We start from the raw sequence: 282,855 nt of genomic DNA on the forward strand, positions 1-282,855 counted from the left end.
TTATTAATGCAATTTTCCAAATCCACCCACGAGGTATTGCATTTAGATTCGTTTCTTTTAAGTTTTTCAAAGCGGTAAAAAGATCCCCTGTAGGCCTAAAAACCCGCTATTCTTTTTTTCACAGCTAAACTACATAACACACACATAATATGCATAGTAAACATTTTATACACAATTTGCAATTTCATTATTAATTACTATATTCCAATAGTTTTCCAAGACAAACTCATTTAATCAATAAACCATAATACCTAATTTTATTATTATTAGCTATTATACTGCTTATAGAGTACATTGTAGACATATTCTTCTGAAAATAAAATTGAATATGAATGCCTTACATTTCCTCAAAATTAAATGAGTGGAATTATTGTAAACGCTTGAATGAACTCTTTTATATAAGGGACTCAAAGTTGGACAAATCAATTTTTAATTAGTCTAATCAACAAAAATGATACAAAAATAGTTTGACTTTAAATATAAGTTAATTAAAAAAATAATTACTGTAATAATATAAAATTGATATAAGATAATATAGATAATTTTACTAATTTTTTTTCAAATTTAAAGTTTTATCCAACTTTAGTCATTTTCTATTTAAAATAAAAATAGTTTTAACAATTAATAACACTGTTATTTCCTCAAAACTTATTGAGTGGAATTTAAAATCATGAGTAATCACTAAAACATAATTTTTTGAATAAATCTTGATGCTCATATTTCCTCGATACTAATTGAGTGGAATTTAAAAATTAAAGAGTCATCACTTTAAATGTGATAGTTAATTAAAATACACCAAATTAATGTAAAAAACATATGAATGTTATAACACAGACATTAATTATGTTTATAAGAATTTATTTTAGATAGTAGGACATTGATTTGAGCACAGTCCACAAACCCAATCTGGGTTTTCAAATTCTTTTTGCTCCATTTCTGCTAAACATGAGATATGCAGCCATCTAGTACAAGACCCACACTGAACCATTGTACTATCCATTTCACAATCATAATTTTGTTTAAAACTACCTTCGTCTTTTCCACAAATTAAGCAAATGTTCTTCATACACTTTGAACTTGATAGAACCAAATCCTGTAAGTTTGAGTGATAACTGTTTGGATTAAAAACACTAATTATTCTTTTATTACTCATTAATTGATTTGCAAAGTACAACATAAATACACCACCGTTAAACCCATCATCTTGATATGGTGTTTGGACAAACATATCTTTCCATTTTTTGATATCACCTACATTTTGCTTTGGTTTCCATGTTTTAGGCACACCACATATAACATTAAGAACTCTATCCTTCCAGTAATTTCTCTTCCCAGTATTTTTATGCACACTTTCCATAGAATTTAAATAACTTACCGTTTTTTTTATAAAAACTACATAGATCAAAGTCCAGTGGTCTTTTTCCAGTAAAGGTATTAATAACCTTGATGAATCAATCCATTCCGGTCTGCTAGCTGTAGAATCTTCAACACTTCTACCAAGATTGAACATATAATAAGATTGCTCTGGGCTCACACAGCCTAACTGCTGTCTTTTTTTAGTGATCCAAGACCTTGAATTTCTCTCCAAAAATATCTGTAACAAACACCATATTTCTTTATTCTGTAACCAAAGCATACTAGTATCGCCTTTAGTGTTTAAATTCAAAAAATCTAAAGAAGATATTTCTATCTCTTTGTTTTCAAAAGAAATTTGCGATATCACATATTTTTCAACTCCACAATAAGACTTCATGTAATACATTGGATCTTTCACCAATTTGTTCGTACGGTATAAGTTGTAATTTCCTGTTGGAGACTTATCAGTGGACGATTCCCATATAACTGCGTGCCCACAAGTGTCTGATAGAATTTGGGCAGTCGAAGCCACAGGTGAAGCATTAACAGCAGTTTTATTTATATTCTCAATGACTCGTGGACTTGTACTTTTTTCTCTTGTTAATAGACAATCGTGATCACTGACGTCACTGAGGTTATCAAATAATTGCTCACCTATATCCAAACTGCGCACAATTGGTTGATCTGTTTGACTGCAAACAGTGAGATGATCATTATTAAACTCATCTCCTTTTGAATGTAATACTACACCCTGTTGTAGTGTTGTATCTTGGCTCTGTATATTTAATGACAGACAACTTTGTTGGTTTTCACCATAACTTTTGCCTAAAATTTTATTATTGTTTCTCAAGAATGCTGGACGTTTTCCTTTCTTCCTCCAAGTTTCTGGAGTATTTAAATGCAGGTTGTCCTCGTCACAATCAGCTTTTTTTTTATGGCACATATACGTTTAGGTATTTGTAATTCAACCTGTCTAAAGCATTGAGCTTCATATTGGGTTATATTTTCAATAAACCTACCACATTTCATTCTTCTTTTGCCTGCTAAAATATGATTTTTCACTAAATTAAACCAACTTTCTACTGATGCATTACTCTGGCGTTCTTCCAGATGAATAAGAGTAGTCATAACTTTTGTCCACAGAGGTATGTATGGCACATTTTCAATAAGGAAATGTAACAAGTACTCTTCTGAATACATACTATTAACATCTAGGTGATTATGATCTTTAATTATAAATCATTGTTTTAAAACGATCTGTCAGCCTAAACATATTTTAATATACCTATTATTATACGTATATTGGTACTTATATGGCTATATGGAATTTATGTAAGTAATTTATTTTTCTTTCAGTAGTACGGCAGGTTGAACTAATTCTTGTCATAAACTAATTTTATATGTTATAAATTATAATATTATTTTATACAATATTAATAGATGTTATTATTACCTAGTGAATTTATAGTGAATACGGTTTGTGGTATGCAAATAGCATAGAATGAATCTAAATATTTTGAAAATTGCCTTGCGTGCTTATGTTGCAAGCGGTCTATAGTACTCGATGCCTCGATCGAGTGTCAATAAATTAATTATGAGTTTGAATTCCAAATATTAGAGTAAACTAATCACATTGTTTTAAATTCTCAAATTTTAATTTCAAATATTTGGATGAAAATTATTTTTTGTGATTAGAAGCAAATTGTGACGAGCAATAAAGGTATTCCAATTATTACATTACCTCTACAATAGAAGTATTCATGTTAACATGAATAATGTTTAAAATGTACATATTATTATGTAATATCTTTGGAAATAAATTAGCCGTATAATATATTTTCAATTTTGAACAATATTATATTATTTTGTTGTCATGGAGATATTCGTTTGGATGTTTATTCATACGTCCGATTACACATTTTGAATCAGTTTATACTTCGCCACCATTAACTGTCGATTTATTTTAATTCACTTTACATAAATATATTAATTATCAATTTATGGTACCATTGATATATCCTTATTGTAATATTATTTTTCTAACCTTTGCATAGGTATATAAACGCAAAAAAAATCAAAATCAAAAATGTATACATTTCACATAATTTCAAAAGAATGGCCCTCAGCACCAATATTCAAAACGCTGATGCATTAAATGCCATTGTGATGGACAATATTGAAGCTATATTGGAGAACATAGTTTACGGAAACTTTTTATACTTTGAGGATGTGATCGAAGAATACGATCGTGTGCTTATTATATTTGTGGGGCCAATGATTTTCATCTTGGCCAGAAGTGCATTGTCTTGCGAAGCGGTGTCCATCGCAGAATTATCAAATAATGAAGATAACTCTGCGATGGTCCCCGAGGACGCGACGATGGAAGATGCGATTGAAGGAAGCGATGACGTCAACTCCGAAGAGCCTTCCTGGTTGGACGACCCAACGCAAGAAGACGCCGTGTCGGACAAGTTTGAGCCGGCGAAACGCGTTCCTCATCGACGAAGCCGGTTTTCTATTGGATGGAAGCGCGTGAAACGGGTTTTCTGCGCACTGTGCTGTTGCGGGCGACGAACCAGTCAATAGCCCCGTGCTTGGGCAGGACAGGACGACGGACAGGATGACGGCGACGCAAAGGAGGTGAGGGGATACGAGAAAGAGCACGGACGGTGCCCGGCGGTATGTCACCCGTGCACGTTCTCCGACCACCCACGGCGCGACGGGTTCGCGGGCGTAGTGCGCTCGGTCGTCGTTGACGCGCTAGATCCTCTGGCGGCTCGGCGAGCGCCCGGCTGCAGTTTCGGTCGCGTGGAACGATGGACGACGATGACGACGACACGGCGGCTAGTAGAAGTACCGTCGTTGGCAACGACGGTACCGACGATTACGACGGCGAAGGCGACTCGTTACGGCGGCAGCGGTTCCGAAACCCGTCTGTCGCCAACGAGTCGTTGTCACCGTCAATCGTCACTAGCCGCCGCTCGTCGCCGCGTCGTTTATCGCTCCCGCGGCCGACTCGGTCTGGCCTCGCCGGCTGGGCAAGGTCGTCACACGCGTCCGAGCAAACGCGCCCGCGATACCCGTCAACCCGCGGGACCGGTCGCGAGAACGTTGTAGAGGTGACCAGTAGCCAAAACTTTGCAAATCAGCACCGAATAGCCATCTCGTATCCCCTCCCCTCCTCGTTTATTGTGTCTCCTGTCCGTCGTTTTTTTTTTTTTTATATTTTATTGTTACATTTTTCAATTATTGTTACTTCGGTATTTTGTATATTTAATTCTTTGACCCCTCCTTTTTTTCATGATATTATAAATATTACTTTTTTTCTAAATTTTTCCCCTTTTTATAATATTACTTTTTTTCTAAATTTTTCTTCTTTTTATAATATTACTTTATTTCTAAATTTTTCCTCTTTATAATATTACTTTTTTTCTAAATTGTTCCCTTTTTAATAATATTACTTTTTTTCTAAATTTTTCATCTTTTTATATTACTTATTTTTTATATAATAATATATTATTATAATAATGACACGTGAACACAAAAAATTATTGTTTCTTATTATTTTTATATTGTTCAGTGTATACATCAATTGGTACAACTTACAGATTTAACGACTACAAATCGTTAAAACATAATATACCAAATACTAATAACAAAAGACTCGTTGGTCGTTTATACAGAGTATATAATGATAATGAACATTGACTACAGACATGCAGTATAAACGTTACACGACTATTATAGGTATATTTATATTATGTTCCAAGAAATATTTAAACCACATAATATAGTCTGTGTTTAAACCTTCAAACACTAAACGCGACGGAAACTGTTACATAATTAATAAATCATAAAATAACACCGGCGGATACGGCAAGGATAGGTATAATAATATAAACTGTACATTGTGCAAGGATGGTAGATAGTAATATTATGTATTGTGTAAAACGTACGAACGTCGATATACCTAATTGAATAAATTGTCGAATAGTTTATACAAAACAATATTTAATACAAATCCAAAGTTATATTTTAGTATTTCACATGACTATTATAGCTGCAGCCTGTCGAAAAATATAACCAAACACTATAGATATCATAACGGGACAGTCAACGTTAAAATGCATAGGATCCCCCAGAATCGTAGTGGTCGCCTATATTATGAGAAATCCTTCGGAGTTTTCGAACCTATGATAAGGACCTATGATATGTTTGAAGGTAGGCGCAACCATATACTTTTTCGGGGGGACAAAATGCGCCGCGGTTTTTAATAGAACTGTCCCGTATTCAGGCCTTTACGCCTTTACGGTTGTCGCGACGATTGTAATAACGACGAGAAATATCAAAACATCAACGTATCAAGTTCGGTGCCAATTTAAGTGTTCTATTTGCATTTTTATTACGGTTATAATATATTATTATCCAAATGGCGTAATAATTTGTCGTCGTATTTTGTACGCATTGCTGTTTTTGTTTTTTATGTTTATAAAAGTATTTCGTTAAATTTTTTCAAATGAAATATAGGTAAACCGTAAAATATTGTTCAAAAATGGTTTATATGACTAATAACAATTTTTTGAAGTTCAGCGGCACTGTATATACCTACTGGTGATTTTTCAAGCATGCTCGCTCACCACTTTTTCCTTACAAAAAAAAAATATACATACATAATTGTATTACTCAATGTATTAATGTTTCCATGACATTGGTAATTTATGCTACTATAAATGTATTGCAGCATGACTGAAATCGTATTGTCGTCCAACACAAGTATCGAAGAAATCAATTCGATCACGTCTGCAGGGACTTTCGCCGCAGCACATTGCGTGTCGGAAGATTTCCAAATGAGTAGGGGTGTTGCGGTGCAGTTTAAGTAGTTTGATATACATATTTCATATCTATTACGGTCATTTTTCAAAAATATAAATGACGTACTAAACAGTTAAATATGTATATTTAGAAGTTAAAATTTAAAAATATGTTGTCTGAATACTTATTTTCATTGTTTAAGGTCATTTATACTTAAATCGATTTATGTTACAGGCTGAACTATGGTCATGTTAGCGTCCTCCTGGACCAAAGGGTCAGAGTAGGTGGGGTGGCAGAACTGAGGGTTGACCAGGAAAATTATTTTTATATTTTTTACCTGGTGACCAAAGTTTTATACCACCATAAACCAACTCACCAGTCCCTAGCCACCACATTGGTCCAGTTAAGGGATAGATTGAAGGAATTGTCAATTAGTTCTTTAATTATCCCGAAACTGGGCTGTAAATTAGATGAACTTAATTGGTACCAGGTTCATGATTTATTAAAGACGACATTTAACGGTAGTGATGGCCTGCAGTTAAAAGTCACAGTTTACGATCCTGAAAACGTAAGATTTCATTTTTATTAACCATTAAACCATTTATATACATAATACCTACTGCAATATATAAAATATTAAAATATGTAACTTATGTAGTTTCAGATACCATCTCACAATCTAGCCAAAATAGAGAAGAAACCAATTGATTTTTTTAATGGTTCGACGAATTCCACAGTCAAAATTCTACCCGTCGAAATAACGTGCGCGTCGACAAACACGTTTTTCAAAAATGTTTAGCAAATAAATTTTTAACACCAGAGTAATTTCATTGTTTTTATATTTAAATGTGTATCAATATGCAAAACGTTCAATGTGTAGTTAAATTGTATTACACTTCAATGTATATTTTTACAGGTTGTGGGCGACCGCGACGGTGCACTTAGGACAGGTTGTCCGAGTCAGTGACAACTTCGTAATATGGGCAATACAGGGCGATGATGTGAGGTTTTTTCAGACTTTGGAAGCCCAAATTAATGAAACAGTGGCGATGGGCCTTGCTTCATTCATTTGGGCATTTCCAAAGTCTGAAATGATTCACTATGCGGCATTTTCGTCCCTGGTAAGGTCACAGTTGGCTGACAATGTACCTTGGTGGTATAAAATAGTGGTATGCAACCCATCTATGTAAGTTGATCATCAAATTAAATTAATTTACCTATGTAAATGTTATAATTATTAAATATATTTTACAACAAAATGTTTTTAAGTATTAATTTTTGCTCATTTATAAAACGTTGTAGGCCCACGCAAACAATACATGCGGGAAAATGGCCGAGAGGCAGAAATCATCACCGGCCTTCACCTCAAAATTATAATCCTGGCCAAGGCGGGATTGAACGTGGTCGTGGCCAGCTAGTACGTGATCGCAGGGAGATTATGCGTGGCGGATATTTCCATGGACGTGGTGGACGTGGCGGATATGGTGAACACTCGTCCACGACAATTTATTCGAACGCGTTGGACGCATTAGGGCACACCGTAACATCGATCGTATCAGTCGGTTAGTTTCAACAGCATAATATTTTAAAAACTTAGGGCCGTTCTTACAATATCCGGTTAAAGTTAACGGACACTGAACCGGCGGAATTCTGCCGTTAAAAAATCTGTTATCAGCCGGTTATTGTTGACCAACACTTAACTGGACATTGTAAGAACGGTCCTTAATTGTATAAGTAGGGCCCTGTAAAGATGTAACCCTAACCTCTACAGTGCCTTAGTATAAGTAATAACATTTAGGTTCAAAATAAAAATGTTATATTATTATTACAATATAGTACAATATTGGCCACACAAAATACGAGCCCACAACCAGCGCCGGCAGGGTCATCGTGGTCTAACGTCAATTATACACGTGGATGGGCACGTGGACGGCCAACAATTATGTGCCATAATTGCAAGGCATTTGGCCATACTCGGCAGTACTGCCCTAACAATTGTAAGTACCTAGACAAATGATTTAAAATTATTATTTATTTTACATTATGTAAACTTCAATGAACTCTTTGTAATCTGCAATGATAATATAATAGTTTACGCTACCTACGCATGATGCACCCAGGGTTGTTATGTTGAAAACACATTTAAAATATAAAAAAAAACTTATTGATTTTGTTTTAAACGATTAAAATACATGTTTTAAGTATCAATAAAAAACGTGTGTTTAAAATAATATAATTAAAAAGCCGCTTACTTTATCATACTGTATTAAAGATCGAAACACCCCCCCCCCCCCCCACCCATAAAAAAATTGTAGACGTTTATAATATATCATAGGTTAATGTGTTATACGTTTCGAAAAATGAAGCTGTATCAATATTAGGGTGCTAAACGAATTATTATCTTTATTTTACACGTCCTAAATTGATGTTCCGCGTATTTTCCAATACACTTTTGTGGTTTTTGATATTAGGGTAAATTTAACTATTATCATCAATTTAACTATAAGAGGGAGTTATAGGTATTTTGAATTTTCACATTTTTGTATTGTATCAACTTATAACTACCTTTATAATTAAAATATTGAAAAAAAACAACGAGATAATTAGGTAAATTTACTTAAATATTAAAAAAACACCTACTAAAATATCATACTAAGTATAATATACCTAATAGTTAATACTACATATTCCATCATTAAAAATATCAAATAAATGTATTTCTGTATTTCATAATTAACTTTGATTTTATGTACCTAATTACAGTTTATTCTAATTTATATTGTGTAGTAACTTTATGATACCTATTACCTATTAGCTTTACATTATAATATTTTATTCTATGCATCACTGCAGTTTTCCAATATTATGACAGAAACACATTTTTTTTAAGTCAATAAACGAAAAACAAATAACTTTGCAATAAAATGAAATATGATATCAATAAACATAATTTATTAATAATAATTAATAAGCAATGAACGTATAATTTGTAACATAAAATAATAATTATGAATATTACAAATAGCATTAATGAAAATAATGTTTGTGCTTTTATTCTATTTTTATAATTTAACCTGTACAATAATAATGAGTACCATTGACGACGTTTAAAATCTGTCATAAGTAGGCACGTTATATAATTTATATTTATATTCCCATTTGTAATTTGTTTTAATGTGTGATTTAATTTATTATAATGTTACGTTTTGTAAAATGAAACCATATCAATAAGGACAGTAAACGAATTATTGTTTCTGTTTTAAACGTCCTAAATTGATGTTACACGTATTTTCCAACACAGTTTTATGGTTTTTGAAATATTAGGGTAAACTATTGAGCTTTCATTAATTCAACTATAAAAGCGAATTATATAGCATATAGGTATTTTCACGTTTTTATATTGCATACATTTATAACTACCCAGCTAAAAACCAATGAGATAATAGGTAAAATTACTTTAATATTAAAAACGACGACTAAAATATTATTTTATACTACATATTCAAAAATACAAAATAAATGTATTAGAAATACGGAATGTGTTTCTATAATTAACTTTGAATTTCTGTACTTACAGTTTATTCTAATTTATATAGTATAGTAATCCTTAAATACGTTTTTCTCTAAAATATGCCATGAAACCTATCCTATAAGCTCTTAATACGTCGTCAAAAATTTCAGATATTATGAAAATACAACTGAGAAATTCACAATACATAAAGCCCTTACCTATGTGTCTTCACAACGTATCGTAATCCGTAGACAGGCACTCTACATTTTTAGATTTGAAAATTGTATTAAAATCAAAAACCGAACATAACACATACATGGGATTACCGATTACATACAGATACGTTTACAAATTCGCAACTGAAGTAGGTACTAAACGTTCCCAAATCAATACCTAAAAGGCCAAAACATACCAAACATAGATAAAATATTACGACCGATAAGGCTAACTTACAAGTTCCGACAAAACTGTTCGTCTGTGCAAAACATGACATTTTATGGTTTAAAATAGGTGTGATGGCATAAAAAAATATTTAAATATAATTTTAATTAAGGATTTATAAAAAAAAGTTCTAAAACTCAGATTTTAATCTATTTGTATTTGTTTCTTTTTTCCAGGAATCGCAGAATTTTTTATATTATAGGTACACGATTTATACATTATACATTATTACTTTTACAAAATCATAATTTTTTACAATTACAATATTATACAATCATACTCTTTTTTTGGAAACGTGGGGGAAAGCCGAGCTACCTCGCTCACGTTCTCCCCAATACAATATTATATTATATACATACATTATAAATTATAGGTACTATTACAATAATTCAATAACGTATTACATTTTAAATAGTTTATGATAATTATTATTATACCTAAATGGTTTGCAGTTTTACACTTTTCAATGTCAAAACAAATCTGTAATATAATGCATAAGAAAAACAAATATATGTATATTTATTTATATTTATAATTTTATTTCGTAGTTGTATGTTATCAGCTACCTATAGCCTATATTATATTATTTTTATGTATCTACTGACTACTATGCCGATTGAGTTTAATTGTGTTATAATTTAATATACCAACATGAACTTATAACTAAAATCTAATTATTTATTTAGGGTTGATACATAAACATAAGTATTATATTATAATTGTTTTTTTTTTCTTTTTAATGTTACTAGTTGTTATTTGCTGTTAAAAATAAGGAATACACGTTTTATAATTAAATATTGTTTCTAATCTAGAAATTAAAAAGATACAAATCATACATGTTTATTGGACTGAGTAAAAGTTCTAATCCACCATTGTAAATATAAGATTAAGGATTAGTTAGTATTAAAATGTAAACTAATAATTTTTTTTTTTTTTTATTATTTTTTATTTGGCATAAACAATCTGTACTATTTGAGCACAATAAGCTTATATGATAAAAGTAAATATTAGAACATGGTTGTTTTGAATAAGCAGCCACCCATTAGTGGTTCTTGGCTAATGATACATTTTTTTTTTTTTTTATTTATTTGAATTGTTTAATTATTATTATTCAGAGAGTTAGACATTAAAGTTTTGCAAAAGGTCACGGCACCACTTTCTTTTTAACCTACGGTTAGGGTTTCCTGGGAGTGTAAGGATAGAGAGGTCTTTTATAAGAGGGTTTGTATGGGTTTGAAGTCGTTTATGGAAACGTGTGTAGAAAATGCGTGCTTCCGCTTCTATTGTTCTCATACAGAGATCGTTATGTAGGGCTAGGTTAGAGACATAGGGTGGAGCATTGGACAATCGTCGGAGTGAAATATTTTGAAAAGTTTGGATTCGATTAATATTAGATTTTTTTGCCGCACCCCGTAATTGAAGACCATACGTCCACATTGGCTTGAGTAGAGATTTGTAGATTAGTAGTTTGACGTTAAGGGGGGTACACTTGTTTCTGATTAACAGGGGTCTAAGAATGCGCATGCGATTATTTAAGGATAGCCTTTTGGATTGAAGGTGATTTTTCCATGTCAGTCTTTTGTCTAGGATTAACCCTAAGTACTTGACAATGTCGGATGTGGGAATTGCTATGTTGTTGAGGGTAATGTTTGGGCATATTCCTTGTTTGAGTGTGAACGTTGTGTGTACCGATTTATTTTGGTTAATTTGGACACGCCATTTTTCATACCATTCAGACAAGTGATTGAGATGCATTTGTAAGTTTGATGATGCAATTACAGGATCTTCATTGATAGATAAAATGACTTTGTCGTCGGCATAATCAGCTACGATAGTTTGTTGCATGGTGGGTTGGTCGGCTACGTAAATGTTAAAGAGAAAGGGGGAGAGTATTCCTCCTTGTGGTACACCAGCTTTAATTGGTGCGATTCCGGACGTTGACGAGTTATATTGGACTTGAAAGTGTCTATCAGTCAGATAGGATTTAATTAGTAGAAATAATGACGAGGGGAGAAATTTTTTGAGTTTGAACTGCAAGCCTTCGTGCCAAACCCGGTCGAAAGCTTGGGCAACGTCTAGAAAAACACAAGAGCAATAAAGTTGTTTTTTCCAGAGACGCAGAAATAACATCGACAACACGATGAACTTGATGTATCGTACTATGTGCGTTGCGGAACCCGAACTGCGTGTTTGGAAGTATGTTGTTACTAATAATATGCGGTAATAAGCGTTTTAAGATGAGCCTTTCTAAAATTTTTGATAGGAAGGGCAAGAGGCTTATTGGTCTGTAAGATGAAGGAGTATCAAGTGGCTTATCAGACTTAGGGAAAAGAATAATTTTTGAGAACTTCCATAAAATCGGAAAATATGACAGTCTGAGTATAGCATTAAATATATATGTTATAAGAACTATAGCTTTTTTTGGGAGGCACCTAGCTACTTCAGCCGTTATCAGATCGAAGCCGGGTGACTTTTTTAGTGTGTATTTTTGGATGGTTTGTTTAACTTCATTTGGGGTGAAGTGTTTTTCAGGCTGACTGATTGGAGATGGAAGGCTTAAATAGGTGTTTACCTCAACTATGTGATTGGGTGTAAGTATATCATGATGCGGTTGAAACGTGTCATGAAGATGATCTTTAAAGACTTCAGCCTTATCAATGTCAGAGAAGGCCAATGAAGTATCGGGTTTCTTTAGAGGGATTGAGGGAGATTTGTACAGAAGTAATTTTTTGGTTTCTCTCCATAAGCTACCATCTGAAGAGGAGAGTGTGGTCAGTTTTTGTTCGTACATGTCGGATTTATTTTTAGCCAAGCATTTTTTTAGTGCATTTGCTAATTTGTTATAGGCGCTTTTGTGCGTGGGTAGACGTGAGATTTGATAACGAGCCCTTGCTCTACGTTTTTCAACTATTAGTGAGCGTACCTGTTCAGAGAGAAAAGGGTAATTATGTAACGAGTTTTTGGTGGTGTTTGAGGTGTTTGATATAGAAGCTGCTGAATGGATGAGCGTTGTTAAGTTGTTGATTGCGTCGTCAATTTCATGATCTGATTTTAAACTTATTTTTAGGTTAATATTTTCGGCTATAAAATTATGAAATTTGAGGCGATTAGTTGATGCCGTAAAAAGTTTAGGTCTGTCAGTTCGTGTTTGTGGAGTGGCATCGATATTGAGAATAACGGATGAGTGGTCAGAGTTTAGATCCAGAGTATTGTTGATAGAGCAGTATAAGTTGCTAGGAATTTTTGTGACAAAGATGTCGAGAATGTCAGGTTTTTTCCTAATAGATGTTGGCCAGTACGTTGGCCCGGGTGGCACAAGTATTTTGTATTTTTTTAAATTGGTGAAATTGTAAAGTAGGTTACCTCGAGGATTGGTGACTCGGCATCCCCAGCTTTGGTGTTTTGCATTATAATCGCCACCAATAATGAAGTTATTGACTGTTGAGTCAAAAAAGTCAGCGAGGTTATTAATAGTTAAATTGTGCCTAGGAGGACTATAGATTGCGACGATGATAACTGGGATTTTATTTATTTTAATGGAGATAGCACACGATTGTATATGATTTTGAGAGTAGTTGATGAGTGGGTGAAATTTAAGATTTGATTTTATGAGTATGGCTGCTCCACCATGTGCGGTGCCGTCTGGATGGTTGGATTTGAGTAAACTGTAACCAGGAATAGATATGTAAGAATACTTGGTAAAGTGAGTTTCGGAAATTAAGGCGATGTCAATGCGTTTATCAAATAATACACTTTGCAATTGATTGACGTGATTTTTTAGACCGTTTGCGTTGAATAATATGATTGATAATGAGCTACTAGTGTATGAATTATTCATTTTTTTTATTAAGAAGGGAAGTAATTACTTGTGTTAGAAGAGCGATTAGCGGATTAATGAGTGACTTAAGTTCATCTACAAAAGAGGATATGGTTGTGGTTAGATCTGCAGTGGGAGCAGAAGGAGACGATTGTGATGGATGGCTAGAAGTGACCTTAGCATATGTTTTAGGGGGGTCCGTTATATTTTTTTCTGGTAAGGTTGGTAATGGGTGGCTCGCTTTTACATTAAAATTGTTTACGTTAAGCTTAATGTTATCATGTAAGAAGTTACTTTTGGCGGCGGGTGTTTTACGACGTTGTAGTTCCTTATAGACACTGCAACCTCGGTAATTGGCTGGATGATCGCCGGAGCATAGTACACATTTGGCTGGAGTGTCGCGTGATTTGGTGCATTCGGAAGATGGATGGTTAGAGCTGCAGCGAACACAGCGTGCTGAATATCCGCAATATGCTCTCGTGTGGCCGTAATCTTGGCAATTAAGGCATTGACCAATTACCTTGGGTTTGTAAGGTTCTTCGACTTTTATTTTTGTATGCAGAATGCTGGAGAGTTGGAATATATCGTTCGACTGTTCAGTGGGTTCCAGATCGACGAAGAAAAGGGGGAGCGGACGTTTGGTGGTTTTGTGAAGTACGTTGGTGATCTGTCTGACCTCAAAAAGGCGATGTTCTAGCTCAGATTTGATTAGTTCGGTGGATGTAGATGGGTGTATATTGCGAATGACGACTCGAGTAGGTTTATCCTCTTTTAGCTGGTAGGTATGAAATTGGGCATTCTTTTCTTTTAAGAAATGTACCAGAGATCTGTATGCTTCGGGATTGGCTGTTTGAATTTTCAAACGATCTGAGGAGGATTTGCAATAAAAATTGTCAACTCCGATGATCTCGGTTAACGTTACGCACAATTCTGAAAAGTTAATTATGCCTTTTACAAAAATCGGCGGCGGTGGTTTAATTTGGTTGCAGGTATTTGATTCTGGAGAAGAGTAAGATGCTTCGTTAGAGTCCGGTATGATCGGGTTAGCGGGTTCGGTTTGCGTGAGCACTTCATAGCGATTAGCCGTTATAAATAATTTTTTATAATTTTTATTATTTGAAGTAGGATCGGGGGATTTCGGCTCGGAAGAATCTGAGTGGTTCCTTTTATTGGTATTTTGTGTCCAACCGGCATCTAAGATATCATCTGTAGGGTTCAACATAGAATTATTTGAAGTATTTTTGATTAGGCGAGCTGCCTGTATATTGTTGTTATTTTTATTTTTTTCTGCATGTTTAATATCTTTCCTTGTCGGCGTAGTGGGTGCGTTGTTAGGCCGCGGCATGTTATCTGGTGGGCAAAGGTCGCGTATCGATGCTCGAAGCAGCGATAGCGCAACGGTTATAGAGTAGACGGTTGAAACTTGGTTAAAACGTAAACGTAATTTGCTTACATTTATAAGGAAAAAAACGCACTTAGGCGCACTTCCAGTTTTTATAATATGTATAAATAAATACGGAAGACAATTACGATTTTTTTCGTACTAAGTACGACACATTCGGATACGAAAAGTAGACGGAATCACGACAGTTAAGCGGAGCGTAATTAATACGTGTGCGACGAGCAAAGCGCAATCCGCGACTGCAAACTAATAATTAAACTATTAAAACTGAAATATGTTTGTGTACGCAAAATAGAGATATTTCATTTTGTAATGCTATTTATGTACTTCAATATTTTTCTATAATTCTATATACATAATATAAATAATATTTTAATTAACAATGAATAAATGTATACAACTATAATATTATAGAATATTATATCTGTTAGATTATTTTATCAGTAAATACATATTTTAGTATATTAACCACAAATGGGCAGAGTATCACCTAGTCATCATTGTCAGTATAATTAAACGGATATATAACTGCATAATACATAGAAACAAATATCATTGTTTGCATTTTAATTAAGTAATGCAGTGTTCTTGCATCTTATTGTATATAATTAATGTATAATCCAATATTAAGTTAAATTTTCTAATAAATGATTAAACGTACAACGACACAGAATACAAATATGGTAATATACTATAGAGTGGGCGCATGTAAACTCCGCCATGAGAACCTTTTTTTAGTATAAACACCGCCAGGAAATTAAAAAAAGGTAAAATTGGGTTCATGTAAACACCGCCAGTGAAAAAATAAAGTAACCTACACTATACAGATTATTATAAAACAAAAAATCATAATTGTATAATAATAATTAACCTTATTAAATAAGTATATTATGCCATAAAATATAAAAACTTAAAAATAAAAATAATAATCGTTCAAAGAAATCATACAAATTGCAATGACCAGTATTATGTTAAAAATACACATGACAATTGTAATAACTAATAATCAAAAAATATGTAGATATATTATATTATTATGACCTTATATGTAATATGTTCAACCTAATTTATCTTTATTAAATGCCCTTTCGATTAAAAATGGTTTCAAAAACATAATAATTAGTGTTCATGCCGAAAAATCGCTCCTAAGTACACCGCGTAGCCGAAATATGGCAGTATCGTAAACATCGTATAGTTAAAATCGTATTTTTTTTCTGGAGCTCGAGTCCACCACGTGCCGCATTTGGGTAGTACATATTTTAAATCTTTATTCACTGCCCTTTCGATTAAAAATGGTTTTGAAAATATAATTTTTAGTGTTCATGCCGAAAAATTGCTCCTAAGTACACCGCGTAGCTGAAATATGGCAGTATCGTAAACATCGTATAGTTAAAATCGTATTTTTTTTCTGGAGCTCAAGTCCACCGCGTGCCGCACTTGGGTAGTACATATTATGAATCATTATTGAATGCCCTTTCGGTTTCAAATGGTTTCGAAAACATATATATTTGGAATCCACGCCAAAAAAGCCTTAAAAAATATACTTATAATTTTGAATCTATGTTGGTTACCCTTTCAAGTACAAAAGGTTTTGAATATATACATTTATCTCGTTTTGAAAAAGCCGTCACGAGTACACCTCGCAGCAGCATAAATCGTAATTCGTAAACATCGGATGGTTGATATCGTATTAATTTTTTAGAGCTCAAGTCTACCGTGTGCTCTCTTAGAAAAGTGCAAATGTGGAATCTTTATCTGATGCCTTTGCAATTAAAAATAAACTATAAATTAATTTTGGTGTTTATGCTTCTATGTTTCATGCAACTTCTAATTATTAAGGAGGATTGTTATTTGTAATTTCCTTTTATTAGGATAGTGAACAAGTAATGATATAGCCGCTACTTTACGTGTATTGGTAGTATTGGGAAAAAAAATTGAAATAAAAAAGGTTTGTTATTAAGTGATTCCAAGAATACCTACTAAAGGAAATTTTTTAAAAGCTATTGCCTATTTGTAATAGTTTGATAATTTATGATCATAATGTGAGGTCTTTAACACATAAATAAATAGAATCAAGTTTATTGGTACTTATAGTATGATTTAATTATACTGGGTGACATTTAGATACCTAAGTTTAAGCTTATTCCCCATTGTTGACCCTGTTTACCTGTTTAATTAGTTTTGTAGAATATTATAGATCGTTGGTGGGTTGTTTCTGGATAATATAAACTTTGTCCGTATAGCTGATTTGAATTGACTATTTTTATTGCACCTGAAGACGATCTAATCACTTGTTTTTAATAATTGTATAGGGATTTTTATTTTTATTTTCATGCAATATTTTTCAATATTTTTATCATCCCGTTATTACTGCACTCTATTGATACCTAAATTAACATTATAAGGTGTATATTAGGTGATATTTGTAAAATAATAATTTTTTATGGTATTATTGGTACTACTTCGGAATAGTAAAATACTTTAAAATGTTTCACCATGTTATATTTTCTATTCTTAATCATTTTTTTTAAATTAGGTTGTTAAAAAACGTGCATAATAGATTCTATTTGTCTTAATTGCATTAATATAACTTATTAATATTTAATAATATTATAATTTCAATAATAATAATATTTATTATTCATCCATCTTGAATTATATCTGAAAAATAAATATTTTTATTAAAACTCCTTGTAAGACAAGAATAGGCAATAGAGTATGCGGGAACACGGTTACCTTCCTTATCAGAATTGATAAGCGCTAAACGTCCGGGAGCTAACTTCACAGACATTAAAATACCTAGACGTACAATAACAATTAATTTTAATTAGTTTTTTTTGTATTCACGTCAATTTTTTAGCATTTTAACTACCCGAAACGTATTGTTTACAAGTTTTTACTTATTTTTTAAACAAATTCCGCGTTAAACGGACTATAATTTCGTTAATTATTGATGAATACAGTTGTTGATATATTGGAGTAATCTTGATAGGTACAATGGTCCAGTGTTGGGTTCCTTTATGTTCTCATCTATCAAATAGAGTAAATTTTTCCGTTTTCCAGCAAACGATGTTGAGTGCAAAATATGGGCTAAATCTGTTAGGTAAATAAATAATTTCCAATTTTAAATTATTATTTAGTTGTCTAGTAGAATGTATTATTGTTTATTGAATAATAACATCTGTAAGATACTATTTTATGAAATAATTACAGGCGGGCTGATGCAGTACCTAACAAAAATAATAAAATTTGTAGTTGTCATTTTAAGGAAGGCCTAAGAGAAAATGGTCCAAGTATTTTTGAATGGAATAAAAATGTAAATTTTTCATTTGAATCTCCTGAAAAACACACCAAGTATACATTAAGAAAAATTAACTTATTCATGTGATTTTATGTTTATATGTAGCTTATTTAAATGTATTATAGTTTATATTAGTTGTATAGAGGATGATTTACCAAGCATGCACTACTTCATTTTAATAATACATTTATTTATTCAAATTCTGTATCATGAAATTTTGTAGTACCTATACATAAAGGGTATATTTTCAAACATGATAGATATGATGATACAAACTTGGTTTCCAGTCAATTTTTACAAATTATAAAACGTTAATTTATGAATATATTTTACTACAGTTTCATGTAATTTTGCCCTCCCATTATCTTCAAACCTATTATCATGGACTATTAGTACATAATATTTTAAAACAAGCTTGTATTTCCACAGGACTCTCCATAAATGATATGAAAAATCAAAGTAATTAAAAAGATGGTTTTTTAGTATAGGTACCTAGTTAAAAATTCAAAAAATCAGAATTGGAATAGATGTGTTATTAAAGTAAAATAGAGAGAGAGTAAATTTTTCAATAGTTTCATAGTTTAATATTAAACAAATGAATCATTATTCCCCTTGTCAGGCTTCGCCGCGTTAATATCATACAGGGTGATTTTTTTAAGCATCCTTACACTATTATTATTCTATTATCACTAGAGACCGGATTTTCATGCAGTAAAAATCAAAAAAATGTGCAGTTAATAACTTAAAAATTGCAAAAACATGCAATTAAGTGCCTAAATAGTGCAAAAATGTATTTTTGGCCTAAATTCGCTTAATTATTACCAACATTTTGTAAACATTCAAAGTACATTGATTTAAACCCTTAAATTATACTATATTTATCCAGTTTTTTTACTCTATTACAGTATTATCAATAAATAATTAAAAAATAAAAATTTAAAAAATAATTAAAATATTGATAAGAATATAAGTACTCATTGTGTAAAAAAAACATAACAACAGTGTTAAGCTATTTAATTTTAATTTTAACTATTATACATACATAAAAAAAATTTTATTGAGTTAAAATTTACAATGTTATACATTTCAAAAAAACCATACCAACAGAGTTAAGCTATTTAATTTTAATTCTAACTATTATACATACATATTTTCAAACATTTTTATTTTTAAACATACATCAAAAAATTTATATTTTTATTGAGTTAAAATTTACAATATTATACATTTCAAAATTGTTTACAGAAAAATTGTGCCTTCTATCACTCAATATGTCTTTTAATTTGGAAAATGTTCGTTCTACTTCAACATTTCATTTATTTTTACCACGAAACACTAATAAATTGATGTTATTCTAAGAATATATTATCAGCTTGAGTTCAATTTTTCCTTTTGTAGAGTTGAAAACTGAAATATTATCTAGTTTAATTGTAAAAATGCAGAATATGCAATTTCATGCAATGAAAATCAAAATCGTGCAATTTAGAATAAAAAGTGCAAAACGTGCAATTTCGTGCAAAATAAAACTACGTTTAAATTAATATACTTCTCATGATTCGGATTTATAATTTGTTTTTATATGTTTTAAAGCAAAGGAAAAAAAGTTGCAATTGCACGAGAATCCGGTCTTTAATTATCACTATTATTATTATACATATTATATTCAAATTCTGATTTTTGGAATCTAAGAAATACTCTTGAAGATTTTTGAATACTTGAGATTTTTTGTACCATTTAAGGATTATCTTTATTAGGATTTTTATTTAGATATATCAACATTTTCAAGACAATTTGCAGAAAAAAAAGAGTTATCATTTGAAAAATAGAAGTTTTATAGCCACATTCAAATGTGTTTTCTCCCTTGGAAAATATTTTAGTGTCATTAATAAAACTAATGATTGAAGATATTTTAATTATGTTATTTGATGTCATATTGATGGCAGTAATATGGCAAATATAGCACAATTTGTATTCTTCAATAACTAACAAAATTATAGTCCGTTTAACGCAGAATTTGATTAAAAACAAGTAAAAACTTGTAGTAAATACGTTTTGGATAGTAAGAATGCTAAAAAATTGACCTGAATACAAAAGAAACTAATTAAGAAGAATTGTTATTGTACGTTCAGGTATTTTAAACGGGGTGAACCGTGATAGCGGTTTGTTTTGAACCGTCGTTCTTATCAATCATTGACGTGACGTCACTACTATTTGTGCCTATTTAGCCATGGTACCACAGAACAATAAGAGTAGTACCAGCATTGTTCTATTGTACCAGTAGTACGTCATTAAAACATTACAGAATGAATGAAAGTTACAGCTGATGCTTGAACTCGTTAGCAAATTTACAGATTATTCTTTAAGCAACCCGCGTAAACATTTAACCCAGCTATAAATTGTCTGACTCTTGTGGGCCGGAGAATAGGTTAACTTGTTGTTTGTTTTTTTGTAGTTGATTGTTCAGTTTGTTGATTATTTTCTCTTTTTAGTTATTGTTATATTATTCTTATCTTTGGTTGCTGTTAATATTTTATAGTAAGTTGTAAAATAAAAGTAGTTAACAATTTCTTATATTATTCTTGAAAATTATTATTATACCATTGTTCACTACACGGTACAATTACGGAAAATATTAAAATGAAGTTTGCATATTGTAATTTGTAAATTGTAATAATTTCATTTGTCACTATAGATCACCTGCTACCAAAAACCTGAGAAACAAGACGGACCACTCACACGGTGTTAATATAAAAGTTATTTGTTTGTGCTATAGTCTAGATCAACAATGGAATCAATGTAAGTATTGGTTATAAATATAAAAAACACATTATATCCAAGACTCGGATTTAAAAATGGGACTGAATTTATCAAAATGTTATAAAATAGCATATAATATTTCTGTAATTTTTTTTACCTAGGTACTTATTATTTTAATGTTATGATAAAGCGACGCATTCCTCTACTGCATCCAATTTAGGGAAAAATCCATTTAGGTTTCTGATTATACTTACCTCTGCATCACTATCTATTCAGATACCATGGACTACTGTATACAGTCTAGTGACGTATAAGTAGTTTTTAATTTTCAGAAATAGTTTTTTTACAACTGGTTTATGACATTTATGTAGTAAGTTGTGTTCTACAAAATATCTACATTATGCATTAATTATAACACTGCAATAATGTATTACTCAATTTGAATCATAATGTAGTTTGGGATATATTATAATACATATTATTATGTAATTTAAAAAAGCGGGAAATGGATAACATTAGGTGTCTAGAGGAGTTACTGTAATTTATGTGTGAAATTCGAATTCAATTATATAGAATCATTTTAATTTATACAAAAATTATTTTGAGAAAAGATGGCTTGTCAGCCTATAATATTACTAAAAATATTAGTGATTGAAGTAATTTATTTTCCTTAGGTTGAATTAATTTTTGGTGATAACATTGCATTTTAAAATATCATTATGTGTATAAAATATGATAAAATATTTTAAAAGTTTCAAGTACCCAAAAATAATATTATTAAATAACAAAATAACTATAATAAAACTGCCCCAAAACTTAACGACAGACACTAATACAAAAAATAAAATACATCATTTTAAAATCAATCCATTTTTGCTCCGCTCAGAATCTATAATATGTAATTTGTTTTTTAGTATTATAAACATGCAATATACAAAAATTACATCTAGTAAAACCAAGGTTGTGTTAGCTGAATTTAAAAATGAATTGACTCAAAGGTTAGAACATCTGTTGCACATAAAATAATGCTTATAGTTATAACACACTTATAAAAAAAAAAAAAAATAATAAACAGAAAATGTTAACTTAAATAGTATTAAAAGTTGATAATCACTATTAATTAAGCTAATAATACAAACTTAGTTCTACTGAACATACATTTAGTACCTATGATGTACGTTTGGAGACAACACAATATAATGACATCCTGTTAATTCTTTTTTTTAAAATTAAAGTATAATATCAATTAAATAATTTCTAAATTGTATTGTGTTATTATAGCCATTTGGGTAGGAATGCAGCATCAAATGTGGTACATTGCCCGTTCAACATAGCCCACACAATGCCTCAAAAAACTTTAATATTGCATTTGACGAAATGCCCTGACAGGAAGCCGAACCAAAGCATATGTCCATTTAATTACTTACATGTGGTGGAGACTTTCCATTTGGCTGTTAGTAATTTAAAAAAAAAATCAAATTATTTTTTAAACTTTTAATGTTATTTAAATGTCAATTAATTCTTAGGTTCATGAAACACAATGTCCAGACCGCTTGGATTTCGATCAAATGGTTTACCAAACCACAGAAACTATGCATCATGTGACACTTAAAGGGCCTGAAATAATTGATGATCTGGATGAAACATGGGATGATGCAAGTACCAACCAAGTTAGTAAATATTTAAATATACATTCTTATATCATTCATGTCAACAAATTTATGGCAGAAAATGTAATAAGCATTCTGTAAGAATAGTCTGTAGAAATTCTAATTGGTGTATTTCTATCAAATGTGTAATTTTATTATAAGATTCAATTTAATGTGCTTAAATAATATATTTTTATTCATACTTTATAACCACAGTATATTGTGTACCAGACTTTTTGCATAGAAACCTATTCAATCAGTTAAATCGGAACACCGTGTTATTATTTAATTACTTCTGTAATGATTAATACGTAAAATAGTAAAATGGTTTAATCAACTGAAAGGGATTAACCATGTTTTTGTTTATTAATTTCTAGCAACGTTCAAACAAAACCATTCCCGTTCAAAATGTAATCAAAACTATTAATCAAAAGCCATGTTTCATGAAACCACCAGCAGGCTGCACGAAATCAGAACGAAAAAAATATCGTTCTGAAGCACAAAAGGCATATAGAGATGTTGACCTGTCATACAAACCCAATTCAAGTATAAATAATGTAAGTACATATATAGGCTCTTTCAGGCCTCAGTCTCAGTGAGTCTCTATAGTTGATGCATATTGGTATTGATTAAAGTCAGAAAGAGTGCTAAAATAATGGTACATATCTTAATAAATTGGAAGATTAAATTAAAATTTAATTAAATTCTTTTATTTAAATAATCAGACCTAAACCTAAAGATATTTTAAATTCATGATCATAATAATTATTATTTGATAACTGGGGATGCTTAGCCCTAATCCACCACTGCTTAACACTAAATTATAATACTGTAATTATACAATTTTTATTAAAATAAAACAAGAATGATAATGTTTTAGTTAAAACTAAAAACCAAAAATGTTTAAATTACCTATACCAGGTAAATATTTCAGTTCTAGTTTGTTATACCCATAGATAATATATAATGAATAGGCCATCCCTAAACTAAACACCCATGGTTAAACCAAATAATTTTTTAGATTATTAAATTATCAAAGTTTTGTAATCAAAATCTTTGTAAAATTTATAATCTTTTCGGTTATTACAATTTCATACATTTTTGAATTTTTATTTTTATTTTTCTATCAATATCGAAAACGATTTTGATTATATAACCATGTGTTTAGTACTTCTCTTACTTGCAGTGGTGTATTTGCCATTATGGGATAGAAATGGTTTACAAATAACGGAAGAATTGGGAAATTTACAAATAAATACTAAATTCCAGAAGTTTAATACATAGTTACAATATTTTTAGAACATAATATATTATGTCTATTCAATATTAATAATACTGTCGAATACAAAAATTTACTGTGAACAACCCCAGTGGATAAAAAGTTTCTCAACTTCTATTTTCTACTATAAGGGTCTGCCGGTTTCTTTGCTCAAAAACATGCCTTATAGGTAAAACTCTTACACTTCCTATAGTGATTTGTGGGGGGTTGTAAAACCATGTGTGTGTTTGGGCTCATTACTAAGTTTTAAAAAAATATCTTGACCCTCCGATGAAAACTTTCTAAGTATGCCACTGTTTATTATACTACTTATTGTATACTTTTGCATGCTTTATATTACTTTTTATATATTTTAAGCACTCAAAATAAATCAACTTTTTTATATTATGTACCTAAACAATTGTTTCTTTTAATTCAACATGTATAATTTTATTTTAGAGGATTGATGGTTCTATGGCACAAAGTGGTAGTAAGAATGTAAGTAATTAAATTTTTTTTTATCATTATAACATTTATATATATTTGTAACTACTTAATTTTAATAATTATAGTACTGTCATTGTACCATAATATTATAGTCATAAGTAATGAGCAATGGTGCCAAAGTCTTGATGAACTTTTATAAATTTATACTTTTAATTATTTGACATATTTTCTATATCTTTATTATAATCTGTAGGTACTTATATTGTTTATCATTATGTCTTAAAGATATAAGGTTATACAACATCTTCCCTACGAGAATAATAAATCTATTTCAATGGCTTTGCCATGTATTTTGTAGGGGGTAGGGGCTTATACTCAGTTCACCGTAAGTTAATCTGCGTGCTGCATGCATCTATGTTCAGACCGGTGGTTTGTGATTGTGTGGTGTTGCTTGTCGTAGTGGGCAGCTGCCGTGCGTACACTACACTAGCACTCCAAGAAGGCAGTAACCATTTTTCATCGAGCGAGTGGGTCAACTTATGGCGAACAGAGTAGTCCCCTTAGTCCTGGCTATGTCTCTGATCTATTGTGATATTTGTCATTTGCCATAAAAAAACATTAAACATGAAGTTCGGCAATTGTATCTCAGTATAGTATAATATTATGCTTTACATATTATATATATAATTTGTGTATTTTTCTTATTTGTTATTTTAATATTTTTTATAAATATTATGATAAAGTCACAATAGTGTGAATTCTCAAAGTTATTATAGCTCTGAGTTATAATGAAAACCATTATTTTGCATGTAAGAATAATGTTCATTTAATGACGTTTATATACTCTGTCCCAAAGATATAACAAGGGTAAACTAGCTTTTGTCCAGTTGAAAGTAATCATTGGCTCTACAATGCAACCATTATACTGAGTCTTAAAAAAATCATCAAAATTATAATTGAATAATTAGGAAGATCTTATATGATGCAGCTACTCACAAAGACCATATAATATATATTGATCATTTTATTTAACTGGCAAATTTAAAAATAGACTACCTAATTTTGGGAGTGGGAGAAAAATGTATTAGTGGTAATTAAGTGGTATCTCTTTTGGGATAGAGTATATACTTAATTTTACTTAATGATATTATACTTCTTTACATTTAAATATTATGTTGTCAATTTTAGTTTTGTATTACCAATATATATATATTGTTCCATATTTTAGGTTAATAAAGGTAATCAGCAAGGTAAAAACGATGGATTATTTTTTGGAAAGAGACCATAAAATAAGAACACATAAAACGTTTTTTTGATATATTTAACATTAACAATTTTAAAAGCATTTCTTATGCTATTAAAAATTTTAATGTATTAAGCTTTTTTAATTATTAACTTTTAAACAGTTTTAAAATTATTTACATAATTAAACTTTGATTATATTTTAAGCTTAGTATTAAATTTCATCTAATTAAATGTTTAATGAATTAGACAATCATCATTTTATTTTTTTGAATGTATTTTTGTATTGATTTATATTCACTATTATTACAATATTATAGAACCTTTTAAATGTTAAGTTGATTCTTATTCTGTAGATGATAATGCTATATTGATGTACCTCTATTTTTTTTTTATTTCAAACTATTATTGACCTTAAATTCAATCTTGTTGTAAGGTATGTTTCAAGAATAAAGTGTACAATTTGTATTATCTCACAAAAAAAACTATTGTGAATTTACTTTCAATTTATTTATTGAATTACACTAATAAATTTATGAAAAATCTATGAAAAACCCTGTATTAAATGTTCAAGTTCTTAATCCAGCAAATATTTTTTATCAACAACTGAAAAAAAAACTAACAAAAATGTAGAGAAATATTTTTTTGCCTATAAATGCTGTGAACATTTTAAATATTTACTATTATTTGTTTATGTGTTACGCCTATTATATAAAATCAATTTCATCAAAAATTGGGTTTAGTGTAAAAATTCCATTTCGCCTTAATTTACTTTTGTTTTTCCAACGCTTTTGAAAACAACTGTGGATTGTCAATATTGACCTCTTAAAAGTAAGACTACTAGATTTACTTTTCAAATTTCAATGATACTGAAGTTGAAATACAAAGCTTTGTTTCAAATGTTTTTCTCTTTCTATACTCTGTTCCATCTAAGAGTGAACCGCTTTCACGCATGCAGACTGAGCCGCCGAACTGTGTCTGACCCCCCCATGCAATGGCTATGCGTTCTGTGATTGGTGGACAGTCGTCGTTGGGCGACTGTGTTAAAACTCTTACCAATGTCCTGATTGTGGTAAAAATGTGTTTTGGTCACCCGAGTGGTTCACTCTTAGGTGGTACAGAGTATAGTATATACACAAAATTCACAAAAAAAAAAAAACTGTAAAATCTATATATTCTCGATTCACTCAGAACTAAAAAAAATTAGGGTAAAACTGAAAAATTGTGCAGTTTTAGAAAAAATGATTATTGTTTATTTTGTTGTTATTCATAAATACATTACTATAGGCTTTTATAAAATATCCATATTCATATTAAGTAATTAGACATGATATGATATTATTGAAAATAATTTGGCTCCGTTTGTGCTTTTTGTAAATATCTGAAATTTTCTACTTAAAGGGTTCCTTATAACTCATAAGACATTATAGCAATTGAATCAAAAATATATAGACATAATCATGTCATTTAAAGTTCAAATTTTTTCATAATTCTCATGCCATAAAATTTGTTTTTTAAAGTTAATAAAATGTTTAATTTGGATAGCTAGTTCATACTAGTGATTAGTATAGAAATGCAAAATCTTGAAAATATGTAAGGTCTATTTTTTGTTATTCCATTGTAGTTATGTACCTTACTCAAAAATATTATTCTTGGGATTGGGAACTTAACAATTTTATGCACGTCATTATATTTTGCTATATACTGAAATTTTTAAGCTATTTAGATTCATTTATAGCAGTGGTTCCCCTACTGGTGGTCCGTGGACTCATCTCAAGTGGTCCGCGAATGAAAAAATTTAAATTTAAAAAAATTAGCGAAATTATACTTCATATTTTTTGTTATTTACGGTTTAATGCCTAACAGCCAAATACACTTGCGACCGATTAAATTTATTTACGTATATATATAACATTCGGTCATGCGGGTATAGCTCAATTATGATAAATAATTATCTGCGTTTTTCCACTATACTACTATACTACAGTAACTATTATTATAGGTATTATGTCTCATAATCTAACGATATGTTATGTATATAGTTTATTATCACGTAGGTATTACCTACTCGTTTTGTATTTTATCTTCATAAATTTAATAATTCTTTCACTGTCAAAGTCAACAATGTTCAAGAAGAAATGCAAGAAGAATTAATAGAACTTCAGAACGACAGCAACTTGAAGAGTTTGTGTGTAAAAAAGGCCATGGGATATCTGAACATTTAGCAAACAGCAGTACGTTTCCTCATGGTTTTTTCAACCACATTTATGCGAGCAAGGATTTTCTTCACTATTATCTATAAATAATAAACAACGAAATCGATTGAATCCAAGTGATGATGTAAATGTTGCTTAAATATTATACCACAAACCCATTCACACCATCCTATGGCACAGACTTCTATATTAATTAGATAAGGTACTCGGTAAATAAATCTGTGCATGCGCAATATTTATGAAAATTGATATTTGATAATAATATGATTATAATTTACAGACTAATATTTATTATTATTTATTATATTATTAATCTCTTTTCATTGTTTATAACATTTATTTTGTTGCGTTTAACTTACGGTAAATACTAAGTATTATAAAATATACTAACAAGTACTTCATTAATACTCATTAAAATAATAACACATGTAATAAGTGTATTAAAAATTAAGTACTAAATTAACTACCATTACATAGTATGTATTTATATACATGTACTAGGTATTACATATTTAGATGTCGAACAATTAATTTAAAAAAATAAACTTAAAAACCTAATTAGAACAATATTACAAATGTTGATTTTCCATAATATTATTACTTCAAATTATATGTTGAGTCTAATACTTTATTTATTTCTATACAGCGTGTTAAAGAATGTGGAGTTTTACGTTTCTTTTGAGGTGATCTACTTGAACTTATTCTGATTGCGTAACCGTGTTCAGGTACTCGTCTCCAGTTTGGAGTTCTTCCAGCTGTCAAATTGTTTCTTCTTCCTATTTGTGTTTTTTGTCTAGTCCTTTCAGTGGGCTGGGTTCCAATTCTTTTTTTATCTATTAATTTTGAATTGTTCAATTTGGGGTTTAACTCAGAGTACTTACCAAAATTCTCCATAGCTGAACAAAGTCCTGCGTGTGTTTTTACATTATTTTCCATTGATTTTACAAAACTTTTTATGGTTGGTAGAAAGTATGCTTTGTCTGAATCAAAAGCACGTTTCATTTTACCAACACACTTATCAAACTGTTTTATCGTTGCTTCAAAATCATTACAATTACTTAAATCTTGGCAAATACCACCCACATTAAGATTAGTATTATCTGATTTGCAATTGTCATTTGTTTCTTCAAATGCAATTTGTACATCATCTAAATGTAGGCTTTGTGTATCTTGCTTTTTATTTGGCAATTTACTGTGTCCGATATTTTTTAAATTTTTTACTAAATCTTCTAAATTTTCAATTTTTTTATTTTTCCTTCGTAGTTTTTGTTGTAGTATTTTAATTTTATTTTTATGCATCTCTTCATTTGAATGAGATGTTTCAGTTTGTATTTCAACACTCTTAAAATTACTAATTGAATGCATGTCGTCACATTGATCTACTGTTACATCTGTATCATACAAATAAAAAAAATTTACAAAAAATTAAGGTTAGGTTGCAACTAACAACATGATTTATTATAATATACCTTTACTACAAGTGTTCCTAAGTGTAGGGGTTTTCCTAGGAATTTTATTTTGTTTTTGAAGGTAAGGTGGAAATGATGGAAATATTGATGGAACTGCATTGTCCTTTAATAGTAATCGATGTGCTCCAGGTCTAACTTGAAAATCTTGTTCAGTAAAATGAACACTGCATAATCGACTCCATTGACTTGCTACAAATTGTTTTCTCCTCATAGCACTTAACCATTTTGTCATCAATTCGTTTTTAGAAATGGGAAATCTATGATCATATAATTACAAAATTAAAATAATTATATAGAATGACCAATTTTATTATTGATAATATTGTCGAAATTGTATTATGTATATATGATATACAATATTTATATACATATAACATAAGAAGTATCTACTTTAAGATAATGTTTCATAGACACTTGTTGTCTCCATCTTACAAGTGCGTAACATAGCTAATTTACGCTCAGCAGATCATGTTAAGCTCAGTTAATTTAAACATTTAAGTGAATCGACCTATTATGAAACTTGATGGTAATAAAATTATCCGTTTTAGTATGTGGGTTATTTACGAAAGTTCAATTTTTTAGCAAGTTATACATATAATATAGTGTAAATAAAATGCTCATAACTCATTTAAAAACTGAATTATCGTAAAAACCCCTATGTGGGTTTTACACAGATAATGTTCTTACAATTAAGTTTCATTTCACTCAAATTTTTAAATGTAGGAAGTTAAACGTGATCTGCTGGGCTTAACTTTGCTGTGTTACGCACTTCTAAGATGGAGACAGCAAATACCTGTGTAGCATCCTCTAGCATAAATTATATACTAAAATCAGAATAAACCTAAGTCAAGATGTGATAAGTTACCAAGATACTTAAAAGTACCTGTCTGAATAGGTAACCTAATTAGTAACTACCAAAAACCATTGACTTGTTATTTGAGTTTCTTATATCTTTACTTATTGTCTATTATCACAATATAACTTACCGAAAGAAATGTATATTCTGTCCAACTTTATACCTGTTTGTGCATGCAGCGCACGAAACAGGCATTTTAGGTATTTTTTAAATACTTGTACCATGCACTACTGCACTAGTCACAGACTACTCTTATAAGTTGTAACTTGTAATCTAATAAAATATTACAATAGCGAGAGAATGACAATATTGTATAATATTATATAATAAATAATAAATTGTTATAGATTGTTCAATAGACTATGGGCACAGACTAAGATATATCTTATAGACCCGATGTCCGAGGCATACAACAGAGATTAAACATGATATGAAACATCCATTCTGACCACAAATAAAGATTTAAGACATACCCAGGAATTAAGAATTAATTCGTGGATAGGTACATAGGAAATATAACCGTTTAATCGTGATTCTTACTGATGCTGAGTAATGAGTTATTGAGTTATGATTTCAGTGGGCAAATGATTTTATGATATAACAATAACATATAAATTATTTTATTTTGGATAAGCATGATTTAAGATAGTATGGTTGCACAACGGACCCATGGTTGAAGCGCAGTTGGACTCCCTTTTGCAGGGTTACCATTTACAAAAAACAAAAAAATGTACAACTAAAACTTAAAGTCAACCTGTTTGACAAAACTATTAAGTGATAACTGAATAACTGATAATGTTTATTGTTATTTGTTTACGGCTTACTTGATTACCTGATTACCTCATGTTGTTTGTAGACTCAGGCAAATTAGAACACTTAAAATTGTACAAAAGTAGTCAGGATCATATTGAATGGTTTTTTGGCACAATAAGAGCATCAGGAGGTCATAATAATAATCCAACAGCACAACAGTTTCGAGCCGCTTATAGAAAATTAGTGATTCGAGTTAATGATGTTCAAAGCTTTAATACCGGCAATTGTATACCTCTTGAGGATATTGATATCTTACATTATTCTAGTACAGATCCTATTAAAGTACTGAATAATAATTCTATAGGTATTAGTTCAGACACAGTTATTGACGAGGTAAATGTTCAAAATATAAATTCATTTATCATGGACCACGACTATATTGGTAACAATTCTGAACATTCATCAAGCCAGTTCACGAAAGAAATTATAATCTATATAGCCGGTTTTGTAGTTTACAAACTTAGCAATTCACTTAAATGCTATTACTCTATGAGCTGCAGTGATCCGTGGTTCGTCATAGGGCAACCATACTGTGACCATACTATCTTAAATTGTGAAGTGATAAACTGATAACTAACATTAGATATTATCTGTAATCATGAAAAAGTATAAAGTATTATCTTTGTGTCTGCAATTAAGGATCATGATTCATGATTGACGATTCACAAAAAAGTAAATTTAAAATATTACAATTTCACAATTCATTTAAATCTCCTAATCCGTGATTTATAAGTTATAACTTTTTGGTTCTGATTCCCGGCCGTTCCATGTTTAAATTGCAAGTTGTAAATGCAACTGAAAGACGAACAGCAATAATTTGTATTTTGTTTTGTACAGCATCATTATTGTAAAATTAAACTTTTCTAATCGACGATAGAGATTTAAGATGAATAGTCTGTCGACTGGTGAAAAAGCATTTAGACTTTTGAATGGTATTGTGTGTTTGTATAAACCGGCAGGAGTACACCTAAGTGGTTGTCGCCATTCATTGCTGTTAAAGTTAACACAAGGTAAGTGAAGTTGATTAACAACAAATAAAGCATTGTAGACTTGATCATGTATTATATTATTATAGAGTTGAATTTATGCGGTGTTAGATCTCCAGAAAATCGTGTTGTTATTTCCGGAGACACAACAAAAGAACTGAATGTAAAGGTAGAGTCCAGTTATGCAGACAATGTACTTGTCGTTGGTCCCAGGTACCAAACCCAAGACATTAAGTGTATTTGGACCACTCATTTGGGAAAGCGTGTATCAGGCGTTTGTGGTATGACTAATTTTAAGGTTCATTACGTATCTGTATTGTTATTTATTTTATTTAAATATTGTTTTTTTAAGTGATTGGACTAAATAAGGGTACCAAAATGGCAAGAAACCTTCAAAATAACTATCCATTGCGAACATATCATTTACATGGGCAATTGGGAATTATGACAAAGAATATGTGCATTGATGGCCAAGTTGTTGAAAAGGGACGTTTTGATTTTGTGAAACGTGAAAATGTTGATAAACTTATGTCTACAATACAGGCATCAAATCAAAAAAAGATGTTTGAGTAACTACACGAGTATACATTTTTATAATATAATTTAAGTATCTTAATGTACCTACTTACTGACATTAAATTGTAGACTGGCCAATGTAGACACTCAAACTCAAATAGCATATGATTTGGCTACAAAAGGGTTGATTCGACCAGCATCTACCAAAAATCCTTTAATTTATGGAATTAAATGCATAAGTCTAGATTTACCAAATTTCATCATTGGTAAGTATTAAAATTGAATGAGAACTAGAGTCTAAAAGGTTTATAGAGGTCTATTGAGGTCTTTATGTTAAAATTAATATAAAAAAGGTGGGTAAGTGGATGTGGCTCTGCGGTACAGTAGATTACAAGTGGGTCACTGTAATGGATGGTGTTAAATTTGAATTCAATGATATAATATCATAGTATAAGAAAAACGATTCTGATCGAAAACGGTCAGTCAGTCATATTACCAAGTATATTTGATGATATCATTGTGGATAAAGTAATTTATATACAACCTATTTATGTGGAACCTTTTTTTAAATTTTCAATCCTTAGCTATAAAAGTTGAACATTTTATAAATTTTCAACTACAAAATAACTTACATTTTAAATTTGATAAATTTTGTCAAAATTTGAACTTTAAATGCTTAAAAAAAAAAATTGTGCCTATGTATTTTTAATATTTTTCAACTGTTATTGTAATATTATATCAGGAGATTTGCATTAAATTTTCACGCTTTTTTACCCAACCAATAAAATTTTATTGATATTTATAGAAAAAAAAACTAAAAAAATTGAAAACTGACTATGTCTGTAAACAGCTCAAAAAGATTCAAATTATTTTATAAATTCTTATTGTGTATAGAAAATCCTAATATAAACATTCAGTGAAATTTTAAAGTATCTATAGTCTTTCGTTTTTCAATTACAATAAAATAAGAAAATCGTTATAGGAGAAATCGAGTAAATATCAAATGTAAAAATATGAATTTCAAACGCTCATAAAAATTTAATTTGACTTTCTTGTAGATATTTTTTTCTTGATAAAGGCAGACAAACTTATGAGGAATCTTGGATTATATTTTCAAATCTTAGATTTAAAAAGAAAATTTTTTATGAATTTCTAACTCAAAGTAATTTCCAAATTTTTGTCTTTTTACGTATTTTGTCAATATTTAACTTTAAATGCTTATAAAAAAAAATTGTGACTAAGGATTTTTAATTTTTTTCATCTGCCTTCGAAACAATAACCTAGGATTTTTCTATTATATTTTCAAGATTTTTTAACCAACAAATAAATAGTCGATTTTCTCAAAATCAGATTTTGCGTTAAAATTCACGTTTTCCCTTAATTTTTCTTTTGTTTTTCATGTCGCGTTTGAAAACTACTGAGAAATGTTTACTTTTGACCTCCCAAAGTACCAACTAGATTCACTTTCCTATCAGAAAAGTTACAGTTTAAGAAAATCCAAGCACTTTTACTGTCTTAAAATGTGATGACAGACACAAAAAAAAAAAACACATATCATTGTAAAATCAATTAAAATCCAAATTTTGAAATATTTTTTTTGTACAAAACAAAATAATTTTTCTAAAAATTTTCTTACTATAGTATCATATATTATGTCATTAAAAATTCTTCAAAAAACATCATATACACTATATTACTTGATTACATTATAGAATCATAAAGCTTATACAACTATACCTAATAATTATTTTATTTTTCAAATTTCAGAAGTTAATGTTATTAATGAATACGAGAGTTATTTATTATCATTAGTCCATGAAATAGGACTTAAGTTAAGATGTTCAGCAACATGTACTGCTATACGCTGTATAAGATATTCGTCATTTACCATTCAACAAGCACTTCTAATGAAACATTGGAATCTCCAATATGTGTTAGAAAATATGAGAGAATGTAATTCTTCTTACAAACAAGTGAGTAGACTACCTTCATTTATTACTGAACAATCTTATTTTGAATCTAATCAAAAACTGACTGGTGTACAATAATTTTAGTAAGTTATATAATAATTGTTAATTATTCGTAGTATTCAAAAGTTCATTAATCACATTTTAAGATATTATTAAATAATAATAAAACATTTTTTGAATATAATTGTATAATTTATTAATTAATATCAGAAGACTATTTTTGTAAACTGAGTTTCTATTATGTCTGTACACTTTTAATAGTAGTGTCAATTTAAATATAGGAATTCTTATAATCCTAGGTATAACTTATTATATACTATATATAAGTCAATCATAAGACCAGTCTGGTCTTATGGAATAGCAATCTGGGGTCCAGCCAAGCCATCAAACATCAGGCCAATTCAGGCTTTTCAATCAATTGCGCTAAGGTTAGTAACCAAAGCTCCCTGGTACGTTTCGAACTCTACCTTACACAATGACTTAAAAATAACAATTACCACTGAACTAGCCAAAACAATGTACAAACGCTTTCACCAAAATCTAAGCACGCATAGCAATACTTTAATATCACACATGTCCTCCATCACCCTCCCAAAAAACCCGCCACGCAGACTTAAGCGTAAATGGTGTAGAGACCTATTAAATTAGTAAAAGAGGTGTTACCATTGGGTTTCTTCCTCAACACGATATTCATGTCATTTTATTCTGTTTTATATCTCATTTGCTTATTATAATAAAAAAAAAAAAAAACTTATTATATAGACTATTTGCCTGTTCATATTTAAAGTATTTAAACTTAAAAGTGCATTCACATAATATGAATAACTTAGGTTAGGGTACTTATCGAAAATAAATTATAATTATTATTAAATTAAATTAAACTTTGAATAATTAAAAACTCTTAAAAAACTGCCTATTCTCGACAGTTCAATGTTCTTTCCACTCAACTTTTGGCAATTCCAAGCTGTTTCAACGTGATTGATCTTTAAAACCAACATTATTATCAATAACCCTTTCCTGCCCAATGTTTTATTTTGTTTTAAAAATGATTTAATGGTAATTAGGCATTTTCCAAATCAAAATGAATCCATTGCAGTTCAAATTCTGTTCGCCGAGTAGGATTCTTTCCCAGCAGCAACGGCATTTACCATGATTGCGGACATCGGTAACAGTTAGTGCAGAGCTTATGTTTACCTTATCTCCACACAATAGTAATTATGGAGAATCGACTTTTATTCAGTAAAAGTGTTGTAAAATATATGTAGGAATTTATATAATATTGTAATTGATAAATTTTTCGATTAGAATTTTTAAAAACTGTTTTACTTCAATAATAAATTTACAATAATAATCTCAATAACTATTGTTGTGTAAAATATGTGTACAATATTGTACAAATTTCTTGATTTTAATTTATCAGCATACAACTTGTGTAATTTACTAACCTAAACAGTTTTTATAAATTAATATCGAGAAACTTTGTCGGGACACAACCTGTTAACTTGATAACTAAATTGAAAATCTAATTAGAGGAAATTCGAGTGTGCCCGCCTACTTTCCCCCTTTTATTTGAAAATTTTTTCAAATTATTTTAACACAAAATACATTTAAGTTACCTACCTACCAATTCTGAGACATAAGTATATAAATACATATTATAGATATGTATCTATATGGCTACAACATGTTAAATGTACTTCTACATAGTCATACGTAGTACACCATCACTCAAGTCCTAACACTCCTGCCCCACAACCAACCAATAGGTTCCCTAAAATTTCAGAAATTATTACCCTGCAGCAACCAATAAAACCTAAAGGAAATGTTTACAGAAAAATGAGTACAAACTCAAGCTCTAATGAAAATGCTTTTTTTTGAGCCAACTTACATAACTACCTGTTTACTGAGGTAGGTATCCTAAGAATTCTTTGAAAACGCTCATAGGTTCTTGCAAGAATGTACTGATAAGGAAAATCTATGTGAACGTTTTTTTTTGGAAACAAAAAAAACTTTCTACAAACTGAACTCTCTGAACACCTATACCTCTAAATAGCAGACAACATTTCAGTGACTGAGAGTGTTCGGTATTTAGAGGTATCACTATATACAACTCAATTTAGACACTTAATTGTATTAACACTTTTGTCATATTAATAGTTATTTATTTTTGAAAGCTAATAACCTTAAAAGTTGAAGCTGTAACATGAATAAAAAAAATAAAATAATAAAAAATACTGTATAGTGAATACCTAGTGATAATAATTGTATGGTTAAACAATACAATTTATTTAGCATCATTACACAAAAACATGTTTAAAATAAATCCACATTAAAATAGTGTAAAATATATTGAGTTTTTTTTCAAATAAGTCTTAAAACACATTTTTCAAAACATTACATTACACAAATCTATTATGTGTATGTATGTCAAAATGTCATCCAAACAAAAACACTTAACACATATACACTGCATCAATATAAATCTATCGAGTATTGATGTTTTGTTTTAAACACAATAAAACTAACTTCAAAATAATTTATAAATTATTATGAAAATAAATGAAATTGATGTTTAATTTTTCTTAAGATTTTGTAAGATATAGCAATGTGATTTTTAAAAAAATGTACAGTCTGACGTCATAGGTAAATCAACTGGAGGAGTTGCCAATTTGTTCGGCTTCCAAAACTGTGTCCGGCATTTTTTTATTGAGAGTTTCCGGAAATAGTAGTGCAAGCAATCCAGACAGTAGAGCAGATACGCTGAAGAGTAGTAACGGTGACAATTCGCCGAAATAAGTAACCTAAACATAATCATAGAATAATAAATGATGACATGTTGAAATTAATAAATTGATAAACAATGAGCATGATGATTCTCCTAACTGTTTTTACATGTACCTGCCTAATACTTATTAGCTATTATAGAATCAATTTATGTGTACAAAATAGATAATTATCCTACCTTATTCTAGGCAGATAAAATCTCTAACAAATTTAGATAAATTTCCTAGTGAACATTTCTTTACGAATTTTAGAGAAGCAATATTAAAATTTTTTCTATTAGAAATATTTATATTATGACTATTTTAAATAATACAAATAATAATGGTTTAATCAAAATTAAATATATTATTTATTTTTAGAAATGTATAGGTATAATCTTAATAAATTAATCTAACTCAGATACGTAGGTATCTTTATTTAAATACATTTTTTCAAGAAACTTGTAATTTATTTGTTTAGGTGAACTTATTGCTATTGTATCCAAGTACATCTATACTGGAGCTTATCCAACCCTCCATGTACAGGGGCATACACAATTTTTGTATGGCGGGATTAGGGGAAACCTGACTTGCGTAAAAAAATAGGTAATTACTAATTAGTGTATGAAAAAATAATTTTAGATAAAACTCAAACTTTGAAAATAAAAGGACACATTATACTTATGATTATGAAGTTATATAAATGACCTATGGATATTGTAATAAAATATATACATATTTAATACCGTATATTTCAAAATCCAGCGTGACGGTAGTTGCGCGAAGCTAAGTATAAAAAAATAGCGGAGTAGTCACTAACCGAGTTTTAACATTGAAAAATCGTCCTAATTTATGTCAATTCTTTGCCAAGCTCTACAGGGCAAACGGCTCAACATATAAAGTAGTATGAGGTATCAATCGATCAAAAATATTGTGCAGATGGGAATAGAGGAATTCGCTAGCAGATTGGTTAGATAGTTTGTAAGTTATAAGCAAAAATGTTCAAGTACTTTTAAGACCGATTTTGTGTACGGAACAGTGGGGATTGATAAGCAGTGGGTCGGGGAACGAAAATATCGTAAATATCCCCCGACCCACCGCTTATCCATCCCTACTACTCTCATCGCGGCGGCAGCGACGATGTACTACGACGACGCACGGACGATATTATTACTCTATGGTGACAACTGACAATTGCAATTGCAAAAACAAACCATTTCGTGACTTGCACTCGATTGTCCGCGGCGTGTTTATACTTTTATTATTATTTCCTTCTATATTACTATTAGAGAGGCCAGCGGTTATTAAAGATTATTATTATTATTATAGAATACCAGATAATTAACACACCAACATTAAAAATAGTTGATATCACACCAAAAACACTTCGTTGTAACTCCGTGTAAAAAAAAAGCTACAAAAAAAAATAAGTTAAAAAAAAAAAATTTACTAATGATTAAATCTTTAAAAGACGTGATATAATACGGAAATTAAGTAAAATGCCATTTTATAATATTACAAATACCTATGATGACAAATAAGATCAATTGTAATGTTAAATACTTAGTCAACATATTGTTGATACATTATTAATTACTGTAAATACTGTAGTGGTTACTTAATTGTATTTATTTAAGTATACTTCTACGTCCTGCCAAATAGTTAAACATAATAATAATATGTTGACTAAGTATTTAACATTACAATAAATTGATCTTATTTGTCATCATAGGTATTTGTAATATTATAAAATGGCATTTTACTTAATTTTCATATTATATCACGTGTCTTTTAAAGATTTAATCATTACTAAATTTTTTTTTTTTTTTTACTTAGCTTCTTTTTTACACGGAGTTATAACGAAGTGTTTTTGGTGTGATTGTATATACCTAATACCTATTTCTTCTTTAGTAGGCACTAGGTAGTGTTGCTATTGGAGGAATTGTTATTGGGACATCATCGATTACATTTATTGTCTATAGGTATCTTGTGTATATAATATTATACCGAGATCTACGAGTGTAGTGAATTGTAGATAACATGAAATTTGTAAAATTGCTATTATATCTATATTATAATTTATAACATGTGAAATTTATAATATTATAGGTAATTGAATAAATAGTAAATACCTACATTCTTTTATGAACCACAATACGGCGTCAATACCTATTGTATGCCCCTAGGTACATATCCGATTATACATATAGGTATACTTATTACTATAGGGATCGGATTTTGTAGCAAAATAAATCCTTAAAAAAGCATTTTAAGTAGCCAAAAAAAGCATTTATTAATTTAATTCTAATAAAGAAAATTTCAATTACACATAAAATTAAATATTAAAAAAGGAATTCACAACCATATATTTAGTCAAGTTACTTTCATTGAAACTCATTCTATTGGGTGCTAATACATTTTTATACATAGAAAAAGACCTTTCCACGTCAACCGATGTAATCGGTGCATATTTCATATAAACTAAATCATTTGAATCATACTGTTCCACATTTACGTTTAGTGCAGTGCCATTATGAATACTATTGACTTTTTGAAGTTCTGCCCATCCATTATTTTTTGAAAAAACACGATTGCACTTTTCTAAAATCAATTTCGCTACTTCGCCATTAGCTTCCTCTAACTTTTGTTTTGCTTCTAACACAATACCTATTTTTTTTAATTTTAAATTTAAATTTTTAACTTTTGGCATTTTGACGATTAAAGAAATTATTTAGAACACTATACGTTTATACCTCACTGATTGTCGATTGATATTTACCGGCCAACTAAAGTATTAACACGTGCTATAAAAATACGTAGGTATAATTCAGATAATTTTCTCTTTCCTTGAGTCGTAAATACAACTATAGATAATTGTAGATAAAACTATTTCGGCACAATAACGACAGTTATTTTATCAGTCATATATTTATTATTGGTTTTTTTACTGGTTTTATAATTTCTGGTAATACTAATATAGTCCAAGACGTATAATATACATAGAAAAAAGCTAAGTTTTCAAGAAAAATATATAAAAATCAAGAAAAAATAACCAAATAGGGGAAAAGCAATAAAAAGCAGATTTTATGGAAAAAAGCAAAAAAAAGCAAAAAAAAAGTTTATTTCATTAAAATCAGAACGATTCAAAACGTATTTATATAAAAGAATTATCTTTCTATCACACTTCCCTCAAAAAAAGCATTTGCTACAAAATCCGAGCCCTACTTATTACTTACTAATAATGGAGTTTGTGGTGCCACCATTGAACCAATCCTGCCGAACATGGAGCATATGCCGAACAGGGAATGTCGGATTTCCGTTGGGAACATTTCGGCGGTGTACATGTACAGTATTACGAACGAAATGGTTATGGAGAACTTTCCAATCAGGTACAGGAGTACATTTAAGATGACCGCGTCTAAAAATAAGACCATATTTCATTATACAGTTGGTCAATAATAATAATAAATAATAATATATCGTTGTATGTGCGTTTAGGTCGTAGGTATCTCAATCGTAGACAACGAGTTCATATTAAAAAAGGTGGGTAAGTGGATGTCACTCTGCTTTACAGTAGGTTACAAATGGGTTTCTGAAATGGATGGTGTTAAATTTGAATTCAATGATATAATATCATTGTATAAGAAAAACGATTCTGAGCGAAAACGGTCAGTCATCCTATGATATTACCAAATATATTTTGATGATAATATTATTGTGAATAAAGTAATTTATATATAACCTATTTACGTGGAGACTTGTTTTAAATTTTCAATCCTTAGCTTAAAAGTTTGAACTATTTATAAAATTAAAATTTTATTGATATTTATAGAAAAAAAAACAAAAAAATGGAAACTGAAAATGTCCGTAAACACTAAACAGCACAAAATAAGTCAAAATATTTTGAAAATGTTATGGTGTATAGAAAAAGCTAATACAAACATTCAGTCAAAATGTCATGTACCTACGGTTATTTGTTTTAGAGTTGCACCAAAAACCAAAATTAGTTTTCTCGAAAACAGATTTTGCGTAAAAGTTCCTGTTTTTCCTTAATTTGTATTTTGTTTTTCACGTCGCTTTTGAAAACTGAAATATTTACTTTTGACCCCCCAAAGTACCGACTAGATTCACTTTCCTATCAGAAAAGTTACTGTTGAAGAAAATCCAAGCATTTTTACTGTCCTAAAAGGTGATGACAGACACAAAAATAAAAAACACACATCATTGTAAAATCAATACATCCATCGTGTTCTACTCAGAATCTAAAACTAGCCCGTGTGCGTCCATTCACCCCCTCCCTACTTCTATGGGTGTTATAGATGGTATACCAAGAAGTAGGATAATATCTTCTTTGAAAAACCATAATATGTATTATAGGTACCTACTATTGTTCTATTACCTCGTTTGAATTTTGGGCCTCTGCTTGTTAATAAGTCAATAAAATAAAATTATTGAATTTTCTAATCAATAATTATATCAAGTCCCCGAGAATAAATAATACATACGACGGTATACCTAACCTAACCTAACCTAATACCTGGAGTGTACCTATATCATAACTATGGTGTACATAAATAATGGCTAGTGTTTTATTATTGTTATTGAATCTTGTGATTCCCTGGGCTATGTATACTCCCTCGCCCTTTCCCGACAGTCACGTATACAAAGGGAGACGTGGGGTCAGATCACGTCCTATTGATTTCGGAGTGGATAATCTTCCATATTGTGTTTGATGTGAATTTTGAATCAATTCAAATTATATTCATTGTTCCTTGTTGTTAAATATTTTACTACCTCAGTAAAAATGTTTGAGAGGGTGGCGGATTTTCTAATATTTCCCTCCCATTTAGCTATGTCGTTTTCTTTTTTTGACTCCCCCCATTTCAGAATTAATTTCTAAACCACGTCGCCATTGCTTCCCGACTCATCTATCTGGACCCGGTGAGTAAGAAATCTGCAGTGACTCAAGTATAAAGTATATAATGTTGTTACAACATATTATGTGACATAGTGTGATGTTATATGGTGGGCGGGGGGCTATGGCTCCCTCCTAATTTTAAGCGTATGGCAGTAGGAAAAAAATAAGAACCGCTCGCTGAATAATAATATATTAATAAATAATAATTACGTTTTGGGACGAACGCGATCGAAATGCATAGAGTACTGCACACCAAGAGCGTGGCACATTGCGATTCTCTCCGGCCGCAGTTGTTCATAATCTTGATCACCAAGAACAACGCCGGGATTTCGACCAGGCTACACAGAATGAAGTTCCCGTACCGGTTTCCCACTATTGAACCCGAACTCATAGACAGGCCGTAATAAATGAGCGTGTTGATCATCCTGCAGAGTGACATAAATAATAATAATAATAATATTAACCGCAGGTACACAGAAATATAGAATACAATATTAATAATATTGTGTGGCCGCGGTATAAATTGTTAACAGGGATATATTCAGGTCGTACATATAGCTACTTATAGGTTTGGCAATTTTTTTGAAAAGAAACATTTTTGTTTATAATTATTATTATAAATATTATGAATACTAATATAATATAATATAATAAATTGTTAACTATTATTTAACCCATATTATGATCCGAGATAATTTTTTACTGTAGTCCACTAGTCTACGAGTCTACCTACTGATGTTGTCGATGTTGACGAAAATAGGATTATATAACATGTGGCAGGCGGGCAGGGGGTAGGACCGGTGACCGGTAGGTAATAAATATTTCAGTAAAAAATTGATCCATTAGGTATGTACCAAAATTTAAATTCGAGAATATCAAATATAATGTTTAGTGTTTAGTTTTCTCAATACATTTATTTTAAAAATACTTTGAATAAATATTTATGCAGTAAAACTTTCATATTACAAAATCTCGTGGTCAACAAAAAAAATTCGTATTATAAAGAAATTTGTTGAATAGAATTAAATATATTTTGTTAAATAGAAATTTGTTACAAGAATGTTTCACTGTAGGTACAACCACTGTAGGTTCACTGTGGCGTACCTACAATGTAACCTATTTATTATGAAAAATTAAAATTGAGAGAAAACTTAAATGATAATATAATATTTTATAGGTAGGTTGTAAGTACTTTACCAACAGAACGAACAGTTGATCACTCGTAATATTAAGCGTTTTGAAGTCATAGCACGTTTAAATGCTTGCTGGCTAGAACAGCTCGTCGTGCGCTTCGTCATTTCTTCCTAAACATAATAATAGAATATGACAAACATAATATCGAATTGTCAGGCAGAGGCGGCCCTAGATTTCGCGGGGCACAGAAAAAATTAACTCGGTGCCCCGTTTGTCAATAAGTACATTGGTACAAACGTTTTAAATTCTAATATTGTTCTAATATATTTGTATATTCCACCCAAGTACCCAACCTAGTTTTAAGCTGTATAATCATACAATTTTATGTTATTTATACATTCGTCTTTAATAAACGTAATAATAATATTATATATAAAAATATAATTACTGTTTTAATAAAAAAAATAATCAAGTATTCGTCTAATATTTTTTTTTACAAAATATTTAGGAGGTACCTATATTATATTAAAATTTGGTTGTTTTTTATTTTATTTTTTTAGTTGATATTTCTACTGAAATTCTTGGCATAAAATATAACATCTTATTCTGTTATTCCTCATTATTTATTTATTATTACCTAATTATTATTATTAATAATTTTGATATTTTTAGTTTTATCACTTTTATCAATTCATGCATATGCAAATAATAGGTATATTTTTTTCAAGCACTGAGATATATAATATATATTTTTCACGATGGTGTACCGCTGCACAGTGTTTTAAAATCGAAAAAAGCTGGAATAAACTCAATTAAAAAAAAAAAAATGTTTTTTTAAATTAAATTGTTGCAAGTTATTAGTATACTAGGTACTTGTTGAATAGTGTATTACAAAAAATGTCGTATTGACAAAATCACTATTTTGAGCTGAAAAAGTACTGGGCCGTAAAATGTACATGATGGGGTCTAGGACAGGTGTCCTGATTGACCTACTCTAGGGCCGCTTCTGTAATCGGGAAATAATCATAATATGCATGTGTGCAGATTTAGCTACACACGTTTGGGCACTATTTTTATCTGATGTCGTAAACTCGTAACACGTTTGAGCACTTTAATAGTCTATAATAAATAAATATGTAGGTTTTTATTTACGTTAAGTATATACCTTTTTTAATTTTTATGTAAGTAATGTATAAGTAGTTTATAAGTTAGAAATCATAATATTATGTTATGAAAACGGCGAGGTGCGTACAATCGAAAAACACGTACCCCCTCCCTGCCATACGCGTGGCAGTGAAACAGAACTTAATACGATCAGTATAGTGGACTGCGATAATGTGCGATATCACGGACATTATCCAAAATTCATCAATGCAATTTCCAAACAATTTTATTTTTGTTTTAACGTTTCTCGTTTTGCTTACATCATAATCAGTCCCTTGTCGAGTGAGTATGATACAGTGAGACACTTTTACTAATTAATTACATTGTCGTAACGCATTTTTAAGTTTTTAACGAATTTGAATTATCATAAATATTGCTAGTACCTATCACATTATAATAATATTAGCAAAAGGTATAAACTTCTTTCATTTTAATGGCTGGTATCTTTTTAGGGGTATCGAGTGCCCAAACGTTGTGTGAATTTTTAATACCGAATAGGCAGTGTTTGGAAGGAACGAGTTCCAAAAGGAACGGATTCCTGGAACGAATTCTTTTTTAAGGAACGGCACGTTGAACGAATTCCTTTTTATAAAAAAAGAACGAGAAAATGAACGAGTTCTTTTTTTCAAGGAAAAAGAACGAAATTTTTCGTTCCTTTCAAGTTCCAATTTACACAGATATATAAATAATTGAAATTGAAATATTTTTTTTTTTTAGTGTGTATATTTCCAATATTATGATCGTTATCGAGTATCCGAGTATCAAACTTCACCGTTAAAGTGTTAGTCCTTAATCATTAGGTAGGTATTCTGGTACAGGGTACTCATTACTTATTGGTCATTAGTAACTTTATTAATATTTCTCATAAGTCATAACTCATAAGTTATAACTTAATATATAGAAATGGGTATAATATACTATTATATTACATTATTACGATATAAAATATAAATCCTTGTCGTTGCGTCGACGGAAAATAAAATAGCATGAACACCGAAGACTGAACAATAAAATCATTTATGAATTACGATGCGGGTCGGGACTATTGTAATACCTAGTACTTACCTACAGCTAAAATGTATAATAATATATTACCATATTAATATGACGTTACAATATTATTTTAATGATAATTATTTATAACAACAATAAATGATAAGATAGTTGACATACGAATAGATTACTAAAATACGTCATTTGATTATACCGAAAACCCCAAATGTCTGAAAAGTCAAATAATCGTATAGTCGAGAGTCGACAGCCGGTATCAGTGTTTCATTTTCATATTGTGAATAATGTGAAGACTTGAAGTGAATTGTGATTTGCATTTGTTAAACAGTACTACAGTAGTTATAACCGTATAAAAAAAAAACTGCAGTCAGTATTATTTTCTTAAACTTAATAGTAAATTATAAATTTACTTGTAGGTATGTATAAGTATAATTAAAAATTAAAGTACCTAAATATATCTGTTAAAAAAAAAATTGATGGTTAAATAAGAATTTTAATTTTATCTGGAACTAAAAAAGGAACTAGTTCTTTTTCCAAAGGAACGACAAAGGAACGAATTCTTTTTTTTTAAAAAGGAACAAGGAACGGAACGAATTCCTTTTTTTCTTAAAGGAACAAGGAACGGAACGAATTCCTTTTTATAAGGAACTTGACAAACACTGCGAATAGGTAAAAATGCCCAAACGTGATGCAGTGGTAGATTTACTATTTCGATCTCTTTTTCGTTGGAGCTTTTAAACGTTTCGAGTTTTTTCAGAGTCTCTTCTGATAGTTTTTTTCCGTTGTAATTCGCAATGTATTTCAATTCCTCTATGGCCTCGTTGATTTTTCCAGCGGTGATCATCCAGCGAACAGACTCTGGAATAATTCTGCACACAAATGCCAAATCATCACGATTTATAGTAATATATTAGAGTAGGTACGCAGAAGTTTGATCGTAGGTGTTTATTTATAGTATTGAAAGTAATTCAAATACAAGTGTATTTACGTGTAGGCCAACGCGAAACCCAATCCCGGTAAGTTTACGAATATCAAGAATTTCCTCCAGTCTTGAACGTACCAAAACAATACTCCGACTAATGCCTCGCCGATTGGATAGTAAGCACTCAAAATGGTACTCGCAAAAACTCTGTGTTTGCCTCCAACTAGCCCGATACCTAATGGATACATTTTTTTTTAGACATTATTTGTGGGATTAATCGCCAATATAATATTGAATACATGTATTGGGCGAAGGTAATAGATATATTATGCGATGTTCAAGCATAAATATAGCTAAACTGCATTTTAGTTAAGCCAACAAATGTAAATTTATATCGTTTCAAATATGTATACTAAATACAATATAATAATATATGAATTATGAAAATTACGACTATATTATTTCCTTACATGATCAGATGTACCTATATTATATTTTCTTAAATATTTATAAATTATAATAATTACAAGATAGATACCTACATAAATAGGTAGGTTACCATGCTTTTTAAGTGCTTTACAAGTCAAAGCACGAATAAAAATGAATAAGTATTTATGAACAATTATAATCGTTGCAAGCTGAATTGAACTAAACCTCTTACCCATTATGAAAGTAGCACTGTAAACTCCACCGGAAAAAAAAGCGTCGAAAAATTCCAATACCATGAACATGGTGTAATTTATTGACAGCCCGCGTAAAATACCACATGTCGCTGCCAATACGCTTCCAACGATGATAATGTTTTTCCTGCCGTACCTTAACGCAAATAACCAATTAATTATTTTTAGTTTTTATTAATTAAATATTTCGTTAAACATACTTGTCTGACAAAAAGCCGGATATGGGTAAAGAGAAAAACTGACCAATGTTGTTGAGGGTCCCTACGATTGTCAGTTTCCACTTGTTGTTTTTGCAAAATATGTTGAACTATTTTACATAAATTGTAATAATCGCGTTAATCAATCGATCGATACTAAGTATATTATGATTTATGATTTATGATACTACTATTATTTTAATAATAACTATGGGTAGCGTCGTAATTATATAGGTGGAATTCAGAAATTGTGGAAATCATGGTTAGGTTAAAATAGGTTAGCTAATTCATGGCATGGATATTATTTACATTATAGGTACCTAGTATGTTATATTGTTATCGTTGTACAGGGTACATGTAAACAGCCAACAGGGTGCATGCGCAGAAGCCCATTGGCGTGGTGAACTGGATATTTTTCAGAGGTTATTGTTTAATATTTCGCCCCCTCCACCCACCATGCAGCACCAATATACTGCTATAGTTAGGGTTTTACTATAAATTGACCACCTACTACCTTTTATAAAAATCAGACGCGGCTGCCTCTAGATTGCCCCCTTCGCCAGTCGCCACACTGTGTAGAGCTGATGACTACCAGCCTATAGCTTATAATATAGCATATAGCATGCTATCACCACAACGGCACATCAGTAATATAAAGGTATTATTATAATTTATAATATTATCGATTGATGCATGATAAATTGTTATGTACCGCGGAAACTATCGTTGTCTCCCCACCGGATTCGAAGACGAATTCGTCGCACTGCACTATCGAAGACCTGTTGTATTCACTTTCGTCACATCGGAAGACGCGTCTGTCGGTGGTGTTGGTGTTGTTCGGACTGTTGTTCAACACGTACCGCGAACACTTGGACAGCCGATGGTCGTCAGCGTCAAACGGTACGGTCTGGTTCAGCCACGGCGGCCAGTATTCGAATGACGTCTCAGAAACATCGCATTCGTTTATCCGACATCTGCACGGTAGACAAAAAAAATTGAAATAATGGTAATTCTCATTTAAGCGGGAATATCCGATCACTCTTAAAAGTAATTTTTTCCTTTTAATCAATGTAATTAATAATAATTATTATTAACAAAACTATTAGTAGGTAGTATACACTATAGGTAATATACATTTTATTTTACATTTTTCCACAAGTAAAATTACTTCAAGCATAATAATTAACTTATTTTAGTCCCGTGTCATCGATCTATGTTTTATAATATATAAAAACTTTTAATTTCAAAACATACGATGTGTGATTTGTGTAATTTGAATAATTCATAAATGTTTCATTTAAAATCGATCAGAGTTCATAGTTCAGCATTCACTTCACACATTTTAAAAGTTTACTTAAATGTCAGTAATTTGTGTATCAATTTTCATCTGATTGAAGCACTGATACAAAATAAAGCTAGTGTAACGGAAATAAAAAGTCAAATTTTGATGATGTTAAAACTTAAAAGTGATTTCACTCGGTGGAAATAAAAATAAAATGTAATATAATATTTAATAATTACGTTGTGTATTAATTACATAGAATTAAATGGACAATTAAAAACAATTATCGGATGTTTCCACTTAAAGCTGAGAAGGGTGGTACTTTTTCGGACAGAAACAAAACAAAAAACCTGTAGTTCATGTCTCCCGTGGTGAACACGAACGACATGGTGGACGACGCCGTGAACAGTAACGTTAATCCGAGATAAAATATATTTTTTTTTTGATATTTTCCAAATTCGCCTACCTCTTCTAATAACCCGTCGATGTCGATCAATCTATAATAAAAACAACAATAATAAATGAAGGTATATAATATTATATAGATATAAAATATAAACTTTTAAATAAAATATTGATGGTACGTACATACATATAATGAGCATACCATGGTATCATAGAATCATTATTTTATCAAAAATAAAAATATAATATAATTTCTTTTCACGATATTAAATAATGGCTAATATTTATCTTAATATATTTAAATGTAATTTTTTCTTTCCAAAGTAACGCGCGTGGATGAAAATTACTTTTTTAAGACTAGCTGATTTTAATATATTATATATAATTTGCAAACAGCATGGATGCCCACTTTAAAAAGGAAACACGTGTCAATACTCTCACTGAGTTTTATATATAAAAAAAAAAATACAGCGTAATAATAAAAAAGGGGTATATGAGAGGCGGATAAGATTGAGACCAATAACATTTTGTAATATTTTCTGCGGGCGTTTAATCTATGCAAAGGTACCTACCGTTTCAAATTTTAAACGAAGGTGAGGACATTTTAGGCGGGCAAATTAATTTTTTTTTACAACTGACCACTTAAAGGATTAAATGTAGAGTTACGATTTGATGTACATATTTTTATAATCTACCATTTAAGTAGTATTATATATAATATACATATTATAAGTAAAATATAAATAAATAAAAAGTCTGTACTTACAATTTTTTATTAATACTATCAAAGCTAATAAGAAGATTAGTAAGCAATATATAATAAGAAAAACTCAATTAAAATAAAACAAACACCAATAGCAAGTCGAATTTAACTTAGTAGAAATCTCCAATTTTTCTTTCTGGCAAATTTATCAACAGGCAACATTTTTGTCTAAATACATTTTGTTTAAATCAAAAAACTGCCCACTTTTGATTCAAACTCCAAAAAAGTCTATAGACCAATCATACCAGAATATTATAGACTTGGTCAAGTATGTGTCAAGTGAAATAATACTATAGGATATTTTGATTTTTTTATACAAGGCTCCTACTATATTGTTACAATGATATTTGGAAAATATTAAAAATCCTTAGTCACAGTTTTTATTAATAAGCATTTAAAGTTCAAATATTGACAAAATACGTAAAAAGACGAAAATTTAGAAATTACTTTGAGTTAGAAAATCATAAAAATTTTTCTTTTTAAATCTAAGATTTGAAAATATAATCCAAGATTCCTCATAAGTTTTTCTACCTTTATCAAGAAAAAAATATCTACAAGAAAGTCAAATTAAATTTGTATGAGCGTTTGAAATTCATATTTTTACATTTGATATTTACTCGATTTCTCCTATAACGATTTTCTTATTTTATTGTAATTGAAAAACGAAAGACTATAGATACTTTAAAATTTCACTGAATGTTTATATTAGCATTTTCTATACACAATAACAATTTATAAAATAATTTGACTCTTTTTGAGCTGTTTACAGACATAGTCAGTTTTCAATTTTTTAGTTTTTTTTTCTATAAATATCAATAAAATTTTATTGGTTGGGTAAAAAACCGTGAAAATTTAATGCAAAGCTCATGATATAATGTTACAATAGCAGTTGAAAAATATTAAAAATTCATAGGCACAATTTTTTTTTTTAAGCATTTAAAGTTCAAATTTTGACAAAATGTATCAAATTTAAAATTTAATAATTATTTTGTAGTTGAAAATTTATAAAATGTTCAAATTTTATAGCTAAGGATTGAAAATTTAAAAAAAGGTTCCACGTAAATAGGTTTTATATAAATTACTTTATTCACAATAATATCATCAAATATACTTGGTAATATCATAGGCTGACTGATTGTTTTCGATCAGAATCGTTTTTCTTATACAATGATATTATTATATTATAATTTTACACCATCCATTTCATTGACCCACTTGTAACCCACTGTACAGCAGATTAACATTCACTTACCCACCTTTTTTAAATATTATTCTCTCAAACACGTTATCCTAAATTACCCAAACTCGTCATTATAAAATGTATAAACTCGCGATGCTAACGTCAACTAATTTCTAGTAAACCCAAACAATATTATTGTATTGAAAAAATATGGCCTCCAATGACAATTTCCCCCTCCTCCATACCCTAAACCAGCGCTAAGTAGTATATGTGAATATTTTAAAATAAGTATTTCGCGGTATACCTATATTATTAATTTTTTTAGATGATTGGTACCTATGGGTTTAGTTCTTTATAATTACTTTTTTACAGTTTGTATTTAAATATGATTTTAATGCATAGAAATCCAAAATAAAGGAAATTTGGAGTTGGCTAATTGGCAATTTTCTTAGATCGGTATTAAAGATCCAATAGTATTTCAATAGCATAGTACAAGTTTAAAACTGTTTTTGCTGATTCTTTCGATCTAGTGGTTTAATAAACAATATCAGTTCTAAAAACCCATGTCAATTCTATGAACGTCAATTATCCAACATAAAACTAACATCGATTAAATATGAATAATATATATTATTATGCAATAAATTAAAGTGAAATAGGTACCTACACATCCAATATAAATTATAGATTAACAACGAACAAAAACTCGATACAAAAAAGTTTAAGAATCTAAGGATTGATAATAGTAATTGAAAATGATAGGCTAAAAGCTTTTTTGATTAGAAAGGCAATAAATTATATAATAAAATCATAAGGCATAAAGTTAACATAAAAATGATGTTTTCTATACTTTAATGCGAAAGGTCTGTGTTATTTTATAACTTTTACCATTAATAGGCATTTATTCATAGATTGATAATCAAGATTTAATAATACCACAAACTGAGCTTTAATATTAATAATTAATGATTAACATATCTTAAAGGGGATGACACCACAGTTTTGTTTATAAATAGGTAATCTTTGTTATTTAAATATCATAAAATACAACTAATATTAAAAAAAATTTGAATTATCTAATTGATTTGATATATTCCCAAGTATGTCGTATACAAGGTGTATAAGGTGTAAAGATTCACCCTTTATGTTCATTGCTCACCCCCATTTTTTATTTGATTAATTAATTTATTAGAATCCTATTTTGTTACATTTTTATGCATAGGTTCTGAAAGATTAAGGTATATTTCAAAATATTTACAAATATATAAACTTATTTTTTTGAAATGTCAACTACACTTTTTATTCTAAATTGGGAGATACTTTTTTAAATGTTTATGTATATAAAATATAAATCAAAATTCAAATATCATAATCCATGACCTTTAGAATATGATCATAATATATTTATTTGAAAATGATAATAATTTATTACTAATTAATATAAATTAATTAACATTTTATTATTTGTAAAAACTGTCAGAATATAATAAGTGCTAGATTAATTATTACATCTATTTTATATTTTATACAAAACTATTATTAAGGACTATTATAAAGCTTAATAATTTAGAAACTTTTCATACAAATATAGGTTTAGATGCATGAACATTTTCAAAATAAATCATCTGCTTAACAATTTACAATTAACAACAACTCCAAAAATTGGATTTTGAATATATGCATAATTCAAAAATTATTCTGCTTCGGAACATAAAATTAAAATGTATGTTGTTGTTGAGAAAAGTAAGGTACTTACTTAAAAATGTTAACGATTAGAAAGCTAACATGGAATCCACATATCACCTCCAAATTAGTAATTACTAATTACAATAAGGCTACCTGAGGCTAAAAATACTATACATAGGTATTAGGTACCCAACCGACAAACCTCGTTAAATTGGAAATGCTCTCTCATGCTTTATAAGCAAAGCCTACGACCATTACTCTTATATGCAGCCCTTGTATGAGGAAATTGTGCTAAGACTCACATACACTAAATATAGATATTTCAATCCAAAGTTCTGAGGACAATATCTAATGTTCCATGGTTTGTTTGTAATCTTGAACTTCACAATTATTTCCAGCTACTCACAATAATTGGATACATAAAAAAAATTAGTATTAACATCTTCGACTACATAAATTCTGCTCGCAGTGCAAAATTCAATAAACTAAGTGACTCACCTTCTGCGTACTCCGACTCTAGCCCCCCTCACGTCCTTTTATTATAATTATTATTTATTTATTTCTTTTTTCTTTTTATTTGTAAATACATTAAAATGTAGTAAATAGTATCTTTTATAACTAATTGTTATCAATTTTCCAAATGTTAAAAAATGTAATTCAGTTAAGTGTTAGCAATAAATTCAGATGACATATGTCAGGGAAACTTTAATTAATAAATACTAAAAAATTAACATTACATTTTATAAAAAAAATTTAATTTAAAAAAGTTTGAACTAAGAATGAGAATTTAGACACCTAAATAGATCAACTGTAGACTATAACCTCGTCGAATAGTTGAGTACATATTTAATATGTTGTTATTAATTTTAAATCGGTTATTATTAATTATATTTTTATAGGTACTCTTATATACTCTTATAGTATCATGGAATTAATATTTGAAACTAATTCAATTGAGTATTGACAATAATTTGTTCTACCCGTTGTAATAATAAATAAATAGATAATAATAGTTATATAGTTAGGTCCGTATTGTATATTAAGTTGGGTATTTCATAATATTTCACCTGATCGTCGAAGTCTATTTAAATAACGATTCGCCATGGTTAGGTTAAGAATACAAATTATTTAATTACGACTTATTTTTTTGTCGTTTATGACTGAACATATATAAATATAATGATACTATCAGGTACTAATTGTTTATATTTAACATATAAATTTCAATAAAAATACAACATTTTTGATCGATGTCTAAATAAATGTATAGGAAAAATTAAAGGTTAAAGTTTAGCGACGTTATAGCTAATGTTATATGCGATTCGTTTATTCAATTTTTTTCCTCCGATGATAAATTAACAATTTTAGTCAATATACATTAATATACAGTTCTAATACCTACATCATACATGGTATTCATAAAAATATTTATTGGACTTTTCAAATTTGCATCATCGGCGTTCATAAAATCTACGTATTGATAACAATGAGTGTAGATACACTAATTATAATATTAGTAATTACATACCTACCTAGTTACAATAACAATAATTATTATTATTATAGCTATTAGGTATGTGATGCATAATGATTAATTAATATAATTTTATATAAGTAGGTACCTACCTAAGCGTCGGTGAAATGATTGCTTTCGTTTTTATTTAATATAAATTAAAACACATTACTAACGGTGGTACTATGCACATATAGTGTATATTTAAATGTATACTCGTGAAATGTTGTACCTAATCATTAATTTGTCATGTTGATAGGTGGACAAGCATAGTTTACAATTGAATAGTATATGGACAATAGACATATACCTATAGGTAATAAAGATAAATATGCCGCTGCTGTAGAGTGCTATAATATTAATCTCTAAATGTAGTTATTAGGTATATATTATACGGTTCAACTGTTTAGGTGTATAATATTATGATATTATTTGAAACAGGAAATAACCGAGTTCAACTTCATTATTTGTTTTTTTGCATATTTCGTTATTTTTATGCATATTTGAGCAAATATTTGAAAAAAATCTGATACATCCGATAAACAGCAGTTTTTCTTTTATAGGTAGGTACTATCTATTCTATACCTCCATATTATATTAAGTATACCCGACAATATAATGACACTAATGACAGTGGTTGGTAACACATGATTTGACAATCCACTATTTTATGACTGGACACTAAAATATCCATTTAATGAACTAAATTGTTTTTTCAATATTAATCAAGATTCCACAGTAAATAATTAATGACTTTGTGCTTTGAGAGCTTTGAGTGCATACAAAATAACATAATGATTCCGGGGGATATACTTTCTTGATTGAATTATTTAAAATGTTAATAATTTTATTAAAATATTAATTATATTTTGAATTTTCAAATAACAAGATTAATACCTATGCTTTACAAGGTCTCTCTACAGGTCTAAGTAATGTTAATTATTCTATTGAACACGTACAGTAAAAATCACGTAAAACTGAATAGGTATAATATATTAATATGTAACACCTATATTTTTGTAAGATTATCATAATTTAATTATCAGAGATAATTAGTTCAACAAAGCTTAGATAATACAATATAATGTTGTCTATATTCATAAAATTGGTAGATCTAGATAAAAATACGTTTGTAATTCCGATAAAAATAAAACTCTAACCATAGGTATAGGTAATAAAATATTTGAATATTATGTTTTTAACTCTATATTTTAATTTATAATTTATAAATTATGATAGGTAGGAAGGTGAAGTTTCAAAGAACAACTTACAAATACTAATCTATCGAAACGAAAGTTATACATAGTAGGTACCTACTTATCACCAGGGCTGGATTGGTATGTATCAGCCCATCGAGATTTTCACTTCCAAGCGGTCCATTTACATATTCACTGGCCCAAAATTACGTCTAAAATTGTTACGAGCTTATAGGTGGCTAATCGTATTTTAAACATGCATTTATTTTTACCCATACTCACACGACAGGCCCAAACTTTAAGCGGCCCACTGAGATTTTTTCGGTAGCTCACCTAACCAATCCTGGCTCTGCTTATTACGTAAACTAATAAAATATTTATTTATTCTTGTCGCGCTTGCACCGTAGTTTAATTTTTAATGCTGGTTGAAGCGTTGGACAATTTGGACTGTAATTTTGTCCTTTTTCCGACTAGCGGGTGGTAAAGTGGAAATCCCCCGCTACTGCCCAAATCTGATTTAATTAAGGTATCTACCTGAATGTATTCTTACGTTTTGTCTAATATACCAAATCCAATATCCATATCATATTTCTGAGAACCTTGATTAAGTACCTAATTTACTACTTATCTGAAATCTGTTTTTTATGTATTTATACAAGGAAATATTCAGAAAATTAATTAAAAATGCAGGTAAGTACCCTAATTACGAAAAATGCACAGAACTTAAAATTGTTTATAAAAAAATATTATACAAATTATAGTTTTATAATGACTTTAAATTATGTAAAAATATATTATCAAATCCGTTAATATTTTATGAGATAATCAGTTGTTACTGTAAAAATAATCACACTGTATAGGGCACATATATATTATTTTAATATTTTATGTCTTTGTTAATTTTTCCATCCAACTATTGATACAAATAAGTCATATATTTAATTACTGACAATTTAAAATGTTAACGCAACAAAAATCACACACTGATTCTGTGCTATCAAATTGTTTACATGACATTTTAATATTTGTATTTAGCAATATGTATATAGTTCACGACTTTGTGTATAAATAATAATTTGAACTTGTATTCAATGTCCAGAGTGTTTTTCATTAATCGCAGGATTGATGTGAAATTAAATATTAATGAATACATGACCCCGCTATAGAATAATTTACGTTTCGGCGTATTGAGACATTATTAGAGTTTAGTTATTTTTCCGCGATCGCAATTATCTTGTTTTACTGTCTCTTATTGCAAATTGCCGTTTTATAGAAATGTATTATCACTATTTTCCTGTATACTATAGTAATTATTAATTTGTTTCCAGAAATTCATAATTCGTAGTAAAGGACAGTAAACATTAAACAAGTAAAAAGGTTATCATGATCGTGGAAATGCAATTAAAAACTCAACGAAATCCATAACAATTAAATGATAAAATGATTTTTATATTTACCATTATGGCATTATAATTATAATAAAAAAACGTACATTTGTGCTACATATTTTTTTTACAAATTGTATTGAAATTGTTTTTAATAAAAGCAAGTAATATATGCTTTGGTTTAAAATAATACTAAATACATCAAATATTCAAGAGTTATATATTTTAGTACTTATTATATTAGATCTAATATGTTGTTGAAACATTACCTAGAAACTGTTGCAACAGTACATGTATATTAATATTTTTAAATTGGTTGCTTTAAATCTTTAAATTTAAAGATAGGACAATGGTTTCAAATTAAAAATTGGACCTTATAGTGATCCAACGTGAAGTGATGTAAACCACGCAAAACAAAACTTTTAACTTATCAACACTTTTTGTATACAAATTTTAATTTTTTTTTTAACTCAATGAAAATATTATGAAATGCATTAGTTAAATTTATCATTTATCATGTATCATGATGACATTAATAGCATTTTAAATGTTACATGCTAAATATTGTTATCCTGGGTTTTAAATTTTAAATACAAAAATTGTACATCGAATTAAAATGTTTATAAGACTATTATTAGGTACATTTTTCATAAACTCTCTTATATGAAAAATTAACTAAACAATATTTACTTATTACATACGTTAATCTCCTAGCACATAGTATTGCTTAGCGGATACTAACATGAGTAAACGACTTTTGATTGAACATTTTTTCAGACATTTAAACATAAATTAGTAAAAGTAATACTTATAATACTTAACTGGAATCAAATTCAAAATCAGTTAATGCAGTCAAGTTAAATTAATGGAATCAAAAGTAACTAGTTCAAAAATTAAAATTCCCTTAAACTTATTAACTTGTTAATGCCCAGTCTTTCTTTTTTATACAATGTAAAGACTTAATAGGGTCTCCGTCTCTGTCTAACGAACACATTTCATAGCTAAAAACAATCCTTTTTATTTAGTAATTTTTGACATTAGAGTGAATTTACTTATTATAAAATATTATGAAGGTACAATTTTTATCTGGGCCCTACATACGATTTTAATTATAAAGCAAGTTATGATCATTTTAAATGTTCGAAAAATGTACGGTTATAAAATGTTGTATTGCTGCTACTTTAAAATTAAAATATTGAAAAAACCTACGTGGGGCTCTAGAATATATGTAGATTATAGTCTTACTTTTAAATTTGATAATAGATCATTAATTTACTCTAATTTTAATAATAACAGGACTAAATTGATTATTTAGAACATAAAATATGGTATATTAATTATATGTTATACGTTCGTAAGACGAAAACAACTGTACATATGGGTAGTACGTCGTCTTCTTGATTCTAATATTAAAATAAATTAGTATTAAATAAAATCTAATCAAATTTCTAGAAAATTTAAAAACAGTATAGTAAATACAATTATACACAGGATATTTATTTCGACTGGGGCGAGTCAGTAGTAGTTTATTTTTATATTCGCTTCCTTAATGGTTGGTGATTTAAGAATTATCATTATGCATTTTAAATGTATAATAACATATCACGTATTCTTAGGCACACATTATTTATATTTGGCACTCCTTATTATATTCTGAGTGGAGCGTTTGATTTAGTTATGATATATCGGTTAAAAATGTTGTAGAAAAAATGCTTTTGCATGAATCTATCCCTGTAATATACGATATACCTATAATTTGTTAATTTATTGGAAACAGATCGTAGAATATATTATATTGAATTGTATAATTATTATTTTGTATAATAACTACAATAGTAAAAATAATTAAATTTTAAACTAGCAAAACAACAGTGGCAGTGTTGAATCATGTTAGTAAATTAATTTATTATATATATTTTTTTTATTGAGCTTAAGCAGATGAGATTTATGGATTTTTATTGTTTTTCGTACTTACTTAAATAATAATAATAATAATAATAATGTTTTAGGTATTGGTTTGTACCTATATGGGTGAAAGAAAATCTATTGCTCATTGTATTTTTATACTATTATTATACTATCATACTTAATATAATCAAAATGCAAATTAATTTTCAATTTTCCTATTATTAAAACTATTGAAGAATAAATTAATTTTCTAATATACGTTATATTATATTATGAATAGGTATTACATACTTTTTGGTCATTGCTCTAGCTTGTATCTGTATACTTGTTATTCCGATAAAATTAACTTAATTATTTAAACAACGAGAGTAACGAATTAAGATATTTGATCATTTTTGTTGTTTTTCAATTTTATATTATAAATTGATTTAAAATTGACGAAAGTAAGTTAGTGAGCACTATAAACAAGTTTCACGACGTACACTTACAGAATTTACAATATGTACTAGTTGTACAAAATATTATGCTTCCATTCATACCGAAGGATCTCCCCACTCCAATCGTAAAATAATGAACTGCTCCTACAATAATTTCTATGATTATTATTACTATTCTGATAACACGTGATAACTTTAATTCATTACACTGGATAACGGATCGTACGGGCAACGACTCTATTGCGAATTGTGATATCAATGGTATGTACAATTCAAATAGTGGATCGCAAGATAAATTGCTTACCTGACTATACTACCTATATTTAACGTTATTTAACGTTATTATAGTTATTTTTTACCGTTTGTTTTAAAGGTCATAAAAATGTATTACATTGTAATTATTATTAGTACAAAAATATTAAGTTACTTTTAAATAACAATTTTAGAAACCTACCTATGTCCTATTATATAGGCATAAAAGCATTAAAAAATATTTGAGAATTAGCGCCATGTCTACAACACATAAAACACAAGAAATATTAAGGTTAGCAATATTATTAGACACATTGTAGTATTTTAATTTGCTTTACATTATTCAGATTAAAAATTATAGTTATACTATGCATTTTAAATTAAGGTTTTTTTGAAATAAAAACTAGTTTAAAAACCGTAAACGTTTTTAATAGTTACCTACCTACTTTTGAGTGGTGATAGGTAACTGATAAGGTTTATTGATGAAATAGTTAATAAAACAAATGGCTAGTAATTATTATAAAAATCGAATTAATTAAGTTTACTTTGAACCTAATTAACAAATATAATAATAATTAAAAAGTTATTATCATGTTTTCATCAAAGTCATTATCATCTGGACAAAAATATATAATGTATAATACTTTTCATTGTTAATAAATAAATACATTAAATATTATTAGCATCAAATAACTTTACAATTTGTAAACAAACTTTTACTCAATGTTTAAATAGGTATTCAAAAGTATTATTCATGTAGATATAATTAATGTAATTGAATTAATTAAAAATAATTAATGCCTTATTGGAACTATTACCTATATTATTAATGGTCATCGGGTACCGTGGAAGGTAGGTATACTTTAATCATAGGTGCAGATATAGGTGAAATAAATTTCATCGTTCATTCATTTGAAAATGGTCAAGTACAACCGGAAAATGGAGGTTCGGTACAAAATTCTGTTTCAATTGACTGTCAAGGACAGCGCGTACCTCCTCTCACTGGGGCCTTATAATCGTATTCACAATTGGAGTTGCATGGTTTTTTTATTTTTTTTTTTTGTCAGGACGAAGGGTCACAATATAAACGGCTAATATCTCGGATATATTTAACATTCAACAATCCTAAAGCACAATTGCACGGTATAATGATGGGTATCGCCGATCAAAACAGAAAAATACACATGACGTTCCACGGGATATATAATACAAAATTGTTCTTAAAACTAATGAAATATTAAAAACCACGAGATAAATGAAAACAAAATGTTGAAACGTCGAAGTTTTCAGAAAAATAAATTCTACAAAATGCCTATTTACAATTTTTTTGAAAAAAATTTTAACTTTTTGACTAAAATATTAAATTAAATTAAAATATAAAATATTTTTAGTAATTGTCTTTATGCGTCTTTTAAACAAACAGAACTATGGTATATCCATTATTTCAAGAGATTTTCCATTTTTTATCGTAATGGGTAAATTCTCACGGGACACCCTGTACCTATGTATTATATATAATATATAATACTTTGTCCTTATGACTTACTCTTCAATGCTTCAAAAATTTATAAAATTTTTAACTTTTATAGCTATAAGATATAGATATAAGGTCACCATCTGAGACGCTATATAGCAATAGCTCCCAAGTCCCAATGATCAACTGGGTACTTTTCAGTTTTCGGTCGGGTCGTCCCCGTCCCCAACCACGAACTTATTGACCCGGAGCAACTATTAATAGAGAATTTGTCCTGCTTTAAAAAGGTGCCAATTATCTATAAAAGGGATGCGAGTTTAGGTTAGAAAAAACTAAATGCATTTTAGTATTAGGTAATATAATTCATAATAGTACACATTTCATAATAAGGATGTAAAATTCAAAATACTTCTACATTTGTATATTATAACATTTTAGATTCTGAGCGGAGCGTTGAATCTATTGATTTTACAATGATGTGTGTTTTTATTTGTATTGTTTTTTTTGTGTTTGTGTACACAATAAGTATTTGAAATAATGCTTCGATTTTCAACTTTAGTATCTTATTCGATGGGAAAGTGAATCTAGTTGGTGCATTGGGGAGGTCAAATATTTCCAGTAGTTTTCAAAAGTGCCGAGAAGAACAAAAAAAAAAATTAAAGAAAAACGAGAATTTTCCTTGTCTTTGCCTAGGTTTAAGCATACAAGGTGCTGTAAGTTGGGTTGCCCACGTGAAATAAGTCAGGTGCCACTATAATTTGATCAAGGACTTTCCTGAGTGGGGTCATTCTGTGTTTGTAATTATTATAATCAATATTTTTATTAAATATATAATCAATGCTATGAATTTATTATTCTCAAAAATAAATACGGTAGGAGGAACTAAGTTTTGCAAAAAACATCTAACATTTATAATTATAGACCTAGGTAATAATTAATAATGTTCGGGATCGGGATGTGTACAACAATCACTGTACAATTAATTACAAAATGTAAAATATTCTCTAAATGATTTTATAATATTGTAAATATTGTCGTTCAGAAATATAACATCAACACGTTAGGGCGAACTAGTATTCTTCAAGCTGCAATATTTCCATCAGTATTCAGTATTACTATGATTATAGTATAATCATTATACAATCGAAATGAGTGTAGGTAGTAGAAAATAATGTTAAGTGCAAATTCAATGTCCATAGCTTATGAAGAAAATTACAAAAAATAACAAATTACTTATGTACTTAAGCTGAACAATGAACATTGAAAAAATAGACTATTATTGGACTAAAACAGTCGTATGATTAGCTACGAAATTGTTAAAGAAGGTATAGTTAATAAGACATTTCTCCATTACATAGATCAGAAAATAATGTAGTTAAATACTATATATATAATAATGAAATGTATGATATTCTAAATATTATCCTGAGAAAACCATAACCTCGACCCACCGGTAAGAATATCCTGGAGGTGCAACAGCACACTAGCACACCTACCAACATAGGTTTCTTTTTATTAGGCTAAGCCCCCCTAATGTGAATTCAGCCCCCCCCCCCGATTTATTATCGTAAAAATGTAATTTTTGTAAAGAAAAAAAATTTAATTTGACCAACGTCGTAAGTGCATAATACATAAAAACAAATTTAAAAAAAATACTTAAACCTATAAACCTATTATTACTATCGGAAATAATAGTAGTTTTAGTTTTATGTTTGTGTTTAACACGATAATGTAGACAATAGATATCAAATTCGGTTTAGTAGTTTGGGCTTACTTAGTATATAGAAAAATACATAAATATTGATGTGGAATCGATCTTAAATGATTTTGCAAAAACTCAAAGAAGAATTAAAATAAAATCGTGTACATTTATTATTTTATATGATTTTGATTTTTTAAATTTAATTAAGCTTGTATCTTACCACATCACAGCTGTTAGTGATTATATAACTAAAAATAATAATTCAATGATTATTTTGGATCATTTGGATCATTTAAAGGTATGGGGACAAAGCCTCAACTTATAATTTTTAGTTAAAAAATGGTAGGGCTGAAGCCCCTCCATTGAAATTCCCTATTTGTGCCTATGCCTACCAAGTTTAGTGTTTAATAATAGTAAAACTGTAGGTTAAAATAATGATTAATTAAATTTGATATACCTACTTTATAAGTTTAGCACGAATTTAAATTACAAAAAATTAACTTAAATCGTTATTCTCCGTTTAAATGTTTATCTACGTCTAAATTTAAAATTTAAATATCTATTTAACACTACTGTTTTTATATCATTTTTAGAGTTTTACAGCACAAAATAGTAAATACTTATATGATGAACCTTGTCTTAAATTTTCAATTCATAGTTATAAAAATTAAAAATTTTGCAATATAATTTGCGAATTTTCGAGATTTTGATGAATTTTGTCAACATTTTAACTTTAAATATTTAGTATAACTGTTGCTTCGAATCCTATAATGATTCAGACAGATATAGCATTCAAACTCAATCTTAGCAGTTTCTGGTGCTACTCGCCTTTGTAATGACTATTAACATTTTGTTATCTTTTTGTAAATATTATATTGACAATAAACTATTATTATTATTATTATTATTATTATTATTATTTACTGATAGCTTCAATTCCAACTTTTAAACTCTTTCACAGTTTCACATAATTGGTTACGCTGATACCATATGGAATTGTTTACATATAACATCTGACGAATATTTATCCTACAATTATCACAATTCACAGCAGACGTATACTTAAAGTTGGTCGAAAGAAATTGAAACTATGTTTAAGACTTTTTACAGTTTTGTGGACTGTGTATTTCATAGCTTGGATGTTGACACTTGACACTGTTCATTATTCAGAAATCTTATTTAAGAGTAGATGCGAGAAATGTGATTTACCATTATCGCAGAAATATAATAAATTTAGTTTATCCGGCGACCGATAAATTCTACAATAATGAACATTTCATAACGTTTTACATTATACAATTTTTAGCAATGATGGTTTGGGCTCATTCTAGATTTGTGTTCGATATACTTCTAATTTCAATGAAATAACATGATTGCTTAAACAGTTGAACTACAACTAATATCGTTAAAATATCATAAAATAATTAGTAACAACATAAAGAACGACAAGTTTTTTCATAAATAATTAATATTTATTTTAACAGAAACATATAATTGTATCAAATTTTTATAATCATATAATTAAATAATATTGAAATACCATAGTACTGGTTTTAATACAACGGGAAGTGCATAAAAAAAGTTTAAGACATAAAGAATGAAAATAATTATTGTTTAGCATCTGCAGTCCTTTAAGCGGAGAATTTTTCGAGCTTTTTCTTGTATTCTCCCGATGGGTCGTATTTGGCGGTCAAACGATCAAAGTCAGTAGAACGGTTCTTGATCAAAAATTTTATTATTTTTACTATTTTTAATTTTTGTGCATCTGTACATTTTCCACAGTTAGTTTTTAATTCGTCTGGTAAAACTCCTGTAAATTTAATCAGACAAGAAATTAATATAATTATTACACCTATGCTAAATGGAAGTTTGTTGATATTTATTTGATACATAATATTATAATAATAATATAGTAATTGTTTTAGAGTTAAGACTACAGGTAGTATACGTATACCCCAAAAGTATAATATAGATATTAGATATAAGTTTTTTTTTTTTAATGTACCGATAGTTAAATCAAAGTCATTATAATTTTAATTGTATAATAATATACTTGAAAATTAAAATACTAATATATAATACTTTTTCATTATGACTTACTCTTCAATGCTTGGCCTTCCTCGGTACAATTTTCTTCGTCGAGCAAACAATTGATATAGCTGGTTAAAAGACTGTCGTTGTTTAACACCTTGTCCACGTCAAAGTTTTCGTATTTAGTTGAGTACTTTTCTTCAGCCAATGTGAAGCACACCAGCGACGCGACCAGAACAACAAATAAGTTAAGTTGAGCCATTTTTGTCCGTTTTAACGAATAAATATTCTGGAAAAATTAGCTTTGGTCAAATCAGAAATATCTGAGAATACTGAACAAACTACAGTATTTACATAGCCTTATATACCATTCCCACAACGGTCAGACTAAGGAAAGGAAGTACAGAGCTTTCGATTTAAGTGGAAGTGGAATACGGGTTTTGAATATCGGCATCTCCATCACGGTAAGTTTTAAATTTAATTGAAAAATATACACTTTTACGTATTGCAATAGATGTTGCAATTTAACAATTTAACAATTTAAAATTAATCGTGGACTTGATTAATTACGATTTATAAAATACATATATAAGATATTTACTATATATTACCTATAATATGTATCATATTATTTATTAGGTACCTATATGCCATATTATTAAATAATAATATTTCTATACACCATAATATTTTCACTTGTTTTTAGCTGCCTACGGACATTATCAGTTTCCAATTTTAGATTCTGAGCGAAGCGATGAATGTATTGATTTTATAATGATGTGTGTTTTTTTTTTAAATTTGTTTATTTTTGTGTCTGTCATCACCTTTAGGATAGTAAAAATGCTTGGATTTTCTTCAACAGTAACTTTTCTGATAGGAAAGTGAATCTTGTTGGTACTTTGGTGGGTCAAAAGTAAACATTTCACAGTAGTTTTCAAAAGCGACGTGTATAACAAAAGAAAAATTAAGGTAAAACGGGAATCTACGCAAAATCTGTTTTTGAGAAAATTGATTTTGGTTTTTGGTGCAACTCTAAAACCAATGACAGTAGGTACATGCAATTTTGACTGAATGTTTGTATTAGCTTTTTCTATACAAAAAACCGTTTTCCAAATATTTTGAGCTGTTTACAGACATTTTCAGTTTCCATTTTTTTTAGTTTTTTTTCTATAAATTTCAATAAAATTTTATTTGTTTGTTAAAAAGCTTGAAAATTTAATAGAAGGCTCCAAGGTTATTATTTCAAAGGCAGATGAAAAAAATTAAAAATCCTTAGTCACGATTTTTTTTTATAAGCATTTAAAGTTCAAATATTGATAAAATATGTAAAAAGACGAAAATTTGCAAATTACTTTTAGTTAGAAAATCATAAAAAATTTTCTTTTTAAATCTAAGATTTGAAAATATAATCCAAGATTCCTCATAAGTTTGTCTACCTTTATCAAAAAAAAAAAAAAAATGTCTAAAAAGTCAAATTAAATTTTTATGAGCGTTTGAAATTCATATTTTTACAACATTTGATATTCACTCGATTTCTCATGTAACGATTTTCTAATTTTGTTGTAATTAAAAAACACATGACTGTAGATTCTTTAAAATTTCACTGAATGTTTATATTAGCATTTTCTATACACAATAAAAATGTATAAAATAATTTGACTCTTTTTAAGCTGTTTACAGACATAGTCAGTTTTAAATTTTTTTCTATAAATATCAATAAAATTTTATTGGTTGGGTAAAAAAGCGTGAAAATTTAATGCAAAGCTCCTGATATAATGTTACAATAGCAGTTGAAAAATATTAAAAATTCATAGGCACAATTTTTTTTTTTTAAGCATTTAAAGTTCAAATGTTGACGAAATTTATCCAATTTAAAATGTAATAGTTATTTTGTAGTTGAAAATTTATAAAATGTTCAACTTTTATAGCTAAGGATTGAAAATTTAAAAAAAGGTTCCACGTTAATAGGTTATATATAAATTACTTTATTCACAATAATATCATCAAATATACCTACTTGGTAATATCATAGGCTGACTGACCGTTTTCGATCAGAATCGTTTTTCTTATACTATGATATTATATCATTGAATTCAAATTTAACACTATCCATTACAGTGACCCACTTGTAATCTACTGTACAGCAGAGCCACATCCACTTACCCACCTTATTTTACTTGTTTTTTTTCTATAAATGTCAATAAATAATTTATTCTTTGGGTCAAAAAGCTTTAATATTTAATACAAGGTTCTTAATATAATATTACAATGACAATGTTTTTGAATTACATACAACAAAACAAGATAATCGTTACATGAGAAATCGAGTGAGTACAATTTTTTGACAAAATCATTTTTATTTTTTAGATTCTGATTGGAGCGAATGAATGTATTGGATGACTTTTGCATCCATATTTCCTGGTCATCAGAATCTTTTAGAAACCTAAGAACTGTAGTCTAATTAATTGACAAAATAATACAAAATAAATAAAAATAATAATTGATATTGAAATATTATGGTATGCTCATCAATGATATTATTCTATCATAAAAAATCCTAAATAGTTATATGTACTGAGTTGGTATTGTTAATTATAAAAATAAGTAATTTTAATTAACTAAAAAATAAATACATTAATTACCATATTTCATAATTTAAGCATCCTTGATGAAATAAAAATTAATAAACACATGTGAAACGAAATATCAGTAATTTCAGTTTTTTTTGTTTAGCACAATATTAGAACCACCATTTCTGGTACTTATTATATTATTATTATATTACTACAGTCTATTATAGAAGTCGTACATACAATATGTAAATATATTATTATCTGATAAGAATATTCGTAAAAAACCTCGAGATGTTACAATAAATTATCGCAAGTACCTATCTAAGCATAACGCTATCGCATAAAACAGAGTTTTTGCGATGTCCGTGTTCCGGCAGTGACGTGTTATATATTATATTATAACTTCTAATGGCTAGTTTTGTTAGGTTTCAATCAATGCGACTTCTTTAGTAGAGTTTATCCTTGTTTTAAGAACAATAGACACGTTAAACTAAAATATTACTATTTGGAGTAAGACGGCAAAAATTAAATAGAACGATATGATCCATGTCCCATGTTATTATTTTTTTTTAAGTTTTAAATTTGACCCTATGTTTATCCTGTTGTGTGAATATACCTAGTATAGGTACTAAAGTAAATGTTTTTAAGAAAATATAACTATTATAGGTACCTATTATCATTTAGACATTAGATATGAAACTAAATACTGTAATCATAATTTTCCTGTTGAATGTTTATGTACATCAATTTTATTCTGTTTAATGTATTTATACAATAAAAAAACAAAGGTATTAAGCCTTAATGACATTTAATCACCTATATGATATGAAATGAAAATTATTTGTTATGAATAAAGACGTATGTCCCATCTTACTTCAGACATGGCTCATGATGAAATCAATTTTGTGTTTAGTAAAAATGTAAGTATAATTTATAATAATATAACAAAACTGATTGGAAATTTAGTAACTACACATAATAATAAAGTATCTTATAGTTTTATTAATAAAATAAAATATTAACCCTCTTAAATACAATCAAAGTCAGGTGTCCGCTACTTCCCCCACTCACATTTTTTCATAAATTCAGAAGTTAGGAAACCTGTAAATTTTAATAATCTTGATCTCTTTTGTAAATGTATAATGTATTATGTATATACACAGTCATACATACAATAGACATACAGCTTTTAAAATATAAATTTTGATATTTGTATATTATGTTATATTGTTATCATATAAAAAGTTAAAAGATAGGTACCTAGTGCACTCGAGCAAAGCGATTGACTTTAAATATAACTTAATTTTTCTTTACGATTTTTGGGCCAATAAAATGTTTGCACCTGTTGAAATTTAATGGAATTACGCCAGTTCTATTTTAATTTTAAAGCAAGTTATGAGTATTTTAAAATTGTTAATAGTTAGGTTGGCTTTGCAGAAGAAATTCGGTTAAGAATTACCAAATCGCTGGTTACCCACTATCAAATTGGTATTTGGTACCTAGGTACTATTACTATTACATTTTTACCTATTATTATTGATATGGAAGGGATAGTTTTTATGAAATCGTTATTTAATCATGATTCATGACGTACATACTCGATCATATTAATATTTCATATTAATTTATTCATTCGGTAAACAGCGTATTTTATTTATGTTTATTCAATAATCAAAATCTCGGTGTAATAGATAATCTAAGAACTCTAAACAGAAAAAAAAACAAGACACTCGGCTTGTTCGAAGAATTAATTAACCTAAATTCTAAATACCTAGGCATACCCAATATCCACAGTACGTAGGTATATAATATACAGTATACACATTAAACATATCATTAATTATTCAATTATTGTAATATGCAAACGGGCTGCACTGTAGTCTTAAACGTGTTTGCCAATAACCGTTCTTCAACAAGTCGATCCTACTTTTTATAATGATCCACACGAACGGCACGAAACAAACAACGAATGATTAATAACTAATAAGTAATAACTACTTGTTTAAATTGTCACAATATAGTAAGTAATTGTATAGTATGGCAAATCACTGTGTGTAGACAGTGACTGATGTTACAGAAAATATACTCTTATTACAGCTACAATGTACGTAGTTATTATTAGACTAGCTGATCCTGTGCATTTCGTTGCCCGTTAAATGTACCAACTCTATATGACTCAAACTTTGTTCAATTCGTTATTTAATATTCAGTGTATGGTGTTCAAAATTTATCTTAACTTTTCTGTTGCCTGGAATAAAAATTCTGATTTGCAGCAGTATATTATCAGGTAGGCAATCTACCTGCGGTAGATCGCGGACCCAGTGCTGTTTGTACGTAAGTGTACGATTTAACTCTAAAGTATCAAAGTTATACCAAGTTTATTTTGATATAATACGGCGGATTAATATAATCAATTAATACATAATCCTAACCTAACCTAACCGTACTAAAATCCGATGAATAAAAAAAAAACCAAATTTAACCCTTTTTAAATTAGCCTATCTTCTTCCCAGAGATTTGCACACAAACATTCATTTATATATAATATAGCTGATCCTGCGCACTTCGAGGCCCATAAAAAATGACAAAAAAATTGTGATTGTTCAACTCTTTTTTGGTGTAACTCAGTGTAGTAAGTGCAACCCAGCCACCCTGGTAGGCAATGTGCGAAAATTCAATTTTATGCATGCTTGTACCTGATCTGCCCGATTAACCAATAGCAACCAATAATAAATAAATACTATTTATATAAATTATTTCTCCTATAACCAATAGCAACCATTTATACACAAATATTTCCATCGTAAATCTCAAAATCCATGTTTGAGCACTTCTATTAATTGGTCGTAGCGTAATGTTATATAGCCTATAGCCTTCCTCGATTAATATGGACTATCCAACAAAAAAATAATTTTTCAATTCGAACCAGTAGTTCCTGAGATTAGCGCGTTCAGACACATTTTCTTACCAGATAACACCAATACGACATAAACCCGGCAACGACGGGTAATTCAGCTAGCATTAGTATAGATTATTACCCGAGAGAATATTACATTTCTCATCTCCTCGGCAAACTATTTTTTGCTATATATTTATGTATGGGGAGTATTTTTTATTATTCTATACTATCAATTTTGTAAATTGTATGCTAGAATTTATGCTTAAAACTGATATAAGACTTTTAAGATTTAATATTTTGTTATTTACAAATTATCTGTTTGATTTTATTAGCAACTTTTAAGCATAATAAAAGTAAAAATAAATGTATCAGTGTTATATTTTATTGTCATGTTTTATTTTAATTTAATAAATTCTAAAGGTGTAATGTACAATTTATTATATTCTTTACAATAAGGTATGTGAATATATGCCAATAGAATATCTACTTAAAAAAGTTGTAGTTTATTTTATAAAAGTGTCATATTAATTATTAGTTATAAATTATAATAATACCAAAACTATAAGTACACTTTTTATTTTGGAAACCATTTAGGTACAACAGCTTAAACAAATTTTGTAATAATCAGACCACATAAACAAAATTTGGGTAAAAAGAAATCATACCGAATATTCTACTATGTACTTAAAATTTCAAACTTACATAACTGTTTAAATATAATTTTTTATAATATTTATAATAGAAAGATAATTTACAGCATTTGAATTAAGATATCAACCATATCTAATGATATAAAATTTAAATTGTATATATTTAACTAGCTGACCCCGTGCACTTCGTTGCCCTTAAAAAATGACAACCCTTTAAAAAATTGTGCCCAATTCATGATTGTTCAAATCTTTTGGATGTAACTCGCAGCAATTCGGCCACCCTGGTAGGCAATCCGACTTCGTCCGATCGCGGACAATGTGCGACAGCATATCAAGTAGATATGTATATCTAATATATAAAAATGTCATGTAACAGACCACAGTGTTTGTTATTGAACTCCTCCGAAACAGCTTGACCGAAACTAAATAATATTACAATTATTATTTATGTTTATTATAAATTACAATAACATATTTATAATAACAATAATTGTAATAATAATTAAATAATAACAATTATTATATACATTCGTATATTATGTATGTATAATGTATAAATAAATATATTTTGTTACATAATAATAATGTATATTATATTACAAATAATCTTTTTTATTTATTATTATCAAGTATGATAGAAAAAATCGTAATAAACATTTATCAGACTTAATTGAATACGTCACGCAAATGGATGTACTCGTCTGCATTTGTTCTACGACAAAAATTGGCACTATAACCTAACCTAACCTATAGGCGTCTTGCTGGCATTTTTAATGACAGAAACAAATATAAAATATTCAGATTAAAAATAATAATTTGGGTTGCTATGGGTTATAGGATTTGAAAATAATATTTATTTATTATTATTATTTTTTTAATTTGAATATTTTCTATCTGTTTGTGTCCATAGCAACCATTAATAAACAAAAATGTCTATCATAAATCTCAAAATTCTTGTTTGAGCACCTCTCGGGGGTGACTTTTATAATATTTCAAAACACAAGTTCTTTTTTGCAGCTTTTTTATCATCTAGGTACTTATATATTATTATATTTATAGAATTTTTACTTAACTACAAAGCAGATCACGTGTTTAGAATATAAAATATAAAAAAAAACAGGGAATTGGGTGTCACTCTGCTGTACAGTAGGTTAAAAGTAAGCCACTGCAATGGATAGTGTTAAATTTTAATTCAATCATATAATATCATTTAATACGAAAAACGATTATGAGTGGAGACGGTTTGTGTCAGCCAAGGATATTTTATATTATATTTATATTGTTACTATGAATACTATGAATACGGTTAAATTATCAAATGTGGCTTGGCGTGGCGCGTGGCTGCTACCAGTCACGAAATACGACTGGGAGTAAGTAACGGCCACAGCTACTAGCTCCCGGATGGGTGACCACCCGGGTTCATAGTAGTTAAAAACCTTGCCACACATACACGTATTTGCTACCTATCGTAACAACCGTAACAGCCGTAAAAACAATCATAAAAAAAAAACAACCTACCGTACCAACCTTATCCCTACCACAGTTCATAACCTCTACAGCAGCTAATGGCCTTAGTCGCTGGGCTTAAGTTCAATAATAATAAAAAAAAATTATCAAATATAGTTATGTTTTATTAATATTAAAAATTTGAATGTATGTTTCATATAATACTTATACATTTTAACATTTATAATATTTTAAGTCACTGATGGAAAAATTTATTTATTTTGATAAAACGAAAAAAATATTATGAAGAATCTATAATCCAGGTATATGAATGCTGCCTATAAAATATTTCAAAATTTTTACAACTCGAGCAAGTGCCTATAAAAATTTAATTTTACTTTCCGGTGGACATTTTTTTTCAATTTGATACATTTTGTATAACAACGTTATAAATTCAATACAATATTTGCTCTGCTCAGAATCTAAAATTGAAATCCTTCAATTTTAAATGTAATGATATTTGCCTATATTTAACTCCTTTGAAATCGTCTTTTTGTCTTCATAATAAACTAATAATCTTCTTAAACCATCTTTCAAAAAAAGTAGATTTTTTAATTTCAAAATTTAAAACAAGGTTTCTCATAAGTCATAATACACACAAGATTATCAAAATTCTCAATATAATAATTTTATGTAAACACATTTTTTTTTTCATATAGACATGGTAAGTTCAAATTTAGGCAAAATTAGATGATAATGAAATAAAGAATAACGATTTTTGATATTTTATTGTAATTCAAAAATATTATATACTCGGGTACTTAAAACTTTAAAACACAATGACATTTTCAAATGCAATGTTTATGGAAAAATAAATTCAACCTATACTGTATTACTGTTTACAAATAGTAAAATAAATGACTTTAATGCAATAATACCAATAATATTGAAACAAAAAAAATAGGTATTTTTTTATTAATTTTATATTAATATATTTATATAGTTGTTTTATTAGTTTAAAAAAAAGTGTTAGTATAAAAGTTGTATAAGAACCATTAAAAGGAGTAAATATTAAAATAATTATAAAATTCACACACAACGCAATTTTGAAGAAAACGATACTTTTAATTTAATACTTAAAATAATGATACAATTACAATTAAATCACAATAACAAAATCTACGTAACAATACACTAACAAATAATAATAATAATAATAATAATCATAATAATATTATTATTCCGTATAAATTTTGAACCATATACCCGAAAACTATATAATAAGAATAAGAATTAATTGTAATACATAATAAAATAATAATTATTGATGATAGTTGTTGATATTGATATTAGCACCTAAAAAAAATTGAATTAAGTCACCATCGAACATATAATTATATGTAGTATGTACATATGAGCAATACAATTGAGAAAATACGTGTTTATCTATAATATTTGGCAAATCGATTACATTTATATTATGTCTTATAAAATAATATTATTAGGTATTATATATCATAATAATAATAATAATAAAAATAAAATAATGAATACAAGTTGTTAATACAATGTAAAACTAAAAACGAACTAACGTTTTATACAACAAGAGTAAAAATGTTTATAATAATAATAATAATAGTTAAAAAATAATAAAATGACTATCGTTAAGACGATATTATAATGTTATTATTTGAAATTGATTCGACCGATAAGAGTTGCCGCAACGACGATCAATTGTTGCTTGAATTTGGCAATCCGATTACGACGATCTTTCCATCCCTCAGCGGCGCCAACAAGTGCGTGTTACCTGGCGTTGCCACCACCGTTTGAATAGGAACGTGTAGTGGGACGTCGTAGACCGGATGCAGACTGTAAGAAAAGTTCGAATGTTTTCGTTAAAATAACAGAGAAAAACTATTATTATTTTATTAATAATATATTATTATGTATATTAGTATTATGTATATACATATATATTTATAGGCAAGACCACCAACACGTTGTCATCGAGTTATGGGATATTAACATGTCGAGCTTAGCTTAAAATTAGGAACACGATAGACTTAGGGTTTACCATTTCTAAAGATTGCCACTTCTTAAAATGTGTAGCTCATTAAAGTTGGCAGCAAGAGGCCACACGGGATCGTTGCCTTGTGCCTATACCATTAAAGTAGTATCATAAATAATTGTCTCTCTACCTACTTTATTACCTAATCATAATAATATGTTCTATTTATATTAAAATATTATAAATCTTCTGTTATTTGTTTACGATTTTTGATATCGTAGAATTGATGATCATGCTTTCACCAATATTTTGTTAATGTAAAAAATTTTTATTTAAGTCAACAAACTAGGTTATGTGTAATGTGATTACTTTAATAAAACAACAGCAATAAAAAATGATAATACGCTGTAGAAATAACAACTTGTTGAGTTCGAGACATTAGTTTCATTCATAACACTTTACACGGGGTTTTAAGTTGATTATTTTCAAATTTAATTTGCCTTTAGATCATAATGATAATATAGTGTACGTACAGGGCAGTTATGAACTTGTCATCACCACTGTATATATAACGTGATGAAAAACGTGACCGAAATTTTATTTCATATAATCTATGAAGACGCTTTGAAAAAAGAGACGGATTATAACATTTAAACTACAAATATAAACATTTTTTATGGATTTGTAAACACTAAACACTTTGAAAACATTAAAAATATGTTTAAATCTAAAGATATATTAATGAAAATGTTGCTTGAGGACAGGAAAATTATTATTATTTTTATTTTTTGGTTAAAAAAATTGAGCGTTTATATTATAATGTTTTATTGTTTTTACAGCAATCATGTGTTGAAAACTATATTGTATTGTTTGAAGTGGAGTTATATAACAATTAACTATATTTTATAAGTTGTCAATTTAATATTAAAGCAGCTACATACTACTATAGAGTATTGATTGATTATAAAATGTATTTCTTAAACCTAATATAGGTACTATTTATAATGTATTGTTCTGATACCACTCATGTTCAATTACAGTCAATTAACCAAAAATTAAAACTTAGCAATTGTGTAATATCTACTTACTGTAATAAAATTACAAAATAAACACTAATGATAAAATTCACAAAACAAATAAAGGAACCCACACTGTACTTTTAGAAAAGTACAATTAAAAAATAATTTATACGTATGGACTCAAAGCGCAATAACCGAAGAGATGTAATTTGATTCATCAATATTACTGAGTGACTAATAATTTATTAAGCTAACATTTTTCTTAAAATGTCATTGTAATTGCCTATATGTAACTCCTTAAAAATTAGTAGTTTACCAAATTACCAACATTCTACTTAAAACACTTTTTTATAGTTATTTTTATATAAAACATATTTTTCAAGGTAATATAATTAATAGTTAAAATGTATAATTTTAACAACATTATAACACCTCCTCAGACCTCTTGTCTTTATTTATTTTTGTTTAAAAATTGTATGTTTAACTATAACGAAAGTACTTAGCAATTCGCTACTGTTTTCAAATTGATTTTCTACCATAATATTAATTAAATAAAAACTTAAATATTTATTGAAACCTAGCGGTATTGGTTTGTATACTAACAGTTTTTACATTTTTATCAATATGCGTATTAAGTAATTTTAAGCATTCCTAATCCTCACCCTAATAGTCTGCTTAGCGTTAGATCTCCTGCATCGTCGACCACCACTAAACAGTCGCCTATAGTTGTAATACCAGTCACTTGAGCAGCAACGTATTTTGAACCTAAATTGTCACCGTTGCAGCTGAATACATGGACGGAATGGTTTTTCTAAAACAATAATTATTAAAGCAATAAAAATGTATTTTGAATGATCAACGTATGTGGGTATACTATGCGTAAGTAATACCCACACTCAAGTTCTGATAAATCGATACGTACTTTATCTTTGGACGAAAAAGCGATATGTCCTTGAAATGAAATTGCTATGAATGTTATGATGGACGGAGGGGAAACACATCCCAGAGGGGTGAGACAGTGAACCAAAAGCCCTTGGTGTATGCTGTACACATTAACGGTGCCATCTTGTGAACCAGACACGGCCATATCCAGTTCAGTAGCAATTGCCACACAGGTAACGGGCAAATCATGGCCCAGAAGAGTTTGGAACGGCTTTGGATTTGTGTTGTTTGCATTCGAAACATCCCACACGACTGAAGTACAATCCCTCGAGCCACTTATCATGTACCACCCGCAGGAGTCTAATGCCAAGCACGTCACAACGTCTGAAAAATTTAAATTAAAACATCGACATGATAACTATACGTGTCTATATCACTCTGGTTAAGTAGTCGTCCGTGGTATATTTACCAAAGTGTCTTATGACAGATGATACGTATTTGTTTTTCGAGAAACTGAACGTTTTCACGCTATAGTCCCAATGACCAGCGGTGAACAAATATTTGGCGTCGTGCGACACGGCAAACAGGTGACTGTTCATTTCTACGGACGGATGGTACGAGGATGATCTCATTGGATACGCGTTCGGGTCTTTTTTGCCCCTGTAAGGGAAAAACAAAAGCAATCAACAGTATTATCGTATTCTACCAGAAGCAAACATAAACCTAATAATTAATAAAAATTTAATTTACTTAAGCAAAATGTGCGATTGGTCCACTTCAAGCGTGAATCCCTTATTGGAATGTCTGTCGTATGGTAACCACGAGTGCCTGCCTATCAAAGAGTTATCACACACTGTTACCAATGTATCGTCAGTCATGAACGTCTGTAATAAACCTTTAGTCCCCGACCGAGGTGGACTCAAAAATACCATTGGGTGTTTATTGTCTGTTATCTATAAACAAAGCGTATTTTCACAGTTAGCGTAACTATATTGTAGTTTTTGGCAAGGCTGGACCATTAACTAGTTAAAAAGTTAAAGTTAAGTTAAAAAGTTAATTTAATTTTAACTTTTTAACGAAACTAGTTACTTTTGGCTTTTCATTAACTTAACTGTTAACTTACTAAATTTCTTTCTTAATTAACGTGAAATTAACGAATTAATTTTTCATTTAAGAAATAAGTTAAGTTAATTTATTTTGTTTTTAATTTTATAATATTTCACTATTTCAGTCTATTTCGTTTACATGTCAAAAAATATGTATCGTGAATTGCTTAAAGTTAAAAATGTATATCATTCGAATCTAACTTATATGTAATTACTGTATGAAGTATTAACACTATATCCTATAATTTAATTTTGAGTTGGAAAAAAATTAAGTACGCTAGCGTTGTATAAACAAATTAACTTTTTTTAACTTAATAAAAAGTTAACAAAGAGTGTGTATTAACTTTTAACTTAACTGAGGTAACCTAGAGTTAAACTCACTTTTAATTTTTAACTTTTTGTTATTGGTACATATTAACATAACTTAATTGAGTTAAAAAAAAATCATTAACTTGCCCAGCCTTGGACTTTTTGGTATTGCTTTAGCGTTATAATAATTATTGAAGGTACCTCAACGTAAAACGTGGACAACTCAGACAGCATCATTGTAAGATCTGGCTTTTTGTGGTCCGATTTCATCATTTTTTCTAACGCTTTGTCCAATGGTAGTCTTAGTGGGTGAGGTTCTTTTAGCAATTGACTCGGGGTTTGTCCAAAATTATTGATCATGCCTTCTACTGCTTCTCTTTCTATGGGATCGACAATCGCGTCTAGATCAACGGCTCCTTCGTAACTATATAACACACATTTTATACGTTAGATGATGGATTATGAAAATATATTTGACGTCGTTAAAGTCACCTGCAGTAATAGAAAACGTTCATAGCATCTACTGCAGCTTGACCTTTTTGCTTGTATCCGAATATTAAATCGATCCACTCGTGAAGATGATTCGACACATATTCAGATTCCAAAGCCTTTCGGTGTTTGTATATGAAGTCTTCGGGACTGTCCGCCCAAGGAGGAAGAATAACGTCACCGATTCTTACTTTAGATGATTGTAAGCGACCCAAATCAAATCTATTATATATTTGATTTGAAACAATATTAATTTAATTTCGCAATTTCAGAACCTACTTGCAAAAATACCCACTTTGATATAGTTGCTATTTTACCTCATCGATATTTCTTATAGTATTTATATTTTAAATATTTGTTTAATACTTAAAAATTAAAATACATTTTTAAAAAAACTTACTTGTTCATATTTTTTAAGAATTCGGGGAAAAAGAAAAATTCCGGGATCAGTTCTTTGACATCATTCGGCGTATCCATTAAAAGCTTCCAAGTTTGCGCGATGGAATGGAACTGGCGATCAGCCACATCGAATCTAGAATATTTTTCAAATATATTGTTATTTTTTTTCGGTAATAATGTCACAATAATAATAATAATAATAATACGTGAACTAATTTTATATTTATAAATAAATAAAGTGAACCTTCCGCTTTGAAGCTCGATATGCAGAGAAGTAAACGGTTCAACCCTAACCAAATAATGAAGAACACCGGCAGAATTTGAATAGTGTGTACCATAATGAAATTTCCCGATAACGCCATTCGGGTCCTCAAAGTTTCTGTACTTGGCTTGTACGTCAGCCTCATTGTTAGGATTCACAACGCCCACTGGTCGAGATAGGTCTCTGAATGTTTTTGGATCGTTCAAATCTAGTTCCTCAGATTTATAATCAGCTAGCACCCACGGGAATACTGGGTATTGTGACAGATCATTGTAAGTGCGTCCTGCTATGGTATTCAGCTGGGCGTACAAAATAATTATTAGTTGAATCATACATTTGATTATAATAAACGATAAACCTACTGACGCTATACAGTAGACAGTAGTAGACTTACTTGCATTAAATATTCAAAGTTTGAAATTTCTCTATTAACCCACTTCTGAGTACAGCCAGATTTTCGTAAAAGGTCTTGTGGGTGTCGACTGCTGTTAAATGAAAAATTAGGTGGATGCACGCTATAAATCGAAGTCAACACTTTCAAACGAATCTTAAAATCATAAAAAGAATAATATAGGTACGCGTTTAAAAATGCTAATACGTTGTTGGCAATATAAGTTTGTATAATGTTTTACCTTTGTTGTAAAGTTTAGAAAATAATTTGATTGATCCATTAGGAAAAATTCCAAAGCGCTTCTTCGTAGATTGTATCGTCGTAAATATACGTCTCTCAGTTTTGTCATAGACCACTAAAAATAAACAGGTCTTATTATCAATAAATATTAAATTATGACAGTTGTTTAAAATTGTAATTCAAAAACATAAATAATAATATTATATTATTATCATGATATTATGTTTAATTTTAATGTGATTTAAAATATTATTTATCAAATGTTTTTAGGGGCATCGCCGTTTTCTACCAAAAATGTACCCTTCCCTTTTCGACTAAATTTAAAAAAGGTCGATTCCTTTTTGACCAAAATCGTATTCTTCCCTTTTCGGCCGATTCACTTTCCCGCCAAAACAAAAAGTTCAATAATAATTTATATTATATACTTTAGATTTTTATGTTATACTTATAGAAACTTATTAAATATTTATTATGTTTAAGTTTTATAAAAAAATATATAAATAAATAATAATCATTATAATAGGTAATATGAAATTGTTATCAATAATTATTAAATATAATAGTAATAGCTAGTATTTAATATTATATTAAAAAATAAAATAAAATATAATTTTGAAAATTATCAAAAGTATAAGTTAGAATTTGTCAATAATTATATATACTATAATTATTATTATATTTTATTTATATATTTTATAAATTGTATGCATTTGATACTTTAAATAATTTTCAAAATTATATTTGCAATCATTTTACAAATATTATATATTATTTTATTGTTTAATATATTATACACATCATTAATTATTCGCAACAATTTTATATTATAAATTTTTTTATACAACTTAGGAATATATTAAATTATTAAATTATATTAAATTATTTCCTATAAGTATAACATAAAGACTTAAAGTATATAATATCAATTATTATTGAACTTTTTGTTTTGGCCGAAAAGTGAATCGGTCGAAAAGGGAAGGTTACGTTTTTGGTCGAAAATGGTCTCGACCATTTTTAGGTATAGCAAAACGCACCACCATATATTTCAAATATTGACAACTGAATGCAACTAAAAACGATTATTATTATTCAACAATAAGAGGTCTTATTTTAAAATTAGTTACAGGTGACATGTAATATATTATACAGAGTCTTTGATACACCCGAAACATATCTACTTGATAGTTATTTAGTGAAGTATGTATCAGCAGCTGAAAATATATGAATCTAATAATACGATCCAATTTGAACAATTTGGGTTGTATAATTTGATACAATGATACGCATTACTTTCACTAGACACAAGGACATGGCAAACAATATTGTGTTGCCAATAATTAGCACTCCGATGAATAAACGATGTCCGGTTGTACATTTCACTGTCGCAAAGAGTCATACGATGTGCGCACTTGTATTTAAAAAGAAAATCATACAATTATTGTCCCATTAAATTACTGCGTTATTCAACAACTTAAATCGATTGTGTTCTAAACATTTTAGCCAATTGATTAAATGTAGATAAATGGTTTTTGGTTTTATTTGTAACTATTGGTTAATTATTATTTTCTGTTAATAATACAAAATAGACATTAACGACAGTTTACGTTTACTTTACTATTTAAATATTTAATTAATCTGTTCAAGTTCCATAAAACGCAAGAAACAACAAAACAGATTTTTACAATTTTAAAGAAACTAATATATATATATCCAATATCTACAGTTATTTATTTGAAGAAATTTGTATAAAAATGACTATTTATATCATTATAATTTAAAACTTATTCACAAAATATAAGTACACTATAATATTGTACGAGCATATATAATAATATACATATAACTTATATGGATATTATATTATCTACTTAGTATTTAATTCAAATAATTACTTATCATATATTAATATGCAATGTGTTGTTACTTATTTTAATTTTAATTCTATAACAACTTAGTTCAATAAATATAAATAATATATTATTTTTGTAAAATAATAAAATGTTTTTCTTTCCAGTTAAATATGTTTTCTAAAAATATAATGCTTAATAATTAAACTATTTTATTGGTGTTTTTAAATTTGCGCAGTTTATTAAATCCAGTATTAACGATAGAAGATTGTGTATTTAATTAAAAAAATGTTTCTCCGATAGTACACTCATATAAAAGTCCGATTTTGTGGCCTAAAGTATTAAATATTTATAGGTGAAATTTATAGTATCATCATATTTAAATGTTGAATATTCTATCATTAAACCTTAATTAATATTTTTAAATACAATATGTACATAGTATAATTATTGAACATTTTAATATTATATTATTTGTATACCAGCTAATACTAATTATATACTTAATTTTCTAAACCATGTTTTATTTTTATAATTCATCATTAGAATTTAATGATATTATCTCAAAGACAATTAATATATTCATATTTATGTAAGTACTGTAAAATGCTGTAGCATAATTTAAATTGTACCTATAGTAAATTCACACATTATGCATAGTTGTATTTTAACATAAAAATTATATTATAAAAAATGTATGATTCAAATTAGGTTATACATGTTTTTTTGGTTAAGACATTAAGGAAATATGAATATAAAAAGTCCTAATTTTGTCCTAAGTATATAATAGGTTATATGGGGTATATATAATATATTATATTGTACGACCAAAATTCCAATTTTGGTTAAGATAAATATTTTATAGGTATAACCAATATTAATTTCCTACCTTAAAGTCATGCCTATCGCAATCCTCCGTGATCGGGGTTAAATCATGGAAGTACGCATGTGTTGTCGATATGACTAATCGTCCTTTTATTACACTCATCAAAGTAACTAATTGACAGTCAACTGATATAACCAACTTTTCTTTTCGTTCATTGTCCTCCCTAAAAAGTATAAAAAAAATCAATAGGTAATCATTATTAAAATTATAAGTTATTTAACGAAACATATTTTATAGAAATAATTACTATTTTCAAGAATAAATCAAAATTCGTGAAAATGTTTAATTTATATTTAAAAACAATAATTGAATAAGTAAGTAATTAAAGCAATTTAAAGTAAGTAGATAAACTCGTAAAGGCACATATTAAGGAAATCCTAAGTCTTGATTATTAAGTTTTTAATTTTTTAATTTTTAAAAATATATTTAACCTTAGAAAATGTAAATTTATAGAGAACAATAAAGTATTTTAAATAAAAAGACATATTGTTTAAAAATTAATAATAACTAGGTACTCTACATTTTTCTAGGACTTATTTTGCTAAAAAAAAACTAGTTATTAAATTAATCTACACATAATTTGTTGTTAAATTGTATATAGTAACTAGTAAGTGTAACTTTTAATGTAACATTATAATATTATGTCCAGTGTTAAATTATTAAAAAATGAAATTAAATATTTTAAGTAACATACACTTCGACACTCAATAAATGAATCAAAATATACAATTAGCAACAAAAAATAAAAATTTTCAAATATATTTACTCTGGATAATTCATTTTATATGAAGCTATATCTTCATCGGGTAACATTTCACCGTCTTCTTCTACCAAACTTCGAACGGCCACTTGTGGCATGCAAGGCGGTATTTCCGGACAATCCATCATACATTTAATACCACCCCCTACATATAACGATACAATTGAAATTATATTATGAAAATAATATACAGTTCAGAGTTAATTTCATAGAAATAACATGTCAAATATCATTAATCATGTCAAGCATGCATTAAAAAAATATAAATTTTTTTCAAATTTAGGCAATTTTTTTTTAAAAAACTGTCATAGTATATTATTTACCGGCGTTATCTCTCAAATTACTAGCATTCTGATGGTTGTCAAAATGATAGTTGGGACAAAGTTTGAGCCGCATTCTAGAATAATTTTCGTGTTGTGATAAAATCCAGTGACGTTCCGTGGTCGACCTAAAATAACAAATCAAGTTAAATTATAAAAGAAAAACTCTAACCACCAAGTAGAAATATCTTTTATATCCACGCGTATACATGACCAAAAGACCCATTATTTGTAACACTTAATTAATCATCAAATTAATAATCATAGAATGCATTTGAATAATATACATACAAGTAAAAAATACTAACACTACCTAATAATGTATATTATTTGATTTGTATATTATACTAATTAAAACGCTTCAAACTATAGCTAAATAATATTACCTATACTGTAGATGTTACAATTATCAGAGCATACATAGTGAATTGACAAAAATCGATTAGTCAAAACAAAAGTAAATTAATCAGAAATGATAAGTTAATTAATTAATAAAAGTTAGATAAATAGCTAATACAGATATCGGGTGGGTAAAGGCTGTCAGTGGGGAGGGGGGTATTATGTTATTAAATCATCTTAATCATCAGATTTAAAAAGTGATTATAACGAAGTTTAGATTAAAATAATAAACACGTTTGATCATAATAATGTCTTCATTTTTTCAACACTTCCATATCTTTTATTTGAGCTTAGGGAAACTTTTTAAAAGTACCAACTACACATGATTTTCAGAGCTATTTAATAATTTCAAAGTAATTTTTTACAGTTAAGAGAAAAAATATTGGAAAACAAATAAATTTCTATAAGTTGAGAATCTGAAATATTTGATGCTAACTACACTTACAATAATAATAGCCTTATTAAATAAGTAAAAAAAACCATTAGCATTCCTCCGTCCTCGACTGGAAGAATGTCTAGGTCGTTTAAAATCGATGCATAGTCTTTCGAGTTGAATAAATACCAGAAATGATTGAAATTCAGAGTTTAATAGCATTTTAAGCATATTTCCATCATTACACTTGTGAACAAATCAGTTAAGATGACATGATATTCACTGTCATACTGATACCCAGGTATAATTTCTCCGTATGTATAAAATGAGACATTTCGGAAATTTCCATTTGAAATCAAAATTACAGCGTTTAGATTAGGTAGTATAAGTTAAAAAATCTAAACCAACATTTTACGATGAGAATATTTTTGGGATAATATTTTCATCAATATGACAATGTAAAAATTGTATCAGAAAATGACAATATTTTGGTAATATTCTGATCTTGGAATTTAGTAATAGGTGCTTAAACTTTATTATATCAACATTAACATAGATAATACTTAATACAATTTTGATTTTGCATAGTGGAATTTTGATATTTGAACTTTAACTTTTTGATAGACGGTAATAACGTCATAATATACGGGAATCACACTATCATGTACACTCAAATAATTACGTTATTGGACATGCGCGGATCTAGAACATATTAACGGGAGGGGGTGGGGGCATCTTAAATACAATTTTAGCCTAAGTCTGATAAAAACATTGTACATACTATGTAAGCTAATAGGCTATTAGCTTTTGGACGGTGACCGATAAAAACGGACACGGCTGAAACGCTATCGGCAAAACAATGCATTGGGGGGGGGGGGGGGGGGGGGATGAATAAAAAGTGGATTAATGATCAAGTATATTATCTAATATTCTCTGTTTTAAATTAGTAAAAAATTATAGCTAAAATAATAACCGTATAATAGGTAAATACTAAGAAATATAAAAGTATTAGTATATTTATAATAACGATAAAAATATACAATTGATAGATTCTTAGTACCTATCTATTGTGGTTACAGTAGTTAAAAACACGAACTCAAGATAATTTGTATTTTTTAGTCAAATTAAAATGGAATAATTTGATTTTAGATCATATTAATGACAAAAATATTGAGTAATAAATTGTACGTGTGTTTTACTATATGAATAATATGTATAGTAGGTATATAGTCATTTTATTCATTTTACAATTAGAATACAATTTGACATTATTATGTAGGAACAAGAAATAACAAAAAAAAAGATTTTAACAACTACCTATACCTACCTAAAATTGTAATGTTTTAAACTAAAAAGTAATAATAAAAAGTAATAGGTTTTAAGCTTATTAGTACATAATATATACCTAATATAACATATAAACATATTAGTAAAATACTGTACATTATATATTTTAGGGACAGTAAAAATATACGAATTAAAATGCACAACGAACTGCAACTATTAAATAACTATAATATTATGTACGTAACTATATGTAATTTATATGCGTGAGAAAAATATTACTCCCAATACTTTCTCGATATACCGACTATCTACCATAATATTGGTTGTAATTTATTATCAAAATAATTACCTAGATATTAAAAAAATGTATACATGAGTTATTGATTTTTTTTCGCACGATGAGGACACGCGGGTTTAAAACAATTAAGTTCTATAAAATAACCACGTTTCGTTAATGGGAAAATACTTAACATTTGTATCGCGGCGAGAGTCTCCAATAACACGCATAAAATAATATATAAGTGTAAAATATATAATAACCGTCAAATTAATCACATTTACATTATTTCATTGCCAGCCGGACATCGCATATAGAGTGTGGACAGACAATATTATTAATTACTATTACTATTATACATTCGTAGCCTCGTAGGTATCTCTATAATATTATACACGCCTAACCATACATCGGCCGAAATAACATCACGAGGCATCATTGCACAATTTTTTTTCGCTCGTATCAAAGTGGAATTATACAGTACATAATCATATTATACTGTACGGACGGTTCCACATAATAATATAATGGCACGGATTTTGTTTATGAATAATATACTAAAATATAATGCAGTAGTGCATGCGCGTTTTCGGCGGGAAAAAAATGATGCAACGATTAAGGCGCCTTGTGAGTGGGTGAGATGGCGTGCGGGTGGTGGGGGAGGTTGTTACACAATTTATTGCGGTCGTCGACGAAGACGCGTAATCGCGCTGACATGTCACACACAATATTAATTCATATTGTGTATAATAACAATATACGCGATGACAATATTAAAACAGCATTGCGTATACAACTGGACACACCTCGGCTGAGTATATATTATCACACGCAGAGAGCCTCCTCTTGTAAGTGTAACATTATAATTTATAACAAAAACGTAGGATCGGTAGCGCATATTATAATGTCTATTACAGTGAGTTGTGACCCAAACCGTATGTTTAGCCACTTGTTGTTTGAGGACGACCAGTTATCACTCTACGCGTCATATTATTTAAAACGGAAATGTCCCGAAGGCAACGAGGATCATCTATATGAGTGGACAATATTAAACAATAATGATGATAATATTGTATTGTATTGTACAATCATGGGCCACAATAATATTTATGTCTCATTGATCGATCGTGACGCGCGTCATGATGGAAGCGATTAAGGATTTCGATATCGAATGTTATACCTAGGAGGTATACACTATACTACACGAAAAAAATGTACTGTCATAACGATATGTGACGGTGTAACACATACTGCATTATAAGTAATAAGTTATAACATTGAATTATACACTAGAAATTTCTCGTACGCCAAGTATTGTTCGGTGTTGTATAAGAAAAATGAGAATTTAATGTTAAATTTATATTTAATTACAATGAATTAATAGAATATGATATGATAATGTAGGTATAGGTATTAACGCGTACAAGAAACGACAAAGAAAATATCTAGCATAGACAAGGTAAAAAAATATATTAAATCGCATATTTTGTTTATTATTGATTAATAATATTATATAATACATTATTAGAATTTCCAAAACGTATATTATGTGTCTTATATACTATATATCATATATGGACGAACTAGATGGAACTGACTGATAATATAGAACCAGTTAATAAATTATTATTATTAATTCATTCATCCACACGTCATTATATTATAATTTAGGTACCTAATAATTTTCACTATACGACGTTATACGTTTGCATAGTACAAAAATAATACACTTTCGAGTACAATAATATTATTGTGTTGCTGCTGTTGAACTTAAATTTAAAAAAATTTAAATTAATTAATTTAAAACAAAATAATATTTGCTCGGTATTTTGGATGATGGTCGTGGTATACGAAATAAAACCCACGTAACCCCCTAAGACGGTAAAAAAACACTTGACAAATACTACTAAATAAGAAGTATAATAAATAAGATATCTACACAAAATAATTTCATGTTACCGTAAGGCCCGAGACAGATGACAATATAAGTTATTAAGTATTCTATATAATATAAAGGAAGTATAGAAACTAAAATAAATATTTCTTTATGACATATTTTCCAATTATCAAATTTGTATAATGTATAGATATTATTAAAAAAAGTACCTAAATTATATCAAAAATACAAATAAATGTTATTACTAATACAGGGCTATACATACCATAGTTACATATTTATAAACGTATATTATGTAAATTATTTAAAGTATATTATAGTTATTTTTAAGTTTAATTTTCAAAACAGGTTAGAAATATAAATAAATCACGTTGTTTATTTACATACAAACCAAAAAAATAAGCCCACTCTAAATTGAATTATTAAAATGAACGTATGGTATATGTTTGTATTTATATAATATACGCATCAACAGAATGAACGAGTTATTGTATTAATCCTCTGTTTTTTTTCAGTAAAATATATTATAATTCATTAAACACAACTCGATTATAAAATGTTAGTACAATAAATCAAAAATAAATATATTATGCTGGCGTTTCAAGTCTATAGATAGGTATCACAGTTTTATGTATAATATGTAGGTACGACTCTATTGTACTAATAAACTTTAAACGGATTTTAAAATGTAATCAAACAACCCTACAGCAGACGTGTCGTAAGTAGAACTACTCGATTAAAGTTCGTCATTACAAGGTCAAACACAATGCGAAGTACTACAACTGTGAAGCACAAACGAATCACAGTCAAAAATCATACCAACTTTCGTCGCACACTTTTATAATACTAGTTTGTACAATTAATCTTTATATATAAATGTGAAAATGAAAACCTTTGAGGCCTATTTTCTCGGATTTTTTTTTCTAAATTGAAGAGCTCATTGCGGAGAAGGTTTATGGCATTTGATCGATTCTCTAACTTAATAAACAAAGGAGTTATCAATTATTATAAATAATGGACTGTTACGTAATAATAAATAATAATAATAAATCAGTATTATTCTCAACTCATATAACCCATAGCAAACATTAATAAACAACAATTTCTATCGTAAATCTCAAAATTCCTGTTTGAGAACCTACCAGGGGTGATCAATTCCCTTTTTGAATTAGTCTATGGCACTCACAAAGAATGTGGCTTTCTATTGGTGAAAGAATTTTTGAAATCGGTTTAGCATTTCCAGAGATTACCGTCAACAATGGTAACTAACAACTCCTCTTTATATAATAGTATAGACTAGCTGATCCCGTGAACTTCGTTGCCCATTAAATGTATCAACTCTATATAACTTAAACTTTGTTAAATTCGTTATTTAATATTCGGTGTATAGTATTCAAAATGTATCTTAACTTTTCCGTTTTCCGGAATAAAAATTCTGATACGCAGCAGTACATTATCAGGTATGTATGTATGTATGCTGTTTGTACGTATGATTTAACTCTAAAGTATCAAAGTTATACCAAGTTTATCGTTTTTACTTAATATAATCAATATACTTATACAAATCCTATCCTAACCTAACCGTACTAAAATCCGATGAATGAAATAAAAAAACAAATTTAACCCTTTGTAAATATTAACCTATCTTCTTCCCAGAGGTCTAATCTACCAACTAACTATATAAATACATAGACTATAACTATACAGACTAAACTCTGGAACTACTTATCAGATCTTATATGTATATTGACAAATGACAATAATACAAATCAACAAATATGACCGATTCACCAATAGCAACCAATATATTATACACAGGTCACAGGTGGATTTTCCTAAAATTTTCTTTTATATAAACCTTCTCCGTGAAATACTCTTTCGTTTAAAAAAAAATCAAGACATTTATATTATATACAAGAAGATCTGATAAGTAGTTCCAGAGTTTAGTCTGTATAGTTATAGTCTGTGTATTGATATAGTTAGATATATATATATATATAAATTAATGTTTGTGGGTAGATTGGACCTCTGGAAAGAAGATAGGTTAATTTAAAAAGGGTTAAATTTGTTTTTTTTTATTCATCGGATTTTAGTACGGTTAGGTTAGAATAGGATTTTGTAGAAATTGATTATATTAATTCACTGTAGGTGGAATTAAGTAAAAACGACAAACTTGGTATAACTTTAATACTTTAGAGTTTTGCTGTTCGCAGGGCTATCATACACTTGATAGATATACTAAACACTTACATGATTATAAGTATAGAGGGTGTACCTAACCATGTTTTATAAAAAAATGTACGCAGACGTAATATATAATATGTTTAAGAGTTAGAAACTTTATTTATTGCCTTGAAATATAGAAGAAAATACAATATAGGTAACAGTGAGGAAAAAGTTATGTACAAAAAGAAAACACAAACATAAAATAAAAATACACGTAATATATATATATGGAGATTATGTCCGGCGGAGTCAGTGGCGGCGATGATCGTATACGGCGTCAGTCATTATACCACTACGGCAGGGGCGACGGCTGGAGCCACCACTGGCACGTCCTTTTGGACGACAGCGTTGAATCCGTTGACGTCATCGGCGTAATAGTTGACGGTCCTGCGGCTGCCGTCGGGTTCGATCAAGCTGTAGCGGCCTTTGACAACATCACCGTCGCGAACTTCCTCTTGGTCCTTGGCGTCACCGGTCAGCGAGTCTCGGACTGTGTATGCGAACTGGTATTGCGGGTAGGCGTCCGTGAAGTCGAGCTTGGCTACGGCAGGCGCGGCGGCCACGGGCAACGGTGCGGCGGCGCGGACCAGCGGTGCGCCGGCTGGGAACGGTGCTACAGCGGCTGCGGCCGGGAACGGGGCGGCGGCGAAGCGAGCGGCCGGGGCCGGGAACGCTTGCAGCGGGGACGCCACGGCACGGGAGGCGGCCGGCAAGAATGGCGCTCTGAATGGGTAAGCGGCATATGGGTAAGCACCAGGTGCGGCCGAGTATGGGTAAGCGGCGGGTGCGGCCGAGTACGGCAACAGTCCTGGGTAGGCGTACGGGGATGGGGCGACGGCGGGAAGAACGCCAGGTTCGCAGCGGCCGACGGCTGCCACTACGGCCAAGACCAATGAAGACTGCGTCGAGGAAAACAAATCGATTAAATATTTATATAAAATAGCACGCCGACAGATATGGACGCCGCGGCCTGTCGGTCGTAAAACATCATAATAATATGTGATTACTATAAGATACTACTTACCTTGATGAATGCCATTTCTTCGGTGATTTTTTGTGCTGTTACTGCGACTGCTGTGCTTGTTGTTTATCGGATATTACCGGATAGACTTGAGAGTCGAATTGGATGTGATTGACACTGGTCACCGGCAACGGTTATATAGTAGTCCGGGGATGCCCCCACAATGCGTTCTTTTCGGTGTGCCCCTACATCACGGATTTGATGATCGAAACGACACCCACCCACGGGTGACACGGGACAGGGGCCGTTTGCCAACTGGGCGAGGGGAGGGGGCCGTGTCGTAACGGAGACGTGGCCGCGCGACCAGAATGCCTTATCAGCCCCGGCGATGGCACAGTACAATACAGTCTTTATAATAATAATATATTAGCGTATAGACGCGACGACAATGTCCAGCAAGTATAATTTTATGCGGGTCATCGTGTCTTGGTCCGAGTCCAATCCGATCCATATACCTATACGACCAGACCGACCGATGTGTGTACGTGGCGAAAGTGAAACCTCCGCGTGGGAGTCAGTCGTCGTCGTCCTTGGAAGGACGCGACGAAAATCGTCCTGCAGACCTGCACGTCGTCGCAATCCTCGGGGAGACTTCAACGCGACGAATAATATATTATTGACGAACACGCGCCTACTATATTATGTTATGTGTGCGTATTTATTAGTCATCGTTATAGTATTATACGTTTAACCCGCTGTCACGGTTGACATAATGTCGTCATAGATCTTTCAATTGGTTCGAGAAATAACAAAACCAAAAAGCTCAATGTAAAATATATATTATTATACTATGTGATAGGGGGTGAATGCTATGAGGGATGAACTGCTATACGAGGACTGTATAGACAATATTTATCCTCGAGTCTAAGTCTAAGATTGTCCAAGACTCGTCTATCTCGTTCAATAGTGTATAAATAAAAATAAGTAATAGGTATACATACGCACTTATAGGCCTTCCAACAATTACTTTTTTACATATTTTATATATTCTTATGATTATTGAATGTGCATTTATTGTTTTTAGCCTAGGGATGGCACTCACCGTAATTTTTAGAAAGTCATATGAAGGGGATCGTTTACAGAAATAGATTAAATTAAAAAATATATTTTTGTAAGTAATTTGTTTTCTTATAAACTTACTTACTAACCTACTTTATAATTTTAAGTTCAAATGATATTTGAAAACATGATTTTATTATAATAGATCAATGGTATCCATGCCATAATATATATCAATCAGTAAAACATGTAAACGCGAACCGTTCCAATGTTAACATAATTGAACTATTATTAATCTTCAAGCGAATGTTAAAATTGATAAATAAGGAATTGTGCCCAAAGCTCCAAAGCTGCATTGATCTTGGATCTTTCTTTTTTATGATAGGAAGTAAAGAAAGAATAACTGGTATTCTGTATTTTTGTAGCATAACCACACTGTGATAATCGTCAAGTGGATAAATATTATAACTTACCAATTACTAAGTATAACTTCGATTTTTGTTACCGATACATTTTAATTTAATACTTAACATTCAAATCTAAAAGTTGTATACATAATGATACCTACATCTTTCATAATTAATTATTTCGTGATGTCGGTTACAATAAAATGGTTGCATATTTTGATATAATTTAAAGTTCTAAGAAAATATAATTGTAAATGTTTTGGTTAATAATTACTCACAAAAATACTACTAAAATGATCCAACATTATGACAATAATTAATTAAATACCTACTCATCATAGGTTTCCCGCTATTGGAAGTATGGAGCTTACATTTTTACATCCGACATATCATAGTTTATTTAACATTATTCAATTTTAATTTACTTCTTTTATCAAAAATAGTTTTAATTTATAACTGTCATTAGAATGATAACGTTTTGAGCACAAATTCACATTCCTCATAGTATTTTTATTGATCAAATATTTATTATATTATTATTGATTCTGCAATGATGTATGTTTGTTTTTAGATTCTGAGTGGAACGATGTATGTATTGATTTTACAATGTGTTTTTTTTTTATTTTTGTGTCTGTCATCACCTATTAGTACAGTAAAAGTGCTTGGATTTTCTTCAACAGTAACTTTTCGATAGGAAAGTGAATCTAGTTGGGAATTTTTAAGCAAAATCTGTTTTCGAGAAAATCGATTTTGGTTTTTGGTGTAACTCTAAAACAAATGACCGTAAGGACATGAAAATTTGACTGAATGTTTATAATTACATTTCCTATACACCATACCATTTTCCAAATATTTTGACTTATTTTGAGCTGTTTACGGACATTGTCAATTTCCATTTTTTTTAGTTTTTTTTTCTATAAATATCAATAAAATTTTATCTGGCGAGTAAAAAAGCTTGAAAATTTAATACTATGCTTCTACGTTATTGTTTCAAAGGCAAATGAAAAAAATTAAAAATCCTTAGTCACAGTTTTTATTTATAAGCATTTTAAGTTCAAATTTTGACAAAATATGGAAAAATCACGAAAATTAGCAAATTATTTTGAGTTGAGAATTCATTAAAATTTTTATTTTTAAATCTAAGATTTGAAAATATAATACAAGATTATCCATAAGTTAGTCTATCTTCATCAAAATAAAAATGTCTACAAGAAAGTCAAATTAAATTTTTACGAGCGTTTGAAATTCATATTTTTACAACATTTGATATTCACTCGATATCTTATGTAACAATTTTCTTATTTTGTTGTAATTAAAAAACGTATGACTGTAGATACTTGAAAATTTCACTGAATTTTTGTATTAACATTTTCTATAGGTACATGATAAAATTTTGAAAATAATTTTACTCTTTTTGAGCTGTTTACGGACATTGTCAGTTTTTAATTTTTTTAGTTTTTTTTTCTATAAATATCATAAAATTTTATTTGTTGGGTAAAAAAGCGTGAAAATTTAATATAAGGCTCCTGATATATCGTTCTTATAGCAGTTGAAAAATATGAAAAACACATAGGCACAATTTTTTTTTATAAGCATTTTAAATTCAAATTTTGACAAAATGTATCAAATTTAAAGTTTAATAATTTTTTTGTAGTTAAAAATTTATAAAATGTTTAACTTTTATAGTTAAGGATTGAAAATTGAAAACAAGGCTCCACGTAAATAGGTTATATATAAATTACTTTATTCACAGTAATATCATCAAATATACTTGGTAATATCATAGGCTGACTGACCGTTTTCGCTCAGAATCGTTTTTCTTATACAATGATATTATATCATTGAATTCAAATTTAACACCATCCATTACAGTGACCCACTTGTAACCTAATGTACAGCAGAGCGACATCCACTTACCCACCTTTTTATAAATGTATAATCGATTAAATGAAAATAACAACTTAGTTTGTTTTTACTTATAAGTTTATTAGGTACCTATGTACAACTGTATGCCTGTATTCGATCAAAATAATTAAATATTTAATTGAAATACGCAATTGATTAATATGGTTATGGTTAATAAACAGTATTTGATTGTTGTGAATTTTTCTATATTTTCGAGGATTCCCACCAAGTTACGTTCCCGGAAATTGCCAAACCCTGGTGACCTAGTCTATTAGCTCCCCCTTTTTTCTTTTTATTTGGCACATTGCAGCTGCTGGCGATGACCAATGGTGCTAATAATTGTGATAACGATTATGACAATATTATATTATAGTATGGCGTACAAACGCCTCATCCCTCGTAAATAATAATATTTATCCAGGGCAGTGTGATGGGGGGGGGGGGGGGGGGTGTTGCGAAGACATCCTCCGAAACAACTTAATATCCAGCAATAATATCCGGATAAACGGTGACCCCGATATAACAATATATTTATATATATATATATAGTACTACGATTTAAGTGGTTCAAGATCATGCACGAGCGTCTTGGACGCGGCCACGGTGGTCACAATATATCGTCGTGACGCGGAATAAGTTGCGAAACTCCGAAATAGAAAACGCCCCTCGGATTGTATGTCCATCACGTATTATGAATATTTTAACTTTGTACATGTGCTGCAGTTGTAGGTAGGTATGTTCGCGATCGTAATTATTGTTGCGCGTGTCCATTTCAGCGCGTACGGTAATGATAATAATAACTACTACGCTAAGGCGCTGCGACCACCGGAGATAGGTGCCGTAACAATGCGATTTCGATCGACGAGAAAATTTATAAATTCAATTATAACGTTTGCCAAAGTGGATTTCGTCCAGACGGTTTAGAAACAGCGTATACCATCACTGTGCTCGCGTTCGTTACCACAATATAATATATTATGGCCCGTCAGTCGCGGTCGCCCGTTTTTTTTTATTTTAGCGCGTCCCATACATTACGCACATTTTGTTTTCAATTAATATTATAATATCATATGGATGACAAGCGCCGCCGTCAGCGGATGTTGTCATCAAAGTGTTATATGGGCTTATACACGTCCCGGTCCGTCCAGACGTATTTGTAACGCTATTCGAGTGTAACATCTCGCCGATGTGACAATATTAATTTTATCAGCCGTCTTAGCAATTAAATAATTATATAATCATAACTCACATTTGTCAAAATGTATTAATGGGCTTACAACCGTATTGTGATTTCATTCGGATACAAATACGAATTATTTTCATTATTTAAGTTCTGCGATATACTTAGATTTGGGGTGTTCGGGCATCATACACGGTTAGGTTAGACAAACGGGATCAAACCAGAAATTTTACACCGATCTAAATACGATTAAAATACATGTTATTATGTGCACCTTTCAGTTTTTCCACGGATGAGCGTTGCATTAGAATTCGATATAGCTTTCTGCAAATGCTAATCGTTATGAGTAAAGAAACAATCAATTTCTGTTGACCGTTACATTTGAATAAGGTTAGATTATGGTTTGAAATTAAACCCGAAGGATTAATACAGTTTCATGAGTTCCGATTTTTTTTCACCATGAATAAAAACCGACGGTTGATATTATTATGAATCGTTAGGGAACAAACGTCGCACTTTTTTCAAATAATGACTTGCATAAAATATATTATGAAGTGCACTATCTGCACGACAAAGATGTAGTTATAATTTTATTGGTAAATACTTTCGCCCGAAAGAACAGACTTTCACGCTAAAGGCCTCGGGGTGAGTTTAATACAATACTATATTCTAATATTTTTTTAATCAAAATGTATTTACATGGCGCATTAGCAGATATATAGTTTTTAATACCATGCCAACCATAGAAAATAAAAACCTCGGCGGTCAAATATCCCCAAAGGCCTTTTCCATTAAAACTATAATACGCACACAAACAATAATAAATTACAATTTATCTAAATGTCAACTAAATGTTAATATTTCAATGTTTAATTTCCTATCTGGTATTGCTAAACCTTGTCTCATGCAAATACATTAAAACAGTGGCGCCGAAAAATTTTTGTGAAGCGAAATCTAAAATATTTAACCCAACACAACTTTCCAGCCATTTAAATTTAAAAAGTGAATCAATCGCTTCACATAATATATGCATTCGGTATCCACTGCATTGAAATAATATCGCACTAAACTCAATAATAGCCAAGGTTGTAAATTATAAAATAAGAAATGTCCACATTTTCAGATTGACCGCATGTGCAAACGTTTATATTATATTTTAAGTAGAAAATGCATTTCAATTTTCGATTACGTTTTACCACAAAAACTGGCCTAATATTATAACCAACATGAGCTATCAATAAAATATTGGGTTTCAAGTAGAATCTAAGGATGATTAAAAATTAGAACGAATACATTACATTGAGCGTATAAAAGTATTTATTATATTATACGATATGGATTCATGTATACTCACAAATTAATTTTATAGAATAAATCATAAATGTGATAAAATATAGTTAAAACTTACTATATTAAATTATATGTAAATTTAATTTCGATATACCTACAATATATTTTAAAAACCAATTTTTTAATTGTATTACTCGTTTATAGGTATTATAGACATATAAAATTTTTATATCGATCACCAACCTCATAGTATAGCTTTGGTTGGATGTAGTGTGTAAATATTACTTACATACAGTAAATATGTGTTATGCTTAAGTTTACAATTACAAGATATACCTACTTAAAAATGTGGATACAATTATAGGTAAAGTTAGTAGATACCATTTACGTTTTATCTAATTTAAATTCATAATCAAGATTAAAGACAATAGTTAGGAAAGTAATATAGTAACGCAAAAAAAAACTGCAGTGTTTACCGCACTTGATTTAAATTGAAGAAAGAATTATTCAACTCCTACATAATATTATACAATTAATATTTAGTAAACACGTTTTCTGGATAAAAAAATGTTCCATATTTTAATCTAAAAAGTCGAAGCCAACCCAAAAACATATTTATGTTAATAAAGTATATAAATTAATTTTATAAAATATATAACGTTGGTATATAGAACACACGTCATAATTATAAAATATTATGCAAACATTTGAGCGCATAATATCGTATATTTAAAAGTTGATTTCCTCGAAGTAACATCTTGGCATACATGATACATCTCATAAAATGCATACATCTTTAAGTAGTTTGTTATAGGTAGGTATAGTCCTTATTTTATATTTATAAAATTATAACGTACACAATTATACGTATAGTTATACGTGTCAAATCTACATAGTAAAGCTATTAAGTTTCACAAATTAATATTAATAAATGTCAATAGTATGGGCACCAAATAACAATATATAATACATCAGAATAATATGCTCTTCATACAGATTGTTCATTCCTATATATTATTTATAAATATAAATATAATATACACATTTAACTGAGCAAAGCTGAAGCCTGAATTACAAACCAAACCAAATAGAAATATGAACGTCAATGTACATAGAATGATTGCCGGATATTGATATAAGTATATAATGTACATAGTATATATTAGTATATAAGATTAACAATAAGAGGTCAGAGGAGTAATATACGTATTACAATAATATTATATTGTTTATAGGTAAATGAAAATTGGATAACATTTTCAATAACAATATAATAACTATACGTACAATGAATTGATACGATTCTATAATTATAGTACGAAATAAAAGAAAAGACGACAAAGGACGTATTATTTTATATAAATATTAGACATATTTTGATCAAATATTGTTTAAAAGATTCATACAACTACATACTATAATCATTCAATAAAAATAAAAATTCAACCAGCTTATTTAAACAGTAAATCAAATACACCTAACATAGTAATAGGTACATTACAAGCTGAACATAGAATTTTTCTGTATTAATATATTTTTGTCAGTGTATAGGTACTTTAAAATATATATAAGTATAAGTTATTCGAAACTCAAAAGAATGTTGAACATTCTAATAACGATTCATGTGCGGATAATATATGTATATTTATGATCGTATCTAATTTAAATGTAAAAGAATTGTAATGAAAAAATAAACATAGGTACAGCATTGTTATATGAATATAATAATAATTATTATATAATATGAATGTAGAATCTAAATTATTCACCATTTACCTATTAATTTGTAACGGTATAAACTTAAATAACCGCGATAAAGAGCTATGTATTCGATTATAGTAATTAATTAGTTTAATAAAATTACATAACTTTTTTTTTAAAACCTGACAATTTAAATTCTGTACGGTTACATTGCATATAGTAAAATCTTAAAAACATATAGTATATCTTGATAAATTGACTGTATTAATATTTATTATAACAGTACTATACCATAAAATGTAATCTTCATTGACTTATGCTTTTCACTCATACAGATTAAAATGCTATATATTTTTTAATAAACTAACTATAATAATAATAAAAATAATTTCAGTCAAACCGCAACTTGTTAAGGAAATTTTCAATTAGTAGTAGGTACCTACCTATGTAAATCGGCAAATAAGTAAATAAGGTTGTTTGGTTATAAAAAAAAATAATTTACCTTCTTGCAAATAAGACAACAGTATTATCAATTTAAGGATAATAAACATAGCCTGTTGTAGATGTACAATAACAACAATAATATAATGAAAATGTAAGTGTGTGTGTGCAAACGAAAGGTCTTGGAAAATAAAATATTTTTACTTAATATTTGCTTAAAATTATGAACTTTTATTAAAAAACATTTTAAAAAATCACCGCGATAAGAATAATATAAATTATATTCGAAAATTCGGTGTTATAAGTAGTTAATAACTAATATTGTGAACATACTTATTTTGATCTTTTAAAAAAAAATTACCAAGATTAAGAGTATTAAGCCTTTTTAAGGATCAAGTATCACGATTCATATTAATATATTATGTATTATTATCTTATACATTTTTTAATTTAGGTTAGGTTAGGACAACGGACTTGCACAGCAGCATCTCGGAAAACCGGGTGGTTAATTTGACCGCGGTTGATGCCACAGATCATGATTTTCTCATCAGTCATCAGAGCACATCAAATGAAAACGGACCGACGACGTCGAGGAAGCACAAACAATAAAAAGTGACGAGAATAGCATTTTCCATTACAATACAATATTATATTTTTCACAAACGCGTTTCTAGTCTATTTATCCGACGTGAATCCGTAACAACAACAATAACATGTCACTGTGCGTTAAATAAGTGCTCGTAACAAATTGTATAGGTAAAAAAAACATATTATATATATGCGTACTACCTAACGATATAGTAAATAGTAATGTACGGGGTGATCCATTAAACGTTAATTTAAGCCAATTATTGGGATTTTCAAAAAATTATTTTTATGTAATTTGAAGTGGGTTAGGTTAGGTAAGGTAACCTAACCACATACATTTATACAATTTATGATTATTAAAGTTTATACAATTTTACAAAAAGATTTAATATTTTGTGATAGTGTTTTTTAATAGCAACCTATATATTTTAATATTTATAATCAGAAACTGAAAAATTACTATTGGGTATCTAAACACGATAATGTATTTATATCGGATGCTGAATCAATGTTTACCAGATCGTATTCTGTATCCGATTATAAATTTGAAAAACCATACTAAAATACATTTTTTTTTAATAATTTAAAAGTAGTGCATTTTAAATACGTTTATAGCTATATTTATAAGAACATTTATTTTATTCGGTAAAAGCTAACTATACCAAAGAGTAGCCAGTTAAACAGATCACCATATGTACGTGAATACACATATACATATGTCTATACACTATAAATACCTACTTATGTACTGACTCTGCGCACAGTTTTGCGGGATAATTAAATCGTACATGTTCACGCTGCCTCTACACATTATACTTACATACGGTATAAAGCGTATTTTAAATTGTAGTCGCAAGGGTCGGTGTACCATGTCGTTATTAATACAATTCGTGATGTGCACGCGTTATGCCATATTACATTATTCACATAGGCGTGTTACCCAGTTGCGTATTTATTGTTGTAATATAAAGATAATAATAATATAATGAGCGGTTTTCACCGAAAAATCTTCCAGTGCCATCGTGCTTAAATATGGTCAAACCATCGGGAATAGGTCTCATTCAGGCAGAAGTACTGCTTGCTTGCATTTCGTCAACTAAACAAAAACATGAAGGGCTCTGCAGTTATTGCGGTAAGCGATTTTCGTTTTATAATAATATAATATATAATATAATATGATATGATATATTATGATTAAAATTGTATTTAGACAACGTCATATTATACAAATTGGGGGCCGTGGTTTTATCTCCGAACGGTAAAATCTTTTAAATCCAGTGTAGCCCAGTCTTCATTTTATCGTACAAAGCGCAAATAAAAATTTTTTTTTTATAAAAGTTAACATCAACATCTATAATATAATATATATAGTTATACACAGTACACATGTATATAACGATAGAGTATTCGAGTAAAAAGTGTTGGCGATTCACGGCGTATATAGGGGCTGTTTCACTTTTCTACGAAGCTGAAACAATTACACTGTCTACAGGTATACATTTTATAACTATAAGAATAACTAAATTAATATGCATTTTATAGTCTCCCATATTTGAGCTTACTTTAGGAGACTCTCGTAATGATATGACGTTACGATAATTTATTTGGATTGGTTATTCTAGTATACCCAAGTACACATATTAAATATCCTGCAGTTTATAAGTATCGTACAATTGGCGAAGTTACAAACTTGTTTTGGGAAACGCACACAGACATATTATTGGGGTGTGACGAATTACTCGGCTAAGTTGACCATTATATATGGTTATATATGACCATTGAGTATGACCTTTATATTGTAAACTACAATATCAATGCTCAATGCCTTATCAAGCGATGTCGCGTGTATTTTACAGTCGTACGTTTTGTTGGGTATGGTTGCGTGGTCGCAGTGTTTGCCGTACGGCGAATACCATCAGGCCCCCCAGTCGTTCGGCGTCCACGAACCGTCGTACAACGACGGAAACGGTTACCCACACCGGCCACAACCGGCGGCGGCGCAGCTGTACAACCATCATCCACAAGTGCAGGACCATCACGAGGACCATCACGAGGATCAGCACGAGGACTATCACGAGCCGGTGCACTATTCGTTCCACTACGACGTGCACGACCCGCACACGGGCGACGTGAAGAGCCAGCACGAAACGAGGACAGGCGACGTGGTGACCGGGTTCTACACGCTGGTGGAACCAGACGGCACCATCCGGACGGTGAAGTATACGGCGGACAAGCACAATGGATTCAACGCCGTGGTGGACCGCAAAAAACCCAACTTCGACGTCGGTACGTTCAACTATCACCACCACCAACAACAACCACAACAACATCACTATAAGTGACGACGTCCTGCGGCGCAGCACACGAACACGTGTGAGCAAAGTGACTATACCTAGTGATTGCCTGCATCTAAGGGGAGGGTTTATATTTCCGATTATAGAGTACCTGCCCAAAAACAACTTATTTAACTCTAAGACTTACAACTATTTGACTCTACCTCCCATCCAGTCATTTACACGCCAAATCATATATTTTAAATATTGTTTTATATAGATTACAATATGGATACTTTTTAACATGAAATACTAAATTCAAAATTACGAAAGACAAATGCGTAGGTTTAAAAATAAAACAATCAGAGGGAGATGACGTGACTCCTGCAGAACTAGGCCCCTTAAAGTAATCCGATAAATTATATACTTCTAACAGCATCCTATATATTCAATAATAAAGCGTTATCGTAACAAATATACCTAACTCCCCTCTCCCCCACATGATCTTAATCGCCTGTATAATACACTATACATAGGTTTGTATAATATTTACATCATATTATTATGTATATTCCTATATTATACAGTTTTGTTTTTTTCGTTGTAAATAATGAGATTTTTGTCTACAATATTGTTTTATCTGTTATTAGCGTTTGGTAAATTTTTAAATAAATATAATTATTACGTTTTTTTTTTACAAGCTAACATTTTTATTCTCTGGATTTTTTGTGAACTAAAACAAGCGGTATGTCCAAATCATATACGATTTATTCGTCTTATTGCCATAGTACGCGCGTGTAGGACTCGTAATGCATTCATATCGGATGCACATGCACCTAGGTGGGCTTGATTATGATATACCATACGTAAAATCGTAGTCCAAACAAGTGCGTAGTATTCGAGTTTGGCATAGATACGAGCGACCGTCATCAGGAAACGCAAACAACCCCGATTTTCCCCAAAATCGTGCCAACACGATCAGCATAAGAATCGCGTGTACATTTTTATATATTATATATATTAACACAAGTGGCGTCTATAGTACGATACGCAATATCTCTATATACATTTATAATTCTATAGAAGATACTAAGATAGATTATTCATATTATACAGTAAAATCTAAAACGGCTATTTTTAAGCCGATTGTTTGTTGCGTATTCGGTGGATATTGACTGAAGAGTAGGTACCTAGGTATTTGTTATTTGGTAGTCACAGAGTTCAGCTGCATTGTTCCAACTTAACGCTTTTTAAACGTGTTAATTTTTATAAATTTAAGTTACAGACGTAACTATATAATATATGCAAGTATACCTATGCAACAAATTGTTATACTGCATGCACACAAACTTTCCATTTTCAGAGGAAACTGTAGAAAATAAAAATGGACATTCAAAATATCTACAAAAAAGAACAATATAATATTATGTGGAATAACAATAAAAAAAAAGTACCTACCTACATAAAACTGAAAAAATCGAGATATGTCATACTATTTACGGTTAATTTATTATTGCTGCAGCAGAAGTACAAAGTTGTTACAAGTCGTGTGGAAATTTGTTTTTAGCGTTGGTTTGTTCCAAATATTTATTCGAATACGTTTATAAAGGTTATATTATGGAGCACATTTTATAAAATTATCAACAACGACTTTCGACTCGAGTAGGTACGACGAAATTGTTTCGTATGCCAACATGCGATACGTTAGTTCACATGACTATTTGAATGTGTTTGGCTCGTCGTTCTAACGAAATACATATACGGTATCGTGTCGTCATATTTTGTTTGGCAATTCACAAACTCAAAGCATAATAAGTGGTCGAACCGATTTTGTTGAGATTTTTAAAGAATTGACCAAGAAACTGAGCTGAAGATTGTCAATGCATATTCGTATCGGAAATCCATGAAAAAGGCCCAATATTGTTTTAAAAACTATTACCAAACAACATAACCGTACTATTATATACTTACCTACCTAATATAATAATATATAGGTACACCGTCATATCATCTTATTTAGGTTCATCCTATACAAGCCACTACCAGTGCGTGAATTACGGATTCTTGTCATGCGCAATATGTATAATTATGTTTATATATATATATATAAATGTACAGTAATTAATATACAATACGTTAATTACAATATCCTTATACAAGGAGGTTTATAGAGTTTGTTCCCGTCGATAACTTTTTTAAATTTAATATTATGTAACAGATCCACGCAATTGTTAAAATTAATTATACTATTATTATTGGTTTACCCAAAATAAAAAAAAAAACTATAAATGTTGTATTCGCCATTTGGACTATAGGTAGAAGTTTAAAATTCAACAATTTATAGATTAATTTATGAAAGACGTCATTATACATATTTAAGTATTCAAATTGTAATAATACGTTCAAAGTTTTTAGTAGGTTTGAGTGAGGACCAACACTGTAAAACACTCTGTATTCAAATTTAATATATAAACGCAAAACTATACCTTCGCTGTAGCTGCAACATTCCACATGTGAATGTGTTGTGGTATCGACTGATATAGGTTATTAAAAACGATTAGTTCCTAAAAAATAAAACTTTTGAAAAAAGTAAAACAATTGTGACGATTTCAGCATCAACGATTTTCAGACGGACGGATTTGTGTATTCCGATTATGATATAATGACATAGTAGTTGAATAGATAATTATATTAAGTATACTATACGAAGTATAATAAATAATAATTATAATAATAATAATAATATATTATGCAGTTACTGGTAAATTAGTTTCCGTTTTGTCAATCGAAAGTTATATTGCATCGGCATACAACCGGAAGCAGTAACGAAAATAAAAATTGACCAATAGCCAATCGGATAAATTTGATAATAGAATTCGAGTAGTCATACATTTTATTCTTTCAAAATAATATATTCAATTGTATAATAAAACGTTTATAAAAATAAAAACTTTCCAGTTCAGCTGTTTGCGGTAATCTAAAAAATATATAACACCGTCTACTTTTACATCGGCTGAATATTGTTTTGTATGTTTTTAATTTTTGATTGAATGTTTCATTGTGATAAAAAAAACTAAATTTCCTATAAGTAACCCACAAATTGTTTACAAATTTACTTCCCAAAAATGTATAGTCATATACCTGATTAGTTGTTGGGTTATTATGAAAACAAAAATATTATATTTACATACAAATATATATTATATCAAAGACAATGACAAATTGTTATTAAAATTATTATATGCACATTATAGTACGTACTTTACGGTCTACAACTTGTATAGTACCTATTCAATTGTTCTAAGTACTTAATAAAAAATCAAAAAACAAAAGATAAATTTAAAATAGTTTTCACACGAATAAAATATTAAATGTCCACTCAAATTAGCAAATCATTATTTCAATCATAAAACATAATGGTTGACAATAATATAAGAAAAAAAATAAACATTTGCACTTAACTATCAATTCAACCTTGAACGGAATGATAATCCCAAATATGCATAAACAGTTATTGAACCTAAGTTTAAAGAATGGTATGTTGACCTTTAATAATAGAATACGCTTAAATCAAAATAATAAAAAAAAAATCGATTAACAATATTACATTTAAGATAATATATAAAACGTAAATACATCATGTTATGCGTTTTACAACATTAGAGTAGAGTTAGTAGGTATTGAAATAAATAAATAAATTACAATTTATGGGTTTATACATTTTAATTTATAGGTTATTCGTTTTATAAAACGTATTTTTAGTTAACAAAAAGTATCTATATACAATCTATAAATAGGTAATTAAAAGAAAACTTAAATTTAAAAATGTTCTGGAATTTCTTTTTCATGGGGACATAATAAAATGTAAAACAAAGATCAATGTTTATAGGTATAACTGTAATTAATATTCAAGGTTGATAAAAACTAATGCAATGCGAACTATATTTTGTGTATATATTTAAAAACCTGTAAGTACAAATATTAGGCTTCTGTTCAAATACATATTATTTTTATGTTTCGTATAATGATGAGATGGTAATAATCGTACAATGGGTCATTAAATAATTCAAGTTCAACTATCGATTAGTTTGTGATATTGATTTATAAAAATTGTATAATCCATGCAAACCTATAGTTAAGGACTATTATCCTCGTATCACTTTGCATATAAATTGTAGATATTATTGCAGAGGGTTAGATTGAGTCTATTCATTGTAAGGGACTATAACGTCTATTTTTTTTAAGTCTATAGACTATGAGTTTTTATTTTTCAAATTTGAGCACTACAATACTATATTATCTATATATATACTCAATAGTTATATTTGTTATTTGTTTTTTATAAGGTGTAAGCAATATTTTTTTTCTTCTTATTAAGATTATTCATGTACTCTTTGATACTTTTTAATCTGTAAACCGGACTTAATAATTCATAAAAAGATATCATTTATTATATATTTTTGTACCTAATTGAAAATGTTACAATTGTACTGATTATTATTGTCTTTTTATAATCACCAATAAATATAACAACCTGACAATGATTTGAATACCTATATCATATATGAATTAAAGTATAATCGATAAAATGCATTTATTTAATAAAGCTATAATATTTCTTTGCATCATAACAATTAATTTGGTAAAATTAATTAACAGGTTAGCTGGTAACAACCAAACCATTATAAATGTTTATAATATTATAAATAAATCGATACAATCAAAGTTTATTGAAATGTCCAGGTTAAGCAACAACCAAACATAATTAGTGTTGTAATATATTTATAAGTTATAATTTTATTAGATATTATACAAAATGGTATTCGAACTAAATAACATTTTTCAAAAAATTTGTCATGACTTTGACTTTTTAAATTATACCTATACCTATACTTTTTGTGTATATATTTAGTATATTGTATACAGTAAAGTACAGAGTGTCCACCGCGTTCTACAATCCAAAGTTAATCTAACCCGACAAAGCGTCCGCATTTCGCACTTATAATGTTCGACAGTACAACGTGACCTAGAACCAATGTTCTCACACATCGTGACCTTCGTTTTGACTAAATGGAACGAAAATGTCCTAGGAGTTGGATTTAAACACAATTATGGTTAATGAAGAACATCTCGAGACACTGATCTGACCGCGAAGACGCTATTGTCAATGCGCACACATAACATAAGTGCCTACCATTATAAATAAAACATATAACTTACGGTTTTGTAAAATAATATAAATTATAATAAATATATCATATATTATAATATGAACGCTTCGGACTCAAAGGCGTAAATAGAGAATTTCAATGGTGGGGGGGGGGGGGGGGGTGGGGGGTAGATGCTTCAGCATTACCACTTATTAATTAAAAATTATAAATTGAGGCTTTGTCCCCATATCTTTATGATCCAAAATAATCAATGAATTATTATTTTTAGTTATAATCACTAACAGATGTAATGTTGCATGATAAAAGCTTAATTAAATTAAAATAATCACAATCATATAAAATAATAAATGTACACAATTTGATTTTAATTAATATTTACAAAATTAAATTGATTCTTCATTGAGTTTTTGCAAAATCATTTAAGACCGTTTTCACATGAATATTTATGTATTTGTCTATACTAAGTAAGCACAATCTACTAAAACGAAATTTATATCTATTTTATTGTCTACAATGTAGTAGTAGACTCTACATTATCTTGCTGAACACAAACATATAACTAAAACTATTAATATTATTTCCGATAGTAGTAAACGGTTTATCGTTAATATGTAACTATGTATACACTGTACAAAACGTTCAAAATCTCTGAACAATTTTTATAAAATACCAGACGTATACCTTGATTTTTTTAAAGTATTTTTTTTAAATTTATTTTTGTGCGTTATGCACTTACTACGACGTTTGTCATATTTTAATTTTTTTCTTTATAAAAATTAAATTAATACGATAATTAAGCCCCACCCTATTTGCGCCTATGTTCGGACTGTTCGGAGTAATAGTTATTTTAATAGTGCAGTAAGATTAATTGAATCTTGCGTATGGTTAAACATGCGAACAGGTGCTATATTATAATGTCCGTACAGTGACTATTATAATATTACTAAAGGTATAGTTATAGGTAGGTAATAACGAACAAATGCAAAACCTCGTATAGAAGAGACAAATACGTACTTGTAAGTACAATTTATTGATCGATGTAATTATTTTTGTTTACATATTACTACAATAATAACGATTGTCGTAGGTATACAATAATAAAATAATAATAAAGAGATATAAATTTTAAACAGAAGAAAATACAATATCGAAGAATATAATATTACGTTGGACTCGTCGGAAACGACGGACGAGCGACATTCCGCGGGACGAGTCGGGTGTTATGTATACACGCGTGCAGGCGGTATAGCCGTTTTTTGGACGGGTGTTTTACTTGCGGACGACCGGTGAGCCGTATTGGCCATTGTAAGCGTACTGGCCGTACGAGTACGGTGAGTAACCAGCGTTATACGGGTACTGTTGGTAACCGCCGTACGAGTACGGCTGGTAGTTGTACGGGTATCCGGGTGAACCGAAGTAGTAGGGCGCGGGCGAGGCGACGTACGGGACGGGTGCAACGTACGGGACGACGGGGGCGACAGCCGGGACGACGGGGGCGACCAACGGTTTGATCACGGCGGCGGCCTTTGCGACGATCGGCACAGCGGCGGCGGCACCGCTGACCGGCTCCCGGACGACTTCGGCGGTGAATCCGTTGACGGCGTCAGCCTTGTACCTGACGGTGCGCAGGTAACCGTCCGAGTCCAAGGTGCGGGTAGTAACCGGTCACGTCGTCGCCGTTCCTCGATTCCTGTTGGTCCTTTTGGTCACCGGTGGTCGGATCGTTGACCGCGTAGCTGAAGTCGTATTGGGCGGGAGCCGACGGCTCGTCAATCACCGCGGCGCGCGTCAAGCAGACGAAAACCGCGCAGAGCAAACCCACAGTCTGAAACGAACGAGCAAACGACGGTGAGACGCAGAAGTTAAAAGATGGACCGACTACAGCGTGTTTGTATAGTTTTGGAAAAGATAATGGGGGAGATCGATGGGAAACGGGTTGACACGATGATAAAGTAAAATGGTGAAATGATAACGTATAATGATATATAGAAGATGTTATATTGGCAGATTCCCGCCAAGAGCGACGAGATCGACGGGAGAATTGGTTCGACCAAAAACTATACGAACACATACAGAGTGGGTAATAATAATAATATTATTGTCACGTGAAAAAAAACACTTACCTTAAGCCCCTGCATTGTCAGTCGAGTGTGTTTTGTGTATATAGATGAGACGACCCGGTGGACGGCTAAAAACTTAATGCGGCTGTGAATGCGTGCGCTAAACTTTAAGTATTCGCGGTATATATAGTCGGGTTTACCCCCACGGATGGTAATAAAATACATAGGTACACGATGAATCCAGACGACCTTGAATCATCGTTATGGAAGACGCTGGGTGAATCTCATAATCCACAAGAATCCGGTATGGACCCGCAGAGATATGTCGCGTAGGTACATAACATGCGGTAATACGATTTTATACAAAAAAAAAAAAAACTAAATGGTTTCGTTCGGGTAATAATATACCTTGAAGTTTTTTAACTTGTGGGTGTTCGATATACATTAAAAATTCACAACACAGAAAAAAAAACTTTGTTAAATTATTTGAACAATGAATTGGTAATAATAATATATTATAATACCTATTTAGCTATGAATATAGTTAGGTATATCATATAATAAGAATGGTAGATATTTACGTTCACATGAGTATAGTAATCATCATATAATTAAGTACCTATATAAACCATTATTAGTTCAAGTATTAAATCAATAGGATTAAGGATACTTAGGATGTTTATGACAATTATTGACATTTATTTGTTTTCTCGTGCAAATTTCAGTCTAAATAGAATAAATATCCGTTTGGTATGGCGTACACGACGTTTTAAATATTATAGTTTGCACATTTTTCCATTTTTAGGCATATTAACAATAATTGCATTTTTTGTTGTCTTTGTAACGACATTTTACACATTGTAAGTCAGATACATAATATGTACCTATACATTAATATAAAGAAGGTGATCAAGTGGTTACCGCTCTGCTGTACATTAGGTGCGTGGGTCACTGTATAATTGATGTGTTAAATTTAAATTTAACGATATAAAATAATTGTATACGAAAAACTATTTTAAGCGAAGACATGCCAATATTATTGAGGGCTATTCTTAGAATGTCTGGTTAGCCAACACTTTACCGGACATTGTAAGAACGGCCCTGAGTATATCTTATGATATTATTGCAATTAAAGTAATTTATTTTACTATTAGACATTAGTAACACAGTAAGTTGAATTATTTTTCGGCAAAAAAATTGTATTTGGGAATGTCATTGTGTGTATGGAATATAATAGTATAATATTATATACATTATACTTACATGCTTAAGGGTTTAAAGTGCCCACGTATAATATTTTAAAATTACAACAAAATAAATAAAATCGTTTAAACATCTCTAATTTTGTCCACATTTTAACTTAGAATAGATAACTATAAAAAAAACAACTACGTTTATATATTTTTTAGATTTTTACTTAGAGAATACTTGATATACCAAATATAAAATTACTTTAATTAATCATAATATAGGTTTATATTTCGTTTAAGTATATTACATTATTATGTACTTAGTACTATAGGTATATCAATCGTTATATCACTGTATGTATAGAGTACGATATTAGACTTGTTTTCTTATCTTTCATATACAATATAGCAATAATAAGTAATAATTTTACGTTTTAGAAATTTTAGAAATTTGTAATGGGGCACATAATGTACATATACATAATCATACCACATATGGTACATGGGCTGCATGTTGGGTACCAAACTTTAGTATAGATGAAATAATACTACCACTAGTTCTCCACTCAATAAATGTTAAGCTTAGAGTGACAGACATTTAAAATTTGACAAAAAATATAAAAATTTATAAATTTAATAAGTTAAACAAGTCTGAATATTTGTAAGAGTACCTTGAAGGTGTAAATTGATTTTTTTTTTCAAAGAAAAATCCAGTTTTTACATAGATAGTCCATTTATATAATATAACCTTGGAGTGTTAATAAAATATCGTTCATTCTTTGTACATAGTTAATACATTCTGTTGTTCGGACTGTTGAGTAGGATCTTATTATGGACGTTTTAAGAATACCTCCTGCGCATCATATAATATAAAAAAAAATATTAATATCAATAACGTTGACTAATATAGATAAAGATCGTTTTCTAAAACTATTTTTACTTATCAATTAAAAAATAAAAATTAGTATTTTTAATCAGGAAAGATAAACTACTAGTTACCAGGTAATTTATACTAATTCCTGGAACGTCAAATTGAATTGGCAAATTAAATAATACATATCTCTACGACTCTACCATAAATAGGAACTATGCAAATTAATTCAAACAACTATTGAATAATTATTAATTGTAAATAGTTAATAATAGTAATAAGTTATAATTACCTACAACTCCCAAAAATATCACAATATCCTTTGAAATAAATAATAAAACAATTAATATAATATAAAAATCATAAAATAAATATTACACTTTTGATTAAAACAATCTATTCATTATTTTAACTTTATTTTCTGTGTGTCATTAGAAATAAATCCCTCATCAGTGAAACTTTTATCGTTTGTCATATATATATCGTCTATGATTAAAATGTAGTAAGTAGTAATTACTAAATAGTAATATTAATAAAAAAACAACATATTTTATGACAAAACTATTATATATTATTTATACTCAACCATATTCAGTTTATATTCTAAGCAGAGCAATTGGAGATGTATTGGGTTTTACAATGTTTTGGTATCTGTGTAGTTTTTATAGAAAAAAAAAACGTTCAACTTCGAAGTGGTTTCTGGTTGCAGATTTGCCTATTTGGAACTTTGGGAAGGTCATAAGCAAAATTTTTAGTAATTTTAAAAATAAACAAGAATTACAAAATAATTAAACTAACAAAAACAATGTATTTTTACACTTAACAAGTCTACGACAAAATCGATTTTGTTTTATTTTATTGTAATAATTCAAAAATTAAGAATTGTAAACTTGAATTTTTCACCAAATATTTATTTTTGCATTTCAAAAGATTTTTGGCACTCTATTAAATGCTTTTTATTCACCTGGAAATTTAAAGATATTAAATAAACATAAGCTCATTCAACTATACGTTTTTGAATTTCAAATGTTGACAAAGTTCATCAAAGTTACGAACATTCAGAAATTATTTTGCAGTTAAAAGTGTACAACATTTTTAATTTTAATGGTTAGGCTTGAATATTTAATACAAGGTTCCTTTTAAGTTGTTCTTACAGAAACCTTATAATTTCAACAACAAAATGTAGAATTTTATATTATGTAAATATTTCAAGTTCATATTACAACAAAATTTGTTATTATTTATAAATAAGCGTAAAATAACTACTTTAGTTATTTTGTTGTAATACAAAAAAAATTGTATTCGTAAAGAGTATAAATATTTCATTACTACGTATTTTAAGATTCATTTTATGCTCGTTTATACCACGAACCTATTTATACCGTTCTACGGTTCGTTGGTATTGATGTTGACTTATAAGGTCAACAGATAGTAATATTTTACGAAATAATATTATATAATTATTGATATTTAATACATTTTGAGACTTGTTTTCGGCAAAAATGAGTTCGATTCAATCACGAGGGTTTCCACAATAGTAGGATTCACTCTTCACGTGATTTTCATGTTGTTATTAATCTTTGTTATCAAATTTACTTATTCTATATAAAATATTACGGATTGTAAATATACATTTACAAGTTTACAAGTTAAAATAATAAAAAAAGTATTCTAATAACAACTAAAGGCATTCATCATCACTGAAGACTTATCGTTTGTTTTAATAATATTATTTTTAACGATTTGACATTGTAAATATAAAATAATAAGCCCATAAAATATTCTATAATTATACCAAAAACAAATTAGGTCTGTAGTTTGTATGTTAAACTAAATACTCATTTAATAACCTAAAATGTACAGATTTATTTTACGAACAAAATCAAACCTTAAAAACTTTTTAATATATTTTTAATATAATAAATTATAAATGTGTTGATAATTAATCCTCGAGCCTTCATATACTTAATAATATGGTGTATTAGATTAATAGATTATGACATTTAGTTATTATATCTATTTAAATATATATAAATCAAAAATTTATCTACCCTTAAATAATTTACGTGAAATTAATTTGGTGAGTATATTTATAAATTAAATTTATAAATTAAAATAAATATTTAATAGTATTTTATAAAATATACCAAACTAAACTAAAACAAAATAGGTAATCAGTCCCAACTCTACTGCACCAACCCTACCAACCTTACAGGCTAATGACCTCAGTCGTCGAAATCTTAAAATCTAATAAAAAAAAAAAAAAAAAAATAGGTAATACGGATGTAAGTTAAGCTATTATTTATAAGTTTACCATATAAATTCGTTCTTTAATATGCCCTATAAAAGTTGCAAAGTAAGTCAATAATAATATAATCATCGATCATTCCTATCTTCAATAAATTTTAAATAAAAACCATTTCGGTTCGTGATTCTAAAACAGATTCATTCAGTACAATGAAATTATACACACAAATATGTATGGTTTTTATTATATATACTTATATATAAAAATACCATAAGTTGAACAAACGAATAAATGTATTGTCCTGGTCATAATTGAAACACTTCTTTATTCATAAATTAACCATCATGCTTCATAATAAATACTAAAAGCTACAGTAATTGTTATAATAATAATGATAAATATAAGAATGGACGTAAGTATAAAATTTAATCAAGGGGATTTCGCTTTTTTTCCAGTGAGGGCTTGAGCTGTTCTCGGCATTTGTGGTACATAGTTATATTGTGGAGCAGCGTACTGACCATACATTTGTGGAGCGTTATAGTATGGGTTCGGCTGTCTAATAAACATATTTACTCTGTACGGAAGTTGGTGGAGCGGATACGTTTGGCCGTCAAGAGATTTAACGGATCTCAGTACGTTTTGCCCATACACGGGGTAGTTATATGGGACGTTGTTAGTAGTAAAACCCTGGTAGTTCGGCGGCGGCGGCGGATAATACATCCCCGTGTTTTGCAGTTGATAATACTGCCCGTTATGCTGCGGTGGATACAGCCCTTCGTTTGATGATGGTAGGTTCTGCTCTACATGGTGTTGTGCAGGGCGCTGGCCCTCGTGTTGCGGTGGATACAGGGGTTGTTGCAGTGGCGTATTCTGCACTACCTGTTGTGGCGCTGCAGGGGGCTGTCCCTCTTCCTGCGTCACAGGGTACTGGACTTCCGGTTGTGTTGGATACTGGACGTCCGGTTTCGGTGGATACTGCACTTCCGGTTGAGGTGGATACTGGACGCTCGGTTGCGGTGGATACTGGACGTCCGATTGCGGTGGGTACTGCACTTCCAGTTGAGGTGGATACTGGATATCCGGTTGCGGTGGATGCTGAACTTCCTGTGGTGGTGGGTTCTGCACTTCTCGGTGCGGTTCTACAGGTACTGCAGTGGGAACCGGGACCGGCTCTGTACCAAATGTAGTGCCTCCCTCGGGAACGGTATACTCGTCAGGAACAGCAGAATCGGCTGGAGAAGTCATGATTGACGGGAGAATACTATCGAATATAGAATGATGTTTTTTAAAAGGGATGAGTTTACACTTGAAAATTCGTTCTTTCAGTGGTATATATTCGGCGCTTATCAAACACACAATAGCGGATACCAACAAGATGGCCTGAAAAAAATAGTTAAAACAAATATATATACAGCATATTATACATATTATATTTTTTTTGGGAATAAAAAGTAGTTGTTATTGTATAAAAATATAAGCGTTTATCTAATTTTTTTATTTCACCCGATATAACATACAATAAATTATGAGGGGGACGGAGTGGCCGACCCGAGTTCAATACCCCGGCCGCGGGCGGCATTTTTCTTCGGGCAAGTCACGGTGTCCGGAGAACAAGTGCCGCCATCCCCCAACCGGGGCATGGCAGAAACCTACGGGTGTCCCATTAGAAATTCTGCCAAAACAACCCACACACGTGTACCAACCTACCCAACCTAAAAACCCTACAGTTACCACCCCCACACCCAATGGCATAAGTTGCCGCGGGTCATCTAATAAAAAAAAAAATAAATTATGAAAAAAAATTTGTTTTTCATTTAAGTGTCTTCATTTAACTATCTAATTTAGCCAATTATATATTTTTGATATTTTTAAATTGCTGTAAAAACAGCTTGAAAGAAGAATATTGTATGACAATTTTCGTGAATTTTCAATTGTAAAAAAACTAACACTTTTTCGTGGCAGACTGATTTTGTAAAAATTAAACTACAAAATGTAGCAATTAAATGTATTATATTCAGAGCTGAGTAATGTAGGTTTTGTATTGTTTTTTTATTATAACGATTGTCACGTATTGGAGCAGTAAAAATGCTTCAAAATTAAATTTTGAGCAAGGGTTTTGGTATAAAATTTAATCTGGTTGGGATTAGCTTAAAAAATAAAAATAATCTATTCAATAATTGAGAAAAAACTAATAAAAACATTCCTAAACGAGAATATTTACAAAACATCAGGTTTAATCAAAATCGATAATGTTTTTGTTTTGTAATTTTAATATCATGTTGTTGATAATCGACAATTTCAATAGTAATTATATTTGAATTTTTTAGATATGATATAGTTTCTATATTTTGGCTCCCTTTTAATCTATTATAATTATGATGTTTGAAATTATAAGCTTTTTTTAATTTTACCCTCAATTTATGTAGATTAGCCGTACACCATTTTAAAGTAAAAAAACTCAATATATTGATAAAAGGTTCCACGTAAGTGGGTCTTTCAGGAATTAAAAAGCATCAAAAATAAAGTCTCACTTTTTTGTTTAGGCTTTTGACTTAACATTTTGGAAAACTTGATCGATTTGTTTTATGGTTAAAATTCATAAAATATTCTATTTTTAATCTGAGCATGACACTGAATGTAAGGTTCCCCATATAAGTTGCTCATACAAGAATTTAAAAAAAAACTTAGGGTAAAGCTACATTCGTTTTTTATGATCTTTGATCAAAATAGGATACCTACCGAAACTTATAACTTAAGATTTCTCACCTCAAACGCTCTTAATTATTTTGTTGTAAATCAAAATGCCTATTAAGCATTAAAACTATAAATACTCCAATATTAATTATAATTATTATTTGCTGAATACAACGAACACTTTAAAGTATTCAGACTAATATTAGATTAGGTTAGGTTTTATAAGCTTTAAAATTAAAATTGTTTTTTTTTTAATAAACGACAGTGACATTTTTTTTCTAGTCAAATTATTTGAAAATGTTATACAAGTAACAATTTAAAAATATCAAATATACAAGAGGAACCTTTTTTTTTAATCGCGGTAAAAAAGTCCAAACTAAAAAAAAGTCCTAGGTAATAAAGTCCACAGTAGATAAGTCCTAAGCCTAAAAACTGTGGGGGTAAAAAAGCTCGAGGTAAAAAATCCGGTATATATAATATATATATACATATTATATACATAACTACTAGCTGTTCCTGCGAACATTGTTGCTGGTGAAAGATGACAACTATTTAAACAAATTGTGATTGTTCAACACTCCTTTTGGGTGTAACTCGGTGCAGTAAGTGCAACTCAGCCACCCTGGGAGGCAATCCAACTACGTCAGTTCGAGGAAAATGTGCGACAAGCGTATCAAGTAGGCACACCACCTGTTTTAAGTGCAACTCAGCCACCTTGGTAGCAATGTGCGAAAATTCGATTTGATGCATCATGCATGTTTGTACCTAATCTGTCCTAATAACCAATGGCAACCAATAATAAATTAATACTAAATTCTACTAATTAGTAATTATTCTCCTACTTATGCACGGTCAGAAGAAATATATATATTAAGATATGCATAATATATTATAATGATTTTTGAGTTTAATTATGTATTAGTATTTAATACTAGGTATAGTTCAGACAATTTTATTTATTCGTGAGGTTAATCATTTAGACACAATTTATATTGATACTATCTAATCGAAGCGTTTGATATTGTGCATCACATCGTATATTTTCCTTTTACCCTTATTATGTACCAGACTTTCTTTACGCCTCAGACTTTTTTATTCGGGCTTTTTTACCTTGGACTTTTTTGTAGTCTATCATTTTTTTATAACTATTAGAAATTTTTACAAGATTTTGTCAAATTAACGTCGATTAACAAATTATTTTAAATGTAAAATGTCTAATATTTAATTTTAATATCTTAGGATTGAAAATTGAATACTAGATTTCTATAAGTTACCCTTATAAGAATGTATTAAAAAGTTTAGTACAAACCAAATTGATTTTTTTGAGCGTTTGAAAATCAATAGTTAATTTTACGGAAATAACAATTTTATATTGAACACTTTTAGTTATTTTCATGTAATTAAATAAATATGAATCATATAGATACAAGAAATTGTTTGCCATTACATATATCATTATTTTCTGATCTCAATAATAAATGATGTAATGAACCAAACAGTATATATATATACATGAACTTTAGATACAGATTCATTGTTATATCTAAGCTAAACTTATAATTTATTAAATACTTCACAAATATCTCCACATGCTAATGCTGTGTACACTAATGTACATCAAACTTATTGATAAAAGTAAAAATGAAAACGTATATAGTTATTTTATGCACTATACTAATAATAATGATAATAGGTGTGTACTTACTTTGAAACACATCATGATGATTTTTGCTAAGTGAAACAACTGTAAATTTTGACTGAAATTGTTAACCAACAACTGGAACAAGAACTATGGAAAAACTAAATACCGAAAGTGATATACGGCCCTTTTAAGTAGACACTGCAGCTGATATATAAGCCATTAATTCCTTCTCACGTTAATGAGTCTAAAATCACCAACTGTCTAGACTGCAGTGACATATCATTCCGATTTCCAGACATTCTAGTCTTAATTTTTTTAATAATCGCTATTAGAGGGAACTTAATCGTCAATGAATTCGTCACGAATAATACTATTATAGTTTAGCATGCTGTACTTATATAAAAATAGTTTTTTTTGTACTTAAACAATTTCTCTAAATAAGTAATCAATTATATTATAGTATATTATATATAATGTAAAGTAAACCATTTTGAAAGTCTTGGGTAGTATTGGAAATACTTTTAAAATGCTTTTCCCAAAAGTTTTATTCTTATTCCTATAAAAAATACTTTTTATTTAAATAGTTGTTTTCAATGTTTTTTCTGGACATTTTTACAATATTTTACACACTTTAAATCAAGTAACAACAACGTAAATTATATTATATTTAGAATTATTGAATTATATATGTAGGCGCTTAGTTCAAATTTTTCCGAAAGAAAGTATCATTGATTTAATATTTAAAAAAAAACTAAAAAGTATTTTAAATATTTTAATTTGGAATACTATTTATATGAAATATTCGAATACATATTCCGAATACTATTTTGCATAAGTATTCGTGTATTTATTCCAATCACTTAAGTATTTACCCAAGTCTGCCATGTTTTTGTAATATATAATTATGGAAAATATAACTCACAACCAATAATTTATATACTTACGGTTTATTCGTATCTCATTAAATGTTTATGATAATATAATAGTTATTAACATACATCAAAAAGTGTAAGACTATAAAGAGAAATTAACTAAATTTAGGTACACGTATACCTACATTTTTTTCCTGAAGACCACAGTTCTGGATTTATTTTTGAATAAATGTATACATTTTAGAATTATTTTTCGAGTAGAATATGTTTAAAATTAACTCTGAATCAGAAATAAATTGAGAGGTTTTCAGTCTAAATCGATATTTTTTGTTTATTAGTTTGTTTATTTAATATTAAATTTAATGTTTAAACACATTTTAATGTTAGTAGGTATGTAATCTATTTAAAATTTTTAATAATCAGTAATAAAAATCCCACACTGTCTCCTATGTTCAATCATATTTTAATGATATTACACATAAACTAATATTATTCCAATATATCTGGTAAATTAAATTAAATTATTTTCATCTAATGTCAGATTAGGATATAGCTATTTTATTCATAATTTTATTTACGATAAGCTCAGTTTGATATTTTCATATTTTCATTACTAATGACTTCATTTGTCTTGATCAAACCATTTTACATTTATTATTAATACCTACATCGGGCTACATGTCCTTTGAAAAAATAATAATAAATATAAATAATATAAACTAATGTTATGTAACTATGAATAATAACATAACACTTACAGTATACCTAATAGGAATACTTATGTTTTCATATTTTTATCGTGCACTTGCATGGATATTATAATTCTTAAATATTATTATGATATTATAATTAAACTATTGTTAACAAGTGTATGAAAACTTTGCGCGTCTTTATGCAAGAAATATATATTATAAAATAAAATGTTACATATATATCTAATATAGTTTTATTTTACAGCGGTTACATTTTTGAAATCGAGTAATCACCTGTGATTAAATACTAACCGATGTACACTTTATATTAAAATATGATATATTATACAGAAACGTATTAAAAATAAAACCTGCTTTCTACGCGGAATTTATCATTTTAGTATTTTTCATGTACCTCAAAAAATACGTACTTATATTATGTTGCGTAACATCAAACTTACACAGTTACACATATTATAATCCATATTTTTACGAAATAGAACACGTATATATTGCGAGTATAAATTATGCGTACAAATATTGCAGAGCACATCTTAAAAAGTGGATCTCTCCGATATTGCATTTTTGCGTATAAGCCATTATAAAATAATGCATACATAAATTTGACATATTAAGCGTTTATATTATAATGTTGATATATTTCATATTAATATTCATTAGATGTATAAAAATTATACGTTTGAGTGGTCAACTAATACACATAAAAAAACTTAATATTAGCATTTTTTTTTTTTATGCATGTACATTGAACACAAAAATGGTCTTCTTATTTTACATTGCCAAACAATTATTATCAATTTTATTTGTTTATTTTATTTATAAGGATCCAATACTAAACTATATCGTATGTTATATAAGATACTGTCGTTTGAATATATATTATATTTAATAGTATTATAAATTATTATTTGGAATGCAATTCAAATTAACGATTTTAATATTAATAGGTAGGTAGGAAATGTATAAATCGTTAAACACACATTTAAAAAAAATCAAATTTCCAAGTAAGATAGTATATATGATATTTGTATAAAATAAAATTTATCATAAATAAGTTGTAAACAGGAATTTTTTTAATCAATTTAATTTATCATAAAAGCAAAACTATTATGACGGGTATAGTATAGTGAATGTATCTACAGAATAATTATAAAATATCTAATGCCAACATAACCATAACGCAAAAAGGGTGATAAATAATACGATTCGTTTAAGACAATGTATACCATGAACAAAGATTATAGTAAAAACCAATAATAGTGAAAACGGAAACGAAAATCGTGACACTATTTTACAAACATATGAGATAATTTTCATATACTTCTTATATTAAATACATACCTAAAACTTATACGGCATCGTATAACTAAAAAAAAACACCCAGTACATGAAAATTTAAATATTTCTAGTAAATATCAGACATTATTACAATACTGATAAATAATTTGTTCCTGATTTATAAATATTGAAATAAACAGGAAATCATGAAATTATTTTAGTTCTTTAGTTACTGTATAAGATTATAGGTAATTTTGTTTTGTTAAATTTTGGCAAATGTTTGTGAAATAATTTCCTATATAACATTGTTATACATTATACATTTTCAACATTTATCTAATGAAAATATATTTATGTAAAAGGATATTTACCTCAATAAACTAAAGTTATTATGAAAGAAATGATTCTTAAGTTCATTAATATTTTTTAGTAAATACTTCAGGTACTTCAAAAGATTTACTTTTAAACATATCGAAAAACATTTAACCTGGTTAATAGTTTCTATACTTTATAGTAATTAATAATTGTAATAAATGTGTTAAGGGAATTTGGGCATGATAAAAATAAAATAATAAAAAATAATGCATAGTACCTAATTTAAATTTCTTACTAACGATAATTGTCGTGGGATCCTATACTATTCCACCTTTATAGTTTGTTAAGCTAATGTATATACTCTTAATGTATGTCTGAACAATTTTTGTCCTACACGGGCGGCGGTGCTTAATGGATGGGCAAAAAGGAATGTGGTTTTTATATTTTTTAAACATAATTGTACATATAGTAAGAAAGTCACGACGCAGAGTTGTCAATTTCGTATTGAAATTAAACTTTAAATATACCAAACACCTGAGCCAAAAAACTCAACGCATGTTAGGTTAGTTATTGGATTATAATATAGGCAGGAAATAATTATGGCGTAGTTATATACTAATATATTATGAATTTAGAACCAACGATCAATATCATGTTGCTTCAGATAAACGATTCTATAGTGCTCACCTTGCTAAACAATGTTTGGATATCAAATTGTAACTTATTCAATATGCATCATTAATACAATATAATTCTATACTGATTAGGTGAATGAAATAATTAATAAATTCTACCACAGTAAATTTTAAACGGTGATTGTCTTAATACATTTAATAATTATATAATATCTGATTTTTTGATTTATTAAATTTATTAAGGTTTTGTATTGAAATAAAGTGCTTATTTCCCGCGATCAAATTTTTTATTTAGCGATAACATATCACACACTGGAAGTTAAATTTTGTATTAAAATTTGGATTCTATTGGAACTTTAATTTCCATACTATTCAACCGGAAATTTAAATTAGAAAACTAATTTCAAAAGTCGAATTACTTCTTATATTTAAATGGTATAATTTATATTATCAATATTATTACACGCTTTATGATCGGTGCTTAATAGTGATCTACCATGGAAAATGTCCATAAAAATAAACAAAATTAAAACTATACATATTTTTCCTTGGCATTTATTACTTAGCTCAGAACATAAAATGTCAAGTATTTAAATACAATTCAGATAGTTCAGATACTAAATAATTAAACATTAAGGCTGTTGGAAATGACTTAGGTATGGTAAATAATAATAATATATTCACATTGTATATAAAATTGAATTAAAAACAATGAAAAGTCATTAAAGAATAAATTTATGTTTTTTTTTAAGACGTATTAACTGTAATCCCTAATTTCTTAAACAGTTTAAGATAGTTACATAGAAAAAAACGACAAACAAATAACTCCTTCAATTTGTATGTATAGGCATCATAATAAACATAACTATTATTAACGCGTTTTTTTTTTTTGGCAACCTTCGTATAGAATGTATGACATTTATGATAAAAATGTTAACTTTAGTTTTTGACTAATAAAGAAAATGTATTCAATAATTTTACTTATAATTATAATATTCACTAAAATAATTCTGTTCTGTATTAGCAAATTTGTATGTAATAAATATATTTAAATTTTCGTAATTTTATTGAATTTAGACAAATTTAAAAGTTCAATAATTTTTATTTTAAATTTGAATTTGAATATTTAAATTTAATTTAAAAAAAAATTTAAAGTTGAATGTATCTAAATACACAAAAAATATTTGTGAGTGTTAGAAGTTAGAATTCTAAAGAAATTCGTTTAAATCAAAATTCATATTTTTTTTATTGTTCATATCTAAGGTAGGAAAATTGAATACAAGATTCATGATAAGTTGTTTTTACTGAAATCCAAAAATGTAAATTATGTATTGCCACATTTTTATTTTTGTAGAAATTTGAGGTTTAAAAATTGACGAAATTGGACATTTAAACAAAGCAATTTTGGTTATTTTATTTGGATTTAAATACATTCATCGGGACTTGACATTTTTACGTTTACTATTACATTTTAGTATTTTACTACATGCGATGAAATTTTCAGATTAAAATATCCATTACAAGTACAACGGTACAACGTAATGGTTACGTACTTGCCCACTATTTTACTTATAAACTTGTTTTTTGTCTTATTTAATAATATTACAGAATTAAATCATCATAATAACTTGTCAACAATTTTACGAAATAATAGGAAAATATCAACCACATAATATGGGTTGTACATTACGGTATACCTACTCGGATTTTAATTAATGAACATGCTAAACCTATAAATTGATTATAAAATATTATATCAAAATTAAATTGACTTCAATTTTATTATCATTAATAAAAAAAACTAGTTATTAATATTAAAATGTCTGCACAACCATCTCGTATAACAGGAAATACATTTAGAAAAGTAGACTATATAGATTTAATAAGAATCACATTCTTGCTTGTAATAAATGGTCTCTAACTTAATTGGAAATATATACTATTTTCAAGAAGGTACTTATACAATGCTGAACGTAATACACGTTATAAGGGTAACATGTAAGTATTACGCGAATTAAAAATAGAAAAAAATACTTATTATCAGTATTTTTTTTTCCATATAAAATATACGTCAAAGTATAATAAGTAGGTACTAAAATTGAATCACTGTAATTTACTATAATCGCTATAATCACTAACCTCAAAAGCGTATATACCTATACTTGTAGTACCTATTAGGTACTTATAACTTAAGTAGGTAGGTAACCTATAATTCTCAACAAATAAAAGTTAAACTATAGAATAAGTTATAGATTCCTTTTAACTATAGGAATTGAAAATATTTCCAAAATTACATTTTTAGAAATAACCATAGGTACACACAAATAATTTAGGATTTTAAAAGACCATTAAGACACCAAGTATTAAAATAGGAAAAAATATAGAAGCTATTGAAAATGAATAACTAATAATAATTTATACAATTAAATATTTTGAACAATGTGAGATGACTGATGATTAATATTATAATTTATAATTTATAACATTAGTTAGATAGCCAACAGACCTAACCCAGTTGGTAATTGATATACCTATAGTGGTTGGATAATATTTATAGATTTAAAAAGTAACCTACACTAGTACGCTATGTCAAAACCATGAATATTGTGACATTCTTTTTTGAAACAATACATTATTATTATGATTATAATATAACGTGACAATATTGAATAAAAACAAAAACCGACAATATTATTATGTTAATCAATATTGCATTGTGTTTTCCATAAAAGGATTCACTTTTCATCAATACTTCTATATAATATAATCATCGCGTTGTAATAAATTAACGTTTTTCATCTGTAGAAATGAGATAATCAGTACAACCGTATAGTTTGCGTTGTACCTGGCTGAAGAGGCAGCATACTACCTATAGAGTTCAATCTTGAATTATAATATAATATTATATTAAAGATCAGCAATTGATTAAAATATTTTGTCGCTTTTACTTAACCACAGTAACAATCGCAAAACGTAAAAAAAAACAATTATACGTACGTGGTGCATAATTCTCGGTGGTAAATACTTGCAAATAACTAGCAAAATAATGGAATGGATTTAAAAAAAAATGTCAGTACTTAGGTAGGCCAACTTCACGAACGGTTAAAGGCTAATTATTACCAGCGCTTTCGTAACTCCCACTTTGGTTGAAAATTCCATATTCTAACCAAGTTCAAAGATACTCATTACATACAAATTCGATTTTTGCCATAACATTTTTCTATTTTTCTTTTATTTGAAAGTCGTAATTAGACGATAAATACTGACGAATGTTATAACATGCAAACCATGTATTGTATTATACCTAAATGTTATGATAAGAACTAATAGTTAGTCTTATTATTGAAATAAAACAAAACGTTTTGATATACAATCGCATTTTGAAAATCTGTTTGTAAAACAACGAAACGTTTTATAATAAAGTTGAATAATAATTATATTTGTATGCCTAGTGCAGTAGGCATCTAACCTTAATACAACCACAATGATATTTAAAATGCCATCATAATTATTATTATGTGGCAAAGTGGTGTAACTCTCGACTAGGTCATAAATACAATTATTTGTATGATGTTAATAATAATTTTCAACTCAAATTCTTCAAATTATTGATTATTACATTGATTGAATTATGACAGAATGAAACAAAACTATTTACTAACTAGAATGATTATGTTGTTAAATAAAATGTTATAAGTGTCCCCTGTAATATTATTTTACGACAATTTATTGGCCTTTTAATCATCGATAAATTCAGTTGTATTCATTTGTGCCTACATATATTTTGGAAAAAGGATGTAAAAGTAATGTACCCAATGTCCACATAGGAATGAAAAATGATATGTATCATAATACTATTAATACCTATATTCTAATAATTTCGTATATGTTATACATATTGTATATAAGTTAAAAGTAACCACCTACCAACTACGTATAACTAAACACATAATAATAATAACTTAAAAATAGTATTAGGTACTAGGTTAAAAAAAAAATTATTAGTATTGATTAAATTAAAATATAGGTACTCCTATTACTACTACTACACTGCAGATGATATTTGGTCTGAAATATTCAAAATTGTCGTTAATAATATAATAATATAATATTATTATAACCACGTTATGTTTCAAAACCTTGGACTTATATAATATACATGATTGAAATAGAGTTTTAAAAATTGGACACGGACAGTTTTGTGCATTATTAGTCGTTTTTATACTACACATAGTAAACTACTATACACGTGAAAATCACCTTGATGATATTTTTTTCACGGGATTTCCAATTAGTGATAAAAGGAAAACTCCGGGAGGAACACGCCGGGCTATATATCATACGTTTACTGTAGTATTATAGTGCATCGTATATTACATTAAAAAATATTATGCGCAGAAGAACCATACTATCACGCACATAGTAAACTGGGTCATCGCGGGTTCTCCGAAGAACAAAATGTAATAATACGTACATATTATATATATATATATTACAGCGCACCACGCCTCAGACTTATACCTCCGCGTAGCACAAGGACGCATGGCTGTAAAATTCAATTATTTCTTAGGATTCTCGACAATTTTCCATTATTTGCAGAGGCGGGATCGCGGTCTTTATACGAACGTCAACGGGACACAGACGGAACGATTTTCGTTTCTAGACAAAATAATAATATATAGACGAAAATAACATAAAAACAAATTCTAGACATATAAATTGTTATTACCTATAATTCACGTTGTAAATGAATTCAATTTGGTTTTTTAAAATCTCTATTCTGTGAAACTAAAGATAATATATTATCGGCGACACAACGTTTTATTATTTTTATTTAATAACTTTTTTGTTTATCATTGGTAAAATTAAATTATTGAACAAACTTTTAAAGTCATTTTAGTCATTTATTAGTTTTTAAGTTGTGTATTAATTTTTATTTTTAATAAGTCCAGTCCATACAAGAACAGTGTACACTGTTAAGTTTTAGCTATACAATATGCTCGAAATTTTACACAATTATTTTTTTACCCGGCCATTCTGCAGTCCTGTTCAGTGGCAGATTCAAGGGGGGACCCGAGGGCCCCCCCCCAAAAAAAAAATTCTAGATCCACTACTGGTTTTGTTACCAAGACAGTTAGACCGATACGTGGATATTTTTCCAAAATACATATTGTATGCGTTATTTGAGGATACTGTTTTTAGATTCTGAGCGAAGCGATAAATGTATTGATATTACAATGATGTGTGTTTTTTTTTTGTTTTTTTTTGTGTCTGTCATCACCTTTTAGGACAGTAAAAGTGATTGGATTTTCTTCAAAGAAACTTTTCTGATAGGAAAGCGAATCTAGTTGGCACTTTGGGGGGTCAAAAGTAAAAATTTCTTATTAGTTTTCAAACGTGAAAAACAAAAGAAAAATTAAGAAAAAACGAGAATTTTTACGCAAAATTTGTTTTCGAGAAAATCGATTTTGGTTTTTGGTGCAACTATAAAACAAATGACCGTAGGTACATGAAATGTTGACTGAATGTTTATATTAGCATTTTCTATACACCATAACATTTTCCAAATATGTTGACTTATTTTGAGCTGTTTACGGACATTTTCAGTTTCCATTTTTTTTAGTTTTTTTTCTATAAATATCAATAAAATTTTATCTGTTGAGTAAAAAAGCTTGAAAATTTAATAGTAGGCTCCTAGGTTATTGTTTTAAAGGCAGGTGAAAAAAATTAAAAATCCTTAGTTACAGTTTTTATTTGTAAACATTTAAAGTTCAAATCTTGACAAAATACGGAAAAATCACGAAAATTAGCAAATTATTTTGAGTTGAGAATTCATAAAAATTTTTCTTTTTAAATCTAAGATTTTAAAATGTAATACAAGATTATCCATAAATTTGTCTACTTTTTACAAAAAAAATGTCTACAAGAAAGTCAAATTAAATTTTTATGAGCGTTTGAAATTCATATTTTTACAACATTTGATATTCACTCGATATCTTATGTAACGATTTTCTTATTTTGTTGTTGTTCAAAAACGAATAACTGTGGATACATAAAAATTTTATTGAATGTTTATATTTTCATTTGCTATACACCATAAAATTTTAAAAATATTTTGACTTTTTTTGAGCTGTTTACGGACATTGTCAGTTTTCAATTTTATTTTTCTATAAATATCAATAAAATTTTATTTGTTGGGTAAAAAGCGTGAAAATTTAATATAAGGCTCCTGATATATCTTTTCTAATAGCAGTTCAAAAATATTAAATATACATTGGCACAATTATTTTTTATAAGCATTTAAAGTTCAAATTTTGACATAATTTATCAAATTTACAATTTAATAATTATTTTGTAGTTAACAGTTTATACTATATTTAACTATTATAGCTAAGGATTGAAAATTGAAAACAAGGCTTTTAGGCTTCACATAAATAGGTTATATATAAATTACTTTATTCACAATAATATCTTCAAATATACTTGGTAATATCATAGGCTGACTGACCGTTTTCGCTCAGAATCGTTTTTCTTATACAATGATATTATATAATTGAATTCAAATTTAACACTATCCATTACTACAGTGACCCACTTGTAACCTACTGTACAGCAGAGCGACATCCACTTACTCACCTCTTTAATATATTATATTGTTATTATATTAAAACGCGCTATATAATCCAAAACTACTCTCCAATGTATAATCTACGCGTCATTATCTACCGAAAACATGGCAAGCATGAAGTGATTTGATATCCAAATTCTTCTATCCAAAACACAGACATAAAACGCATCTGTAATATTATAAACTCTGTCATCGAAACTAACACGTTCCTCACACCGACCAGAATATCTACAATTAAAGAAAGAAGAATAGTATGTAGTTGTATAATATACAATACCTATTGCTGTAACATTCTCGTATCTGAGTGTCGTACACGTTTGAGGTGCAGTGCAACGCGGTGCATATACGGTACTGCACATGCACGCGGTTCCCGATGAGTACGAAAGGTCGATCACCGTGACACACGAGGGACAGAGAGAGACACCTCAGACACTATACACATTTAAGGTGTAATAATATATTAGTAGTTATGAATTATCATTATTATTATTATTATTATTATTATTATTACTATTATGATTAAATTGTCTGATTGTCAAGTTATCGTAACCCATCGTGGTTCCATTGTGGCCAAACGTTTATACAAAATCGTTACGAAACTGCGCGTGGCACAACGCGGTCGCGGTCCTTGGATGATGTTTATTTTGTCAACTAGATCGACACGTACCTACGACGTACAATGGATTCCAACGATCCGATTTTGCAATAACATAATATTATTGTTATATCAACGACCAGACGGTTTCCGACGGCGGTGATGTATACAATATTATTATTGACCTTTGGGTCGTGCAACACAAGATACCTCTATACATAGACGCAGAGTCGGAAAGCAAACGGGTTTTTGTCATTTTCATCCTTTCGTTACGCCTCGATCGCGCTTAGCGAACACAATGTGTGACAAACGAACCCAATACATACGCGTATAATATTATGGCGTGTATAAAATTATATGGATGGATCGACTTGGATTTTTTATTTAATTCCAAGATTATAAAAGATTATAAAAGATTATAATAGATTATAATCTACCGTTGTTCCGAAATCTAACCCTAACCGAACAGGAATAGCCATTATTTTGTAGTATTATATGTTCGTGGTTTGTACATGTAAAATGTATTAATTGCAGCTATTGGTTTCTTTGAATTTTTGTTCGATCAAAAGTTTTCAGTGACAACAAAGTAGGTATATTTTAAATAATCACAAAATAAAGCTGTAAATTCCGAAACGCACACTATTATGTTATACACAATTGTACAATATACATGTCAGGTGTAAATATATGTCATAGTGTTATGCTTAAATCGATGATAAAAAATAAAATACACGTAAATATAGTCGATATAAATGTTTGTTAGGGAATAGGGACATATTATAGCAGGTATATTATTTGTCAACAATAAAAATACACTTTTGATTTCAACCTTGTATATATACCGCAAGTATTCGGAGACTGCGCGGCAGTCAGCTCAAAGTTTCATCTGAAATCGAATAAAAACCAGTGATGTAGTCGTAATTTTTTTACTGAGTATACGTTTTAATGTACTTGATATGTAAACGTGGGGGGCTTCTCCCCCCCCCCCAACCACTATATATACTACGCTATTACTAATGATATATTTATAATTACATACACTTTACTACTACCTTACCGCAATTGAGTCTCTATAGTTTACAATCATACTCCTAAAATATATGATTATACATTTAAATTGTTTATGATTACCTATGTTAATTTCTTAACCCCCCTATCCCCACTTCTTTTAAAGTCAAAAAACCTAAATATTTATTAATATTTATAGTCTTAAATGTATACTCGGTAGTATATAAATTAGGTATCACAACTTTGAATGATTAAAAATAAATGAAAACATCATTTTTTGTAGATCAATTGTTTTATTTATGTAATTATTGTGTGACACAGTGTAGGTACATAAAATAATATTTTTTGACAAAATTATTTTCAGTAATGCATGTGACCGTGAATCTCGGCGTCGGCTATCGTTATAGATAAGCTTATAATTTTAGACGTATGATATATATATATATATATATAATAAATATAGATCCATGCAATGAAGTTAAAAATAGATGTGTAAAATGTAAAAATAATAATAGTTCCTAATGAACATGATCACAAGGAAATATGCTTGGTATTATTGGTTATTCGTTAATACTATTAATATTATTGATTTATAGCTATACAGTATATCCGTATACCTGCGTATCACAAATTATATTATAAGTATACGCATCAACCAAAAACTGGAGAAGTCGTTATACGCCGTATACCCGCGTATACGCTCCACTACACCACTGATAAAAACAACATCGATTGTTAAACAAAAAAAAAAAACAAAAAACGAATTAGTATAGCAGACAATAATATCTGAAGAACCGATCCGTCAACTCAAGGCGGAGTGGGTGGACAATAATCGAATTTACCGAGGTACGAATATTCGTTCTATCGTTGAACACGAAAGTATACGATGAATCGACGTTTAAAATTAAATTCATTATACCTCTGCGAACTCGATTACATTAGGTGTATACCAAAATAAAAGTACCTACACAAACACAAAATTATATCCCCATTGCAGCGCATCCTAAAACGGCAAACAATAGCCAGCGCTATGGTAAAGGTATATATGGTACGCATACTATGAACAGTCATAATAATACGCGATTACGACTTATTATGAATAACGGGGGTCTTTTTATAACGGCCAATTTATCACGGTCGAAATATTATGACAATTTATAATATAATAGATGAAAAGTTTTGATAGACAATAGGCATATTTATACATATTATTAAACTATATTCAGGCATCTCATGATGTATGCATCTATTATAGGTAGGTGTTTAATGGCAGAGGCCAAAACCATACAATCGATTTGGATTTTTGTATAAATACAAGTTAACGAATATAATATAATATGTAACAATGAATCGTTAACAATCGAGTGGATGATAATTTTACGATAAATAATATTTAAAAAAAACACTTTATCAAGATAAATATACTTTAATTCTAAATATGAAATCAAGTATATAATACCTATCATTGACTACTGTTCATAATAGTTAAAAAATGATTTCGCAAACATTTAGTTTTAAAATCACATCACATTTTTTTTTATTGGTCTTGAAATTGTACAATTTCTGCTTCGACTACTATGGTCATTAGCATAACATTATAAACATAAATACATTACATTTATAATGGAGAACGAAAAAAAGAGAAAAAAAATGTTTATCTTATTGTATTTAGACATTAAAATATTTTTTGAAAAGATTAGTAAATCACGTTTAACGGATCACGTTGTAAAGAGTTGTTCAGGTTTGATGAAAGTTGTTCACATGAAAAATTGTACTACCGAAATTAATATATTAAATATTTAAAAAAATGTAGTAAATAATAATAAGTCATATTACGTATTTGCGTCTGGTCAAACGACCGGAAACGTGATTTGAGTACGGCTAATATTACTAGTAGTCATGTGTATATTATAGGTAATACATACAATACTTCAATCAAACGACATTATTGACCTAATTCACAATTATAATATAAAATATTATATACTACAACAACGTTGTTATGGTACAATTTTTAGTCTGTTTTTATAAAAACTATTTGGTTAATTAAGTAGGTATAACATATTTAGAAATTAGTATCTATATATTATAGTATAATATGTAATAATATGATTCACAGTTTAAAATCTGTAAACCCTATTCTCATAACGATTCGTTGTGGTTAAAATAATTGTATTCATTTTTAAATCATATAGGTTAGGTATATCTTAAAATTGTCGTCGAAACTTATTGCAATTACTCATACCCACAATTAATAGTAAACACGTGCAAGTATTAATTTACTATACATTTATATTGTGTTGCATAACGCGATAAATAATTATTTATTATTGATAATGGCTTAATGTGTAGTATGTTATTTAAAAGTTACAACACAGATTGATATGTGATAAACTGGTAAAATAATAGATGGATTCAATTATGGCCCACGTTATTTAGTAACGGGAAAGGTCAAAATACATAACATGACATCAATGAATACAAATATGGTATAGGTATAATACTAACTGCAAAACATACTTCGATCTGTTTTCGACGAAACGTACCTAGATTTATATTTTTCAGTTTGACCGAAGACATCGGAAACTTACAAAACATAGGTATGGAGTTAATGCGGATTTGGCGAAAATCACACGGCATTGGGAGCTCGGGAGAAAAGATTATATAGACAGGTACAAAATAATATGTCACTAATATACGATAAAACAATACATATTTATAATATATTATTTATTATTGTTGCATTTTTCAACGTGGTCATAACAATAATACATTATACAATAATATTACAAGTAGGAAACTAAATATTACACAAAAATAAAAAGATAAAACGAATACAGATAAGACAATATAATATACGAAGAAGGAGGTCTTCCCTGCAGCAGCATTACACACATGATATTAATAATAATAATAATAATGATGATGACGATGATGATGATGATGCATTTTTAAAGCAGCGTAGTGGTCGCGTTTATTTACGCTTGACGTTTGTACGGGAACGGGTACGAAACGGCGGGAGCGTACACCGGGGCGTGGGCGGCGGGCGCGTACACCGGGGCGGGTGCTGCCGCGTAAACTGGTGCCGGGGCGGAGTAAACCGGGGAGGAGTACACCGGAGCCGGGGCCGCGTACACTGGGGCAGCGGGGGCGATGACTTTGGCGCCCTTGGTGACCTGGGCTACGAAACCGTTGACGTCGTCGGCAGTGTACGACACGGTCCTGACTGTGCCGTCAGGTTCAGCCAGACTGTACTGTCCCTGTACCACACCGTTGGACAGGCTCTCCTCGGCAGTCTTGTAGTCACCGGTGGCCGGGTCGGACACGCCGTACTTGTACGCGTACGCCGGGTTCGGGTTTACCGGTTGGTAGGAGGCCGCCGGATAAGCGGGGTAAGCAACAGGGGCGGCGTGCACCACGGCAGCGGAAGGGTAAGAGGCAGCGGGGTAGTATTGGGCCTGGGCGGCGAATACGGCCACGCAAGCGAAGCAAACTGCTACCTGTTGTGCAAAGATATAAACAACACGTATGTATTATAATATTAATATCGGGGGACGGAGTGGCCGAGCGGACTAAGGTGTCGGTTGCGACGCGCACCGTCGCCGGTTCAAAACCCGGTCACGTGTGGCACTTCTCTTCAAACAGTCACAGTGTCTGGAGAGAGACGCCACCATCCCCCCCTCCAATCATGGCAGATACCTACAAGTACCCACTAGAAAATTCTGCCAAACTAACAAACACACGTGTTTAAACCTACAGTACCCTCCCCACAGTTAAAAATCACCCAATGGCCTAAGTTGCCACGGGTTAATTAATAATAATATTAATATCGTCATTATTGTTACACGGATAACTTAAAAAAACTGCAGTGCGAATTAATTCTGTATACAGAGTGCGTCCCGAGTTGTTAAGTATGATATACTTATGATATTTGTGCATTTACACTGCACATTTTGCGGTTTTTTTCAATTATTGTAACCACTCAACGTTATTATAGGAAAGATGTTATATTATATCCAAAACTCGGGTAATTACTCAATCGTTTCATGAATAATTTTGTGATGACTAAATAATATTTTACGCACTCACGCTAAAGTGACGAAAAAAGCTGTCTTGGCTTCTAGGTTAGGTCGGATACCTATACAGAGGTGTACCCATATAGGTCTTGTGGCTACTGCAACTGCATAGTAAAAGCAATTACACGAAATTTAAGAAAAAAAACCAAATAACGTGGTAACACATACTTGTCCTAGTCGAAACGCTTAGTAGTATTGGACCTGCAGAACGTTTTAACGAATCCGATCAATTGTTTGCCTATATTATTCTTAGGTGATACCTATAATATTATTATGTTCGGGTTGTTCTATATTTTGTCCTGCGATACAACTTAATAATCGGCGTATATAACTATATAATAACACTAACAATATTAACAATGTACAAAATGCACTTACTTTGGCGAACATTGTTGATTTCTTTAGTTGCTCTGGACTCTGCGTAAAAGCGACTGGCTGCGATATAAACTGCACGAACAGATAACTGAACACTTATTATTTGCGACGACGGTTGACGAGTGAATATGACAAACCGCTGTCACGCGACGCTTTTATACAGAAATATTACACGTGCGCACATTATGCCCCCGATAATGGGTGATGATGTTTGCGACAGTTTTGCGCGATTCCATTAAACAGGTATATAATATGTATTTCCAGTTTGCGACAGATATGAACGCCTCTGTCCATAATATGAGCGTAAACCGACCGAAATGGCCATAACCACTAATAGTAATGGTGTTTTTTTTTTCTATGATCTTATTTTTTAATTTTTTCTTTACCTCATCTCGGACGTATTTACGCTGTTATTAGGTTTATAGGCACCTAACCTGCTGCAGGTTGATTACGATAATTGCTGCAGTCGGGATATATGACGTTTATTATTGTACTACAGTTCGCGCCCTACATTATGTTTGTATACAGTCAAATTTAAGACAAGTGTGTAATAAATAATAATACTATGCGAAGATCCCCACACGCAATAATTTCGTTTTTTATATGTTTACGCACACAGATATTTTATTTATACGGATTATACTTAATGGTATTATATAATCTATGTAATCTTGTACTTTGATAGATAACTAAAGAACGTATTGGAAGTTTGGAACTATAGACGGACAACGACGTGGCAGAGAAATAAAATAGGTTGGTATAAGTACATATATTGATTTTAGATTCTACGCGGAGCGATGAATGTATTCATTTTTCAATGATGTGTGTTTTTTTATTTATATGCTTATCGTTTTTTGTGTCAGTGTACACGATAAGTAGTCGAAATAATGCTTCGATTTTTATCGAGTATCGATTAGTATCCTTCGATTAGTATCTTTTACGGTGGAAAAGTGAATCTAGTCGGTGCATTGCGGAGGTAAAAATTAAAAACAAGTTTTCAAGAAATTTGAAAACCCCCCAAAAATATTAAGGAAAAACGGGAATTTTTACGCAAAATCAAATTTGGTTTTTGGTGTAACTCTTAAAAAAATACCGTAGAAATATGAAATTTACATTAAATGTTTATATTAGGTACCATTTTCTATGCAGCAATAAAATAATATAAAAAATATTTTGATTCACGCTGAGCCAGGCATAAGAAATGTTCGATTGTTATTAGTTTTTTTTTAAATTATTGTCAATAAAAAAATTTTTGCCAGTTCAAAAAACTTGAAAATGTAATACAAGATTCCTTGAAAAAAAAGTTGAGCGTAAATCCACAATAATTTTTTATGAGCTTCTGAAGTTTGACTTTTAACAAAATTCGTAAAAATTATACGAAAATTTGCAAATTATTTTAAGTTAGAAATTCATACAAATTTTTCTTTTACATCTAAGCATTAAAAATTTAATATACAAAATTCATTATAAGTTTATGTATCTTCATCAAAAAAAAAAATGTCTACCGGAAAATCAAATTAAAATGTTATATTAGCGTTTGAAGCACAATTTTTAACAACATTGCATATTTACTCGATTTTGCATGGAGCCAATTTCTTATTTTGTTGTAATTCAAAAACGAATAACCGTATAGATACTTTAAATTTACACCATATTAAGTTTATTTTATAATTTTCTATACTTGATAAAATTTTAACTTGTTTTGGGTTGTTGCGGACATCTTAAATTTTAATTTTTTTTAGTTTTTTTTCTATAAATGTCAATATACTTTTATTCATCGGGTCAAAATACTTGATAATTTAATATAACACACATTGTTACAATATCTGTTTAAAAATATTAAAAAGATACAAAAAAGCGAAAATCCAATGTGAATACACGTCATACTTATTAGTTTTTACATTTCACTCATTATTGAGATAGGTACGCACTCAACTCAAGCATTTCATATATAATATGGTACCTACCTAAAATATTTTTAAAAAATGTTGATGCTATACTGCATTTTTGGAAATTAATGAATTATGATTCGGGTACGGGTACAGGTAATTGTCGTGTAAAAGCATGTTCCCGCACGGATTTTTTTTTCATTTTATTTTTGTTACTCTAATTAAATATTGGATATTTGGATTCATTATATCTTCAAAGAATCATCATAATCTTTATTATATTATCTTTATAGTTCTGCGTTATTTTAATTTTACACGTAGAAAAATTATTTGATGATTATCAATTATTATATGAGCTGAATAATTAAACTAGCCATCGGTATATTATATAGTATATTCGTATGACGTATTTATATGTCCTGGTATCAACACAATCCTGGAGTTCATGAGCGATGATTTAATTCTTGTGCGTACATACCAATGTTATTATTGTATTATATTAATAATAACAATTAGTGTGTAGATATATTTCCCACACAGCATTTTAATATTTCCCAACTATGGTATAAATATTTTCAGAAAAACAATATTATTATCAAAATATTTGAAAAAGTTGCGTAAATAATAAGGAAATATTTTATTTATATTTTTTTGCAAAGAAGTTAACATTTGAAAAATATTTTGTAAAAAACATTGACAGAACGTTTTTATCATATTTTTTCAAAAAACATTTTCATGGAAACATTATGAAAATATTAAGTCAACATATTTGTGCAATCGTGTAGTCCAATATTTTGTTATCATGAGAATAAAATATTTATACAATATAATTAGTAAAATATTCATTATTCAAGCACTCCAAAATATTCACAAAATATTATAATTTCCCAAATGCTGTGTGGATTAAAATGTACACAAAACTAAACCTTACAGGTTTTCATAACACAATTCATTCATGATGATTAGATAACATATCTCTTGTATATCAAATGGGAAGCTTTCAAGCTATAAAATATTTTGACTACCTATATGCATTTTTGCTCGAGAATTTAATTTTATATAACAATGGTGCCTCAAAGGTCACACATTGTAGAGCTCTTATTAGTTATTTAACTTGTTCATTAATGGTATTCGACTCGTGTGGTATGCTATTATTTTCTGGCGACCATAAATTAGTTCGTATTATTAAAACCTCAAAAAGAAGTTTTTCTGTTCTACAACAAACATAGTATTTTCATAGAATGATACAATAATACAAATTGTCCACTGTATTTTAGTTATCTGGTTTAATTGTTACTAATTACAACCACGGATAATATTATATGTGTCAATAATGATATTTCCGATCAAATTAAACGGTATACGATATTGACTAGAAAATAAAGCTACTGTCCATTATTTTCAGGTATTGGTGCATTTATAAATTAAAAATAATGTATTAGTAAATTTTAATAATTAGAAATGGCCTTGCGTAGTAAAGTCGATTTATCAATAATCGGTACTAACAAGTAAAAATAAAATACTTTTTACTACTACAGTTTAAGTGAAAAATATCCGTCTATCGGATACATATATCATCTACATAGTAGGTTTACAATATAAATCGCGATTTCTTATATGTTATAATAATTGATTAATAATTATATATTAATTTAATTATAATTTTTTGTACACACGCATACCTATTATAGTACTTTCAAAGTTTTAACTTTTAGGATATATCAAATTGTGAAAATAAATTATTCAATTTATTTATTTTAATAATGTAATATTAAGTTTAAATTCTTCTTATGTGCGTTATTAAATTTCTGACCCAATTTAAATATGTCTTTAAACAAAATTATCAACAGTGTCTATCAGTATTAGAAATTTAAGTAATTTCCTATTGTCATAGTTGTAAATGTGTTAACAAAATATTTGAATTTTACAAACTTGCCTATGTTGTCAGTTAATGCCTAGACATTGACGATATCGTCTACCAATGTTAGGAATATATGATAATGGCTAGGCATTTACGTTATTACCTAATTTACATCATTGACGGTAACATATACATGAAAATAAAATATATTTTCAAATAAGGGAGAGGAACCACAATTCTGCGTATATAATTGGCAATTTTCAAACCAATGTATATAATAGTCACGTTTTGTTCTCATCTACAATACGATCGGAATATAAATAAGGCGATATCATACACCTGGATTTATCCAGAGCAGAGGTACCTATAACAGGTTTATTATTGTTGTATTATGCAATGTTATAATAAACTGCATAATACAAATGCTCCAATCTAATAAACGGAGCTTAAGGACTGCTATTGTGATCGGTTATGCTGAATCGGCGTGATTCAGTACTGCTTAAGTGCTTATCATGATTCAATGAAATACTTTTCATTACCTATGATAACAACTATAAGGATTTGCTAATAGCAAATAATACATATTGAACCATTGGTACACGTTCACTCTCGTAAGCTTATAATACAGGCCTTAAAGCAAATATTTCGTTATATATTTTAAACAACGGTGATTAAGTACATCATAGAATTGTAACACCTCGATATTACAATTTAAAAACTATAAATATACACCTACTTATATTATATTGAATAGTAATATTATAATAAGTAATGGCTATACCAACAAAATAAGTTGGTAGTATATTATTATGAAAACTAACTACATATTATTTTGTTTATAGTAAGTTCGAGACATCATGTCCTGGGACGTGAAGAAATATATTTTTCCAGGGTGTGGTACGCGGTTAAGTATATACGGCGGTACCGATGAACTGGACCAACTCGTTATCCCACCGCCGGTTTCTCCCCAATTCCATTTATAGGGTCGGCCTAAGTATCTTAATTAGTCGACTATAACCGAGTGATTACGTGCGGGATTCATAAAAATGCAATCAACACGATATATAATAGTGATTATGTGTGTTATGAGAACATTTGTGAGAAAAAAAGACAGAGTGAGAGAGAGGCAATTTCAGCGTCGTAATTGCACAGTGCGGCTCTGCGCTCCAACGCCTGTGTTTATTTTTTCTCCGGTCGTATTGTAGGCCTCAACGTATTACCCATATTGTGTTATTATCGAACCGAGACTCTCAATGTTTGTTCAAATATCGTACGTATATAATACTATACTAATATAATAATATGAAGGTACTATAATAATTATTATTATTCGAATTATAATACAGCTGCTGTGTACATATACACGTGGTACAGCTATATAGTCATTTATGCATGCATATTATTTATTAGCTTTAACACTAGGTATATAATATGTACTCGTATATTAACATAAGCCTGCTTATATATTATAAAATTACTATGTTTTACCTGGTTTTGATTGCCTTTTGGAGGCGTACCCACTGCAGTCTACGGAATCAAAGACTTTTCAGTATAAAACCTCAAAAGTCATAAACCAACAAAAAAAAAACCAACACATTGTGTTGCGCAATCGAACCTGTCTCGGGGGCCGCGGTCATGTATACGTGGTGCCGTGTATCCAGACACGCATAATGCAATATTCTCAATGACTTACCTGAAATGAAAATAACAGATAATATTATATTATATTGATTAAGATTTAAATTGCGTAAATGGTAGAACACGTTCAGTAGATGATATGAACAGATTTATTCGTATGCAAGAAAAACAATCTACACGCTTGCTTGTACACCTAATAGCGAAGGTGTGAAAAGTATAATAGTATCCAGCCCATAGGTACTGTGCAGTAGAACGCAATATCATAATATATAATATAATTATTACGAAAGACTATGGGACCGAAAACTAAATAAATAAAAAAAATATTTTGTGGTCTCTCGGGTGTCCCTGATATTATAATACATACAATATTATATTATGTATACGAATGATTCTAAAAAACTAATTTAAGAATTTAGAGAACATACACGCTTAGTGAGAATAGACAATGATTAGACCTCGTGTGTTACAAGTTCAATGAAAATATGAAATTATAGACCTAATAAATTATACGTTTTATATTTATTCAATTCTAAGTAACTATAAAAATCTAAATAATAGTAATTAAAAAAAATCCCCCACAAAGAAAGTTGGTTAGTTAATGAATTACCACGTGAACATAAACATGTTGATGAAAATAATTTAATTTATAGGGTTATATTATCAATATCAATCTATAATAATATAATAGGTACAGGTGTTGGATGAACACCGTTCATCTTCCACGGATTAGTTGTAATAATAATAACAACAACAACAACAACAACGTGTGATCTCGACACGAATACCTCCAAAGCGTTAACACCATTGACCGTGTTACCTCACAAGTTTACCAAACTTGGCGTAAATAATATTCCGGTCAATACTAACACCGTATTTGAAAACGACGGTCTCAATCAGCGTTATAATCCTTCGATGACGTGCGCAGGTTAAACGCGAATTTTATGCAATAGAAAATACACATTTCTCCGCAGAACGTGAAACGCGTACAAACTGCAATACTACTTTTTCGTATACATAAATATTAGGTACAGATGATTAAAATAATATGTTAAGAGACATTGATTTTTTTTTTGTTACACAAGCGCATTTGCAACCGTCATTTATAGATTTTATTATTTTTTTTTTTATCAATAATATTTTTTGTATTGATATTATTTTATAAAAAGGATTATATAGGTATTTAGTTAAAAATTATAACTTATGCAAACATTCAAGAAAAGAGTGATAGGACTCTAACAATATTTTAGATTATATGTAAAAATCATCTGTCATCAAAATAGAATTACCTACATGCTATTTCATACGTGGGTAAAATGAGTAAATACTTTGAATGAGATTGATCATAAATAGGTAGATCAAAACATTTATTTGAAACATTTAAATATACTATACATTTTTAATGGATATCTATCGAAGACGATTCGATGACATATATCGATTATTGTTTTATATACATAATATTATATAACCCCCCCGTGGTCAAAGTTCGCCACTACCATATTATTTTTTATGGGTTTTATTTAATATCTAATCTATAGGTATAATATTATAAAAATATAATAATAATTTGTTTTTACGCGATTTCGGCGGCGTAGGTACTCAACTGAGCGTATACGTAACCTAGAATAAAATCCACCAGTTTGATTAAATTTAGTTGGGCCTAGATCGGACAGTGGTCTTACGATATAGACGCCCTCGACCGCTGTGCTCATCGTACGTGAAGAATGTACAGCCGCGTGTTTGTACTGAGTAAATTATTAGTTTGGTATCTCGACAACCACACTCCTACGCGTGTAATAACGTACAAAAGGTGCACATAATTTTGTCGATCAACATTCATAACTTTATTAGAAGGTCGCACTGTGGTTCTGAGAAATTAGCGCCACTGACGTCTGTTTATATTTCGGGGTCGTACTAAACTGAATTTTTATGGAGACGATGTAATAATATGTTTTCCATCAGCTGCTACACTGTTTTTACGTTGTATAACCGTCGCTGGTTGTGTATAGATTTTAAGATTTTCCGTCCACAGTCAAACAATTATTTTGAAATTACAATGCATCGTGAACTCACTCTACCCCGCCAACTAATATTTTATCCACGGACGTCTTATAACGTCTGTCAATGGTTACAATTCTATAAAAATTATAAACGTTTAATGAAACTGTAATCTAACTAAGTTTGTTAAAACAATAAGTAAAACGTTCATACTTATTTTGAGAGTAGTATAATATGAGGGGTCCTATACCTACAGGCTACAACAGTTCTACCCACTTGCAATTGCGTACACAGATATTTCCAATATAGGGGAATTAGGGAAAGGGGTTATACTAAAACAAATTATTTATATATATAATATATTATACTATATGTTACTGTCAAAGACGTAAACTAAGGAATTAACGTTAAAATTACTAGTCACTAATGGTATTTCCGATCAAATTCAACTGTAATGACAGTATACTGTAATTAAATACATATTGGATTTACATGATGAATTAAAAAAGGAAATGCGGTGTAAAATCTAATTTATCCATAAAACTGATCAGTATACCTGCTAACAATGACATTCTTTCGGAGTCGGTGATAATAAGTCGATGATTGTAAAGTACTAACATTGATTATAAATACCAGTAAAATATAGCCGTCCAAATCGCGATAGCGGACTGTTATAATAGTTGTGCACACGCACGCATACTAGCACATTGCAGCATAACGGCATTGTAGTACCTATACCTAATATAATATAATCGACCGATTTTTCTGTGCACTGTAATAGTGTAATTTTAATTTTTAACCGCGGTAAAATCCAATTTAAATGCTAAACAAAATTATCAACATTTTCCATCTGATATTAAGGAATTTTCCTGATCATATTTGTAAATGATTTAACAAAATATTTGATTTTATCGACATTTCCTATTGTATATTATTGACTGTTAGTGCCTAGCCTATATATAAACATTAATGATATAGGCTAGACATTTACGTTATCACCTAAATTACATCATTAGCCTTAACATATATACAGGTTGTCCAGTGAGGATATACCCATTAGCCGTAGAGGGGGACTAGCCGGCCAGACAAAAACCAGTTTTTTGCCGTTTTACCTAAAAAATAAGAAAAAATAAAAATTCATGAGATTAATGAAAATAAAATGTAGAAAAATTAAAATTTTCACAAAAATAAACTCTATAAGACGGCTATCTTCAATTGTTTCAAAAATAAAAAAATTATTTTTTTAACTTATTTACCTAAAATAATTAAATAAAAAATAAAATATGTGCAGTCCTTGTGTCTTCGAGTCTAATAAAAATAAACAGATTTATGATATATTTATTATCTCAGGATGAATCGCAATGGCCAATGGGTAAATCCTCGCGGGACATCCTGTATATATTTCATACAAAATAAATTAATATTTTATATCAGTTTTCACATTTTTATACAGCGACAAAGAGCAAAGAGAGGGGGGAGATTTTTAACACCACTACACTACCCTCCCATGTACCAATGTTATTTGGAAAATTGTATTTATATTATAACGAAACCTTTTAATCGTATATATTCTAAAATCAAAATAGTGTCAGCAGATGGATGATGTACGTAATCTATATATATATAAATAAGTGTACATTTTGAATAAATTTTATAACTCAAGATCCACCAAACCGATTTTGATGAAAATTTCAGGACATACTAAGATTGATATGTAAATGGTTTCTGTGAAGTTTGTACGCTGTGGGATAAGTGGTTCCGGAGTTATGGCCTCTTAAGTGCACACCTGGCGACATGGCCAAAAACAACAACAACGTCTATACAATTATTTTTATCTATGTATATAATCCCATAGTAACCATTAAAAACAAAAATTCTATCGTAAATTTCAAAATTCCTGTTTGAGCACCTACCGGGGATGATCAATTCCCTTTTTAAATTAGCCTCTGACACTCACAAAGAATGTGGCTTTCTAATTGGTGAAAGAATTTTTGAAATCGGTTCAGTAGTTTCGAAGTTTATCCCGAACATACAAACAAACGCTATCATTTTATATATTAGTATAGATAAAAATGAATGTTCGTGTGATGTAGATTAGACCTCGGGGAAGAAGATAGGCTAATTTAAAAAGTGTTAAATTTGTTTTTTTTTATTCATCGGATTTTAGTACGGTTGCGTTAGGCTTTTGTATTAATTGATTATATTAATCCTCCGTAGGTGGAATTAAGAAAAAATGACAAACTTGGTACAATTTTGATACTTTAGAGTTAAATCATACACTTACGTACAAACAGCACGGGGTCCGCGATCTACCACAGGTAGATTGCCTACCTGATGATATACTGCTGCGAATCAGAACTTTTATTCCGAGCAACAGAAAAGTTAAGATAAATTTTGAACACCATACACCATACACCGAATATTAAATGACGAATTGAATAAAGTTTGAGTCATATAGAATTGGTACATTTAAGCGGAAACGAAGTGCCAGCGGGATCAGCTAGTATTGTATATTATACAACAATATAATACAAGGTGTTAGGTGGCACTTATATATAGTTATTATGCGTTTCTTCGTCGATCGGCTATAATATATTATAACATAGCTATATTTGCGATTCTCGTCCATGCGCAAAAAAAAAGTGTCAAAGAGCAAGAAGCGTACGTCGTTGTAGTTGAAAGGGTTAGTTTTTTTTTTGCAGCAGTAATCTAGCTATTCTTACGTCGATCCGCGTGCGAGTCTGCCGGTCCGGTGTCTGCACGGAAACGCGTGCTGCCGCAGATCGTATTTCACAACAGCAACGCATTTGTGTCCGGTTCAGGGCCAATCGTGAACGCCGATGTTTTTAACGCACCACCCGCATATAAAGACGATATCGATATATAAATACATAATATTATAAAATAGGTACCTAGGTATAATGGTATACGTGAAACATCGCGACTGGAGCTGCTGCAGAGATCACGCTCCACGATCTATAATGTATAATATAACGCGTCCCCGAGTTGTATACAATAATAAAATAATAATAATATTAGTATAATAATCGTTATTATATCCCATATTGTGCACGGGAATCGAAAATGTCTATAATTATTATTTATTATTATTATTATTATTTTTTTTATATTGTACACGTATATAATATATATTATTATATTAGTATATGCGATTCGGACAACGGAAAAGGTCACCACATATTATTATTATTATTATTGTTATACATTAATATGGCATAATAGGTATATATATACCTATTATGCCATATTATGGATTTAAACGCACGTGTTGCAATATAATCACGAGATACATTCCACCGCACCACATAGATAGGTACTCGACATAGTAATAAATAATAATACTTATTGATGACGCGTATAATATAATATAATATAATATCGAGGATAGTCGTTTGAGATTTTATATTTATTTTTTGCTCTGTCCAAAAATAACAACGGTACACATATTATAAGATATTATCATGTCCTCGACAGTCGACGTTATAAGAGTAGACGACCATTGTACTACATGGCGGTATTGTTGTTATATAGGTACGTAAACATTAATTTAGTTTCTTGTTGGAAAATAATCCTACGTTATATATACCTGATATATAAAATATATGCTTTCAAAATATTATAAACGTCCATGTAGTATAATATACTTCACCTCATACAATTATTATCGATTCAGTCAGATTCAGTCGAAATCTGTAGATTAAATCTCAGCTGGTATCTATAAGCTAGCATGAGTTACCCCAAACGTAAAATAATATTGGCGTTTTCCAACTTCAACTTTATAAACGTTTATAATATGGCTCAACATTTTCATCCATATTGATTTGATGAGAGATTAACGAGACATGTAAACCCGATTTTTTTAGAGGAAAATATTATTTATGTACCTGCATTATTAAATATATTAGGTACCTATATAAAATAGAGAAACATTCTGTTTATTTAATGTAGTTTTTTTTTTTTTTATTGATCACCAAATCCGGCAACTATGGTCATTAGCTATTTGTTTTTGTTTGTAGGGGAGGAACTGTAGGTTAGTAAACACGTGTGTTTTGGTTTGGCAGATTTTTTATTTGGCACCCGTAGGTATCTGTCATGTCCGGGTGGGGGATAGCAGCACAGAAAAAAGTTGTTTATATTTTCCATTTTGAGTGTAATTAATTGATAAATATAATAACGGTTCAGCTGACCTTAAGTAGATGTAAATAACTGAAGTGAAATAAAAAAAAATATATGTAGATTAATTAAAACAATGATGTGGTAAAATGTACAACTACGTAGGTACATTTACATAACTATAGACTATTTCAACCAAAATTAATACGTAGATAGCACTCACTATAATATAATATACTCGTGTCTGTAATCACAGATTTTAAATAAAAATGTCTAGGTATATCAAATATTATTTATTACCAAGCCAACAACGAAGTCTGTTTATATATTTATGGTATAAAGCTTTCCGTGCTTCATAAATCGTGACACACGATGAATGCATGTAAGATACTGTAACGCACTATCTTATAAAAAAAAACCTATGTTATACAATATTTAAAAAAAAAACCATTTGTCAAAATCTTGAATTTAATAAAGGAAAAATTATTAAACTGTGTTCGAGAATTTCTTTATTTTTCATGGATCAAAATAGTGACTCGGAAAATAGAATAGGAATCAACTATTTTACGTTTTAAAATTCGACCGTGGGTAAGTGGTAGGAATCTACCAGTGGTTGTTGAGTTAGATAATATTTACAAGAATAATACAATTATGAATAAACTCGACGAATTATTAAAAGAAGTAGGTAGGTAGTCTACTACAAACATCGCATTTCCGTGCACAAATCTAACAAACGGACCTAGAATTACAATAGGCAATTTATTTTGTTGGTATAATATTATAATTCACGAGTGTTTACGCACGCAAGTTGCGTGAAAAACAAAAATACGCTGAGAGTTCAAACATAAAAAAAAAGTGGGTAAGTGGATGTCGCTCTGCTGTTCAGTAGGTTACAAGTGGGTCACTGTAATGGATGGTGTTAAATTTGAATTCAATGATATAATATCATTGTATGAGAAAAACGATTCTAAGCGAAAATGGTCAGTCAGCCTATGATTTCACTATGTATATTTGATGATATTATTGTGAATAAAGTAATTTATATATTTACCTGTTTACGTGGAACCTTGTTTTAAATTTTAAATCCTTAACTATAAAAGTTGTACATTTTATACATTTTTTACTACGAAATAATTATTAAATTTTTAATTTGATAGATTTTGTCAAAATTCGAACTTTAAATGCTTATAAAAAAAAATTGTGCCTATGTATTTTGAATATTTTTTAACTGCTATTGTTACAATATATAGAAGCCTTGCATTAAATTTTCACGCTTTTTTACCCAACAAATAATATTTTATTGATATTTATATTAATATTTATGTTGTTTTTTTCTGGCGCCTTTGAAAACTATTGGGAGTTTTAAATTTTGAGCTCCCCAATGCACCGACAATATTCACTTTCCCATCGAACAAGATACCGAAGCATTATTTCGACTACTTATCGTGTAGACAAGAATAAAAAAAAATAAACTTAAAAAAAAATAAAAAAAAACACATCATTGTAAAATCAATGCATTTATCGTTTCACTCAGAATCTAAAATATAATCATATATTTTTATTATAATGTATTATAATATATTAAAAACTAGCCTAACTATATGTTTTGAAACATAAACTTTACTATATGATAACTAGTTTCCACCAATAAGTGGAAAACCTCTTCAACAAGTCACCAATCATGTCTTCCCATCAAACTTTACTTACACTTATATTGTTAACTTAAAACATATTGTACGTAATAAATAATAAATGTAAAAAAATTATACGAGTATACCAAAAATTATACATCAATGATATTGTAAATAGTAATAGTTAATAGTTGACTATTATATTAAAAGGATCGTAACAGTTAGCACACTATTTGTTTCTCCCTCTGATCCACGCGAAACATACCGGATTTATGTTTAGTAGAACCAACCCTGTGTCAATACTTTTAATATTAAAGTGAATTCACATATCCTCAAACTATAAGTTAAGAACATTATCTGTGTCCCAAAATTAGCTATTTTATGATATTCTAATTTTTATGAAAGTTATGAGCGTGTAATTTATTACAATTTAAAAATGCTTATAAATTGTATAATAATTAAAATATCGTAAAAATATATATTATTGTTGTTTTAATGATATCGCCGTGATATGTTTACGACAAAATGGGTCCAGGATAGTATATGGGTACGGCGATTATTGCAAGGTTTAATTTCGGGGAGAGAAATAAATATATTATATATCCGATAAAAAAAAATATGTTAGAAACAAAATAAAAGTGTAAGGGATTGCAATTTGATCGACTGCGCGTGTTTTTCACCTAACATGGTTGGTACACCCAACTCACCTCGATTGTAGGTTAGATACAAATATGTAAGCTGATGTGGCAGCGTCAAAGTTCCTCTACGTTGCAATTCACTTGTACCGTATATAATGGCGTTGGTAATACGATTACGCGTATAGTATTAAAATGTTTAATTTTCATATATATGTATTATTTTATTGATTATTAAACCTGCAGACTATCGGATTAGTCTAGGCGCGTGACATAAAAACCCATCAGAAAATGTGGTGGCGTTTCTATCGGTCAGGATGTCCTCTGTGCAAGAACGTCGGACGATATTATTTACGATACAATGCAAATAATAATATTTCATATCCCATTATAATTATTTCCGAAGGCGCACGCCGGAAAAATCCATGATAAAAACAACAACAATATGACAAGACAACATAGAATAGGAAAGAAAACCTACTCGGGGGGATGAGTGCGGACGGCTGACTTTGTATAGAACAAAATATAATATACCTTCAATACGCCATACATCGCGCCTAAAGAGGAGGCCACGGTCGTCTGCGCACCGCCTTGGTGTGAAAGGTCGTGAAATAATGCAATACATATTATAAGGACCGCCGCCCATTTTCCGTCATTTAATATACGTAATAATATTTTTGTTATTATTATTACTATTACAATGTTACGGAGACATCGTCGTCGTTGCCGTAGGCCCCCGGGGGGCCAGCTATGATTTTTCCCCCCATCGGCGCGCGCGCGATAACGTCAGGGAGTGGTCTCGGAAGGTTCCCGGCGATTTTAGAGTGTATAAAAAGACCACCCATCTATGGATCCAGCATCACACCCGTCCGGACTCCAGAGCCATCACTCACGGAACACGCGTTGTTCGTATATTTTAATATTTATAATTCCTAATCGCAAACCACTACACTCAACGATCATTATGGCTTTCAGGGTAAGTACACATACCTAGTTATATAATATATACATTATGTAAATAGGTACAAGCGCACGATTACACTTCAGACGACGTACCTATATATATAAGCTTTTCTCGAGTCCGACGCCGCACCGACTCGAATTCACAGTTATTTGTCCTTAAAAATTAGGATAGTTCAGTGTAATTATAACATTATAACAAAATATCGCATCATAATAAATTATGTACATGGTTATTGCTATACGGCAAATTCGCCCTCAGAGCGGTTCACGAGTTGGATCGTGGAATATTCGTTTATTATTTTTTTAATTAATTTGGTAGCGGACTGTATTTACGCGATTACGAACAAATTTTCTCAGATGACTGTGCTATTATGGGTATCGAGCTCACACATCAAATACTGCAGAGAGGTTCCACAAAGACGATTTCATATAAAATAAATAATATTCTATTAATATGAAATATACAAACTAGATCTTTATCTTCAAATCTGCGCCAAAAATTGTAGTTTTAAAATTGTATACTGATTTCAATGATTTATAGTTCGCTATAGACATAATAAAAAGTGGATATCACTATAGGCAGGCGGTTGGTTATGTCTATCAACAGTATACAATACAAAAATATGATTTTTTTTAATATAGATATTATGTTTTTTACAACTTTTTTTTGAAAAAACCGTTTTTTGCCATGCCAGTTTTTGTAACGTTTTGTTTATTGTCATAATAGAAGCCCAAATCAACAATAAAAAAATACAAATAATAAATAAAATTCCTAACACAGTGTAGCATGTTACTTGATATTTTTCCTCTGTACCATACCCCAAAACATATCTATGATTCCTTAATTTTCCTTGCAGAGAAAAAATATCATGTAACATGCCACTTTAAGTAATAAATACGAACGACATTTTTTATTTAAAGTTTTAATTCGGGATAAGACCTAGAATTTGAAAAATGTATAAATGATCGGTTTAGATTGGTACCGAATAATAATAATGATAAATAATATTAAAGTACTGAAACACTTATATCTATTGATATATAATAACACGTGACATTACCACCAAGTGGCACCGACTGACTAATCTTACCAGATTTTATAGCATATAATGACCCTAATATCTAGTTTTTTTTTTTTTACAAACTCTTTTAAGCTCAGCCCTTTGCATTTGAATTATTTATTTGGGTTTCGGTTGCTGGTTAAATGCAAGTGATCAAGAACAGAATAAAAAATAAAAAAATACCTACATTAGGGTGATTTATAACCGTTAATTGAGTTAATAGAAGTTGAGGGATAAGTTAATTCTAAAATCAAATACCTATCATAATTTGTATAAGATATTTCTTGGAATATTATTTCAACTCGTAAAATATTACTATATATACTTGATATACGAGGCTGTTAACTATGATTAAAATTACAAAATATCGATTTAAATATTTAGATATCTAATAATTTGCTAGGCCAAAAACAGTTGATTTAATTTAAAAGTTAAAACATCATAATAACTAGGGGTATAATAATTATAAAATACTAACTACAAAATCGAACTAAACGCAAAAATGCATTAAAAAAAAGAGATAAAATAGTGTGTCTATATTATTATCTAAGTGACAATATATTTCTAATGAAAAATGATAAAACCTCAGGTTAACCACGACAGTTTTATATTCGGGTGCAAAGTCCTGCTATGATGTTGATTTCTAATTATTTATTCCTAATTTCATTTTGTTCAGTTCGCAGTATTGACATCGGTCCTGGCAGCGGTGGCACACGGTTCCCCCGTGTACACGGCCGCCCCCTACGCGGCCTACCCCTACGAGGCCGCCCCGTACTCGCCCGCCCTATACGCTCCGGCTCCGTACTACGCGGCGGCGGCTCCCAAGTCGTACGACGCGGACTACGACCCGAACCCGTCGTACTCGTACGCGTACGACGTGCACGATCAGCTGACGGGGGACTCGAAGAGCCAGCACGAGAGCAGGCACGGTGACGTAGTGCACGGGTCGTACAGCCTGGTGGACCCTGACGGCACCAGGAGGACGGTCGACTACACCGCGGACCCGCACAACGGTTTCAACGCGGTCGTCACCAAGGAACCGCTGGCCAAGGGCTACGGAGCCGCGCCCGCCCGCGCCGCTTACCCGGTCAAGTCGTACGCGCCCGCGCCAGCCGTCTACCCGGCGGCCGTCAACGCTTATGCGCCAATTTACCCAGCCGTCAAGGCGTACGCACCGTCGCCGTACCACACGTACCCGGCTTACCACTGACCGGGTTCACGTGACCACCACCGCACCACCACAGAGACCCACTGAACCAGATTACACACTGCACTATTATCCTACAGGTATACCGCCAACACTCGCCAGTGAACCATCATCACGGCAACGTGTGCAGACACTCCGCCGTTGAAGATATAAATTAATTGCGATATTCGAATGGAAACTTTTATTTTTTTTTTGTTTTTGTCCTATTTACGACACAAACGCATATACTATAAATTATAATATATATATATACATTTATTATAAGGTCTTAAACTTATTTTTTTAGTTTCATACATATTATTATTATAATTTTTATATTATTTTCTATATAATGCAACAGTACCGACATCCTACCTACCTGCTTACTTAGTTTCTCTTGTTGTTTCTATATAATATTCATAAACATTAGACGGACTACAGTTGTATTATACTGTCGTGCGTTACTATTTATATTTTGTTAACATATAATATAGTAATTTTCTGTATAAATATTTGTGTCTATTCATTATGTTTTTTTTTTGTCAACAAAATGGGCTATATATGACCAAAACAATAAATACAATCAAATATCAAATCATATAAAAGAACACCGCTCCTAAAAAAAATACATACACAAGAAAACGAACGAGATTATGAAAAAAATCATTTCAAGGACCAGTGTATTATAATATTATAAAGGACCCTTTTCCACCAAACACGCGTTGAGTAAAATAGAGGAGCGAGTTGTGTATACGTGAAACAACTACAAGATGGTGTTTGGAGGGCGAAGATATTACATAAAGAATGATGAGGATCTAGTCGACAGACTTAATATTATTGGATTGTTTATGGATTAGGGCAACTTAATTACACCACATGTCCACATTTCATGTATAATATGGAAAAGGTGATAGGCAAAACTGCCTATATAAGCAACGTTAATAAACAGACAACGAGAGAAGGCAAGTAGCGTGAAATGTATGCGACAGAAAAACTGAAATATTTTATCTATATAACTTCTTGAAGAATATTGCGCATTTAATTCAAGGCATTATTTTTTAGTGCTGTATATAAAACTTATGAGGGACCTAAATTTAAATTTTAAAATTGTTGACACTTGTCTCATAAAAATGTAATCAATTAAAACAATAAAAATTTATCAACATAAGTAAAAAAAAATAATTAAAATTAAAAAATTAAAATACAAAAATTCTAAGATTTATAATTCCTATGAATTGCTCATAAAATAGCCAAAATATTTTGAAAGTCATAACTTATCTAGAAAATGCTAGTGCAATTGATGACAATTTCAAGTACCTATCAGTAGTTCTTTATATTTAAATTATAACAAAATAACAAAATCGATGTTGGACCCAAGCTGGTATTGGGTAAATATTAGATCTCGTTTTGACATAATTTTTTTTTAGTTTCCTGATTATCTTGGAAATTAGTTAGGTAGGTATAACTGTATAACTAGATCTGTTTTTCCACCAATTAAGCAATAACAATCCTCGAAGTTGACGATCTAAGTATTTTTAATGCTATAAAAGGTAATAAATGATGACGGATAAAAAATGATATTTTTAAAACCAATATACATATACAATATATACATTTATCGACCATCGAACTGCTCAGAATTTCAAATAGGCAACATCAAACATTTTTTTTTGTACAATAATTGTGTTACTTGTATACTATGACAATATTCTAGTTTTAATAAATATTATTATAAAAATGTTCATCTTAAATAAAATTTCAGCCTAAGTCTGATAAAAACAAAAATAAATAGATATAATAGGAAAAATGCCCCCCCCCCCTTGGATCCGCGCTTGTAATTAGGAACAGATTGTGTATATTATATCAATAAAAGAAAAACAAATTCATTAAGATTATTAATTGTTTATAATAAAATAAGCAATTAAACAATTTTTGTACTTACTTTAATAAGGACATAAATATAGACATTTCAGTTTTTAAAAAATAAAAATAACAACACTAGGTATCTAATCTAGATTAAGATACCTTAGGTTCACCGAAGTGTTGATAAAGAAACAATAAAGTACATCTGATTCCTCAAACTTATCTCTGATGTTATGTTTATATATTAAAATACTGAAAAGGATTTGACAAGAAGGATAAGTACCTAATTATATTTTGTGTGATTTAATAGGAAATAATATTCAACTTGAATTTAAACTATAATATTATATTTTATTGGTAATATGGCAATCAAATAGTAATTTCTACTCATTTATCAAACAGACCTTTAGAGTTTAAACGAACCTGCCGTCACAGCCACGCCAAAAATCACTATAGTATAATTAATTAATAATTATTACACGAAATTTAAATTATTTATTCATTATTATTATAATGACGAAATACCTAAACTTTTCACGTAACGCCAAATTTTATATTTTTTTGCTATTTGCATACGTGTTTAATATTATTCTTATAGATAATGACGTTTGATATTTTTAATGATTAACATCAATACCCATATATTTAATTAGCGAGAGAAAAAATAAAATTTAAATAATTACCGGTTAACACGCATATAATACGTTTGTATTATTTAAATATTTAATCAATGAGAGAATTATAAAATAATAAAAAGAACCTACTTCCATAACACAATAAATAAATAGATAAAACGATCATAAGCAAAGTACAACCACCTTAAAGTAAATAAAAAAACTTTTTGATAGATACTACTAACAAAGACTAAATAAGCAATAATGGTTTATAAAGAACTTTGTAAAAATGTAAAAAAACCAATTCTATATAATAAATTGTACTAATTATATTGTTAAAAATGTGTTTATACGTATTTATATAAAATATTAAAATTATAAATGTTAACTATCTATCTATTTGACTTGGTCATGCCATACCAGATTATACCAGATGCAATTTTATCACTTGCTAACCACAACACCTTTAGTTTTTAATTCATATAGAATTTTTTGTATTGAGTTAGTTCGAATCACATAAGCTATAAGGTTATCAAATAAGTGCATTCTGATTTTCTATGATAATTCTCATTTGAATTTAATCCTAAACATAGCCTCCCAAGTAAGACAAATTTTACATTGCCTGTGTTTTGACTTATTCCACAACTAATTTGTACATTAAAATAAAATATTTGCAGTGCAAAAATATATTATGTACAATTAATTCGAAGATCTTTTAGAAAAAACGGCGTTTAGTGTATGCAATATAAATACACTTAAATATTTATGTATTTTTTAGGAGGAAAACGCCTAAAAATCTAAAAAATCTAAATGAATATAATAATTCGGAGAATAAAAATATAAAATTAATAAGTGTAAGCAAAATAAAATATTATTTAAATTGATAACAGTTAAGCAAAACTTATAAGAATGAATATTAAATACTAAACAATGATGGTTCAATTATAAAAATGAATATTTATATATCAAAAATAAAAATAGCTAATATAATTATTTATTTATTTGTACAGAAATAAATTCTACTTGTATAAAAAATTAAGAGTACACATACATATAGTCGTGAATATCATGTAGATAGTAGATTTAGTATACAAAGAAAATTAATTATTAAGTTAAAGCTAACATAAGGAAATAAATTATACATAGGCACAGAGAAAAACATAACACATAATAATAATTAATAAGAGATAGGTATAGAATATTGTTAGACCATACATATTGATTTTATATCGATAAAATTAAAAGAAAATAAGTCAAAACCAGCTGAATTAACGGCTGATATAAAAGTTATTACAGGAGATAATTATAGTGAATAATTGATTTTATTTTAGGTATAAAGGATAAGGAATGTATCATTATTACGAGTTTTATTAATGTTTATTTTAAAATAGAATTTTTCAATATGGTTGGACAATCTATTCTATTAATTAATATTTTTAACAAGAGCATTCAATTCAGGTAATTAATTTAATTATTATTATTTTTTTTTTTTTTTTTAGGGTTAAGGCTTCGACTACTAGATCATTAGCCTGTGGTACTGTAGTGGAGGGTACTGTAGATTAGTTTACACGTGTGTGTTTGTTTTGGCAGAGATTTTAATTTGGGCACCTGTAGGTATCTGCCAAGTCCGGGTGGGGGATGGCGGCACTTGTTCTCCGGACACCGTGACTTGCCCGAAGAAAAATGCCACCCGCGACCGAGGTATTGAACTCGGGTCGGCTGCATCTGCATCGCAGCCGACGCCTTAGTCCGCTCGGCCACTCCATCCCCGTCCCTCTATTATTAATTATTCGAATCAATAATTGTTCATACAGAAATTAATAAATTATTTACAAATTATAAAATGGAGACTATACAAATTGACTGCAGTGAATTTAAGTAAATAATACCACAAAGTGCTGGGGAACCCGGATCGTTTTAATTGAATTATAATTTATAAATAATATGTTTTAATTTTTATTTATAATGCAAATAATTATATTTTTTATTGAAAATTAAAAAAATTATATCTATATAAAATGAAAATGGAGCATATTAAATCGTATTTAACAATTAAAAGGCGTTTTATATCACAATAAATTTTAAATTATTTCCATGCAAATTATTGCATATAAAGAACGCCGTAAAAAAAATATGTTTAAATCGGTAATACAACTGTTGATTATTACAGGTTAATAATATTCAAAAGTTAACATATTCAATTACTGAATACTATTTTAGATTCTGAGTGAAACGATGAATGTATTGATTTTTCAATGATGTGTGTTTTTTTTTAATTTTTTTTTTTTTTGTGTCTATGTACACAATAAGTAATCGAAATAATGATTGGATTTTCAACTTCAGTATCTTGTTCGATGGGAAACTGAATATCGTTGGTGCATTGGGGAGGTCAAAATTATATATATAGTCAACTATTAACTATTACTATTTACAATATCATTGATGTATAATTTTTTGTATACTCGTATAATTTGTTTACATTTATTATTTATTACGTACAATATGTTTTAAGTTAACAATATAAGTGTAAGTAAAGTTGGATGGGAAGACATGATTGGTGACTTGTTAAAGAGGCTTTTCACTTATTGGTGGAAACTAGTTATCATATAGTTCGTATTTCAAAACATATAGTTAGGCTAGTTTTTAATGAATTATAATAATTATAACAAAAACATATGATTATATTTTAGATTCTGAGTGAAACGATAAATGTATTGATTTTACAATGGTGTACTATGTTTTTTTTTATTTTTTTTTAAATTTTTTTTTTATTTTTGTGTCTGTTTACACGATAAGTAGTCGAAATAATGCTTCGATTTGCAACTTCAATATCTTGCTCGATGGGAAAGTGAATATTGTTTCTGCATTGGGGAGCTCAAAATTTAAAATTCCCAATAGTTTTCAAAAGCGCCGGGAAAAACAACATAAAAATAAAGGAAAAACGGAAATTTTTACGCAAAATCGGTTTTCCTCAAAATCGATTTTGGTTTTTGGTGTAACTCTAAAACAAATGAACGTATACACATGAAATTTTCACTGGTCATTTATATTAGCATTTTCTTTTGTTTTGAACTAATTAGGAACATTTTCAGTTTCCAATTTTATTAGTCTTTTTTTTCTAAGGATGTCATTAAAACTTTATTTGTTGGGTAAAAAAGTTTGAAAATGTAATACAAGGCTCCTATTATATTGTTACAATGACATTTGAAAAATATTAAAAATCCTTAGTCACAGTTTTTTTTTATAAGCATTTAAAGTTCAAAATTAGACAAAATATGGAAAAATCACGAAAATCACAAAATTATTTTGAGTTAAGAATTCATAAAAATTTTTATTTTTAAATCTAAGATTTTACAATGTAATACAAGATTCTTTACAAGATTATCTACCTTTATCAACAAAAAAATGTCTATAAGAAAGTCAAATTAAATTTTTACGAGCGTTTGAACTTCATATTTTCACAAATTTTATTGTTATTCAAAAACGAATAACTGTGGATACATAATAATTTTATTGAATGTTTATATTTTCATTTGCTATACACCATAAAATTTTAAAAATATTTTGACTTTTTTTGAGCAGCTTGTGGGCATTCTCAGTTTTCAATTTTTTTTTGTTTTTTTTCCTATAAATATCAATAAAATTTTATTTGTTGGGTAAAAAGCTTGAAAATTTAATATAAGGCTCCTGATATATCGTTCTAATAGCAGTTCAAAAATATTAAAAATACATTGGCACAATTATTTTTTATAAGCATTTAAAGTTCAAATGTTGACATAATTTATCAAATTTATAATTTAATAATTATTTTGTAGTTAAAAATGTATAAAATGTTCAAATTTTATAGCTAAGAATTGAAAATTGAAAACAAGGTTCCACGTAAATAGGTTATATATAAATTATTTTATTCACAATAATATTATCAAATATATTAGTAATACCATAGGGCATAGGCTGACTGACCGTCTTCGCTCAGAATCGTTGTTCTTATACAATGATATTATATCATTGAATTCAATTTTAACACCATCCATTACAGTGACCCATTTGTAACCTACTGTACAGCAAAGCAACATCCACTTACCCACATTTTTAGTTTTATATATCAAAAAAGTTATAATTTGTATTTATTTTTTGCTTATTTTCAAGTTCTATTTAGAAATAAATGTGTTATTTTAGATACTTGTATTATAAAATTATCTAAATAAAACTATAATAATACCTACCAAATAACTTATTTTTTTTAATAAATGTTCTATTAAAACATTCATAGTATTTCATACCTAACTAATAGACAATCTGTAATATTCTCAACGTAAAGTAAATAATTTAATTTTAATTCTAATATGCAAATGTAAACATTGATTATGAAAATGCACTAAAGGATCAATATGGTAATCATATATTATAATAATAATACAATATAATACTAGTATTCTGAACCATACTGGTCTTGTATATTATATCTACTATAAATAAACAAAGAGTTGATTTTTATTATTATTTTATTATTTTATCGGACAATTATAAATTTACCTATATTAAATATGCCAAAGAAAGACTACCTTTTATTATTTGTGTAACAATTTTCATTATTCCAAGAATTAATATATATTTTTATTCTATTTAATTTTTCTTATACCTATTAAAATTAAAAAAAAAAAGATTTTCATTAAAAATATTTATTTTTTTAAGATAACAATTCAATTTATCAATACTATTTCAACCAAATGTTTATAAATTATGGGTTAACGGTAATATTTTTATAAAATATAATACGAATCGTTCTGCTAATTTGATACGGAAACCCCTTCTGAAGCATATAACACTGTAGGAAATATATAATTGGGCTCTCAACATTTCTCGGATATATGAGTATCCAACTCTAGTATAAAATACACATTATATAAACCATTAAACTCATACATACAATGCATGATACATACATACATACGTACATACTTACATACACGCAGACGCACACAAAAAAGGAATTGTTTTTGTAGATGCTAAGAAATGTTTCTGTAGCAAGATTTTTAAGAACTACTTGGAATATTACTTACCTATACTTGGATCAGGATGGAAGCTTGGGTAAGTTTAATTTAAAATCAAATAATATTGGTAACAAAAAATAATAATACTTTACATTTTATTCATCATTAATGAAGCAACTAAAATAATTCAAATATTATGGGATTTTACCGATATTATTCTGATTATTAATTCGTATAACGACAAGAAACATTAATTATATTTGTATGTGTAAATAGAATGCAAAGTTACGCGAGGACATTATAAACTATTACTATCCTATATAGGTACCTATACTATATGTTTTGAATAATAATTTTATCTGGTCATGCACATTTTTTTCAAGCTTAATATTGTATTGTTTATTATATTTTATTAAGTAGCTGTAATTATTAAATTATACTAAAATATATTTAAATGAGAACGTCCTGAACATGTGAGCAAAGTGTATTTTTTTTTATAAATTAGAATAAAAGGATAATACCAGTTATTTCATAAAAAAACTTGTTTTATACATTGTTATAAAACAAATAGGAGTTGTTGAAAATAAAATACAATTTAATAACAATCTAAAATATCTTACAAGTCTGACTAACAAAACTTGGGTACCTAAAATAATATTATATAGGTATATTATGTAGGTAATACGTATAATATAGTAATTGTATAGTTGTAAGAATCGTTATTTTTTTTTTTAAATAAATATTTACTTTTTTCTCCGTAAAACTTCATTCCAAATAAGAAAAAACTACACACCCGTTATTTCCTCCACATAACATCGATAAAGCAATGTGAGCATAGAGTCAACACTCTCGACACAATAATAAAATAATATCAACAACGCATTTTATAAAATTATAAAAAAACTTTTTTAAAACTAAAATTAATAATGTTCATTTGCCCTTTATACCTACTTAAGAAAATTACAATTTTAGTTAATTTTTAAGTTCGATTATTGATTCTAATATTTAGCTAAATTAACTTGGGATTTACGAATAAAATAATTAAAATATCATATGGAAATAAAACAATAATCCATATTAAACTATACAGAGAGTAACTGATAGACCTGACAAATGAAATAACTTTTTTTCTAATTAATATTTCATATACACATTATAAAAACACTTGCGCTATATTTAAAGTATAATATTTTTTTTTCATTATGCCTGATTGTTGTAAACCACATGCTGAAAGCTGAAATGTTAATCAAACACCGCACATTTAATAAACACAAAAATGCAGAGAAACCGAAAAACCAGTAGTTGATAGTTTTTCTAATATAAATAGGCTGAATATCATCCGTATCAAAGTATTTAAAAGTCTTTATCCACCAGCTTAAATAAGAAATATACATATATATATTATATATTAATGGGCTATGACGATTACAGGTTGTCGTTAGGGATATTATTATTATCTGCTAATAGTTTTTAATATTTTTAGGTATTGTAAACATTTTAAGCCAAACAATACATTTTTTTATTGTATTTTGAAATATTAAATTTAAATTTAAGTTACTGCAGTTAACATGTTTCAAGATCTTTTATCAAAAAAAAAATAAAAAAACACACTTTTCCATAAAAACATTTAAAAAAAAATTTTAAAAATTGCACTAAAAAGACAAAAATAATTCTCTGTACTTAAAAATAATGAAAAATTTATTGATGAAAAATTTAAAAGTGTGTGGTCCTCATACACTTGACATATATTCCCAGTCACTATCTTATAAACATGATTGAACAAAGAAGTGTATGTGAGACTTTCCTTGGCTTTTAAATTTTTCATCAGTAAATTTTTCATTATTTTGCTCTTATACTTGACATATACTGCCAGTCACTATCTTATAAACAGGATTGAACAAAGAAGTGTATGTGAGACTTAGCTCGGCTTTTAATGTTTTGTATGATGCACCACACACTTTTAAATTTTTCATCAATAAATTTTTCATTATTTTTAAGTACAGAGAATTATTTTTGTCTTTTTAGTGCAATTTTTAAAATTTTTTTTTAAATGTTTTTATGGAAAAGTGTGTTTTTAAAATTTTTTTTTTTATTTTTTATTTTCTACTTTTTAGTTGAAAGTAAATATTTTTATTAAACGTTTAAGAAATATGTTAAGCTTCGTAAGAGGTTGCGGTTTTTTTTTGGGGAAGAGAGAAAGTTCAATATCTGCGAGAGATATTACGGCGACGTCGTGGGGACAATCCTTTTTTTTTTTTTGGTCCATGTCCCAAAATGACAACGGATTATTGTATTGTCATCCAAGACCAAGGTCTATACCAATTTTCAGAATTTTTCATCTTCAAAAAGTGCCTCAAATCGAGCGCGCAAGATTTGATCACAGACAGACGTGAAACCAAACTTAAGAAAAGTGTTAAAAAATAGTTAAATTATAAAATCTTGGATAAAATTATGCAAATACAGTAACCTAATACATTATTACGAACGTTTATTATGCAGTCATAATTATCATGTGGTCAAATAGTCTGTAAGCCTCGGCTAGGTCATAAATAAAGCTAAGTTAACGTTATAAATAACTATTGCCAATTTGCAGTTCTTAATATTATTGATTATCCAGATGCCTGATCATATTACAAAAAAAAATTAACGAATTAGATAAAAAACGATTATGTTGGTAAATATTTTGTTTAAAGTGTCTCCTTTAAACTTATGTTTTTATGGGTTACGACACTTTTGACCATCGATTTCATGAGCATTTATAAATAGATACTTGTTAAAGTCTAATTATATATTTTTTGAAAAGTTATTACTTAAATATTTTAAAAAATCACTTGACTTAGATAAATGGTTATACTAGAATTATAATATAATGAATGATATAAAAAATGATAGTAAAAATATTAATCAGAACAAAATTTATTTCATTTGTCAGTTTTTCCTGTTAAACCCTGTAAATTTGCATGCAGAATCTTCTACATTTTCAATTTTGAATGACTTAAAATCATTTAAAATTACATTCAATGAATAACATTAATAAATAAATAAAATATAGTGTTCATGCCACACATTAAATCTTTAATGGGCCACTGTTCTGTAATTTCAACTTATGATAGATTCATCATATTACATATTTGATAATAGCGTATTTGATCTATAATTTTAAGCATAACTTATTAAATTAACGGGTTTAAATGAGGTAAAAAAACTAGTGTGGTTTTTATTTTTCAATTACTAGTTTAAGATTTACATAATTACAATTAAATTAAATCAACAACTTTAAGGTAGATCATGGCCCGTAGGGTAATGTTAAATTGAAAACTAACTATAAACTAAATATTTTGTAACTTTTTTGGTACTAAAAAATGTATCTGAATTAAATTGATATTTAATCATCATAAATAATAATGAAAAATTGGTTTATAGTATTTGATTGTCCAAACAATAATTATGATTGGAATAATAAGTACAGCCAATTGCAGTCACAGGTTAGCAGCTATAGTAAGCAGGTTAGGCAGTCGGATAGACAAATTACCAAAATTACTGTATATTTGCAGATGTAGACTTATAGCATTATAAACTTATAACGATGTAAAATATTATATTAAATAAACTGGTGAACATATTAAGTATACAACATTTCATTAGATTTATAAAAATAAGGGCTATGGACTCCGCAGCTTTCGTTTTAAACTTAGTTGATATTGAATGTATATTAATCTTAACATTGATAATCTTCAACCAACACTACTGGAGGTATATAGTACAAGATTACAAGAATACAACGCGATATAATATGCATACAGCAATATTTATATATACGTGTGAAATATGTAATATGTACATTGTATATTGTACATATATGTATAATATGAATATAATATGATTTATAGCTCAGGTCAATACAAGTACGCTGACATATTACTAATTGACAACAGACACTGTCCGAGTAACTTATAAATTCTAGACACGCGGACTTGGAGACTTGTTTTTGATTAAACTATGCATTAAATTCCTAAGAAATATAGTGGCGAAATATGCAATTACCCGATTTCACGTCTGTTCTTATACACTAGTATTGTGCAAAAAATAATAATAATAGGTAATACTATATCAAGCAAGAATTTCAATACAATCTGATTACCATTAATCACAAGTTTGGCCGTTTCCAATTGATAATTTTTTATCAATTTAATTTTGTTAAATCAACCACAAACGACACTTCACTTAAATTATTTTCAAGGACGTTACAAATAAACCGTCGGTAAAAATGTAATGTATACTATACATTTTTTTACATATATCTGATCTATTCTCATTGTATGTTAAATAAGTGCATTCCATATTTTTACTTAAATAGGTACAGTTCCGAGGTATTCAATAACTAATAAGTAGGTTATAAAAGCAATTATGCAATCATCCATATAGTAGGGAATAATGATATTATATTTTTTTTAAAAGCGAACAACACGTATTTTATTTAACTTTTTTTTGTCTATTAACAGGTTTTGATTTTTTTTATCTCGTCTCTTTTCTCTATACTCGCGAACCATTCTTGTCAAGTGCCACCCGACCGTAGTAACGAATCCTTAAGCCCCATCATCTTACTGCCAGCCCCGTCCGGGATCTCGTACGAATCGCTTCACTACCCAGTGCCCATGGATCAGCAGTATCAGGTAATACCACTAGTGATAAACATGGGGAAAATACCCTTGATAAATCACGCAGTCCAAACGCCCATACAATACTTCGCACCCCCCAACAACAATAACCAGCGGGCACAGATTTACGACTCTGCACAATATTCGACGGATCGAGACGAACGTCTGCAACTACGACGTAACCCGGACACATCGATATTATATTCGAATGACGAGCAAATCGAAAATCAACCGACGTACCGCGGTTATGGTAATGATAATAATCATCCGCCAGCCGCAACTGCTACAGTTTACTCGGAAACGCGAGTCGATGGTGTGCCCTCGTCGCGGCGGTACAGTTACGGATACAAAATAATCGACGGCCGCGTTGGCGGATCAAATGACCGACATGATGCACCGACGATTGTCGGCGGTGACCGACCGACAAGCCGTAACAGATTATCGGGTCCAGAAGATGGAGATTTCGAGAGCACGATCGGCCCGGGTGCCGGATTACGAACGGCGGCCAACGGACGAAAACCCGACGAATCCGACGACCGGCGGGAAGATGGACCGGACAATATTCCCAGAGCTTTAAGACCGATAGTTGTTAAGACAGAGTCGAATACGACAAAAACCGAATTGAAAAAATATTACAAGAAGGTGACAAATCCGGAGACACCGGTCAAAGAGGCAAAAAAAATGGAAAATTTACAACATTAATCCCGCACAACAGTGAAACTGACGGCTGTATAAAATAAAGGTGGTGGAACAATGGCGACCATACAAACGAAAATAATAATATTTTAATATAACATAAGTACGATTAATGTAATAATATTACGATTTTGTTATTAGTGTTATTTGTAAAAATCAGATTGTGTAAATATTTCAAAATAAATATTATCGAAAAAACGCATTATATCATTAAGTATAATATATTATATTATAATTCGAGTATATACTCAATGATAATATACATGTCAAACTTTTAAATGTAATAATATATATTCGTGTATTAGCTAAAATTGTTTTATATTTAAATATATTGTTATGCATTTTTGTAATTCAATGAGAAAATAAATAAATGTTATATACTATTTAGTCTTTATTAGTGAAAACTTTAATCTTAAATTAATGCATAATAATGTGAATTATGGATATTGGCTATAATATAATATGCGTGACTATAGTGCGTATACAAACACGGTACCTATCATATTATTATGACTCCACTTGGTATCATATAAATCTAAAATAGCTCAATAAACCTTAAAATATATACCTATTAGACACTTTCTTCCTTTTATAATGTTATAAATTAAACATTTTTTAGATAACAACTATATCGATAATATCAAGGAAATGAATTATAAAAAAAAATATATGCACGGTACGCCCTACATGTAATGTTAAAATAATGGCAACAAAACATTACAATTATATTTAAACTATCCAAACATGGCAAATATATTCTAATATTATGATTAGTTCAGATGAATGACAACGATTAATTTACAATTAAAACATTACGGGTGCGTAGAAATTATATGATGGTGAAAGCGAAATTGAATTATATTATAATTATTTAATTTTATTTATTTATTAAATTCACAAATTATATAGAAAAATTCAAAAATACAAACTACATTTTATGAGTGTTTTAGTAGTTATTTGAAAAATAATAAGTACACAATGTATAACAATCGATTTAAACACAAATTAATAGAGATATAGCAATATATTTAACACTGGAAATAAAACTATTAGTAGGTACTACGTGATTGTATTTTTAATTCAATGAACAGGTAGAACAAAATTTTAATGAATGTGTAGTTATGAAATATAAATAAATATACGCACATTGTAATACTACAACAGTCGACAACACGATTCTATAATATATTCAATGATCATTGTATATACGGATAATTGTATCCATAAATAAATTATTACATTTTTAATTCCTGTTGACTATTTTTAAGGGAAATAATATGCAAAATACACATTTATACATTTTTCATGTACCTATATCACATTGAAAATTTAATAAGAATTTAATATAGTACAAACTAAATGTTCAAAATAATTTAATTTCAAAATATTTTGAAAAAATAGTTAAACTCCTTGAAAACTAAATACAATGAAATTAAATCCTAAAATCAAATCGAAATCAAATTGGACATATGTGTGCAATGTACACTTAATTCACCAATATAATATATGGATTAACAAAAATATAGACTTAGTAAAATGTAGAACAAATGGTTAATATATTATATATTATTAGTAAAATATTATATATTTTAGATACCTTGTCATCAAAATTTAAAATCTATATTATGCCAGCTAGAGGAGTTATGAGTAAAGACAACAAACCACTACATACTAGCGGATCAGTAATCACAAACAATTTAAAATGGATACCGATAACCTTATAACTTATTAGTTATAACTGAATGCATTTGTTTAAAATGATTGTGCGTTATATAATTCTTTTAGTATGTTTATTTTACCATACAAACAAAATTAAAAGTCCATGGTTTTGTGCCTTGCAAAAACATGAATGATAATGGTTAATTGAATAATATTGGTTAATAAATGGTTTTATAATTGTATGCCATCAAAAGTAAAATGTAAGTTTCATTACAACAAATATGAATTAGTTCACAACATTCCTTTCAAAAATGTTTCAAACACAATATTAACGATTTGATTATGAACTTACTATATGAATAATATGAAATATATAATTTTTTTTTTTAATTTAATAAAATTAATTGTTTGTAAAACTATGAAATTATTAAAAATATACCTATGATTATTTTATTTTATTTTTTTGAACAAAACCGAGTTAACAAAACTAAAAGCTTAAAAATTAAATTTTTAACTATAAGAGTTTAGCCATCTACAGTAAATGTAGAGATTTTTTTCAATGAAACCAGCTTTTCGAATTTTTAATCATGTTCAAAATATTTACAGTATAAGTATTGGTAATGTAAGTATATATGTTTTGGTAAAATACATATACCATTAAAACCTAGAATTTTCTGGGTACTGAGGTGGTGAATGTTCGAATTTCGGGTATTTACATATACAGATTAATTCGGCTTAACTCAAAATGATTATTGCAGTTCAGGCTTTTACAGGCGATAAATGGTAAATCATAGGAGAAACTAATTATTTTTAAAGTTCAAAATTTTAAAAATATGACAAAAAAATAAAGTGTTATGTTGGTATATCTTAAACTACAATAATACTACCTACTTTTAATTTGTCCAAACATTAAAGCAAGTCTATAATTTATAATATACCTATCATTAATATTATTTATAAAAGTATTTAATTTTTTTTTTAAACAGTTTTAACACAGATTAAGTCAAATATGTAGAACAGTTTTCAAATACGAATACACATTCATTACATTTAATTCTTCTTCTTTTTGGGGTATTAGCAGTCACTAAGAGTAGTCATACAATCAACCCTCCGATTTTCCCTGTCAGTTCTTGCTCACAGTTGATTAGGACGTTAGAGAAATTCTATAAAAAATGTACAAATACTAATTGTGTATATACTATATGTATATGTGTGTGTATATGTTCAATGTTCATGTGTGCAGGATGTTAATATTTTTTTGTTCAAGATCATATTATTATTGTTGTTGTTTTGTGTTTTTTAAATAGTAAATTTGTATTCTAAGTTGTATATGTTTCTATTATTTTCAATGATATAGACGTATAGAGAATATTCTTATGCACAAGGAGCCTACAAATATCATATGATGTTTTTAAACTTCCCATTTGAAAAAATGCAAATATATTAATCCGCGGCCTAGACTCATATCAGGTATGCATTATGCACCATAAAAACGTCCTCGGTAAATGCGTGTCGGACCATATTTCACGTACACGTTCTAATATTCAGAAATTACTCCACGACAAATAATTTATTTAAGCTTGCCAATATAATCATTACGAAAATGTATTGATAAAACTTTGTGATTAACAAATGAAAAATATCATTAATCTGATTATATTTTTATTCTTTAATAATATCTCTAAGTTATTGTTTCTTATTTATTCACTTTATAATGTAATAATGTAAATTAAACAAATACATTTATGATAATATAATGCATACATATTGGCCAAGTATATACATAAAAGGGTCAATTTCTATTTGTACATTTGGCTCGAAAACAAAATTTACTTAATGATCTATTTCATTGCAAAATTCAAACTATGAAGATGCATCATGGTCATTTGAGACATGAATATAATATAATTCTAATCACGGCGCCAGAATTGAATATGATCATGCTCATCGATATGAATTATATTTGTCTACACGTACGAGATGTCCTTAAAAATGGTGGGGCACAAGGGGCTTTTAAACAATATATAAACGGGAGTCGACCAAGATCGAATCATATCACAATCAATCACTCTAAACAGTACTACTACTACCAGTAGAAGAAGTATTCGATTCACAGACTCAACAACCTCTTCAACATGAAGGTAAGTGAAACAAATATTTAGCCAGTAAACGAATACATCGATTATTTTATGTTCAAACAACAGTCCGCTCCAACTAACAGGAAAAAAATAATACTAAAAAATGTTTCAGGTATTCATCATTCTGCCCTTAGTAGTCGCAATGGTTTCAGCCGGAGTTGTTTTAACTGGCGCACCCGTGGCCTACGTTGCGTCTTCGTTCACATCGCACGGACCAGTCCCTTGGGCTTATCTGCAACCATACTACCAATCAGCACCATTGGTGGCATACACAGCACCAGAGGCCAAAGTTGTCGCCACTGCGCCGGCCAAAATCGTTACACCAGCCAGAACCGTTCCCGTCGCCGTGGCCCCAGCTAAACTTGTCGCACCGGCTGTACCCGTTGCCAAAGTCGTACAAGTCGTACCCGCTCAATTTCAACCCGATCCATCCTATACTTTCGCATACCAGGTACAGGATCAAATAACCGGCGACTCCAAGAGCCAAGAAGAAACCCGTCAAGGAGATGTCGTCAAGGGCCGATACAGTTTGATCGAACCCGATGGCACCAGGAGAACCGTAGACTACACCGCTGACCCGACAAATGGATTCAACGCGTACGTACAGAAATCAGACGTGCAACAAGCCGTGTTCGTACCATCGGTATCAACAGACGATGTAGAAACTATCAAAGTAGACACCATTGAAGTTGAACCAGTCAGGTATGCGCCCTCGGGCTCAAAACCATTGAAGAATACGCTAGCTGTGCCCGAAACCAAAACCAAAACAGGTTATTGATAAACGTAACGTTTAATACAATTAATGTATACTTTGCTAAAAAAAAATCCAATTTAATTTATAATATAGAGTGTAGACGGTTATGTTATATTATTATTCATTATATATATATATTTATTTAAATAACAAACTGTAAAACGAAACAAAAACCCAAATAAAGTTAATTTATATATTTATAAATACCTGTTATTTTTATTATCGTTAAAATCAAAGCCTTTTAATAGCTTTATCAAATGTTTCATTTAAAAAAAATGAAATATGAATAACTAAATTTGTCCACTCGTTAAATCACGGGTAAATAGTAATTAATACAGTTACAAATTCTACATTATAGTCAATAGGTACGCTATAAAATTGAATCACTCATCAGTCATCACGTATCACGTAATTTAGTTTTATCGGATACTAATAAGTGTAATATAAATACAATTGGTTTTCAGCCCAACCCTAAAAACACGCATTCACCAAAATATGTTATTGTGTTAGGTAGTAAAACTGTAAAATTACTCACATGGTACATGCCTACATAGTATCAGTCAACTCATGTGTCCAATTAAATCTCCACACAAAACTATTTACAATATTTTATTGGTAACAAAAAGCTTATTAAAGGTATAATATATAATTATTAAACAAATTATTAACACGATTTGTTCTACTTTTAAATGATTATAAAGCAAATCCAACTAGACTAATTAATACTTAAATATGTTTTAAAAACTAGATTTTCGATCGATACACATTATATTATAAAAGCGGAAGTATTCGAATAATTACTAACAGCGTACTTACATTTCGCAGTAGTTAAGAAATTCGTTTATTAAAAATTATTAACCCTTAGAAGCGTTTTAGCATTGATAAAATTAAACTGTATATATTATACACGAGACTTCGAGAGTAATATGTATAACAAATATATAAGTAGTCACCGTATTATAAAACTAATGGCATTTACAAAATATCACACTGAGTTTATTATATCAGCAAGTACCTACATCACTTTTATCACTTGAATATTAATTTCCAAACAACAAAATAGATTCTAAAAAAAACTGTTATTTATAAACTATATTAATTATATCGTACAATAGCTTCAACATATGGTTTTCATCAGATGAATTTAGAATTGAAAAACATTATCTGATTATTAGGTAAGCCATTTATTATTTATTATTTTAGGTACTTAGTAACTATTTATTCTTGTTTGCAAGACTAAATAACTAAGTTGTCAATGCTTAGTTAAAATATAATCAAATTTCGACGTGGTTAGTAACAACTATGTAGGTAACTTTCAGAAACGTTGACATTGTTTTTTAAATATATAGTGCACGCAATAACATAATGATATACCTACGTCCTACATACATAATTTTTTTAATGTTGTTATTAAAATATACCAACTAAATATAACGGACATAAACAATGTCGAAGAAATATATTTAAATTTCCTATTCAAGTAAAAAAAAAAATAATATAGAAAAAGATACTAACCTTGACTTCCAGGGTCCTCTTTCTCCGCACAGGTATCCTTTAATCTGTCTCCATTTAGCACGAACCAGTAATCGTTGAGCTTTTTTCTGATTTTCCATTAAATATATTCTTGATTCTTCTTCTTCTTTTTTAATCTTAAAAGGCTCTAATATCAACGCCTAAACAGTAACATAATGATTAAAAATAATTCCACTGTTTCCCACAAGATTGAATGAAAGCGCGTTTAATGACCGTGACAAAATAAATGCACATCGCTTAATTTATAAGCTAAGCTATACATTTATTAATAACTTAACTGAAAATATTCATACGCTGAATATGTTGCTAATTAGATTAATACTCAAAAATAGAAAGTCAGCAACGATAATAATTTTATAGTAGGTATGTAATAGGTACCTACTTCCTAAATTTAAGCAAAAACCACGAGTCACTAAATCTATTCTCGTGTAGAGATCTCGAGTATACTACGTCTTTATAGGATGTTATGTAATCAAATTATAATGGTCTCTAAATAATGAATCAAGCCCACTTGTATTATAATTGAATTTTTAAAATAAGGTGTATACCTACCTACTGCGCATATTAAATGAAGTAGAATTTTATTACCTGAAACGATTTTCGACTTTCAGCTACAAGTTTACTTCTTGTATCCAATGCGTTCTTGTATGATTCATAGCACTCAGCCCAAAACGTATTCATAGACTCGGTGATCTCGGCATTCATAGACCGTCGATAGTCGTTGCAAAGGTCTGATACCTGCGCAAAAATAAAATACCGATTCGTCATAAACACCACATCAATCATCATCCGGCGACTGCCGTACTTTCCATTTTACAGGTGTGACAAGACAACGTTCTATGAATATTACCCATTGTGATTAGAATTTAAATCACATCTTCCGGGGGTCAAAGGTAAACATGCAATTATTTAATGTGTCAGCGTTATGACGAACAGCGAATGTCTCTATGCACCATTATAGAATGAGGGTGTCAGTGAATGGAACAAGACAATGCTAATTCGGGACTGGTGAAACTATAAAGTATACCTATATGTATTCTCAAACATATTATGTTCTTCAAGAACGGGTCAACCTAGTTCAATTAATTGTTTTTAATTGGACGTCGTACACTATTTGATGACAATTAGTCACTAATTAGAATTATATGTAGATATCACGAGTCGCGTTATTTAAGAAGAAAAATGAAAATATTAAAAAAAAAATGAAAACCAATGGTGGGAATGTGGGATTTAGTATTTCTTTTAGGCATAGGCCTACTAAGTTTCTGCATGACTCCGACCCAAGTTAAACATAGCACGTAACTTTCTATTCATTTATGTCTACTTGCTACACCCGAATAAAAATCGGACTTGGGTCGTGCCGTCCAAAAAACAATGATTTCACTTTCCGAAACCTCTCATGACCCCTTCATCGATAATGGTGGCCAGACACCGTGAGAAACACTTCGTTATATTATTGTAATGATTATTTGCCGCCGCCGCCACCACTGCTAATGGTGTATTTTTCCAGTGAAAGGAATCACCAACACACATTTCAATATCATATTATTATACATTATTATACTTTATTATTACGTGAATCTGCTACCCGCTATAACTGCCCCCCTACTGTACAGTACTAATCCCAACGACTGTCGGTTGTCTAGAAAAATACCATACTTTGCATAATATTTCGACCGCGCCAAATATAATTATGTTTGACGTCGAGATATTATTTTTTTTTGTCTATAGAAAATTTGTCCAAGGATGACTTTGCCGGTTTGCCGTGTTACACATATACATAATAATGTTTGTACGGAGGTATATCATACCGTACACATTGGAACACTTTCGCTAGAATTACATATTACATCGGAACAATGGGATTGAAATAAACGAAACGAATATCATTCTTAAAGAAGAATATTATTCGTATGGAAAAACGATTGGACAATGGTATTTGGAACAATATTCTTATTGAAAAAATGTACGAAAATATTACATTCATATAGAACACAGAAGAGAGCGTTGTAATATCAACAAAATATGTTTAATATTATATGTGTAAAAAAATCTTTATTAAACTATATAGGTAGTTACTTTTATAGAGTTATTATTTTAAAACTATTTGAGGAGCAAACCTCTTCCGGAAGTGTATATTTTTATTTTTTATAACTTTAATGCAAACATTTTACAGCAAAAATATTGACTAAAGTTACACGCTTAGAGTATTGATCAGAAACATAATTTGGGAAATCTTCATACAGATTTATACTTTTTTCTTAAACACATAATTTTGAAACGGTGTATTAAACATAAAGTTCTTCAATTTAATTAATACTTGATGAACGACTTTAAAATTATATTGTAACAAACTCAAAATAACATGTACAAACAAAAATATAATAACTAAATATTCGATTGTGATTGTGAAGAAATAAAAGAACTATCAAGTATAAAATACCTAGGATAAAACAATGACAATAATTTAAATTGGAAATACCATATTGAGCATTTAACTAAACTAGTAAAGACATTTTTTAATAATTTTAAAACACTCAGACTATTCTTAGATACTAAAGTTTTAAGAATAGTTTACTATTCATTAGTAAATTCAGTTATTTCTTATGATATAAGTATATGGGGTGGTACCTTCAAAACTAATCTTAATTTATTAAACACCGATGTAAACTCCATAATTAAATATATCTAACTCCAACTAACGTGATATACACTATATTTAATGTTAATAATATCGAAAAACTGCATAGAAATCATTTACTTTTATTACTATACAAATATAAGCATCTTATTAGAAAACCAGCACATAATATTGGTACCAGATTAAAAGAAAAGACTAATGTAAATACTCCTATATGTAAGAAACTTTTTGGTATGATGTCACCTTTAAATACTGGTATAAATTTACTCCGTAGTAAAAATATTAATATTGACTCGTTCCAAACTTTTATTAAATTTAAAATGTACATTAAAAATTTAGATTAACTAGTTCAAAATGTTAATATTGTCGATATAAAGAAAGTTTTAATCGTGTGGTTTTTTTCGTATTTAGATATTTTTAGCATCCTATCAATAAATCTATTCAGTATTGTAAGATATATATTCTATAAAACAAATCCAGTTTATACTTTATTAAAAAAGTTTTAAATTTATATTTTAAAAATATTGACATGATACTTATATGATTTATAGTATTTGAAATAAGTTTTAACTTAGTGACAATGTACACGGACGAGGAGACCCCTAATAAGTTTTGCTCCGGGCCCCCGTTTCAATTAACCAAACCCTGGAAAAATATAATCTTCTATATTTTCCAAAATACACATTTTAAAAAGGTGATCAAATAGGGATCTTGAGATTCAAAGTGGAAATTAAAACTTTTTTTTATGTATATAAAATATAAAAAATTGCTATTGGTTATTCGGGCCGATCAAGCATGCATCAAATTGTCGCACGTATGGCCTCACAAATTGTTTTTTGAGATGTCAAAAAAGTTTAGAGAGTAAGTATTTTAAACCACGTTAAAAATATACCAAGTGCTAAATCCAATCAGCGACTATTGCGGTTGTCCATCTAGGTAGAATAATTTCACAAATATAGGTACACTGACGCCGATTTTTCCGGGACTGAGGTACACTGCCGTACACTATAACTGAGAAACACTTAAACCGAGTGTACTATTTAGCGTATATAATATTATAGAATTTGTCAAAAAAAAAAACTGCACACGGGCGAAGCCGGGTTATACATATGCAATATTCATATGCATATGTATAATATCTGCAGATAGTTTAATATAAAGTCCTATTTTATTTTGTAATATTTATGGATTAAAACAAAAATAAATTAAAATGTTGAAGTCTATAATAAATCTAATATACAAAAATTACGATACCCATATGTATAATTATTGTTATTAAAGGAAGATTTGAGTTTAATTTATCCACGCAGAACTTTGTTTAATTTATTATTTATAGTACCATGTTATGTTAACCGTTTATTCGCTGTTAAATATTTAGTTGCAATTCTACATATCACATAACTTATAAAAAATAAATTGAAAAAATCAAATATTTTCAACACAACTATAAATGTCCATTACCAATAGATCCGTCTAGTTGATATATATTTAGTATAGTAAACCTAATTTATTCGATGTAATTTTATCAGTGTAGGTACATATTATTATCACAAGAAAATATATAATAATTATGTTACAAAATATTAAAACAGTCTTAAAGTTATCAAATACAAGCGTAGATTAACGTATTATTGTAGAAATATTTAATAATACCGTTAATAATTTGAATTGCGCGGTACAAAGGGTTGCGCTATCATAATTAGTAGAGTGGAAATACTGATTAAAACATAAAAACCCGAAGGTTGGTTTAACACTAAACATTTTTTAATTCTGGTAAAAACAAATTTTAAAAACCTCAGGTTACATTTCTAAAGTTATTGACAAATAACTTTTAAGTATAGAAAAAAGTTCCAAATGTCAAATGTTTATTCATAGCTAAAACAATATCATGCTTGGAAAGGTGGTGCTATTACAAATATTTAATACAAATTTCAAATATTTACAGTTATTTATTTTTGCATTACAACAAAAAAAAGGTGAATAAGTGGGTGTCACTCTGCTGTACAGTAGGTTACAAGTGGATCACTGTAATGGATGGTGTTAAATTTGAATTCAATGATATAATATCATTGTATAAGAAAAACGATTCTGAGCGAAAACGGTCAGTCAGCCTATGATATTACCAAGTATATTTGATGATATTATTGTGAATAAAGTAATTTATATATAACCTATTTATGTGAAGCCTAAGAGCCTTGTTTTAAATTTTCAATTCTTAGCCATAAAAGTTAAACATTTTATACATTTTTAACTACAAAATAATTAATAAATTATAAATTTGATAAATGTTGTCAAAATTTGAACTTTAAATGCTTATAAAAAAAAAATTGTGCCGATGTATTTTTAATATTTTTCAACTGTTATTAGAACGATAAAACAGGAGCCTTATATTCAATTTTCACGCTTTTTTACCCGACAAAAAATTTTTTATTGATATTTATAGAAAAAAAAACTAAAAAAATTGAAAACTGACAATGTCCGTAAACAGCTCAAAAAGTGTCAAAATATTTTCAAAATGTTATGATGTATAGAAAATGCTAATATAAACAGTCAGTGAAATTTTCAAGTATCTACAGTCATTCATTTTTTAATTACAATAAAATAAGAAAGTTGTTACATGAGAAATCAAGTGAATATCAAATGTTGTAAAAATATAAATTTCAGACGCTCATAAAAATTTAATTTAAGTTTCTTGTTGACATTTTTTTTTTGATAAAGGTAGACAAACTTATGAGTAATCTTATATTACATTTTCAAATCTTAGATTTAAAAAGAAAAATTTTAATGAATTCTCAACTCAAAATAATTTGCTATTTTTCGTGATTTTTCCGTATTTTGTCAAAATTTGAACTTTAAATGCTTATAAATAAAAACTGTGACTAAGGATTTTTAATTTTTTTCATCTGCCTTTGAAAAATTAACCTAGGAGCCTTCTATTAAATTTTCAAGCTTTTTTACTCAACAGATAAAATTTTATTGTTATTTATAGAAAAAAAAACTAAAAAAATTGAAAACTGACAATGTCCGTAAGCAGCTCAAAAAGAGTCAAAATATTTGAAAATTTTTATGGTGTCTAGAAAATACTAATATAAACATTCAGTCAAAATTTCATGTCCCTACGGTCATTTGTTTTAGAGTTACACCAAAAACCAAAATCGATTTTCTCGAAAACAGATTTTGCGTAAAAATTCCCGTTTTCCTTAATTTTAGATTCTGAGCGAAGCGATGTTGATTCTACAATGATGTGTGTTTTTTTTTTTATTTTTTTTTTATTTTTTTTTTTATTTTTTTTTTTATTTTTGTGTCTGTCATCACCTTTTAGGACAGTAAAAGTGCTTGGATTTTCTTCAATAGTAACTTTTCTGATAGGAAAGTGAATCTAGTTGGTACTTTGGGGGGTCAAAAGTAAAAATGTCCCAGTAGTTTTCACAAGCGACGTGAAAAACAAAAGAAAAATTAAAGAAAAACGGGAATTTTTACGCAAAATCTGTTTTCGAGAAAATCGATTTTGGTTTTTGGTGTAACTCTAAAACAAATGACCGTAGGGACATGAAATTTTGACTGAATGTTTATATTAGCATTTCCTATACACCATAAAATTTACAAAATATTTTGACTCTTTTTGAGCTGTTTACGGCCATTGTCAGTTTTCAATTTTTTTAGTTTTTTTTTCTATAAATATCAATAAAATTTTATCTGTTGAGTAAAAAAGCTTGAAAATTTAATAGAAGGCTCCTAGGTTATTGTTTCAAAGGCAGATGAAAAAAATTAAAAATCCTTAGTCACAGTTTTTATTTATAAGCATTTAAAGTTCAAATTTTGACAAAATACGGAAAAATCACGAAAAATAGCAAATTATTTTGAGTTGAGAATTCATTAAAATTTTTCTTTTTAAATGTAAGATTTGAAAATGTACTATAAGATTACTCATAAGTTTGTCTACCTTTATCAAAAAAAAAATGTCAACAAGAAACTTAAATTAAATTTTTATGAGCGTCTGAAATTTATATTTTTACAACATTTGATATTTACTCGATTTCTCATGTAACAATTTTCTTATTTTATTGTAATTAAAAAACGAATGACTGTAGATACTTGAAAATTTCACTGAATGTTTATATTAGCATTTTCTATACACCATAAAATGTTGAAAATATTTTGACTCTTTTTGAGCTGTTTACGGACATTGTCAGTTTTCAATATTTTTAGTTTTTTTTTCTATAAATATCAATAAATTTTTATTTATTGGGTAAAAAAGCGTGAAAATTGAATATAAGGCTCCTGATATATCGTTCTAATAGTAGTTAAAAAATATTAAAAATACATAGACACAATTTTTTTTTATAAGCATTTAAAGTTCAAATTTTGACAACATTTATCAAATTTATAATTTATTAATTATTTTGTAGTTAAAAATGTATAAATTTTTAACTTTTATGGCTAAGGATTGAAAATTTAAAACAAGGCTCCACGTAAATAGGTTATATATAAATTACTTTATTCACAATAATATCATCAAATATACTTGGTAAAATCATAGGCTGACTGACCGTTTTCGCTCAGAATCGTTTTTCTTATACAATGATATTATATCATTGAATTCAAATTTAACACCATCCATTACAGTGACCCACTTGTAACCTACCGTACAGCAGAGCGACATCCACTTATCCACCTTTTTCTTTTGTTTTTCACGTCGCTTTTGAAAACGACTAGGAAATTTTTACTTTTGACCCCCCAAAGTACCAACTAGATTCACTTTCCTATCAGAAAAGTTACTGTTGAAGAAAATCCAAGCACTTTTACTGTCTTAAAAGGTTATGACGGACACAAAAATAAAAAAAAATAAAAAAAAAAACACACATCATTGTAAAATCAATACATTCATCGCTTCGCTCAGAATCTAAAACAAAAACGATTTTGTCAACAACTAGTATTGAGCGCTTAAATATTCCGGTTTTTTTCAATTTTATTTTAGTTTTTCCCAATTATTTGAATATTGGGATTTTCTTCGCTATTTTAGATTCTGAGCGGAGTGAGGAATGTAATGGTTTTACAATCATGTTTATTTCTTTTTTATTCTGTAAACACTTTTTCTCCCTCTAAACTTCCTCAAAAGTATCAAGTATAGTATATTTTCTGAAAGGTTATGTTTTTGAGTTGGTACTTTAGAGCGGTCATTTTTCGATTTTCGAAACGCTACTCGAAATAAAAGCGGTTAAAGGAGAAAAAACGTACGATTTCACGATTTTATTATATTAAATAATTACGGACGACGTTTTCTACCAGAAATATTGCTTCAAATAAAAAATGACAAGATATATTTTTTGTTGTATTTTGGATTTTGTTCCTTACGGTTTAAAGTTCAGAAAATTTTATTTATTTTTGAGCTATTTATAGACATTTTAATTTTGGTAGTTTTTTGTTGTAATTCGGTTAAAAACATTCTAAAAACTTGAAATTTGGATTGTTTACTTATATTAGCTTTACCTAGACATGGTAAAATTTTCAAAACATTTGAGCGACTTATGAGCTTTTTCTTTTATTTTATATTTTTTTTCATTTATATGATATTTCCTAATTATAAATTATAATTATAATTATATAAATTACCTATTTATATAAATCGTTCTTAAGCTGTTCTTAAAACGCTTTGTTTATCACCATAGAAACGAATAAAATTAAATAAAAAAGATTCCCTCGTCCGCTCAGAATCGTTTTTTATCGAATGCAAATCATTTCAATCAAATCGAATACAGTAAAATTACACTATCCTGTCCGAGGCCCGAAGGGACGATGGACAAAAATCCACCACCGAAATGCGCTGACCTACTTTTGTTATTTTGAATCAGTTGGTACCTCGAACAAACTAGATCAAATTTACACTAGAAATCTCCCTCAAAGTTTATGATTGACACATTCTTTCTCTTGCTCGTACTTAAGGGTGGTGAGTAAAGACAAATACAAAACAATAAAAATAAAAACACACATAATTGCAAAACCAATATATATTCATACTCAGAATTTAAAAAGTATTCAAATACTAATACTCGAATAATTTACAAACCTGATAATCATTAATAGTGAAAATGCACATTCTGGAATTTATTAACTATTTTTTTAGGCGAATTTTGGGTCAGAAACTGGTTCATCACTGACGTTACACAGTTAGTCACCATCTGACCATCATGCAAGACAATCTTAATTAACGCACATCGTGGCTTTCTTTTGACACGATGAAAGTTTCGTACTACCATGTATCTAGTAATGGACTGAGGAACTCGAAACGGCCTCGCGCGCGCGTATTATTATATTATTCACGGTCAGCTACATATCAATTACAAGCGATAAAGAGGGAGAGAGAGAGAGAGAGAGAGAGAGAGAGAGAAAGAGAGATACACAAAAAATAAAAAAAAATGTTCAGTGGGTTTATGGGATTACGGCTATTATGGTATTTTTCACGGAGTGTAAGTGGGAAAGTAAGTTCCGGGTGCTAACGCTACAGAACGTTGGCGAGAGAAGAAGACATCCGTCGAGACAGCTCAACGAACCAGCAGTGAGCTCTAGGACGCCGCTGTATCGACAATCCGCGGCTAGTGCGCGCAAAGTGCAGTTAGTAACCGTGTACCTTAAGTATTATTACGATCGTCGATCAATAGATCACCATAGTTGTCGGTTATACATTATCAGCTACAGTTACTATTGACGGTGTTGTTTTTTTTTTGTTTTCGTAATTTGTGCTTTGAAATTGTTCGTCTATACATTCGGTTTTTTTTTTGTTCATAAAATTACTATCTTTTGTGGATTAGAACAAACAACAACATGATGGCTAAACGAATGGTTCAAACAGTAAGTAATTTGATAATCAATTAAAATTAATACATTTTTTTTTTTAAATGTTTAAATGAAATATACAATCTAGTACCCTGGAGGCACAATAAGAATATGGGATAAAATATTACATTAACATGAATGGAATTGTTGAAAGAAGCCACCCAGTAGTGACACTTCCTATAAAATTAATACATAACTAACCAACTATTCACCGGTTTTAAAATTGTAAAATAATAGGTTTTGACTAGTATAAACACTATAACACTTATAAATAAATATATGAGAAATAATCGGTAAATAATACTAACAATCTACATACCAAATAATAATAACCATATTATTGGTTAAATAATTTAATTTAATTTTGTCCCTATTTTTTACTATTATTTAAAAAGATTATTTCTAAAAAAGGAATAGTTTTTGATACGATCCACGAGTGTTATCACAGTTAAAAATATCCACTTAAATATGATTTTTATTATTATTTTTGCATTATAACTTATTATTTATAACGTATATAGGTACATAATACAAATTCAGCTGACTATTCACCTAACAGCATTTTATGTTAAATAATAAATACTTTTTGAAATGTGTCATACCAGAGTATACAAAATTAAATAAAACTTGCGAAAATATGGAGTCACTGCATAATCATGTTTAATTAAATCGATTTTTGATATTTTGTTCTAAATTACAAAAACAAAATCGAACTATTTACATTTAACAGTAAAAAACTTATTAAAAGTTAAATGCTATTTGAAAATGTAGTTAACCATTAACTGACTATGGTCTTTTCAACTTAAACAGGAAAATGTAATAGGGACACGATTAATATATCGGCTATAGATATATTAAATTATTACTATGGTTCAATAATTTCAAAATATTTTTATGTCTGAAGTTTAAATTGTGCATAATTTAGCATATATAATAAAACAAAATGTCTTGGGTAATAAAACAAAGATTTGAGTATAATAGATAGAATTAATCATTAGCTAGTGTTACTCTATAATCCATAAAGAAAAATATGATGAAAAAATGTATAAAATGTCTATGAAACCATTGCCAACTACTGCTACTACTATAGAAGTATTTATATATTTATTGTATTTATTTATTTATTCATATTAGGTACCTAACCTTACTATCGGTAATCGATAATTAAACCCATAGGCACAATTTAGGAGGATACTTTGAAGGCCAGATTCCCGAATTAAAATATATACCCATTCCACTCCCTTAATTTATAAGTATCTGTGTCAATAACATTTATTTAGTCCCTCAAATATTGTACTTATAATATTAAAGGGCCACTATTCAAAACAAAATTCAAACCACTTCAAAAATGGTACTAAGAATTTAGTTAACATTTTTTCAATGAAATAATTTTATTTTTTGGCATATAACGAACAATTTAGGTTGAATAAATTATAAATGTTCATATAATATTCATGTTTTCAATTTGAAAGCGTTGCAATATTAATCATAATAACATTTTTAGAAAAATATTTCATAATTTATAAACAGATTTTCCTAAAAACATTTTTAATCTTTAGTTTTATGTAAACTTAATATTTATACTATAACTACCTAATGTATAATAGATACTTGTATACATTTTTTTAATGGATTTTTCAATAATAATTTATTGTTTCTTGAAAATCATTTTTAATGCAACCATTTACTTTAGTCTGTTAATACTGTATCTAATAAACATAAATATTATTAAAAGAATGATATTTCAATATGATACATTTTAAAATTTTAGGACTCTTACTTTAAGTGTTCAATTTATATTTAACTTTAGATTGAATTAATTAATAGTATTATATGAAGAATATTACAAGTCATATGCAATGGACTATTATTTTGTTACAAAAATTGTATTATTTTTCTTAAGAACATATATTTTTTTCATAAACAATATTTATACACAAACTATTTGTTACTTTAATTTATAGCTGAAAATTAAAGAATAAATAAGTAAAACACGTAAAACCCATATTAAGAAGCAATCCGTTAAAATAGAAATTAGTTTTAAAAATCCATATAAATAAAAGCACATAAATCACACGAAGGTAAGACATTAATTTTCACTTTTCTTAGACAACAAAAGAGAAGACCCCTCCCCTTCCCAATTTTACGTGTGAATTTAATATCTTATATACTTTCACGGTTTTCCACGAAGATTTTATTAGTGATAATTTACTAATACATTATTAATATTAAAAGAAAGAGATTTTAAAATCATTTAATTTCTTGAAATGAAATACTAACTAATAATTATTGCAAGAGGTGGTCTTTAAACTATTTTCTTTTGCTAAAATCATAATGTTCATATAATATACATATAATACATATAGGTAGGTATAATTAGTATCAGCTATATTAATACGAACATTTAAGAAAATTAATTTACAAAAATAATATCAATGACGATAATACTATTGTTTTAATTTTTAAATTTGTAGGTGATAATCAATTAGTTAAAAATTAAAATATAACTTGTTGAAATATGAATGACCCAAAATAAAAGTTAAACTGTTTTTTAATCACTATATTCATTAATCAATAATAGATCCATGGTATAATGAATCATGATATCTAAAATGAATTACATTTTGTACTTTTTATTCGTACTGAAACTTATAAAACATAATATATAAAGCATTTTAAATATATATAAACGAAATGTAATATATAACTATAACAGTGTAAACTGTATACGTAGATTCTATTTTATATTACAGACGTACCAAGAAGGTAGCACATTACAGTACTAGGTAAATTATAATCAATAACTGTACAATACTTATAACAACAATCTTCAAGGTAATTTTTTAATAATATGTACATATTATATTATACATTAATCTATATATATATATATAAATTAATGTTTGTCTGTCCTTTATGCATTCCTAAATAGCAGGACAGATTTTTATGAAATTTGTTACGTGTGCTCGAGTGGTTCCCGGGATGATTTAGCTTCTCAATTGGACCCGGTAGTGAACCTACCCTGGGAGATGCTTAAACAGGGATTTTGAGATTTACGATAGAAATGTTTGTTTATAAATGGTTGCTATTGGTTATAGGAGAAATAATTAGTGAAAATTAGTATTTATTATTTTATTGGTTGCAAATGGTTAATCGGGCAGATCAGGTACAAATATGCATTAAATCGAATTTTCACACATTTCCTACAAAGGTGGATGAGTTGCACTTACTGGCTTACACACAAAAGGAGTTGAACAATCACAATTTTTTTAAGAGTTGTCATTTTTACGGACAATGAAATGAGTTAGTATATAGTATATATTATGATATATATCGGATGTTTTATCTAAAATGCTCTTCGTAATTCAATACTTAAAAAGTCATAACTGTAATTTTTTAATTATTTTTTAACGATTACCATGACAAATATAAAACACAGAATATTATTTTTTATATATTTGTATACATCATTATAGGTATATATACATAATTCAAACACAAAAAGTATCAAAATAAATATAAATTATAATAACATATCGTTCCGTTCGACAAAATCTAATTAAGTATAGGTATATACTCAAAAGAAAACAATTTTTTTTTAGATTATGGTTCCTGCAAGGGTAGTGGATATATATATTTATTGAGTAATCTGCTCTGACTATATTAAATCGTTAAATTTTAACAATTAAGATAGATTTTTCTGTAAAATAAAAGACCAGAAACTTTACAAGCTGTACTTAGTACTAGTTTCTCAATTTGTTCACCATGTAACAAGATTATGTTTGAGAATACTGCATGCACTTTACATTTATAGTTAATCATTTCATACCAAGCTGGTCTCTAGATCATAATATTATAGTTCATAAGTTATTATGAATATGATATAATATAGAACTACATTTTTATAAAAACGTTTTTCAAATATTAAGTGAGAATGAACATAATTTAACAATGAATTTAGTCGAACCAATATTACGGTCGAGTAACTTTGTATTAGAAATTAATTACATAAAAATATCTTAATATATACTCAAAATTCAGCAAACTAAATGCTACGATTCTACAACGAATCTAAAAAATAATATACCGTCGTATAGTTGATAACAATTAAATAAAACCAAATGTAAAGGACACATGTATAGAACGCATTTAATTATTTTGAAAATTATATCACACGTCTAAATAAGTGGTAATTTCAATAATCTCTAGAACGCACAACTGTTAAAACAATAAAATTATAGAATGTACATAAATATCTATCAGTTTCTCATTCCACGGGTTTGCTAAAAATTATGAACGCATTTTTAAGAACAAATATTGGGAAATGTATAAAACAACTTTTTTAAAGTACCACCTAGAGTCTATACTCTATGTCTCTATAGCTTACCTTTAATCTATTTAGAATGGGCCATACGAAAAATATATTTTCTGAATCGATCTGTTAACATGAAAAGTGATTTTATGTTTAGGTATTATACAAACCATCACTTATAATCTGATACAAATTAATTTAATCTAGTTATTTTCATATACCTAGTAAAAAATATACCAATTGCAACAATTTTTTTTTATTTTGATATTTTTTTTATAAATAATACAATACGATTATAACTAGGTACCTACTTATTATTAAAAGATTCATTCTAATATTTACGAAGTATTCTTTATTTTTAGTATTTGTTTAAGTTTAAGTTTTAAAACGTTGAGATACAAATATTTTTACGAATTAAAAATGTTGTGAAAATTTCATTTTTTAAATCGCATACTTACATATTATATAACCTACCTAACTCAAACAATTTTCTATTGTAAAAAATTTCTATTTATAATTAATAATAAATAACAGATATAAAAACCTAACCTGGTATTTATATTGTCATATTGGTCCAGTGTAGATACCAACCTAGTATAAGTAAATTAGTAGGTACCATACTGGCTTACCAACTACATTTGGAAAGAATAAGGATAAGTTATTAAATAATATAGGTGGATATATACGAAAATATAATATTGTAGACATGCAGATAATCTTAAAGAAGCCGGATAAAATATTTATAACGTAATTAGTACATCCAATGTTTAAATGATATTTTATACTTATTATATTTTAACTTTCTTATATACACTACCTACACGATCAGTGATTACTGTATTAAAAAGTTATAACTCCGAAATGTTTTATTCAGCCGAGTATAATAGAATAGGTAGTCGTCCATCAACGCCATTTCAATACTGTTCTATAAAAATGAATAACAATGATTTCCAGTGAAAGTGTAATTCTATTTTTCACATATGTCAATTAATATCGTTTGTATAGTATTTGAAATGTAATTTATTTGTCTTTTCAAAGATGACCTGTCTTACTTAACTCGTACACGTATTGAAATTTAAAATACCATGGTCTATATTATTAGGTATAATAAAGCGAAAACAATAGTATCAACAAATTAAATAAACATAGCTATAAATGGTCAATTAGGTGATAACCAGAAGAATTATACTATAATTTAAATATAAGAAATCGTTAAACCGTTTCATTTTACTAATGCAGTTATAAGATTGTTTTACGATTTACGGTTTTATAAACATAGAAATATATAATATTATGTTAAGTATCATAAAGTCATGAAAATCAATCAATATAATTGTAACAGTGTTCTACATATTGGTTCCAAGTAGCTTAATTTTAAATTTGTCATCAGGTTCTGTTTACAATATACAGTTATTTTGTGTTCTATGTATTAATTAGCTTAAAAGACGTGAAACTGAAAATTGCAATATATGAATAAACTAAATAGTTTACATTTTACTTAACAATACCGGACCAACTTATCTGGAAATTTTTTTTTTTATTATTTCAGAACATAATTTTTAATAGTTTCTAAGTTTCAAAAATTTAAATTCAATCTCATCAATGGGGTTACTATTCTTAATCGCATTAAAAAGAAAAAATAAGGGGTCATAAACATAGGTCGAAGAATCGGTGCCAGTAGATGAAGGTCAACACATCAACTAGAACCAGTGGTCAGAAATGTTGTCCTGAACATCCGGTATATCTACCTATATTTGTGTGTTGTATAATACAACAATATTCATAACGATGCCCTGATCTCATTATTCTACTTTCATATGGACACCAGGTTAACAAATTATAAAAAATAAAATACATATGTATATACTATATAAATACAAATATATTATTTCAATTACAATGGATTTCCGCTTTACGAGTGATTGTTTTATTGGAATCTCTTTCGTAAAATCTGGTTGGTCCCGTACAGGCACTATGTACCGTAAGTTCTCTTTATACAGAATAATCCCATAACGAAACCACAACACCTCTCAATATACAGACGTGATCTCGTTGCGGAGTATACGAACTGTACAAAAATGGAATATTCTATTAAACTGTCTATTACACGCGACGTCGATTAAGAAAAAAAACAGACATGAAATCCTACGCGAATGGAAAAAGTGAGATGTTATGCAAGTTCCAACATACACAAGTATTATAGGATATACTAAATAGGATATGCAAAATTACGATGTGTCATACACACTACACAAATACTTTATACGAATTGCAGACTGTCAAATACTTGAACGAATGACGTAGCTATGTTAAATTAAAATACTAAATAGCTATATAATCTATATTAAAACATAAGTATAGGGCCTATACGTGATGTTAGAATAATTTGACATTCCTAGTATATAAGTGGTGTGTACTGTGTGCTGGCTGATCCGTGGGGACAACCATTTCTTAATAAATACCAACAAAAATCAACATGTTTATTTATTTTTCTTGAACATATTATATGCGCTTAATTAAGAGCTATTAATCTCAATAAAAAACAGGATATTGATACCAGGTGTTGAACGCTAATTTCGCTTTGATACAAAATTGTGGAATATCATTATTATTATATGTACATTCGATTATTCGAAAGCAACGATAAACCGTCGCATTAAAAAAAAACGATTGTGAGCGGATGGATCTCGGTTTTTCTAATTATATTTCAAATTACTGTACCTGTATAAATAAGGCATTTAAAAGAAAAACTGTTTAATTTTATTACAATACAATCGGAGTCTAAAAACAGTGTAAATACCTAGATACAATTGATGATATTTAAAATAATATCATAAATAGAAGAAATAATAATAAAAGAACGAATTTATAAAATATGGTTTATGAATAGTTAAAGGCGAGGGTGAGATTAATTAGCAAAACGCATAAGACGATAAATAGTGAAGTTTAGTATATAGGTAAACCCAGTAAGACGAGGAAACAGAATAAAAAAGTGAGGAGTATTTCGGTATGACGATTATATTATGATGCTCATAAGAATGAAACAATATTTTCAAATACGTAAAAATACATTAACTGTTTAAACTATAGTCTCAATAACTATAAATCCAAGCGAAATAACAGTGATATCAAAACAAAATAATTCTCCATTAATAATTATTAATTGTTGGTAAAAAAAATATCATTGGAAACGATTTTCGAGTAGATTATGTACATGAGACGATAATCCACTGGCTCAGATTTCTAAACGATAATCGCAGTTTTCGCATTATGGCATTAAGATATTATTAACGTGCAAAGTAACTATTAAGAAAATCTAAAACTTACCTTTTCAATAAACCAATAATATAAAGTTTAATATACCATAAGAACCATAGGAGCTTTTTACTACCAGAAGTAAATAATAATATACAGAAAATATAAAAACGAAAAAATTGATTTTAAAACCACTATATTCCTATTTCTATTAATCTAAAGTCTATAAGTATAAATAAATAGCATTGCATTAAATTTCAATCCCCCTTATTTAACATTTGATTACAAAGTAGTAGGTACATTTATCATTATTAAAAAAATATATTGACTAACTATATGAAATAGTAAATATTGAGACATTAATGCATGGTTGATAATTTCATATTTGATATTTATGCCTGTATTCACTATTGAACTCCGTTCATTCTTATTTCTTATAACTTTTTTAGATTCTGAGCGAAGCGATGAATGTATTGATTTTACGATGATGTGTGTTTTTTTTTTTTTTTTTGTGTCCGTCATAACCTTTTAGGACAGTAAAAAATTAAAAATCCTTAGTCACAGTTTTTATTTATAAGCATTTAAAGTTCAAATTTTGACAAAATACGGAAAAATCACGAAAAATAGCAAATTATTTTGAGTTGAGAATTCATTAAAATTTTTCTTTTTAAATCTAAGATTTGAAAATGTAATATAAGATTACTCATAAGTTTGTCTACCTTTATCAAAAAAAAAATGTCAACAAGAAACTTAAATTAAATTTTTATGAGCGTCTGAAATTCATATTTTTACAACATTTGATATTCACTTGATTTCTCATGTAACAACTTTCTTATTTTATTGTAATTAAAAATCGAATGACTGTAGATACTTGAAAATTTCACTGACTGTTTATATTAGCATTTTCTATACATCATAACATTTTGATAATATTTTGACACTTTTTGAGCTGTTTACGGACATTGTCAGTTTTCAATTTTTTTAGTTTTTTTTTCTATAAATATCAATAAAAAATTTTTTGTCGGGTAAAAAAGCGTGAAAATTGAATATAAGGCTCCTGTTTTATCGTTCTAATAACAGTTGAAAAATATTAAAAATACATCGGCACAATTTTTTTTTTATAAGCATTTAAAGTTCAAATTTTGACAACATTTATCAAATTTATAATTTATTAATTATTTTGTAGTTAAAAATGTATAAAATGTTTAACTTTTATGGCTAAGGATTGAAAATTTAAAACAAGGCTCTTAGGCTTCACATAAATAGGTTATATATAAATTACTTTATTCACAATAATATCATCAAATATACTTGGTAATATCATAGGCTGACTGACCGTTTTCGCTCAGAATCGTTTTTCTTATACAATGATATTATATCATTGAATCCAAATTGAACACCATCCATTACAGTGACCCACTTGTAACCTACTGTACAGCAAAGCGACATCCACTTATCCACCTTTTTTTTATCTTTAACTCATCCTTTCTTAATCTTCCTAGCAATAAGTTAATAGAAACATCGACGGCCCTCACTCACTGGAACGACTCAACATCCGTATCCCTGGTAATACCAGACATAAAGATTCTTTTTACCTACCACTTGGCCGAAAATGCAACTTTGCGAAAAAATTCACCCCAAGAATGATGTTAATATCAAACAACTACCCATAATTTCGTACTTAGGTATAATTAACACTTTAATTTGTATTTTGTTCGCATAAACTTATTGTATTCATAATATCTTGTTTTTTTTTATATTACTAAAATACTTTTGTCTTTACTGTAATACAATCCAGCTGGCAATAATTATGAAAATAAAATAAATAAATCAGTAAAGTAATCACTACTTATCTTATGCTAGAACTATTTACATTTGTTTTCCACATTTTTCTTAAATGTACAGTATGTCCTATAACCCACATATGATACATACTATTATAGATAAAAAATATTATTTCGATAATAACCCACGTCTACAAATAAAATATCTTTATTATGCAAGCACATAAGCGTATATATTAATATACATAAATGCATATTAATATTATATTAATAAAATATAAAGGTAATTCAACTTATGCACACTAAAAAAAATACAACCAAGTTACGTCTATGTTGAAAAATACGTACATATAATATGTCACTTACATATTTCATTTATGGTTAAACAACAAAATATCCCTGACAAAATATCGCCGCAAAAATATTCCATTGCAAAATATCCCACGTAAAAATTAATTCAAAATTTAACCTTTATTATAACAGTTACGATTAGATTAGAAGTACCTAATAATCGCACAACAATAATCGCACTTTACCTATCTACAGTAATTGTGTGTTATTGATATTGATATTAACAACAAATTTAAATTTAAATACATACTGAACGACTCCGAAATATATGGTTTTCAGATGGTACGTTCAAATCTGTACCCAATAAAATCAACTGTATACTATTCACGGTAACATTGACTGTATTGTATATCCACTAACCACTTACATATATTTTAATGTGTAACAATAATGAAAATAGTTATTCCGAAGTACTAAATAAAATAAATATCCCAAATTTGCAACCAAAATCTATTGTGATGTATTTTGAACAGGCATTTATAAAATCATTTAAAGAATTTAAGCAATTGAATACTGTTGTAAAAGGATACGATGAAACAAATAAAAATAAATATTTAAAACCAATAGCTTATATAACTTGGTATTATAATTATACATAAATTAATTTTTTTCTAATTGTTTACGTAAAATATATTTTAACATTTTTATTTTGTACATTAGTCATCTATCTATGTAAGAATTATTTACACATCTACCTGTGCTACCTAATAATGAGTAAAAATTTCTTAAAAATCCTCATTTAGAATATTTAAAATTTTCATAATTTCTTGTATATTCTACAATCATTTCATATAGTTGAATTTTTTAGCAATGGGCCATATTATGTTATACATACAATAATAAGCATAGTTCTAATTTTATTTCACTACCTACCATAATTTAAATTTAAAAAAATTAACAGCGAAATTTCTTTACATTGATGTTTGGCAGCACACTTAAGGGGTATACGTCTAAATCATCACCTCTCTCCACACCATTATTACTATTTCATCTATTTTTCTACATAAGCAATATTGCCTGCCTGATAAATAATGATTGATATTAAAACTCGTAATTTATAAACAATGTAAATAAAGGTGGATAAGTGGATGTCGCTCTGCTGTACAGTAGGTTACAAGTGGGTCACTGTAATGGATGGTGTTAAATTTGAATTCAATGATATAATATCATTGTATAAGAAAAACGATTCTGAGCGAAAACGGTCAGTCAGCCTATGATATTACCAAGTATATTTGATGATATTGTTGTGAATAAAGTAATTTATATATAACCTATTTACGTGGAGCCTTGTTTTAAATTTTCAATCCTTAGCCATAAAAGTTAAACATTTTATACATTTTTAACCACAAAATAATTAATAAATTATAAATTTGATAAATGTTGTCAAAATTTGAACTTTAAATGCTTATAAAAAAAAATTGTGCCTATGTATTTTTAATATTTTTTAACTACTATTAGAATGATATATCAGGAGCCATATATTAAATTTTCACGCTTTTTTACCCAGCAAATAAAATTTTATTGATATTATTAGAAAAAAAAACTAAAAAAATTGAAAACTGACAACGTCCGTAAACAGCTCAAAAAGAGTCAAAATATTTTCAAAATTTTATCGTGTATAGAAAACATTATAATATAAACATTCAGTGAAATTTTCAAGTATCTACAGTCATTCGTTTTTTAATTACAATAAAACAAGAAAATTGTTACATGACAAATCGAGTGAATATCAAATCTTGTAAAAATATAAATTTCAGACGCTCATAAAAATTTAATTTAAGTTTCTTGTAGACATTTTTTTTTTGATAAAGGTAGACAAACTTATGAGTAATCTTATATTACATTTTCAAATCTTAGATTTAAAAAGAAAAATTTTTATGAATTCTCAACTCAAAATAGTTTGCTAATTTTTGTGATTTTTCTGTATTTGTTCAAAATTTGAACTTTAAATGCTTATAAATAAAAACTGTGACTAAGGATTCTTTTAATTTTTTTCATCTGCCTTTGAAACAATAACCTAGGAGCCTTCTATTAAATTTTCAAGCTTTTTTACTCAACAGATAAAATTTTAATGATATTTAAAAAAAAAAAACTAAAAAAATTGAAAAATGACAATGTCCGTAAACAGCTCAAAAAGAGTCAAAATATTTTGTAAATTTTATGGTGTATAGAAAATGCTAATATAAACATTAAGTCAAAATTTCATGTCCCCACGGTCAATTGTTTTAGAGTTACACCAAAAACCAAAATAGATTTTCTCGAAAACAGATTTTGCGTAAAAATTCTCGTTTTCTCTTAATTTTTCTTTTGTTTTTCACGTTTGAAAACAAATAAGAAATTTTTACTTTTGACCCCCTAAAGTACCAACTAGATTCACTTTCCTATCAGAAAAGTTACTATTGAAGAAAATCCAAGCACTTTTACTGTCCTAAAAGGTGATGACAGACACAAAAATAAAAAAAAAAAAAAACACACATCATTGTAAAATCAATACATTTATCGCTTCGCTCAGAATCTAAAACGTATTATGCTGAAGAAAAACTGTATAATTTAACATAAAATATAAATTAACAGATGAAATATTTTAAAACTGTTTACATAATTAGCATTTTCTATAATTTTTCTATAAAGGGTGAAGAGAAATGCTATATGAGTATAAGAATAGGTCATAATTACAAATTACCAATACGAGAATTTGAATTTAGTACACCTGTATACCACATTATAAACTATGGGTGCTAAAATTTGAATGCCCTTTTAAAAAATGCATAATAACCTAAATCCTCAAAAAAAAATGTCCTGAAAATATTCCACGGAATCGACCACAGATTTCTTCAGAAATCAAGATAAATTTGTGAATAGTTTTATTTGAAATCAGATCATCTTATGATGTAGTACAATATGAGTATTTATATATTAAAAATAAAAAAAAATACCGATAAACAATATACTATAAAGAGACTGATGTTATTCAGTTTGAAAACAATGATAGGTCATCGGATTTTAAAATATGTTTGAGCGCAACTTATTTAATTTATTTTAAATACTCAATACTAATAAAAATAATGTACAATAAGCTAGTATTTTAAAATTGATTGAACATTCACTTAAGAGATGAATAATTGTTTATTTGTATATAAATATTTATTTGTTTTATAATCAAGTTTAAAACTAAAATATCTTATAGTAATTACCCAAATTTGAAAAAATATTGTAAAAACATTTTAAAATTTAATGAGAAAAAATGATACGTTACTGATAATAATAAGTTAATTTTTTTATGAAATAGATTATTAACTTATAATTAAATAACATTTTATTCTTATTTCTTGTAAGTATCATCTGGGCCATAATCATTATTTTTTGGATTTTTGAATGAGAAATTACTTCTCATAACAAACAATATCTTACTTTTTTAAAATAAAGAAAAACCACAGACTTTGTAATTGCATTATAGTTTTAACCTAAAGAAGTATTTGTTTTTGTTACAGATAATATTACTAACTACTTTAATAAGTTTCTACAACACAGTAGAAGCTGAAGATAAGACACTTATTAGAATACGAAGAGAACCGCCTTCGAATTATGGACCACCAAAACCATCAAGACCCAGACCAGTTTATGGACCACCAAAATCTAGTGGTCGGCCTAAACCAGTTTATGGTCCACCACCAAAACCTCAATATGGACCTCCACCAAAGTCAAAATACGGTCCACCCAAACCAAACTATGGACCTCCAAAACCAAATTATGGACCTCCAAAACCTGTATACGGACCACCACCAAAGACAAAATATGGACCCCCTAAACCAGTATATGGCCCTCCATCAAAACCAATACAATCTTACGGACCACCAAAACCAGTTTATGGACCACCATCTGGAGGAGGATTTAAACCTTCCACTTCATATGGAGCTCCACCATCGTTTTCATATGGAGTTCCACCATCATCTTCATATGGAGCACCTCCATCATCGTCATATGGAGCTCCACCCTCGTCTTCATATGGAGCTCCACCCTCGTCTTCATATGGAGCTCCACCGTCGTCTTCATATGGAGCTCCACCGTCAACTAATTATGGAGCTCCACCGTCATCTTCTTATGGAGCACCATCACAAAGTCAATCATCTTCATATGGATCATCTTCTTTGAAATCTTTCCCTTCTTTAACATATGATGCTCCATTGCTACCCTCTTCTTATGGCGCACCATCACAACCATCGTCGTCTTACGGCGCCCCATCTCCTCCCTCGTCATCGTACGGTGCACCATCACGACCGTCGTTATCGTACGGTGCACCCACACAACCATCGTCTTCATACGGCGCACCGTCACAACCATCGTCATCGTACGGAGCACCATCACGACCATCGTCATCATACGGAGCACCATCACAGCCATCATCATCATACGGTGCACCATCACAACCATCGTCGTCTTACGGCGTACCATCTCCTCCCTCGTCGTCGTACGGTGCACCATCACGACCCTCGTCATCATACGGCGCGCCATCACAACCATCGTCATCGTACGGAGCACCATCACAGCCATCGTCATCGTACGGGGCACCATCACAGCCATCATCATCATACGGTGCACCATCACAACCATCGTCATCGTACGGAGCACCATCACAGCCATCAACATCATACGGTGCACCATCACAACCATCGTCATCGTACGGAGCACCATCACAGCCATCAACATCATACGGTGCACCATCACAACCATCGTCATCGTACGGCGCGCCATCACAACCATCGTCATCGTACGGAGCACCATCACAGCCATCATCATCATATGGTGCACCATCACAACCATCGTCATCTTACGGCGCCCCATCACAACCATCGTCATCGTACGGGGCACCATCACAACCATCGTCATCGTACGGGGCACCATCACTACCATCGTCATCATACGGCGCCCCATCACCACCAGCAACATCTTATGGAGTACCGACAAATAACTATAACGAACCATCTTCTAGTCATTCGATTTCAATAACCCCTTCTGTTTCACTTCCCGTCCCATCAACTGCATATGGAGCACCTTCTAACAGACCTTCGTCTTCATATGACTCTCCTTCTAAAGACCCATCATCATCCTATGGAACCCCAACTTCTGGATCATTTAGTTCGTTCGGGTCTTCTTCTCATAGTAACAACTTAGATTCATTTAATATAGGAAGTTTATTTAATTCCCGTACTCAATTTAGTGCACCAATACCTTCAATTACCTATGGTTCACCTAAAGGAAATGGAGACATTCAAGGCTCTTACAGTAGTATATCAAACTCTGTTTCATATCTAGAACCAAATTCTCATTCAACAATGGTCAACTCATATGGAGAACCAACTAATAAAAGAGATTCAAGCCAATTATCAGAAGACTCATTTCATATGGTTAGCTCACAATACAACACTCAGAGTCCAGATACACAAACAACGCCGTCAAACATATTACAAAGACGCCACAAAGAATCTTTAGAAAGCACTGATAGCGCGTCGTCTTCAAATTTAGATGAAAAACTGAAGGGGAAAAAAGTAGTTGTAAACGACAAACTAAATGCGTACTTAAAATACATAGCTAAGAGTACACAAAAGCCAGATATAGGTTTTCAGGCACCTAAAAAGACTTTTAGTTTTAACTACGAAGAATCACCATCTCAAGTAAACGATAGCCTTGCTTCACTAAGTGATAATTCTCCAATTAATCATAGAAGTAATGAATATAATTCTGAACAAAATTCAAGTGCTCATACTTATTCTGACAATCAATGGAAAATCACTGAAAGTCTATGATAAAATTACAAAATTCTGTATTTTATACTTTTATGTTAACGTGTTTAACTATTGTGAAATATGCAATATTATTTTGCCAACTCTCAAGTTCTAATACTTGAAAGAATGTTGTGGTATGAATATTATCAAATAACCTATTTTTTGACTATATTTAATGGTGAGTCACTTAAATTATATATTAAGATTTAGACGAATAAATATATACCATATTTAAATATATATATTTTACCTATGTACTTTTTTTTTGTTATGTCAAACTAAAGGTGAAATAAATTTACAAATTTGTATATTGAAATGTAATCACCACAGCACTAATGTAATGTAAAAGAGAGATAGTGATAAAAACACACTTTTTACATTAAAATCTAAAAATGTGTGATTTTTTTACTTTGTACTTAGCATATAAATGTATAATTTAATTTCAATATATTATTATAATAATTAAAATATAAGAAACACTATCTATTATAATATTATTTACCATATATTAAAAATTTTAAAAACAAAATTAATCATTCCCTCATAATATTATCATTTTAGTACTAAAAATATTTCAACATAGTACATCATAACCGCCACAAAATTCAAAATCGACAAATATATTAGTACATCTTATAATACATAATACAAATGTATATCGTACATAATATGCGTATTGCAGTATTGTATACACTATTAAAAATAAGTTCATTAATATGATATTATAATAAATAACTCAACTCAGTAGCGCATCTATAATTTTTTTATGGGAGTTACTAATGTTAAGGTCTCGTATTCTGTATACTCCATACTGATTGAAAGACTTTTTTTTAATCCTCAAAATGAATATGCTTAATATTTTAACTTTCAAAACAACACTATTTAATATGGCATAAATTCAGTTTAGCTTTTTTTTTTTTTTGAAATTTGCGTATTTTAACGAGTTAAGAATGATGGTGCAAAAAATTGAGGAAATCATTATTTTTGAAAGTTATATCCTTCCAAAGTTTGCGATTTTACGTATTCACAAGCATATGCACAACACTATACTTTAATGTCATGCCAAGCACCTATAACGAATAAAAATACGTTAAAATACGTAAAAAAAAATATCAAAATTTGTTAAGCAGTAAAGTACCGTGTTGTGCGAATGCGTATAAACGTAAAGTCGCAAACTGTGGAAGGATTCAAGAATATAATACTTCCAAAATGATAATTCTTGCAAATTCTTTTTTTCACCATCGTTCTTAACTCGTTGAAAACGTAGAAATGTTTCAAAAAAATAGTTCAAAAAAAATGCTGAGTAGCTGAAGTAAATTTGTTCCTCTGTATATTGTTTAGGGCAGCATTTCTGACGTTTCAGCATTAGGAAAAAATGTCTTATCAACTTTTTTTTTGGTACAAATTATATTTAGAAATATCCCCAGCCTACTCAAAAATACCATACACATGTTGTGTAGAGTATTTGTTTTCCATGAAGCAACATGCCAACCTTCTGGATCCGTACCTGACTCAACTCAACTTAGTATAATAATATACTATTATACTATGTACTATAGTAGTTACCAGTAACTAGTGTTTTATGGACCAATAATTTTAAGAAAATTGAATGGTAAAACATATAACCTTACCTTAGTTTCGATAAAAACTATCCATTCAGCAGTAGAACAGTATGGTAAAAATCTGTCATAAAAATTTCCACTGTACAAGACTTCTGTTAAATTTGGGAGTTCGGAGTTAGAAATATTTAGTGGCTCAGACAATTTAGTAATGAGAGTTTTTACTAATGGTAAAATAAAAGAATAGCGTTCCATATTATCATCTAAAACATATTACATTTTTTTTTACTTTATTAATTATTATTCAGTTGGAAGCTTTAAATTTGATTTACCTTTGAGAGCTTTTTGTAAAATAGTATTTGCCGAGCGCAATAAGTAGCATTCAACTTCTATAACACTTTTATTACTTGTTTGTAATATAGTGTGCAACTTAACTGTTGCCATAGCGCAAATTTCCATATTAGGACTTGATGAGCAGCTCAACAAGAGTCCTTATAATAAAAAAAATACAATTACAATCAAAAAATTAAATTCAACATATAAAAGTAAGTATTACTCTATTTTGTTATTATGTCAAATTTGTGTAAAATATTGAAAAAATTTTAATACTTACTATTCAAATTAATAAATAATAATAACTTTGTATTATACCATAACAATTCTTACCATATGTCTTCATAGCGATATCTTTGTTGTACTGTTCTTGATTATCTCCAAAAATAGCTAATTGTTCAATTAATTTTATACAACCATCAAGTAATTTTACTGAACACTTTTTGTCAAAATTTGGACTTGGATCCAGTACAACTAAATCATACACCAAGCCTATTAACTGACCAATATTTTCCATCTTAGCATGATCACAGTCAACAGTAGATCCAGAATCATGGAGATCACTTAATACTGCTTCAACAGCTTTTTCTAAAATATGTAGCTTCAGTTCTAAATGTGAACAATATAACATATTGTTTAAACTTAGCATGTTTATGCACGCCATAACTTGACCACGTTCCTAAAAAAATTAAAACCATTACAATAGTATTTTCATATTATTCAGTATGAACACATTCAAATTACCTTCCAACAATTTTTGTTATGAATATTGACTCCTCGCCACATGACAACAAAAAGAATATTTTCTACCAATGAACATAAATCGTTTTCTTTATTCTCTGTTTTACTATTGGTAAACTCTTGCCAGGGACTATCAAACATAGAATATAATATACATTTAATAATGCTATGATGTTATGTTCTTGGTTTAATTTTTTTTTTAGATCAATATTTCAATCTATATGTGTAATATTAAGATGTTATTTTAGAACATTTATTATATTATATTATGATACTAGTACAATATCAGTACATATTCATATAAATAGATTTACAATTGTAATCAATAATTAAGAAGACTACATTTTAAATTAAAATTAGTTACACTACATCACATGACCGTAGTATGAAAAAATGATATAATCTATAGATCTGCTGGATAAACCCTAAAATAAGATATTAATATTTCGTTTCAAATTAGTTTTACTAAGAAATTAACAGAATTAGGCTGTTTGAGATATGTATTTAGTTTACCATACTTAAGTACTTTATTTAGCTTCAGCAATAACTTCAGCAGTTTATTCTATAATTAAAAACAAATGTTTGTTTTAAAACTAACGAAATAACTTTTTACTAAATATTATGTTTATGCAACTTAAGATAAAAATATATTGACATTAAAAGTTTTATCAAATCGGATATTTTGTACCTACTAAAAAAAGTTTAGATGAGTATGAAGAATAATCTGATTGGTTGGGTTAAATAATAATGAAGTGTTAGATTTAATTAAACTTAAAATTAGGACTGTAAAATGATTACTTGATAGTATCGAAATCATTCTGATCACTGCTTTCAACATCTTCACAAACTGTTGATGCATTATCAGACATCATAATTCCAGAACTTATCGAACGATTATCTGGCGCAATAGAAGATTTTATAGACGATATATCTTCAAGACTGCTAGACATAGATCTAAAAAATAATCTAAATAAGAAATATATATACTTACACTAAATTAGAGATTTTAAAATATATTAGTTACCTAACTACTTGTATTTAAATAGGGTTCAATTTAAAATGTACTAAATTATAATAAATTATATTTTATTTTATACACAAAATAAATTAAGTTTTCGTTCAATTTTTAACTTATAACTTTATTTATTCCAACGAAAATATTAAGTAAATAAACATTTTTTTGTAAAAAAATATAATAATTTATGACCTTAATTTGTGTCCTTTCTAATTTTTTCAGTAATTTTTTACTCATACATATTAAAAAGGTAGGTAAATAATATATTTTTCAAGACATACCTATTACTTATACTGTACGAATCTATATCAAGACCCAACTCAACTAATAACTGTTTTGTCATTAATTGAGCTTTATCTTCATCAATGGTATTTCTATCAGAATGAGGTGAATACATTGCATACTTTTTTATTCGTTCTTTAGCATTTTCTCCGATTTCCTAAACAGTGGACATATATTATAATTATTATATAATCCAAAAAACAATATCAATTAGTTTACTTGTATTTCTGTGGTTTTTTGTTTAAACATTGAATATGCTGAAGTAACAGCAAATGATAAATTACTAGTAGCTGAATGAATATTACCACTAACACTGTTCATAGCATGTGCTAGATTATCAGATGCAATTTGAATATTGTCACTAACAACTAAACCAACTGTATTCACTGCAGAAGTTAGATTTTCTGAAGCATACTGAAGATTGTCAGCAACTACTGCTGATACAGATCCAGCCACACCTATATAAATATAAATTATTGTAATAAATTGTAATACATATTTAGGAAATACTCAATTATTCATCCAGTTACATTACATTGAATAAGGACTTTTTACTTTTTAGATAATCTAAATACATGTCATATTTCAAATTTTCAACTTTCTTGGTAATTACATGCTCATTAGTCATTAAAAATTACAATTTTTTAGTAGAATACAATTTTTTTTTCAAGTCATTTTGATTCAACAATTATGGCATTAGAATCAAGATTTACTGAATGTGAGGCATTTAAAGTTTAATAATAGATGCATTTTTGTTTTTTTTTTTTTAATTAAACTGTTGAAAATCAAACGGTTTGTAACACCATTGGTGTAAATTATCATTATTATATTTAATACTATTTAGTTCATTTTACTAAAATAAAGGGGAAATAAGTAACTGCACTGCTACATAATAGGTGCCAAGTGTACCTCGTTGAGTAAGTCACTGTAATGTATGTGTTAAATTTGAATTCATTGATAAATCATAGCGCATATGAAAAATGATTCTGAGCAATGACAGCTTATATTACTAAGTATATTTTATGATTTTATATTCATATTACTATTATAGTAATTACACTCAGAATTCAAAATAAACTAAAAATAATAAATTATAATACAACAAACTAATTAAACTAATTATTTTATACTATATGAATGGGTTTGAAGACTGAATATAAAAAAAAGGGTTTATGATTAAATTTAAATGGCATTTATTCAGTAAAAAAATTAATTTTAAAGCAAACGTTTGAAGTCCAAACTCATATTGATTTGATAAAATAGGCCAACCCAAGTACAGAATAAATAAAGATGTTGAAAATAATATAACTGCACAATGCACACGCTCGGTACCCAGATGGTTAAGAATTTGAAATGTTTCTATAAATAATAAATATTATTTCCTCGTCAGTAAGTATTTCTGTTTGGTTTAAAATATATACATAAATAAATGTGTATTTAAGTACCCCTTAGCTTGTCTAAAAAGTCTCAACTTAATCCAATGTAATCAGGTTAAAAAATGCAATGTTTTCTAAATTGGTGAACATACACGTATATATAAATACTAATCAAAGCAAGACTATTTATGAGGGATCCATATGTAGTGTGTACTAAGTAGACAATGTTAAGTGAAAGAAAAGTTAAGTATATTAAATAATTATGTGAACATTTTATCATACTGAAGCCTATTTTATATAAAATAAGTAATAACTACCTTTTATTTCATTTTCAATGAAATTAGCAGCATCTGTAAAATTTTTTACTGCTGATATGGAACTTTCGCGAATTGCATTATCAGAAAATTCTTCTTTAAATTCAAACATAGAATTCCATTTTTTCAATGACAAATGTTTAGCTTTTAAAATATTAGGATATGAACTCCATCTTGTTAATTTCTTATAAATTTTTTCAACATCGTTGTCTTCAAAGCTCATTAGATCTTTGTTGTGTGATGTTTTTCCTTCAGCTAATCGGTGTACTAAAAGCCGGGTTACACAATCTTGCCAACCGGATTGTTTAGCAAATGCTTTAGCTGCATTTGGACTCATATAAATCATTGCTAATAACTTTCGAGCCACTTCTAGTTTTATTTCGATATCTTCATAGGCTAGACGATGAAGAATTGATAGAATTGCTGGATAAGTACACATTGAATCTAAAAATTTAGAAAATTACAGAACATTTGAATCATGTTATAGTATTATGTATTACTATATTAGACATATAATTAATATACCAGTTAATAAAACTTGATCAAACATCATTAAAGTAACTTCCATTGATAAATTCTGAAAATCTGGTAGCAATGAAATAAGACCAGGATACAACCCATAACCAGAGTTTTGTAATCGTAAATTACACTTCTGCCTTTCATATACATACTTTGTTCTGAGTATTATTGACAAAAGCTAAAAATAAAAATATATAGGTACTATTTTTTGTTAGGCTTCTTCAACGATATATTTTTGAATATCGATATCGTTTTGAATTATGCGATATATTTTAGGTATCGATATACCGATATTCCGATATCTCTATGACTATCATAAATGCCAATACTCAAATACTCAATTGACTGGGTACTAGGTAGTAACTAGTGGGTATTATATTAACAATTAATTGTTTTGAAATATATTTTTTGGCATGAAAATCAGTTTTCTTGATGTACATCAATTATCGATATATTACGATTATCGATACCTACATTTCTGAAAAAAAGTTCGCGATATCGATATTGAATTGAAATATCGATATCGTTGAAGAAGCCTATTTTTTGTTTAAGCGTCAATTTATTATTTTAATGAAACAAAATTAAATTACCTTTAAGACTCGTTGCTTAGCCAACATACTAATAGATTTTTCAATTAAAATGCAATATAAAATGTCAGCAGTTTGTGGTTCATACATTAATAAGAATAATTGATCTTTACACGATTCGTTTTCTAATTGTTTTATCAATATATCTAATAGTTCTATTATCTAAAACGAGGATAATATCAAATTAATAATTTTGTAGTACCTAATATTTATTTTTAATTAAACAAAATGTTCACAAAAAAAAAAATAATGAAATATTTGTAATGGTTACAAATGTAACTTTTTCAATAAAAATAAAAATTAATAGTTACCATTGTTTCTGCCCTGCATGTTATGAGATATCGTACAATTATATCTATATCTGATATATTAACTTCTCTTACAATATAAAATCGAACAATATCCAACAAAGATGCTCTAAGCACTGTAATATGATTGACTGATAATACATCACATGTGGTATAATAAGTTCTTATAGTGTCTAAAAAAAATTGAACCCCAAATCGTTTTCGAAATGATTTACGGTCATTTTTTATCAACATATATATTATCTTGACAACACCTAGAATTATATTTTAATGAATATTAAAACAAAACAATAATAGTTAAATCGCAAAAAAATATTACCAATTTGTACATTAAAAGAGCATCGACACCAAATAGAAAAATTAAAAAGAATGTGCTGATAAAATGCCCTTAATAGTTGAATGTTAGAAATTTCCTGTAAACATTCCATAAATAATTGCATCGCTTCTAACATTTGCAAATCAATCTTATCTGAAGGTACCTAAAACAAATTAAAAATAAATATAAACACATTTTAATATTTAAAACAAATATTATTTACTTTTGTAAGTAATTCTCCTAAAATTGGTATGCCATTTTTCCTTAAAAGTTGTTCTTGTCCAACAACATTTCCTTTCATGAGATTTTTTATTAAAATAAGTAATAAGCCTATTGGGTGTAACTCAAGTCTTTCATCTAAAAATTAAATATCATATTATATATTATTTAATATTAAAAGATACCTAAATATATTATTTTTATATTTTATTATCTGAAAGATTAATAAAAAAACCAATTAATTTTGTTTTAATAATTTAATCCATACCCAGAGAATATGAACGAAGAGATGAAACATCGTCCAAATCTAAAGATACTTCTGTGTTTGTGTGATCCAATGATAATAAACCTAGATGTTCATTTTCATTTAAGACTTGACTTTCCAAAATTGGAAACAATACACATAGACCACCAATCATATTAATTACATCCTAAATAACACAATATTATAAGTTATTACAATAAAAAAATTAATATATTTTAAAAAGTACTTGTATAGGTGAACATTTGTTGACAGCTGCTGTAAGACGTGCATTAGTTTTATTTTTTTGACTTAAATCTAGAGCAGTATCACGACCAGATGCAGCTGTAGGACTAAAGTAAAATATTGATCTATTAAACAATCCTAATATATCACATGTGGAATCGTCCATGGTACTAAGTGAAGAATAATTTGGACCTAAAACAATAGTCAATAAATTTACAAAAATATATGAATTTCATATGATTCTTATTTACCTAAGTCATATATAGATTTTATCTGTTGGGCTGAAAAATATTCAGGAAACAAACAAATTGGACCTAGTTGACCCTTAAGGCATATGGAACAACCATACAAAGAATCTTGCATGCCAGGGGGAAAGTCTTTGACATATGGATCCATAGCACTCGATCCTCTCATAAGTAAGTAATTCGGTACCTAAACAATAATATGTATTACATACCATAAGAACTTTTGCAGTATATTATTTATGGAAATTAATTCTAAAAATATTACCTGACTAATAAATGATGGTAATATTCCTCGATCTACTTGGGGTTGAGTATCAATAGATTTTGACACATGAGGAATAAAAGTGCCGATAGAACATTTTTGAAATTGCTACAAATAAAAATAAAATAAATATTTAAAATGGATTAACAAATAAATAAAGTATAATATGACATAATTAAATTAAAAAGTATGTTACATCAGTTAATGGCATAAATTTAGCAGGAGCACTAATATTTTGCACACCATCAATATATATTGAAACTTGATTATGTCCAAAAGGCCTCCTTAAATAAAATAACACAGGCAAATTTAGTAAGTGAATAATGCTAAATATTGTAAACTTACTTTGATGGACTATAGCTAACATCTATGCAGTACCAACGATTTTCTACAAATCTAAAATCTCGAGCAGTAACAGTAAAAAATTCTTTTTTTGTATTCATTCCAACAACTAGAGTCCAATCTGATCCAATAAAAATTTCTAATCCTGTATTTGAATTGGTTAATAAGCTAAAAAGAAGTTAAAATATAATATATTTTAAAAATACTGTATTTAAAAAGTATAATTTTTAATATCTTACTGTAATAGTTGGCGTCTGTAAGAAGCTAAGCCGTATGTACTAGTACAATGATGAAAACTAACATTATCCAAACGTAACCAACAATGAAAGGTTAAGCCACTCATAGGTCCAGGCCATTTTTTCAATTCATCAATTATAAGACCTTCTGTTTATGAAAAACATACAATTATTAAAATATAATATTTATTTATTTTTATATTATTTATGAATGATATCAACTTCTTAAGAACAAAAAATGTATCTGATAAGTAAATTAAGACAATTTCAATCTTGTCTAAATTTAAATTGCAGCCAATAAACAAGCTAACACATTTTTTTTCAAATTGTATCAATTGATTTTGTAAAAAGCATTTAACTTTAGTAATAATACAAATTATTATGATAAGTGATAAAAAAGACTCTAAACTGGAAACCAGAAGGTAAGAGACCGCTGGGCAGGCAAAAGAAAATGTGGATAGAACTCAACCAGATTTCCTGGGTACTTGGAGTTGATAATCCGAAAGAATTGGCAAATGATAGAGAGTATGCTGTGTGGAGAAGAGATAGACCTTAATGGCCTATAATACCTGAAGGAAGGAAGAGATAAAAAAGTACTGTAGTTTTGGTTGTTTCAATACACATTCATTCTGTTTTTATTTTTTTGTTAAAAATAATTTTAGTTTAAACTTATTATAATACTACAGTAAGTCTGAAAAAATAAAGTGTAATTTAAATACCTTGATCTTTTTGAATATCAAAAAAAACTTTGCAGCTATGATCATATGTACAATAAGCAACTTCTGACAATGTTCCAAGTATTTGAGTGATATATGGAAACTAAACAAATGAAATACAATTTTTAGCCTAAGCCCTAAGTATTAATCAAGATCAAAATATGAAGAAAAATCTTACAGGTTCATCTTTATCTCTCATTAATAAAAAAATCTTTTTCAATTCAGATGTTGAAATAGAATGTGAAGCCAAATTTTCAATAAGTTTCAAAAGTTGATGGACAGTTTTTTGAACTAACTGATTACAGTTTTCCAAACATGTACATACTGAGTCAATTACTTTACAAACTGAAGATTGACATTTACTAAATATACAAAAAACAAAATAAACAATTAACCTGTGTTAATAAAATCAACTTAAAATATACAAAAAATATGACTTGACTTATTGCTTGTATTATTAACTTATTTAAAGGCATAATATATTTGTAAAATAAAATATTTTACCTTTGTAAATTTGTCGTACACAAATTAAATATTATACTTGCTAACCAAACTTGATCCATTTCATCAAGACTAGGTAACCATTCAATCAATGGTACAATCATTTGTGCATTCTATTACAAGTTAAATAAAACCGCTTTGAAATTAGTAACATATATAATAATGTAAGTCAATTGACAAATTTTACCTCTAAGTTTTGATCTAAAGTTTTATCTGTATTTTCTGTGGCAATGGAAATTATAGCTTTTAATAATGGCTGACTTTTATTTGCTTGTTTTCCTACAAATTCAAATATTTTTTCATAGCCGTTTATACTTAACATCTGTATTTTTGCTTCATTTGACATACGAAGAATCAAAGAAACAGTTTCAACACATTTTACTACATCATCTATTTCTAAATCATCCTTCAAAGGTAATAATCAAAAGTAAATATTTCATATTATATATTTTAGATAATATTAACAATAATAAATTAGTCACCTCAAATTTATTAAGTATGTCTAAAATTATTTCCAATAATTTACACTCAACAACATATCCTCTAATTTTTTCAGCGTTAGATCCAGATAACTCAATTGACTGTCCAATAGCTTTAATCACACTTAAAACCAGAGGCTCATTTATTTCAAATGTTATACATTGTTTTAATGTATCTCTTAAACACTCAATTTGTGTTGACACATCCAATTGACACTAGTATATAATAGATTAATAAGTAGTTAGTAGGTACATATTTATATATATTTTATAAACAAACTATAATTCATGCTAAGAATAATTCTGGACTTTACACATGGTATGTAAATATAGCTTTAATAAATATTAATCTTACTTGATGTGGAGGAAATTGAATCATTACTTGTGTGACCGTTACAAAACACCGCAAAGCTGTAGTTTTTACCACTAACGGAATGTTTTTATCCGATATCACTTTCATAATTAGAGTACAGGTGGGAGGACTTACTCCTCGAAGTGCATTATGCTAAAATATAAAATTAACAAATGTATTAAAGTATAAATTAAAAAATTTTTTTTTTTATTAGATTTTAAGGCTTCGACGACTGAGGTCATTAGCCTGTAAGGTTGGTAGGGTTGGTGCAGTAGGGTTGGGACTGTTGGTACGGTCGGTTAGGAACACGTGTATGTGTGACAAGGTTTTTGCGCACAACGAACCCAGATGGTCACCCATCCAAAAACTAGTGGTAGCGGCCGTTGCTTACTCTTAATCACGTTGTGTGATTGATTTCAGCCACTGCTCCGCGCCAAGTCACAAATTAAAATTGAATATTAATAAAAAATCTATTTTAATATTTAAGCTATTAAATATAATATAATACAACTACAAGTGCAGTTATTGATCTTTATAGTAAATTGAAATTTACTTTATTTTTACTTTAGAAATGTTCAACAATTAAAAATGCAAACAATTTACATGCAGAATGACACAAATAATTTGTAGGTTTCTTTTTTTATTAAAAACAAAACATTTAAAATGAAGTGCATAGGTTCTTTAGTCTATACTCTATACTAATAATGTAATTTAAATAATGCACATTAATTGAAATAAGCCAATTTACTATATAACCTTCAATAAAAATAATTTATGGAACATATATTAAAACTTTTTGAATCTAATAATCAATATATGAAGTGTAATCGTCGAGGAATTTACCATGAAACTGTTGTTAACTTTTGACGCTTGCATATAATATTTTCTAAGTTTAAATATTAAGATTAATTATTATTTATTACTGTCTTAATGATTAAAATTGAATACCAAGCAATTGCTGGAAGACAAATTAAAATTATTGGTAGATTAATAAAATATATAATTCAGATGAATGATACATATCAAGAGGACCCTAAATCCGCATCCAATGTTTTATTCTTACAAAGTTACAACATAGAAAAATTGAATTATGTAGAACTAATCTTGTGTTATTAACTTTTTAGATTTAGCTTAAATATTGGACTGAAATAACCTCAAACTTAAGGTAAAATAAACATTTAAGATAGAGATTCCCAAACTGTTGGTTGCGATTAAAAAGTTGGTCACAATTTTATTTTTTGTGGATTAAGTACAATTTTGAAATATATATAATATTTAATATTCAAAAATATATAATATAAAATATATATAAAATATATATATAAAGAAAAGATGTATTTTACGTATAAATACAAGTATATGATACCGTATTTTTTGTGTAGGTAAATTGTACATTTATTACTTTATTTTTATGTTTGAATTTAGTTTTATCATCGATTATCACGTGTCACCATAACACTACTGGACTAAAAGTTTGAAAAATAGCAAGCGACAATGAAAAAAAAAAAGGTCATATGTAGGTCGAGGGTTACCAAAATTTAAACATTTTCTCAAATTGGGTCGTACTTTAAAAAGTTTGAGAAACTCTGATCTATAATATCTCACATAAAATTTAAAACAAATTATGAGCATTTTAAAATTGTAAAATGTTAAAAGTAATAATTTACTTTAAAAGGTTAGAAAGAAGAGAAAAAGAGTTGCCCTTAATAATATTTATACCTTCAAGTTTAATATTTCACTCTAATATTAAATTTAACAATGATAAATATTGGTACTGCTGACTGCATATTTGTTTTGTTATGTTTGTAAGATGGAAACAAAATATGTGGGTTTGGCGTCCTCTTAATAATATTATGTTCAGATAATCAGATATATAGAATACTAAGTTAATATCACTAATAAAGTTAAAATTTTTCTAACGGATGTATTTGTGCATACTATTTAAATACCTACATGTATTAAATTATTATAAATCAAAAATATAACTAACAAAACTGTTAATAAAACATATTATTAAAATAAAAGTCAATTTATTTATGAGCAATTTTAGATGAAGTTCAAGCAAAGCAAAAATTAAGCAATGTTAAATTTAACTTTTGTTAACACAGGAAACAACATTTTTTTTATAATTGTATAACTATTCTAGTATGAAAATACTTAATTATATAACATATTAAACTTAATTCAAATCAAATATAGAAATTATAAAATAAAATCTTTTATTGTAAAGAATTTTATTAAATTGTATGAAAAAATTAATAAGGAAAACTTTGGGTAGTCGTTTAATATATAATAACAGTAAATCCTGGAATGAAGTTTCCATTTAGCTAAAATGATAAGCAGTGTTATTAAAAAATGCATTAAATTCTCATTTTAATTTTTCAATGAATTTAAATCACCAAAGCCCACTCACCAATGCATTACAAATAATGACAGAATATTGACCATTTTCTATGTTCTGTAGAGGAAGTAACTAATACCAATAAACATTAAACAATACATATAAAAGAATAATTCTACAAAGTACAAATAAACATTCACATAAATTAAGTTTTATAATCCCACAAGCTTGATATACATAATACCCACTATTACTATATTAGTCTAAATATTTACTTGAGACCCGCAAACTATAGCTCCAAATACATCTAAAAGTTCTGCGGCTAATAATGGATGTTTAACTGCTAAATTAGTCTCGAAACAATCTAAAAAAATATGAATAACATTACTGTCCACATAAACATAATTACATTGATTTTATATAAATTAAACATACCAAATATAAAAGGAACAACTTCTACATGTAGCATAGAAGGAGGATACTGAAGTTTAGACATATCTAAATCTTTCATTTGAGAGGAATCGAAACAACGCCATATTTGGTATGGATCATATAGACTTTCCAGAAAATGACATAGTGAATGACAAAATGATAATATTGAAGACTTTGTAGGTTCATCATAATGTTGATCAGTAGAAGTAAGCTTTAAATATTAAAAGTATTCAAGTATTATGATTAATTTAAATTATAAGAAATTAAAATAATTTATCAGTATACAGCAAGATTAATTTACCTTGTGAATTAAGTGTGTAGCAACAGATGTGCTTTCTTTAATATAATCACAGGATGTCAATAATGGAATGTTATAAAAATTTCTGCTAATTACAATTAAACAACGAATTAAATACTCTGCTTCAACAATGTTTTGGTTGGACAATTCATTCTAAAAAAAAAAGTTAACACATTTTATAAATAAACCAGAAATATATATTAGGCTATATCATAATTTATTATTAACTACTTTTTCCGTATTATCCTTGGCAATGTATAGAAATTTTGCAATCGCTGGTAGTAATTCATCAGGTAGTCTAGATAAAGAAGGACCCGCTTCAGGATCAATAGTAGTCGGTAAGCAAATGTCTGTGTTGACCCACTTTAATTTTAATTTTGGTTCCCATATTGCAACAAATCCGCATATAAACTGTCTAAAAGAAGCTTCTTCATTCTAAAAATATAAAAACTATTTTAGTAAATTATAATTATTTTTCATGATACTCATTATATAGAGTATATTAACAGATATTATGAATATTTAAAAGTTTCAATAATATAGAAAATTCAGCCCTGTACAAAATATAATAAGTAATAGGAATAAAGAGATAATTAGATAATAAGAATTAAGAAACTGGTTTGATCAAATTCCACCATAATAATATAATCTCAAAATACTACATTGTAATACTTGGATACATTTTCTTACAATGTAGAATAAAAATATAAGCCATAGAAAATGAATAAAATTTCATCTATACAATTTATTTTGACTAAGATACCTATTTACACAGTACAAGCATATACAAACTTAGGAAAAATTTCTGATACACAAATTGTAATAATAGTTTTATTGTATAGTAAATTAACAAAAAAAAATGGTAGGTAGGTACTGAACAAAATTATTTTTTTTAGGAAATTGAAGTAAATTACATTTTGGGAATTTACAGTCAACAGCTGTTGAACAACCACTAGTATAAAGTCAGTACCTTAAATTAGTTAACGTTTTTTATTAGAATACTATGACCCTGTCAATTATAGACAAGATTATGTTTGAATAAATAGTAAAAATGATCTTAATTGTAGACATAAGCCTATTTAGTATTGTTACCACCAAATATTAACTATACACTGAAATTCCAATTCTGTTGTACTGACATAAAGTATACAAATACCTTTGTTGTGTATTGTACCCAATACGTGTATATTGCATCTTTCTTATAGTCCATATTTGTTGTTAATAATTATTTCTTTTCGATTTAGCACTCATTTTTAAATGTATTTCTCTTATTTGTTTACATTTGATGTTTTGATTTTTCCTAGATATTACTGATAATATAAATCATTCATGCTGTTATCAAGAAAATAGTGGTATTATCATCTTATCTTATCACTGCTCAAGGTATAAACCATGGATGTATTGAAGTCTGTGGTATAAACTAATAATTAGGCTAATAATTAGCTTATTACTATAGACCTATAAACTTAGTTTATACATACGACAGACCTTTTAACATGTAACTGTAAGGTATAGTTATAAACTTACAAACTTACAATTAACTAATTAAGACAGTGGTTTTAAATAATTTCATATGTAAATTTAGTAAATATACCATAATATTATATATTTATATTATATAACATTTTATCCGTGGAATCCTTTTTTATGTCCACTTTTATCGTGTGTCACCTAAGTACTTTTTTTTAGCTTTTTAGATTTTTTATTTAGCTTTCAACAAAAAGTTAATAGGTACAGCTCAAAAATTAGAACTCCTATAGGTATGTATTTTGTTTTAATAGTTTTAATGAGTCATTTTATTTTATTTTAAGGATTATTTGCAATAAAAATTATAATAATTTCATATACTAATAATGTGTATAATGCTGTATTTAATCCAAAAATATATTAAAATAAAAATAAAAATAATAATGATTTCTTATAATAATAATGTGTAGATATACTGTCTAGTATACTGTATTTAATTCAAAAAATATTTTAAGTAACAGACAAACAGGAATTCTAAATTTAAATTTTAATTAGAGTTTTACACTTTTGCTGAATCCTGAGGTGATCTCCATTCTCCTCGGAACACAGTTTAAGAAACTCTGCCATAGAGTACACTAACCACTAACCAGTAACCACATAGTTTTTCCATGTAGATAGATCTACCTACCTACTAAATACTGATCAATATTATTTTATTGATCGTAGTGTAACTGTGGAAGTAAAATAATACCTACCTAATAAATATGCCTAAAACCTCAAATATACCAAACGTTCTAACCAGTAGAGTAGACCTCCCTCAAAGTTGAAAATTGAATCATTTTTACTGCTCCAAAAGATGATGACCACTTACCAGGGCTCGTAAGTTGAAGAAGTTCTACAATATGCACTCGATTTATATCTGTCAGCTGACCATGCTAGAAATCTGAGCTATAGAATGGTGAGTTTAAAGTTTAAAATGCATATTTCGTAAATTTTATGGGAAAAGTGCATATTTATTTTATTGATTTTCAAACGCATGTTAGGTAGTATCATAGGTACCACGCCTGACAAAATTGATTCAGTATTTATATCATTGGTATTGCATTTTGCCATTTTGGTATACAGATAAAAAAAGCACGACACGAAGGCACACGATGTTTAAAAACACGACACGGTGTAAGTGTGAATCCCCCAATTCTTGGTATATTCGGTTGCAACTTGGTTATTACATGATACCAAATAAATAATGTCCAATCACAAACCAACAGCGACAAAAATAAACACACGGCATAGCACACGACACGCGTCGTCATTGCTCATCCTGAGCCTTCATCGGCATTACCGGCGTAACGGACATTATGACATAATACGTATTCCTTATCACGTAATATGAATCCTGGAAAAAAAATCCGTTCGTGCGCTCCATGCCGGGGCCCGGGTCTTCACGCAGGCCGCAGGCCACCTTTGACGGCGGTGCCGTGTTCTGTTCCTGACTCAGCTGGCGCTCTCCGTTCCGTCACAGAACACGGGACCGACCGCATCGCCTTCGCAAGTGGCCCCAGAATTCCCAAAAACACTCACATTTTCATATTTGAAGCAAAATACATTGTTCCGAGATGCCACTGGAAAACGTGCTTCGGAAAAATAATTGAAATCCACAAAAAAGTACTTCGGAGAAGTAAAAAAGGCTTTCTGTGCGTAAATTGAATCGATTGGAAGAAGAAATAGAATTTTGATGTTAATAAAGTGAAATCAAACCCAAAATGCTGTGCCTCAACTTGAAAAAATATCAATTCACAAAAATGTCAAGATGTTCAAATGCACAAATATTGAAAAAAAAATTAGCACAGAACGGATATATTAATGATGAAATTAGCCATAAATCGGAGTTGTCGACTTGCTTATGAGTTAATCTGCCTGTCTCGAATTTTTGTTGACAATCTATAATTTGCGCAGTTCTGTGCTAATTTTTTTTTTCAATGTTCGTGCAGTTGAATATCTTGACATTTTTGTGAATTGATATTTTTTCAAGTTGAGGCACAGCATTTTGGGTTAATTTCACTTCTTTATTAATATCGATATTCGGGAACTTTTTAAATGATGTGCCTTTTCGGCACAGAATTAGGGTATTGATATCATTTCTTTATTAAGCTCCAAATTCTACTTTTTCAACCATGGGCCTTTTTAGCACAGAATTTTGAGATTGATTTCACTTCTTTGCTATCATCAAAATTCTATTTTTTTTCTCCCAATCGATTCAACTTACGGCACAGAAAGCCTTTTTTACTTCTCCGAAGTACTTTTTTTGTGTATTATAAACAAAACGATGTTAATACACTAGTGAATATTTGAGGGTTGATGATCTTTTTCGGTGAAGCTGTTATCACCAAATTATTAGCATCGAATGATCCTTCATCCACATAGCCAATAACAACAACATTTTAAATTTTAAATCCATCTGGGTCCAATTGCAAGAGTATATGCTAAAGTTAACTAATTCTCTTTGTATAAATAAAAATACCATCAAACCATGTCGTCGTACGTACGTCAATATAATATAGTCGTCTTAATTTACCTGTAGGTTCATGTTTTCAAATAGATAACAATAAATATATAATTCTATAGAAACATAAAAAACGGTTGATGCGAGCTTGAGCAAGGTGAGGGCTATATCTGGTTCCATTTTCAAGTATACCTATAACAGTACAACGTAATTCAGATGTTTAAAAACTGATGAATCTATGATTAATCAATAACTAGACAACAAGATACGGACATATAATGTATAAATGTATAATAATATAATATTCATAACTGTATAAATATAGATAACAATATTTATAACTATTATAAATTATTGATTATTTTTAAATATAACAATTTAACACACTAATTAGTGTATTTATAGTATTTGGTATTAAGTATTAATTGAGAGCCGGTAGATACAATCAAGTACCGCTAATTTTTTTGGAAATTATATACAATATGGGGATTTATCTAATATTATGTTCTTCTCCAGTTTAGTCTTTAATGATGATTATCAAATTTTGATTTTTGTAAATTTTAGTAAGTATTAAGACTATATTTCCAGATACTTACTTAGATTTTTATATCATTTAAAGAATGTCCTGTGAAGTGTGAACTGTAGTTATACAATTTGTTTTTAAATGATAACCACCACTGCCAATCTTTTACATAAATTATGATGCAGACGATTTTTTTGTTTATGTCATTGAATCGATATTTGAATAAGTAGTTTCTAAACTATTAAATGTAGGTAATGTAGGAGAATATGATTTTACATACAAATATGAAATGGATAATAGACATGATATATTTTGTTCTATATAGTTACTTATTAGTTATTAGTTATTAAACTCTGCAGACAATGTTTGTATAATAATATAAAATAAAATGGTAAATTATTAGTGTAAATAAAATCACTATATATTTTCTAAACCATTGTAGCCCCCATCACTTTAAAATTATTGTTGTTATGGACTGTATTTTATTCGCATTAGGTACATAAAGTTTAATAACTTTAAAACTATTCGTTTGAATTTCAGTTTACAGTAAAAAATATAGTTCTCTTTAAAAATAATAATTTAACATCACCAAAGGACACTCCGCAAATGGCATAAATAAAATGTTAGTATTTTGAAATACGACTATAGGATATAAGTAGGTACTCATAAATTTAAAAATTTGGAATTAAAATAAATATAGTTTATTAAAAGATATATTAATATTGGGGTGCCGGGTGAATCACCCTGTATAATATTACTCGTATAAGTGTACAACTATGAGTTATTACTGTACACAATTCAACAGGTTTCTCCGGCTATTGTTATTGACTCCGTGCAACAGTGTTTACACTTATTGAGGGTTATTATTGGTACTTAATTAATAATTATATTTGTACGTTAAGTCATCTGCATGACTGCATCTAATTTAATGTATTGTTTGAACAGTTTTATCGTAGTGGTTAATTATACATTTCATTATCTCCCAGTAAGTCTTTATTGCATGTAAATATTGTTTAGTATAGTGTTGAGTACGAATCTTCATCATCCTGTATTTAGGTACGCAATAAGTAGAAAACTTTTTTCGTGCCGCAAATAACCATAATCAGACTATAAAACTATAAAAGTAGCGAAATCGAAGAAACCCAAGTTTCATTTTTGTTGAGCAAAACTTACGAAATGCTAACAATAAGACTCACAGCTCACCGACGACTTTAAATTATAATAATATTTTCAATGTTTAAATTGGGAAAAAATTTTGAAAGGGGGATGCAAAAGTGTAAAAAATATGTGAGTACCTGAATATTGAAATATCTTATTGATTTGATCATTTTAATATAATTATAAGGGGTAGGTATAAATATTTTTAAGCACTAATTATATTAATATAATGTAGCAATATAACTAGTCATTGGAAATACGAGTTTAAATTATATTATAAAATTGTTCCCCAAAATGTTTTTTTCTTTCATGATAATATTCCAATTGTTTAATTAATTATATTCAAACAACTTGTCTATTATTAGACGTGATTTAATTGATGTCGCTGTGGTTAACCATTTTGTTTGACTTGGTTTGTTGGGTGAAACTTTGACGTTTTCGAACTTACTGAAGTTAGGCGTGACGTATATAAATAATTCTTTATTTATATAGCAGGGACTCGGTACGGGGAAGGTTAACATTTCCATGAATTGAAATTAGGTCATGCAATACATTATGAAAACATCTATTCATTTAATCTTCAGAGAAAAAAAAATATTTATTTTTCAGTGGCGGCAGGATACGGAAGATAATGTTTATTTAAATCCGAGAATTAAAACGCTATGAATATTTAAAATTTAGATGCAAGTCGGTCAGTCGCCCTGCATTTAATTCATATTATGTTAGCTTATAATATTAAAACCTTTTTTTTTTATGATTTGCGTAGGTACTTACTTTTGTGCGCAATAGTTTAATACTTTTTGGATAGGTAGGTTGACTCGATAACAGCAAAATCTCAGTAATTTTATTAACATTAAAAACAAGATTTTAAAAAAAAGAACCGTGTAAGTGGATGTTGCTCTGCTGTACAGAAGGTTCCATGTGGGAAACTGTATAATGGATGGTATTCAATTTGATAAAAATATTATAAAATTACAACAAAATAATTAAAATTGTTATTCTTGGTACCTAATTTAATATGTGATTTCGTCCAAGTTTAAACATAAAATAACTATAAAAAACTGTGTTTTATATTTTTGTGATTTTTTTGTTACAGAATAACCTACTTACGTGGAACCTTGTTTCAAATTTTTAATCTTTCCCTATAAAAGTTGAACATTTTATACATTTTTAACTACAAAATAGTTTTTAAATTTGATAAATTTTGTCAAAATTCGAACATTAAATGTTTACGGACATATTCAGTTTCCAATTTTTTTAGTTTTTTTTTTCTTTAAATGTCAATAACATTTTATTCGTTTGGTCAAAAAGATTTAAAATTTAATACATGGCTTCTATATATTGTTACAATGCCAGTAGAAAAATATTAAAAATACATAGGGTCAAAATTTTTTTTTATAAGCATTTAAAGTTCGAATTTTGACAAAATACGTATAAATCACGAAAATGTGCAAATTATTTTAAGTTAGAAATTCATAGCAATTTTTCTTTTTAAATCTAAGATTTCAAAATGTAATACAAGATTCCTCATATATTAAGTTTGTCTACCATTATCAATGACACTCAGAACACGTTTCGTGACTGAATGCAAACACCACGCCGGCGCGTCACACCAAACACTTTAACATATTATTTCATTGATTATAAATTCATAAATGTTATTTTTACTGTTTATAATCAATGATTATATTCTATACATTATAGGTGAAATCGGTCATAAGGGATAGACCCATCAATATGTGAATGGTAATGAGAAGTCTGATGTCTTGATGCCAGGAAAAGTATGTATAGCCACGGAGAGTATACCTAGGTATTACGATAAAAAGGACAAAAATGTGATTATGAGAAAGGCGAAATCTATAGGCAATTTATTATGAAAATGAGAGGAAAGACGTCACAACTAATAGATTTTAATGGATTTACGCATGAAAGATCAAAACTGATCGTGAGAGATGAGGAAACTGTGGTCAGTAAAGAAGGGCGACGGGGTAGAGGTCGAGACACTGGAACATGGGTAAATTAAAATTGGAAAGTGGAAATAATCACATAATTATAATTATAATATTAAAATTATATATTAATTTTATTTTTTGAAAGTTAAAACTGAAATAATAAAAATAAATTATTATTCTTATATTTATTTCCATTCCTCTTTTAAGGAACTCATTAAACAAATTTTTATACAAACTTATGGGTTTTGTATATGGATAAAAGTCAATAGACCACTTCGTTATTAATTCAACGTTTCTGTTTATTTGTAAAAGTATTTATCATAACGTTGCACATCTTGAGTTATGATGACACCAGCGCACGACTGTAAAAGTTGGCATTTTATCATCCTAAGTAATTTTTTATGTAGGTATAATACAATTTATATTATAAGTTAATAATAAAAATATGTTAAATATTCAAAATAAGTTGGTTATATTATGATATAAGGGAAATTTTTAAGTGAGAAATTAGAAATATACCAAATACTGTACCAATACATATTTGGTAGTTATTTTTTAAAATAAATTCGTACAACTAAATTCTCTGTAAAAAAAATATATTAAAAACGGACATTTGAGTAAAAACCATATATACCTATATTAAACAAAATAATAGGTATATAAGCTGTTTTAAATATTTGTGTTCAAAAGTATCATAATATTGTAGTTGGTTTCTTGGTTCGACAAAAACGATTGATAAAAAATAATACTCTAATAATAATTTATTAACTTCAAGAGTAATATTATTATTGTAAATTGAAAACATTCGGCGTAAATTGTATTTGATTTTGATTTCAATTTCCCGTTTATATAAACTTATCATCATAGATTCACGAGCAGAAAATATTTTTCAACATTATTTGTAATGCTTGGAGTATTGATTTTCCGTTTAGTGTAGGTACCTATAACACGAAATTTTAGATAACTTTATTATATTTCATTTCCCAAGCGATTTTTATTACGTGGGTTTGTGGAAATCATAAAATAAATTTGTTATCATAAAATAAGTAAACAAGGCAAAATAAAACTGGCTATAAAACATAATTTTTTTTGAAAATGTTATTTTATATCGGTATATAAATATTACTATTTCAATGATAAATCGTGTGGTTTTAATACGCTTATATACGCTAAGAGTTAAAACTTTATTTACTAAGTTACCTATACTTAAAGTAAGTTATTAGTTTATTACCTCATATCAATACGTTCACGCATTCACGGTCCAACGAACGTCACATATAATATTATGTTTCTGATGCTCTGCACAAAGTACAAACCCTTGATACACATATTATATAGTTCACATGTGAATATCAATTTCATACATACTTTTTAGGCATAGGTTTATTTTTAATAAACATTATATTTCTGTGTTTATTACATTATCCTATGTATCAATTGAATTGGTTATTTTGTTGGTTTAATATTGTGCCTTCAAATATTATTGGCATACTTATGTGATTTGTATTTTTTTTTTTTATAGTTCTATTTAAAAATCACTCGACATTTGCACCTGGCCGTGAACGTTTCAGTTGAAAATTGAAATATAAATATTTAATTTATATCGCTTTTATAGGTTATTTTTATGGGTACCTAATTTAAAACGATAAATGTGCATATTGCACATCAAAAATTAAATTTCTATACATCATTTTGAGTAAACTAAATAAAAATCACATTTATTGTTAAACGCTTATTATTATTCTTATATTGTGTTTTAGCTTATAATCCGCATACAATCTGAATAAAAGTGTTTTACAATAATCATCAATGGTCATTGATTATAAATACTATAGATCGCTCACTGTCCTGTATTTATGCGGCCCGAAAAATTGACGAAAAATGGATGTGGCAGGTATGAAGCGCTGTCGTCGCCCATTAGTTACTATTAATTACTTATTACTTAGTATTTATAATCAATGGTTATATATATATAAGATAAACAATATTGAGATAAATGTACGACGTCATCTATATATATATATATATATGGGAAATCGATCAAGTTAATTCCAAAAATCATATTTTAAACAACTGCATTTCTGAAGAAGAAAAAGAGGGAAGCGTCCGAGCGTGCATGATGAATCATCATGTATATAATATTATGTGAGGAATCGTATTTAACACAAACTTGTTACCTTCGCACAGTATTTTGTGTAGTTTTTGTGTTATGCGTGGACGCCATGTGGTGTCATATGCTTTTGCTAAATCTAGTGCTACTAGGCCTAGGGATTGTTTGGTTTCAAAAGTTTTTATTATATCATTTTGTAGATCATGTAAGTTGTTGTATGTGCTTTTATTTTTGCGAAAACCGTTTTGGTGTGGGGAGAGATAGTTGATTTTTTCAAGGAACCATCTCAATCGTGTGTCTATGATCTTCTCGAGTATTTTGCACATTGTATTTAACAAGGATATTGGTCTATAGCTATTTGAGTCAAATTTATTCTTTTCGGGCTTTAAAATTGGGATAACATAAGCATGTTTCCAAAGCTTAGGGATTTGTCCGTTGTCCCAAATTTTGTTGAATAAGCGAAGCATGAACTGGATTGCTGACAGAGGCAAATTGTGTATGAAGATATATGGAATTTCGTCGGGACCGGGGGAGAGACTGGAACTATTGGTTATGACCCAGTTTAATTCGTTTAAGCTGATTGGGGAGTTTAAATATTTTTGTTCCTGGTCTGTAGGGTTAATGTTGGAATGAAGTTCGTGGGAGTCAATTATGTTGTTCATATTTATAAATGACTCATCATAGTTGGTGTCAGAGCTGTTTGCATAGAAAATATTTCCGATGAGGTTAGCAACCTCGGTCGGGTTGGTGTGAAGGGTGTTATCTTTTATAATGTGGAGTTCTTTTTCCTTGCTGAGACCACGCAAGGATCTGACTTTAGACCAAACTAGGCTTGGGTCGCTTTTGGGTCCTATGGTTGATGTAAACAACTTCCATGAATTTTCTTTGCTTCTTTTTACTAAATAGCGCGTTTTTGCTCGAAGTTGTTTCAGAAGGATATGGTCGTCGATATTGCCTGTTTTTATGAATTTTTTTAATGCTTTGTTCTTGTTTTGGATAGCAAGTTTGATTTCCTGGTTCCACCAGGGAACTTTGGAGTTTTTTGAGTTGGGGTTTGTTTTGCCTACTGATAAGTTAGCTGCAGTTATAATTGTGTTTGTTATGTGAGAGGCATCATTGCTGATATGATCGTCTGGAGGTGGGGGATTTGAATTTAGGTATATTTCAACCATCTGTGAAAAGAGATTCCAATTGGTGTTTTTGAGTTTCCATCTGGGGGGCGATTTATTTAAAGGAGCTTTACTGGTGAATAAGTCAATTTTTATTGGAATGTGGTCACTATCGTAAATTTCAGGTAAGGTTGACCAACTTATACGTTGGGCCAAGGAGGTGCTACACATAGATAAGTCGATCGTAGAGAATTTACCATTGGCTGAATTTAGTCGGGTGGGCTCTCCATTGTTGAGCAGGGTAATGTTGTCCATTTCGGCAATTTTTTCAATTTGTTTCCCTCTGTCATCGGTTATATCAGATCCCCAGTATGCACTGTGACTGTTGAAATCCCCGGTTAGTATGAAGGGGGTTGGAAGTTGATGAATTATGTTTTCAATGTCGGATGCATCAAATTTTTTTCGGTTTGGTATGTAAATATTGCAGAAGGTAATTTTGGTCTCTAGTTGAATGGATATAGCGACCACTTCCAGCGTAAATTGAACTGGTACCCGTGAGCTTGGATATTCTGAACGAGCCAAAATAGCGACCCCTCCACTGGCTCGGAGACAGTCTGTCCTGTTAGTGGTGTAATTGTTAAAGTTATTAATGTTGGGGGTAAAGTTGTCATTAAGGTTCGTTTCTTGGAGACATATAATAGTTGGATTGTGGTTTTGGATGATTATTTTAATGTCATTTAGCTTCTTTACGAAGCCGTTTATGTTCCATTGAATTATGTTTATACTCATTATGGGTTTCAATTCTGGGAGGGTGGAGGTGAGGGTGCTGCTTGAAACAGAAGGTTACATAATTTTGTAAGTCTAGCTTTAGTGGTCCGATCCTTTACTTCTTTTTTGACTTCTTCAATTAGGTCCATAAGTACAATATTATCTATATTGGCTTCTTCACATAGTGAGTTTATATTGATCGATTTGTTTGTAAAATTTTCGAGAATATATTTGAACTGGATAAAAGTTATAGGTGTTTCTAGTTTGGAAGTGAAAAACTCCTCTGCTGGTTGTAACGCTATATCTATTTTACTGGCCTCAGTCTGAGTTATTATCAGTGAGTTAGATCTAGAGGCGACTTTTGGTTTTTTTTTATCGGGCTGCGTGATAGGGAAATTACCACTTGAGGCCGATGGAGAAGTGGGGGACATTGGTGAATTTGTGTCTGATAAAGGTCTCTTTATATGGTTGTAAGTTGGGTTTTCGATTGGAGTTTGGGTTATTATATTACAATTGGAAATATTTTCGTAGTCGGGGGTTATGGTTTCATCTTGTTTTCTTTCATGCTGGTCCGAGTAATTTTGGAGGTTGGTTTCATCAAAAGTTGGAGAATTTGGAGGTTGTACTTCTTCCAGAAAGGAGGTAGGGTGTTCATCAAATGTGATATCTTGATTTGACATCGTTTGGGGCGGTTTGTGTGGTTGTATGAATTGCGGGTTGTCTGGAGATGTGTGTTTTTTGCAAGATGCAGTAGTGTGTCCCACTCCTTTACATAAGAAGCAGATGATCTTGTCGTCAGTGAAAAATATTCGAAACAATGTTTGGTTGTTATTGATGACTAAAGAGCCGGGTAGTTTGTTTAGGTCTTCTTGTTTGATAAACATTTGTCGACGAAAGCTCCGTATGTGTTCGAAGCCTTCAATATTTATTCCGGCTTTTATGTGATTAATTTGAGATACTGGGATTATGTCGATTTTTTTTAACTCATTAAGAATTGTCTGGTTTGGAATAGAGGGGCAAACGTTAGATAGAGTGATTTTTTTTGCTGGGTTAATTAACCTTCGCATAGGAATAATGTGCTCATTTATTGAAATAGTTTCGGATTTTCCGAGTAGTGTTTCAAGGATATCTTTGCTGGAAAGAAAAATGCAAAAACGGTTGTTTGAGATTCTTGATACATATATTATGTCTTTTGGAGATATCAGTTTTGCGATTTCAAGGATGTATTCAACTTGGCGGATGCCGTCGATGGAGTTAAAAACTAATGCTTGTTCTCTAGACGGCGTTTTTTCGTTTGAAGTAATGGTGGCGAAACTGGGAGGTTGGTTGAGGTTTTGTAGTGTGTTGCGCTGAGGGTTATCGGCATCGATGCCGATTTCGTTTGGTTTATTATTGACGGCGGTAGTGGTGTTATTATTAATAACGGCGGCGATTATCGGGGAAGCCGTAGATGAGGTAGACGGAGATTTGATGTGATGAGAGGTAGAGGTAGGTAGTGGCGTTATGCTGTTGTTGTTTTTAATTACGACATTTGAGTTTGACTTTGTGTTTTGTTTTAAGTTTGATGCGATGTTTGCATGAGTAACTTTAATTGTATTTTTGTTTGCGTTTTTAAGAATTGTTGGGATATTCTTTCTGTACGGGGATTTTATTAAAGGCAGACTGCCTGTTTTATCTTTGTTATTCATTACGAAGTTTGGTCGATATTAAATAATCGTTAAAAACATATTACCTGTTTATCGACCGTCAGCGTAGATAACGGAGCACTATACTGCTATCGGAAGCTATATAAATGCGCACAATTTCGAGAGCTACACACGTGTTTAACTGTCGGTGGTCAACATGCTCAACTTTATTAAAAACTTTTTATCAGACAGAACCTTCCAGGTTAAAGTCAATGGCCACCTCTCTCAGGTATTCAAACAAGAAAACGGTGTGCCTCAGGGCTCCACTCTATCCGTCTCATTATTTCTAGTTGCAATCAACGACCTTTGTGAAGAAATCAAATTCCCCGTGAAATCATCACTTTTTGCAGATGACTTAAACATATGGTGCTGCGGTAAAAACACCCAAAATATACAACCCGTATTACAAGACGCACTCTTATCTCTAGAAAAATGGTCATCAAAATCCGGTTACCGTTTCTCCGCCCCAAAATCTCAGAGCATCATTTTCACCCTTCAAAAAAAATACCAGACATTAAACATAAAAATAAACAATACCCCTATACACAACACAAGACTTTTAAAAATATTAGGAATCGTATTCGACACAAGAAATAATTGGTGCGCCCACCTGAAAGAACTTAGAAAAACAACAATAACAAGAATAAACATCCTCAAGATGTTGGCCCACACATCTTGGGGCGCAAATTCGTCCTCACTCAAAATGATATACAAATCCATCATACTTTCAAAACTAGAATATGGGTCCTTCCTCTTCATAAATGCGAGTTCTTCGAACTTAAAAATGATCGAAACAGTGCACAATTCGGGCCTAAGATTAGTCTCTGGAGCATTTCGTTCGAGCCCAATCCCCAGCCTACTTAACATTACTCAAACCCCCCCCATTTGCCTAATAAGGAAAAAGAATGCCATGCTTCTAGCCGCCAGGCGTACACAAAACAACCTCCCCATACATCAAGGTATCGAAAACCTCCTTCAAAACACAAATATTGATATTTCCGGAATTATCAGACATGAAGGTCCCCTCACTCCCCCGTGGATCATGGATTTCAATATAAACACCACATTATCCTCACTCCCCAAAACCGATACTTTGCCCAGCATATACAGAAAAGAATTTCTTTCAATCTCGGAAAATCACCAAGAGCATACTAAGTTTTTCACCGACGGTTCTAAAACAAACTTGGGTGTAGGAGCAGCAGTGGTATATAACGAAACAAAACAAATGTTCAAGCTACCAGATTTCTGCTCAGTCTTTACAGCCGAAGCAACTGCGATTTCCCTAGCTCTCGACATAATATATGAAAATAGAATGAATAAAGCCATAATCTTTAGCGACTCTCTCAGCACCTTAACCAGTATCCTAAATATCCACCAACCCAACAGTATATCCGGAAAAATCCACAACCAGATACACCGCCTCAAATCCAATACACAGACCATCATTTTCTGTTGGGTTCCTAGCCACGTCGGAATCCGAGGTAATGAATTGGCCGATACTTTTGCCAAAGAAGCCATCTCCTCCCACCTCTCCCGACAAATCCACACCTGTACTTTTCAGGACCTCAAAACTACCATCGACAACCACATTCTAGCCCAATGGCAGATCCTATGGTCAACTCTACACACCAAGCTCAATAAAATAAAGCCCACAGTCTCCCCATGGCCATCCTTCTTATTACCTAGACGCCAGGAAGTAATATTAAACAGACTTCGGATAGGCCACACATGGGTGACTCACAAACATCTTATGGACAGATCCGAACCCGAACAATGCCAAACTTGCGGTGAAACCTCCACGGTTGAACACATAATATGTCACTGCCGTAAATTCGCCGACATCAGAATTAACCTCAACATATCAGACAACCTGGAAGAAGCCCTTAGCCCACAGTCTATCAACATAAAGCAAATAATTAACTTTTTAAAATTAACGGGATTATATCACTTAATATAACCTAGATATTTCTCAAACATACTGTTCATTATTATGTACTCATTTTTCTATTTATCTTTGTATCTATCTATTGTTATTTTCATATTCTATTTCTCTGTACATATCACTATTAATGTTTCTTTTTGTTAAAAAATATTAATGTTTTAATGCCAATAACCTTTGCTGTTGCGGCTTATGTAAATAAAAAAAAAAAAAAAAAAACTTGTTACGTAGGTAATATTTGTTTGCTTTTATCGACCATTTAAAAGGAATAATAAAGATTATTATCTAGATATATTTTTATAATACACATGATATTATTATATGACTTTTAAAAATTTGTCACGGTAGAGAACCGATGTTATATTTTATACAATTCACACTGTGCCGTAACCCGAATATTTTCTTAAACACACTAGCCGTATCGTTTAGTGTCAAGCAATGGATGAACATACACAGCGGTGGCAAGCCTGCAGGGGATATCAATTTCAACCCTAATTTTGACAAATCGCATTATAATATTAACAGATTTGAGTATATTTATATAAATTTCTCAAATCCCGGGAAGTGTCAAATCGGTTGTACAATGATTTTTACGAAGTGTCAGCTTTCGATACCAGGTTGTGTGTATTTTCCTTTTGCTGATTTGAAGAATAATTCAACTCATTTTATTCAAATGTATCATAATAAATACATTTTTTTTTAAACACAATAAAAACATAATAACGATGACGAGTCTTACATTCTTTCCCGCAAAACAATGCAAATAATTATCAAAATCAGAATGAAATAAATATTTGGTAAAGTTTAACGAACTTAACTTAACGTTGTTAAGTAAAGGCAATTTACTATACTACTATAGTACTATTATAGGGCATCGGCCGAAGTCACTTGACAATATTGCAATCAATACCAATACAATTTTGTCAACTGTCGTCACTGAATTATTTTAGAGTGCGATACACTTACTGGACTATAAAGCTATATATAGTAATAACTCCTTAATAAATAAAAACAAATGCATTTTCTTCTTTCAATTTACTTGATTGAAATACACAGTGTATAATATTAGAGTTAAATTTAACCCCGCGGACTACCTTAATCCGCAAATGTATTTTTAAAAAACAATGTTAACGATAAAATAAAATTAAATGTGAATGAGACAATAAATATAAACAATACTCGTGTTATAATAATATGTTTATATTAATTGTTATTATAATTTAGACGGTCATCAGTTATTGGCCTATGTTTTATTTCATGTTCACTTGACACTCGTGTGTCACGTTCTATCGACTATAACGTAATAATATGTTGAACACATTTCCCGGGATGAATTTCAAAAGGTCGTTGGCGTAACGTATGGGTTCACGTAGCTCAAAGGATCGACTCTCGGTTAGGTTACACCGTGACAATTACGCGATTGTGGACTTTTTAATTATGGATTTTGTTTAACGCCCAACATAATCAACGTGGCTATAGCTAAAATGTAGTAAAATCAATATTATACGCGACTGCATAGTAATTATTTTTAGAAACTTAGTTATACATAACTATTATATTATAATATATAGTTTTAAATAGTGTTTGAAGTATGAAATATTTCATAAAAACGTGAAACATTGAAATTTTTTTTTAACACAATGTTCAGTGTTATAAATTCTAATGTAAGAATTCAGTATACTATTGCAGTATACCTACTTGTATCATTTAAACATTAAAATATTTTAAAATGTTGAATACCATTTTAAATGTATAATACCAAACGTTAGGTATACATTTAGGCACCATACAATTATGAAGGTGATTTATGACAATTATATGTAAATATAAAACTTATTTAAAAATAAAACAAAATTTTTAAAATACTGAAATATTTCACACATTTGAAATATTTCATTTTTTTAAATTTCATGAAATTTTCAAACACTAGTTATAATAATAATATCATTAAAATAATTACAATTAGAAAAGTTACCTAACAAGACAATTAGCGAGATCATTAAAAATTAAATATTAAAAGTTAAGCGTTAAAAAATAGCAAAATGAATACCTATAATATATATATATTTTTTTTTTAATCATAATAAAAAATGTGTGTTGACTTTTTAAATAATGTAATAATGTAAACAAAAACATATTTTAAAAATCGTTAATACATGTCGTGAAAACACGCAATTTGACTAGCCGAGATACAGTTTAATAAAATTTAATAATATTTATAATATTATATTAATTTACATAGGTACCAAGTAACAGGATTATTAATTAGTCTTATTAATTACTCTCGTTGAATAATACGCATTTATAAGCTTTGATCATCGCTCACGGAAACTACAATACAGTTACAAAACTGTACAAATGAACGGTGAAAAAAAGATTTTATATAGCACAAAAATAATTTTCGTTTACAATTTTAGATTCTGAGCGGAGCGATGAATGTATTAATTTTACAATAACGTGTGTTTTTTGATTTTTTTAATTTTTAATTTAATTTTTTAATTTTGTGTCTGTCACCACCGTTTGGGGCAATAAAACTGCTTCGATTTTCTTCAACAATATCTTGTTCGATAGGAAAGTGAATTTAGTTTGTGCTTTCGATAGGTAAAATTTTAAATTTAATTTTTAAATTAATTACAACATGCATTTTTAATTTCATATTCTCTAACGTAATATTATTTAATTATTCTGAGTATTCGATCAATAAAAATCCAATTTTGGACAAGTAGCTTATTACTTAGTTCTTAGAACTTATAAATATTTTATGTTGTTTGTAATGACTTAAAATAATGTAAAAAAACGTTCAAAGTTTATGAAAAATTTTACAATAATGATGTATAAAAATAATAATTTAAGTACATTTAATAGTATGTATAATAAATTAGTATCTATTTGCGCAAAACATAATATATTAAGAGGAGACCACACGGACATTGGTTGTTACATCTTACAAACGTATACAACATGCCAAATTTTACGTTCACAATAACACAATATTACTCTGTAATTTCTAAAATTAAAGTGAATTTACATTTTATAAAATTTTAAGTGCACCTCGGAAGATTTTATTGGTATTATTATTTCTAAGTAAGTTATGACCATTTTAAAATGTACAAAAAATGTACAGTTTAAAAATGGTCATAACTTAATTCTTAGTAAAAGTATCAATAAAAGCCTCCGAGATATAAGACAGTCAGACAGAGACAAAAAATTTCCAATGTGGCGTCCTCTTAATATTAAACCGTTATAAACATGAATAAATATATTAGTTTATTAACTGTTGGTAGGTACTACCATCACACAGCTTTCCACATGCTACAGTTTAAGATCCACTCATAGAGTAATACTCTATGAAACCACGACTCTTTATAGTAATATAGTATAGCATTAATAACATATTATAGTGTATTATTATACAAAGTATATTGACAACTATTGATCTTATTGTCTGTCAAGTCAGGTCCACAAGACGATAGTGAAACGCTATATTCTTATCAGTGTAGCCGAGTAATAGACAATTATTAATCGCTGATAAAAATTAAATTAAATTTAGTTTTATTGTTTGACTAATTTAGTAAGTACTTATACAATTTTAAGTGTAGATACGTTTTATTACGATACATATTTCGTAAGGCAATTCATATAACTGTGTACATGATTTATTATTTTTTTTTGTCTGGGGGGAGGGGTTTGAGTGGGTGAATGTAAGTTCCTACACAAGAGTAGTAGGTACACAAAATACATACGTTAGTTCCTACACGATAGAAAAATGTACATATGTAAGTTCCTACACGGTATAAACCAGGTACGTATGTTAATTCCTACACGGCGGAAAAAGTTAAATATGTATTATATGTATTTAAAAAAATAAATATATGATGATTAAAAAATATAATAAAGATCGTTATAGAGCATTTTCACAAATAAATAAGATATACCTAATATGGCGATTAAAAAATATAGGTAATAAAAATCGTTATAGGGCATTTTCACAAATAAATAATATAATAATATGGTGATTAAAAAAATATAAAAAAATCGTATAATACGAAATTTTATATTTTATGAGGTTTATTTCTATAACTTAACATAATCGTATTGATTAATTTTGTTCGTTGTATAATCTGAAATTTGTTTATTTATGAAATCTTCTTTTTCGGTGTATTTTTTTACTGATTTTTGGTTTTTTGTTACTAATTGTGGTTTATATTTTAATATATGTATTTACTTGAAAAAGTTTGAGAATTTCAATAATTTTAAAAATATGTGGATGTTGGTGATAAAAATTTGAGTTAAAATCTGAATGAAAACTTTCACATGCGTTTGTCGTATAGACTCTATCAGTCTTGTCGTATTTTCCCGTAATTTCGTGGGTATACGTTTTGCTTTAAATGAAGTATATTTTAGTGTATATTAGTTAGCTACGGCTGGACCGAGTATTAATAAAACGATACGCCTGTTGGTGCTGTGGCATAAATGAAAATAATTCAGATTATACAACAAACAAAATTAATCAATACGATTATGTTAAATTTTTAAGTTATAGAAATAAACCTTATAAAATATAAACTTTTGCATTATGCGATTTTTATTATATTTTTAATCATCTTATATTTATTTTTTTAAATTCGTATAATGCATATTTAACCTTTTCCGCCGTGTAGGAACTTACATATGTACCTTTTACCTAAAATTATCTTTTCACATACCTACACTAATAATTGCCTTTTTTTCAGGGCATGATGATAAATAGGTACCTTAAAATAATATAATGCTTTGTAAGCCACCGACCCCTCCCCCTTTGCGTGCAAAAGTTATGTATAAGGCTGTGAGGACTTTTAGTTTTTTCATATTTGCCTAGAAAGTTCACAGAGCAATGTGAGTGATGCGTAGGTATTAAATATGGTTCATAACACAATAAGATTATATTCAAAATTTTATTTTTGCATATTTTGTCATTATATCATATCAATGCATATTTGAGTACATTAGACAAATTAGGAGCATAATAATAATATAAAGATATAAAATTAAAAATTTTGATATTAAATATTATATAACATGTAAAATATTATTTTCCAAAATAAATGTGTACCAATATTATCGGTTAAGTAATTCACCTGACCTATATAACGTTGCAATAACACGTCGTTTAGGAAGTAAATTTCAGTTGTCCGTCATAATTTATCGCATACCTATACATCTGCTGTTTGATTAACATGCATTTAATTTTTCAAGTTATTATCAATTATTTAAAATATTTTTTTTTATATTTTTTATCGTATAAATATTATAATTATTTAGGTAGATAGTAGGTGCCTACCATATTTCATATGATGTTAGATTTTTTAGAGCATCATATTCTATGAATTTGTTTTTTAAATGCATAACTGCATAGGTACTTATTTTGAGATTTAACCCCTCATATCCTACTTTTGTTTGATTATCGTGCAATTAGTTTTTCAAGTTATATTACTACACCTTTTAAAATACACTATAATATTATTTACTAACATTTTCATGAACTAAATATAAATACCTAATTCAAACTGTACGTCGCCGCTCCCAGAGGCGTTCCGAGAGTTATCGAACGAAGTAACTCCGGAAAAGCTCCGGAAACCAAAATGAATGTAAGTCGAGTATAAACGTATAATTAAATATTAATATAAATATTATTTATAATCATTAAAGTGACTATGGAAACGATAATGAAACACATTACCTGACTATTTGAAGTTTTATTTCTAGGACTAAAGTCACTGTAATTATCACCCATATTGGCTATAATATTATATCCTTAATAATTCTGTATTATTTCAATTTGTTTATAATAATTTAGGAGTCGTAAAAATATTGTGAACACACAGAGGAACCGTGGGATGAAAAAGTTTAAATACCTCTGTGATAGGCAATAACAAAATCAAACTTATAAATTATAATAGTTGAAAAATTAAAAGCAATATAATATGCGTATTATAATGTAATTTAAATTGTGCGTTTCTTATATATATATATATTTTTTTATAAGGGTTAAGGCTTCAACTACTAAGGTCATTAGCCTGTGGTACTGTGGGACAGGGTACTGTAGATTTTTGTTTACACGTTTGTGTTTGTTTTGGCAGAATTTTTGATTTGAACACCCGTTGGTACCTGTCATGTCTGGTCGGGGGATGGTAGCCTTTCTCTCCAGACAGATGTCTGCCGCCCGGAAAGAAATGCCGCCTGTGACCGAGGTTCGAACCGGCGACGGTGCGCATTGCAACCGACGCCTTAGTCCGCTCGGCCACTCCGTCCCCCGTTTCTTATATTATGTTATTAAAAAAGAATATTTTGAATAAAAATATTATACTTATACTATAATTATTATTGTTAATTAGTTGTATATAACTTTATCGGAAAAGTTTCTCGATTCAAAAAATGTGCATATAAAAATATCGTAATACCTATTATTATATTGTTATTGTCGTTTTTCATTTCTGTGTTATCTTTAGGAATGCTCGTCGGCTATCATAGGTATTCTCGTATCATTATTCATTAAATTTAATATTAATTGTGTACCTAATAATTAATGATTTAAGCTTTGTATAATATAAATTTAATAATTTTAAGTCGGGTTGGGTTGTGAGTAATACAATATTAAAAATACGCAGTTATATAACATTTTTGTAGAAAAAATACTATTTATTTATTTTATTTTACGGAATAAATCCATTTGCAATAGTAATATATAGTGTACAGCTTAACAAAACATATGATGAATATTTAGTTTAGTGATTACATATTATTTAAACATAGATTGGACGGCAATTAGGTGTTGGCATTCGACTGAGGGTCGAACGTGATTAATGAGTGTCATGCAGGTACGACAATAATAATATTATAATTTTCAATAATTATAATATTTACATAATATATCTAATATGTATTATCATAATACCTATAGTATAGTTGTAGTCCGTAACTCGTAAGCGTATAGGGTTCGGTTGGGCTTAATTTTGCGCGTCATAATCACATGCACGCGTTTATTATATTATGACGTTATTTCGTTAATAACTCGACTCGTGGTACAATATTTTGAATAATAATACCCACCCACAAGTGCATTGATACGAGTAGGGCTAACTGTTTGTTTTCAGACTTTCGACAAACAATATTCGCATGAACGACGGCAAACCGAAAAAAAAAACAATTCGAATAATAATTATCTGGCGACATAACGATGACAGTGTAAATTCTACAATCATACATATTATATAATATCTATTATATTTTCAATAAATAATTAGTATTATTAAATACTATTTATAATCAATGGTATAACCTATACAAGATCATTATTATGTTGATATTTTCATTTAATTATTTACCTAATGCGTGTATTAATGTTAATATTAATGCTTCAAAGTAATACATATTTTATAACGATATAGAAATCTGTATTTTCAATGTAAATTATTTACATCAATTACTTAAAGCAAACATTATAATCCTTTTGCTAAATTTCAGTACCTAGTTAACTAAAATTATTAAGTACCCAAAACTTTCCATATTCGAATATGATTAATTGAGTTGATCATCATGATATACATATTTATATATATTTTGTATGATTAATTAACTAGGTACCTACCTAATATTATTAAAACAATAAGTGATATTTATATCAGATAATTCAATGGAATAATAATATTATATATGTCAATAGAATTTTTTTTTTGTCCTAAATAATATTGGCTCATGTGATGGCCATTAGTTTAAAACTGTTATTTTTATAAGTCATGTTATTACTCCGTTGTGAAAATAATATAATATTACGGGCGTCGCCCATCACCGTACCAACTATAAATTATTGATAACGCATATGGTACAAAACCGCACACAAATTAATTCGATATTACCGCACACTCGTATTTTATCAGATTTTCAAATATAATCACTTTTCGAATTGCGTTATTTTTTGTTATAGATGACTTTCAAGACATCACTAACGTTTAATAATAACAATATTATTATTGATTTATCCAAAATGTATAAATTCCAATGTATTAGTTGCCATACATATTGACGCAGTGACGGATCTTAGAGTAAAATCATAACAAATAACAGAATGAATCCAGTTTGACAATTTCAACTTTCAATTTTAACATAAAATCTTTTTGGACTGGTTACAGAAATTATATTTTTATAAACTATTTTGTTGTCATATATCTAGTTACTTATTAACAAAAACATATCTATGATTCATAGATTTTTCTTGTAGAGGAAAAATATCAAAAAGCACGCACTTGTAACATTGGTATTTTTTAACAATATCAATAAACAAAAAAAAATAAAATATATTTCATAGATATTTATTAAAATGAATATACGTGTTATGCATGTGATATTGTAATGAGTTTTAATGAATACCTGTATCTGTGTGATATCGAACCATTTCCGTATTTGGTATTATAGAAAAATATTGGTTTTATTAAATTCAATCATACGGTATCGAGTCTCTTTTGTATTCGGTATTAAATATTGGAATGCTTCAAATATTATCATGACCTAAATGTAATTAGTAATAATATTACTAATTAAGTACTTATTCATAATATTTTTCATCCTTGTACGCCATGACATGAGGCAATTTTAATTGACTCGAACATATTATGTTGTATATTCAATGCGCCGTTTTAAAAATAAATGTTTTAGTATTAAATAAATAATTAAATTTTATTCACTGTCTGCGTACAATAATTGTATACCACCAGCTAGCACAGCTAGCTCTGATAAGTCTTTAGTTTAAGAACTTTCTCGTTATCAGCTATTCACAACAAGCTGGGAGCTTCACGTTAAAATTCATCAGTTAACACAGGTTTTGCTTTCGAATGGCAATTCATTTAAGAATATTAAGAACAAATAAAAATACCATAGTATAATATACATGCTGTGAATTTAAATAAGGGACTTTAGGAGTATTGTGAAAGAAGGATGTGTTTTGAAGTGGTATTGAATGGCAATCAACACTGTGATGGAGAATGCTGCGATAGTGCTATATTATATTGACTTATAGTGTTGTTGAAACTTGAGAGACCATCGATAAAGAAGTATTTGAAAGGTTGAGGCTGGTGCGGTAACACGAAAAACAAATGATTGATTTCCACTATAATATTATGTTCTTGATTGATAAATAGTTTTAGGTACCTATCAATAATAATATTATATCAACGAACAATTAATTATCTAAGAAATAAAAAATAAAAATAATATATTATTACTCAAAAGTTCATAAAATTTATTTATACAAATATACCTAATAATAATATTGTAATATTTAACATGTTTTATAATAATTATTTTGTTAATGAAATAAATGCAAAATAGGTTTGCTTAGAATCATAATAATATATATTTTGTAAAATTAATTTAAAAAGAAAAATTAATATAGTATAATATTTACAATAATAAAATTTTAACTATTTCACAAAAAATCAAAATAATATTGTACAAGTTATTTTAAAGTTAAACTTCTTTACAAATGGTACACAAAAAACCATTGTTGTACGTGTGACACGGAAGATAACGATTCAGATACTATGTGCGCCAGACTGTCTACCAGCAAATCGACGATGTCGAGCATCCGTCTGTTGTTATTTACATCGATGGTGGTCAGTTGATAGTTTCTGCATTATTCAATGGCTATGATTTTCTGAATCACTCGCTGAACGGTTGTTTCGATATGTTCGCAAGAGTCGGGTTATATAACAAAAGGTGAGGAATTATTTCGTTTATTTCCTCAAGTAAGTCTTTCATAGATTAAACGTGGATTTTCCTATAAAATACAGTGTTTGGCCTAAGTTGAACTATAGTTGAACACTGTAAGTTCTTTCTCGTTGGTAGACTATAATATTTATGAGTTTTCAAAAAAATGTTAGAATGCCGTATCATCTTTTGAATGGAAATTGTATCTCATAAGCATATAACGTACGGGATAAACTGCAGTGTACAAGGAAATAAATAATAATATCAAGTGCGTTTTTCCTACCTCTGCTCAAAATAATTTCTTTCGAATTTCGTTCGGCATAATAATAATATATTAATATCATAATACGTCATTCAACACACAACTGTCTATAATTATAGGTACAATTGTAATGCTTACGGTATTTATACAACGCGTTTCCTATACGTGTTTTTAATTATTCAAACGTTTTCGTTATTTTCGCAATATTTTTCCTATGGAATATTATTAATATGGAACCCTTTAAAAATCATTATTTTTGCGGCGGCGTCGTAATACGTCGCTAATATAATTTTGACAACCTCGTTTCTGGCGTTGGGTATTCGGTGCGTTTGTGCGGTGCGTAAAAATCGTCACGTTCGCCATGACAATAATAAAGTGTGTGGGACGTCGTATGCAGTATTATACCAACGTCTATAATATTATGTTTTATGTTTTTCGTTTCACAATATATATAATAATCGCTACGCAATTCGTCGGGCGTGCCACCTTTTTATGTGTCATAATAAATATCATATATTTGGCCGTTAATAATAATAAAATGTAATATAAAAGTAATGTAATACTGCGAAACCGTTCGCTGTGTGTGTGTGCGCGTGTGTATGTGGGGGGGGGATATAATAAAAACATTTAAAAAAAAAAATGTCCTCTTTAGTCTTGACTCGAGTCTTATAAGTTATAATATACCAACCTACCTAATAAACTCTATCTGATATCGACAAGCAATCGAATTTTTTACTTAAATAGCATTCCATAATTTAATACAATTACCTACCTATTACATATATTATTATGACATGTTCATTTAATCGTGTATAGTGTTAAGGGATAATATTAAAATGGTATTAAAAATACGTCGGTTATATTATATTTATTATTATTTATTACCTATCCACCTAATTGTAAATTATGTACTTTAGCAGTAAAACTGTGTCCCCTGCAGTATTGTGTGGATATAATATTTATGCACCAAACACCCCCCCCCCCTAAATTGAAATTTTCAATAATAATTTTGGTACGTGTCTAGCATGTATTTGCGTACTATTTTTTGTAATTTGTACGCTTTTGCATGATATCAAAAATAATGTCAGTAATGTATAGACACGGGTCTTTAAACAATCAAACATTCCCCTCGCACGCGTATTCAAAAAATATTTCATGTGCCAATACTCAGTTATCATATGAAATTACCATGTATTTTCACTACTGTTCCCTTGAACTACCGTTATTTGTTGTTCACAATAATCATACAATATATAGCCGGATGACTCTTTTATCATTGAATACTCATATTATTCAAAAAGTATTAATGTTTTTAAGAATATTTTTTTTAACTGGTTTCAAGTCGTTAGAAAACCACTCCTATTCTGCACATGGTCTGTAATTATATTATGATCACATATTCATATAGGTACTGTAAATTACAATATTTGAGTTTTGAATACGTGAGCACCTATTATTACGTGTACGCGGCAAATTTGTTATGAAAGTTTCAATGTTGGAGTGGGACACGTACCTATACGTGTAATACTGTATGTCATTACGTGTCACATAGGTGTTCTGTATTTATATTTAGAACACAATACTGAATATAACATAATATTATTTTGTATATTATAATAATATATTCTGTGCTTGACTTAGAAAAAATTAAATACATAAACTCAATAAACGATATCAAAGCTGCGCGTTTTTTTGCCAGAGCTTCATATGATTTAAATTAACAACATTTGTATAAGATTAAATTTTTTTTTGAAATTTAATTTAAAACAATTAAATGTAAACTATAATGAAAACGTAGTTTAAGGATGACCAATAAAAATATTATGAATACTGTGAATTTATAAAGGAAAATTATTCTTGGTCTCAAATCTCGATGCTGTGTATACGCAAAGTAACGCTGTATGACCGTATGAGTAATGCCATAATTATAATTAATAATCATAAAGAGTTAGTTTATTATAAATTAGCTGATTCTGCTCGGCGTTGCCCGTGGCTAAATAAACCCTTGTAGATTTACCCCTCTTAAACTTCGTTAAACAGGTCTAAAATTATATCCAATCATAATATCTATTTTATTTTCTATAACCAACTTCATTCCTATAGTGTGAGCCCCTCTTTAAAATGCGAAATTTAAAAGTTTGTCTTTGGGGTGCACATCCTCGGGAATAGGATTACCTATGTACCTGAATTCAGAACCACGAGGCTGTGGGTCGTTTGCACACTCACAAAACATTGCCTTTTATATTAATAAAGAATGTATATACGCGTGCGCAAGGGAGCTGTAGCTTGCGGGGCTTTTGCCTCACCTGACATTTTTGTTTTAGATGGGCACCATAACATGGACCGAAAAAGATTACATCCTAAACTCTTTTAGTCTTTTCTAACTTAACTGCTGCAATTTGGCGGTATTATCACGACGAAGACATCACATTCCAGTCTCTATAACTCAGAATATGCGTTATTTAATTTACAATATATTCAATTAAAATTTTTTGTTTTGATTATGTTTTATTTATGAATTTTTAGTATGTACAATTTTTTTTTTTGGTGGTGCGGGTAAGTAGTAAGTAGTAAGTGGTTACAAAAATCGTAGCTATATATTCTACATACGTCTGTGCACATCCATGATATATAATTTATCATCAATGGTTGTATCTATGCTATTATTCATAAGCCATTATTCATAACTCATAAGTCGCATAACCATCATAATATCATTGAATTTGAACATTTCTGAAATTAAACAATTCATAAAATATTCGTAAGTGGGTATCACTCTGCTGTAGGTACAGTAGATTACAAGGTAGTCACCGTAATGGATTGTGTCAAATTTGAATTAAATTATATACATAATACCGCATATAGTATATAAAAAACGATTTTGAACGGAGACGTTTTGTCAACCTATAAAAAAACTATAAATTTGTTTATATATTTGTTAACTAAAAAACAACTATGTTAATTTTTTTTTTAGATTTTTGGTTACATTTTTACTATTTGTAGCCTTATATTAAATTGTCAAGCTTTTTGACCCAAAGAATAACATTTTATTGACATATTTTATAAAGAAAAAATTTAAAATGTGATATTTTTAAAATTTTATCAAGTAGGTATATACGGTATAGTTAATGATAAAATAAACATTTGATGTACATGTCAAGTATATCTATGGTTATTAGTTTTTGAATAACAACAAAATAAGAGAATCGTTGTAGGTATGAGAATTTGTTAATTTACATATTATCCGATATTCATCCAATGTATAACAAAAACTTGTGAAGAACGTTGTATTACATTTTCAAGTTTTTTGACCGAGCATAAAACCATAAAATATTTTATCAGCAATAATTTTAAAAATATTTAATAAAACTCGAAACTTTTTTATAGTTCAATAAGTTTGCAATATTTAGAAAATTGTATGGTGTACAGAAATTGCAAATATAAACATTCAGTAAAGATTTCATGTAGGTACCTACTATTTATGGTAATTTTTTTAAGAGTTATACCAAAAACAAAAATAGATTTTGTCCAAAACCGATTTTGCGTAAAATTTCTCGTTTTTCTTGTATTTTTTTCCAGCCACCTTTGTTCACTATACAGGGAATTTTAAATTTTGACCTCCCCAATGCACTAACTAGATTCACTCTTTCATCAGAAAATATAGTGAAGTTGAAAATCGAACCATTATTTTGGTTACTTATCGCGTACAAAGACCCAAATAAAAAAAGGTGTGCAAGTGGGTGTCACTCTGCTGTACAGAAGGTTACAAGTGGGTCACTGTAATTGATGGTGTTAAATTTGAATTCAATGTTATAATATCATTGTATAAGAAAAACGATTCTGAGCGAAAACGGTCAATCAGTCTATGATATTACTATAAGTATATTTGATGATATTATTGTGAATAAAGTAATCTATATATAACCTATTTACGTGGAACCTTGTTTTAAATTTTCAATCTTTAGCCATAAAAGTTGAACATTTTATAAATTTTTAACTACAAAATAATTATTAAATTTTTAATTTGATACATTTTGTCAAAATTCGAACTTTAAATCCTTATAAAAAAAATTGTGCCTTTGTATATTTAATATTTTTGTGTAAATACAATCCTATTGTAACAATATATCAGGAGTCTTGCATATTATTGATATTTATAGAAAAAAAAAAACAAAAAAAATTGAAAAATGACAATGTCTATAAACAGCTCAAAACAAATCTAAATATTTTATCGTGTATAGAAAATGCAAATATAAATAACCAGTAAAAATTTCATGTATATACGTTCATTTGTTTTAGAGTTACGTTTTTCCTTAATTTGTATGTTGTTTTTACCGGCGCTTTTGAAAATTATTGGTAATTTTAAAATTTGAACTCCCCAATGCACCAACAATATGCACTTTCCTATCGAACAAGATACTCAATTTGAAAATCGAAACATTATTTCGACTACTTGTCGTGTACAGACACAAAAAAAATTTAAAAAAAACACACATCGTTGTAAAATCAATACATTCATCGTTTCACTCAGAATCTAAAACAAAGTATATACGTTAAAAAAATATAAAATATAATATGATCCTAAATCCCAATGAAAATAATAATTAGTGGTGATCTATAAACAAAATATAAAATCCATGAACCATTCAAGCACCGAATTTATACCTCCTTTTTCTATTTTTGAAAAGAAAATACGAGATAGAAAATATCGTACGTGTATTTTCAACATCGTCAAGTTGACAAGTTATTATTATTTTATTCTCGGCCGATTTATACTGGGTCTGGACGACGGAATAATAATAATAATAATAATAATAACAATAATAATAAATAATAATAAATAATAATAATAGTAATAATAATAGTAATAATAATAGTAATAGTAATAATAATAATAATAATAGTAATAATAATAATAATAATAATAATAATAATAATAATAATAATAGTAGTAATAATAATAATAATAATAATAATAATAATAATAGTAACAGTAATAGTAATAGTAATAATGTAGATTTCTGGATTGCGCTCTTAACCGTGGTGTGCGCCGTGCAGTGGTGGCGCGGTGACAGCGTCGTGAACCTATCGCCGCTTGTGCATGGGCTCCTGGTACACGTCGGACTCGTTATGTGGAAATTTCTACGACGGACGGTCGCCACAGCCGCAGCCACATCGTTCGGCTGACGGACGTTCGTATACCGGTTAGTACGGTGCATACGATCCTGGTACGCGTCCGCGGTTCGTTCCGTGAATATTGCGTTGGGCACCGTACTTCCGCGTTTCCGCACTTCCGGTTTCATCGTCCGCTTTAATAATTATGTATTATATAATAATATTAATAATAATATGCACGTTGTGTGGTATTTTAGATGTTGTTGTTATTGTTGTTGTTGACGCGTATTCGGGATCGTGTATGGTGGACAGAACTCAGTTATCAGTGTTGTCGTATTGTGCATCGATAAATTCCCGCTGTAGGCAGTGATGTAAAATATTGCAGTCATGATCACTTCTGGGAATACACCTCTCCAAAACAGAAAAAATATCAATTATTTGGTATTTTTATTATTTCTTAATTCTTACCATAGACCTATAAACTAATGGACAGCGCATTCTACTCCGTCCTGCCATCAATGCACGGGAATCATAAAAGAGAAAGAACGAAGAGAGAAAAGAGAGAAAGAGTATAAAGGGGTTAATAATTGGCGTATGAAACTAATACTATATTTCCCCCGTCTCTTTTCTCTTTTACTCTATATCGTACCCCTGACCTCTCTCTCTAAGCGCTGTCCATTAGTTTATAGTCTATGGTTCTTACCAATATTTCAATGATTTAATCATATTCCATAGATCTAAGTATCTGAATGTTGACCCAGTCGTACGTTTTTTTATTTGCTGTAAGTAGGTACCCATTAAAAAATAAAAATAGAAAATTTTATATTTTACCTACGTGAAGCTCAAGTCAATTATATATTCTATAAAAAAAAAAAAATTAAAAACTGATTAGAACTAAAGTTATTTCATTCGTCAGGTTTCCTATTACATCCTGTATAATAAAAATGAATTGTAATATTATTAGGTATAATACAAAGAATGCTTAAGCATTTAAAGTAAAATAAAAATAGTATTTTGAAAAATGAAAATCATATTTAAAGTTTCAATATAAGTTCTGGTGGAAAATTTACAAAATAATAGTATATTTTTATATTTTATATTATTCCGAAATTTAAGCGTACATGATGTACAGTACATCATAATATATTATATTATTGGGATCAAATGATTAGGTTAGTATTGTATTGTAAATTGGCTTTTTAACAGGTTGACTGCCAGGTGTACATTTTTTTGTACACGAACAAATCTCCATACTTGTATATGCAAATATTTTTATATTGTCCAACAAATTTTAAGCGATAATTTGCAAAAAACTTCTTTTTTTTATAATTTTGTTTTTTTGTTAATTAGGTACTTACTAGGCCTTTTTTAGTTAATATTTTAAAAAATAATGTTGTGTCAGATAAATGTACACGTGGCCTACCAGACCATCAACACGTTAAATGCCGCGGTCGACGGGTAGTCGAAAATTTGTATAGGCATCTTTATAGTTCAATAATTTACTCGGTTATCAGAGCAATGCTTCTGTTTCTATTCGTGGTTATTCAGTAAAATGTCTATTTTTCAAGGTTTTTTATTTTTTTCTAATATCCCATAAATACAAATTGAAAAAAAAATTGTCTACATCGAGGATAAGAATATACTTTCCTGTAAAAATCCCCATTGATATAATATTCTTTGCGGGCGTTTTTAACATAATGACGTCATTCGATATCAGTCTCGATTTATCGGGAATATCATGCCGCTATGATGCACTATGCCAGTATGTCACAGCTTGCATCTCTCTAAAGGTACGGTTTCCCTTGCGCGATCGCGAACGCGATCTGCGTTCTAAGATCGCGCGTCCCGATCGCGCGACTGCTGATACAATGTAAATTAATAGCGTTGGTTTCCCCTGCGCGATCGCGGTCGGCGATCTAAATTTGTTCGCGGCGCGAACGCGAACTGACTGGTCTCCGAGCAGACAAATCGCGTTCGCACCGCGATCGATGTGTTGTTTTGATGATATTATTTAATATTAATAATATGCAACTCATTTATGATTGAACACTCGTTGACATCGGTCGTTCAAAACATGAGTTCTTCAATGGTAAAATTTACTAAGGAGCAAGACGAGATATTGGTTGAATCTGTAGCTAAACACCCCCCAATTTATAATCCCCAAAGCAAAGATTATAAAGATTTGAACATACGGGATGCAATTTGGAAAGATATAAGTTGCAACGTTGGACGAAGTGGTAAGCAAAATATTATTATAAATATTGTTTGTAAAAAGTATTAAATTTGTAGGAATATAAATAACTTTGTTTTTACATTGAAATTATAATATATTATTATAATATTACGATTATAACAAGTGTACAACAGATAATTTAACTATTTAAGTTTAAAATAAATGATTATTTTCAAGATAAGACCATGACACTGTCTATTTATGATTGAGTATTTTAGAAGTGATGAAAGCACGTGTAGGTACATCTATACAACAAGCAACAAGCTAAAAATAAATTATAATTTCTGGACATTTATTTTTATCGTGTATATTATAATATCAAAACTAATTTTAATCTCCGTGATATACATTATAATGAATTATGAATTATTTTTAAAATATTAAAATAGTAAAATAATTTTAAAAATGTAAGCATTTTTGTGTGAGACGGTTACTTATATTAAACATTGTTAAAACTAATTATTTATTTATTTAAAAAAAAACACACACTAAGTATTGGTCGAAGTATTGGTAGATGATATTCTTGAAATTTGGTGATTTTGCCACGAGACTGCACCTTCTTGAATAAAAAATTGTTTAAATTTTTCTCTAACATCAAAACCATCTGCACTCGCAAAGCCACCTCTACTACATAAAGTGCCCATCTCAATACTTTGTCCTTCGTCATATTCATAGTAAATTTTATTACCTTTTTCTAAAAACGCATCTCTCAGCATATTGTGCAAACAACATGCGACAATAACTAAATCGTCGCATACTTCTACATCAATTGCTATTGCAGTATGAAATACTCTGAAAACTTGTGCTAATAAGCCAAATGCATTTTCCGTCACCCTACGACAACGACTCAACCTGTAATTAAAAATAGTTTTTGCTCTATCTTGTTTAGCCGTAGATCTAGAGTACGGTTTCATTATATGTCTGTGAAGTCTGAATGCTTCATCGCCAACAATAACAAACGGTGTAGAATTATCAAAGCCTGGTAGTTTTTCGTCACTTGGGAAATTAAAATTGCCAGAATAAATTTGTTGGCCCATTTTTGATTTTCCAAATATGCCACTGTCTCCTTCTTTACCATAGGATCCAACATCAATGACTAAAAATTTACAATTCGCATCTACCAATGCTAATAAGACGAGTGAAAAATGTTCTTTATAGTTAAAATATAAAGAACCGGTATTTTTTGGGCACTTCATTCGAATATGTTTACCATCGATTGCGCCAATACAATTTGGAAAATTCCATCTTGTCCAAAACTCTCGAGCTTTTTCTTTCATATTTAATTTACTCGGATTAGGTATAAAATGTGTCAACAGATGCTTTTTCATAGATTTTAAGGTATTTTGTATTATAATACTAATATAGCTGTGTGATATCCGGAAAGCAAAAGATAAAGAACGGTACGTTTCTCCAGAAGCTAAAAATCTAAAAAAAAAAATAATATATATTATATGCATGTCATTATTTATTTATTTATTTGAATCAAAATACACTAATAATACAATTTTATTTTTTATTTATTTATTTATTTATTTTTTTATTTACTTATTTATTTTATTTATATTTAAATTATATAAAATATTAAAAATATATATATAAATTTTTATATAAAAATAACACGATTGTTTTTTATTAATTATGTTTTTATTATTAATCAGTATTTTAATAACTCTTGTTCGAAATCGATTACGAATATTTATTTGTACTAGATGAAGACTGCAAGAGAAGGTACAAGAATATTAAAGATGCCTATTTAAAAAATAAACGGGCAAGAATAATGAATACTGGAGCAAGTGCCTCTTCAAAACCCTCAAAATGGCATTTAGCACCATTTTTAAGTTTTTTGGATACAATACCACAAGAAAGAAAGTAAGTACCTTATTACATATGATAGAGTGATTGATTTCAAGCGCAACACTAATTATTATTTATTTCCCAAACTATTAACTTTTTTCAAAAATTTTTTTTTTTTAATTTTTTGATACATATTATTTATTAATTGTAGTTAATTTTAATTTGGCTATAATAACAAATTATTAATATTTATTATTCATTTTAACAGCACAACATCAAATATATATGATACTGATAATAATGAAGATTCTGGCTCAGACGAAGAGGAAATAAATATCACACAAGATGATATTATACTGCAGTCATTACCAGTAACGCAATGTCCTCAATCTCCGTCGACTTCAAAAGCACAAAAATCGACTAATAAAAGAAAAAATTTAAATGTCACTGAATTATTAGAAAAAAGATCCAAAGAAAGAACAGAGCTGATGACACAACTAATTGCTAAAAAAAATACGGATGAGTACGATGATGTTGATCATTTTTTCAAAAGTTTAACTCTATCTGTCAAAAAGTTGCCACCACACTTAATTTCACAGGCGAAATTGAAAATGTTGACAATTGTGACTGACTTGGAACTTCAAGCTGCAAATAATCATGCACATAACGTCCACATCATACCTGGCAATCGCAGAGTATCATTACAGTCAAATAATTCTACTAGTAGTTCCCCATATTCTAACAACTTTACTCCATACAGTTATAGTCCACCTTCACTAGATTCACCATTATATTCAAATATTCAACAACAGTTCGGACCAGAAAATCCAACTACATTTACGCCTTTCCAGTCAGTTCAAAATATGAACAATGAATGGAACACCAATTCTCAAGAAATTTAACAATATATTTTAAAATATTATCTTATAAGGTATTTTGATTTTTTTTTTAATTAATTGTTCATAAGTCAATGAAATATATGATAAGGTAACTATTTTTATTTATTTTGATCAATAAAAAATTGATTTATTATTAACTTTGATACAAATTGTATATTAAAATAAAACAACAGTATTCCACAAATAAATTTATAAATCTGAGTTCTTATTTCATTTTACTTTATCTGTACCTATTTGAAAAATTGTACTTACCTCAATGTAACCGCCAATTTTTCTTCTGGTGATATGGGTTTCCTTATAAAAAATGTTGGATTTAATGTTAAATCATCTCTTATTAGATTCAAAATAAAATCGAACTGATTACGGTTTAATCTAAAAAATTCTCTAAACTTAATTTCATTATTTTTCAGATGGCCGTTGATAAGTATTTCATGATAACCTTCGGTACTCCTCTTTGTAAATAATGGATCATGCGGCTTTCTTTTTTCTTCCGACAAATACCGTAAGATCTCATCATCTTCTTCTTCTTCTAGCAAAAGAATTTTTAAGATTTCTTTATCGACTGTATCCATTATAATAATTTTTAAAAACGAACAGTACTCGTGCACCGTGAACTTAGCACTTCAAAATATCGAGTTCGACTGACGGACGACTGTTAAAATATAAATTATAAATCTTTGGGTCGCAACGTAGAATCGTCTAGAGCAAACCAACATGACGCGAACGCGATCTTATTTCGTAGTTCGCGTTCGCAGTTCGCGTTCGCGGTTTGCGTTCGCGATCGCGCAAGGGAAACCGTACCTTTAGTACATCGTGATTCGTGATTATGGTTTGTTTACGTATTGTATGCGTACATACGTTTTAAAACTATAATATAATTATAGCAGGTACAAGGTTTAGTCCGTAACCAAATTTCCATATAGGCGTGCGCAGACTTTTTTCGCAAAGTATGCTGGTATTTTTAAACATACTTAGCTCAATACAAAAAATAACTCCCCAAAAACTCTTAATAGGTATAGGTAAAATAATAACTTGCCATATAATGCGAAAAAAAATTAACATGCATTTTATTTAGCTTATTTATTGTTCCTAGATATTTTAATTTGAAAAGCTTGTACTGTGATTTCATTCTAATAAAGTAACAATATAAAAACCTACAGACATTTGATTTTATTATAATAATATATAATAATGACAAAAATTGATAATCTAATTAATTGAAATTCTTTTATTTTTGATAGTTGTAGCTGGTAGTATGAAAATATTAAATAAGCAATACCGCAGGGGCCTGAATGTTCTGGTAACAAAACCCGCAATTCTCACGAAAATGGTGGATTTTGATTTCAACTATATTATTTTGAGTTAGCAATCTATTTTATTATTTATAGGTACCTGTGGTAATTATGAAAATATAATTATAAAATCTAATTAATATTTGATTTCGTCTCAACTCCCAATATTTTATTATAAGAAAATAATATAAAAAAAAAATCAAAATATTTAAATAATTCGTCTCCCGAGGTTTGGTCGTAAACAATAAAATTTTATTTTAACCACATACAAATTCATTACATAATATTTGGTAAATTTATATTTTATTTGTATGTACTTATACATAAATTGTGTCCTATAGTTATGACTTACGGCCGCAGTACTTTAATACATTTTCAACCATTTGATTTTATATAATAATATTATCATTTACCAGTAACTCTTTTCGAAAAAAAAAAATATTAATTTGTAATTTTAATATAATATCAAACATACTAAAAAGCATTATATCAAAAGGGAATCATATACGTGTAGACCGAAGGGTCAATAAAGAATCCGATTTATGGAATTTGTTGTATCGCACTTATATAATATACATATTACGTCATACCATTTAATAATACGGTTTGTGAGACATTTATTTTAAGTTACAATTATTTCATGTTTTAATTTAGGTAATATTATATTTTATAAGAAAACCGTAGTGCTATGACATTTTATTACAACGGGTTTCGGAATTCTACGTTATCGTGGATGGCATAATATATTGTTTATACTATTGATTTTCGTGTTAATATTGAACCAAGTAACCTGGGCGGCGCTGAGCCTTACCAAGAAAAATGTGGGGTTAATCCCATATGACTTTATAATCCTTAAATACCTATATTATTACACAGTTATAAATATTTAATAAAGACGTAATATCATAAGCACTATATTTCAGTGTTTCTTAAACATTTGGAGATCACATATAACACCAAACAATAATTTTTATGCGAAACCCCTATCAAAATTAATATTAATAACTAATCAAAAAAGGTGGGTAAAAGTTTTGAGGAACCCCTACGAGTTATTCGTGGAATACAGTTTTCGAAATACTGCACTATACTGCACTCCAATATTAATAAAGAATATTGTGACCGTGTTGACTTTATTGTAGTAATATATAGCATACTATAGTATTATGCAAAAATGTAATATTGATATTCATAAAAAGTCAATTATTATTAATAAATGTATATTTTTAACATAATTTGTAAAGGTAAGTTGAATAATATAATTTCGGCGTCATATTTATTAGCTTTTTTCTGAGAAATGTATATTGCTAACGATAAGGTTCCTGTTTATTCATATGTCATAAATGTAAAATTATATTGTTGTAAGACTCGGGCTATATTTTATTCTTGTGCCATAATATTATTGGAGCCAAAAGATTGAAAAAATATATCTTTTTATAAATGGTACAATATAAATTAAACTAATAACCGTAAATGATATTTTTCAAAACAAACATGGGAATTTATGATCGATTTTTTTGTTTATTACGACGTTTTACTATAAGGTTACCATCTTAAATAAAATGACATATATTTCACAGGGTTTGTTCAAATATTACGCATTGACAAGGGTTGCGATGAGGAAAATATATTTTATAATAATGAAACCACAGCTATTTCCTGGTAAACATTTTGAATCGATTATAATATGTTTACGTCAAATTCAAAATTGGGATTAATAGTACCATAACACGGAAATGTATACTATGCTATATATTCGAAAACTGATATTTTCCAATATATCAAAGTTTAAAATAAATATACTGTTTAATATACTATTTATAGATATAAATCATAATATAAATATACTAATATAATATTAAACTGTGTACGATAAATGTTTGAGTCAAACAACTACTACCTATAAATTATGTAGGTGTTATAAATATAATAGGTACTTACCTATTTTAACACGACAGTTCAACGCAAAAACTCGAGCCATTGATTTATAACATTTATTTACTTTTCCATACTTTTGTAATTCTTTTTAATAAATATAAATTGTACCCTCGAATATATAAAAAAAAATATACATTTAACACGTCTATTATGTGAAGTGCGTCGTCTTGGCACCCATAAATCGTCAACCCCCCCCCTAACATATCTGATAAGAGATCTGTATGAAGGGTGTGATTTGAAATATAAGGAGAAGCATTGATTATGAGTCTGAGGATTTTAGATTGGAACACTTGTATTTTTTGTAAATTCGATTTTTTGGCAGTGCCCCAGACCTGTATGCCGTATAACCATATTGACACGAGGAGAAGATGATAAATGTGGATTTTGGTTCTAAAATCTAAGGGATAGTTTTGAGAACTTACTAAGGATGGGTCTGAGAGAGTAGAGTCAGTCGTTTAATTTTATTTTTGTTGTATGAATGTGTTTAGCACATGTTAGTCGTTTGTCAAAAATTAGACCTAGATATTTGGCTGTGTCGGAATTTGGTATAGGTTTGTTTCATATATGTACTGGGGGAGGTTGGCTGTGGCGGAGAGCAAAGGTAGTGTGCACAGATTTGCTTTTATTTATTTTGATGCGCCAGTGAGAGTACCAGCGCGATAAGTCGTTCAGGTGGTTTTGGAGAGAGGTTGAGACTAAGTCCGGGTCGGTGTGGGAGGAGTATATTACTTTGTCATCGGCATATTCGGCAATTTGAGTATTCGGATTGGTGGGCTGATCTGCCGAGTATATATATTTATTGTGAATAAATTACTTATGAGTAATGATACAAAAATATTAATTTTTATTCCTCAGATTAAGAAGTTATTTCTGGCAAACCCATTTACTTAAGTAAATATACAATTGTATAGTTGTATATTTTAATTTTGTATTGGTTATTGTGTTATTTTTATTACTGAACGCAAATCGCAATAACTGTCATTCATTATCTCAATCGCTTTCTAAACCGTTGGAAGAATGTCAAAAATATTATGGTATGTTTTTTAAAAAAGATTGTATAGGTAAATTATACTAAATATATTGGTTTATATTGTGATAGAAACTTAAAAAGAATAGGTTATTTATATGAGGTATTAATAAAGTATAAACTATCTAGAATACCTAATTAGAAACATTTTTATATTTTAAAAAATGTTACATTTTAATATATTAGGTACCTATTTATAATCTGTATACAATCTATTTTCATGTTAAGTATTGCACTAAACCAGATTTATATATTTTTTTTAAAACTCATTAAATAATTTATCAAATTAAAAAAAAAACATACAACTTTTACTTGATTAGTACCTATGTGTCAGTGCCGCAACAACCACAGAGGCTGCCGGGGCAATGCCCCTGTAGAGGGCCGCTAATCGTTAGATCAGGGGGCCCCAACAGCGCCCCACATCCATTTTTAAATTTTTATGTTCAACCCCCCAGTAGTATGTAGTTTTCATGAACACTTTATAAACATAATATTTGTACTTACTATATAATTATAAATTATAATAATTTATTGGGAACAAATCTAGTTTAGCACCTACACGAATTTTTAAATTTTTTTTGGTAACCTATGTATATTACAAGGTACAACGAATTAAGAACGATATTGCAAAAATCAATTGTTTTTAATTGAAAACGACGGGAAAGTCTAAATTTGGCGGTCAGACTTATTTTAAAATTATATAGATAGTTGAAATTTTTGGTATTTTCATATATACCCGGCGTAGTCACTCGCACGTTGCGCTCGCACGTTGCGCTCGCACGGACAATTAAAATTAAAAACATCCTTCGAATTGTTATGTAAAACCACCATGGGTGGGTGTCATAATTATTTTTGCATCATCATTTGAAAAACGTTGATTTACTTAGATTAAAAAAAAATTTTAATTTGTTATACTTAAGCTTGGTAAACTTTAAGCGTTGTACGGGTGCGTATAAAACACCGAAAATTGTGAACTTCGTAAGGCTATACTATAAAAACTAATCATTTCCGGCAATTAATTTTTGCATCATATAGTTCTTAATTGGTTGAGACACATAGGTTTCCGAAAAAAAAAATTGAAAAATTTGCTTGAGCGCTAAACTAGATTATAACACTAAATTTAAAAAATATTTTAGGGGTTTTAAGAAATTGTCTTCAAATTATCAGATTTAATTATTTTATATAGTGTCATAGTGATATTAAGTTTCTATTTTATAATAGATCAATTATAGCCAATAGGTTACTTAAATTACATTTTTTTATTTAAAACCAGGTAGTCGAGTTTTGGACAAGTCACAAGTACCTACATAGCGGTAACTTATAAAAATTCATATTGTAATTTAATTAGGTACCAAAAAAATATAACTTCTCAAACACTGTGTCTCTCTAGAGGAACTGGCGGGATAATGCATTCGAATAATAGAATGTCTATAAACTTGCAGACCAGTTTTGCATAGTTAAATTTGGCATGCGAACTATAACTGAAATAGAAAACCAGAATAGGTACATTGCAGATCACAAAGCTTTCTGTAAAAGTGCATACGATTTATCAACATACCGCATAGATACTGAATATAATATATAAGTTCTATGGATTTATCATAGTAAATAATATATTTTATAATAATATCTATGGCAATCGTCAATTGTCGACATTCATCGGCGACGATTAATAATTCTAATAATTTCAGCGAACAAAAAAATAATAAGCCATCAATATAGACGGACAGTTCGTTAAGCCGTATATATTATTATAATGTATGTTTTAACACAAACTCGCACATTTCGTTATGATCAGGTTATTTTCATAAAATATTTCGATACTTTCAAGTTTCAGTTCGTAGCGAGATGAAGATGGATGAAGATAGCTGTTTCTTCGGCGACGGCGGCACTCTAGCTAGGTTTCACCGGAAGAGTCGACGTTTACGTGTAAGTTTGTTTTCATATTATTACTATTTTATATTTACCTTAAGACTTAAATTAAATATATATTGCCACGGACAATCTGTTAACTGGGTGATGACGTGACGTAGAAGCATTTATAAGTTTAATCCTAAAAGCACAATGTATAAAATACGAGAGACCGAACAGTCCAAAGGCCGTCTTCGTTTCACCACGCCAAGTTTAATACGTACCTTTTTGCATATACGTCAGGTATCACCTTAGGTTTGCGCGAAGTTTTTAAAACAATATAATGCTTTCAATCTTTAAATGTTGTATACATAAATACATTATACACCCCATGTATTTTATTAGCATGCTTACACCTTTTTTAGTGTGGTTTATACCCTAGATGGCTAGATATAGGTATTAAATGTTTTGCAATTATATATTTTACTATAATTATTTTTTTCATTATAATATAATATAACAATACACTTTAAATTAAATTAGTTGTTATCAAGATACACTGCAGTCTTAAAACAAACTCTTTTCTGGACGTTTTCAAAACGGATTATGCTTAAAAAATTGCACAGTTATCGTAGCAGTCAGTTGCTGGATCCAACCCATGTGACATAAAATAGAAATTATTTTTGTTTTTTTAAATAATTTTTTCGAAAAATATAATATCTAATATGTATAGCTCATACAATTATGCATTTATAGTTAATAGAAATGCGGATGTTTATACTTCATAGATATTTTTTTATTGAAATCGTGTAGATAATTTAATTAAACAATCGGGTACCCATCACTATAGTATAAATGTTATTATATTACGTGTAAAATCACCGGCACAAGGTGCAGATTGCATTTTAAAATTAAAAACATAGAATAATATTGTAGTAGAATCTGGAAACTGTAGCTTATTCTAATTTATAATCTAATAATTAATGTAACCGGGAATGTAACTATTAAATTCATCATTGAATGATTATTCAGAGATCACTTTGGGATAAATGCCAAACGTATTAATCTAAATTAAATTAAGAATAGTTAAAAACCATTTTGTGAAAGGAACAAGATTACTTCTAATATTTAAGTCTTATTAATTATTATTAACAAATAAATATAAATAATAGATATTTTAATAGCATTTAACTATTAAAATTCAGTGTAAATAGTTTCTGATCGACTTATATGTAAGTACTTTCTATAAAATAATTATTCATATAAAAAAATCCTAACAATTTAATGCAAGGATTCTCATAAATTGATCTTACAGCAGCCTTACAACACCAAAAATACATTTGTATCTACATAATTTATGCACTACATTTACCAAATTAAAACGTTCACAACATTTTAGTTCCCTATTATGGTGTAGGTACTAATACAAACAATAAATTATTATTCAAAAACACAATTTCGTATACCTCGTATGTTTGAACCATCATTTTCTATACATTATAAAATGTTCAAAATATTTCGACTCGTTTCAGTGATTTATAGACATTTGAATTATGAAATGCTTTTAATTCTGTATTCTATAAATGTCAATAAAATATTATTCGTTGGGTCAAAAAGCTTAACAACAATACAAAGTACCTCATAAGTTGATATAATAGCAGTTAAAAATATTAAAAATATATAGGCACGTTTTTTTATAGACATTTAAAGTTCAAATTTTTACAAAATTCATCATAATCTTGACAATTTGCAAAATATTTTGTAGCCAGATATTCATACAAAAATTTCTTTGTTTACCTATAGTATGAAAATGTAATAAAAGTTTCCCCATGAGTAGTTATAATAGAAGTTGAGAAACAATAAAGATCCATACTATACATTTTGTTAAAAATTGAACCTTAATTACTTATAAAAAAAATCGTGCCTATGGATCTTTATTGTTTATGTGTTTTGTTCATTAATGGCACTTGCGATAAATTTCTGTACCTATTGCTTATTTTATTTTAAGTTCCAAATTATTGTATTTGTTTAAGTTTATTTTTTTTAAGGTATCAAGTAACTTTAAATATTATAAAAGTTTGAGATCAAAGGACTACTTTTAATTTAATTTATAATTTTAGATACCTAGTAATATGTACTTGGAATTGTACCTATTACGTTTAGAGGTTATTCATATTATATTCATTACTTTAATCAATACATGTTCCAAATAATTGGTAATCATTAATTATATTTATTGTATGCCTAAGTGACTAACTTCAAATCTCAGTCAGCTAATCATTAGTCTGAAAACACATTACCTCAGCCAGAAATTTCTATTACTAACGGCGAGAAACCACAAATCAATTCAACAGTATTTCCTCTGCTCCCTAAAAAAACTTTTAACCATACAACCAGCTAATCCTCAAAGTACAGTTCCTGCAACTCTATCGAAGTAAACCTACAAACCAACTTGGTACATTTATTAATGGTCTAAATTCATACGCATTCAGAGCAAAGTTTTAAAATTTGTACGACCGACCTTTCTACCCAAAATATTTAGTACGCCTTTAGCATAAATTTGTGAGCAAAGAAAAAAACTATTAAGACTAAAACTAAAAAATAAATCTTTAAATCTTACTGCTTACCAGGTTTATAGAAAAATTAGGTCTTATAAATTAAGGCCTTCAACCATATTATTTGTATAGTTGTTTAAAAGCCAATAAAATCATCAATAATTTAAAACTAATAGAAAACATTGCCCTAAGTCTTACTCAGAATTTAATAAAACACCGTTACCTACGTATACGTAATATAGGTAGGTACATCACAACTCAATATTTCATGTTCAGGTGACCTCCTTTCATGGCAAATTTTAGTATTAGATCAAATTTACTTATTTTACACAAACATACTATAAATTATAAATAAATTATTAAACATAAAAAGTGCTCAACTTAAAATTGTTGATATTATCTCTTAAGAAACTAAACACTATAGCGTAAACCGTGATTCTTTTTACCTTCGAATTGCGATGCTGTATCGTTAGTATGAATGTATTTCATTGTATAATATAATTGATATACAATATTATAATACCAACACTCAACAGTCAACAAAACTATATTATACATCGAGAATTCGAGACGAATGGAGTACAATATTAGATATAGTTACCACTTACCAATATCCATGCAGTCTCTATGTCCAATCTGGAATTATTTATTTTAAATACCTACTAAATTATATATTTCAAAATTATTTAATACGCATCAGATTTTATGGTAGGCCTTTTATAAAAACAACGAAAATAATTCAGTTTAATGGAATAATACATTACTATAAACAAACAGTTTATGTTTAAGATCGAGGGAATCTGGTGTGGACCCATTTGGTAAGCAAATTTTATAACTTTCACTATAAATTCAGTTTAACCATTGATTTCCGAATATTATACTAAAATATTCTAAAATTATTGGTTTAAACTAAATATTATCAATATATCTTAGAGAATAAGGTATTTATAATTTCACTAGAGTTTTTGATAATGTAAAAATATTTTTCGATTAATATCAGATACCGCTATAGAAAAATGTTTAATGGTTGTAGGGATTTAAGGTTTATTGAAGTGTATAAATAATTAAAAAGTTATTATTATATATAAAATAAAATTAACATTTCTAATATTAATTACTCTGCAAAAGCTACTTTTAAAAATTGTGTATAATTTGTACTAATCCTCCCCCCACAAAACCTAACTATAATTACATTGTATAAGTTTGACTGCGTGTATGTAATTTAATAATATGTCAATTACAACGTGGCGCAAATATTCAATGAAAACGTTTAATAATTTTTAATGATACATTTAAAAGGTTGTTTATAATGAGCAACAGAGCAATCATTTTATATGAGAACATACATAATATTATATTATGTATTGAAATATATTATTACTTGAACTTGGATAATTAGCCATTAGTTACTGATATAACTTATAATTATTAGACATTATTATGATTTCAAGTCTATTTTCGTTTATTATAAATATTATTAATAGCACTTTTTTATAATAGTAAAATGTAAACATTATTATATTATTAGGTAAATATTTGTTGGACTACGTATGACGAAAAATCAAAGACAAAGATTATAACATCGTTATTATTATTATTCAGTCAAGAATCAATAAATAATTATAATTATATGAATATATTATACAGACATACAACTGATATTAATAATTTATCACGTCTGTTCTGGGTATAATAGACGTATTCAATCTCATTAAAACGGTGTCAGATTAGGACGCCAGTTAATCAAAATCATAAAATGACCCAATGATAGCTGTTTACCATTTTACCAAATTCTAAAACCATCAAAACTCTCAAATATCGAATACATAAAATTACATCATAAATCATAATCCTTCGTGATCCGGGTACAGTGACCTTTTAGAGACATTGTCCGCTAACTTTTATCTGCGTATAAAATAATGTGAAAAATAGATTGATAAATAATATACTATGGTTGGTTAACAGTGTTTCCAGAAAAAATAAAATAAAATAAATTAACTGTATTGGATGCGGTGTTAAATTTGAATTCAATGATATAAAATCATTGTATACGAAAAACGATTCTGAGCAAAGACGGTCTGTCAACCTCAGGGGCACATTTAGAGGGGGAGGGCAATTGCCCCCGGTGGAAAATTTATAAAGGAGGCAATATTTTTATATATTTATTAAAAAATAAATCAATTTATAGATAATATTATAATATACACAATACACTACCTAAACACATTGTTTGTTTTTATTATAACATTTATAAAATTTTGTTATTTGTTCTAAACTAATATTAGCCGCTACATACCTACCAAAACAAGAAACAATTTGAACATAATATTATGACATTTTCGCTAAATAATTTCAAGTTTGTTAAATTATAAATCAGGTATGGAGAACTGGTGGCCTGCGCATAATTTTTAACTGGCCTTGCTACATTTAAAATTACTTTATAAAATCGATATAATTTTAAATATATTATTAAAATCGATATAATGTTTATTGTAAAACAAATAGATATGAATTCTTATCTAGCATTGAACTATTATACATACATTTCGTCATGATGATTATTGAGCAGTTAGAACACTGGTTGTACAATATTTATGGACCTAATTATTTAGCTAATTAGCTAAGTACAACGTGTTTCTCAGTCATAGAAATCGTAAACTATTATCGTTTTAATTTTAAAATAATCTTGGGAGATATATCGAAAAATTAAAAAAATTCCATCATTTGTAAAATTATTTATACGATATTTGTAAAAAAAAATTCGTTCTTCAAAAACAATAATTTTCTCCTCCGTAGTGTATAAAAATTAAAATACATACTATAACTGTAAATTACAATTTAAGCTCCACAGACATACAACATAATATTACACTCAAAGAATATATTACGATAGGGGAAAAATCAATAATAATAACCTGCGTCGAATATAACCTTGAAAGTTGAAAGCCGTCTAACATAGTACACTTCTGAGGATTATCTACACCTGCAACTAAACAACTTTATTCGATCGTTTATAATTTATATGCACATAATATTATGTGTACAAACATATAATTTAGCCCAAAGAGTGAAGACCTAATAGTTTTGTAAATTGGGCTGATTACAAAAAAAAAAATTATATTAAAAAAAAGTATAATTATACCTCTTTGATAACACGAAAGTATTATAAACCTATTTAGCGATAGTGCAATAATAGAAAATAAAAAGGTGGGTAAGTGGATGTCGCTCTGCTGTACGGTAGATTACAAGTGGATCACTGTAATGGATGGTGTTAAATTTGAATTTAATGATATAATATCATTGTATAAGAAAAACGATTATGAGCGAAAACGGTCAGTCAGCCTATAATAATAGTATATTTGATGATATTATTGTAAATAAAGTAATTTATATATAACCTAATTACGTGGAGCCTTGTTTTCAATTTTCAATCCTTAGCTATAAAAGTTGAACATTTTATAAATTTTTAACTAAAAAATAATTATTAAATTATAAATTTGGTCAAAATTCGATGATCAAAATGGTTATTAAAAATATTGTGCCTATGTATTTTTAATATTTTTAAAGTGCTATTAGAACGATATATCAGGAGCCTTATATTAAATTTTCACGCTTTTTTACCCAACAAATAAAATTTTATTGATATTTATAGAAAAAAAAAACTAAAAAAAATTTAAAACTGACAATGTCCGTAAACAGCTCAAAAACAGTCAAATTATTTTCAAAATGTTATCGTGCATGGAAAATTCTAATACAAACTTCAGTGAAATTTTCAAGTATCTACATTCTACAGTCATACCTTTTATAATTACAACAAAATAAGAAAATCGTTACATGAGATATCGAGTGAATATCAAATGTTGTAAAAATATGAATTTCAAACGCTCATAAAAATTTAATTTGACTTTCTTGTAGACATTTTTTTTTTTTGATAAAGGTAGACAAACTTATGGATAATCTTGTATTACATTTTCAAATCTTAGATTTAAAAAGAAAAATTTTTATGAATTCTCAACTCAAAATAATTTGTTAATTTTCGTGATTTTTCCGTATTTTGTCAAGATTTGAACATTTAATGCTTATAAGTAAAAACTGTGACTAAGGATTTTTAATTTTTTTCATCTGCCTTTGAAACAATAACCTAGAAGCCTTCTATTAAATTTTCAAGCTTTTTTACCCAACAGATAAAATTGTATTGATAATATCAAGATATTTGGAAAATGGTGTATAGAAAATGCTAATATAAACGTTCAGTCAAAATTTCATGTACCTACAGGCATTTATATTAAAGTTTCACCAAAAACCAAAATTTTCTCGAAAACAGATTCTGCATAAAAATTCCCGTTTTTCCTTAATTTTTTTTTTGTTTTTCACGTCGCGTTTGAAAACTACTGAGAAATTTTTACTTTTGACCCCCCAAGGCCCAAAGTACCAATTAGATTCACATACATAAAAAAAGTTACTGTTGAAGAAAACCCAAGCACTTTTACTGGCCTAAAATGTGATGACAGACACAATATTTTGACTCTTTTTTACGGACATTGTCATTTTTCAATTTTTTTAGTTTTTTTTTTTTATAAATATTATTGAAATTTTATTTATTGGCTAAAAAGCGTGAAAATTTAATATAAGGCTCCTGATATATCGTTCTAATAGCAGTTGAAAAATATTAAAAATACATAGACACAATTTTTTTTTATAAGCATTTAAAGTTCAAATGTTGACAACATTTATCAAATTTATAATTTATTAATTATTTTGTAGGTTAGGTAAAAATGTATGAAATGTTTAACTTTTATGGCTAAGGATTGAAAATTCAAAACAAGGCTCCACGTAATTAGGTTATATATAAATTACTTTATTTACAATAATATCATCAAATATACTTGGTAATGTCATAGGCTGACTGACCGTTTCGCTCAGAATCGTTTTTCTTATACAATGATATTATATCATTGAATTCAAATTTAATACCATCCATACAGTGACCCACTTGTAACCTACTGTACAGCAGAGCGACATCCACTTACCCACCTTTTTTTAACTTAAGTTTGGATTTTAAAATGGATTGTTATACTAGTGTGTGGACTATCTAGTATTTATATCGTTAATTATTTTTTTTAAATATATAAATAATATATTATATTATATATTTTGTATATTTATATGCGGTATAAGAACTTAATATAATTTGTATTTAAATTTAAATATCTTAAAATATTACTGAAATAAAAATTTGAACGTTATAAAATATATTTTAAATGGTAATAATCATACGATTTGCTCTACCGTTCAATTAAATTGATTTTCTATATATTTGAACTAATGAAAATGCCTAGAAATTAAAATTGTAAAAAACCCGAAAATTGAATTTTACGTCTTTAAATTCATATAACAAGTAAAAATATAAAAGGTGCTTACTGCAACTAAAAACTTAACAGCGTTGTTGGTATATTTAGCCTAGCCATACTTAATAGAAATTGTAATCAATATTTGTTTTAAAAATGGTCGCTCAACTAACACCAAAGAGTATTTTGATAAGGCATTATTTTTGCCTAAAGCACTTATCAGGAATGCGTCCAAGTCTATTGAAACACTTAAGGGTATTCAAATATTAAATTATCATCTGGAAAAAGTACTTACATAGAAGAATAAATAATGAAAATAAAGAGTGAGCCAGTGAGCGCGATATTGAGTGCTTAATAATTATAGTTTTAAAAAATATAATAAGAGTACGTGCTATCAGACGCAAAGAGTTGACTGAAATTGGAAATTTATTATACCTATCTAATATAGAATGTAGAAGACCAGAGATTTCCAAACTATGGCCGGTGTGGGTCACAATTATATATTTGGTGGGTCACATAAAGTTTTGTAATATTTATTTACTTTTATAATAATATTATATTACTTTAAAATTTATAAATATAAAAAAAGAAAAGATATATTATATCTAATATCTATAAAGTCAAATAAATATGATACAGTATTTTATAACTTTTTTTTAAAATGCTTATATCGTATTATTCGTCGGAAATAATAATAATGGTACAGTACCTACCTACAGTATATTTGCAACGATTACACACTTTTAAATTTCGCGTAACTGTATAATAAATTGTATTATTGGAGTACAACCTTTATAATAACAGAAAAACGCGAGTTAATAAAACCAAAACTGAATCTGACAAACAAAAAATCACGTTATTGTGACTTAGTGTGATATCGTTTATCGACAAAAATTATTAATACAAAAAAAACTTATAAAACTATTATGAACGTGCTGTCGTCATAAAATACGTTGCGATAGTAATAATAATAATGTACGTAGTGCACACATCGTCCGTAACTGGGTTAAAACGAATTATGGCTTAATGATAATATATTTATATAAGTATTATAACATTATATTCATAACACATACAACGCAATAAAAATTGATTGTACACGGTGGCTTTGTTCTAACATTGAATCGATATGCAATGGTGCCTATATAGTTGTGTTTATAATTATTTTTTCGATGAGTTCAGCAGAATCATGTTGCAATATTGTTCGTCTCTCATTGTCTCTCTCTCTCTATTTTTTTTTTTTTATATTAAAATAATAATCAGGACGACTGTCGATTTCAAAATGACTACCTACATTGTTGACATTTTCAACTTTCAATGCGAATATTATAATACATATATATACAGTTCGTTTGAAAGGTGCTCAAGCCCGAGTTACATTAGCGGTAGGTACTTATATTGCCGCATTGTTCGAGAGAGCCTATATACATATACTCTGACTGTGGACCAAAATAAATTATTGTGTTGTTCCGTTCAGCGACGGGAGACTGTGTTTCGCGATGGGGTGGTAATGGTTGAGGATCTGATGGCGGTCGTTGCGGAGAAGAGGGAGTTGACGATGGCCTGCCCGAATCGGTGGAGGAGAAGTTGGTGGCATGAAATCGCAGTGTCCCACGCGCGCGCGACAGGTGGCGGCCCGGGCGTTTTCTCGTGGGTGGATGAGCGTGAGGGTTCGCCGGGACGCACACTCGGGAATATCGATCGGGCGGAAAACACCTACCTACTCCCCGTATCCTCGACGACCGAAAAAAAGCTGCTCCTCTTCGTCGCCCGCTGTGCCGGTGGGAGCGGACGACCGTCGCCGTCGCCGCCGCCACCGACGCCAGCACTGTGTCGTCATCGCGCCGCCGAAACCACCACCGACAGAACGCAACCGACTGCCCACCGAGGAGAAAGCACTCTGCGTGGCAAAATAAGTACGGTCGAACTCACGTCACGTCATCATGAAGTGGTTCACTTCGTTGGTCTTGTCGGTCGCGGTGGCGGTGGCCGTCACGCATATGGCGCACGGGCTGCCCGCCCCCGGTAAGGCGGACGCTGCCAAGATCCAAAAGAACATGGCCAAGAATAAAGGTGAGTTCCCAACGATTATCGCCACCGGCTCACACGCTCGTCCCACCCACTCTATCCTGGGGCCCTCGCACGCTCGCGACTGACTTTGCGATTCGTATCGCGTGTACCTCGGATACTATAATATTATTATTATAATATTGCGTAGAAGTGCGGCGACTTTTTGAGTTTTACAATAATATCATTATTATCACAACTGCACAATTGTAACATTGTTATCGTTGTATTATACCGTTTCAAAACAACAACAACAAATGCCATGCTTGCCGTGCACCCAAGCCGAATTTTTGAAAATTCTTAACCGCACCACCGCATATGATGTACTTCTATAACCTATTTTATGATAATGTGCACGTATTCGTTTTTAATTTGTCGTGTATAATATTATAGCCAAGAAGACGCAGGAAGTACTCCAGTTCGGTAACCAGCAGAACAGACAGGCGGACACCAGAAACTACGCCAGAGCCGAAAAGAGACGTGAGTCGCAACTAACCCAATATTATAATAATATACCTATACGCATATTATACCTACCCCAACAATCGTGGGTCGTACCGGAAGTATCGATTGTCAACGCAACTACACATAAATATATTATAACATAATGCGTATGTGCGTGTTTACGTATACACATTTTTTGTTGTTGTTTTTTCCGTTTTTCAGAGGCACCTGATGATCACCACGACCCGGAACCGGTGCCCGAGGTGAACAACGCCCTTGAACACTATCCCCAGTCAGCCAGACATGAAAAGATCACCGACCTCTTTTACAACCCAGGTATATTATATTTGTTCGCTATTATTACTGTTAATATTATTATAATCACCATCGTCATCTCCGTTGTCGTCATTGATAGTATACTAACATCGCATGTATCGTACACATTATATAAAACGTAGTGGGTCTATAATATAATATCGCGTGTTTTGGTCGTAATAAATAATATATTATTGTTTCTAAGACCACTGACAGACATAAAAACTAATAAAATATTAACCGAACTGAGTTGCCAAACGTAAATAATTAATGATAACATTTTTTTTTCTTTATACTTGTAACAATGTAATATTTATTATAGTCGTTAAAATTGTTTTAAATCCCTCCTCGGTGTAAGATGAATATAACAACGAGAAACTGAGTGCAAATCTTATAAAACGTATTTGGTGACAATTTAAAAAAGCAACTGTAAGAACCTAAAGTAATTCGATTGTTGCACACACGACACTAATGATATCGTCAAATACGTACACAAATAAAACGGAAATTTGAAATAAATGCATGGATTGAAATTTTAGTTTACTGTATATAATTAATTTCATCCTACAATACTCTTTATATTTTTGTATTTTCATACATATATACAGAATATATATTAGATACACCCATTATACAATAATGTATAATAAGAAGCGTATAATGGATTATACATGGAATATAAATTTCAGATAATTTATCGATGAAAATAATTTTCTAGTAAGTTTCTGTAGGTACCTAAATCTAATAAAAAAATATATCAAACGATAGAATTTCTTACAATCGCATAAATAATATTAGCATGTTGCAAGTACATATACATAAATTCGTAACTGCAAGTATGTTAAAGGATGAAATTATGATGCGATACGGGGTAGGTAGAATAATGTATTTTGTATTATAGAAACATTCCTACAACACGAAGGTATAAAGTAAATATTGATTTAAAAATATCAAAAGATTTGTTTTTTTATTTTAAAATTTAAAACTAGAATAAAAAAATAGCTATAACAATATAACCTAGATATTTTTTGTATTACGTTTATAAATCTGAACTCACATAGAACTATAATTTGTTCTATCCTTTTCAAGTTGTATCTATACCTATATACGTAAAAATAATTGAATTTTGATGTTATATGTTCTACTTCAGCACTGTTTGATCTGCTACTATAAAATGCATTCTTTTTATTTATACTCTGAAGACTATATATACCTAAGGGATCAGAATTTAATAAACAGATGTATAGTCGTATATGTCAGGTAGGTAGGTACTTGTTACACAATAGTATGTCAAAACTTAAAAACCATGTTTTGTTCAATTAAAAACGATTCTGCTTTTAATTGTGTATCTCCACAATAGGAATAATTTAAGAAAATGAAAATAATTTGTTCGTTATATTTTATAACTTATCATAATTAAAATACGAACAAGCGATATTATTGCGTTACTAAATTATTTTACAAGATTTTTTGATCTTTCAGACGTAATAAATTAATGTTTACTGTAAGCCTGCAATAAAAATATTATCATATATATTATTTCGGGTTTTGTATAAGAAACTCAACATATATTTTAAGAAAAAAACAATGGTGTTTACTGTTTAGTAATTAATTAAATTAAAAAACGCTAGTGTATAATATATCTAATGCATATGTTAGATGAATTTTCCATTAAACAATAAAAATCACAAGTGATCTTATAATTAATTATTTTTAAGTATTTAATCACTGCCCCGGTGTATTCCTAGATATTGCACAAGCATTTGATCGCGTCTGGCACGACGGGTTGTTGTTCAAATTACGGTGCACACGAATTGCGTACCAAGTCAGGTAAACGAACCTTTTTGAACGAATTGCGTCCCGGACGCAATTCATGTTACTTTTTTCCTTAAGATATTTTTTAGTGGTTTCCAAATTTATTAAAATTTTTTAACAATTTAAATATTTATCACAAATATTATTATTATATGAAAACTAGCTTTTAGTGGGTTTGTACTTTTATAGATATTTTTATAAAAATATTAGATATTAGATGGAAATGTACAAATAAAAACTGCAGATCTTTTTTACGAATAGATACACAAGATAAACTAAAGGTTAGTGTTAGTAATTTAATTCACATTCACGAAAAACTAGAATTAAAAATTCTGAATCGCCAAAAGTTTAGCAATAGTTTAAAACGGAAAGCAGTTACAGACGTATCAGAACGACTTATTAAATTATTTCATAGACAATTAAAAGATGAAAACGTGTCTACACTAACATTAACTGATATTACGTATATAAAAAATAATATGCATTATGCACGTAGAACCTGCAGTTACCCTCAATTACCAAAAACTATAAGCGATGTTCATTCTATTTTAAACTCGATAGAAATTAAAACTACCGACAACGAACAATTTGTATTTAATAACTTGGACACTGGCATAGTTATGTTTTCATGTCAAACTAACTTAAGCTTTTTTAGCAAAATAAGTGTATTTTATGTAGATGGAACTTTTGAATACTGTACTAAATTTTTAAACTGTACTAAATTTTTTTAAATAAATTCACAATTCATGGATTTTGAAATTATTGAAATCACGATTAAAGATTATGTTAACATATTAGCCAATAAATATAAATATAGACAAAATTAAATCAATACTTTTGATATTAACCTATGACTTATAAATCTAATAAACTTTTTTAAAAATATGTGAATATGACGACTTATTATATTACCTATACGAAATTATGTTTTCACAGCTTTAATTTATTTATTTTTAATAATATGTGAATATGACCATTTATACCTATGATATTATGATTTTACAATTTAAATTTTTTAAAAATATGTGAATATGACAATTTATTATATACGGTATTATGTTTTCACAGACATATCTTTATTATTTCAATGTCATTTTAAGAACCACTCAACTGTAGATAAAAAGGTAACACGAATTGCGTCCGGGACGCAATTCGTTCAAAAAGGTTCGTTTACCTGTTTTGGTACGCAATTCGTGTGCGCCCTCAAATTAAAATCGTTTTTACCTGCTCCGTATTTCCTCATCCTAAAATCTTACCTTGAAGACCAATATTTCACTGTTAAATTTAACAATTCCTACTCTGCGTACCATAAAATCAAAGCGGGAGTACCCCAGGGAAGTGACCTATCACCTATACTCTATAATATCTACACATCAGATATGCCCAAAACAAACCATACTATCCTAGCGACATATGCAGATGATACCGCTATACTAGCATCAAACAAAGACCCAAACATAGCCATCCACGATATACAATACCACTTAAATTTAATCTCCAATTGGACTCAAAAATGGAAAATCAAAATAAACGAAAACAAATCAGTTCAAATAAATTTTTCTCTGAAAAAAAACGAATGCCCACAACTTTTGCTCAATAATTCACCAATCACTATCCAAAATGTAACCAAATACCTCGGAGTTCATCTAGATAAAAGACTTACCTGGGCCCAACACACAAAACACAAAAGAAAACAATCAAACACACGTCTACATCTCCTACGTCCATTATTGTCTCCTTCAATGAATTTAAAAAACAAAATATTAATATACAAGACAATTATTACCCCCCTCTGGTCATATGGTATCCAAATTTGGGGCCAAGCCAAACCATCTAATATAAGACCCATTCAGGCTTTCCAGTCTATTTGTCTTAGACAAATAACTGGAGCCCCATGGTACATGACCAACGACGCACTACACAAAGACCTCCAAATACCAACAGTCAACGATATAGCAACTCGTCACTATAAAAAATTTCACTCCAAACTGCACTCAAACCAAAACCCTCTAATTTCCCGGATGTCCTCTATAACCATCCCCAACAATCCTCCGAGGAGGTTAAAAAGAAAATGGCCAAGAGACGCTCTTGCCTAACGGTTTCCATATTTTGAACATTTGAACCCATCAAATTAATAGGAGGTACTGTTGATGGACGGTTTTCCCCCCTCAAGTTATTCAATCATGCACTAATATTATTACCTATGTTATAAAATTTACTTATTGTACAAACTGTATAGATTGTAAATATCCTAAATAAATAAATAAAAAAAAAAAAAAAAAAAAGTATTTAATCACCACTTTATAAAAGTATTTTAGTCGCTCAAGCGTAAAAATTTCATGGCAAATTTACTGAAACCGATGATAATGTTTTTCAGTTGTTCATTAAGAATATTACAAACTATTTTGTTCCAAGTTTAATATACTTTAGTGTATTATTTAATATAAATTTCAAATGATGGAACCGCTTACGTATTTTACGTATACAATTTAGAATGTTCCAGAGTTCGATTAATAATATTACTAATTAATCGAATTGTGAGTGCATTTTTTAATATAATATTAAAAACGCAATCAATAATACATGACGACGATGGAACAAACAAAACAGCCTTATATAGACGTGAATTACGCGCGTCGTTCGGTGTCAATGATAATTAGTAATTATTGGATTGAATCCAACTGATATTGAATAATAATTTTTTTTCAAATACAAAAACGACTAGATTAAACTTCATCACTAACTTAGTTGTAATAAAAAGGTCAAATTAGGCATTTCAGAAAATTTTTAGTAGAACGTAAAGACAAACAACATATTACAATATTCCCCGCACGCAGCATCATATAATATAGGTAGTAGTGAATGATTATGGTAATGTATTTTGAAGAAATGGTGTGACTGGTAAGTTATGTTATAAATTACCGTGTTGGATAATCAATTCTGAACGTAGTTAAGTTAAAACCTCGGTAAATTACATGTCTTTAAATCTTTTAAATGTTTCAAAAGTTCTTTAATGTGTTGTAATTCTTCACGCTTAAAAAAAAAAAAAATCTGAAAAAATCAAAACGTGACCTGCAAAATCATATATTAATTGACTAGATTGGCAAACTATTGCAAACGGTAGTTAGTGCTTTTTTCGGAGAACTTTTCTTATAACCGAAAAAGGTACAAAAAATGTGAATCTATATCTATATATAAATGAGAAAACGAGAATCTTTGGTGCCAATGGCAATCACTCATCCGATAGTCGTGCGGTTTTTTTTTTTATAATGAAAGAGTATATCACGGAGAAGGTTTCGACATTTTTTCAATCTCTAATGGTTGAAAGCTAAGAGGCAACTCACACATCCATACTTTTTCAACTCACGAAAAACCAATATTAGTATTTATTTTTGCTTGATTAAATTATTGCCATTGGTTACATATTATTATAATATTACCTAGGTAATTATTATTTTTAGAAATACGGCATACACATTTTGTTACAACTTTATATATTTTTTTAAAAATGCACGGATAACGTCGGGCAGGACAGCTAAGTATTTTGAACAAAACTATCTAGAAAAACTAATTAAATCCTCGAATAATACAACGGTACTTAGTATAATATATAACTACACATAGAACATTAAAGTTGTAGTTCATAATACATATGAAGTTGGAAAATGACGAATTCGTTATAATTATTATTAACTATACAGTGAAATTGTGTACTATAAAGGACATCGTACGACTAGTATAATATTCAATACGAAATGTACCTTTTTAAATTTATATTTATAGTTACTAAAACATATTCATTTTCAAATATTATATTAATATATGCGTTATAACTTTTAATATAGTTATTGAAAAAAGTGGAATTGTATATTCACTTGATATGTGCACACAGTATATGATCGATTCGAAAGAAGGGAAATAAAAATATAAAGGTCATTATTATAATATATTTGTTCAGCTGCAGACAAATAATTTAAAAAGTTTTTTTATATTTCAACGAAAATAAATGACTCGACTTCAGTACCTAAACTTCCATTCAAAATAAAAATCTAATATTTAGCGAAAACTCTTCCGTGAACTGTATATTTTATAAAAACATTATTGTTATTTTTTTTATCATTATATTCTCTTGTATTATATTTGTTAGTTTGATGTTTGGATTTAGTTAATTGTAAGTTTTGTATCACGATTTTTATTTGAAAACCTTGTAAACTACTTTTAAAATTTTATAATATTGAATTGAATGATATCGAATATGATGTTTAACATGTACATTTCAATTCATTTAAATCCTCCGATCGCAGTATTCAATTCCTTAATAAATAAATGCTCTATTACTGATCGACTAATATATTGTTCGTTCTTTTTCCACATAGCGATATTATTTTGTTCTGTGTTATGACCTGTCCAGTTCATATTTTTCTAAATATTTTGAGGTTTACTGCTGGGTGATTAGTAAGCGAATACATATTTTATAAGAAATACTTGTCCAATAAACAGCAAACAAGGCGCGTTTAAAAAGAGACTAATGACATTTTTAGTTGACGTAACTCGGGAGTTGCAGATATTATTATAATATACGTAACACGTAATAATTAAATTTATGTTGTAATACGCGGCATTCATTAAAATTATGTTAAAATATTATATTACGTTTTAAATAATATTGTAATCAGGAACGATTCAATGTAGGTAAACGTATTCACTTTATCTCGGAATAAAACCATTTAAAAATAGTTTGGTAATTTAAAAATATTTAAGTATTTATATAATCGTATTAAAAAAATTCCACGATGTTTTGATATAACACAATCCCGTGGCTGTTTAAGTTCGTAAAATAAAAATGCAAAGTTTTTAAAAAGTTATTTTTTTTATTAAAAGTAATATTATTCAGAAGTGTAATTTGAATTCATATAATTTTTTTTATCGTAGGTCTATTATATTTAACAGTCATATAATGGAATACGGTAAATGATCGGCTTTTGGAAAATAACAATGACCAAAATTACACAACATTTGAACAAAAAAATTATCCTTCGAATGCGATAATTTACCGGTGTTTGTCCAGAAATAAACGTCTCTTGTTTAAAATTGTCATTACAATATTTACCCTCGCTATAATTATTTATTAACATAACATTGAAAGTATATCATAGTTGTAATATTTTATTAATTAAAAGACGATAATAAATAATAAACTATTATAGTTTTACGAATGATCTATTTTAGCTTTATCAGTTCTATTGTATTAAAATTGCATACACAAGGCGCCGTGTTACAAAAAATATAATTAAGTGGCATATTATTATATATTTATATTTACTATAATAATAGTTATGATAAAATATAACATTTTTTTTTATTCTTGTAGCTAACTAGTGCTTATAACTTGATAAATTGTCCATATGGTTGTGTTGGTTTTTAGTTTGTCAATTTTAAAATGATTATTTTATAATTTAGACTTTTTGTTTTATTTGTAAATTATAGGTCTCATATTTGTCTATAATAATAAACCGTTTGAAAAATACATTAAAGATCATAGTTTGGCGCTTATGTCACGTTCTCAGCGTACTGCTTATCATATATTCATATTAGCATAAACTGAAAGAAAAACGGATGTATTATTTTTTTTGATTATTGATTACTATGTCGACGAACTCCTCACGTTGTCTAAATAAAAAAGTTTTGTATTGAATATCGAGCTTCAGTTGTAATTCAAAAGCGTCGATTTTAGTTTTTAGATTTGAACGAACATTTAATTAAATAATGAAAACTACTAAACTGGCTTTCATGAAACGCGGTATGTGAGTGACGATAAACTTTAAGTTTAAATTGTAATCTATAAACGTCGATTTTAGTTTTTAGATTTGTGAAAAATATTTAATTAAATAACGAAAACTACTTTTGACTTTCACTAAAAACAGTACGTGAATGACAATATTACAGTCACCTAAAGTGTTTGTCCGAGTGCTCAGGACTGTGACAATACTATAGAACAATATAATTGCATACAATTTTCATATCGTCGATATGTTAACGTAAAAGTACTCACTATTCATATAGCGATTAGTATTATATTATAATCTAACCTATACCTAGTATTATGATGCAACAATGATGATATTTTACAATCACTTGCTATAAGTTCAATAGTTGTATGTAAGGGGGCTGAACATAATTATTATTTTAAATTCTACAACTGAAATTCAGATGAAAATTATGAATTAATTATGAATCACACAACTATGTGTTTACTGTTTTCGTTGTTGGATACAAATTTGTATGTACCTACCTAAGTATGATACAGCTATAACTTATCGGTTGGCCGAAATTTAATAACAAATACAGTGAAACTTCCATGTAACGAAGTCGAATAACCAGCAAAAAAAATTCGTTATATGGATGAATTCGTTAAATAGAATTACGTATTTTTTTCAACTTTTTTTTAAAATTGAATTATGTATATATGTAAAAAACAACATCAAACATCATATTATAGTTTAATTTAATTTTTAACCTTAAATGTAATTTAAAAGAAATGATCTGTAAGTTTTGTTTGCTTATTATTTTTGAAAATTGTCCTTTTCTCGTAAAAAGTTTCTATATCGTCAAGTTTAAAAAAATTTCATCGGGAACATTTGCTTCTTGTCTAAAACCATTTCTTACCACTGATAAAGCGTTTAATATGTCTTCTTCTGTGAGTTTGAATTGTTCTACTGCATGTTCCTCTTCGTCATATTCTTCTTCAAATTCATCAGGATTTTCTTTTTTTCTAACCTCTTCTACAATACTTTCTTCAGTAGGTGATTCATATACGGCAATGTCTTATTCAATTTTCAAATAATCTTGTAAAGTAATGTCATCGCAGTGAACTAACTCCCATTATCGTTGTACATCTGGTATTTCAATATCGGTTTCAATAATTTTATTTGTAAACTTCTCCAAGCTTTCGATACCTCAAAAATACAATCTCACAGAGTAATAATAATTAATACAATTTTATAGTGACAACATTTACAAAAACTGGTTTTTATCGAATAATTATTTCGTTATATAGAAACATTAGATTCATTATTTGGAGATACATTTACGTGTAACAATGAAGGTCTTAAAAATATTTCGTTAAATGGAAGTTCGTTATATGGAAGTTTCACTGTAATATGTAATATTATTCACTCAGTAGAAAATAATATTATCGCATTTAAAATACGATCATATCAGTTCAAAGGCTTGTGTATGCGAAACAAGCATAGTGCATACACACATTGTATAACCAATGACCCTTTCATAATTAACGTGTAATTAAAATAATTCAATTGATCTAATAAAATATAAGTTGTAACCAAAAAACCATTTAAAATGTTTACGAAAATAAGCATTATGTAAATATTACATTTTTGGTTTGAATAAGAAGTAATGATTTGAATTCAATAAAATATGTTAATTTGGAAGGATATATTTCGTCCAACAATTTTGTTTGGGTAGTTTTTAATTAAAGTCATTCATTCTTACATAGTATTTGACTGTATTATTCGAGAAAGTTTTCTACTGTCCACAATATATTTTAACAATTATATTATTTTTATGTTTTCGTGTTACTTAAATTCAAATATAAATTAATGTTTCACAATTTCCCATTTCTGGTTCAAAATATGTTAAATTTTAATGAATCGTTAACAACTATACATATGGCTACCTAGTACCTATATTTAATGGACAATTTTATTGTTTAAGATTCTTACGGTATTCAATCACTAGACGCCGATGACCGTTATAAAAGGAACGCTTACCACTTCGGCTCACCAGTTAAAAGGAGGTAAGAAACAATACCAATAACAATAGCTTAATGTCACAGATGAATTATTCATTGAACGTCGCCATCGAATATTTATGAGGCGTTCAATATATAATAGGAATGGGGGAGAATTCATGAAAATTGCATTGTACTCAATTGTTTTACAACACATTGTTTACACCAGCGTTGTACTATATAATAGAAAATCACTTGTAGGTATAAGTGCTTTCCTATTATAAGAAAACACGTCCATTTTCTAAATTGAAATTTCGATATCGTTAACGGTTTGTTGCAATTTTTATGTACCTATATAATGTTTTGGTTAAAAAGTGGTTCTAGAGTATACGGTTCTTATTTGGACAGCGGACGTGCCAAACGCGACTTGCCTTTTGACCCCGAAGAATTGCTGGCGTTGATGTCCATCCTGGAAGCAAATAAGGCTCGAGACAAATCCAGGCATGTAACTATTGATGATAACAGTTTATTTTTATTTTTATTATGCATATTTGTAAATGCGTGCGTATTATGATTAATATTATTACAATAGGTAACGAACGATAATATTATTCGATGGTCGTACATTTTAATTTATTGTCGTTTTGCTGCTACTTGAAATTGAACGTTATAATTTCTATCGGGTTTTAAAATAAAATATAGTTGCAAGTTTTGCAGGCATCAGTTTTAATATTAATCCCAATTAATATTATCACAGTTTTCATTGATTTTTACATTATTTGTTGTGTTTTTGAAAGTTTGAATTTTGATTGAATGTATGTTGTTGTAGTGAAGCTGGCAATAATTTATGATATAATATAATAAATCATTATATTTTGTTAATATCAAATTAAACTCCTGAGAATTGAACGTTTTAGCTGTATACGTCATAACCGTACAATTGTATTTTGTTCGTACAATATAAAGTATAGAAACTATATCAGTCTAATGAACTGTCGAGGCCAGGCCCCGGGTGGTCATATTATTATCTAACTACACAATAGAAAACTGCAACGTTATAAAGGGACGTCCTTCTTTGACAAATTCGAACAGCAATGTTCAAAAAGACATTTTACATTATAATATTTAGTAGAAAATAATACAGTGTATAATAGTTAAACTGCACACGGTTATTGTCAGTCGATGTGATACATGCTTCAAATGTTTCATGGCCAAATCCATCGGAAATTTTAATTTTTTTTTCCTCACAACAATATGTAGGTATATGCTCGCAGACCTTGTACAAGGCGACTATAAAACTCTACATTGATATTATATTAAGTATAACAATACCTACCCAATAAGAAAATATAACGTGTTTTAATAAACAATACAAAACCAAAACTAAAAGAATTACGTTCACCATTCTTTAGAAATTACTAAAATGTTGTTTTTTTAATTAAAAAAAAGATAAATTTGTTTGCCACAAATTCGATTAAAATGTTTTAATAACATAATAATATGTCCCATGATATATGATGTTTTATAACGATTAATTTATAAACCAGCAGCAGGAGAGAGGAAAGTGTAAAAGATGTTTTTTAATCACATAATATAATTTTTCTAGTATAATTATATTTATTTATCAAAAACAATCATCGGCTTACTAACACGTATATTTTTAGACGTCCCGCACAAAATTATGGTCAAAGTTATGGACAAAGTTATGGACACGACACAATTCCGTACGAAGAAAATGAGATACCAGAAGAAGATGACGAAGACGACGTCCAAGGTGAGAGTGTTTCAACGCTTAAAATATCATCACGTTTTGCTAAATTTTAATCCTAGTGTGTAATAAATGTATTAAACGTACGCACATAAAGTCATACATATTATTATTATTGTATAATTCGCACGTACCTACTTTTACTTTCAATGCGTCGTTACGATTTTCTCCTTAAATGGGATACCGAGGACACGCGTTACCAGTGTTTTTGCTTAAGTTATTAGCAGCGACCACTTGTCCTATATCCTGTCCTGTTGATTAATATTTCATCGCGTATTATATTTACCCGTGGCTCGCTAATGTTTTTATACTGTGCATAATATTTTATTAATATAAAAATAATATAATATTATAGTCCGTGCCATTTCGCAGCTTGTATGCTTATCATTAGTAAATAGTGATTTACTAAAACTATAATAATAATAATAATAATAATAATAATAATCGTATTATTGTCGTGTAATACAGAAGTTTGGGAGGAGCGCCCCGTTGTACTGGCCCCGTCGCCGAAAGATTTCTACATCAACAACGAGTTCCAGCGCAAGCAGAGAGCTCAACACGGATCCAAAGTATGATAAAAAAAACCATCAGAATAGAATCCTCACATCTGTGTAGAATAATTATTTTCAGGGTCTAAACCACTACCAAGAAGAACCGCAGTACTATAGATTGTCAGATTTCTACCGCTATTACAACTACTAAACATAATAATATTATATATATAATTATAACAATAATAATTATAATATACGAGTACGGCGATGCTGTTTCACTCATCTAGTGGCATTTATATACTTTACCATCGTCTCTAATTTATAATAAACTTAAAGTTAATATATTAATATTATGTGTTGTACTACTGAATCAACAGCAATTAAGATATATAATTATTATAATATTTACCTATATTATATTATATTTATTAAAGTTAATAATATATCAATGCATCGGTATAAAGACATATTATGATGCGGTTGTAAGTTATATAGAAAAAATGTTTAATTGTTTTGAATTTTAAATCTTTTACAATTAAATTATACGATTTTAGAGTGTATTAGTATTGAATGTACGCGCGCCACTATATATACATTATTATACAAATAATTATACGCGAGATTTGTATTATGAATTGTGTCCACAACATATTTTATACACATAATTGACCTGCTCATAATATGGCGGATAACCTCTTGCAACGAGACACGGCTTCGTATTATGGATTTTTTGATGAAATTATCTTTTTCCTATTATATAGGCATTGTGTGCGAGGTATATTGTTTGAGATTCACGTGTTACTGTTCTAGGCCTTCCAAAAAAACATGAATATTTATTGAAATGTATTGTGATACCATTGAACACCATGTAACGTCACGTGTGGTTGGCTTCAGTGGGGTAATTAAGATTTTATTGTAGAGAGAGGGAAGGGCAAAATAATAATGTGGTGAATTTATAATATTATTTCGTACCTATAAAATAATAATTGTTTTATTTGCTAGTTAGTAGTTATTAGTATTATCATCGTATTCGAACTTATTATAATTTGTTCCCTTATGGCGTATACCCTCTATTACACCAATGTGTGTAGGGTGTATCCGTGTAGCGTGTAGGATTAGGGTATAAGAAGTAAAGAAAGTGGAAAAGGAAAATGAAAATGAATGATAATAGCATTATAAATAATACCCTTAATTTTATTTTATTCAAAACGTTTATCCAATTACGTTTTATTCAGATACAAGATATCGGCGCTGCGCAGTGGCTGAAATCAATCACTCGACGTGATTGAGAGTAAGCAATGGTCGCTGCTACTAGTTCCCGGATGAATGACCACTCGGGTTCGTAGTGACAAAAGCCTTGCCACACATGAACGCTGCCGAGCTCTAGACCAATAAAAAAAAATAATATTATATATTTAAAAAAATGTATGTATTAAAAAAAAACTTAAAAGTATTAGAATATTTATTTTTTGATATTTTATTTTATGAATATACCTATATTAATTATATATCAAATAAATAAAAAAAAAACAAAACACAAAAAATAAATAAATTGGTCGTAGTACCTCCACTGGCCTTTATATTCCGACTAATCCGTCATTATATTTATATTTTTAATTATCCCATCAATTGTTTTTATTGTTCTACCTCATAATAGATTGAATCAAAGCTCTTTTAATAATAAAAATTAAATAAATAAATAAATAAATAAATAAATAGAATTTAATTAAATATGCAGAAGTGCTTTCAACGAATGTGCCCTTTTCACCCACACACAATCTACCCAAACCCATTGTAGAGCACTTGCACTTTTATTTTACAGCAATTGTTTTATTGGTCATGTGATCAAAAATTAAATATAATACAAATATTACAGTTATTATAGTAATTAAAATTTAAAAGTGTGGATTGGCGAACGGAGTGAGCAGGGGGCAAAGTCCGATAGAATAGAATATTTTAATACATACATATTGTTTAACTATATACATACTATTATAGACTACTTGCTACGACCTAAGTAATTTTCATCTGAATTATAGACGTACAATACTACTTTGTCCGACTAGAGACCACACATATTCTGCGCATGCCCACGTGAAACTGAGTGGAATTGGTGTTTAATATCTCCCTGAGATGTGCAGAAGAATCGGCGCGACGCGGCACTGTTTCTCACTGGACAGAGTATTAAGGGTTTCACCTTTTATGTCACCACTCGAAGGCTATTATAATAATACATAATATAATAGAATATTTTGATGATATTCTTTAGAACCGTCAAAAATAATATTCTTTACGTCGTGAAGATAATATTTTAATAATATCGACTATCCAGTTAAAGATAGCAACAACTCAAAAAAAAAAAAATCAAAAATGAATAAACTACGTCATCTCCTTTTCAAAAAAGCTCTTAAGTCGGTTTAGCATATCATACTCTAAATTACGCATCGCAATTTTAAATCACTCTCCCGAAAAAAAAAATAAGTACTTTTTTGAATTGTAGTATTCTTGGATAGTCGTCAATAATATGACGAGTTTACAAGTGACGATATGGTTTCTTCGAATTGATTTTATTATCCACAAGACCACGGCCGGTAGCGGTGATGACTGACGATGTTGTGTCTAAATATACAAATAGATTCTTCTACTACCTCCCGGCAACAGCAACAACAATAATATCACTGCGCGCAATAAGTCTCGTTTTGTCGGCGGTGGTTATATGTATAGAGGTATATTAATATATTATATAGTATAATAGCGAAACGAGTTAAATTTAGCGTTGAACATTTATATCAACTCACGACAACTGCTGCACCGCCGCCGTCGCTGCCATATAGTGTGTGTGTGTGTGTACATGACCATTTTTCAAGCACACTCACCCCCCCCCCCCCCATTTCTCTGTTTAATAGAGTTCTTTTACTGAAATTCTGATTTTTAGAATTTTAAGTATATCTAAAGACCATATTTTCGAATTTCCGATATTTTTTTTATACTACTTAAGGAGTGCTGTATTATATATCAATACAAACTTCTATTTTTCAAATGCGAACTCCTTATTTTTTTATTGAAAATTATTTAGTGGATGATTTTTTTTCAAACATTTTGGCGTATTTAAATCAAAATTTTAATGAGTAGTTCCTGAGTTATTAAAATGTTAATACTTAGGTTAATAATCCTTAAAAATAGCTATACATAAATATAAACCACATGTAATATTAGATATCGTATTTATTATACTTGGATAATAATATGGAAAATTATCTAAGACCCATATCTACTTAACCCATTACGATAGACAAATTATTATCATTAGTACACAAAGGGTACAAAAAATCTCAAGTATTCGAAAATATAGTCTTCAAATGTGTTTTTTTCCAAAAATCAGAATTTGAATATATGCATAATTTAAGCATGAAAATAGGATGATCATGCTCAACAAATCTCTCTGTATATTATATAATTTACTGGGTGATTATTTTATCCCTAATGGCCTAATCCGGCAGTATCTCGGGAAGCACAAGGATCTTTTAGTTTATAGAACAGCTGATACTTATCACGATGGGAAATCGATGTAAGAGTTTAAATTTAAAAAAAAACAACTTATTTCCTGAGATGATATTTTATAATACGTGGCTCGCGATGAACTATCTAATCGTTCACTGTATTATATTATATACCGTACACACGGCTCGTATAGGTAGTTGATACAAAAATAAACGTCGTTAGTATACCGCTACGAAAACGATAAACGAGTTAGAGATTATATTAATTGTGTAATACGCGTACAGTATCATCTGCTGCCACTCGTGCAAGTTTTGTGGGGGCCCGTCGACGATTTTATCTTTCTCCGCTGTTAGATCAACAAGTGGCGTCTGCTGTGTGCTGCAATCATAGATTAGAAACGTATTTTGGTTACAGCAGATCGGCGCTGCATACATGAATGTATGTGATGCTGTGATAAGGCGTGTTGCGGGCGACGTCAGTGACGTGTCAAAACTCGAAATAAAATATTATATTAAACTTCCGACGACAATAATAATAATATTATAATATGTTGTCGGCTGCGATCGCAATCTCTCCATCGGTTTTTTTACCTATACGTTTATAATAATACAGGTGCTGACAACGATTTAGACTATAGGTGGACCATGTGGTAAATAATATTTTCCGTCTCGTTGTTCAGGGTCATTTATTTATCGATAAAAATATATTCGTAGCTTTAAAAAGAAGTTGATCAAATTGTTCGTCCTATAGTTCAAACGGATACGTGTCAATTAATCGCAAGAGAATTGCTCGAAAACTTTTGATCGAAAAACAATGTTGCTCGTAAACGACAATTGATCGAAGAACAATTATTGTTCGCAAACAAAAAAATCATTGCTCGATAACGCGATAACCCGAATTAGGAATAAAATAATCATAAAGATAAGATTATAGGATTCAACCGATAGTAATTTTTTATCGTACGTCGACGTGGTGCATGGAAAATCCGAGATTACTATCGTTTCAGCATTACAGAGTACTTCAAATACTTCGGACACGTTTTTGCCATCATAAATTTGGTGAATGTAAACAGTAAACAAAATAAATGTATGTTAGTATCTATTTTTTACGCATACAAGAAAAAATGTATAGAGAAAAAAAGTATTGGAAATGCTCTGAAAGTTAAAAAAACTGAAATGCAAAGGTCGAGTTAATGTTGTATAGGAAAATATCGTGAAGGTCACCAAACATAATAATCATGTACTAAATGCAGCAAAAAATGAACTAAAATATGTACCTTAGGCGAATGTAATAAGTCCATATTGTGTTTTGATTGAAAGTAATTATTATACAGACAATTAATAAATATTAAAGTTAATTACAGTTTTTAGACTATTTCGAAAATACCTGATTAGACAAACTAAACAGACGAAGAAGACGAAACAACAAAAATTGAAATTGAAATGTCGAACTGATTTTTAAGAATAGAGCAAGATTAGGCATAACTGTTTTGCGTGGACATAAGTGGAAAACATCCATCAATATGGCGTTTTATTGAAGCTTTAAAGAAAGAAGAAAGCATAAATCGACTCAAAATTGAACAGTATATATCTGGCACTGAACCTCCAAAAAAAAAAAAAATAGGGTAAGAGAATTAAAAAAATTTGCTCTGATTATAATGACCTGTACATTCTTTGCGATTATCTATGTGGAATAACCTATAATTTTCAACTGCAAATTTAATTTTTAATAATTGCGATTATTGTCTGTGTTTTTAAGCAATTTTAGTTGTTTTTTTTTTTTAAAGGTACCATAAGTTATTTATTTAACAATTTTTTTGAAATTTTTTTAAAATGTATTTAATTACTTATATAATTATTAATTTAGTATTTGACATAATTTTTTATTAATGAATAATAATATAGTCTTATAGTTTTGCGAGCAACTTTCTTTTCGATCAATTTTCGTTTACGAGCAATTGTATTCCAATCATAAGTTTTCGAGCAATTGTCATGCAAACAGTGTTTTCGATCAATTGACGAGATATCAGTTCAAACACGTGTATAACCATTGATTATAAATATTAATAGTCTTAGCGTAGGTGTTGAAAAATATCCACACCACTCGTTTTCGTTCTCTTTTGGTCATCTATTAGCGCCACGACACGTACCTTTAACATTTTGAACTATTAGGTATAGGTATAGCCGGTATAGGTATAGATTATGTACCTAATATAATATAATATTATTAAATATTTGACCAACGATTTTAACGTTGTATATGGTATGTTGAATTTTTCATTTTTTTTCATTAATAGATATTAAATATCTAAGTACCTAACAATATAGTTGTGGGAAGACACCCATTTTTAACACCTTCATACACATAAATGTTTAGGATTCATATTAATTTAAATTATAGATGGTTAGGTTTGGATGTGTTAAAACACTTAAAACTTCCAAATTAAATATGGTAACTGTATCCTGTTGGTAGTAAATAGTAATACTTTATTAATATCGTTATATTTATATGTATAATGAACAAAAACATATCCACTGCAAGAACAAAAATATATAAAAATAAAAATAAATTTAAAAAGATCAATGACTCAGATGTACCTATGTCCTCTCTCCTAAATAAACACTATGAACATCTAACTTTTCAATGTATACAATATTAACAATATGCTGCTTATGATAAACATCTGAACAATATTATTAGCAATATTTTCATTTTTTTAACGGTTAAATTGTTGATTAATAAATAAATTTTCCTAAATAGTACATATTTCGATTAAAATTCAATTCAAGCCTCCTCGTAAGTTTGACTAACTTTATAAAAAAAAAAATGTCCACCTGAAAGTCATTAGATTTCTTATGTAGCGATTTCCTTATCTTAAATGTCAATAAAGTTGTGTTTAATATAATATCATCAATTATACTTAGTAATATAAAATCATAGGCCTACTCTTCGCTCAGAATCGTTTTTCGTATACAATGGTCATTGATATTACGCATCATTGAATTCAAATTTAACACCATACAGTGACCCACTTGTAACCTACTGTACCGCAAGTGACACCCACTTGCCCACCTTTTTTATTTTTATTTTCTAATACTCTAAACAATAAACAATTTGTAAATCTGGATTTTAGAAAACTTTTGACTGTAAAAACTATTAAGTCACACGGTTTATTTTTTATGATTTTTTAAAATGTCAAAAATATTTTAAAAGTCTCATTTATTTGAATAGTTATAACTTTTGAAAAAAATATTTGGATTTTAACAAGTATACCCATTTTATAACTTTCATTAAATATTTAAAATACCTATATATTTATTGAATTTAAAAGTTTTCTTACGACTGGCTCAACTTTAATAACTTAAATATTGATATTTCAAAATATTGTAAAAATTAAACAACTTGACTTAAACTAATGTTTTTACAGTCAACATTTTTCTAAAGACCAGATTCACAACTTGGATATTTTGAATAAAATATTTATAACAGATTTAAAGTTATTTTATTTTCAGTATTAAAATGTTTCAGTAAAAAATGTTAGACTTAATATGTAACAAAAACATCCGTAAACTTAATAAACAATTTTTTTTAAATATATTGATTACAATAAAAGTTATTTAATTTGCCAGGTCATTCTGTTATATCCTGTCTATTGGACTGTTTGAGACTATAAGTTATTATTATTATTTTCTTCTTTTTGTCATTACTAATTGATGTTTGCGTGGATAACCAAAGACTTCGGTGGACGACAATAACACACAACCCTGTTTCCGCTCATCGCAAAACAGTCGTAAAATTGTTTCGACTTTCGTCCGGCCAAAAAGACCGGATGTTAGTTTACTAATATTGAATTATAACTATAGGTATTACACAAATAACAAACGCACATTTTCGCCAAAAAGGTGAAATGCTCTATTTTGTATTTTGTGTAAAATTATTTTCAATTGTGTTTCAGTTTCACACTCTCACCAGTCTCCCTTTAATTATACCGGTATACTCACTACTCGGTCATAATGGTCTTATTGCTAATTTATAGATTTGTATAAAAATTATAGAAACACATTTTTAAAAAAAACCCAAATTTGTTCGCGTATAAAATAAACTATTTATGCGTTTTTAATAATATTTGCAAGTATTACATTTTGTGTGGTAAGAAGTAACAATCATGTTTTCGTATTAGTCATAATAGTCATGATGACTCATAACGTTTCGTGTACCTATAACCTATATTTTAATTAAATTTGATATTTTTAGATTTATTACTGATTATTATTATTATTATTATTAGAATCATTTAGCATGTTGTAGTTGGAAATTTTAAATTTTAATAGGAAGACCTAAGATGAACGGAAATACTATAATATTTTGGCAGAAATATTGAACTTGCGACATAATGTCATCTACATTATGCGTGATAGATACGAAACATAATTTTTTTTACGCTGTCTGTTCTTTATACTCCCAAACAATAAATTTAGAATCATAAATAATGTTCTAAACTATTTTCGCTTTTGATATAGAACAAAAATGTACATTGGATATTATTATAGGCCTATTAAATAATATGGACAGAGGACTGTATAATACTGTAATAATTTCGTTTTAATTATTAACGATAAAAAGAAGTCTAATAATATTATGCGGTTTTATAGACAACCCACCAAAAACACGAGACTATTATTTTTGTTATTTTTTACTTCATCGCAATAACTCGGTTAAAATGTAGGTACACAATATATTGAAAGTGCAGTGCGCGCATCGGTGCGAGTGTAATGTTATACATTTGTATCTAATTAACGCAATTTTAATTGCCGTATAGAAAGAAGACGAAAAACAGTACACACGGACGGTAGTTTTGAAATCGTTTAATCGTCGAATACCGACTATATACGACGATGGCCGTGCGTTAGAAAAATACCATGACGAAGGTCGGGAATATAATTATTATTAAAGGGAATGGTTTTTTTTTTCAGTGGTCGAGAAAAGACGTAAAAAAAAAAATATACGTTATACGTTTGTCATTCGTCGACTGCGATGACGACAGCCGCATCGTAAATCACAATTAACTACTTGGCATAATATAATATGTTATTATTATTATTACGGGTGTGTTTTAAGTTTTCAAATTTATTATTTCATTCTCAGCCGATTACTGCGCAAGTTTAGGACATAACACCTGGACCATCATCATCACGTGTCAATATCATTACTTAACTCGTTCGATACATAACAATAATATAATAAAAACGATAATAATAATATGCGTACTACAGCAGCTGCTACTGGTGACAAGCGTTACGCAGTATAATACTTAATTATACCATAGATACTATGCTCATATACTTTCGAATACTTACCATATTGACTTTGCACGTATAATAGGTTTGATCGCTTTTCTGTACATTAATAGTGTGTTGTAACTTGTAATTGTAGGTACCAACAGATACTATAATATTATGTTAGATCATTGGTCGCTTTCTACAGTGTCCCTATAATACAACATTTATGTATGTACAAAATAAAAATATTGTTTATTTACTTTACTTTTAGTTAGTTATATTTTTTATGTATTTTTTTTCGTAAACATCAGCTTCATTATTACTAAAAATCAACAATCATTAAACGTCCGAAACAACTGTGAACCACCGAGTTAGCAGAAATATAATATATGAAGCGCGTGGATTTTAATGCAAAATGCTTTTTTTCCTGAATGCTTGCGTATTACTTTGATTACTAAAAATGCGTTTCAGTCTTTAAGCTGTGTATATTCATAACTTTCAATAATTGAAATTGTTGAAATTATTTTTAGTTAGTATTTAAAAAAAAATGTTTTCATGTACATTTGCTTTGAGTTATATGCATTTTGGGGGGTTGTCAATGAATGTTTATGCATTTAATTGGTTTTTTTATAAGAATTTTTGTCTTTTGAATCATAACTTATTCATAAGTGAATATTATAAGACTTAAACTATTTTAAAAAAAGTTATGTTTATCAATGTATGGTTAATGTCCTACAGTAGTCGAAACCAAAAGCTAGTTGTTTAGTTTCCGTAATCTATGAAAAATTAAATATAAAATTAAAAAAAATATTTAAATATGTAATATTTCTTATATGAAGATGAAGAATGAAAAAAATATTTTTTTATTCTTCATCTTTTACTTTCTTGATTTTTAATCAAGTAAGTATGGTAATTGAAATGAAAAAGTCTGAATTTTGAAATCTTCAAAAATTTGTGTTAAATAGGAAAATATTAAAAATGTAACTCAGTAATGATGAGTAGGAGGGTAATTAAGCTAGCTTTAATATAAAATATTAATAGGAGGGATTTGATATCACACCCAAGCGGTATAACCACTTTAATCCA

The 282,855-nt window shown here is 28.9% G+C and overlaps 20 protein-coding genes and 1 pseudogene across 33 annotated transcripts; 11 read left to right on the forward strand and 10 right to left on the reverse strand.

Annotated features, from left to right (window-relative positions):
- Nucleotides 1-933: 933 nt before the first annotated feature.
- On the reverse strand, nucleotides 934-1,762 carry LOC132942799 (uncharacterized). Its single transcript, XM_061011446.1, has 2 exons — nucleotides 1,376-1,762; nucleotides 934-1,112 (listed from the first exon to the last, which is right to left on the reverse strand). The coding sequence occupies exons 1-2, from the start codon at nucleotides 1,760-1,762 to the stop codon at nucleotides 1,026-1,028; spliced, it is 474 nt and encodes a 157-aa protein (XP_060867429.1). The 3' UTR covers nucleotides 934-1,025.
- A 4,336-nt stretch (nucleotides 1,763-6,098) lies between these two features.
- LOC132942533 (ADP-ribose glycohydrolase OARD1-like) lies at nucleotides 6,099-7,197 on the forward strand. The gene is made up of 4 exons (XM_061011044.1): nucleotides 6,099-6,232; nucleotides 6,403-6,736; nucleotides 6,827-6,989; nucleotides 7,085-7,197. Exons 1-3 carry the CDS (start codon nucleotides 6,099-6,101, stop codon nucleotides 6,965-6,967), a joined length of 609 nt encoding a protein of 202 aa, XP_060867027.1. The 3' UTR covers nucleotides 6,968-6,989; nucleotides 7,085-7,197.
- Nucleotides 7,198-18,145: 10,948 nt separating this feature from the next.
- Nucleotides 18,146-26,539, forward strand: LOC132942427 (gametocyte-specific factor 1-like). 7 transcript variants are annotated; one of them, XM_061010779.1, is made up of 8 exons: nucleotides 18,146-18,442; nucleotides 18,553-18,693; nucleotides 21,333-21,436; nucleotides 22,679-22,850; nucleotides 22,924-23,067; nucleotides 23,424-23,603; nucleotides 24,764-24,802; nucleotides 25,980-26,539. In XM_061010779.1, exons 3-8 carry the CDS (start codon nucleotides 21,426-21,428, stop codon nucleotides 26,037-26,039), a joined length of 606 nt encoding a protein of 201 aa, XP_060866762.1. In that variant the 5' UTR covers nucleotides 18,146-18,442; nucleotides 18,553-18,693; nucleotides 21,333-21,425; the 3' UTR covers nucleotides 26,040-26,539. The 7 variants fall into 7 exon arrangements, with proteins under 7 accessions (XP_060866762.1, XP_060866763.1, XP_060866760.1 ...); XM_061010777.1 differs by lacking the exons at nucleotides 18,146-18,442; nucleotides 18,553-18,693 and adding exons at nucleotides 19,591-21,065; nucleotides 21,130-21,175 and having other exon boundaries at nucleotides 25,980-26,538; XM_061010780.1 differs by lacking the exon at nucleotides 18,553-18,693.
- A 2,075-nt stretch (nucleotides 26,540-28,614) lies between these two features.
- LOC132942419 (THAP domain-containing protein 2-like) lies at nucleotides 28,615-31,180 on the reverse strand. Its single transcript, XM_061010765.1, has 3 exons — nucleotides 30,665-31,180; nucleotides 29,679-29,935; nucleotides 28,615-29,600 (listed from the first exon to the last, which is right to left on the reverse strand). Exons 1-3 carry the CDS (start codon nucleotides 30,727-30,729, stop codon nucleotides 28,807-28,809), a joined length of 1,116 nt encoding a protein of 371 aa, XP_060866748.1. The 5' UTR covers nucleotides 30,730-31,180; the 3' UTR covers nucleotides 28,615-28,806.
- Nucleotides 31,181-31,704: 524 nt separating this feature from the next.
- LOC132942421 (pseudouridylate synthase TRUB2, mitochondrial) lies at nucleotides 31,705-35,003 on the forward strand. The gene is made up of 5 exons (XM_061010767.1): nucleotides 31,705-32,357; nucleotides 32,423-32,614; nucleotides 32,686-32,902; nucleotides 32,979-33,115; nucleotides 34,617-35,003. Exons 1-5 carry the CDS (start codon nucleotides 32,234-32,236, stop codon nucleotides 34,895-34,897), a joined length of 951 nt encoding a protein of 316 aa, XP_060866750.1. The 5' UTR covers nucleotides 31,705-32,233; the 3' UTR covers nucleotides 34,898-35,003.
- Nucleotides 35,004-37,148: 2,145 nt separating this feature from the next.
- LOC132942418 (organic cation transporter protein-like) lies at nucleotides 37,149-59,416 on the reverse strand. 2 transcript variants are annotated; one of them, XM_061010764.1, is made up of 11 exons: nucleotides 59,217-59,416; nucleotides 49,240-49,386; nucleotides 48,320-48,581; nucleotides 47,611-47,717; nucleotides 47,392-47,546; nucleotides 46,797-46,965; nucleotides 46,515-46,677; nucleotides 43,697-43,803; nucleotides 42,710-42,924; nucleotides 40,818-40,999; nucleotides 37,149-37,620 (listed from the first exon to the last, which is right to left on the reverse strand). In XM_061010764.1, exons 1-11 carry the CDS (start codon nucleotides 59,225-59,227, stop codon nucleotides 37,468-37,470), a joined length of 1,671 nt encoding a protein of 556 aa, XP_060866747.1. In that variant the 5' UTR covers nucleotides 59,228-59,416; the 3' UTR covers nucleotides 37,149-37,467. The 2 variants fall into 2 exon arrangements, 1 of the variants encoding a protein (XP_060866747.1); XR_009664285.1 differs by having other exon boundaries at nucleotides 37,480-37,620; nucleotides 40,097-40,999.
- Nucleotides 59,417-64,246: 4,830 nt separating this feature from the next.
- On the reverse strand, nucleotides 64,247-65,134 carry LOC132942902 (ejaculatory bulb-specific protein 3-like). The gene is made up of 2 exons (XM_061011609.1): nucleotides 64,891-65,134; nucleotides 64,247-64,600 (listed from the first exon to the last, which is right to left on the reverse strand). The coding sequence occupies exons 1-2, from the start codon at nucleotides 65,081-65,083 to the stop codon at nucleotides 64,422-64,424; spliced, it is 372 nt and encodes a 123-aa protein (XP_060867592.1). The 5' UTR covers nucleotides 65,084-65,134; the 3' UTR covers nucleotides 64,247-64,421.
- Nucleotides 65,135-73,566: 8,432 nt separating this feature from the next.
- On the reverse strand, nucleotides 73,567-210,364 carry LOC132942416 (neurobeachin-like protein 1). 3 transcript variants are annotated; one of them, XM_061010761.1, is made up of 48 exons: nucleotides 210,227-210,364; nucleotides 209,302-209,505; nucleotides 209,074-209,223; nucleotides 208,776-208,983; nucleotides 208,616-208,704; nucleotides 208,413-208,472; nucleotides 206,003-206,152; nucleotides 205,651-205,863; nucleotides 205,356-205,574; nucleotides 205,172-205,281; nucleotides 204,846-205,029; nucleotides 204,671-204,770; nucleotides 203,955-204,099; nucleotides 203,719-203,883; nucleotides 203,570-203,657; nucleotides 203,377-203,481; nucleotides 203,118-203,298; nucleotides 202,871-203,058; nucleotides 202,648-202,810; nucleotides 202,384-202,517; nucleotides 202,164-202,323; nucleotides 201,848-202,098; nucleotides 201,540-201,698; nucleotides 200,956-201,127; nucleotides 200,434-200,874; nucleotides 198,960-199,198; nucleotides 198,740-198,897; nucleotides 198,242-198,397; nucleotides 197,447-197,573; nucleotides 197,036-197,381; nucleotides 196,702-196,860; nucleotides 196,442-196,632; nucleotides 170,439-170,588; nucleotides 169,833-169,990; nucleotides 83,311-83,435; nucleotides 82,994-83,132; nucleotides 82,231-82,390; nucleotides 79,496-79,609; nucleotides 79,258-79,410; nucleotides 78,846-79,162; nucleotides 78,603-78,734; nucleotides 78,206-78,424; nucleotides 77,915-78,137; nucleotides 77,049-77,251; nucleotides 76,768-76,958; nucleotides 76,339-76,682; nucleotides 76,079-76,227; nucleotides 73,567-74,258 (listed from the first exon to the last, which is right to left on the reverse strand). In XM_061010761.1, the coding sequence occupies exons 1-48, from the start codon at nucleotides 210,278-210,280 to the stop codon at nucleotides 74,120-74,122; spliced, it is 8,385 nt and encodes a 2,794-aa protein (XP_060866744.1). In that variant the 5' UTR covers nucleotides 210,281-210,364; the 3' UTR covers nucleotides 73,567-74,119. The 3 variants fall into 3 exon arrangements, with proteins under 3 accessions (XP_060866744.1, XP_060866742.1, XP_060866745.1); XM_061010759.1 differs by having other exon boundaries at nucleotides 198,242-198,409; XM_061010762.1 differs by lacking the exon at nucleotides 208,413-208,472 and having other exon boundaries at nucleotides 198,242-198,409.
- On the reverse strand, nucleotides 89,850-90,947 carry LOC132942426 (larval cuticle protein A3A-like). Its single transcript, XM_061010772.1, has 2 exons — nucleotides 90,791-90,947; nucleotides 89,850-90,665 (listed from the first exon to the last, which is right to left on the reverse strand). Exons 1-2 carry the CDS (start codon nucleotides 90,803-90,805, stop codon nucleotides 90,051-90,053), a joined length of 630 nt encoding a protein of 209 aa, XP_060866755.1. The 5' UTR covers nucleotides 90,806-90,947; the 3' UTR covers nucleotides 89,850-90,050.
- Nucleotides 100,159-102,265, forward strand: LOC132942429 (histidine-rich glycoprotein-like). Of its 3 annotated transcripts, XM_061010784.1 has the most exons (3): nucleotides 100,450-100,790; nucleotides 100,921-101,080; nucleotides 101,155-102,265. In XM_061010784.1, exon 3 carries the CDS (start codon nucleotides 101,173-101,175, stop codon nucleotides 101,638-101,640), a length of 468 nt encoding a protein of 155 aa, XP_060866767.1. In that variant the 5' UTR covers nucleotides 100,450-100,790; nucleotides 100,921-101,080; nucleotides 101,155-101,172; the 3' UTR covers nucleotides 101,641-102,265. The 3 variants fall into 3 exon arrangements, with proteins under 3 accessions (XP_060866765.1, XP_060866767.1, XP_060866766.1); XM_061010782.1 differs by lacking the exons at nucleotides 100,450-100,790; nucleotides 100,921-101,080 and adding an exon at nucleotides 100,159-100,430; XM_061010783.1 differs by having other exon boundaries at nucleotides 100,450-101,080.
- Nucleotides 107,737-109,019, reverse strand: LOC132942423 (cuticle protein 21-like; annotated as a pseudogene).
- On the reverse strand, nucleotides 113,420-117,654 carry LOC132942420 (calcium-binding protein P-like). The gene is made up of 2 exons (XM_061010766.1): nucleotides 117,511-117,654; nucleotides 113,420-114,491 (listed from the first exon to the last, which is right to left on the reverse strand). Exons 1-2 carry the CDS (start codon nucleotides 117,523-117,525, stop codon nucleotides 113,541-113,543), a joined length of 966 nt encoding a protein of 321 aa, XP_060866749.1. The 5' UTR covers nucleotides 117,526-117,654; the 3' UTR covers nucleotides 113,420-113,540.
- LOC132942428 (cuticle protein 7-like) lies at nucleotides 132,205-134,595 on the reverse strand. The gene is made up of 2 exons (XM_061010781.1): nucleotides 133,946-134,595; nucleotides 132,205-132,991 (listed from the first exon to the last, which is right to left on the reverse strand). The coding sequence occupies exons 1-2, from the start codon at nucleotides 133,955-133,957 to the stop codon at nucleotides 132,470-132,472; spliced, it is 534 nt and encodes a 177-aa protein (XP_060866764.1). The 5' UTR covers nucleotides 133,958-134,595; the 3' UTR covers nucleotides 132,205-132,469.
- Nucleotides 148,564-151,467, forward strand: LOC132942425 (larval cuticle protein A3A-like). The gene is made up of 2 exons (XM_061010771.1): nucleotides 148,564-148,707; nucleotides 150,432-151,467. The coding sequence occupies exons 1-2, from the start codon at nucleotides 148,579-148,581 to the stop codon at nucleotides 150,963-150,965; spliced, it is 663 nt and encodes a 220-aa protein (XP_060866754.1). The 5' UTR covers nucleotides 148,564-148,578; the 3' UTR covers nucleotides 150,966-151,467.
- LOC132942422 (uncharacterized) lies at nucleotides 158,154-164,149 on the forward strand. The gene is made up of 2 exons (XM_061010769.1): nucleotides 158,154-158,509; nucleotides 162,915-164,149. The coding sequence occupies exons 1-2, from the start codon at nucleotides 158,498-158,500 to the stop codon at nucleotides 163,770-163,772; spliced, it is 870 nt and encodes a 289-aa protein (XP_060866752.1). The 5' UTR covers nucleotides 158,154-158,497; the 3' UTR covers nucleotides 163,773-164,149.
- On the forward strand, nucleotides 167,410-168,521 carry LOC132942424 (cuticle protein 21-like). Its single transcript, XM_061010770.1, has 2 exons — nucleotides 167,410-167,566; nucleotides 167,676-168,521. Exons 1-2 carry the CDS (start codon nucleotides 167,561-167,563, stop codon nucleotides 168,339-168,341), a joined length of 672 nt encoding a protein of 223 aa, XP_060866753.1. The 5' UTR covers nucleotides 167,410-167,560; the 3' UTR covers nucleotides 168,342-168,521.
- LOC132942417 (pro-resilin-like) lies at nucleotides 178,916-195,607 on the forward strand. Its single transcript, XM_061010763.1, has 2 exons — nucleotides 178,916-179,340; nucleotides 192,519-195,607. Exons 1-2 carry the CDS (start codon nucleotides 179,314-179,316, stop codon nucleotides 194,829-194,831), a joined length of 2,340 nt encoding a protein of 779 aa, XP_060866746.1. The 5' UTR covers nucleotides 178,916-179,313; the 3' UTR covers nucleotides 194,832-195,607.
- Nucleotides 210,365-222,502: 12,138 nt separating the features above from the next.
- Nucleotides 222,503-224,302, forward strand: LOC132942682 (uncharacterized). Its single transcript, XM_061011283.1, has one exon. It carries the CDS (start codon nucleotides 222,503-222,505, stop codon nucleotides 224,300-224,302), a length of 1,800 nt encoding a protein of 599 aa, XP_060867266.1.
- A 16,896-nt stretch (nucleotides 224,303-241,198) lies between these two features.
- On the forward strand, nucleotides 241,199-244,568 carry LOC132943067 (uncharacterized). The gene is made up of 3 exons (XM_061011864.1): nucleotides 241,199-241,639; nucleotides 243,345-243,504; nucleotides 243,698-244,568. The coding sequence occupies exons 1-3, from the start codon at nucleotides 241,441-241,443 to the stop codon at nucleotides 244,329-244,331; spliced, it is 993 nt and encodes a 330-aa protein (XP_060867847.1). The 5' UTR covers nucleotides 241,199-241,440; the 3' UTR covers nucleotides 244,332-244,568.
- Nucleotides 241,660-245,096, reverse strand: LOC132943066 (uncharacterized). Its single transcript, XM_061011863.1, has 2 exons — nucleotides 244,581-245,096; nucleotides 241,660-243,060 (listed from the first exon to the last, which is right to left on the reverse strand). Exons 1-2 carry the CDS (start codon nucleotides 244,898-244,900, stop codon nucleotides 242,124-242,126), a joined length of 1,257 nt encoding a protein of 418 aa, XP_060867846.1. The 5' UTR covers nucleotides 244,901-245,096; the 3' UTR covers nucleotides 241,660-242,123.
- Nucleotides 245,097-260,123: 15,027 nt separating this feature from the next.
- LOC132943466 (uncharacterized) lies at nucleotides 260,124-273,337 on the forward strand. 3 transcript variants are annotated; one of them, XM_061012479.1, is made up of 8 exons: nucleotides 260,124-260,409; nucleotides 260,797-260,883; nucleotides 261,070-261,183; nucleotides 270,712-270,793; nucleotides 271,136-271,228; nucleotides 272,392-272,501; nucleotides 272,964-273,064; nucleotides 273,111-273,337. In XM_061012479.1, exons 1-8 carry the CDS (start codon nucleotides 260,280-260,282, stop codon nucleotides 273,195-273,197), a joined length of 804 nt encoding a protein of 267 aa, XP_060868462.1. In that variant the 5' UTR covers nucleotides 260,124-260,279; the 3' UTR covers nucleotides 273,198-273,337. The 3 variants fall into 3 exon arrangements, with proteins under 3 accessions (XP_060868462.1, XP_060868461.1, XP_060868460.1); XM_061012478.1 differs by having other exon boundaries at nucleotides 260,126-260,409; nucleotides 271,103-271,228; nucleotides 273,126-273,337; XM_061012477.1 differs by having other exon boundaries at nucleotides 260,131-260,409; nucleotides 271,103-271,228.
- Nucleotides 273,338-282,855: the final 9,518 nt, after the last annotated feature.

The sequence above is a fragment of the Metopolophium dirhodum genome, chromosome 4 (genome assembly GCF_019925205.1).
Source record: "Metopolophium dirhodum isolate CAU chromosome 4, ASM1992520v1, whole genome shotgun sequence".
Taxonomy (NCBI): Eukaryota; Metazoa; Arthropoda; class Insecta; order Hemiptera; family Aphididae; genus Metopolophium; species Metopolophium dirhodum.

Coding starts and splice junctions, on each gene's coding strand:
- LOC132942429 (XM_061010782.1), top strand. CDS start 100,407: ATGAAGGGCTCTGCAGTTATTGCG. Junction 100,431..101,154: donor AGGGCTCTGCAGTTATTGCG/GTAAGCGATTTT, acceptor TGTATTTTACAG/TCGTACGTTTTGTTGGGTAT.
- LOC132942902 (XM_061011609.1), bottom strand. CDS start 65,083: ATGGCTCAACTTAACTTATTTGTTGTTCTGGTCGCGTCGCTGGTGTGC. Junction 64,601..64,890: donor GGAAGGCCAAGCATTGAAGA/GTAAGTCATAAT, acceptor TTAAATTTACAG/GAGTTTTACCAGACGAATTA.
- LOC132942418 (XM_061010764.1), bottom strand. Junction 42,925..43,696: donor ATCAACTGTTCGTTCTGTTG/GTAAAGTACTTA, acceptor GTCACTCTGCAG/GATGATCAACACGCTCATTT. Junction 37,621..40,817: donor CACCACAAACTCCATTATTA/GTAAGTAATAAG, acceptor GATTATGTTTAG/GTTACTTATTTCGGCGAATT.
- LOC132942421 (XM_061010767.1), top strand. CDS start 32,234: ATGAATAGTCTGTCGACTGGTGAAAAAGCATTTAGACTTTTGAATGGT. Junction 32,358..32,422: donor GCTGTTAAAGTTAACACAAG/GTAAGTGAAGTT, acceptor ATATTATTATAG/AGTTGAATTTATGCGGTGTT. Junction 32,903..32,978: donor AATCAAAAAAAGATGTTTGA/GTAACTACACGA, acceptor ATTAAATTGTAG/ACTGGCCAATGTAGACACTC.
- LOC132943066 (XM_061011863.1), bottom strand. CDS start 244,900: ATGGATACAGTCGATAAAGAAATCTTAAAAATTCTTTTGCTAGAAGAA. Junction 243,061..244,580: donor AAATTGGCGGTTACATTGAG/GTAAGTACAATT, acceptor TTTTTTTTTTAG/ATTTTTAGCTTCTGGAGAAA.
- LOC132942799 (XM_061011446.1), bottom strand. CDS start 1,762: ATGTATTACATGAAGTCTTATTGTGGAGTTGAAAAATATGTGATATCG. Junction 1,113..1,375: donor TAGTTTTTATAAAAAAAACG/GTAAGTTATTTA, acceptor TAATCCAAACAG/TTATCACTCAAACTTACAGG.
- LOC132942416 (XM_061010759.1), bottom strand. CDS start 210,280: ATGGACTATAAGAAAGATGCAATATACACGTATTGGGTACAATACACA. Junction 204,771..204,845: donor TGAGAGATAAAGATGAACCT/GTAAGATTTTTC, acceptor TCATTTGTTTAG/TTTCCATATATCACTCAAAT. Junction 79,411..79,495: donor TTCTAAACTTTACAACAAAG/GTAAAACATTAT, acceptor TATGATTTTAAG/ATTCGTTTGAAAGTGTTGAC.
- LOC132942419 (XM_061010765.1), bottom strand. CDS start 30,729: ATGCCTGTTTCGTGCGCTGCATGCACAAACAGGTATAAAGTTGGACAG. Junction 29,936..30,664: donor CAGAATATACATTTCTTTCG/GTAAGTTATATT, acceptor ATATGATCATAG/ATTTCCCATTTCTAAAAACG. Junction 29,601..29,678: donor TAGGAACACTTGTAGTAAAG/GTATATTATAAT, acceptor TGTATGATACAG/ATGTAACAGTAGATCAATGT.
- LOC132942533 (XM_061011044.1), top strand. CDS start 6,099: ATGACTGAAATCGTATTGTCGTCCAACACAAGTATCGAAGAAATCAAT. Junction 6,233..6,402: donor GGTGTTGCGGTGCAGTTTAA/GTAGTTTGATAT, acceptor TTTATGTTACAG/GCTGAACTATGGTCATGTTA. Junction 6,737..6,826: donor CAGTTTACGATCCTGAAAAC/GTAAGATTTCAT, acceptor TAACTTATGTAG/TTTCAGATACCATCTCACAA.
- LOC132943067 (XM_061011864.1), top strand. CDS start 241,441: ATGATTGAACACTCGTTGACATCGGTCGTTCAAAACATGAGTTCTTCA. Junction 241,640..243,344: donor TTGCAACGTTGGACGAAGTG/GTAAGCAAAATA, acceptor TATTTGTACTAG/ATGAAGACTGCAAGAGAAGG. Junction 243,505..243,697: donor ACAATACCACAAGAAAGAAA/GTAAGTACCTTA, acceptor TCATTTTAACAG/CACAACATCAAATATATATG.
- LOC132942682 (XM_061011283.1), top strand. CDS start 222,503: ATGCTCAACTTTATTAAAAACTTTTTATCAGACAGAACCTTCCAGGTT.
- LOC132942427 (XM_061010779.1), top strand. Junction 22,851..22,923: donor TGGAGACTTTCCATTTGGCT/GTTAGTAATTTA, acceptor ATTAATTCTTAG/GTTCATGAAACACAATGTCC. Junction 24,803..25,979: donor CACAAAGTGGTAGTAAGAAT/GTAAGTAATTAA, acceptor TCCATATTTTAG/GTTAATAAAGGTAATCAGCA.
- LOC132943466 (XM_061012477.1), top strand. CDS start 260,280: ATGAAGTGGTTCACTTCGTTGGTCTTGTCGGTCGCGGTGGCGGTGGCC. Junction 260,884..261,069: donor CGCCAGAGCCGAAAAGAGAC/GTGAGTCGCAAC, acceptor TCCGTTTTTCAG/AGGCACCTGATGATCACCAC. Junction 273,065..273,110: donor GAGCTCAACACGGATCCAAA/GTATGATAAAAA, acceptor ACATCTGTGTAG/AATAATTATTTTCAGGGTCT.
- LOC132942417 (XM_061010763.1), top strand. CDS start 179,314: ATGATGGCTAAACGAATGGTTCAAACA. Junction 179,341..192,518: donor CTAAACGAATGGTTCAAACA/GTAAGTAATTTG, acceptor TTTTTGTTACAG/ATAATATTACTAACTACTTT.
- LOC132942425 (XM_061010771.1), top strand. CDS start 148,579: ATGGATCCAGCATCACACCCGTCCGGACTCCAGAGCCATCACTCACGG. Junction 148,708..150,431: donor CGATCATTATGGCTTTCAGG/GTAAGTACACAT, acceptor CATTTTGTTCAG/TTCGCAGTATTGACATCGGT.